At 45.1% G+C, this 278251-nt stretch overlaps 1 protein-coding gene across 4 annotated transcripts; it reads right to left on the reverse strand.

Moving 5' to 3' along the window:
- Positions 1–33986: 33986 nt before the first annotated feature.
- On the reverse strand, positions 33987–226015 carry AMOTL1 (angiomotin like 1). 4 transcript variants are annotated; one of them, XM_073582967.1, is made up of 15 exons: positions 225882–226015; positions 205172–205277; positions 176637–176687; positions 75403–75552; positions 74127–75021; positions 71120–71393; positions 53192–53336; positions 51100–51189; positions 41948–42093; positions 40580–40729; positions 37817–38007; positions 36462–36587; positions 36104–36342; positions 34671–34952; positions 33987–34570 (listed from the first exon to the last, which is right to left on the reverse strand). In XM_073582967.1, exons 2-15 carry the CDS (start codon positions 205242–205244, stop codon positions 34461–34463), a joined length of 2922 nt encoding a protein of 973 aa, XP_073439068.1. In that variant the 5' UTR covers positions 205245–205277; positions 225882–226015; the 3' UTR covers positions 33987–34460. The 4 variants fall into 4 exon arrangements, with proteins under 4 accessions (XP_073439068.1, XP_073439069.1, XP_073439071.1 ...); XM_073582968.1 differs by lacking the exon at positions 176637–176687; XM_073582970.1 differs by lacking the exons at positions 176637–176687; positions 205172–205277; positions 225882–226015 and adding exons at positions 80473–80570; positions 103459–103600.
- Between the last annotated feature and the right edge of the window lie 52236 nt (positions 226016–278251).

A 278251-nucleotide genomic window follows, 5' to 3' on the forward strand; every position in this document is an offset into this window, starting at 1 on the left:
TTTTTGTGCACTGGGCAAAGCTCCAGCAAAATCAGACCAGCGCACCCAACGCTAAATATAGGGTACGCTTATCGCATGCAGCCTCATGCGATCAGAGGAGGAGCTGACTGGAGGGGGCGTGGCCGGGGTGGGGCTTAGCGGCGGCCCTGCGCTGCGCCCGAGAACGCTAGTGTGAAACTAGCCTAAGTAAATAATGGATCACCGCGCAAATGCTGAGATAGATTGAATACTATATACTCACACAATGGATGAGTTGGTCTGGAGCGTACTCAGAGATAAATGCAAATTTTCATCTGTTTGGAGAGCAAATGAAAGCTGATGAAATAGTGATGAAAAAATTATTGAATAAATAAAATATCTGAAAAATAGCGATGCACTGATGAGGGAATCCGAGTACTCGCAGAGGTCTATGAAAAAGGAGAGGACTCCCAGAATAAAGTGCTGAGTGCTAATTGTAACAGCGGCTAGAGCCAGGGCAGTGCTGTAACAGAGCGGCTAGAGCCGGGGCAGTGCTGTAACGGAGCGGCTAGAGCCGGGGCAGTGCTGTAACGGAGCGGCTAGAGCCGGGGCAGTGCTGTAACGGAGCGGCTAGAGCCGGGGCAGTGCTGTAACGGAGCGGCTAGAGCCGGGGCAGTGCTGTAACGGAGCGGCTAAAGCCAGGGCAGTGCTTTAACGGAGCGGCTAGAGCCGGGGCAGTGCTGTAACGGAGCGGCTAGAGCCGGGGCAGTGCTGTAACGGAGCGGCTAGAGCCGGGGCAGTGCTGTAACGGAGCGGCTAGAGCCGGGGCAGTGCTGTAACAGCGGCTAGAGCCGGGGCAGTGCTGTAACGGAGCGGCTAGAGCCGGGGCAGTGCTGTAACAGAGCGGCTAGAGCCGGGGCAGTGCTGTAACAGAGCGGCTAGAGCCGGGGCGGTGCTGTAATAGAGCGGCTAGAGCCAGGGCAGTGCTGTAACAGCGGCCGGAGCCGGGGCAGTGCTGTAACAGAGCGGCTAGAGCCGGGGCAGTGCTGTAACGGAGCGGCTAGAGCCGGGGCGGTGCTGTAACGGAGCGGCTAGAGCCGGGGCGGTGCTGTAACGGAGCGGCTAGAGCCAGGGCAGTGCTGTAACAGAGCGGCTAGAGCCAGGGCAGTGCTGTAACAGAGCGGCTAGAGCCGGGGCATTGCTGTAACAGAGCGGCCAGAGCCGGGGCGGTGCTGTAACAGAGCGGCTAGAGCCGGGGCGGTGCTGTAACAGAGCGGCTAGAGCCGGGGCAGTGCTGTAACGGAGCGGCTAGAGCCGGGGCAGTGCTGTAACAGAGCGGCTAGAGCCGGGGCAGTGCTGTAACGGAGCGGCCGGAGCCGGGGCAGTGCTGTAACGGAGCGGCCAGAGCCGGGGCAGTGCTGTAACGGAGCGGCCGGAGCCGGGGCGGTGCTGTAACGGAGCGGGCGGAGCCGGGGCGGTGCTGTAACGGAGCGGCCGGAGCCGGGGCGGTGCTGTAACGGAGCAGCCGGGGCGGTGCTGTAACGGAGCGGCCGGAGCCGGGGCGGTGCTGTAACGGAGCGGCCGGAGCCGGGGCGGTGCTGTAACGGAGCGGCCGGAGCCGGGGCGGTGCTGTAACGGAGCGGCCGGAGCCGGGGCGGTGCTGTAACGGAGCGGCCGGAGCCGGGGCGGTGCTGTAACGGAGCGGCCAGAGCCGGGGCGGTGCTGTAACGGAGCGGCCAGAGCCGGGGCGGTGCTGTAACGGAGCGGCTAGAGCCAGGGCGTTCGCTTGCAATGCTCTTTTTTAATGAAGAAGCTGTGTGCTTCAGAGAAGAAAAAAAAAGGTGCTGGTTGTTGAATTTATTACCCCAGTTATTGATATAGACACCCTGGTGTTGGCAGAATCAACAAACGGGTTGATAAGCGTTGGCAGCCCAATAGATGGAGACACTGGTGGAGCGCGCTAGATAGATGATGGTGATCTCAACTGCGGCTAAACGCTAAATGTGGTGCGCTTACTCGTGAAGCCCGATGTTCAGATGAGTGGGCAGCATGGAGGTGCTGTGCTGGCAGGCAGTGAGCTGGAGGCGAACACTGACTCCTTGTGCGCTCCGGACGGAAGCGGCGCTGAGGGTTGCGGCATGGGCAGAAGCTTCAGTGACGTCACAGGGAAGCAGGGGCGGGTGCGTGAGGTGCACGATTCCTACGCATTTCAAGGGGTTTCAAAAATTGCTTAAAATAAAAAAAAAATTCTGAAAAAAACCCAAAAATACTGATGCTATAGATTTATTTTTTTTACAATGATGACTTATTCCGACCCTTTTGTGTGTATATGTCCTTCGTGCAGCAAGTCGCCCGGGCCCACTCTGTGGGGGTGAAGAGTCACAGCCTGCTCCTCCTGTGGTTTCTGGACTTCCACCTGTCGACCAGGAAGCTGTGAATTCCCGGAGGGTCTCCCGCTGGCCGCACCGCGTTATGTGGGAAGGAGCGTGTGGCTTTTTGGCCCTACGTGGCCCTCCTGGACATCCGCCTTGGTCCTAAGGGAACGTGGTTGTGTCCTCGGAGGGGCTTCACCCTCATTTACAGATCTGAATGCTCCTCGAGGCTTTGGCGATGGCTCCATCTTAATATCTTGTAAGGAAAGTTGATGAAGTTCTGTGCAGAACGACCGACGCTCGAGGGTACGATCTGCTTTACAGTGAACCCATATGGCCACAGGCTAACGATTCATTCCAGCCAACCAATCACTGTGAGTTGCTTTGCTGCATGCTGTAATATTAGCGTGTGCATTATATGATATTATTGCACTTTATTAGATGAGAATTCATGCTGTGACTCCGTGTTCTAAGTGACGTGCTTCGATATCAAGCACTCGAGACATTATTCTAGTAATGCTAATATAAAGCGGTGTAGTACTGCTATCTGGCCATTAGGAGTCACTGCTGTCTATAAGTCAGTAAATATGGCAATGGGAACAGTGACACCTACAGGTCAGTGAGAGAATTGCTTTATAGATTTGCTAATATTAATGCACTTTTTAAAAAAAAAAAACCCGTAATGATAATGTACATTGTGTGGTGCAAAATTGGACCTACTGTGACTATATATACATAGATCAATATATACATCCTATTATCAGCCTTGTGTGATATCAGTATATCAATGATTTAATGACATATAGCATAGACATTGCTCTTAAGCTTCCTTTGAATCCCACATTAGGGTAAGTAATGGGTCCGGTACATTGGTAGTGCCCGTGCTCCCCACTGGGGCGCTTTAGAAAATAAGGCTATATTCACACGTTGTGATTTTGATGCGTTTTTTTTTTTAAGCTGCGTTTTACAGTCCCAGTGAAAGCCATGAGATTTCAGATATCTCATGCACACATATTGGGTTTTTTTCCTTGCTGATTTGGAAAACTGCAGCATGTCACTCCTTTCAGCGGTCTTTCACCCACAGGTATCAGGTTTTGTGACGTTTTTGATGCAAAAACCTTAAGGAAGTTGCTTTGTGATTTTTTTTTTTTGGGGGGGGGCACTAAACGTTATCAGCATGCGTAAGAGACCATAAAAACGCAGCAAAACCCGCTTCTTTCAGGTTTTGCCCGCAGAAAAAAAAAAAACCATAGCAAAAATGCAACATGTGAACAAAGCCTTAAGTTAATGTGAAAATCAAGTATTTGATGAGAAGTTAAAAGTTTTTTGTTGAAAGAAATAAACCAGAAATGACCGTACAAACCTGTGATGCCTCTTTATTGCAGCTCTTGTTTTTGTACAGATTTAATTTGAGGATTCTGGGCAGCCAGAGCTGCAATCATAATCCTGCAGGTTTCTTTTGAACATTGTCAGACACTGTTTGCAAAAAAATTAAAAAAACGATCCAAAATTTACAACCCAACGTAGAGGGAGTTTGTTATTCAGTAGCTGAAATCTATATCCTGCCTTTAAATGTACGGATACATTGCCAGTCGTCCTGTTCTCATCGGCCCAGAAGACGAGCGCTGATCGATTTGTATCTAGTCAGTCGACGCTCGTTAGCAGGCCAAATGGTCTCTTCACAGTGGGCCTTACGGGTAGCTGCACACGGCGACTCTTGTTTTCCCTGAAGCATCTTTTCTGACGTCTTTGGCCACTGGCCTTTTTTTTTTTGATCCCACATATAACGTAGTGCCTTCTTCTGCTTAGGCTGGAGTCACACGCAACGTATAAAAATAAGGTCCGTATTTTACGGTCGTAATACGTGGAAATGTTCCCTGAACAGTGATCCGTATGGCATCCTTTGGCAAGGCTAGGGTGCGTTTTTTGCGCATGTAAGCATCCGTATGCCGAGACTTTCTTGCAAGATGGACATATAATGGAGCCCAATGACAGGTTAAAACACGAACAATAGAATAGATATGTACAGATAGAAAAAAAAAAATATATATATATATACATGTCATTGCTACTATGCCTGGGCAGCGCCGGGCTCTTCAGCTAGTATATATATATATACATGTCATTGAGACACACACACATATATATATATAAATATATATTGGCAGAAAGTCCTATTTTCAGCCACAATTTCAATATTCATTCCAAATAAAGGCAGCACTCCATAGTAACGTTTTTCAAAGTGGTAGGTGAGTTTTCTTCAGCCCACATATCAAGGCAACGTTTCGGCTCAACTGAGCCTTTCTCCAGCAGCGGGTGGTACAAAAAAGTGTCTTTTTATAGACCATATAACAATCTCTCATTGTCAATCATTTTACAATACAAGAAATGACAATTCAGTGCAGACAGTTTCTTTCATTATAGTCAATAGGCTCCATGTGTGCAAACAGTGCTCAATACAATCTTTATACTTTGCATTAACTTCATCTTATTAGTGTTTTTGTGATTGCACATTAGTCACACAGTGTTAAGCCCCCGTTACACACTAAGCGATATTACTAGCGATATCGCTGTAAAGTCACCGATTTTGTGACGTGCTAGCGATATCACTGCATGTGATACTTACCTCCGACCGGCTCCCCCGCTGGTTATCGCTGATCGCGCGAGAAGCTCCTGGATCATTTCTCGTCGGGCGCTTCCTGCGGCGCCGACGAGCGACGCGTGGAGCCGGGCGGGAGGATGCAGGATCGCCGCATCTGACAGGTAAGTAGCGACCCCCGACCCCACCGATGTCGCTGGTGAGATCTGCCTGTGTGGCAGCTCACTAGCGACCACCTAGCGATGCACCAGCAATCCTGACCGCGTCATATCACTAGTCGGGATCGCTGGTGAGTCGCTAGGTGTAACGGTACCTTTACAGTGTCTCATAATCCCTTTGGTTTACACACCACCACATGGAGGACGCCATGCGTTCCTGTAGCTCTACTGCGCATGTGCTGCTGTCATGTGCAGTCAGCCAATAGAAGAGCATGTGTGGCATTTCCTCTCTCTGCATCACCTCAAAGACGCCATATTGTGTGTGGCAGAAGGTCATATAATGCTATTAAGCCTTATCCACATCTATATCAGGTTTTAAACCAGCGTTTTTACATAAACCATATAAGGCCACTAATATATTAATCTTATGACACCATCAGTCACAATATGCTGCAACTCTTAAAAAAACACTATTATTTATATATAGAAAAAAAACGCTGTTATTTACATATAGGGAGATCTATAAGGCTGCCATTCCTTTACCTTGATGTATGGATAATGATCCAAAATTTAAAATAATGAAAGAAATACGAGAGTCTTTACAGAAAGCTTTGGATTTCCATATCAGGCTGCTTTCACACATCCGGCTTTTTGAATCCGGCACGATGCGGCAAAATTTGGAACAACAGGATCCGGTTTTGTCCCATAGAGTTGTATTGTCGCCGCACCGTGCCGGATGGTTATGCGGCACATCCGTTTTTGCTGGATATGGCAAGAAGTAGCCGTCCGGCGTCTGCAAAAAACATTCGCTGCAACGCTTTTTGACAGCGCCGGACCGTCTTTTCTCACAGCGCATGCGCGGAGACTGTAAGTCTCGCGCTGCTCTTTTAAATGTGAGCACCTCCGTATCCGGCCACACAGGCATCCGGTGTCTCCGGCACATCCCGGATCCGCCCCTACGGCTTTTCGACGCACGGCGCCGGGGACACAAAGCCGGATGTGTCAAAGAAGCCTTATTGATCAAGATTTATTTGATTTTTTGCTAGTTAAAAACCCTCGTACTCCTGTATTGTATACGATTCCAAAAATTCATAAAACGCTAATAGATCCTCCGCGTCGACCGATAGTATCAGGGGTCGACTCCTTGTTTAGCAAAATGGGGATATTTTTGGATAAAATACTAAATCCAATTGCAAGGAGTTGTAAATCGTATATACTAGACACGACGGATTTTTTGAAAAAATTGGAAATAATTAAATTACAAGGTGAGGTGATACTGGCGTCGTTTGACGTCACGGGGTCTTAGGCCTGTTTCACACATCCGTTTTTTGGCATCCGCCGTTTTTTGCATCCGTTTTTGTGTGAAACAACGGATCCGTTTTTTTGAGGGATCCGCGGTAACCGCTAATGGAAGTCTATGGGACCAAAAAACGGATCCTCCAAAAAAATGGCGGATCTGTTTTTTAACGGAAAACAACGGATTTGGACGGATTTTAAAAAACGGAAGTATGATCCAGGCCTTAGTTCAGTTAATGAGATGTTGAAACAGGCCGGATATACTGAAGATGGGAAGAATTTTTTATTGAAAATGTTACAAATAATTGTTATATGGTCTATAAAAAGACACTTTTTTGTACGACCCACTGCTTGAGAAAGGCTCAGTTGAGCCGAAACATTGCCTTGATATGTGGGCTGAATAAAAACACACCTACCACTTTGAAAAAAGTTACTATGGAGTGCTACCTTTTTTTGGAATGAATATATATAGATATATATATATTTCATAGAGATCTACAAAGCCTAATAGCCACTAAATCAATTGCCGGCTTCTGTAAAATCATTACAAAACCCGACATGAAGTGACACATGGCTTACATACAGTAAACCATTTCATTTAATTTAATTTTTATATGTCTTTGATTAATAATTAGATTAGGGTATGTGTGTAAAATTTTGGACATGTAGGTGTTAAATTAACAGGTAAATTTGTTGAAAAAAATTGCATGGGCTCCCACGGTAATTTCTCCGCCAGAGAAGGAAAGCCAGTGAGTGAGGGCAGATATTAATAGCCTAGAGAGGGACCATTGTTTTTGCCCCCCCTGGCTAAAAAAAATCTGCCACCAGACACCCCAGAAAAGGCGCATCTATAAGATGCGCCTTTTCTGGCACATAGCCTTTCTATTCCCATTGCCTTTAGCGGTGGCTCATGGGTTAATAATAATGGGTTAATGTCACCTTGCTATTGAAAGGTGACATTAAGCCGGGTTAATAAAGGAGAGGTGTCAATAAGAAACCTATCCATTATTAATCCTATAGTAGTAAAGGGTTAAAAAAGACACACACACACACACACACACACACATTAATTAAAAATTATTTTAATGAAATAATCACACAAAGTTTTTGACAAAGTTTATTATTCTGCTATTCCAACAAAATCCCTTGTCCTGTAAAAAAAGAAAACAACAATATCCATACCTCTCCGCCGTTCAGTCAGGTCCCCCACTGCAATCCATCACAAGGGGCTAACTGGTTTACAACAGGGACCAATGCTAATGCTACCGGCCCCCCCTGTAAACCACTGCAGAATGAATTCATGTCTGCACAGCCTCCCCAACTGACCGGAGATGAACTAATAAGGCTAGTTTCACATTTGCGCTTTTGAGCGCAGTGACGGCCTGCGCAGGCTGCCGCTAAGCCCCGCCCCCGCCGGTAGCTCCGCCTACCGGCGCATGACACTGCATGCGTCCTGCGTCCTCTATCTTTATAACTGGGGGTGCAGGCCGTGCCCAGTATGCGTTTGGTGGCGCATGCGTCCTTTTCACGGTGCGCCGAGCGCAACCAAACTGCAGCAGGTTGCGTTAGGCGCTGGTCGGTGCACTGTGAAAAGGACGCATGCGCCGCCAAACGCATACTGCGCATGGCCTGCGCCCCCAGTGATAAAGATAGAGGACGCAGGATGCATGCAGCGTCATGCTCCGGTAGGCGGAGCTACTGGCGGAGGCGCGGTAGGGGGCGGGGCTTAGCGGCGGCCGTGCGCAGGCCGTCACTGCGCTCAAAAGCGCAAATGTGAAACTAGCCTAAGTGTGGGAAAATTTCTGAACTTTTCCCCACGCTGTCAGTTCACCTCCGGTCAGCTAGGGACTCCGGGCTGCCTCAGTGACGTCAGCGGTAGTCTGTGAGGCTCCGCTGAGTCCTCGCTTGACGTGAGGTGAAGTCAGGAGCGTGGGGAAAAGTTCATAAAGTGGGTGTGGGTCTTTACTATTTCTGTACAGTAAGTGGGGGTGGTTCTTTATTATTTCTGTACAGTAAGTGGGGGTGGGTCTTTATTATTTCTGTACAGTAGGTGGAGGTGGGGCTTTATTCTGTACAGTAAGTGGTGGTGGGTCTTTATTCTGTACAGTAAGTGGGGGTGGGTCTTTATTATTTCTGTACAGTAAGTGGCGGTGGGTCTTTATTATTTCTGTACAGTAGGTGGGTGTGGGTCTTTACTATTTCTGTACAGTAAGTGGGGGTGGTTCTTTATTATTTCTGTACAGTAAGTGGGTGTGGGTCTTTACTATTTCTGTACAGTAAGTGGGGGTGGGTCTTTATTATTTCTGTACAGTAGGTGGAGGTGGGGCTTTATTCTGTACAGTAAGTGGTGGTGGGTCTTTATTCTGTACAGTAAGTGGGGGTGGGTCTTTATTATTTCTGTACAGTAGGTGGGGGTGGGAAATTTATTATTTCTGTACAGTAGGTGGAGGTGGGTCTTTATTCTGTACAGTAAGTGGGGGTGGGTCTTTATTCTGTACAGTAAGTGGGTGTGGGTCTTTATTATTTCTGTACAGTAGGTGGGGGTGGGTCTTTATTTTTGTGCAGTAAGTGGGGGTGGGTCTTTATTTTGTACAATAAGTGGAGGTGGGTCTTTATTATTTCTGTACAGTAGGTTGGGGTGGGTCTTTATTCTGTACAGTAGGTGGGGCGGGTCTTTTTTATTTCTGTACAGTAAGTGGGGGTGGGTCTTTATTTTGTACAGTAGGTGGGGTTGGGTCTTTATTATTTGTGTACAGGAAGTGGGGGCGGGTCTTTATTATTTGTGTACAGGAAGTGGGGGCGGGTCTTTATTATTTGTGTACAGGAAGTGGGGGCGGGTCTTTATTATTTGTGTACAGGAAGTGGGGTTGGGTCTTTATTATTTGTGTACAGGAAGTGGGGGCAGGTATTTATTATTTCTGTACAGGAAGTGGGGTTGCGTCTTTATTATTTGTGTACAGGAAGTGGGGGTGGGTCTTTATTTGTGTACAGGAAGTGGGGGCGGGTCTTTATTTGTGTACAGGAAGTGGGGGCAGGTCTTTATTATTTGTGTACAGGAAGTGGGGGCGGATCTTTATTATTTCTGTACAGGAAGTGGGGTTGGGTCTTTATTATTTGTGTACAGGAAGTGGGGGTGGGTCTTTATTATTTGTGTACAGGAAGTGGGGGCGGGTCTTTATTATTTGTGTACAGGAAGTGGGGGCGGGTCTTTATTATTTGTGTACAGGAAGTGGGGGCGGGTCTTTATTATTTGTGTACAGGAAGTGGGGGCGGGTCTTTATTATTTGTGTACAGGAAGTGGGGGCGGGTCTTTATTATTTGTGTACAGGAAGTGGGGGCAGGTCTTTATTATTTCTGTACAGGAAGTGGGGTTGGGTCTTTATTATTTGTGTACAGGAAGTGGGGGCAGGTCTTTATTATTTCTGTACAGGAAGTGGGGTTGGGTCTTTATTATTTGTGTACAGGAAGTGGGGGCAGGTCTTTATTATTTCTGTACAGGAAGTGGGGTTGGGTCTTTATTATTTGTGTACAGGAAGTGGGGGCGAGTCTTTATCGCTCTTCAGGATGTGAGTGCAGGTCTTCATTTCTGTACAGTAAGTGAGGATGGGTTTTTATCGCGCTACAGGAAGTGGGGGCAGGTCTTCATCAATCTACAAGAAGAGGGAGCAGGTTTTTGTTGCTCTACTCCTGCTGTTTTGTGTGTCAAACTGCATACATGCACAACAGAGAGGCAGGCCTTCAGTTCAGGGAAGGCGAGGCATTGGACAATAGCAGTGCATTCTGGGAAGTGAAGAAAAGGTAAGGTCCCACACCTATAGTGCTCGTAGAATGCTGGAGACAAACCTGTCACTGAAAAAAAAGATGGCTGGCAAGCTGTACAGGATGAGAATTGGGTCAATTCCTGGACATTTTAGTATGCTTTTCTGCAGGATTTGTGTGAAAGAACAAGTACCTCAATATGGAAGTAAAGGGAATGTACAGACATTGATTAAATCAGGTTTCTGTATTACATGCATTTTTGTTTTATTCCTGACAATGTTTATTTTTCCATATTACAATCTTTACTAAAAAAAAAAAAGTAAACTGTTCACAATTTTCACACTGGGGCTGTTATAGACAGTTACTGTCTGGCCTTTCAGGAAGACTTTGCAGCATTTTCCTTACCATCAGAGGCAGGATTACAACAACGGGTCACACCTCCATACACAGCTGATCATACAGGATCCACCAATCACAATAGATGATGTCACAGCTCCCCTGCTCCCCCTTCCTTCACAATGACCGTTGAACACGCTCATTAGATACTTCAATATAAAACATAGGGTCGGGATCTGACCATTGTGGCTAATGTACATGCGCATTTCTTGAAACAACAGGAAGTTAGATTCAAATAAAGCCTTAGTGGCCGGTGTGAGTATTGCAAATTTTTATTGTAATATGCAATAAAAAATTCATTTAACACAAAACCTGATTTAAACAATAGCTTATTCTCTATAGGAGGAGGAAGAGAAAAGAGGTTATACTTTAACATCAAGGGCTTGTGAAGAAATAAAGGGGCCATCACTTGGCAGCCTGCTCACAACGGGGGCAAATACTCTTTTTTTTTCCCCAGCAAGATTTCAGCAAGTAATTGTTCCTGGCGGCAGGATGCCATTAATACCGGCTGACACCATGTAACATCCGGCGTCATTTGTTTCTACAAATTTACCATATAACATGTCTATCCTCCCAAACTAATGGCGCGATCATACTACCCCTATCCCCCAGTACATGGACTACACGCTCATAAAAGTGCACTACTCCATTGTTGGGTCCGATACTCTCTGCTAATTAATGTCATTATATATATTAGTTACACACACCCTATATGGACAAAAGTATGTGCCCCTCCACATTCCACCTCTAGGGGCTTTTCTGCCCTCCCATTCTACATCCATAGGCATTAAGGTGGAGTCAGACCTGTATCAGCTTCTGCTCTTCTGGGAAGACGTTCTACAAGATTTTGGAGATATCTTTGGGGATTCTGCCCCTTCATCCGGAAGAGCATTTGTGATGCCAGACCCTGACGTAGGAGGCTCACAATCTCTGTCCTAGGTCATTGAAAACTGGAGCATATAGCTCGGTGAACACACCATGTGGCCATTGTGAGGCCCTTGAGCTGAGAGTCTCGATGCCGACTTGCCCTCTTCCCTGCAATTTCAATTTTTTTCTAAAAGTCAATGCCAGGCAGCACGTTGCTTGTTCTACTCTGGCCTAAATGTACTACCATGACCCACAGCATCTCTGGACTTGTCTTTGATCCAGTACATCTGCAAAGGAAGCTGCCAGCAGCGGATCTTGATGATTTGCCAAGTGCATTCAGAACCTTCCTTAGGCCTCTTTCACACTTCAGTTTTTCCACATCAGTCAAAATCTGCCAAAATTTGAAAATGGCGGATCCGCTTTTCTTGTGGTGGATCCGCCGTTTTTTCCCATTGAAATACATTAGTGGCGGATTTTGGCAGATGGTCGTCCATTACGTCCGCTATTCGGCGGATCCGCCAGATTTCTGGCGGATTCTGTCTGAGGTGGACGGACTTTGTAACGTTTTTTGTCTGCGTCAAAATGGCGGATCATGGCGGATCCGCCATTTGATAGAATGGGCGCCTATGGGAATCGGAATCCGCTTTTTCGCACTGAGCATGCTCAGAAAAAAAGATACTTTTCCAGACAGTCCAAAAACTATATAAAGGTGGGCTAATGACTCATTGGGCCCAGACATCCGCCACCAGCAAGAGAGACAAGATTTGAAGACAGAAGATAAAGAGACAAAGCCTGCCAGCACCTGCCCAGCAGCAAGACCCCTGCAACCACAAGCCAGGAGCAAGAGGAGCACCTGCCCAGCACCAAGCCACGACCGAGAGGCCTGCCAGTGCCAGCCAGCACCAACAGCCTGCCAGCAAAGCCTGCAATTGTGAGTATAAAACCTATTTGTGTGGGGCATGCCTGTGTGTGACTGTGGCTTTCCTGCCTGTGTGTGTGGCCTGCCTGTGTGTGTGTGGCCTGCCTGTGTGTGTGTGGCCTGCCTGTGTGTGTGTGGTCTGCCTTCCTGCCTGTGTGTGTTTGTGGCCTGCTTGTGTGTGTGTGGTCTGCCTGTGTATCGTCTGCCTGTGTGTGGCCTGCCTGTGTGTGTTGTGGCCTGCCTGTGTGTGTGTGTGGCCTGCCTGTGTGTGTTGTGGCCTGCCTGTGTGTGTGTGGCCTTCCTGTGTGTGTGTGTGGCCTGCCTGTGTGTGTGTGGCCTGCCTGTGTGTGTGTGGTCTGCCTTCCTGCCTGTGTGTGTTTGTGGCCTGCTTGTGTGTGTGTGGTCTGCCTGTGTATCGTCTGCCTGTGTGTGGCCTGCCTGTGTGTGTTGTGGCCTGCCTGTGTGTGTGTGGCCTGCCTGTGTGTGTGGCCTGCCTGTGTGTGTGTGTGGTCTGCCTTCCTCCCTGTGTGTGTTTGTGGCCTGCCTGTGTGTGTGGCCTGCCTGTGTGTGTTTGTGGCCTGCCTGTGTTTGTGTGTGGCCTGCCTGTGTGTGTGTGTGGTCTGCCTTCCTCCCTGTGTGTGTTTGTGGCCTGCCTGTGTGTGTGGCCTGCCTGTGTGTGTTTGTGGCCTGCCTGTGTTTGTGTGTGGCCTGCCTGTGTGTGGTCTGCCTGTGTGTGTGTGTGGTCTGCCTTCCTGCCTGTGTGTGTTTGTGGCCTGCCTGTGTGTGTGGCCTGCCTGTGTGTGTGGCCTGCCTGTGTGTGTTTGTGGCCTGCCTGTGTATCATCTGCCTGTGTGTGGCCTGCCTGTGTATTGCCTGCCTGTGTGTGGCCTGCCTGTGTGTGTGTGTGGCCTGCCTGTGTATCATCTGCCTGTGTGTGGCCTGCCTGTGTATTGCCTGCCTGTGTGTGGCCTGCCTGTGTGTGGCCTGCCTGTGTGTGTGGCCTGCCTGTGTGTGTGGCCTGCCTGTGTGTGTTTGTGGCCTGCCTGTGTATCATCTGCCTGTGTGTGGCCTGCCTGTGTATTGCCTGACTGTGTGTGGCCTGCCTGTGTTTGTGTGTGGCCTGCCTGTGTATCGTCTGCCTGTGTGTCCGTGGCCTCCCAATGTTGCATGCCTGTGTGTGTGTATTTTTATTATGCTTTTTTTTCATACTTTTTTTTTCTGTACTGCATTTTATTTTCATACTACTGTAATTTTATTTGAATATTTGCAAGTGTGCTGTGATTGTGTTATGTGTGTATTGTATGTGGTGTTACTGTAGCATGTGTTCAGCATTTTTTTTTTCATGTACTGTGGTATTTAAAATAAAGAGCATAGTAGCTCCTACTTGTCAAAAAAAAAAATGAAAGCCAAAAAATTTATAATAAATAAAAACTGTCACCAAAAACTGTCCGTAGTATCATTGTAAAACCAGGTAACGTTAAGTTTGGGTATACGTACAATACCTAAACAAGGTCACTTTAAAGTGTGGGTATACTCTCACTGATAGATTCTCAGTTAAGGCTATGTGCACACGTTGCGGATTCTGCTGCGGATCCGCAGCGGATTTGGCTCTGCGGACCCACAGTGGTTTCCGCAGCGGTGTACAGTACCATGTTAGCCTATGCAAATCAAAAACCGCTGTGCAGATGCTGCGGATTTTTCCGCGGATTACAATCCGCAGCATGTCAATTGTGCGGAATCTGCAGCGGTTTCACACCTTATCCTTATGAGGTGTGAAACCGCAGGGCAAAACCGCAGGCTAGTCCACAGATAAACCGCAGGATTTACCGTAGTGAGGATTTACCTGCGGATTTCACCAAATCCGCGCGGAAAAATCCGCAGATCAATCTGCAGCGTGTGCACATAGCCTAACTCTGCATCAGGGAATTACACACAAGCAATACCTAAACAAGGTCACTTTAAAGTGTGGGTATACATACAATACCAAGGTTTTTTTCTTAAAGGGTAACACGAGGTTTAGGTTTGGGAAGGTTGCGCATTTCACATATCAACATTCAATTTTTTGGGGTGGTTTTTCAATCAAAATATATCTGAACCTTTTTTTTTCTTATCTTATTACAAGTGTGTTTATACTTAAAGAACCTGCAAACCATCTTGCAGCAGACCCGCCAGGCCGCAGCAGACCCGCCAGGCCGCAGCAGACCCAGATAAAAGATTGAAATTTTCTCAGTAAGTATAAAGGCCTGAAAGCTTTTGTTATCCTTTGTATAGTAGCTTAACAAGTGTATTTATACTTGCAGATCAGTTCAGGAAGGACCGCAGACCCGCCAGGCCGCAGCAGACCCGCCAGGCAGACCACAGCAAACCCGCAAGCTAGGCCGGAGCAATAATGTCTTCTTCTGGGAGCTCCCCCTCACATCATCAGCGAACTGAGGTTATATAAATAATGGGGGTTTTTTTACTCTTATTTTACAGGTTTGTTTTTTTTTTTTAACAATATATGCATGTATTATGTTTTCACAGGAAGCTGAATCTGAGGCGCTTCCAGGAGGAGACATGCAGGGTGGAGAAATGCAAGGAGGGGGCGCGCAGAGTGTGAGTATTACAGATACAAAAAATCACATACATACATAATGCTACACCCAACACAAACATTCATCACAGCACACACAATAACTACGCATCCATCCAAGCACATAACTTTTTTTTTTTTACAGTCTTCACAATTCGGTGCCCGCAATAGAGCGACTCCCAGGACATCCCAGCGTCATCGAGGTGATGCTTCCGGTGGTCGGCGAACAGTAAGTAACCCTTTATTTGGGTGATTGATTAATGAACCTCATGTGTCTGAATTTAATATTCCTTTTTTTTTCCACAGGTTTCACAGCGTGCTCCCCACAGAGCAGTAGAAGAGGGAATCATCATTGATGTGGACGCCCTCATCGAGGCTGTGCAACCACGGGAGCCGCTGTGGGACATGGCAAACCGCTACCATGCCGACCAACCACCCGACGGCTCTGGGATGAAGTGTGTTCGGAGGTTATAGAGACCTGGGAGGAGCTCAATGCGAGGGCCAGGGATTTTGTGCGTAAGCATTCCATTTTCAGTAACTTATATTACAGCATGTGAAGTGTTGAATACTAACCACTTTGTTTATTTTTTTCCTTCACAGGTGACAGGGTTATCATACGGTGGCGGTCGCTCAGGGATCGCTTCAAGAGGGACTTCAACAAGGAGATGCAGGCCCCGAGTGGATCGCAGGAGCAGCCGGTATAAACACTACAGAGCCCTGTCGTTCCTCCGGTCGACGATGGTGAGCAGAAGGTAAATATTCCACACACCATTTCTGTAGTACAAATGTTGACATGTTTGACCTAATTTTTTTTTCAGCAAGGCCAAATGAAATATCAATATATTAATATATATTTTTTTCTCTTTTCTAGCACCGTCTGCAGCACTCGGGAGCCTGCTTCTGAGTTACCTCCCTCTGGAGGGATCCCTTCGGAGACCGCCACCGGGGACCACATCGAGGTATCCGACCCCTCTGTACCTACCCTCTTGTGTCATCCCTCTGTCCCTTCCACCAGCACTGGAGCAGCAGGGCAGTCTTCATCACATGAAGCTGCAGGTGACGATTTACAGTACCCTTTACCCCAACCCCTCTGACACTGCCGCAACATCTCTACCAACTCTTGGTTCTGGACGGCAGCGTCTGAGAGGTCAGGAAAGGATGACTTTGTCTGACTGTTTGAATCTGAATTTAACCGTCCAGAATGCATTCCGAATTTTGGGGTAACAGATAACTTGTGGGTTGAACATTATAAATCAAAGTGTCATGGAACTCAGAAGTTATATGGAACGGATGAATTCAGAGTCAAACCAGGCGCCGAGACATATTTTTTTTCAATCAGTTGTCCGGCACATGGAAGAGTTAAATCCTCACCTGCAGATGCATGTGATGCAAGCATGTCACAATGGTCTAGTGACTGCAGAATCCCAGGCCTCCCAATCTACCCATGCACCTATTCCATCACCTTCTCATTCCACCGTCCATCCTCCCTCCGTCCATCAATCCACCGTCCATCCTCCCTCCGTCCATCAGTCCACCATCCATCCTCCCTCCGTCCATCATTCCACCATCCATCCTCCCTCCGTCCATCATTCCACCGTCCATCCTCCCTCCGTCCATCATTGCACCGTCCATCCTCCCTCCGTCCATCATTCCACCGTCCATCCTCCCACCACTCCTCCTTTCTCTAGCTCCCCATTCCATTCTTCCCAGTACCTTCCTTCCCCACTACATTATACCCCAATAACCTCACCGTACCCACCCCCACCCACACCTTCAATGTTCCCACAAACCTCTGTCCATCAACTCCCATCCCACCCTCATGTTTTAAACCCACCTTCCACTTCTGATCCTCACCAATCTTGTTCCCAGTCCTCCCCCCCCTCGATGTGGTCAGCCCTGTTAACCCCTCCGATGATATCTCCACCCAATAATACCCGCATCTGTAACTTTATCTTTAACTTAACTTTGTTAAATTGATAGAAAAAAAATTATATTTTGTTTCAAAACAATTTTATTGTGTGGTTTGTTTTTTTTCTTTAGTGTTAAGTAAAAAAAAAAAAAACACCAGTGGTGTTGAGGTTAAATACACAACACTTGGGTAAAGGTAATACACAACAAAAAGGTTCAATGTACACCGGTGGTGTACAGGTATATACACAACACTTGGGTAAATGTACCATAACTCTGAAACAAAAAAGGAAAAATTACAAAAGTTTTTCTTATACAAAAAAAGGAATCTTGGTATAAAATAACCAAAAAAAAAAAAAAAAATTAAACCTTGTCATCTTGCCAGTTAACTCTTCCTTCTGGTGACACAAAATAATCAGGAAATGTGTCCCTCATTCTTGTCACTGACACAGTACTCCAAACACTTGTCTGCTGATAATCCCACAAGGTGGTTTCACAAACATTTTCTTCCATGGAAACAGGTTCCTTTGAAATTACAAAATTGTGCAGGATGACACATGCCTTCACCACCTCATCCACAGTCTCAGTTTTCATTTTAATGGCCGTTAACAGCACTCTCCATTTTGATGTTAAAATCCCAAAAGCGCACTCCACCACTCTGCGCGCTCTGGTCAATCGATAGTTAAAGATTTTTTTGTGTGTGTCAACCCATTACTTCCATATGGCTTAAGATATTTAGAGAGTTGAAATGCATCGTCGCCAACACATACAAATGGCATTGGTGGGCCTGTTGTTCCAGGGAGTGGTCTTGGCGGTGGGAAATCAAAATTATCTCCATACAAGCGACGGCCCATTGCGGACATCTTGAATACCTGCGAATCATTGGATCGACCGTACGCACCAATGTCGACCGCAATAAATTTGCATTTTGAGTCTGCAATGGCCATCAGTACAATTGAGAAGAATTTCTTGTAGTTGAAAAATTCAGATCCGGATCCAATGGGTTTCACAATCCTGATATGCTTCCCATCTACAGCACCAACGCAATTTGGAAACTGGCAGATTTCTTGAAAGTTGTCGGCAATCTCCAGCCACCTCTCCTGTGTTGGCTGTGGGATGTACTCCTCATGTAGGCAATCCCACAATGCCCGGCAGGTCTGTTGGACTATTCCAGAGATTGTCGATATCCCAAGCTGGAACTGGTAATGGAGGGAGGTGAAGGATTCTCCAGTTGCCAGGAATCTGTTAAAAAAAAAGGGTAAAAAGTAAAATTAATACAAACTACAAGCCATAGCATAACAATACAAGTCTGCAGAATCTGAAAACTTTTTAAAAAAAGATAACTTACCGAAGGGTCACCATCAAACGCTCCGCCAGTGATATAGACAAGCGCATGTAGGTGTCCCTTCTCCGGATTTGTTCTCCAACACGATCCACCAATATCTCAAACAAGTCCTGTCTCATGCGCAGATAATTAAAGAACTTGTCCGGGTTATCCCTCAATTCCAGATAAAGTGTTGAAAAAATGCCACGGGTAAACCTCTGTGCATTTATAGGATGAATCCACTGCCTTCTCTTCCTTCTCCGACGCAGGATTCGCAGTCTTGTTTTCTCCCTCTGCCAAGCAATCATTGCCAAACGATTGCATTGAAAATCAAAATCCACACAGAGGGTGTTAACAGTGGCGTAGCAACTGTTTGTGGCGCCCGGGGCGGTCAAAAAATTTGCCGCCCCTTTGGTCGTTGATAATTGGAAGCATCCAAAGAGCCCACACTACACTCAAAGACCTAATTTTTAGTCTGCTACTAACTCTGCTGTTATTATTTCTAAATTTCTAGACATTCATCTTCTTGCAGTTCTCTCTATATATGTATGTATTAGCTTGATGATGCTGGATGAAGACCTAATGGCTTTTTTTAATTATAATTTTTAATAATGTGACAGAAAAAAACCAAAGTATAAATTATTTTGGCGGACAGGGGGCGGACACTGACAGCTTGGGGCCCCTGTGCAAGAAATGTGTCCAGGCCCCCCTCCTTTTATGGCGTCAGAGCTACGTGTGTGTGTGTGTGTATATATAGATAGATAGATAGATAGATAGATAGATATTGATATTATATAGCCACACACGTACAGGTATATATATTACATAGTCTCCTTTATTATGTATATTGCTGTCCCTTACACAGTGCCCTCTCTTGTTATGTACAGTACCGTCCCTTACATATTGGATTATATAGAGCACTGTTTTTTATTACATACCGTCCTGTCTTGTTAGCTGTATAATGCAATGATGGCTGATGGAGCATGGGAAAGCTTCCTTTCTAATGGATGGACTGGTAGTTTGGTCACCGGCTCCTCGATCAGCAGTCATTTTATATCTAAAAAGAGAGGGGACTATGTGATAAAAGAGGGCGCTGTAAATAACAAAATTAACAAGAATACACTATGTAAGAGACAGCACTATACATAACAGCAGAGGAAGCTATATAATAAGGGACGGCATCATATATAACTAGAGAGGATGATACATAATAAGGGATGGTGTTATACATAATAAAAGAGGAAACTATGTAACTAAGGATGGTGTTATACAGAATTAGTGAGTACACTATATACTAGGGTACTGTGTTATACATAATAAGTGAGTCCACTATATACTAAGGGACTGTGTTAGACATAATAAGCGATAATGTCTTCCTCTACCTCCCCCTGTTCCTAAGGCCATTATAAGTCCCCCTTCCTCCCATCCCAATCCCCCACACCCCTCATTCTCCTCCTCCCCTCGCATCCCATTATTGTCCTCTCCCCCACCCCATCATTGCCCTCTTCACCACCTCCATCATTTTCTTCTCCCCTCCACTATCTTTGCTTTCTCCCCCACCGCTCCCATCATTGCCCATTCCACCACCTCCATCATTTCCTCCTCCTCCACCACCCCCATTTATTGCCCTTTCCACGACCACCATCATTGCATTCTCCCCCACCACCCCATCATCATTTATTTTTCCCCCACCACCCCATCATTGCCTTCTCCCCATCACCCCCATCATTGCCTTCTCCCCATCACCCCCATCATTGCCTTCTCCTTCACCCCATCACTGCCTTCTCCCCATCACCCCATCATTGTCTTCTCCCCATCACTCCCATCATTGCCTTCTCCATCACCCCATCACTGCCTTCTCCCCATCACTCCCGTCATTGCCTGCTCCATCACCCCAACACTCCCATCATTGTCTGCTCCATCACCCCATCACTCCCATCATTGCCTTCTCTGCATCACCCCCACCATTGCCTTCTCCACATCACTCCCATCATTGCCTTCTCCTTCACCCCATCACTGCCTTCTCCCCATCACCCCACCATTGCCTTCTCCCCATCACTCCCATCATTGCCTTCTCCTTCACCCCATCATTGTCTTCTCCCCATCACTGCCTTCTCCATCACCCATCACTGCCTTCTCCCCATCACTCCCATCATTGCCTGCTCCATCACACCAACACTCCCATCATTGCCTGCTCCATCACACCAACACTCCCATCATTGTCTGCTCCATCACCCCATCACTCCCATCATTGCCTTCTCTGCATCACCCCCATCATGGCCTTCTCCCATTACCCCCTCATGGCCTTCTCCCATTACCCCCATCATGGCCTTCTCCCATTACCCCCTCATGGCCTTCTCCCATTATCCCTTCATGGCCTCCCATTACCCCCTCATGGCCTTCTCCCATTACCCCTTCATGGCCTTCTCCCCATCACCCCACCATTGCCTTCTCCCCATCACTCCCATCATTGGCTTCTCCTTCACCCCATCACTGCCTTCTCCCCATCACCCCATCATTGTCTTCTCCCCATCACTGCCTTCTCCATCACCCATCACTGCCTTCTCCCCATCACTCCCATCATTGCCTGCTCCATCACACCAACACTCCCATCATTGCCTGCTCCATCACCCCATCACTCCCATCATTGCCTTCTCTGCATCACCCCCATCATGGCCTTCTCCCATTACCCCCTCATGGCCTTCTCCCATTACCCCCATCATGGCCTTCTCCCATTACCCCCTCATGGCCTTCTCCCATTATCCCTTCATGGCCTCCCATTACCCCCTCATGGCCTTCTCCCATTACCCCTTCATGGCCTTCTCCCCATCACCCCACCATTGCCTTCTCCCCATCACTCCCATCATTGGCTTCTCCTTCACCCCATCACTGCCTTCTCCCCATCACCCCATCATTGTCTTCTCCCCATCACTGCCTTCTCCATCACCCATCACTGCCTTCTCCCCATCACTCCCATCATTGCCTGCTCCATCACACCAACACTCCCATCATTGTCTGCTCCATCACCCCATCACTCCCATCATTGCCTTCTCTGCATCACCCCCATCATGGCCTTCTCCCATTACCCCCTCATGGCCTTCTCCCATTACCCCCATCATGGCCTTCTCCCATTACCCCCTCATGGCCTTCTCCCATTACCCCTTCATGGCCTCCCATTACCCCCTCATGGCCTTCTCCCATTACCCCTTCATGACCTTCTCCCATCACCCCAGGCATCATGGCCTTCTTTCCCCATCACAGTCTTTTCATGTCCCCATCTCCTCCAGGGCCAGGCTAACCTACAGACACACAGACAGACATACATACAGACATACATACATACACACACAGACAGACACACACACAGACATACATACACACAGACACCACCTCTTCCTCTCACCTGTCCGCAGCATCGCCCGCGCTTCCTCGCTCACACAGCAGCGGCCGCTGAATGATGACATCATTCAGCGGCGCTCCTCTGTGTCAAACAGGAAGCGCGGCCTCCGGGCAGGAAGCAGGATGGACCCTTGCAGCTCCGCTCCTGCTATTCCCTCTTGCAGGCAGCGGAGCTGCTGTGATCGCTCCCTGCCCGCCGCTGCACTGCGCCTCCGCGTTTCTCCCACAGAGAGGAATTGCTGCTGCTGCCGCGCCGCCGCCCCCACACATGTGCCGCCTGGGGCGGACCGCCCCCCCACGCTACGCCACTGGGTGTTAATGTTCGCTATTACTCCTTCCATCGCTGCCACTAGCTCTACAACCTTTCAAATATATTGTTTTACAACACCATAGATATCGTTTTCCCTAGTTTCCAGGATCCAATCACATTTGGGAGCAGTTTCCAAGAGCCAATCATATTTGGGAGCATCCCATTTTGAAGGTGTGGAAAAACGGATCCGTCAGAAAACAGACCCAACGGATGGTAAAAATGGATGCAAGCGGATGGTACGGTCAATATAAAAATCCGTATAGCAGATTCGTCAAAAAACGGATCCGTACCATCCGCTTGCATCCGTTTTGCAATATTTTTAGCGGATCCTCCATTTTCAAATTTTGGCGGATTTTGACTGATGTGGAAAAACTGAAGTGTGAAAGAGGCCTTAGACGACCACGAATAACCTCACTAGTGGCAAGCCAAAGCTGTAAGTGTGTGGATTTCTGCACGTGGCGCTAAGACTCCATACTGAATAAATCGAGATGTTTATAAAATTTTGTTTCAATTTTTTTTTTCAATCTATTAACATATCTGTGACTTCCATATATCCACGTCTTTTCCAGCTTGGTGCTACAATTTCAATGTTGAGGAGTGTAAGTGTAATTATGTTCCAGGTGGTTCCTCTAGTCCAAATGTCTCAGGCAAATGCTTTTCCTTCCCCGGACTATTTAAAGCAACGGAGGGCGGCATGCCCGCGCTGCAGGACCTCCGCGCTGTGTCACCCGATATATGTTAATGACGTTTTTGTGACAGGGGGCAAGTGCTGCCTGAGGTCAGCCTCATTGTCTTCATAACTGGCATTTGTGATCCCACTTTAAAGCTGAGCCAGGAATTTTTTTTTTATAAACTCATTCACTGTTATCTCAGTTTTGTATTATGTGTATATATATATACAAAAGATTTTTACTGTAAAAAAATTTTTATTAATTACATATTGGTAGCACACACACAAATGAAAAAAAGAAAACCCCACACTTTTGGATATTACTATTTTTATTTTAAATTCTCCCTAACCACTAGAGGGAGCTCACTGCATGTAAAATAATACAACTGTAGAAAACTTTATGCAGTGAGCTCCCCCTAGTGGTGGCTGCAGATGGACTGAAATATATCATTTATCTCTAGGCATTAAAACCAAGAGATTTACAGCTTTGTGTCCAATAAGTGCATCTCTTAAATCCAACATAGGTATTTTATAAAAGTATTGTAGACATTAATTAAAAAATAGTAGATTTAGCTGCACTAGGTGATCGTTTTGTCATACCGCGCTAGGATTTATATGTACAGCTGTGCTATAAGGGTTTTTAGTAGTATGGGCTGAATTAATCATTTGCAGTTTTTTTAAACCACTTTTCTTCTTTTGATCAGTAGTATTGCACCCAATTCTTCAATATGGCAGTTTCACACTAGCGTTTTGGCCCGCAGCGCACGGCGCCGCTAAGCCCTGCCCCTCCGGTCATCTCCGCCTAGTGTCGCACATCGCTGCATGTGATCTGCACACCCTATCTTTAGCATAGGGTGCGCAGACCGTGCGCTGGCTGTGCGCTAGTAGGATTTTGCGTGCGCTGTGCCCTTTTGACGGTGCGCCGAGAGCACCAAAATGCAACATGGTGCATATTACCTTGTTAGTCTAGTTAGTGTATTATGGTACACTACTTCTCCACTCTTCCCTGGGTGGGGGAAGGGTACAGACTGAGGGCGGATTCAGGCGCTAAGGCAAGGTACGTGGCCCCGGTGTCTTTACCATCATAAGTAATCCGGGGAACAGGGCAAGCTAAGGCGCCCCTAGCTGCAGAGACAGGGAAGGAGCCTCTGGTCCTGCAATTCGTGACAACACGTAGGTGGAGATCAGCTTTATCCGTATTGTTTCTAGCTATTATTTTAACCTCATTGTTTCTAGACAGCCAGGGTTTTTCCTTTTTGCTATCCTTTTCTTGCATGGTTACTTCAAAAAGTTTTGTGTCTTAAGTGAAACTTTTTCTGTTTTCGCGCAGTAGTTCGGAGTAATCTTTCATTATGAATGAACCTTTTGTCATTAGTTATGATGATACCTGTCGGTGCCCGCTTTAATCCTGATAATCCTCTGCCAACAAAACAATGGAGCTGCCTAAATGTTCGGACCTTAACAACATCTACGAACATGAGACATCTACATTTCATTTCTTAATGTTCTGCTATCAATGTACACACGTATTGTCGGATCATCAGTAAAGTGTATTAGATTATATTTATGATCATCCCATAGTGACAAATGATTGCTCCAAAGTCACCTCCAAGTTGGGTGGTTTTTGCTAGAGTTTTGGGAAACATGGACCTCACAGAGAATCTTTGTCTACTCTGGTGGCAAGTTGCCCCTCACTTTGAAACCCTAGTCAGTCTTGTGACAGGGCACTAACAAGAAGTGATTGCTCCAAAAACCACCTCCTAGTTGGGTGGTTTTCTGCTAGAAGTTTGGGGGACAAGGACCTCCCATGAGAAAATCTTTGTCTACTCTGTTGGCAAGTTGGTACTTACTTTTAAACCCTAGTTTTAGTCTTGTGACCAGGCACTAATAATAAGTGATTGCTCCAAAAATCACCTCCAAGTGGTGTTGTCTTCTGCTGGACCTTTGAAACACATGGACCTCCCATCGGAGAAGCCTTGTCTGCTCCAATGACCATTTGTAACTTGCTTCAAAACCCAAGATTGGCTCTTGAATGAGATCTAGTAACAAGTGTTTTCTCCAAAGACAGCTCCAGATGGGGTTGTCTTCTACTGAACCTTTGGGTCACATTGAGCTCCCTCCGAAGAATCCTCTGCTATGTTTATGGGGCTGTCGGACTTTGCTTCAAACCTAAATTGGTCTTGTGACCTCCAACCTCTTCTCATCTTATGTCTCCTAATAGCAAAGCAACGTTTAAAAAGAAAAAAAAAAAGCAATATGGCTACCGAATACTTAACCCCTTCACCCCCTCAGCTAATCCTGTGTTCTGTTCATTCATACATTTCTTTTTACCTGGGGGAAAACCAGACTTTAGTCATCCCAGGTGCAGCTGTGCCAACTGGCCGCCTCTTGGAAATTCTATACTTCACTTGTGTTGTAGTGTACACTTCCTCTTATCTTTCATACTGACAGATGTCCTAATCCTCATGCCTTCCCTCACACCACAGGCATTCAGGTCTGCCAAGTCTCATTCATAGCTAGTAAATCTCGGGCATCTGCACAGATATAAAAATCTGCCTGAAAAGACAAATAAAATGACTTTTTACCATTAAAGGGGTTGCCTACTACTTAGATATTGATGACTAATAGTTAGGGTTGCCAATCATTATCAGATGAGAGAGTCCGATAATTGGCACCCCCACCAATCAGCCGTTAGTACATTGTGCGGTGGCCGTTCTCAAGTACTCCGGGACAGATCACATTCAATTTAATAGGATTAAACTGCAGAACCGAGAACGGCCACTACACAATGGGGTATGCTGCTGTCGGACCCCCACCTATCTGTTATTGATGACTTATCCTATTGATGGCTCATCAATATCTTAAAGTCCTAGACCACCCTTTAAATATTTCTAAAACACCTAACTACTGATCATGCTAAAGGCTCTTTCACACATCAGGTTTTTTGTATGTATTGTGACAGAGTCACTGGCTCCATTTGTGAGGGGACATATGTGTTGCAAACGCTGCTTTCCTGCATGATGTGAAAGCCATAAGTTTTCCTCCGGCATGATATGTGCTGAGAGCAATCCCGTTGCTATATGGATCAGGCTTTCATGTTGGGTAAGACAGGACGCCTACCCACCGTATCTCCACCTCTAGAGTGTGGCTGGAGACAGTTAAATGTCCAGCCAGTTTTTTTTTTCCTCTATCTGTGTTGTTTGGAGGAAGGAAGCCTCCAGACTGAAGCTCATGCGAGAGCTGCCGTATATGTTGTCCCAGAAGGCGGGAGCCATACTGGGAATATCTTTATATGGACTTTTTATTTTCATTTGAGCCAGACAGGCTGTTTTCTGTTACTAGTTTGGGCTTTATGGTTTATGAAGCAATAAACCACCCAGAGACTTTAACCAAACATGTTCCTGTGTCTACCTCGGGGAGAAGCTAAGTGAGCCCACCTTCCACAAGTGGTGTTTTGGATGCGGGCAACATTCTGGGAACACGGGTAGCAGCTGTGGACAAATCGTATGTTCTGGGTTAAGGCGGCTATGAAGATGGAACAACGGTCAGACAAAATGGAGGAGCTAATCAAGCACCTGATCCTGAGTCAAGAGCAGCAACACCACCAACTGCCTCATGAACAGCAGCAGCTCCAGAAGCAGCAGTTCCATGAGCAACACCAGGTACAGCAGGAGTCAAATAAATTCCTGATGCAGCAGATTCAACAACAACAAAGGCAGATGGAACTCCTTGTGGGAGATGTCTGCAGCAGAGAAACCACCCCTCCCCCACATCAAGGTGATGACTCGTGCGTCCGGAAAGCGTAAAGATGAGCCGTGCAAAAGGTAACCCCAGAGGATGATTTAGAGGCATTTTTGACTGTTTTCAAACAGGTTGCAGAGTGGGAGAGGCTGCCCCTGGTGCAGTGGGTGGAGGTGCTGGCCCGCTATCTGACAGATGAACCTCATAAAGCTTATTTTGACTTGGCTTTATAGGACGCCCTGGAATATGCCAAGTTAAAAACAGATATTGGCACGCTTCGGGGTCACTATGTCAAAGCCCAAAGGGTTCGTCACTGGGTGTATTGTGGTGACAAACCGCCGGACTCACAAATGTTTGACTTTTGAAATGGTTGCAGCCAGAGTCCTCCACTACAGCCCAGATGGTCGAGCGGGTTGTCATGGACAGGTTTATTCATTTCCTCTCCAGGCCTGGGTTGCCCATGGAGACCCACGGAATGCGAATCACCTGGTGGGTCTTGTAGAAAGGTACCAGGTGGTTGAGAGGTCCCTAAGGAAGCTGGGGGGTGGTACATCTCCATACTGGGGTACCCAGTGGTAGCCCAAGTCCCAAAAGAGGGGTAACAGAGCCACCACAGGGGGAGAGCCAAAGTCCCAAGGAGCCGCTGAGGGGCTACCAAAGGCTGATGGTAAAGACCTGATCTGCTGGCAGTGTCACGGTCCTGGAACATAGGTTCTGCTCGTATTATGCCTATCCCGCCTGCAGTGTGAACTATCAGCCCAGAGAGGGCCGCAGTCATGCCCCGTGACCATAAACGAAGTACTGGTGTCAGGACTCCCCACGAGTTGATCCCAGGGAAACATGTGGGTGTCCGCTGTATCCACAGGCATGCCAAGACTATTGCCTATTGATAATCGGGCTGTACTTCAGCCTGTTCTGGGACTTGTGTGGAAAGGCAGGGGTGCCAAGCGACTCAGGCAGGAGCAAGCACAACCCTGATGAATCCCTGTTGCAGTTGGAGGAGCTACCCCTGTGTGTCCTAGCTGGTGATGAGGATGAAACAGTGACGAGTGAGGCCGGGGTTTCTGAACTGGGGGTTTCTGTGGAAAATTTTGGGACTGCTCAAATGTGAGATCTTACCCTAAAAGGGGCCTTTGAAAATGTGTCTGTGATTGATTGGGTTGCTCAAGAGGCGGGAGCTGACACCAGGTACCCACATTTTGCAGTCAATGGTGAATTGTTGTATCGAGTGACTACACTGAGGGGAGGTGAGATAGTGGAGCAGCTGTTGGTTCCAGGACCCTACCGGCGGAGAGTTTTAGACATGGCCCATTCGCATGTTTTAGGGGGACATCTGGGGATAGGGAAAACACAGGAGAGAATATTGCAGAGGTTCTATTGGCCGTGATGTTACCGGGAGATCCTGAATTATTGTAGGTCCTGCACCACCTGCCAGATAACCGCTTCCTCTTCTCACTTCCGAAGTCCCCTAGTCCTGTTACCTGTAATAGAGATCCCGATCGAGCGAATTGCCATGGACCTAGTAGGTACTCTAGTTAAGTCTGCACAAGGGCACCAATATATTCTAGTGGTCATGGACTATGCGACTCGGTACCCTGAAGCAGTACCCCTAAGGAGCTCTTTGGCTAATAGTATCGCCCAGGACCGCGTCCATATTTTTGCTAGGACGGGCCTGCCAAAGGAGATTTTGACAGACCAGGGAACCCCCTTCGTGAGCAAGGTAATGAAAGAACCATGTAGGGTCCTCCACATTGTCCAGTTGCAAACCTCTGTTTACCATCTGCAGACCGCCGGCCTAGTAGAGAGCTTCATTAAATCCTTGAAAGTCATGCTCAAAAAGGTCAATGAGAGAGATGGTCGAGACTACCTGCTTCCGCTTCTGCTCTTCACAGTCAGGGACATTCCCCAAGCCTCTAATGGCTTCTCGCCGTTCAAACTCCTGTATGGTTGACATCCGTGAGGGCTCCCGGACTGAACAGAACCTCAAGAATTTGGGATTTCTGAGGTGAATTTAGAGTGTTTTTGCACTGTTTCTGACCCTAAAGTCTCTAAAAAAAAGCCTCAAACTGTGTGCACACAACCAACAGAAGTTTTTCAAAGCCTGAAGTTGAAGAAAACCAAGCAAAATACTAAATATATGAACCGTAAAGTGGTTTAACAATAGAAATTAAAAAAAAGTCTTACAAGCATTTTTTGAACAATTTTTTAGGGCCCACTCCAAAATCTCACACCCTTATAGCTCCTCATACTCAGTATATTTTCTAAGTGTAAATATGGCTTTTGAAAAAAGCAATAACCTCTTCCAATAACAGTAGAACGTGGAAACAATCAGCAATAAAATATACAGATCTTCCAGAAATGCTTTTTTTTAGAAAATGTACATTTTTTTTTTTAAGCTGGTCTGCTGGAAAAAATTGACTCATCAAGTTTTAGGATATTGTACACAGAAAAGTGCTTATCATTTACTTACACCTCAGCCTTTGCGCCTTGGAAGGTCAAGAAACATTAGTATGGACAACCAACCCATGGGTCACATTGTCTCTCCTAAGTTTTGATTTAAAGGAATATTCCCAAGTTTACCTCTATCCATAGGAAAGTGGAATTGATAAAGGTCTTCTGAATCCACCAACCATCTGGTATGTATGGGGGCCTCCTTCTCACCAACATCATTTATTACGGAGAAAAGGATCAAGCAGATGGAATTTCAATGACCGATGCTTTTGTTTTCATGGGAGAAAAGCCACTGACAGGAATTCTGGCGTCAGCTTTCACCTCTATACTTGTTGAAATATCATAAATGCTCAGTCACGTTGGAGCTAAGAGAGACAGCTGTCTGTCAAATGTGCAGCTGATAGCTATCTCATAGTAAAGGCTAGCTTTACTAACCACTATGGATCCCAAGAACAGGGCTACAAAAACCCTGCCTGAATGGAGTTTCATAGTCAATGATTTGAAATGAGATGAGCATGCGTGACCTCTGCTCCATTCAGAAGGGTTGGTTCCTAAGATTGCTAGGGGTCCCAGCAATCGGTAAATTATAACTTCTAATTTTGGGACATAAGAAGAATCAAAGCTGTCAAAATGTGGTGCCGGAGAAGGATGTTATCAATACCATGGATGGCAAGAAGAACAAACAAATCAATCTTGGAACAAATCAAGCCAGACATGTCACATGAAGCAAGGATCACCAAGCTAAGACTTTCTTCCTTTGCACACATCATACGAAGAGAGCAATCACTGGAGAATGTCACCATGGCCAGAAGAATAGAAGGAACAAGGCGAAGAAGAAGTCCAGCAATCCGATGGTTTGATACTATCAACATAATGCCAGAGAAGACCCTGATGGACCTATCTAGGTTTGCACAAGATCGATCAACCATCAAGCCGCCATAGCTCAAAATTGAGCCGAAAGCAGTTAAACACACTTTGGGGAAACCTCAGTCAAATTCAGAGTTGGTGCTAATTGATCTGCAGGACTCTGACCATCAGCCATACCAATAATTTCTGGTCGCTGGATGGAGGCCCCTCGAACTGCCTTTTACCTGACAACATTCTTGCTCTTCTTTTGATTAGCCAGCCTGGAGCAACCTTCTAATTGCGGTGTGCCATGCATGTAACATCGCGTCAAGCCAGCTATTCAAAAGAAGAGAAGTGGATGTCATCAGGTCAAAGGTGGCTTTCAGGACTCTCATCCCGAGGCCACAGGTTGCTGATGTGGCTGATGGAGCAGGTTCTACAAATCGATTTTCACCGACTATATACTTAGATTAGTAAGGACCCAATTCCTACAAGGGAAGACAACCACCGCTACAAGGTTTTGATGTGGCAGTAGCAATTGTCAAAACCACACCCACAATCATAGCTTTGCAGTTATTGGCTACATCTACAGAGCCCCACCCACCTGTCCATAACAGTCTTTACAATCAATGCTTGATAAGCCGATCTAAAAAGACCGCTGTGTATATTGCTATATACACACCGAGTCTGAATGAGAATATTCACCATGAGATGGTGGGATTCATACTCCTACAGCTGTTTACGCATTATACAATTACCTTATTAATTAGAAATAACACCTTTAGTATTTTAAATACCTAAAGAATTTATTATCAAAATGATATTGCCATCAGTACGGGATAATATATACCGTAAATAAAATATATATTGCGCACAAGGATATTCTGCCACCCAAAATTCAAGATGGCTTCAAAGATCTTATACAACAAGCAAAGCGCACATAATGCCAGTGTCCTGGAACCTGATATAGATATGCACACGAGTATGGGATTTCCATATATTAACACATATATTCAAGTCCAAATGTGGGAATCAGCTGCCTTGTATGACAATAAAGGTTTGTTCCTTATTAGTCTTGTACAATAAAGTTTTGCTGTCGTTCTTGTTTTTTGCCACTGTCACATCATTTGGAGTCTTTGCCGTTGCCTAGCAACAGGCGGCCATTACAGTTTTTACACAAATCTGTTTTCTAATCTGTATGGCAAAGTGTCAGTAGAGCAAAAAAACAAAGTCTAATAAATTTTACCCACCCCGGGTAGTGCTGAAACATGCATCAGGTAGTGCTAAAACATGCGTCAGGGAGTGCTGAAAGATGCGTCAGAGAGTACTGAAAGGCGCGTCAGGGAGTACTGAAAGGCGCGTCAGGTGGTGCCGAAACATGCATCAGGGAGTGCTGAAACATGTGTCAGGTAGTGCTGAAAGATGCGTCAGGGAGTACTGAAAGACGCGTCAGGTGGTGCCGAAACATGCATCAGGTAGTGCTGAAACGTGTCAGATAGTGCCCAAAACATGTGGCAAGTAGTGCTGAAAGATGCGTCAGGTGATGCCGAAACATGCATCAGGTAGTGCCGAAAGATGCGTCAGGTAGTGCCGAAAGATGCGTCAGGTAGTGCCGAAAGATGCGTCAGGTAGTGCTGAAAGATGCGTCAGGTAGTGCTGAAAGATGCGTCAGGTAATGCTGAAAGATGTGCCAGGTAGTGCCGAAACATATCAGGTAGTGCTGAAAAATGTGCCAGGTAGTGCTGAAAGATGTGCCAGGTAGTGCTGGCACGTGTCAGGTAGGCCGGGCCCATATCACATTTCTGCCAAACGTTTGAGACTCCACTGGGGCTTCCTTCTAAGGCAATTAAAAATGGGATTTGGATAGAAGACCTGGCGGGTATAATGAGGTGAGCAGAGTCACTGTTCAGGCAGTGGCGGGCACAAGAGTGTGCTAGATCACTGTTTAACCCCAAATATGAAAGCACACTTGCCCCCTCTGGGACTCCATGGCTACACTTGGACTTGTCATGGGTTTCTGTGACGGTCATAGGATTGAAATGTTTGCCATAATTTTTCTAAGACTGTGACATGCAGCTATTGCCCTCACAGTAAATCGCGGAGGTCACAGCAAACCTGCGTTTTTACAGCTAGAAGAAACTGCTGTGAAGTCCAGGCCTTCATCAGAGATCACACAAAAATGGCCGGTTTCTGAACAATACTGAATACCCATAGATGAAATTAAAGCGGTCTCAGTTTTTTCTTTTAGGATTTCCCAAAATCCCATTTTCATTTTCGCCGCTTCAGTTCTTAGTATTCAGTAATTTCTGAGAAAATAAAGTCCCCGTATTCCATGAAGAAGGAAAACCAAAAGACCTACCATAAAATGTGTCAGTGTAGGGGTAGCTAGATGCCACGTTCTCATGGTACAGGTATGGCCACCACTGAAACAGCAGCTTTTACAAAAATATAATCACTGTGTATATACAACCCAATTTCTAAGAAAGTTTGGACGCTGTGTAAAATGTAAAGGAACAAGAAACAAAGATGCAATGATTTGGAAATCTCTTATAGCCATATTTTATTCACAACCAACAGAACATAGATCACATATCAGAAGGTGAACGCTGGACAATTTATCGTTTTATTTGAGAAAAATTAACTAATTTAGAAATTGATGGCAGCAAAAAATCTCAAAAAAGTTGGGACAGCATTAATAAAAGGTTGGAAAAGTAAGTCACATGACTGTGTATCTTAGAGAGGCAGAGTCTCTCAGAAGCAAACATGGTCAGAGGTCATCAACCTGTAAACATCCATGTTGAAAAATTGTGAAACAATTTCAGAAAAATGTTACCCAACGTAAACTTGCAAAGACTGTGAATATCCCACCATCTACTGTACATAATATCATCCAAAGATTCAGAGATTCTAGAGACATCCATGCGCACAAGAGACAAGGCCGATGGTCAGTACTGGAGGTTCTTGATCTGCAGACCCTAAGGTGGCACCGCATTAAAAGCAGTCATCATTCGATTGTTCAAGTCACAGCATGGACTCAGGAATATTTCCAGAAGTTAGTGCCTGTGAACACAGTTCAGCACTCAATCCAAAAATCAACAAAATAAACAAGTTAAAGTCAACTGAGGCAAAATGGAAAACTGTTCTGTGGTCGGATGAATCGAAATGGAAATTCTTTATGGAAACCACAGATGCCGTGTCCTGAGGACTCATGAGGAAAGGGACCATCCAACTTCCCTGATGTTTTCATACTGTTCTGAAAATAAAAGCTGCTGCTCCACAATTTTGGACTCGGCCCGGGAACAACTTATTTGAGTTTTGTTGCTGCCACCAATTTCTAAAAGAATTACATCTTTCAAATGAAATGTAGAAAAGTCTGACATTCACCTTCTGATCTGTGACCTATGTTCTGTTTTGAACACAATATGGTGAGAGATTTACAAGCCATTGCATTCTTGTTTTCTTTACATTTTACACAGTAGCACAACCTGTTACATCCTGTATTATACCCCAGAGCTGCACTCACTATTCTGCTGGTGCAGACACTATGTACATACATTACTGATCCTGTACTGATCCTGAGTTACCTCCTGTACTATACGCCAGAGCTGCACTCACTATTCTGCTGGTGCAGTCACTATGTACATATAGTACATTACTGATCCTGAGTTACCTCCTGTATTATACCCCAGAGCTGTACTCACTATTCTGCTGGTGCAGTCACTGTGTACATACATTACTGATCCTGAGTTACCTCCTGTATTATACCCCAGAGCTGCACTCACTATTCTGCTGGTGCAGTCACTGTGTACATACATTACTGATCCTGAGTTACCTCCTGTATTATACCCCAGAGCTGCACTCACTATTCTGCTGGTGCAGTCACTGTGTACATACATTGCAGTACTGATCCTGAGTTACCTCCTGTATTATACTCCAGAGCTGCACTCACTATTCTGCTGGTGCAGTCACTGTGTACATACATTGCAGTACTGATCCTGAGTTACCTCCTGTATTATACCCCAGAGCTGCACTCACTATTCTGCTGGTTCAGTCACTGTGTACATACATTACTGATCCTGTACTGATCCTGAGTTACATCCTGCATTCTACTCCAGAGCTGTCCACACTGTTCTGCTGGCGGTGTCACATACATTACATCACTTTTAGATCTGTGACAGAGTGATTCTATCACAACTCCTGCGCCCAGTTAACTAGGTGATACGTCGTGGGAATCAGAATCTCTGCCCCTACATTGTGCTGCTGCTAGATTACATAGCAAAAACCTGCTGACGAATTTTATTACTAGAAATTCATTTTGAAAGCATGCAGGTAGAGCCACCCTATCATTACCTTCCAAGTAGCAATATCCTAACAAAAGAAACGCCACATCCCTCATGGCCAGAATCAGCATGGTTGTGTAATTGTGCTGTCTTCTAGTGGATTTGATTGTGCACCATGTTTCAGTCTTTATTGTATGTTTTGCTTTTCTACTATTATTGTATCCATCTATACAATATAAATTAGGAATAGAAAAAAAGTACAATATGTGCATATTATAAATAACGTGACCTACCATGAAACACATGGAAAAATTGCATCATAGCCAGAAACTTTAAGAATTCCAGATTATGGCAACTTATTGGAAACTGAAAACGTTTCACTTGGTGCTAGGGAAGAATATAAAATACCATACGACTATCTTCATGGTGGGAGAGTCATTATCTACTCAGTCAGAGAGTACCAAGAAAAGTTTACAGTTATCCAAAGTTATCCAGCTGGAAAAATAATCTGGAGGAGTCAAAGGTGTTGATTTCTTTTTCTCAGTTGTCTAAAATATTCTCAGCAATGTCTTAAAATGTTTTCAGTCTGTCTGGCTAAGAAGCCACGGGAAGCAATTCCAAGTCTAAACAAGTCTTCAAATAAGCACTTCCATTGTGTTGTCGGTCTCCGAATGGTCGTTCTTGTGGTTTGGAGTACTAGCTCTAAGTTTCGGTTCTAGAGTCTTGCCAAGGACAGGGGAATGTTCTGTAAAACAAGGAAAACCATTAAGATTGACGGTAATTAGTGGTATGTTGTGTAGGCTTTTTAACATCAACCATAAAAATGGAGAAGACAAAAGACATACCTGACTTCTCCTTGTTGGTGTTGGGGTGACGTAGAAGAGGACTACTGGATGGGGTTAAATTTATCCGTCCCCGACCCGGTAATGAAGAGCAGCTTGGCCAGAAGAGGTCATGGCTTTTGTCTGTCTGGGTGCTGTTGTCTTTACTCCCGGTTTTGGCATGTGACACAGTTACGGTAGGTTGACTTGAAAGAGGTGGTGGCAACATAAATGAAGGTGGTGGAAGTGCTAAGGAAGGTGAAGGACTTTCATGATTGTCTTTGCCATCTTTATTTTGAAGAAGTCCTAGAAAGAACACAAAACCTTTAAAGGGTTGTCTCATGAACATTTTAATTAAAAGTTCTTCTGATAATTATTAGTGCCGCACATGGATATACTAAAAAAAAAATCCTATAAATATGACCCCGCTATATACAGTACTATCTAACTTGCTGTGTCCGACCATGCAGAGCTGCTCCAGTTCATGGGCGGCACAATCCACAACTTCTGAGCAGGGGAGAAAGCATAAGTCATTTCTGATAATTGAGTATACAAACATGATACAGCAGGAACTCCTAGCTGCTGCTTTCTAAGGAAACACATTTCCCTGTCTGTATAATCACAGGTTAAGTGTTTCTGACACATCTCCAGCTCTCTGAGCTCATAATATATCATATTAGTGAAGTGAAGTAGGAGTTCTGGTGGCAGCTGAGCTTGTATGTCACAGACTTGATTTATGATGAGCGCACAGCACTAGTGACGCGGCAAAAACACTCATTCCTATGATAAAACAGGGAGGATAATGTGTTAGCCCCAGCTATGTCATGTCTGTGTACTCAATTATTGTAAGTGACTTATGCTTCCTTACCGGCCAGGAGCTTTGGTATGTGCCAACCACGAACTGGAGCAGCTCTGCATGGTCAGACACAGCCATTACACAGTACATAGCAGGGGCACATTTCTAAGATTATCTCAGCACAGAAACCATTTTTATAACACATCCAATTGTGGAACTTATTATTATTATTTCATTATTCCAAGATGTATTAAAGAAAAGAACCTCAAAGGGAACTTCAGGAGACCACGTGATAATTCAATGGAATCCATTAGATGCCATTTTGATGATCCATCATCCTATGTATCCGACTCAAGTGTTGTGGCTTCTGTTGTGAATGAAAGCCATGAAGCAAATGTGAAAATTGCCTAAAACATAACCGCTTAGAAGGTTACTCCCAGTCGTATATATGTATTATTTATTAACATAGGCCTTCCTGCCCATGACAATTACCATATCCTCATACGTGTTTCCAAAACACTCCCAGGTAATTATCAATCTCTGCTCTCAATAAAAATAAAAAAGGATCCGCAGTAAACTCCACTTCCAATGACCCAGAAATCAAAATTTTTAGAAGATTTTTTCAAAATTAAAAAAAATCAATTTTTTAAAAAATTCTCACCTAAACTTCCTTTACGAATCTTTTCATCCTTCTTCTCCTCTGCCACCTGATTAGTGGTCAGAGACGTCTGCCGTGAGTGAGACCCAGAGGTAACAGCAGCCACCGCTGCTATAGATGGCACAGAGAGTGCAGGGCGTAAGCTGGAGTTGTCGTTCTTGCTCTGATCTTTTCTGGAACGTTGATGGAGAACCTTTATCATGGCGTCTTGCTCTATGATTTTGGCATGAAGATTCTTTATTCTGATGGAACAAATGATAATAATAGTAATTCTAGAAACAAGTTTGGTATTACAGAGTAGCACCCTGATTAGCAATGTAAACCAAAGTGGAAGACCTCATTAAGATGTAATAAAACTTACGTATGTTCCATGTCCTGGAACTTTCGGTTGGCCTGCACAATCTCTTCCTCTTCAGGCCACATTCGTAGATCCAATGAGTTTTCAGTGTGGCTTCCATTCCGCGAATGATTCATGATTGTCAGTTCTCTATCATGACAAAACCAGCATACATCAGATTCAGGAAACATCCCATTTATACAGGGCACTCCTGGAAATAAGCAAGTTATCACCTCTTCTGTGAATAGATCATACCTTACAACTAAAGGATAAATTCCTTTTAAGTGACAGAAGTTTCCAATTCACCATCAGGTGCAGCACTACATGGGAAATTTCCTGGCAGTACAGCTTTTCTCAAGTTGTATCTTCAGATGCGCACTGCTGCCAGCCCATTGCTTCCTGTTTGCAGGGTGGTGGTGCGCTCCTGAAGACTGAAGAGGCGGCTCACAATGCTGTACACCATGTTTATCTGAAATAATACTAGAGATACCTGGGGAGCTGAGGTAAGAAAGAGGTTGCTCACACTGCTGTCCACCTTGTCTTTCTGATCTAATACTAGAGATACCCAAGGTGCTGAGGTAAGAGGCGGCAGTTTACACTCCTGTCCACCCTGTGTATTTGATCCCATACTAGAGATATCAGGGGTGCTGAGGTAAGAAGAGGCTGCTCACACTGCTGTCCACCCTGTCTATCTAATCTATTACTGAAGATACCAGAGGTGCTGAGGTAAGAAGAGGCTGCTCACACTGCTGTCCACCCTGTGTATCTGATCTAATACTGGAGATACCAGGGGTGCTGAGGTAAGAAGAGGTTTCTATAACTGCTGTCAACCCTATCTAATCTATTACTGGAGATACTAGGGGTGATGAGGTAAGAGGCGGCTGTTCACACTGCTGTCCATCCCATCTATCCATTGCTGTCCACCCCTATCTATCTAATCTAATACTGGAGATATCAGGAGTGCTGAGGTAAGGAGAGGCTGCTCACACTGCTGTCCACCCTATCTAATCCAATACTGGAGATATCAGGAGTGCTGAGGCTGCTCACACTGCTTTCCATCACGTCTTTCTGACTGTTGAGAAGCTGCTGTGACCTGGAGTTGCTTGACAGTATGTGGTATAGGTTATCACCAGGTCACAGCAACGGAGCTTCTTACTGCACATGCTCACATGCACTTGTATTATTAACATTCTAGGACAGGATTCTGTCACTGTAGAATAGAGATTAACTTCATAGACAAAATAAGTATCAATTACTAATTAAAGACATTTGTTAATTTATTCATGATGACCTTTCTTTTATTTATATATTAATTTTTCTGTTCCTGGGAAACCTATTTAAAACAAAAATGAGATTGAACAAAGAAGTTGAGCACTTACGCTTGGGCTATGGCCGTAGTGGTAGCATCCATGGTAAAATGCCTTTTTGCACTTTCCTCTAGGTATTTCTGTTCCCATTTGGTCGTATCTGCTTCCAGAGCCAAAATGGTCTCTTCCTTCTTCCTTAACAAGTCCATGAGCGCAGAAGCACTGTAATCTGAATTATTAGATGCCTGATGGTTTGCTTGTCTCTATAGGAAGATAAACAAATTATTACCTGTGAATGGAATTGGTTTTTCAATCACGTAAATCCATACTGATGAATCTGATCAGGGAGACTAACAGAGAAGTATAACAATATTTCAAGGAACAGATAAAAGTGTGTTCTGCCAGGACCTGTGGGGGCGGAGCACGATGTGATCTTGGCTCCATCCCCTGAGGTTCTGCACTATGCGTTTCACAGTTTTTTTGTTCTTTTTCTAGAGTGTTTCTTTAAATATCCTCATAACAGGTGAAAAAAATTGTTTAATTTATGATAAAACCATTAGATCCGCTACTATTAATTAAGTCATGACAAGAAGGTACACCATGTGGTCATCTACACCGCTACAAGGAATCAATCACATCACATAACTGTTGTGTTTTCTAAAGACCTCCATGCAATAAAATTGAAATACCGGTAACATAAAAATGTCGGACAACTACAAAAATAATATAAGGCTATTCCAGGATGTTCCATCGATGACCTTTCCATGGGATAGTGCATCAAAGTATGATTGTGGGGGTCCAAAATTAGAGAATGAAAGTAAAGCACCTCTATGGCTATGTGGCAGTCCCCCGACACCGTGACAGCTGCGCTCAGTCTGGCAATCATTGGGATCACTTCCTGTCATTGAAATCCCACCGATCATCCAATGATTGCCTACTCTAAAAATAGGCCATTGATTGATAATCCTGGATAATCCTGAAAAACCTTGTAAAATCTAATTCCATCACTTTTAATTAAAAAAAGTCAGATGGCTACTGATAAAAAAAAACTAATGTAATTTTATGCAGAAAAGACAGATTTAATTAAATTATTTTAGATCAAGAAGGCACGCAGGACTCCTTCACCCCAACCTCTCTCTGTAAGATTGGAAAGCATTTCGCATGAATCGTCTCATTTCAAAAGTTCTTCAAAGTGTGAGAGCAAATTATACTGTCACATTTATACTAATTAGCCTAATTTCTGACTAACCGAGAGAAGCCTTGTGTGCGCTTCATCTAAGCAAATGAAATACCGATTCCACATGACTTCCATTTACTGCACAGACCCGCTGCTGTCGGCCCTCGGGGGGATACATTTATAATAGAGATCATCTGTTACGTCTCCAACCTGACAGCAGCCCCCGAGCGGAAACACCAGGAAAGCCTGTTGTGCGACTAGTGAGAACCCAAGGATCAGAGTGGTCACTGGTCCCGGTTAGTGCTTTATAGTACAGCTAGGATAGGCGATAAATGTCTGAATGATGGAGACCCCAACACTAGGACCCCTTCTGATCCTGTAAACAAGACTCTGCAGTGCCTCGTCTTAATGGCATGGCAGTCGAGCATGTGCATCTCCGTTCCATTCATGGCCTTTGGGACAGTGAGTACAATGCTCAGCTATATTTCGGGATCATTGATGGCCCATGGATAAGAAGGTTATCACTGATGCTAAGAGCACGAGGTACGTTTCAAACTTAGTACAATCCCTTTTTTATAGGGGGACTTTATCAAGAGCTTTCCACCCATCTCATAGGGTAGAAAAGTCACAAACACCATATTGACACTATAATTTGAGACTTTTTTTTTCCACTCATCATTTATAAAAAAAAAAAAAAAAAAAAAAAAAAGGGCCAAGTTTGCAGTTTTGCGGAGATACTTACAATCTCTAAAGTCAGAAAGTGGCACGTATTTACCCTAGGACTGATAAGTGATTACATTTGTCATATTCACCCGACCTGTCGCCTTCTTTTTGCCTTCCCCGCCTGGTTTAGCGCTCCTTTACTCTTAAAGGAAAGCCTTGCAGCCCTGGGGTCCTGGGTTCAAATCCCACCAAAGTCAAAATCTACAAGGAGTTTGTATCTTCTCCCAGTGTTTGCGTGGGTTTCCTCCCACATTCAAAAGACATACTGATAGGGAATCTAGATTGTGAGCCTCATCGGGGACACTGCCGATAATGTATGTAAAGCGCTGCAGAACACATTTTCTAACTCATTTCAGTCTCAGACTGGAGTAAAAAATTTCCAATATATGGAGCTGGGGACCACAATGATGGTCACTTACTGTGTATGTAAAATCATAGAATATCAACTTTTCAACATGTACCGTAGTTACAGCATTAAATCTTCTCATAATATTGAAAAGTTTGCACTCCCTGCTGGTTCAGTGTCTGCAGAGAGCACGTTATGTCGCGGTGCTTTGTGACACCATCTGGCAGTTGTGTATTCTCAGAATGCAGGCTTCCATAAACAGCACTGACGCGGCGCCTCCTGCTGGGCAATCTGAAAATTCTCTGCTGTTGTTATGAAACCACACCGGCTTATAAATGCAGCAATTTCAATAATAATACTATTGTTTAAGGATGATTAGTAACGCGGTCCTCTAATACACTCGTCATAGTGTCTACACACTAAGGGTTAACTTTTCTTTTCCCGCACTGACGTCTGATTTGCATACTCATTAGTATGGCGCTTTCTTCGCCATTGCTTGATACAAGAAGCTTTGTCTTTTTTGAGAAAATAATCTTCCGCTTTGCTGCAATGTCACTGGGAGGTGACACTCCGCAGACGCTGCGGTTACCTGTTGCATCCTCAGACACTCCAGCTCTTTCTCCAGTTTGTTACGCAGCCGCCGCTCCAGCTGTTCTCTCTTCTCTCCCGCTGCCTGGAGCTGGGTCAGAGCCTGCTGAAGCTTCTCCACCTCCTCAACATAGACCTGCTTCTTACGCAGCTAAGTAATAGAAGAAAAGTGTTCATCAGATCATTCACAACACAACAACATCAACTGCACAGAAACTTTTTGTGAACGGTTACCTCCCGGTAGTATGGCAGGATTTCTGGGCCACTGGAAGACGCTAGGTCACATTTACTCAACTATGAAATTCTGCCTAACTGGCGTACATGACTTGCACCACATTTGTTCTCTGTTTTACTCACTTTTTGCACCTCACTAGACAAGAAGGAGTGGCTTACAGTGAAAGGGTGTGTCTTAGCGGTAAGGGAGTGGTTTAAAATTAAGTGTGTGTCAGAGAAAAGAGGCTGGCTTAAATGATTTCGCATTGCGTCAAAATTTGAGCACAAAAAAATGGTCTACAGTGAGCCAACCAAGATGCGAGATAAAGATAGAAAAAAATATCTAAAGATGCCCAAGAGATAACGTCTGTCTTGGTGGAGAGTGACATGTTGGTGTTATGGGCCATGAAATGTTCCACTGGCAAATTAAATATGTAAATTTTCTCTATAGAGGGGAAGAGGACATAAACTCTAGTGCCACCTATTAGAAGTAGAAATCCTAAAAGTCAATATCGACCCTTTAACGAGCCTTGTCACATGACTTGGGATAAAAGCCAAACCAGAATCTCTAGTTGCAGACACGTGTTTCAAGGTGTTGCGCCTCCCCAGTGCAAAGCAAGAGATTAGCTGTATACATTGCCCTTTAAACCGCAGTCAGAGGCCTCTCATACAGCCAAATCAGATATTTTGCTTTGCAGTACGGAGGGGCAACACCCTGAAACATGTGTATGATGCAAAAAAAGAGGGTGAATGCCGGACCTCCCATCAATCTCAAATTAATAACCTATCCGACAGATAGGTCAACTGTATGGTGTGTTCAGACAAGCACCAGTTGATGTTTGTTAATTGGCCTTCCTTGGCCACCTGTCCTGAGCTGTATCTTATCTGTGTACCAATTCTGCTTGGTGTCTGAAATCCATTGGCGGTTGATGTTGGAGACTAGTCAGGGAAATGCAACCTTGGGATTTCCTGAATAAAGACCTTAATCCGGTGTCGGGGGGGTGTTGTAAGGTGAAAAATTCAAACTCTTGATTCCATCCCCAGGCAACTCCACCAGTAACACTGTGATGTCCACCTTCCTTTCTCGAAGTCTGACCATGACATGTGACACATTACCCTTCACTAAAAATAAGAGACTTGTGTGCCCCGATCTCACCTCTTCTTCGAATTTGACCACTTTGGCTTGGGCATTATTCAACGCTTGCTCTAGGATTTCAATATGCCTCCTCTGCTCTTCGTTGGTCGCGCGCAGTGATGCCAGCTCCCTCTGCAGCCCTTCCATCTCCTTCAAGTGTTCTTTGTCTGGGGAATGGATGAAACAGATCGGTTTCTATCAGAATACTTCATGGAATCTGGGCCGGGTGCCAGCTTACCTCTGGCACCGGAATAAGGGAGAAAAACTAAAAACATGGAAAGCGGCAGATGTGTAGGTGACTACAGGGCTCTATGTGTTCTTCTAGCCGTTGTCTGGTGAACGTCAGTAATAACTTGCGCTCAGCCAGACGTCTATGTGGCTCCATGCAGTTCTGTCAGAAATTATTGAAAAGTCGTAACTAAAAGTGACAAACTAAAACTGAATGCTAACATCTCATCCACTTAATGAAAACAGATGAGAAACTGGATAGGCCCATGGTATATGGCAGCACAGATAGGTCATGTAATGCTCCTCGCGTGGCATACTGTTATGAATGGGTCACCGAGGAGGACAACAAAAAGTCAAGTCCCAAAAAACCAGAGAGGTTGGTAACTATGCAGATTGCAGATCCCTGATCCTATCCACACAACTGGCAGTAGCAGTGGAGCGTTCCTATGATGACCTAGACGTCTCGTCACTGCCGGAGGACTACATAAGCCTAAAGCAAGAAAAGGGGAAAACTAACTTCCCCAGAGCAGACCAAAAAGGAATAGACAGCCCCCACACATGTATTGACGGTGAAACAAGATGAAAACACAAACACAGGCAGGAAAATAGGCTGAGCAAACGATGGGGCCCAAACTAACTAGAAAGAATAGGAACGGAAAGACACTGTCTGCAATCTGCCAAAAACCCTACAAAAATAATGTCCAACACTTCTGATAACAAAATTAACCCTGAAGTCACTAGACTTCTCCCACTATATCAGCACTCTGAAATATTCTGAGACAGAGCAAAAAAGAGGCCAATCTAATAAGGGACTAAAAAGCAAATTGGCAAATACACATAAATAAGAGTGGAAATTCAGCACTGCCCCAGCCGGGGCTGGCTGAACACACAAAAAACTGAATAGACCAACAAAATCAAGTGTGAACATTAGCAAAAACACTTAGCTTTGAGAAGGCTGGAACAGAGCTGAAAACCAAGACCTCAGAAGCCAGAAGCAATCACCAGCACTGACTTAGGGCGTCGGCTGTCTTAAATCCAGTCTAAGATTCCTGAGGTCCAATCGTCATCCTCATTATCAGGTGGTATTAATTCAGCCTCACTACCTCCTGTTACCACCAGAGGGAGTCTGGAAGGAGAACTCACTACTGGTGGACCAGAGAATGAACTCACAACAGCATACCCAATATGTACCCATAGGGGATCCTTTTCCAAATGGGATCACAACTCTTATCTATTTGCCATAGCATATAAAAGCTGCAGGGAGCAGATTTCTCTGGATTGTCCACTCTTTACACATGCAGCCCATTTTCTTTTAAAAGGCAACTATGTAATACTTTATTATTTCCGCTATGGTGGCACTGTAAGGTTTACCAAGGTTCCTTCCTGGTCTACCCAGTGGCTCCCACCGGCGATTCAGCTGCTCCATGTCAACAGAGCAGCTCTTCTTCTTTCAGGCTGTTCTGTTGTCTGGGCGTGACTGCTGACGTCATGCTGATTGACAGCCGACCCCCTGCAGTTAGGCAGCGGGGAGCAGGCTGTCAATCAGCATGAAGTTGGCAGTCACTACCTGTCAACAGAGCAGAGCGGAAGAGAAGACACTGCTGTCGACGTGAAGTCAGCGAAAGCCGCTGAATGGCCGGCACAAGAACGAAGGTAGTTAACAACTATTTGCCTGTTCTTAGGCCAGTAGTAAAAAAATTAATTAGTCCTGGATAATCCCTTTATCTTCATCAAATAAGACAGACTGCCAGCTCACTGATGTGTCAGATTACAACAGCCTATTAGAGTCTAAAGGGAGGAGGAGCTAAGCGTACTCAACTGTTGTGAATTTGCTTTCTGGCCTACCTCTGGTTACTGCTGAAGGTGGTGGAGCTGGTCAGGTTGACGGAGGGGTTGCGAGTTCTCTTTCTGAGCTCCCTCTGGTGGTTACTGGAGGTAATGGAGCTGATCTGATTAACAGAGGCTTGCCACCTGATAATGAGGACGACAATTGGAGATCTGGGGTTTCAAGACTGGATTTAAGACAGCCGACTCCCTCTATCCCTGCTGGTGATTTTTTCCTGCCTCCTGAGGTCTTAGTTTCCAGCTCAGTCCCTGCATGCTCAGCTAAGTGTTCTTTTGCTATTCTGTTCACATTTGAACTGGTTTTGTCCGGCTGGGGCTGTGCTGAATCACCATCCATATGTTACTGCTTGTGCCTGTTTGTTTTTGTCCCTTATTAGATTGGTATATTCTGAAAGAGAAAAAAAGAGGCCAGAGTGCTGATATAGTGGGCGAAGTCGTACGACTTCAGTATTTTTGCATCCGACGTGTTGGACCTTTTTTGCAGGGTTTTTTTGCGTGATTGCAGACAGTGTCTTTCCTTTCCTGTCTAGTCAGTGTGGGCCCCATCGTTTGCTCAGTCTATTCTCCTACCTGCGTTTGTGTTTTCATTTTGTCTCACCGACAATATATGTTTGGGGGCTATCTATTCCTTTGGGGTCTGCTCTGGGGCAGTTTAGATTCCCCTTTCTTGCTTTAGGCTTAGTTAGCTCTCCGGCTGTGCCGAGGCGTCTAGGATCATCGTAGGTATGCTCTGCGGCTACTGCTAGTTGTGTGGATAGGATCAGGGGTCTGCAATCCACTTAGTTACCAACCTCTCTGGTTTTCTGTGGCTTAGCCTGGACCTGCTCTCCTCCTCGGTGACCCATTCATAACACTCAACACAGTGAGAGAACAAGCAAACCTGGAACTGGATTCACAGCTACACTGCTGACTAATGTTCTCCATGCTGCTTCTGAATATATAATACATAAAAAGTCAGGAAAGCAGGAATCCTTCATTCTCTTTGCATGTGGGCGGTATCATTGCAGCTATTCTCCACCAACTGGTTCATGATTTTTTTTTCACCACCAAGTAACTTCTCTGTCAGATGTATATTGCATAAGTCAAGGAAATATCAGCTATGATGCAGAAGCCATAAAGGAATACAAACAAATAGTATTCAGTAACCAATGACATATCTTTAATTGGCGTTTTCTTTACAATTATTTTGTCCCAATTTGTATTAATGTGAACTCTCTCTATGGTACACATGACATTGCATGCATCGTGTTCAGACTCTTGGGTTTAGCACCAACCTGTAAAATTACAAATTTGGAGCCGTGAAAAGGAGAGGAGTGATATTTCTCCTCCAGTCTGTGCAATTTGGGGGGGGGGAGATCACCCAATACCCATGACGCAGCCGTATAGCAGTGTGCACATCCCGGCAGTACAATGGCCGCCGGGGCCTTTGATCTCTATATTCAAATGAAGCAAACAAGGCAGAAGTATTTTGGCTGCACATTAGAGAAGCCGCTTCTATTGCCCGAGCTCTGTTTTGTCAGGTTTAATTACGTGCTGACATTTCATATTGTTTCCTGGTCTGTTCTGTCCGGTCAACACTGTGAAATGTGAAGTAATTAACTGCGCTGGAGGCGGCTCCATTGTGACTGGACGAGAACTTAATAAAGGCCATAATGAAAAGCTCTTCAGACCCCTTTATTCTTCTTACCGATGGCATATAAATGAAGGAAAAAAACACATACATATAGGTTTGTAAGGCAGCGCTGTGCCCGGGGGTCTAGCCCATGAGGATGATATGGGTCCAGAATAAGGGAAAGGGGATAAATACACCTCATATTGGATGATTAGAGTTGGACATCATCACCTAAAGGCCCCCGTTTACAGTTGGTCAAACGACCATCTGATGTTGAATGGAAGCCTCCAAATTTAGAATTCAAACTTCCAATCCTTTTTTTTCAGTTCAAAAAGGCCGCTCTCCCCATAGAGAACTCGTGGATGCAGATGCATGATGCAGGGGCTAAGGCCCTATTTCCAGCGATGTGTCACTTACTGGGCTGCTTGCTGTCATTTTGATACAATCACAGTTTTCTGTGCTGCCGATCTAGCGGTGCTCTGAATGCTGAGCTCTGTAGCCCAGCCCACACCACTGATTGGCAGCTTACTGTGCACTCCATATATTGACAGAAAGCTGTCAATCAGCGCTGGGGGCGGGGATTCACAGAGCAGGAGGACCAGGAGGCACGACACACCTAGTCCTGTAGTGATAATCTCCTGCAGATGAAACACTGAAACAATAACCTAGTAAGAGATACATTGCTGGTTTCAGGGTTTCTGTTCCTACATCATGCTGTTCTTGGATCGCATAGCAAAAACATGCTGACTGATTCCCTTTAAGCATAATGACCCTTACATCTTTTTCACGCTCCCTCAACAAAAGAAACCTTCAGGAAGTTCGGTATGTTTTGGATGTTTCAGGAGTTTTCAGGGGATTTTAGGAGTCAAGGTCTCATTTTTCTGGGAGCCTTCCCATATGTGTCGGGACAGTTGACAAATATGGTCACATATTTATTTATGGTATTCCTATACCATATGCCTTTAAAAGTAAATCAATGTTCCTTCAATGGACCCTGGGCTGAGTTCCCTACCAGAAAGAGTGTCACTCATGTCCATGGATCGTGGCCTGTGCCGAGATTGCAGCCTGGCCTCATGGAAGTGAATCAGGCTGAGATGCAGAATCTTACGCGACCTATGGATGCTAATGGCGCTGCTTATGATACAAAGAAGATCTTATAACTAAAGCTGGCCATACACATAAGATAGAGGTTGGAAGAATGTTTACTTGGCTGGCAGCCATCTCTCCTACCTCCCACATGTACTCCAGCGATCAGGCTGAGTGTTAATGGATTTTCAAAAAGAAGAGAGAGGAGAAAGCCACTGCCACAAAGCTATACCAGCGGCTTATCTCGCCTGAAAACAAAAGGATTGTCCATTGAAGTTCCAATCGCCCATTCTTTTTCTCCCCTGAAATCATCTGTCGGGGGAGAGTTGGGAGGCTCCCATACACCTCAGATGGCCAACTGGTCCTGCTAAAATAATGGAATAAGGGAATCTGTCACCAAGTTTTCCTGTGCAATTTGAGAGCAGCATGAGATTATCCTCTATGGATCTGCCAGTTCTCTGAATGACCCCACCCTCACCACTGATTAGCAACTTTCTGTGTACACTCTGCATAGGCAGAAAGCTGCCAATCCGTTCTAGGGGTGGGGTTACATAGAGCAGGAGAAGTACATGGCACGAGACACCTAGTCAGTCCTCTAGTAACAATCTCCTGCTGTTAAAACACTGATTTTATTGAAGCTACAACAAGCAGCCTAGTAAGTGACACATCGCTGGAATCAGAGTCTCAGCCCCTACATCAAACTGCTCTCAGATTACATAGCAAATACCTACCAACAGATTCCCATTATGTTTCCTCCAGAAAGTGACAGAAAGTGATAAATTTGGATAGGAAAATAAGCCCTTTAAACGAAAGTTTAGGTATTTAGTAGTTGTGAATAGAGATGAGCGAACCCGTGGATGTTCAGGTTCACTGCGTTTGACAAACAAACAGTGCTCTTGTGGCAGCGTAGCCACTTCTTCCTCCGAACTGCGCACGTCACAAGGATGGCCTTCGCTCCATGTTGGGTCTAGGACCTCATCATCCCCAGCATCATCTTCCACCGACTCCTCAACCCTGCTCTCCTTGCCAGTCTGACACTGCAAGACGTTGCCGTTTGCAACTGAGTTCTGTCATCAACTGACTTGTGCGGCGGTGGTCCACTGACCGTGTGCACTAGCCCTCCCATGTACTCATCAGTCAATCTAACAAGTGGATGAGCATCATGTCTTCTGCTTCCGGGGCAGGGGCAGGTGGAAGGGCCACGGAACCCAAGCAAAAGGAGCAATAAAAAATCACAACAGACTGCTGCATGACTTGGGGCTTGGACTGTTAGGTGTCCACTACGAACCCTGAACTTTCCAGTTAAGGTTCACTCATCCCTAGTTGTGAAGCCTTCTCTCTGACTTGGTCACAGCCATTTCTTCCAGCTGTTTCCATGATAATTGTCCTTAAAAGATTCTGCTCTTCAGATATGAGTCAGGGGCCTCTTCCTACAGAGGAACAAGGCAGAGCTTGTTCATGTAATGCCGCCATCAGCTGAGCAGTCACATGTCCTTCATGACTCCATTCGCTCTTCAGGATCGTGTGACCTACATTCATCCACACAATATTCAATCTGCCAATTCATTTTGTTGGAAAGTAAAAATTGTCTTGGCTGAACAGGACAGAATTCCGGGAAAGTGTGAACTGGATGGCTGCTATTAGAGTTCACAATTTTCTATAGAACTTTACTCTGTATGCTCAATCAGACCAGAGAGCTGATAAAAAGTGAGCAATTTTAAAAAAAAAGTTGGGACGCTGTGTAAAATGAAAAGAAAACAAGAATGGAATGATTTGGAAATCTGTTAATGCCATATTTTATTTACTAAAAAAAAAAACCCCACAGATCAGAAGGTGAACGTGGGACGTTTTTTTCCATTTCATTTGAAAAAATTAACACACTCAGAAATTGATGCCAGTGACGCATCTTTAAAAAAAAGTTGGGACAGAGTCAACAAAAATCTGGAAATGTAATTGGCACTGATGAAAAATAGCTGCAGGGTCAAATTTTAACTAAGGCACATGACTATATAAAAAGAGCAGGTTAGGGAGGCAGAGTACATTTTACTTCATACTTCCCATAATTTATAGCAGTCATGTTCAGTTATCCTGTGAGTGTACACTATTTCTGGCCATTGTATGACTAGTTTTCCCCCCTCTGCAGCCTCTATCACTAAATGTTCATTTCCTGCGAGCTATTGGATATAAACTAGCTGCTATGATGTCTTCAAAACACAGCAGGTACAGACATGTGGAATTCCCGCTCTTCTTTCTATGTAGAACATGATATGTATGCAGCAATATCGAGGATAATATACATTGGTATTGAGCTGCGTGGCTGTGAATCCAGCTCTGGAGTGAGCTAACACGGTTGCTGGAAGCTGCAGCATAATCATCTTTAACTCTCTGCCCCCTTTACCTTTTTAAAGAGTATAGTAAGAGGCAGTCCATCTTACTTTGCCTAAGATGCATTCGAGATTTTTTTTTTTTCCCCAGAGAAGATGGTGAGTTGACGAGGGAGGAGTGGAAGATGTAGCTCATTAGTGGACACAGAAGCAGATTTTTCCTATGCTACTGATTTATTTAAAGTTTATGGGAATTAGGAATATTTATGTCCTGTCCACCAACCAGATACAGAATGCCCTGAACCTCTCTAACACCCATGGGACAGCTTGGTACTCCCGTTTTTGAGTGGGGTTTACATAAACTCTGCCCCAGTTCAGAGCTGGGACAACCCAATTTTGTCCGGTATGTGTCTAAAAACTGGGGAGAGTCCCAGAAGATTTTGGACAGTTGGTGGCAGGTACGTAACGGGAAGATAGGTGAACTGCATTTATAAGAATTGTGGCTGGATGGGTAATAAGACCGTCATCTTATAACGTCACATTCGGTAGTGTCTTGTCAATGTCATTATGAAATACTCAAACTTATCCTACACATCCCCCCGTCACCTTTGTCTTATTTCCCTGCGCGGTTTCTTCGAAACGTTTAGCGCAGCGACAACTCCCAATGGTGACTATCAGATGGCTGATCCTGCCGCGCCGTGATTGAGAGTGGCAGGTCTCCGCAGTACAGTGGATTTCTATACAAGAGCTCGGGATTGATATTCAACTCCATTTCGGGCTTCAGATAATCACAGCATGCCTAGCGGGGAATGCTTTTGAAGATAAGAGGCGTCTGGGAACAAGTGGAGATTCGTGTTGCATGGTGTGAAATAAATGGCTTTATATGAGAGTTCATTGTGCCATGAGGTTAAAGCGACACTGCGACTGCAGGATGTACTGAATATAACAACGTTATATTGTAGTGAAAGGGAGTAAAAAAAAAGTGGTTGCATTTTTTGGATACAGAGCTCTGATTTCTGTATTCCTGCAGTGACCACTAGGGGGACCTCAGAAGCTAATGTATGCAGTAAGGTCCTGAGCTCCCCCTAGTGGTGGCTGCAGGCATTGAAAAATAATAACCTTTATCACCAATTTAGGAGATTTCATGCTGCATGTTAGAAAATCAGAGCCCAGGCCATGAGGTAGGTACACTAGATATTAATCAATACAGAATTTTTGCCCCGAAACACAAAAAGGCCACCCAAATCCTGTCCATAAGCCTTATTAAAGGGGTTGTCCCCTTTCAGAGAATCTTCATCCCCAGCTGTAGTTTGTTATAAAAAAACAAAAACAACAACCTGAGCTTTACTCACCGTCTCCTGGTCCAGCGTTGAGTCTCCGCCGCTTCTCCTGGTGTTTATTATTGGCGGTGGCGCTGATGTCATGTCACCAGCCAATCACTGATCTCAGTGAAACTACCCATGTAAACAGAATGCCTCCTCGGAGCCGCTGCAGCCAATACCAGACACCGGGAACAGCACCAGAGACTCAGCACTTGACCTGGGGAGGGGAAGTAAGGCACGTTTTTTGTTATTTACAAGAAACTTCCGCCAGGGGCAAAGCTTTTCTGAAAGGGGACAACCTGTTATGGCAAATAAACCAGAAAAAAAAGGAGTGTTCCTTTATGAGCCAGAGATAGGAGCTGCTGATCTGATGGACTTCAGCTGTCCATGTCTTACTAATCTTCTGAATGGCCGACACAAGGGTTTCTGATGAGACAACCCCTCTAAAGTTACAAATGAATTTTGACATCTATGGAGCTAATGTCAGAGCAGGTGTGTGGACTTAGAAGGGCCTTTGGGCGCTCTCTGGCACAGTACCCGGTGTGTTGGTTACCTCTGCACCCCCGCTGGCTACGCTCCTGCCTGCTGCACACTACAAACCCTGCAAAGCCAGCACTTTAGGAAAAATAATAAAAGAACTAAGACGAGTCATCAATTTTCCAATGCATTGTGCAGCTTCCTCTGCAGTCCCGGCGGGTTTAGGAGAAAGTAAAGTTTCAGCTGCTTTATCGGAACATCTGAAATGCCAGCACTCACTTTTCAAGGCGTAGTGCCCCTCTTCCGATGCGTCCTCGTGTCCATTATACTCTCTGTTGGCCAGCTGCCTGTTCGCGGTCTCAAGCCGATCTGCACAAAGACAGGAAACAAGAACGAAAGATTAGGAGCTGGAAAGAGTATTCCCTGACCCGATGGACTAATGAGAGGACCTCCGCTCTGCGCTCAACTTGTTATTGAGGATGGAACATAGGTGTGGGGTACGGGGCTTGTTTTAAAGGGAGTTTACCATTTTTTCAGCGCACTTTTTAGCTTCTTTGCATTGCTGTAGTTTACTGACAGGTCTCCAAGTACACACAATGGAGAGATCTGTAAATCACCTAGGAAAAGCTGACTGGGGCGGCCCCGAACTAGTATAATCTCTGCCTATAGTCCCGATAGCGATGAGTGAATGTGCTCAGACAAGGGGTTATTTGAGAATGCTTTGTTGAAAAGTTGTGATGCTATTATGGATTTGTAATGAGAAATTGGAATCCCAAAGGGAACTTGTCAGTCGATTCATGCTGTCTAAACTATGGAGAGCATGAATCAAAGCTTGACTGCACAGTTATATAGTTTGAAGAGCTGGGGACTAGTGATGAGTGAACGTTCTGGGATAATGTGTTATCTGAGCATGCTCGGGTGCTAAACAAGTGTCTTCGACATGTTCGAAAAATAGGTTTACGTCCTCGCAGTTGTATGTCTAGTAGCTGTTCGACAGACGCAATACATGCAGGGATTTTCTAACAAATAGGAAATCCGAACAGCCACCAGAGCCTATCAGACAATCCCTGCATGTGTTGCGGCTGTCGAACAGCTACTAGACATGCAGCTGCGAGGACTTGAACATATTTTTCGAGCACGTCAAACCACCAGAGCATCCTCAGATAACACCTTATCAAACTATATACCGGTAAATGTGCAGTCACGCTTTGATTTATGCTCTCCATAGTTTAGACAGCATGAATCGACTGACAAGTTCCATTTAGAGATCACAATTTCTCATTATACAAATCCATAATAGCATCACAACCTCTCTATAGAATGCAGTTTACATCAGAACCATACAGCACAAACATCTCCCGACAGACTATGGTAAAATCTATTGGTCATCAAGCTCCGTCCATCTTTGAATATGTTGAGCGAGGAGGAACGTTTGGAAGGACCTGACTGAAAAGACCTTGGCTGCTGGAACCCTCATTGAAATTCCACCTTATTTTTCTTTTTTCTGCACAGCGCACTCTTTGCTCCATTGCAGCCTAGAATTTTCTGCTATTGGCTATGGAAATATAAAAAAAGAAAAAAAAAAAGGAGTCTGGTGAGGATCGAAGAGATCGTACCCTTTAAATGGGATACTGCAATTCTTTAGATTGAAGGGATGCAGCATTGCTTACAGGAAAGATCACAGCTATGAATGACTATAATGGCGACTGATAAGATGCGGTACATTAACCTACAGACTATAATGGGAAGTGTAATGTTGTGTTAATAGCAGGGAGGTGCTCTTCATATTGTTTTATTAATGAGCAAAATACTGATACTTTTTCCGATGCCCATGATGGGGAGTTGCCGTTTATTTTGCATCATGGACGGTCTCGCTCATCGTTCATCTTTTCTGATAGAGGATGGTACTCTTCGATTTTGCTGGACAGAGAGAGCAGATGGGCGCTAATAGTATCGTGCAGCACCAGGTGGGTGTCAGGAAGCTGCACCAAAAGCAAACTGGCTTCTTGTAGGTGGTGTTCAGTGGAAAAAAGGTCTATGAGTCAGTTCTGGGTCGTACAGTGCACCCAATAAATAGGGCTTCAGAGGACAAGCTTTGTGCTAGCCACCTGGCCTTCATTCTTTAAGTCCTGTACAGGAATCTGGACTTATGCAGGGGCCTTGGGTTGAGTCCATGGAGTGACTGCTGGCCGGTGGAACAGACTGGCAGGAACTGATCAAGTTGCCGGGTCAGAACCAAGAGGTAAAGATCTGGAACAATGTTGTCATGCAGAAGAATAACAGAACACGGGGTAATGATGAAATAACGCCAGACCTGAGCGTTCCGACTGTTATGACATCAGGATGGAGCGGCAGATCAGGACCTCTTTACCTCTCAGATCACGGTTGAAGTCGTGCAACCTCCGGATTTCACCCTCCAGCTTATTTTTCATAGCCTTATCCAACGCCTCCCTCTTCGAGGATGATTTCACCAGACTCTCGTAAGCTTCGGAAATCTTCTGGATTTCGGATTCAAACTAGGTTAAAAAAAAAAAAAAAAAAAGAAATAAGTAAATAAGAAAAATGAAGATGTCCGTGAGATGATGCTGTACAATGAACCACTGTGCCGGAAGTCCAGGTAATTAATACTCCGTCATTCAGCAAGAGACCAAGAGAGAAGAGAAACTACTGTGAAAAAAACCTCACTAATAATGCAAATGTTACAGGGTTCCTAGATACAGAAGAAAATAGCATGGTAATAGCCACTACGCAGACTTATGTGGAAAATTTGCAAACACCCTTAAAGGGGTATTCCCATCTCCAAGATCTTACCCCAATGTAGTAGGTGTATTAATAATAATAATAATAATAATAATAATAATAATAATAATAATGATACTATTAGCTAATACCTTCAATTAGAAATGTAGTATAGTTCTTCTGATTCGCTCTCTCGCTTACCCCATGTGCAGGACATTGCAGTAGCTTAGGTATCCATAGTTACGACTACTCATATAGTGACAGTTAGTTACCTGTTAGTGGTGGTAACCATGGATACCTAAGCTACTGTAATGCACTGTACATAGGGTAAGTGATATAGCAAATCAGAAGAACTATACTGCACTTCTAATAGGAGGTATTTGCTGATATTATTATTACTACACCTACTACATATTGTGATAGAGGTGGAGGTGGGAAAACCCTTTAATCAACAAGATCCTATTATTTTGTGTTTACAGCACCAGGGCAGACATATGCATTATGAGCTGTGACATCACTTATTGAGAATGGTAGATCATGTATTGTCTACTGTATATACAGGTGTTATTACTCTTTGTACAGGAGGAGATGAGCTGTGACATCACTTATTGAGAATGGTGGATCCTGTATTGTCTACTGTATATACAGGTGTTATTACTCTTAGTACAGGAGGAGATGAGCTGTGACATCCCCTATTGTGAATGGTGGATCCTGTGTTATCTACTGTATATAGAGTTATCAGTCATTGTACAGAAGGAGGTGAGCTGTAACATCCCCTATTGTGAATGGTGGATCCTGTATTGTCTACTGTATATACAGGTGTTATTACTCTTTGTTCAGGAGGATGAGGTGAGCTGTGACATTACCTATTGTGAATGGTGGATCCTGTTTATCTACTGTATATAGAGGTGTTAATAGACACTGTACAGGAGGATGAGGTGAGCTGTGACATTACCTATTGTGAATGGTGCAACCTGTTTATCTACTGTATATAGAGGTGTCATCAGTCATTGTACAAGAGGAGAAGGAGGTGGTGAGCTGTGACATCACCTATTGGGAATGGTGGATCCTGTGTTATCCACAGTATATAGAGGTTTCGTTTCAATATAACCAACTATTAAGATGGTGATAAAATTATGATCGCTGAGGTTCCATCACTGAGAGTGCTGCTGAGCATGTGTGACCCCAGATTCATGAACAGTCCACTGTCTATAGGGGCTACAGACAGGTAATGGAGCAGCGGTCACACATGCTCAGTAAGGCTTCTGTTATGAATAGGTCACCGAGGAGGATGGCTGGAATAGGCTAGGCCTCCAGGAAACCAGAAAGGTTGGTAACTTAGCGGATTGCAGACCCCTGATCCTAACAACACAACTAGCAGTAGCTGTGGGGTGTACCTTCGATGCCCTAGACGCCTCGGCACAGCCAGAGAACTAACTAAGCCTAAAGCCAGAATAGGGAACGCTAAACTGCCCCGGAGTAGACCCCCAAAGAAATAGATAGCCCCCAAACATATAATGTCGGTGAGACAAGGTGAGGCACAAACACAGGCAGAAAAATAGACTGAGCAAATGATGGGGCCCAAACTGTCTAGATAGGATAGGAAAGGAAAGACAAAGACACTGTCTGCAATCACGCAAAAACCCTAAAAAATCCAACGTGTCTGATGTACAAAAACACTGAGGTCTCATGACCTCTCCCCCGCTAGATCAGCATTCTGGTGTGAACTGGCAGCAAAGCAAAAGAGACTAATATAACAGAGGACTGAACAAACTGACACAAGCAGTAACATATGGAGCAGGGTCCAGCACAGCCCCAGCAGGAAGCAGGTTGAACCCTCACAGCAAAGCAGAAAGAGGCAAAACCAGATCAGATGCAAAGGATTAGCAAATGAACAACTTAACTGAAAAATGCAGGATCAGGCAGGAGACAGCAGACCTCAAAATGCACAGGAAGAAACTAGTCACCAGCAGCAACTGAGGGAAGCCTGCTCGCTTATATCCTCCCAATCAGTAACCCCTGATTTCCAATCATTGTTGTCAGGTGGCAGACTTCCCTCAACCCGGCCAGCTCCACTACCCGCAGTAACCACCAGAGGGAGCCCCGACTCAGAAGTCAGATCAAGAGAATTCACAACAGGCTTCATTCACACAGGGGACACTGGGCTAACGGTTCTTAGTGGGAAAGAGGAGAAATTCCATATTGTGTAAATCCAAATCAACATCCACATTAATGTCTGCATACTTTTTAGCTAGAAAGGTCTTTTTTTTCCGTTGCGGACAGGGGTCACCAGCTCAGTTCTGTAGCACATTTTTCCTACGCAGCACAATGCAGATGTCATATAAACTTTATATACGTTCATAAGTTAACGCTGCCAAGGCAAAGATGATATTACACAGCTACAGCTGTCAGGGACCCTGCTGGAAAGTTACAATGGCGGCCTCGCAGATACCATCTTCACAGTTTACAACTCCATTCCTCTGAAAGTGCGCCGTACATTACAGGCGCAGAGGAGTTCAGTAAAAAATACAGCAGAGAGCCAAGTCTCAGCCATAAGTGACAGGCGCAGTAATCATAGAAACAACAGGAGCGAGAAAGTCTATAAAAGAACAGGCTGCCAAGGAAAGACGTTAACCCCTCACTGTACTCACTAGCACGAAAGCAGCCATGTCCTGCTAATACAGGAAAACGGCATCTGGCTGCAGGATCACACTGCTATTGGGGCACTATGGCTCTGTTATTGGGGCACTATGGCACTGTTATTGGGGCACTGTTATTAGGTCACTATGGCACTGTTATTCGGGCACTGTTATTGGTGCACTATGGCACTGTTATTGGGGCACGATGGCATTGTTATTGGGGCACGATGGCACTGTTATTGGGGCACGATGGCACTGTTATTGGGGCACGATGGCACTGTTATTGGGGCACTATGGCACTGTTATTAGGTCACTATGGCACTGTTATTAGGTCATTATGGCACTGTTACTAGGTCACTATGGCACTGTTACTCAGGCAATGTTATTAGGTCACTATGGCACGGTTATTCGGGCACTTATTGGGGCACTATGGCACTGTTATTAGGGCACTATGGCACTGTTATTGGGGCACTATGGCACTGTTATTCGGGCACTGTTATTGGGGCACTATTACTCGGGCACTGTTATTGGGGCACGATGGCACTGTTATTGGGGCACGATGGCACTGTTACTGGGGCACGATGGCACTGTTACTGGGGCACGATGGCACTGTTACTGGGGCACTGTTATTGGGGCACGATGGCACTGTTATTGGGGCACCATGGCACTGTTATTGGGGCACCATGGCACTGTTATTGGGGCACCATGGCACTGTTATTGGGGCACTGTTATTGTGGCACTATGGCACTGTTACTCGGGCACTGTTATTGGGGCACGATGGCACTGTTATTGGGGCAATGTTATTGGGGCACCATGGCACTGTTATTGGGGCACCATGGCACTGTTATTGGGGCACCATGGCACTGTTATTGGGGCACCATGGCACTGTTATTGGGGCACCATGGCACTGTTACTGGGGCACTGTTATTGGGGCACGATGGCACTGTTATTGGGGCAATGTTATTGGGGCACCATGGCACTGTTACTCGGGCACTGTTATTGGGGCACTATGGCACTGTTACTCGGGCACTGTTATTGGGGCACAATGGCACTGTTACTCGGGCAATGTTATTGGGCACTATGGCACTGTTATTGGGGCACTATGGCACTGTTATTGGGGCACTATGGCACTGTTATTCGGGCACTATGGCACTGTTATTCGGGCACTATGGCACTGTTATTCGGGCACTTATTGGGGCACTATGGCACTGTTATTGGGGCACTATGGCACTGTTATTGGGGCACTATTATTCGGGCACTATGGCACTGTTATTAGGGCACTGTTATTGGGGCACTATGGCACTGTTATTAGGTCACTATGGCACTGTTATTCAGGCACTTATTGGAGCACTATGGCACTGTTATTGGGGCACTATGGCACTGTTATTAGGTCACTATGGCACTGTTATTCGGGCACTGTTATTGGGGCACTATGGCACTGTTATTAGGGCACTGTTATTGGGGCACTATGGCACTGTTATTAGGTCACTATGGCACTGTTATTCAGGCACTTATTGGAGCACTATGGCACTGTTATTGGGGCACTATGGCACTGTTATTAGGTCACTATGGCACTGTTATTCGGGCACTGTTATTGGGGCACTATGGCACTGTTATTAGGGCACTGTTATTGGGGCACTATGGCACTGTTACTGCCTGGGGCACTATGGCACTGTTATTGGGTCACTATGGCACTGTGACACTGTTCACAGGGGCACCACTGGGTTGAAATTATAGCAAGTGCAAAGGCTACAGTTGCACCCAGATCCTAAAGCCTAGTGGGTCCCAGAAGGACCGCCATATGAGAAGACCAATACTATTTTGTTTTTTCCTCCCCTTCATCCTTGAGCCATAACTTCTTTTTTTACTTTGCCATTGACATACCTATATAAGGGCTTGTTTTGTTTTTTTTTGTGACACGAGTTGTAGTCTTGGTTGACACCATTTGATATGCTGAAAAAGGTGAAAACAGAATTCCAAGTGGAGTGAAAAAGTGGAAAAAAAAAAAAAAAAAAAAAACGAAAGAAATTCTGACACTTTTTTTTTTTTTTATGGTATGGTTTTTATTGAATTTATTATTTGGTAAAAATGACCTGATCACTTTTTTCTCCAGGACAGGTCGCTTATGGAGGGAACAAACTTGTACATTTTTTAAAATATTTTTGTGGTTTAAAAAAAAAATCAAAACGTTTGGTTTGTTCTGTCATTCTCTGAGCCCTGCAGCTTTTTTGAAGGAGCTGTGAGAGGGCTTGTTTTTGAATGGTAAGCTGTAAGGTTTTTTGCACCATTTGCGGTACATACACTGTTTTAGTTGCCTTTTCTTCCATTTTTTATTTGAGGATGACTGGTGAAACGCCAATTATGTAAGTCATGGGGGTGGGGGTTGGGGAAGAAAGGGTAATGGGCGCCTGAATGGGTCCACACGTTAGGGGTTACCAGCTAAGCGGTTAAACAGCAGTAATCTTAGCCTTCTCCTATGTTGGAAAAGGATTAAATGGCTTCTCCAGCTTTGGGATACATGTCTGCAGTCACTCTATATGACTGAAGACTTGTGAATCCTCACAGCGCTCAGTGTGCACGCTATCAGGATTTTTCAGTGCTGGTGAGAGCGCTGAGCGGTTGACCGTAAGTATATGATTTGTTTGTGGTCACGTGCAGACTAGACGTGTGCAGCGTTGTTTAATGCAAGTGAATAGAGCGAGGTAGGACAAGTTTAGTTGGAATGTGGCCGGAAGTACGCAAATCGCAATCAACTGACAGTGTTGGGGGCCATGTAGGAGATTTTGCATTTGGGGTCCACAATCTTCACCATGGCGTTAACTATGAGGGTACAGTAGTGATTATTATGGCATTGGTTAGGAGTTCATCCTGACATTTATTGGAACCACTTGGCCATTGTTTTAGGTTTATTTACTGATCCTAATTTTAGGGCTCTTTATCGTTGTTCACACTCTGGTGACATTTACAAGGGCATACTGGTGTTATTACAGCACCCTTAGGATATTTTTGGCAGATCCTGAGACAGTTTTTATGGGCACTCTGTTGGCAATTAGTACTGCACACCTTTCTGGGCCCCTAAGTGCAACAATTACTATTGCCGGTTACAGAAGCACTGTGCCCTGTCTGTGAGGATAGCATCCAGCTGATTTGGTGGGTGTGGGGAGGATCATAGCAGAATCGATGGTGCAATCTTAGGCTGTGTGCACACGCTGCGGATTAGGTGCGGATTCATCCGCGCGGATTTTGTAAAATCCGCAGGTGAAACCGCAGGTCAAAAGACCTGCGGTTTTACCTGCGGATTGCTGTGCGGTTTTGCCCTGCGGTTTTTCATCTCCTCAAATGGAGGAGATGGCAAACCGCAGCAGAATCCGCAGAAAGAATTGACTTGTCAATTCTTTCTGCGGATTGAAAACCGCAGATAATCCGCGCGGAAAATTCCGCACCGTCTGCACTGCGGTTTTTGATTCCCACAGGGAATCATGGTACTGTACACCGCAGCAGAAACTGCTGCGGGTCCGCAGCGGCCAAAACCGCTGCGGAACCGCAGCAAAATCCGCAGCGTGTGCACACAGCCTTATAGTTTGTGCAAGGGCGCACTGATGTTATGTGATACAGCAAAATGGGGCTTATGTAAAAATTTCTAAAGCTTCCCTAACAACTAAATCAGAAAATAGTGCATCATCCAAGGCTACCAAAAAAATAAAATTATATTTTTATATATATATATATATATATATATATATATATATATATATATATATATATATATATATATATATATATATATATATATATATAATTTATTTTTTTATTATAGGTACATTTTTGAGTAAAATGCAAATTGTTCTTTTAGTCTATAAACTTCTGACATGTCTCCGAGTTTCAAAGCAATAAATTTTGTATTTTTTTTTCTTTTTAATAATTTTGCCAGCGTGGAAAGTTATGAAACTTTACAAGTTCACTTTACTAGGAGATTTGTCTTCATTTCTGTAAAAAAAACAAAACATTTAAGTTGCTCCCAAACTTTGTTTTTCCCCAGTCTGTTTGCTGCCTTCGCCTGCATTGCTATCAGAACCTACCCACTTGGAGTACAGCTGATGGCAGTGATAGGTCAGCTCAGCTCCTGTGACTCAATTACGCATCATTCAGATGTAAGTGTTTTTGAAGCGTACGAGAAAGACGGACTGAATTTCCACAGAGTTTTGTCATTTTTTTTCACTGATGAGACAAAAAAAAAAAAAAAAAAAAAAAGTTTCTCCACCTTCTCAAATCTATCAGTCAATGAAAAGCAGACAGAACATGGATGGTATCTCAGTGCTATCGGATTTTTTCTTGGACCCATAGACTTTCAGTGTCGAGTTTGATCTGACACTCAGATCAATATCAAACATGTCTCTGCTTGGTGAAATGATGGATGAACGATCTGTAGGAAGATCTACCTTGTGCAATCCTAGATAGGTCTTCTCCACTATTATCTTGATAGTATCAAGCCATCAAGTTGCTGGTCTTCCTCTTCACTTTGTTCCTTCCATTCTTCTGACCATGATGTCCTTCTCCAGTGATTGCTCTCTTCATATGATGTGTTAAAAGTAGGTAAGTCGTAGCTTGGTGATCCTTGACTCGAGTGACAGGTCTGGCTTAGTTTATTTGTTCTTGCCATCCTTCTCCAGCACCACATTTCAAAGTTGATTCTTCTTCTGTCTTGCTTCTTTATCGTCCAGGTTTCGCATCCATATGTTACCTCTGAAGAGACCAAACTATGTACTTGGCGTGTCTTCCTCACCAGTGAAATGATCCTCATTTTGAAGACCTTGTCCATTGACTTCATTGCTGATTTGCCCATAGCTATTCTATTGACTTTTGGTGTCATTGTGGCTGTCACAATTCCACCCTTCAGAGTGTCTGGGACCCATTTACTGACGGCTCAGCCATCCAATCTGGTGCAGGGGCGTGCTGAGCTGTTAGTACTTTGACAGTTCAGTCGTCCTGTCTGACGCAGGAGCGTGCTGACCTGTTGGCATTTTGATTGACAGCTCGGCTGTCTAATCTGAGATTCGGAGGTGCTAGGTTGTCTTCAGATGTTCTTTGTCCAGCTACATAGATTGGCTGTCAGTCCCACATCCCTGTCAGACGTAGCTTCAGCTAAGTGTGGTTGCTTTTCTCTGTGCCTAGTATTTTGCTTGATGATCTTTCACTGCCTGACCTCATTCTGACAATCGGTCTGTTTAACCCCTTTGCTCTGATCCGCCATCCTCCTGCCACCTTGGACCGTTACCGGACTATGCCTTTGTCTCTTCCTTCTGTTTATGACGTTCCCTCCAGGCTTTTGACCTCGGACTCCTTAACTATCCCAACTCATGGATTGTCCCCGAGAAGTGACTCCGCGTCACAGCTGCATCTTGAGAGATCTTTAACCCCTTTCTGCCATATGACGTTATCTCCGGTCCATGATCGCAGTGTACTGGGGGCATAGGGAAGAATCACGCAGGGAGGGGGGCTCCCTGCGCTCTTCCCTGAGACCCTCGGAGGAACGCGATGTGCTCGCGCTGCTCCGAGGGCCTCCTCCCTGCAGGCCCCGGATGCAATATGGATGCGGGGGCCTTCGGGGTCCTGCAGGGAGGTGGCTTTCTCAGTGACTGCTGAGAGCAGGCGCTGAGAAAGCCTCCTGCAGTGCCTGTCAGATCGCTGATCTGACACAGTGCACTGCAAAGTGTCAGATCAGCGATTCGACACTATACAGTGATGTCACCACCTGGGACAATATAATAAAGTAAAAAATAAAAAAAATCGTGTAAAAATAATTTTTAAAAAAATCCTAAATAAATTAAAAAAAATAAATAACATTTCCCCAATAAATTGTTTTTCGTAAAAAAAAAAAAAAAAAAAAAAAAAAAAAAAAAAGAATACACATATTTAGTATCGCCGCGTCCGTAACGACCCGTCCTACAAAACTGTTCCACTAGTTAACCCCTTTAGTGAACCCTTTAAAAATACAAGGCAAAAAACAATGCTTTATCATCATATCGCCAAACAAAAAGTGCAATAACGCGCGATCAAAAAGACCTATCTAAATAAACATGGTATCGCTGAAAACGTCATCTTGTCCTGCAAAAAACGAGCCGCCATACAGTGTCATCAGCAAAAAATAAAGTTATAGCTCGCAGAATAAAGCGATGCAAAAATAATTTTTTATATAAAATTGTTTTTATTGTATAAAAGCGCCAAAACATAAAAAAAAGATATAAATGAGGTATCGCTGTAATCGTACTGACCCGAAGAATAAAACCACTTTATCAATTTTACCACACGCGGAACGGTGTAAACGCCCTCCCCCCCACCCCCAAAGAAATTCATGAAATGCTGATTTTTGTTCATTCTGCGTCCCAAAAATCAGAATAAAAAGCGATCAAAAAATGTTTAGGCACATCAGGGGCTCTTCAAACGCAACATGGCGTGTGATCTCAATTCCAGCCAATTCTGCGTTGAAAAAGTCAAATGGTGCCCCTTCTCTTCCAAGCTCTGCCATGCGGCCAAACGGTGGTTTACCCCCACATATGGCATATCAGTGTACTCAGGACAAATTTCACAATAACTTTTGTGGTCCTGTTTCCCTTGGGAAAATGAAAATTGGGGGTGAAAAGATCATTTTTGTGGAAAAAATATGATTTTTTAATTGTACATTATAAACTTCTGTGAAGCACTTGGAAGTTCAAAGTTCTCACCACATATCTAGATAAGTTCCTTGGTGGGGTCTAGTTTCCAAAATGGGGTCACTTGTGGGGGGTTTCCACTGTTTAGGCACATCAGGGGCTCTCCAAATGTGACATGGCGTCCGATCTCAATTCCAGCCAATTTTGCTTTGAAAAAGTCAAACGGTGCTCCTTCCCTTCCGAGCTCTGCCATGCGCCGAAACAGTGGTTCCCCCCCCAGATATCAGGTATCAGCGTACTCAGGACAAATTGCACAATAACTTTTATGGTCCAATTTCTCCTGTTACCCTTGGTAAAATAAAAAAAAATTGGACCTGAAGTAATTTTTTGGTGAAAAATAGTTAAATGTTCATTTTTTTTTAAACATTCAAAAAATTCCTGTGAAGCACCTGAAGGGTTAATAAACTTCATGAATCTGGTTTTGAGCACTTTGAGGGGTGCAGTTTTTAGAATGGTGTCACTTTTGGGTATTTTCTATCGTATAGACCCCTCAAAGTGACTTCAAATGTGATGTGGTCCCTAAAAAAAAAAAAAAAATGGGGTTGTAAAAATGAGAAATCGATTGTCAACTTTTAACCCTTATAACTTCCTAACAAAAAAAATTTTTGGTTCCAAAATTGTGCTGATGCAAAGTAAACATGTGGGAAATGTTATTTATGAAGTTTTTTATGTGCCATATCGCTGTGATTTAAGGGCATAAAAATTCAAAGTTGGAAAATTGCAAAATTTTCTAAATTTTCGCCAAATTTCTGTCTTTTTCACAAATAAACACAAGTTATATGAACTAATTTTTACCACTAACATGAAGTACAATATGTCGCGAGAAAACAATGTCAGAATCACCAGGATCCATGGAAGTGTTCCAGAGTTATTACCTAATAAAGGGACAGTGGTCAGAATTGTAAAAATTGGCCCAGTCATTAACGTGCAAACCACCCTTGGGTGTAAAGGGGTTAAGTGTAAATATACCCTAGTGAAGTAATATTATAGCTGGAAGGGTCAGGAAATAGTCTCTCTTCTCCCTTGGCATAAAAACAGAAACTATGAACTGTGAAGCTGTAGGACTGCGGTATACGTACAGAAAATGTAAGCAATAAAACTATCAAGAATTCTGACTTTTTTTTAAAAAGAATTTAAAGGGATTAGTCATAGTGTATCACGACAACTAAACTCTTCTCCGGCAGTGGAACAGTTAGCCTGCGATAACCATGGCAACAGGATATAATAAGATTGGCTTTTTTGCAGAATTCCTGTGGTTTCCTCAATCCTGCAAAGGTAAATATGTCGGCCCCATAACATCACCCTGCTCCAGCACAGAGCCAGCCTTTCACGTCTGGGTTATCAACATCCCCGGCACGTGAGCGCATCCAGAGTATCTGTGAGTGGGGCTTTTGTCCGCTGCGGCATGTGAAGGGAGGTCAGACAAGGCACGAACATCATGTTTCTCTGAAGTTCGGCAATTTCCTTTAAACCTCCCTCCGTTCACTGATGGACCCTGGGGCTGAGCCTCTTCCCACCGCCCACACTGTAAATTTGGCCAAAGCGATCAATAACCATATTGATGAATGCCAACCAGAGATACAAGATAACGGTGCCCTTAAAAAGTGCCTGTCACTTGCCACAAATATTTTTTTTTCCCGCTGGTGGAAATGCCGCGGTTCTCCTGAATCCGGCGCTGTTTTTCTTTTGTTTCTACGCCTCTCCGTTCCTGAGATATGGCCCCCATCCTCTGTGTATAAATCTTGTCTTTTTAGCCAACTGGGCATAACTCTCAAAAATACGCCAGAGAAGACGAGAGGACCACGCCCTCTTGGCTAACAAGATTAGACTCACATACAGTGAAGAAGGAGCCATATCTTAAGAATGGAGAGGCGCAGGAACAAAAGAAAAACAACGCCGGATTCAGCGGGATTTACACCAGGTAACAAAAAATGATAAAGACATTTAGGGTAAGTGACAGGTGTCTTAATTTATATTTCTACACTGAAGTGACCATAGGCCATATTGGCATGTTACAGGGTAATTTTCAACAAATCTAGCCAAACAGGGTGTCACTGACAGCAGTTGTGCCAGAATCCTGGTAAAAGTCCCACTGGCACATCGCAAGACCCCAGTCTACAAATGACACAAGATAGGTGGGGGACCGTCTTACACATTTTGCATTGGAGCCCATGACTCACTTGTGTATTAGTGTAACATTTCTTTTAGAGGATTTAACCATGCCGTCTGATAATTATAAGATTAATTTATTATATAGTTGTAATCTACAGAAAGGAAAGACCCAACCTTCAAAATCAACTCTCAATCCCCTCTAGAGGGGTCCAGCGCCCTACCTCCACCCCGAGGCGACCATGACCAACGTTCCCTCAAGTGCAGGCAAACAGCTGCGCTCCTATAAACCTAGTCTGCCAAGTGTTCACACCTTACCAGCTCCCTCCATATGTGAGACTGTACGGCATCTGTTAGGCCTCATTTAGACATCACAGAACACGTACCCATAAAAGTCTACGGGGCTGTTCACATGACCTGGTGTCTGTAAAAAAAAATAAATTGGAAACTTTTCTGTTTGGACATCTGGTCTGCACAAGGAGGTGGCCTTTACGAGAGGCTTTACAGTATTTCTTGAAACAAAATGAATGTATTCTGGGTTAAAAGATTGTAATGTGTATCACCGATATGGGGCCCCTGAGTAGCGAGGGCCTCGTGGCAGCGCCTGGTCCCCCTGCCTGGCATCACACTTTCATGTGTATCTGCATCCTGCAAAGCAATGATGGAACAGGGAGTCTTCAGCTCCTTCCTCCATCATTCTCCGGCTGACGTCTCAGCACAGCGGGCATGATTGCGTCACTACATTGTGCCCATTTTGAAGAGCTTCAGGCAACACGCTACAGAGACCGGAGCAGCGGGGGCACAGATAAGTATTTTTTTTTTTAAATCAATGATTAAATTTTGGGGGCAATTATACTATTTGTCGGGCTATGTACAGGCTATTATACTACATAGAGGGCTATGTAGGGGGCATTATTGTACTTAGAGGGCTATTTAAGGGCCAATATACTATTTGGAGGGCTACGTGGGGGCCATTATACTACTTGGAGAGCAATGTAGGGGCCACTATACTACTTGGAGGGCTATGTAGGGGGCTTTATTCTACTTAGAGGGCTATGTCTTACTGTCGCTCTTATTGATTCTCGTCTGAACTACTGCAACTCTCTTCTGATCGGTCTCCCTCTTACCAAACTTTCTCCTCTCCAATCCATCTTGAATGCGGCAGCCAGGGTCATATTTCTGTCCAGCCACTTCACCGATGCCTCCATCTTGTGCAAGTCATTACACTGGCTACCTATTCGCTACAGGGTCCAGTATAAACTCATCTCTCTCACCCACAAAGCTCTCCACAGTTCTGTACCGCCTTATATCTCCTCTCTCATCTCTGTCTATCGCCCTACACGTGCCCTCCGTTCTACAAATGACCTAAGACTAACATCCCCCGTAATCCGAACCTCGCACCTCCGTCTCCAAGACTTCTCTCATGCTGCTCCAGCTCTCTGGAATGCACTTCCCCAGACGATCAGACTGATACCTAGCCCCGACCTATTCAAGTGCGCTTTGAAAACCCATTTCTTCAAATAAGCCTACCACATCAACTACTCAGTAAACTAACTTTGCCCTGTTCCCTCCTTCCAAATATTATTCTGAATCTGCACCCTACTATTCATCTGTCTCCACACCCTTCATGCATACGATAACTGCACTTGATACTTGACTATTGCACTTAAACACACGGGATGATGACCGGATCATGCAGCTTTATATGAAAATCCCTATTATAATTGCCAGACCTGAATTAACAAGCATTTCTCACCTACTGTGTCCCCCCATTTCCTTGTAGATTGTAAGCTTGCGAGCAGGGACCTCACTTCTAATGTCACTGTTTAAATTGTCTTAACTTGTATTGAATTTATTGTCTGTACATGTCCCCGCTTAATTGTAAAGCGCTGCGGAATATGTTGGCGCTATATAAATACAAATTATTATTATTATAATATGTAGGGGCCTATATGCTATTTGGAGGGCTATGTGGGGGCCATTATATGACTTGGAGAGCTATGTAGGGGCCATTATATGACTTGGAGAGCTATGTAGGGGCCACTATACTACTTGGAGGGTTATGTAGGGGGCATTATACTATTTGGAGGGATATGTAGGGGGCATTATTCTACTTAGAGGGCTATGTAGGGGCATACTTGGAGGGCTATGAGGGGGCCATTATATTACTTAGAGGGCTATGTGGGGGCCAATATACTATTTGGAGGGGTCCATTATACTATGCTGGGGCCAATTATACTGTCTGGAGGGCTGTATGGGAGCCAGTTATACTGTTTAGAGGGCTATGTGGGGAATCGTTATACTGTTTGGAAAGACATGTGGGGGGCACTGTACTGTGTGCAGGCCATTATACAGTGTGGATGGTTGTGTGGGGTCCATCAAATTATGTGGAGGGTTGTGTGGTGGCCATCATACTGTGTTGGTGTCACTGTGGAGGCATCATACTGTGCTGGGGTCACTGTGGGGGTATCTTACCTTGCGGGGTTGGTGTACCGAGAGTTATCATACTGTGCGTGTGGAGGGTATTCACTGTGGGGGTATCTTATTGTGTTTAGAGGGCACTTTTGTTGGAATCATACTTGATGGGGGCCATGAAAAGAGTATCTTAATGCATGGAAACACTAAGGGCTTCCAAAGGAGCAAAATTGCTTTGTAAGGGCTGCAAAGTTGTGAGATATGCTCTTCTGTCACCCCGCCAATTTTTTTTTGTGGGTGTCCCAATTAGGACTTCTCCTATGGGACCCATGATTTCTTTCTATGCCCCTAATCACATAATACCATTTACACTTATTTTACGTTTTGTGGAACGACATGTGCTATGAACAAACAAGTGCCCTCCCCGTTACCATCAAAGTGGTAATCCAGATTTGAGCCAAGTCATTTTAGACAATCTGGGTACTAAGGATACCCTACCGAACAGTTCTAGGGTTTAACATCAGGTTGCTTGGAATCATAGAATCGTAGAGTTGGAAGGGACCTCCTGGGCCAACTGGGAATGACCCTGGCAGCAACCAGTCTGTCAGTATCAGGGGCCAAACTGGTATTTTAAGGAAGCTAATTAGCTGTGCTCATGGGCTGAAAATGTTTGTTTTTGAATTGGGCTAAGTTATACTTTTGGTGATATAGCTATTGAGATGGGGAGATTCTGGCATGGCAATTTATATTCTCTATCCAGGTTTGAGGTAAATAGGGGGGGGGGATCATTATGCTGCGCAGCCTACACAGCGTTGAGTGCGGGAAACTGTGCTCCCTACACGCCGTGAAGACGCAGCAGCCATATGTGCAGAAAGTCCCAGCTGTTACTACATGCAGAAAAATAAGCTTTAGTTTGGAAGCATTCTCCAAGTAGTAAACACTTTTCGGGGATTTCAACACTTCTCTAAGCTTTTAAGTGACCGAAGCCAAGAGACGGGATCTAATAAATCTGTGCGGTTATACACTAGGAAATGTGTCATTAGTGCAAGTAATTGGTGGCCAAAGCGGTTGTCAATAAGTGGCGACAAAAAAAAAAAAAAAATCTATGTATAGTACCTGTAAGTAATTATTCATTCTACAACAGTATTCGAGAGTAAAAAAAAAGTCACAAAATGGGGACACAAAATACCCATCTGTGTGCAGCAATATACCATTTATATAATGTTTACTCATAGTAATGAAATTGACTTATTAGTTTTTGTTCACTCAGATTATAACCTTTAGGCCGGGGTCAGACTTGCGAGAAACTCGCACAAGTCTCGCATCTCAACAACCGGAGTAGAAAGACATGCAGTCACACACTCCGTCCCGAGTTCTGGAGGCAGTGCCGGGTATTGAGATGCGAGACTCGTGCGAGTTTATCGCAAGTCTGACACCGGCCATAGGCTGGCATCACACTACCGTGTGTGATGCGAGAAACTCGCACAAGTCTCTCGCGTCAACACCCGGCGCTGTCGCCGGTACTCAGGACCGGAGCTGCGGCTGATAGAAATACATGCAGACGCAGCTCCGGTCCGAGTACAGTCGGCAGCGCCGGGTGTTGATGTGAGAGACTCGTGCGAGTTTCTCGCATCACACACGGTAGTGTGATCCCGGCTTTATTTTGTGACTGTAGTATAATTTTCTAGCATAAAATTTACTTTACCATTCTAAAAAGTTTAGTGTTTTCACTACAAAATGCACAGTCTACTATTGGCACCCCACAGAGAAACTGTAACAGGTTTTCTATAGTGTGTAAAAAGAACTTTTCCAATTTACTGCTAATTAAAATTTGAAGCCGCTCTTGAGATATTAACCCCTTAGTGACAGAGCCAATTTTGTCCTTAATGACCAAGCCAATTTTTACAATTGTGACCACTGTCACTTTATGAGGTTACAGCTCTGGAACGATTCAACGTATCCCGCTGATTCTGAAAGTTTTTTCGTGACATATTGTACTTCATGTTAGTGGTAAAATTTCTTCAATATGACTTGCTTTTAGTTATGACAAAAATGAAAATTTGGCAAACATTTTGAAAATTTTGCAATTTTTTAAACTTTTAATTTTTGTGCCCTTAAATTAAGGAGTGGTGTCACACAAAATAATTAATAAATAACATTTCCCACATGTTTACTTTACATCAGCACAATTTTGGAAACAATTTTTTTTGTTAGGACGTTATAAGGGTTAAAAGTTGACCAGCGATTTCTTATTTTTCTAAAAAAATTTACAAAACCATTTTTTTAGGGACCACCTCACCTTTAAAGTGAGTTTGGGGGGTCTATATAACAGAAAATACCCAAATACACCATTCTAAAAACTGCATCCATCAAGGTACTCAAAACCACATTCAAGATGTTTATTAACCCTTCAGGTGGGTCAAAAGAACTAAAGCAATATGGAAGGAAAAAATGAACATTTTACTTTTTACACAAAAATTTTACCTTAAATCCAAACTTTTTTATTTTCACAAGGGTAACAAGAGAAAATGGACAACAAAATTTGTTATGCAATTTCTCCTGAGTACACCGATACCCCATATGTGGGGGAATGGCAGGGCTCAGAAGGGAGGGACTTTGACTTTTCGAACGCAAAATTGGCTGGAATCAATGGCGGGCGCTATGTTGCGTTTGGAGACCCCCTGATGCACCTAAACAGTGGAAACCCCTCAATTCTAACTTCAACCCTAACACAGCCCTAACCCTGACCCTAATTCCAACCCTAATCCCAATCCTATCCCTAACCACAACCCTAACCCCAATTCCAACACCACCCTAATCCCAACACCCCAACCCCAATCCAACTGTATCCCCAACACAACTCTAACTCTAGCCCAACCCTAACCCCAACCCTAACTCTAGCTCTAACCCCAACCCTAACCTTAATGGGAAAATGGAAAGAAATATTTTGTTTATTATTTTTACCTAACTAAGGGGGTGATAAAGGGGGGTTAGATTTACTATTCTTTTATTTTGATTTCTGTGATAGGGACCCCATTTCTCTCTACTCTGGTATGCTAGATCAAATTAGAGGAGAAAGAAATAAGACAGACTTTTTTTTTTTTTTTTTTTTTTAGATCGCCGTTATCCCATGAATAACAGTGATCACGAGACTGGGGATGGTAAAAACCGACCCTAATCATGTTCTCCAGTGTCTCAGCTACCCCCGCTGCTGGGGGGCGCTATAACCTTATTTCTCAAAGTGGCACTGAGGAATAAATACCCTTAACTACCGCCGTTAAAAGGCATATTGGCAGTCGTTAAGGGGTTAACATTTTTCATTTGTTTACAGCTTGTTGCCTGGGAGACCAACCACCGCTGCTGTCTAGCTTCTAAACACTGCACTGTATCTTGCTCGGATTAGAAGGTAACAGCCCGCTCCAGTGATCCTAGCCAACTTCAAAATAACGCTTACAAGCTCAATAGAAACGAGCTTGAAAGTAGTGCACATGAATTACTGTCTAGCAGGAGTGGTCGGTCTCCAAGGCAAAGAGTAAACAAAGGAAAAGTGTTAATATCTCAGGAACGGATGATAATTTTAATAAGCAGCAAGTTGCAAAATTGCTTTTATTTGCAAGCCCTATTCGATTATATGGGAGTAACCCCTTAAATTTCTAGATATCACGTTTTAGCTGATACACAACATACCTTTTGGAGTTTATCTGTTTTCTCATAGCAGATTTCCAGGTGCTGCCTCAGGCTGCTGTTCTCCTTGGTTAACATCTCCACCATTTGATGCGCTCGTTCCACAAGGGCTTCAGGGGGAAGCTGCGGGCCCAGAGATGGAGATTGGGAAGGGGCGAGATGTGATGCCATAGTCATTGTTGAGTGCAGGGAGCCGCTGACTGAGGACACTTGAGATGACATAGGACTGTGTTGCTGCAATGGGACAGAGGTGAACAACATCGGAGGCTGCTGCCGGCTGCAAAATAAAAGCCAATATAAGATATTAGTCCGCGGTGAGCCCTGCGACTGACGGGAAAATATATTTAAACAATGCTGAAATGAACAGATTATTTTACATGAGCATAAAGTTGTTTTAATTGGTCTTGCGACTCGGGTGCGGAGCGCCAATCTGTCCAAGCAATTAACTCTCTGCTGTGATATGCACCAAGATAATTTAGGTAAGGCCGTGTTCACACTTGCAGGCTGATTCTTTTGCAGTTACTCTTCTTCTCCGCCTTATGAAAACAGTGATTATGGTACCATGTAACAGAGTCAAAAGGGATAACTGCCTCTCTCAAACTAAACTTTTGTGAGGCTTTAGATGGCCGTACTTTGTTTACTGTATTCCACAGGTATAAAAACAAGTGAAAAAACTGTAATATTGGCCAAGGTCATCAATCACACACAACGGATTTCCAATTGGTTAGATTGCAGCCAAAGTGAATTGCATGAATAATGCAAATCTTCTTAGTGAACGGCGTGCTGGTTAGCATGTGTGACCACCACTCTCATCACTGTCCATAGGAGTGGTGGTCATACGTTCTCCGTACTAACTTTCATGTCTTCATGCTGTACATGTGTCTTTCATTGACATACTGCCAAAAAAATAACACACAATCACATTGAGCAATTGTCATAACATGTATTAAAGCCTTGAAGCCTGTTCCTTAAAAACATATTGTGACTATGATCACGGTGATCCGCCAGCAGCATGAGATAGAGCAGGAGAAATTGAGAATTATATATATATATTTCTCAATTTCTCCTGCTCTATCTCATGCTGCTGGCGGATCACCGTGATCATAGTCACAATATGTTTTATATATATATATATAAAAATCAAAAAAAGGGCAGCACTACCAAAATTAAATAGTTGGTGCAAAACCTATTCAGCAGTGTCCAAACAGCCAAATTAACAAAAGTAAAAAAATAGGCAGCACTCAAATTAAATGTGAAAAAAAGTGGATACTTTACTGATCCTCAAGTGGCAACGTTTCAATGGTGACCCGTCTTTATCAAACCAGTGTGTATATATACACACACACACATATATATATATATATATATATATATATATATATATATATATACACACACACACACATACATACACATATATATATATATATATATATATATATATATATATATATATATATACACACATACATACGGTACATACATACACACACAGTCTCTTTAAATTTTCCACTGGTTTATTAACGTATAGCATAAACCAAGGCAGGGTTAGCAACCAAAACACTGCCTTTCTGACCTAAAAGGAAAGCAACACAAAAACAAATGACACAGTCTGTGTTGCTGTGGGGATCCGCCCGCTCAGGAAACAAACATAAAAAAGGTCCAACTTTCCTTATTCTCAAAACACAGCTCTGGAGCTCCCATCTCCAAGCACACCCAACACTGAATGAGCCAGAAGGCTGTGTATTTATCCTCTGAACTCCACCCTAGGGGTGGAGAGATGGCGAACAAACTCCCACCCACTCTTCAGCTGTTCAATAAACCTAGCCCCAAACATTGCCGATTCACTTAGTGTGCTAGAGCATTTTTCCAGGTTCCTATCACTGAAGCTATCAACCTCAGTTATACATATCTCTCCTCCAGTATTATGCCAGTGACTTTGTCACATATCCCCCCCCTCTGCCCAATGCCGGCGGTTTTGTCACTTTCAGTTACTAGACAGGGAAGTCTAGACAGGGCACCTGTGTTACCATGGAGTTTATTCAGCCTGTACTCCACATGAAAGTTGATGTCCTGGAGCCTTAGAAACCATCTAGTCATCCAGGCATTCTTTCACTTCCTTTCAAACCTCATCCATCTCAGAATACAGATTTACATGAATAAAAGTCAAGTTATACTGAATATTTTCCCACAAATCTATATATCAATCTGCTCAGTTCCTCCTGTTCTATTACATACTGCCCACAATTAGGACTACACGAAAAACGTGACAGGTTCCCTTTAACAAGCAAATAATAATGTTCAATTGCTGTACCTGCTCATATTTAGTATCATCATTGCTTTCCAGAGTAAATTCAATTATTAATCCCAGTGATATTCAGTAGCTCCCACATCCTGGCTAATCCAAGTTGAATGTATGAATATTTTTTAAGACTTTTTATAATATCTGAGCCATAGAGGAAGAGAAAGAGGAAGGATCATTTTTCACTTTTATGAGAAAGTTATCATCTGGCAGAACCAGTGTGTGAACATGAAGGGGACAGCATTATAAAAGAAATAAAATGAAGTCTACTTTAAGGGTATGTTCACACAGCATTTTTTAAATCAGCTTTTTTTATGGTTCCACTCTGAAAAAGCTGAAAAACGCATTTTCTTGATTGCTTAATGGATGTAAAATAACATAAAAAAAAACCTAAACAAAAAAATGGCCAAAAAATATTTAACGAAAATGCCAACAAAAATGTTAACAATACACTTCAGGAAACGTTAAAAAACATTTACAAAAACAATGAGTAGTAAAAAAACAGCTGACATTTCCTGAAGCAGTTTCCACTTGAAAACCTTGTTGCTTTTATCTGCCTGGAAAAAAAAAACGTTATATGAACAAACCCTTCGGCTAGGCAACCACAACCACACGGCTATTGAATGGGGGAAAATTAATGTGATAATTACAAGAATTAATACATGATGCCAAATTTCTAACACTTTCCAACGAAGAATGGCACATTACCTTGTGACATTGTAATCTGGAGGAGGCTGGTACCGGAGGACAGACACCTCCGTCCGAGTCGGTTGTGAGGTGGGGTATGGATTTATCATTTCATGTACCATCAGGCGCTGCTGGTCATTGTAAAAGTGTCCTTGTCCCTGAATTTTATTCACAGGAGTTGGGGCCGGTTTCACCTTGTAGGGATAGTCCGGTGGAGGTCCTCTTTGCTCCCCTCCTTTGCCAAAACTTGGAGCTGGAGATGGAGCCCCATGTTTAAGTCCTTTAATGCTGCCCGAGGAGTGTTGTTTAAGTACGTTCCTCTCGAGTGACAACATTATTCTTTCGCTCATTGAGCGAACATGACCCTGCTTGAGTTCTTTAAGTGCCTCATCCTGGTGAGCCTGTCCACTGCTGGCCCGACTGACAGTCGGCCTTCCTTCAGTTTTGGATTTGTGATTGGCCACAATGCCAGCAACATAAAAACCAGGCACCATAGGTCCAGGTGGCTGAGCTCTAAAAAATTGGGATTGAGCCTTGGCTTCCTCGTAGGTTGGCAATTCCTCGTTATTTTGTTGGGGCTGAGATGTCCTCAAGGTTTTCTCCATCACGGTGTTGTCCACCTGATGTTCTTGCCCCTGTGGTTCTTGCCTCGCTGACTGGCCCACCATTTGTGGGTCTTCTTGGGTGAGGTTTTCAGTAGATGAAACAGAATTTGCAGGGATATTAGTTCCTGTTGCTTGTTGTATGGCCAGAAAGTTCATATTATCGTTTGGATTGCCATATCTCAGCTTCTCTTGGAGCAATCGCTTAAGAACGGTTCCTGTTGAAACATCCTCAGAACCTCGCATTTCCACCTCTGGTATCCGGTGGAAGTCTTGAGGTATGAAGTTGGACCTTTGTTCTTCTTTGAAAAATTCTATGAAAAAAAAAAAAAAAGGAAACAAAAAATAAGTAAAACATAAAATAAAGTTTAACTGCATGGAAGACTAATTACATGTAGCTTATCCTTAGGCAAATTTATTGACTGCAAAATTAAGCAGTGCTCCGTTCACACTTGTGTTGAAAATTCAACACATTTGACAGAAATATTAGCCATTTTTTTGGGCTGTATTGCGGACACCATGACAAAACCCATAGTCCCAGTTATAAATCCATGTTGTCCATCACATAAATGGAAACCAAGGAGAAAATTTTACCAAAACTATTAAAATCTGCGGAAAACCCCCAAGAAATAGGTATGAACAAACCCTTCACCCAAGTGGTCCCTGACAATGTGCTGATATAGACAATAACTTACCACCTGCCTGTTCTTTCAGGATGCCTGGTGATTCAGTGACTACGGATGATTGCTCATTGGTGGTAGCGTACAGACAACTGTCCTGATAAAGACAGGCATTCTCATCACAGGGTATAGGGACACAGAGATTGTAATATCCTGTGGACGTACCTGGAAAAAGACAATGAAGAATTATTATCGGTTGCGTCATCGTTAAACGTAAATACCATCCAAGACACATACAAACGAATTTTAGGCAACATTTATGGTCTATATTTTGCTCGTAATACCTACAACCCATTCAACTGAATTCTGCTGGGTTCTAGAGAAATCGTGAAGGTTTAATAAGGTGTAAAACAAACTAAAAAAAAGGGGAAAATTGCGCAAGGCTGGGCAGAGTCAAAGTGTTACATGCTGAAATTATACCATGAATAAAAGAGAAACCAGAAGCAATTTTATGGACTTGTTTGCACTGAAGACGTCAAATTCAGAAGATTAATTAAATATATGGTTTTATTCGACACGTTTCGAAGTACAATGCACTTTTTACAGATGTATTTTTTTTACTGACACCAGGACTGAACAGACTCATCAGAAGAACCAAACAACACTGGGATCCATGGGAGATCATTACTGGGAAAAATGACCAAAGGGTGGAACGGATCACTTGCTGCCAGAAGCCAAGTAGAGGGTTTACTTTCCGAAAAGCACTAACCTTTCAAGATTTCTAACATAATTATTTGCTCATATTGGAATATCATCTTGCACTTAACCATCGATATCTTGAGAAACTCAGCAGTTTGGCTTCTTCTAGACACGACCTTTCAAAACTTTGTCTCTCAGTCACACTGGGTTTTTCCTGTTTTCCTGATAGAAACCCACCGTACGTCTACCTTCAATCAAAGCCTTATAAAAGATGTATAGTCTTTTCCTGTTCTCATACAGATGCAGCATATCGAAAGCTTCATGTTTGATTCTTGCAAGGAAATCCCTCCGGAGAGGATTAATACTCTGATGCGTGGTCCTGACTGCCAAGCAGATTACAAGAGATCAGTATTAGACGGCACAAATAATTACTGTCTGTGGCTGTGAGGCACCGATGAGATGGGAACTACCTAGAATACTAAAGTCAAGTATTAAAGACCTATAGGGAATTCGACAGCATGATGTAGGCTTTCCACCCATGCAAGTGAAAACCTACAGGTCCCCATTCTTAGCCACTTACAAAGAATGCATCCCTCTCCATTGGAAAATTGGAGCGCTCACTTGTACTGCAATTTCAGAGCTTCCATAAACAATGAATGGAGAGAGACGAGCATGTGCCCAACCACCTCACCATTCCTGACAGCACATGACAGGGTCTCATTGTTGAGATCTCAGAGGTAGGATCCACTTTTATTGATATTTATGGTCTATCCTATGGACCTTCCTTGTGGTATGATTATTCTACTGCCTGACAATTTGGTTCCTGATCCTGACCTTAAGATGCTGACTGTCATTCTTCCCATTCCATGACAGCCCATTTCAGCAGCCACTCTGTGGACTCAACCTAGGGGCCCCTGCATATTTCTATATCTCTGCAGATTAGGTAGCTTGTGAAATCTAGAGTTCCCTTGGTATCTTGGTATCAGATTTTAAGGGATTCAGAAAGAGAATTGGAGGGATCCAATGGCTGGATATCCTTAAAGACAAAAATGTCCAGGAAGGATGGGAAATCTTGAAAAATGAAATTCTCAAAGCACAGTTGTTAACAATTCCGAAAAGAGGGAAGAATAGGAAGCATTTGAGGAAACCAGGATGGATGAACACAGAACTTAAGCACATGCTAAAAAGGAAGAAAAAAATGTTTATAAAATGGAAGGAGGGAGGCATATCTAAAGAAGAATATAATGCGGTCTGCAGAACCTGCAGAGCACAAATCAGATTAGCTAAAGCTGAAAATGAATTGAGGCTTGCAAGAGATGTCAAAAGCAATAATAAAGGATTTTGGGGATATGTCAAAAGTAAAAGAACAGTCAAAGATGCTATAGGATTTTTACAGGATGAAAATGATGAAATGGTAAGACAGGATGTTGAGAAGGCTGAACTTTTAAATTCCTATTTTGCATCTGTTTTCTCTCAGAAAGGAAATGTAACATCAACTGTTATTCACTGTCCTATTAAGGGAATAGAAGAATCCAGGATATCTATAAACAGAAAGATAGTGAGGAAACACTTAGCTAACCTAAATGAATTCAAGTCTCCAGGTCCAGATGAATTACACCCCAGAGTACTGAAGGAGATAGCAGAAGAAATTTTTGAACCCCTCTCCATAATCTTTGAAAATTCTTGGAGAACAGGAGAAGTGCCAGAAGACTGGAGAAGAGCAAATGTTGTTCCTATCTTCAAAAAGGGGAAGAAGGTGGACCCAAGCAACTATAGGCCGGTGAGTCTGACTTCTATACCAGGAAAGATCTTTGAACAAATTATTAAACAACATGTATGTCAATACCTGGATAAGAATGAAGTGATTAAACAGAGTCAGCATGGGTTTGTAACTAATAAGTCATGTCAGACTAACTTAATTTCCTTCTATGACGGTATCACTGATTGGGTGGATCAAGGAAATGCTGTAGATATAGTATATCTTGACTTCAGCAAAGCATTTGACAAAGTCTCTCATACAATCCTTATTGAAAAAATGACTAAGTATGGAATGGACAAGGCAACTGTTAGGTGGATTCATAACTGGCTTAGTGATCGGACCCAAAGAGTGGTCGTAAATGGCTGCACATCCAGTTGGAAGAATGTCTCAAGTGGGGTACCACAGGGCTCTGTCCTGGGCCCTGTATTGTTCAACATCTTTATCAACGATTTAGATGAAGGAATTGAGGGTAAACTGATTAAATTTGCTGATGACACAAAGCTAGGAGGGATAGCTAATACTAGAGAAGAGAGAGAGAGGATTCAAAAAGATTTAAATAAACTGGAGAAGTGGGCAGCAACTAACACAATGGTTTTTAACAGGGAGAAATGCAAAGTACTACATCTGGGCAATAAAAATGAAAAAAGCATATATAGAATGGGAGGAATAGGGCTAAGTGACAGCACATGTGAAAAAGACTTGGGTATACTAATAGATCACAGACTGAATATGAGTCAACAGTGTGATGCAGCAGCAAAAAAGGCAAATGCAATTCTAGGATGTATTAACAGAAGCATACAGTCTAGATCACGTGAAGTCATTATTTCCCTCTACTCCTCTTTGGTCAGACCTCATCTGGAATATTGTGTCCAGTTTTGGGCACCACATTTTAAAAAAGACATCAACAAACTGGAGCAAGTTCAGAAAAGAGCGACCAGAATGGTGACCGGTCTGCAAACCCTGTCTTATGAGGAAAGGTTGCAGGATTTGGGAATGTTTAGTTTGCAAAAGAGAAGACTGAGAGGAGACTTAATAGCTGTCTACAAATATCTAAAGGGCTGTCACATTGTAGAAGGATCAACTTTATTCTCATTTGCACAAGGAAAGACTAGAAGCAATGGGATGAAACTGAATGGGAGGAGACACAGATTAGATATTAGAAAAAACTTTTTGACAGTTAGAGTGATCAATGAGTGGAACAGGCTGCCACAAGAAGTGGTGAGTTCTCCTTCAATGGAAGTCTTCAAACAGAGGCTGGACAGACATCTGACTGGGATGATTTAGCGAATCCTGCTTTGAGCAGGGGGTTGGACCAGATGGCCCAGGAGGTCCCTTCCAACTCTACGATTCTATGATTCTATGCTACATGTAGTGGCTAACACAAAGCCTGTCCTTGGAAGTCCCTTTAAGTGCAACCAGCTTTCCATTGACAGTGCACCCGAGACCCTCGTTCAGTGAAGGATACATAGATGTTATGCATTGGAAAGATCATGGGTGTCAGATCCTTAGGTTTCCCATTAAAGTGACTACAGAGGCCAGAGCTGTACGAGAGATGACTTGATTATATACTAGTAAATACAAGTAAAAGTCTAGAAGATCCACAAATCCACCCCCACGCAGTGGTTAATATGAGTTGCCATCACCAGGGGCAAAAAGGTAAACATTTTTTGCCTCCTGGCTCAAGGATTTTTAGTACTCAAGAGTCCCGTCCCTTTATTATTACTTTTTTTGTGTTTTTTATGTATTTAATTACCCTAGCCTTAACTCTTAGGATTAGAAAAAGAGTGAAAAAATGAATAAGTTTATTATAATGTTAGTTTGTGCTTTTTTTATATATAATTTTTTTGTTTTGTTTACAGGGAGCACTTTTTTTTTTTCAAATTTGGGACTAGTATCCCAACAGATGTTGATCTCTCTTATCACAAAATTACAAGTCAATAGAGAGGTATAGCGTTGCGAGAAACCACTGTGCAGCAGAAGTGCAGTGTACATGACTCAATATTGTCTTCATTCAGTATCTGTTTGGCCTCTTATCTCGGTTGCTGCCTATGCAAAGCGCAGCGGTCGATGCGAGTTTGTCATCGGTTGCTGTGCTCAGCATAGACAGCAGCTAAGATGACAAAGCTTACTTCATTATACCGAGAGCCTTGTGATCTTGGCCATTGCAGAACGCAGCAGCTAATGACAATGTCATCTCGGCTGCTGCGCTCTGCATAAGATCTGTCAATGGCTACCGAGATGCAGCTACTGTCTCCTTTACTCGTTCGGCTCGGGCACTCACTGCACCAATGTGATGCTCGGTGCACTGGAGATTTCTCAGCGCTGGTCCAAGCAGGGGAGGAATTTTGCCCATAGGATTTGGCATCAGCGCAACCATCCCCATGCTACGCTAATGAGGAAAGGCAAAATACTGCTCAAGAATATGTAATCATCGACTTGCGTTCACTTTTTCCCATTCTATGTGGAGATCATGGCAGGCCAGCCATTATTTTAGTTCTCTTGTCATCGCAAAGACTTTACACATAATGTATGGACATGTGGAATGGCCGACTATCAGAGTATCCGTGCTCTATAAATGAGAGATGGGATGTTTATTATCATATGAGAAGTATAGAAGTGGTATAATCCTCCGCACTCCATCACCATGATTAGACACCAGGCAGCGTACGAGTACACTTACTGCCTACCTGATATACCACATCTCCAATCCACTGTGAATTAACAGCGAGATGCATCAGCACTTTCTTCAAAGCTTATCTCTGAAGTTATTAAATTTCAAACCGGCCTAGGAATAATGGGAGAAATATTTTATAAAAAGTTCGTTTAACTACTGCTTAAAGGGAGAGAGTCCTCTAAATACAGAAACCCAAGGAAAATAAGCCAAAAGGTGGAAAATAGAGATGAGCAAACCCGAACTGTAAAGTGTGCGTTCTGAACTCCGAACATGGACTTCTCCTGGAAGTCAACTTTAGTGCTGTGGAGAGAGAGAAAAAAGATCGCTCTTCTTCAGGCTTGGGTCCGCAATAAGTTCTATGGGGTTTGGGTTCAAGTTCGGGTATAGTTCTGGTGCCCGAACTGAACTTTTGTCTAAAGTTCTCTTGAACCCAACAAACCAGGGAATCAATGGGTTCACTCATTACCAATTATAAATTAACTATTTAGTTTTATGGATGAAACCACGCAGTTCTGTTTGGTCAATTATCTGAACGCTACTGGGCACAAGAGCGCTGATTGTCCTCTTCTTCTAGCATCTATTAAATGCCCTATGAAGGTGACGTTCAGAGGGAGCAGATTTTTCACCAATCTAAAGCGTGGACTAAAAATCTGCCCCCCAAAAATTAAGGATAATTATCAAGTCTCCAAAAAAGGTCCAGGATGATCCAGGAAAAATGGGAGACCTCCTGGAAGAGTTGGCGCTCCTCCTGGTCACTGTAGAAACCTGCGAAGCAGCAATTTCATAAAGTTTTTGTGCTTGATGCAGATATACTCCACCATTGATTATGGCGATGAGTGGAGGCACGGAAGGCAGGAAAGGGGGGATTAGCATAGAAAAAGTATAAATTTGAGCAGTGAGCTTCACGTATAAAAGTATGGGGCACCATGTCCCACATGTTAGATATCTCATGTTGCATGCATGTGCACAGAAAAATCTCTGCCACATCTGAACATGTACACGACATAGCCACTTACTGGGGTATATACATAATGCTGAACTCGCAGGATCCTGCCAGGTCAAAAATGTAAGACGGGCGAATGCTTCAGTTATCATAGGACCTCCACCACCGGTGTGATTGAGGAGGCGTCCACAATGCTGCATTTAAAAATTCTTCTACTGAGGCTTAATTTTTGCTGAATGATCAGTTTTATTTTTACACCATGTCACATACATAGAATTTAAAGATTGAATTAAAATTAAATTTTGCATGAAGAGCGCATACCAAGGAATCTGTCATTTGTTTTCTATGCCATGTGGTATAAAGAACGTTATCTTTTTGCAGAGGTCGTAATAATTTTGATCAATTTTTTTTCAGACTTAACTATTTTAATACAAAAAACTTTTTTTTTTTTTTTTTTTGGTGGACAGACCTTTATCTCATTCATATTGTATTCCATTTTCTTTATTTTTTTCAAGCTATAATCATTTGATCTCTAATGCAATGCATTGGGATATTTAATATTCCAAAATATTATTGCCTCTGGATTTTTGGCCACATAGACTAAGGGTTTAATCGTTATTTAGCTGTCACCAAAAATCTAGTCTAAGCGAGGGTGATCGTCAAGAGGCTTCACAATCGTCGTAACCAAAAGTTCTGAGACTGACACAGGTTTTGATTTTCACAGTTTGATGCTTTAGAATTTTTAGATCTTTTAGTAGGCTGTTTCTATTGTTACTGAAGAACACTCAGCATTTCATACGCTTTTCAACTTTTCTTGAGAAATACATCAAGTTTATGTAAAGACTCAATATTTATAAAGTTGGCCTTTATTTTTCAAGACATCGGCCCTTCATCCCAGCAGTTGGATACCAAATCCTGACTGATGACCGCCTATTCTTGTCTAATCAGTGCTTAGAGTTTATCCCAATTTCTTTGGTTTTGTTTGTCCATTTACTTTTTGAGGACTGACTATAGGTTCTCAATGGGATTCAGTTTTGGGGAGTTTCCTGGCCATGGATCCAAAATGTCAATGTTTTGTTCACTGAGCCACTTAGTTATCACTTTAGTCTTGTTTCGCTGTCTCCATCATGCTTCAAAAAGCATAATCACCAATTTGCTCCTGGATAGTTGGGAGAAGTTGCTCTTGGAGGATAATTAGATCCCAATCCTTAGTCAATGCCGTGACCTTAGGCAAAATTGTCAGCGAGCCCCCTCAATGGATGCAATGTCCTCACACATGAATGGTCTCAAGACACTGTCGGGTTGAAATGATGGCAGTGCTCACCTCTCCGGATAATCATAAACAGTCTGAAGGGGGCTTCATCAGGGAAAATAACTTACAAGTACATAAACTGGACTGCAGAGGACTGGGGTGACATTATTTTCTCTGATGAAGCCCCTTTGATGTACTTCCATTCCCGTAGGAACATCCAGCTAAAAGATTTAAAAATTTTGAAGCAGCGAAAATGTGAGAAACAAAATTTCCATCAATCTCAAAACTTTTGGCAACGGCAGTATAGAATATTAGAAATTTTACTCCACTTACAATTGTGAAAAAAAGGGAGAAGTGGGAGATCGGTTTACAAGCTTCTCCCTCAGCTCCCCATGTTTCAGTGCACATAGCTGCGAGAGATTATCGTCCACTGTTTGTTAGTATAATTAATGCCAATTACAGTCCCGCTTCCTCACAGGCATACTCAGTGTTTTCAGAGCGCAACAATTTTTGCATTTTCTCCGAATCTCAAGGACTTTTTGGTAGGAGCCTGCCAGACTGTTTGCTGCCACATCTGTGATAGTAGCTTTAAATGCAAGATAAAAATTTGCATTCCCACTTGATTTTATGATCTTTGCTTGGACAGTTAAACACATCAGAATTTTTGTGCAAAAACAGAAGAAAACAACTCAACAGCATTTACATTACATGTGAACACGGCCTAAATATGCAAGCAAAGTGGCTAAAAAAGCAAAGTAGACGTGATTTCATTAAATCTCCTACCCTCGGTTCGTCTAAAGATGCTACTGGTTTTATAGAGAAAAAAAAATCCCAACATTTTTTACATCCTTTACTGATCACCATATACTGTATAAGCCAATCGCTGTGTTGTGCAGGCTGTTACGATTACAGGGACACCAAATAAGTTGACGATTTTTTATTTTGTTTTGTATTTAAGTGCATTAAAAATTACATTATTGTAGAATACAGGGACATAGAAATGCACTGGTGTGTACAAATGTATCTCTATGTACCTGTATAATCTACCTGTAGGTTCAGAGCCTGCAAGTAGCTTTAGCTACTACCTGCAATGATGTAGGTTGTGTGTTCAATTCCCAGGAAAACTCACAAAAAAAGACAAAATTAATTTTAATTATTTTTTAGGCAGTTTTATAGGAAAAAAAATCTGACTTTTTCTTCACCCCCTAGAATACAGTGACATAGAAAGACACTGCTACGTACAGATGTATCTATACTCTATGTACTACTATCTTCTGCCTGTGATTTCACTGTCTGCAATGAAGCAAGTGCACAATATCCTCCTGTCTCCATCAGTACATTGCTTTAGCTACTGCCTGCAAAGATACAGGTTGTGGGTTCTATTCCCAAGGAGACCAGATCGCAAGAAGAGAATTGTCTATTTAATGTAGTGTGGACAGAGAGATGCTAGCCCTTCCCCTGAGGAGCCTCAGAGTGATGAACACATCAAAGAAAAGTTAGTATTGGAAGTCGTGACAAAGACTTGACGTGCCGTGACAGCGGGACTAACCTCTCTAATTGGGACAGTCCTATTAAATCCGGGATGATTGGGAGCTATGGTCATCTTGTTACATACTGTATTTTCAGAATTTAGTAGACTAAGATGGGATTTTTTTTGCAGGTTTTAAGGTTTTTGTTCCTTTAAATTTCAAGTTGCAATCCATTAACACTTTCTAGAAGAGGCAGCGCATGGAGAGGCGCAGCTAGCAGACTGAATCAGTGCTGTGTTACATTATCGCTGGGCCTTTCTGGTTGGAACAACATACTGTATTTCCACTGAGACTTCCTGTGCTGTGTGACTTCTCGGGCAGAATGTAATCTGAGCCCTGAACATTTCACTGGACTAAACATAAACATGTTCCATTCATCTCCTGTTTCCTGCAGGTATCACTTCTGCTGAGCCGTGATAACATCCAGCGCCAAGTATTAAACCGGGGGGACCCTTGCGCCAGGGGAGGGTGGACGTTACCCTGCCGCGAATGCCTGAAAGTTTTGTTTCCAGCAACTCCCAGGATACTAAAAATAAACCCGGCTAAATATTTTCTCATGATCTGCAGAGATCTCCTTAGGGTCAAAGACCCAAAATGTCTAAGAAAAAGTCTCGTCAGTTGCACAAAATTAGTCATAGAAAAAAAGCGTCTGCTGGTATTCGGGGTGAGAAACTATCTTTCTAAAAAGGTGCTCAATTTTGCTTTTTGGAAAGTGCCGCGTAAAACGTCTCGCGACATCTTGCGATGAAGTGAAACCGGTTCAAAGATGGATCGGATTTGCTAAACTTCAACACCCGATCCTTAGGTTCTCTTAGACACGCCGCTGACAGAGGCTTACTCCTCTCCCCATTGGAAAATCATGAATACTTGGTCAGTAGCTATGGAAAGTATATTCCACAGTAAGGCCATGTTCCCACCTGGGAAAATATGGTGTCTGAATGATACAATTTAATAGCAATTTGTTTAGATTAGTGCGCTTTTGGTTTATTTTCCTCGTCTTTGGTGCAGATTTGATAATTTTTTTATGTGTTTTTTTTTTTTAGTGTAGAAATGTTGGGATTCTGCACTTTAAAAACACAACAGTGATTTTTTAAGTCCTTTTTTTCCCCCATGGGTTTTCATGAATTCACACTTTGTTTGACCTGTTAATCACAGCAAATTTTCTGTACAAGAAAAAAAAAAACTAAATGGGAAAAAAAACACAGTTTACACTATGTTGGAACATCGCCCTATGTCCACGTTCACGTGAAGTGTTCCAGATGTGGTTCTCCACAGACTTAGAAGGGTACTTGTGAAAGCATTGTCAGAATTCTGCACTTGCCATCAATAGTACTAAACACCTTGACAGAATCTCAAGTGACACTGCCGATATATCCCAAAACTCAATCCCACGTACGACCTCTTTCTCTTCCCTTCCGGTGCTAGAGCATGTGAGCAATGCAATTGGGAAAAAGAAAGATCCTAAAACGCCCTCATACACATTAGACCAAAGTTGGCCTAACCCACCGACACTGCTGGGATTGGCAGACAGTCTAATCATGTGTATAGAGCTTCTCCCGACAGACAAGGTTCGGGCAGCATGAATTGCAGCTGCCGAAACTTCTTGTTCTCTAGGAGATAGGCCACCACCAGAAGTGTCTAGCAGCGACTTCCCTTTTGAGAAGAAATAAATGTTCAGTCGGACAGTTTGGGTAGCCAGGAGAGGTAGACGACAAATGAACAATCATTTGGCCGACATCTATCTAATGTGTAGTCCTGTAGTTGGCCATGGGTACAAGACAGCTATCGACAGTCATCGGTGAAAACTGCCTGTAAACATGCAACGCACATATCGGCTCGGCATGCTTGTTTATTCCTATAGAAAGAAAAACTCACAATGGCGGCGCTCATCTTCCAAAGGAGCAAAAGGTTAGGCACGTTGAAATTTGAAGCCTCCCATATATTTTAGCTAGCTGTCAGTCGAGCTCCCATGTTCTCTATGACAGAGCCTCCGCCAGACATCTCTGGCAGTGGCTTATCTCTAAAGAACAAAAGGACCAGCAGTCTGAAATTGGACATGCTAGAGCCTTATCTCTCCCAACAATCATCTGCTGGGGGCCCTCATAGACATTAGACTTTCATTCGAACCTGTCGATACGCCGTCAACGTTAGTCTAGTGCCTTAAGAAGAAGCCATAAAGATGTGGTCAGTGGAGGTTCCAACTTGTGAGGACCCCATGTTTAGCATTAGGGCTCATACTCACTTGCAAGAAACTTGCACGAGTCTCACATGTCAATACCCGGCACTGCCGCCGGCACTCAGGACTGGAGCATTCATCTGCATAGAAATACATGCAGCTGAACGCTCCGATCACGGGGACATGTTTGAATTTTGGCCTCTGGTTGTAATTGACTAATTTAGCATAAATTTCCATACAAAGTTAGCATAAATTTCCATTCCGCCCCCAGCCACACCCCCTCCGGTCAGCTCCTCCTATGGTTGCATGACGCTGCATGCGATCAGCGTACCCTATATTTAGCGTTGGGTACGCTGGCCGTGCGCTGGCATGGATTTGCTTGCGCATATGCCCTTTTTGCGCTGCGCCGAGCGCACAAAAATGCAACATGGTGCGTTTGGTGCACATCGGCGCAGCTCAAAAAGGGCGCATGTGCAAGCAAAACCATGCCAGCAGGAGCTGACTGGAGGGGGCGTGGCCGGGGCGGAGCTAAGCGGCGGCCGAGTGCTGCGCCTGGTAACACTAGTCTGAAACTAGCCTAATCTGTCTTTTCGCTATTTTTCTATAACTGCAAAACTGCACTTCTAAAACAGTCACAAGCTGCAGCCATGTGCACAGATGATTTTGGTGTCTTGCATGAGAATTGCCGTGGTGTGACACATGTAATCGACATAGGACAGTCCATGAGCATCGAAGAAGGCAACTCCATGTTGGATACTGCAGCCCCGAATTAACATGGGGCAGACACCAACAGATCACATACGGGTGACCTATCCTAACTATATTACATTCTTGTAAAACCCCTGTAAGCACTTCATAGGGTTGTAATAAAGTGATATTTTCTCAGATATTTGATAACATCTGTACATTTAAAGCTCATAAATAGGATATTTCTTTATGATCAGTGGGGATCCAACCTCTGGGGTCCCACTGATCTTGGGAATGAAGGGATTTAGTGCTTTGGCCCCTTTACAGTTTTTCCTCATCCCGACTCTGCAGGAAGATCGCAGCTCCGCACCATTTAAGTGATTGCAGCTGCTTGTAGTTTTCTATACCGTTTTGTAGGAAAAAAACATGAAAGAGTCGCAATACAGAATTAATGCTGCAGCCCCATCGTTTTCGTGATTGGTAGTGGTCTCAGAGGTAAGACCCCTGGCGATTATAAACTGATGGCATGATATGCTTGCGTTATGCCATCAGTTCACAAGATGGGAATACTCCTGTAAGTTCTGTTCAAAGTCATCAACCAGAAATTGTATCTAGCGAGGTTCTGACCTAATATAAATGAAATATGTCTGGGCTGGAAGCCAGTTATACGTCTACGGACTTGTCAGTATGCAGCGCATGAATCAAATGTTCTAAATCTAGGATACGGGGCTCGGTAACCAATCCATATCTTACAAAGAAATAAAACTTCTCTCCACTATGCCGTTCCTCTCTTATTCCTCCTGGAATATATGGAAAATTGGATGACATTATAATTGTCAACAAGGCATATCCTTACAAAGTGCTAACTGTGACCAGTCATGGCCAAAAATTTTGAGACAAATGCATTTTGGCTATTATATAGTTTGCTGCTTCAGTTTTTATAGCGGCAATCTGTAGTAACTCTAGATATTTATGAAAGGGAAGTTATTCCTTGCCATGAATCTCCACTTAACTCACAAAAGCTCCATTTTCACAGGATTTCAGTTCTGCCACAAAATGACCTGCTTACATCATTTTACTGATCTTCTTGATAGCTCGAGGACAAGACAGCTGTCAATCTGATTGAATTATAAGAGCAGACTGGTTTCTTATAAGAGGACTGGTTTTTGAAAGCGTTGTCTTCTTTTGTAAATCCCCAAGGACACATGTGCAGTCATCATTCTTTTGCATCAAAAGGGCTTTATAGGCAAGGACATTGCTGCTTGTAAGATTGCCCCCAAATCATCCTTTAATCAGATCATCAAGGACTTCAAAGCAAGAGGTTCAATTTATGTGAAGAAAGATTTAGGGCACCGAAGAAAGTCCAGCAAGTGCCAGGACCTTCTCTTAAAAGAGGATTCATCTACATGATCGGATCAACACCTGTGCAGAGCTTGCTCAGGAAAGACAGCAATCAGATATCAGTGCATGTACAGTAAGGGGGAGGCTAGACTGGCGTCAGGGGAAGAAAAGGTGAGCGTTACCATTTTGTGTCATGCCAAGGGCTTTTCATTCATGGAGGGGGCTCACTCACAATTTTGCCTAAGATCATTGCCATGAATAAAGAATGAGCTCTATACAACTTCCAACAGAAACTTGTCCCAACCATCCAGTAGTATTTAGGTGATGAACAATGATTTTTCCAGCATCATGGAGACAGCGTCACGACCCAAAATTGATAACTTAGCGGCTCGGAGAAAAAATTTACATTTTGGCTCCATGGACAGTAACTCACCAGATTGCAAACCCATTGGCCCAGAAGCTGATACCCAGCTGCCAGGGCAAAGTGCAGAAGTCTCGAGAAATAAGGGTACACATTCTTTTGGAGAAAAACAATGGAAACACAAACTGTCCATTCACTTAAATTTTACGAGGGCCTCCCGACTCTCCACCGGCAGGAGATGTCAGGGGACAGAAGGATTGGACATCTTGAATTAAAGCTCAATCTTTTTTTGTTATCCCTCTGACAGCAGCTTACTCCACTCTGCCCAAACCGAAGACACGTATGCTTGGCACAACTGAGCGTACATGTGTATTGTGGAGTTCAACGAGATATCTGCCAGCCCGGTAAGCGTTTGGCTGGCAGATATCCAAGGTGTATTTTAGTTCATATTGGCCTTTAAATGACATTGGGCAACGGGTGGACGCTCTATGTGCCTTCACAGAAAAGTTTTCAGACTAAAATTTTAAACATGGACTACTCCTATTCAGCAGATGATGGACTGTCATCAGTCGGTAAATGATTGCATTGAAATCTTGGATAAAAAGCATCCGTTTTGATCGACTTTAGGCTAAAAGTGTCTGGCATTCTTTAAGGTGGAATCAGAGGAGGCTGAACGTCTGTCGCATTAAGGCCATGTGCACACGCTGCGGTTTTGCTGCGGTTTTGGCCCTGCAGAACTGCAGCAGTTCCGCAGACATGGTACTTTACCATGTTAGCCTATGGGTTTTCAAAACCGCAGTGCTCACCCTAGGGTTTTTTACCTGCAGAAAAGCTGCGTTTTTTTTTCTGCAGCATGTCAATTGTTTCTGCGGATTCTGCTGCGGTTTCACACCTTTAACATAGTAGAGGTGTGAAACCGCAGGGCAAAACCGCAGACCAAACTGCAGCAAAACCGCAGGTCACTTTACCTGCGGTTTTACCTGCATTTCCGCGGGGAAAAACCCGCAGGTGAATCCGCAGCGTGTGCACATAGCCTAACAGTATTCTAATTCATTGTCTCATATTCATTTTTATTCCACAAATTAAGATTTACAAAACAAACATCCCTGTAAATAGAAAGGAAATATTCCCCTGGGGTATTTCTTTTTATTTTAAATCGAGTATCTGCATTGAGAGGTATCTGGTTCTCATTTCAAAAGCTCCAAATACACGATAGAAGACTCATCTCGACCCAAAATATCTAAAATATTGCTTATTTTGCACTTAAAGATCCAATATTCGCTACTTCAGGTAGGATATGTTTACGCAGAGATTTTAACATGTTTTTTTGTTTCCTTAAAAAACCTTTACAACTCATATTTTAGTGTTTTTTTCTGTGCTTTTTGTGTATTGGTGGGGTGCGTTTGTTGTTTTTATTTTTTTTTTTAAGCAGAAATACTTCAAGTGTTGTCATTTTGCTTTCTTTTTCCCTATGGAGAAAAACATCAACATATGCACTAGGAGTGTTTTCCCTTTGAAAACAATATGAAGCACATTCAAGGATTATTTGAAGGATTTTTGTGTGTAGTTTGAAGCAGAATCAGCTCCAAAATCCATGTAGAAAACACTGTGCAAACATACCCCTAGGCAGTGTTCCCACAATGCTTTCATGAGGCTTTAGGTGACGTGGTGTTCCAAAAAAGATGTAAAATGGAACGATTTTACTGCATTTTCTGAAAATTGTGGCAAAAAAAAGCATCTGAAATACATCGTGTGAACATGGCACCAGGAATTTTTTGTAGAGGTTTATTTTGAGTGGATCTATTCCAAAAACAATTTGTAAAACACTAGGATCACTTCCTCATCTATGATGTGTCCTACTGTGAAGTTTAGCCCTTTTCAGATGCAGAATACATGATCGGCATCGTGTAAGATTTTGATCATCTGCTTGTAAGAGGGTTATGAAAGGTGCAGCAAACAAATGATCGACACCTGACAAGAGGTTAATCATTTGCATGTTACTTCTGGACCTTGAAGAAGCTCCAGTAAGGGTGTCATCCTAGTTGGATAGCTCTTGTCCATATGCCCCTGGATATATGGCCAACATAGGACCCCATTATATCAGCCATTGTTTTTTATGTGGATTTTGGAGCAGAGCTAGCTACAAAATCCAGATGAAGAAATTTTCTACCCTTAAGGGTATGTGCACACTTCTCATTTTTATACCCATCGAGTTTTCGAAAAACCCTTCCGGAAAATGCTGATGGCATTTTTCATGAAGTATCTTCATCACCATTTTCTCAGTGAGTTTTGTGGCGGGCGTCTTTTTAATTTAAACTTTTAATAGCGAGCAGCAAGCCACCCAAAGAATGGACACCCTGCTTCTTTTAACCACTCTGCTTTTGAAGCGGTTAAAAGGTGACAAAAGACGCAACATGCACCCAGAAAGTCATTTTTACATTGCAGTACAATTTTTGGAGATTTTTTTTAATGCTTTTTCTGGCGGGAGAATCTGTCTAAGGCCGGGGTTACACTTGCAACTGCAATGCTAGAAACTCACGCAAGTCTCTGGCATCAAAACCCGGCACTCGGGACCGGAGCGCTCAGCTGCATAGAAATACATGCAGCCGTACACCCCAGTCCCGAGTGCCAGGTATTGATGTGAGAGACTTGCGCAAGTTTCTCGCATTGCAGTTGCAAGTGTGACCCCGGCCTGTGTATTTTTGCTGAGCAAAAAAACGCAGTGTCTTAGGCCTCTTTCACACTTCAGTTTTTTGTCTCAGTTAAAATCCGCCAAAAAGGCGGAAAAGAGAGAGAGTGAGAGAGAGAGAGAGAGAGTTTTTTCGTCCACCAGAAAGGATTTCAGGGTTAATTTTCTCCCTGACTTCCTTTCTCCGGGCATGCGCACTGGAAAAGGCGGATCCAACAACAAAAAAAAGTTGCATGTTCTGTCGAGGCATGCCAGCAGATGAAAAAAATTTGGCGGATCCTCACAAAAACGGATCCAACTGATGGCCATCTGTCAAGATCCGCCAGTAATGCAACTCAATGGGGAAAAAAACGGATCCGCTAAAAAAAATGGCGGATCCGTTTTTTTCAAAACCTGGCGGATTTTGACTGATGGTCAAAAACGGAAGTGTGAAAGAGGACTTACTTACAGCAAAGTGGATGGGATTTATAGAAATCAAATGCCCATTGTGCATTTTTTTACGCTGCGTAACCTGACCGGTGGTGTGTTTTGAACTCTGAAACATGTCAATGTCTTTTGCGTAAATATGCGTTTTATCTGTAGATTTTCGCCGTAGACTTGAATTAGATGAGGAAAAATCCTCAGGTACAAAAAAGCATAAATTCGTTTTTTGTTCGTTTACTCCGCAGAAACCCGATCTTAGGTAATTATGCTCTAGATTTTTACAACAATCTGCTTTCGAAACTGGAGGCTGAACATCTTCAGATCAAATTTGGATTTAGGGCAGAATCTTGACAAAGTATGGCTCCATTCAGACTTGGTCTGTGCCCACTGTCGGGTGCATATGCTCAGGACAGAAGCCCCTGATGGTGACTGATCCTCAGTCAGAATGGATACAGAGGCTTCCATTTACCATAGGAGGCCACTGTAAAGAAACCGGTCTGCAGTGCTTTCCTATATACTTAAAAAAATGAATTTGCTAGTGAAAATCAGCCACACGAAGACTGAAAGAACACACTTTTGATCTCCGTTTGGTGAATGGCCACCTATGGTGATGCAACAAGTACCTAGGATAATTATGACCTAACAAGACAAAGAGATCAATTAGGCCGGTGTTACCCATCCATGAAACACGGACCACTCTCATACTGAAATACCCAGCCGACGGACCGCCAGGTATCCTAGGCTGACCCAACTACCTCAGGAGCATTTATGAAGCAGCTCAGGTCAGGAGAATCAGCGGTTGGGCCAGGCATTGGCCTTTGTTTCATGGACACATGAAACCGGCATTAAAAGAACAAAAATATTTATTGAATCTCAAAACCGTAAGACAAAAAAAGAAAAAAAATTATGCGCCATCATAAATCAAGCCAAAAAAACAACCAAATGTGATGTAGACAGGAAATCCAAACCACAAAACTACTAAGGGAACGTCTCGTCCTCTAAATAATTGTTCCTCTCATCGCCCAAGACACCTTTCATACACTCGGAGAGTAAAAATCTAGACATTATTGTCTTCATTCCCTCACTTTATGAGGAAAAAAATATCCATATTTCCCATAACAACCCAGAATAGCTCAGCTTTCATTTTCACACCAGAAAAATGGTTGTTATGGGCAAAAAGGCCAATTTTTCTCTGTTTCGACACAAGGCCTTGCAATTATTTTTATTGCTGTGTATAATGCCTTTTAATCCCTTAGGAACATATTTGCCTACTTTGGGTCTTCACAAATAGCCACATTAGCGTTCTTGAGGCTTCATTAATACATATAATAATAATAAATTTTTATTTCTATAGCGCCGACATATTCCGCAGCACTTTACATTTCAGAGGGGATTTGTACAGACAATAGACATTACAGCATAACAATAATCACATAGATCATAACAGATACCAAGAGGAATGAGGGCCCTGCTCGCAAGCTTACAGTCTATGAGGAAAAAAGATAGACACGAAAGGTGGGTGGTAAGGTAACAGTTGCCCTGATTGTATGGACCAGCCATAATGTTAAGTGTGTAACAGTACAGACACAGAGGGCTAATGGATGCATAAAGCATGTGGGAACATGATGCGGGGAACCTGGTTACGGTAAAACTTTTGAGTGCCACACAGGTATAGATTAGGTTAATGTGTTGAGGCGGTAGGCCAGTCTGAATAAATGTGATTTTAGGGCACGCTTAAAATTGTAGGGATTGGGGACTAATCGTATTGACCTGGGCTGGGAAGTGCATTCCAAAGAATTGGCGCAGCACGTGTATGGTCTTGGAGACGGGAGTGGGAGGTTCTGATTATTGAGGATGCTAACCTCAGGTCATCAGCAGAATGGAGGGTGCGGGTAGGGTGATATACTGAAACAAGGGAGGAGATGTAGGGTGGTGCTGAGCCATGGAGGGCTTTGTGGGTGAGGGTAATACGTTTATACTGAATTCTGGAGTGGATGGGTAGCCAGTGTAATGACTGGCACAAGGTAGAGGCATCGGTGTAACGATTGGTGAGGAATATGATCCTGGCTGCAGCATTTAAGAAAGATTGGAGGGGGGAGAGTTTGGTAAGAGGGATTCCGATTAGAAGAGAGTTACAATAGTCGAGACGAGAATGAATAAGAGAAACAGTAAGAGTTTTTGCGGAGTAAAAAGTAAGAAAAGGTCGAATTCTGGAAATGTTTTTGAGGTGCAGATAAGAAGAGCGAGCCAGTGATCGTATGTGGGGGGCAAAGGAAAGCTCGGAGTCAAGTATGACCCCAAGACAGCAGGCATATTGCTGGGGAGTAATAGTGGAACCACACACGGAAATGGCAATGTCAGGCATAGGTGCATTAGTAGAGGGAGGAAACACAAGGAGTTCAGTACATATAGGTTTTGGGTTACTTTGCAGAATATGGCCTGTTTTTTATCAGTTCACTCTGTGAGGCATTTGTTTTTCCCAAGCTTCTCGTACCTATAAAAAACATATAAAAACAGACCCATCCAAGTCTATAGGTGCGCAGATATTGCGTCTGTTTGTTTTATGTATATACTATGGACATACATCACAAAACAATCACTGACCTCAGGGAGACCTGTCAAAGAATACACTGCGGCAGCCGGCAAAGGTGCTCAGTCACAGTGAAATCCTAGGTGCATTGCTCCCTGGGAAATACGAATATGCAAATAAAATCCGTGGAGCCTCATTTAAGAGTCTCAAACAAGGGACTAGCAAGATCTTCCTCCAGGGAAGGACCCAGCCAAGGGGTGGCTCGTTTCGGAAACCACCATTACCACCATATTAAGTGGCCCATTAAGTCAATATCCAGCTCTTTACGAGTTTACAGATATGACAAGGGAAATACCAAGGCCAGGTATCCATCCACAGACAGCTGTTTCAGGGTGTTGCCCCTCATCAGTGTGGAGTAGGATTCTGGTTAGGTGGGAGCAATACCTAGTAGACCAACATCACGAACAATCACTGACCTCAGGTAGACAGTATGGACATAGAAAACTGGATTTAATTTTTGAAATTTTTTGTGTGCCGATGCTTAAAAATGGATGCCATACGGATGTAAAAATAGAGATACAGATGACACACGTATGGTATATAGATGGAATATAAATTAAAACTGGATGAAAAAGAAAGGTTTTTCATATACTAGTCTGAATCTGGCTGTATGGAGAAAAACGGACTTCTGAATGAGCCCTTTTGCCAAGTTCAAACATATGCAAAATTGTCCGCTTTTTGACCCAAAAAAGAATACACAATTTTTCATCCATATACCATCTGTATGTCCATTTTTTACATCTGCATGCCATCCAACATGGCAAAAGTTTTTTTAACCATTTGATAAATAATAAAAGGCAAACCACAGTTTTTCTATGGAATTGGATCCGTAAAAATGGATGTGATCCGTTTTCTGTGCGCCCATAGACTGATATTTTCCCAAAATACGGATCAATGTAGAGCATGCTGCGTTTTCTTTTTTTCACGCGGCCCATTGATCTGTGTATAAAACAGTCTATGAGAACTACCACGTTGATGTGCATTCCTCACAGAGCTCTACGCGTTTTGCTGATGGATCGATTGTACGCTCGTCTGGGAAGACAGAAAAATCTCTGCCCTTATGATCACTAGTTTGGCTTCAAATGCCCGACACCTCACCCAGGAGTATGGAAATCTGGAGTCACCTCCAGGTAATGGTACCCAGGTCGAAAATGGTTACTGCCCACTTGTACGTGTCCCTCTTGATCACTACTTTTTGATTTTTTGCCCCTCAAGCCGAAAAATGCATTTAAAACAAGTTCTAAAAAAAAAACAAAAAAACATCTCCTAAGTCTTTCGACTTAGAGGAGAAAAAAAAAAAAATCAGGCAAGTTGCCAGCACTAGTTGCCCCATCAGCTTCCTGCAATATGATACCAGCCTTTTGCCCACTCTTTTTTCCAGAACGCACCGTTACGGTAGGTCTGGACTTTGAGTTATTATGTTTGGAGAGGGGAAAGTCTTTGTCCGTAATATGGAAGGGTTAAATCTTGAACATCGCCTCTTTCTGCTGCTAAAGACCGTCCAGATGTTTTCTGTAAAAAACGAACCCGGTAACAATAGAACACATGTGAAGACGGAACTAGAACCCAACAAACCTCGCCAAACGTTCTAGATCCCTGAAATTCTACTCACAGCTGCAGAATGTTTCCTCGCTGATAAATCCTGAGCGATAGATGTCGATAAAACCCCAAGTTCAGCGCTTTATTCTGTGAGGTCTGCCTCCCATATCCTGTCCTCCTTCTCGGTACCCCTCCTGCCTCCCTCTTCCTTCCGTCTATCTCCAGGACACAGATAGAAAGCCCTAACAGAAGCTCTACCTACTGCCCACAGAGGGACCTCGGGATGCAGCTCCAGGACTGACTAATTATGGTCCGAGGCTTGAGGATAGAATCCCAGCCCATGCCTGCAGTTTGCGGGTTTGCCGTGCAGCAGATGCAACCTACACTTGCAGTTTTTTTTCTACACGCAGCTTTTTTTTTTTTTTTAATGCAATCACATGATCTTACATACTCCATCACATGGAGTTTTAGGCTGGACAGGTTAAAGTGCTGGCCTGCCATTGTTTTGTGCCATTTTTGTGGCGTTTCTGCTCCAGGACATGCTGGCGTCTTTTGTCTTGAATCGTCTCTTTTCGCATCTTTTCAGTTGTTGTTTTTTTGCAACATCTTTGATCGCCGTCTTTTTTTTTTTTTATAAAAAAAATTGTATTAAATAAACCAGTGAGCAGGTTCTAAGCGGAAACCGCCTGAAGAATGATGATCGCCACGTCACTTTTCTTAAAAAATTTAAGTGATTAATATAAAGGGAAAGAAAAACCCGAACATTTTGTTGCATTATGTTCATTTTTTCCAGTGCTTTTTCAGGTGGATTCCAGGCATAGTCCGCCTGATAAAGTCATTTTTGGCTCCGTTGCCACAATGAGCTTTTGGTGAGTTTTTGATGCTGCAGATTTTCTGCACCTATTACTTGAATTTTATTTTTATTGCATTTTTAGTGCTTTTTTTTAACATGTCTTTTTATTATGTTTTTGACACTGCGGTCTTTGTCTCTTTTTGATATATCATGTTATAAATAAATCTGCTTTGTTTCTGATCCTGCCTGGTATTTGGATTTCATGTGCAGATTAAATACGTTTTTAGAGCTTTCAGTTGCCCATGCGTTTTTACCTGCAGATTTTCCGTATCTAATGCGATTCTACGGCTGGGGTCAGACATGCAAGAAACTCGCACGAGTCTCGCATGTCAATACCCGGCACTGCCGCCGGGACTCAGGACCGGAGTGTGCGGCTGCATAGAAATACATGTGGCTGCACAATCCTATTGTATTGACATGCGAGACTTGTGCGAGTTTCTCGCATGTCTGACCCCGGCCTATGGGGAAAATGCGCACATAAAACTCAAGCACCAACAACAGCAATTACCATGTTGCGGCATTTCTATAAATCCCATCCACTTTACTGGCACTTCATCTTTTACGCAGCGAATATACGCCACGTCAAAAACTTATTTTAGGAGCAGAGCCGCAAGGCAAAATGTCACGATCCTTTTAATAGGCTTATAATGTTGCATGTTAGTCTTCAACTGTCTAGAACACAAAAGTAGACAGATTGTGTGCTCCATTACGGTGCCGGGGTACCTCTACATATACATTTTGAGACATTTGGAAAAGTCCCAAATGATGAATTATGCAATCATATCTGGATAATAAAAACCACATTGTAAAGGAAACCTATAAAATGACAAGTATTGCAAAAATAGTGCGAAAGCCTTAAAGAATTTGGTGCAAAAATAAAAATGCCTAAAATCCATGCTTTAACTCCAAAAACAAGGATGAATCGAAACCTTAGTATGTAGATAGTTACATACACCCTTTTAAAATTTAAAAAAAAATAAAATCAGGCCAAAAAAAAAAAAAAAAAAAAAACAATGAAAACTTGCAAGAAAAAAAAACACCCACAAAAAGTCTGGGTATGTAATTCCAGTAATCGAATTGCTTACAATATAAATTGTTTCAGGTCCTCATAGTACAATAACGTTCTATTACTATGGGCAGAACATAAGAACGAGGTATAATTCCACTGTGGAGTAAGCGTGGTCCCTGCCCGTCTTCTGTGTTCCTTTAGCTTTTTGGAAACTGCAAGTCCTAGCATGTCCTACAAGGGTGGGGGAAGTCATTGTAAATGTCCAAGCAAGGCTCCATTGTCATCCTCTGTACAGATATGAAGGGTTCTAGTTTGGGTCAACAAAGCCCAAGTAAATTATGCACATGGCTCAATGTTAGGAGCCACATACATAATAGATAGCTATAAGCCAAGCTAAGGTTCAGCTGGTCATTCGGCTGGCAGCTATCTTGCCTGTCTCTCTGCCGAGTTCTCACGCGTTCTCTATGAGTCCTCTGCTTATCTATCAGAGAACTGAAGTCTGATACTAGACATGTCGGATCCTTATCTCCACCAACATAGGTCCGTGTAGAGTTGGCCAATCCTACTGATATTGTGACGTCACGTTGGACTACTGTGTATGGGGCCGGTTACGGCTGGTTATACAGAAATGATAGCCGTTGTCTGATTGCTCGTTAAGCTATCTCTCTGAAGCCCCCCAAATCTGAAGGCTTGACCCAACTTTCCATGTCTTTCCATGGGGAAGAGAGATTAAGCTGCTGCCAGGAACCTCTGGCGTTAACCTATCTCTCATAGAAATATAGGATTAGCCATGTTCAAATCCAACTGCTTGATCTTTCTCTTCCACGATAAAGGAAGGGTGGGGAAGTCATCACACACATTAGATGTTCATCCATTCCTACTGGAATAGACTAGTTAAGCCAACATATGTGTATGGCCACCAGGTTTAAAGGATGGGTCATATCTAATTGATTACTGGACTCCACCAGTGATGATAATGAGGTTCTGGCACATACCCTTTAATTCGGATAAATTATTCTGGAGGTGCTAGGATGGGATCGAGCCTACATGTATCAGCCCATGCAGTTCTTACGGAACCCTTGGAACAAAGGAGATAAGTTTTGATTGGTCTTACCCTCTTTGGATATCGAGCTGAGAACTTGTGGAGGGGTCATCAATCTAGAGGAAGAGCATGTCAGAAAAGGAAAAGAGGATGGTAAATTTACCCAAGGGTCAAGGAAATGGAAAGGAGAAAAAAAACACCAGACTTTTCCGTCAAGCTTGGAACGATAACTGAAGGCCCAGTATGATCTCTGTACCAGGTCCTCTTTCATTCGCAAAGGAAACGCCATGCAGAGTTTGTGAAGTCATACTGCGCATCATCCCAAAATTCTGATTATCAGATAATCCAACAACATGTGGGTTCCTAAAAGTTTATGGCCAAATAAAAAAAAAAATCAAACAGCTCTAGTGCGCAAATTGTTCCCAATGTTCTATTCTTTTGGTGGCTCCATGGTTATTGCAGATTCAATGTTCTGTAAAAGTTTTGGTGCGACATTCTGCCCACAGTCATGGATCTGGAGCCTGGTGGTTCTGAGCTAATCTTCCGTTTTGCATTAGGTAGGACAATGATTCACACACCAGACATGCCATTTACCAGCATTACACCACAGATCCATATATTGTAGTCTAGCTCAGTAAATGACTGCCAACGGGCACTGAGTACATGAAAAATCAAATCTGACACATCTGATTATTCAGAAATTGAGTCGCCTGCACCTATGAGCAAGTTCAGGATCATAATGTCACATCTCGGGATATCTGAGTAGGAACTCAGGATGCGTCATAAATATAAGATCTGTGGAAGTGCGACATCCGGCACCCCCGAGCGAGCGGCTGATGTTAACAGTGAATGAAGCCGAACGGCACCCTTTGTTCACTGTCTAAGGAGCTGATCTGCAGCACCCGGCAGCAGCCACTACACAGTGATCGGGAGGATGCCGACCACCCAAAAGCTGCATCAGTTTCTCATTATACAATGACATTTCTCAACTGACTGACAGCCCATGTCTACTTCTGCAACCAACATACAAGATGTAGTGGATAGATAGGTCAGGGAGTGTGACTGCAGGATCAGACTACACAAGGGTTGTTTGTAGTCTGTAAACCTAGAGAGACAAATACAGTGGGGGAAATAAGTATTTGATACGCTGCCGATTTTGCACTTTTTCCCACCTTCAAAGAATGGAGAGGTCTGTAAATTTTTACCGTGGGTACACCACCTGTGAGAGACAGAATCTAAAAGTAAAAAAAACTGAAAATCACATTGTATGATTTTTACATAAGAAGGGGGAGATCATGTGGTCAGATGAGACCAAAATATGGCAGTGTATCAAATACTTGTTTCCTCTACTGTAGGCACGCGTAAATGCTGCAGATGCAAAACAGCTGGAGGTTCTTAAGCAAAACTGTTTGCAAAGTTCCTTCACGTTTTAATTTATTGAAGCAATGACATTGCAATGAGCAATTGGCGCCTGGCAAGATGCAGGACTTTACAGGAGGAAGACCAGCACTGAGTGCCACAAAGGCGTGAGACTCATCTTCATCCCATACCAGAGGATTCTCCCAAACTGCCTCCTATTGGGTGAAGATTTCTGTGCAACTTCATATAATAAAAGTCATGACGCAATGGTGAAGAACAGCAGCTCTGAAGCCAAAAAGCCTACACGTAGGAATCGTACTGGACGCCATCTGCAGATTGTAAGACCCCACCTGAACCTAACACCGGCAAACATCTGCAGCGGCACGTGCCAGTCATGCAATGGCGCGAACCAAATATTGCTGCTTCTCTGTTATTCTTAAACTGTTCTCATGGACGCATTAAAGTAGGAGTCAGACATAGTTTCTTAGTTCTTAAGGTTGAAGGTAGGCATTGAGTTCTACCCATACCCCAACATGTTGATTCAGAAGAAGGCAAAAGCCTCATGGGGCAGATACTGATTTCCCCTAATTTGGGACAAAATTCCTTCTCCACTCCACATATGACAAAAACTGGCGCCCCGGATCAACGTTTCATCACTAGTAGCCATTACGTGTAATATTATATTTATCATGAAAAGCATCCAAGCCATCCTTGGAATTTATAGTGTATCATTCATTACAACATCATGTGGCAGAGTTCCACAGTCTCACTGCTCTAACAGTAAAGAATCTATAGCCTCACTGCTCTTACAGTAAAGAATCTAGTCTCACTGCTCTTACAGTAAAGAATCCATAGTCTCACTGCTCTTACAGTAAAGAATCTATAGCCTCACTGCTCTTACAGAAACAAACCTATAGTCTCACTGCTCTTACAGTAAAGAATCCATAGTCTCACTGCTCTTACAGTAAAGAATCCATAGTCTCACTGCTCTTACAGTATAGAATCCATAGTCTCACTGCTCTTACAGTATAGAATCCATAGTCTCACTGCTCTTACAGTATAGAATCCATAGTCTCACTGCTCTTACAGTAAAGAATCTATAGTCTCACTGCTTTTACAGTAAAAAAAAAATCATTGTCTCATTGCTCTTACAGTAAAGAATCTATAGCCACCAATTTTTTAAGTAAATATATTTCTAAAGGTGCTATTGGCACGAAATTCTTACCAGATGTCAGTAACAACCCATCGAATCCAGACAGGCAAAGAAATCAACCCATAGATGTCCATAAATTAAGTTATGTGTAAAAATGAGAAATGACACAGGGAAAAAGTATTGAACGCTCTTACTGAAATTTATTTAATATTTTGCACAAATGCCTTTGTTGGTGGTGACAGCTTCTAGATGCCTCCTGTAAGGAGAAACTAGCTGCAGGCATTGCTCAGGTGTGATTTTGTCTCATTCTTTCACACAAACACTCTTCGCATCCTGAAGATTCTGTGGGCGCCTTCTATGAACTCTGAGCTTTAGTTCCTTCCATACATTTTCTATTGGATTCAGGTCAGGTGATTGCATGGGTCATTCTAGCAGGTTTACTTTCTTTCTCTAAAACCAATTGAGAGATTGCTTGACTGTGTGTTTGGCATCATTGTCTCACTCATCATCCTGGTAGTAGGCAGAAGATTTTTATCAAGAATGTTTCGGTACATGTGTCTATTCATCCTTCCTTCAATTATGAAGAGTGCCAGTGCCATATACAGAAAAACAGCCACACACCTTGATGTTCCCATCTGTAAACCTCACTGTTGGTATGGTGTTTTGGGGGTGAAACGCGGCGCCTTTTGGCCTCCAAACATGATGTGTATTATGGCATCCAAAGAATACAATTTTGGCCTCATCCGACCAGACTGTATTCTCCAGTATTTCACAGGCTTGTCTAAATGTTGTTGAGCAAACTTTAAACGTGTTTTTTGTTCAGCAATGGAGTCTATCGTGGTGAGCGTGCATACAGGCCATGGAGGTTGTGTGCATTATTTATAGTTTTCTTTGAAACCATTATAACTGCTGATTACAGGTCTTTCTGTAGCTCTCCACGGGTGGTCCTTGGATAACTTCTGATAATTCTTTTTACGCTTCTGTCTGAAATCTTGTGAGAAACACCTGGTCATGGCCGGTTTATGGTGAAATTACGTTCTTTCCATGTCAGGATTATGTCCCAAACAGTGCTCACTGGAACCTTCTGTAGTTTAGAAATTCTTCTGTATCAAAAGCCATCAGTATGATTTGCAACAATAAGGTTGCAAAGGTCTTGAGAAAGCTCACTGATTTTACCCATCATGAGAGATTTCTTGTGTGGCGCATTAGTAATGAGACATCTTTTTTATAGGCCATCAGTTGAATCAGCTGATATTAGTTTCCACTAAGTGGCAGGATTGCTTTCTAACTACTGACAGATGTCAGCTGGTGTCAGGACTTTTCATGGCTTTTTGCATATTTATTTCTTCATGTGCTCAATACTTTTTTCCCCTCATTATTACACATAACTTAATTTATGGTCATCTATGGTTTAATTTCTTTGCCTGTGTGGACTGGATGGGTTGTTACCAACATCTGGTGACAATTTCATGCAATAGCACGTTTAGAGATATATCTACTTAAAACATTGTTGACGTGTTCAATAATATTTCACCCGTTGTATAGTATTACTACCTGTACTATACTATATCTAGTATTATCTGTAATAAGCATAGCAGAGGTGGTAATACTACATATAATAATACATATAATTAGTGTAGGACAGGTAGTAATATTACATATAATACTGGATATAAGTGTAGAAGAGGTGGTAATACTACATAGAAGTACAGTAGATATCATACTTCATACACTATGTGTAGTGCAGGCAGTAATACTACATATACTAGCTATAATAAGTATAGTACATAGAACACGAGCTATAATGAGCACCTCTAATACTGCACCTCCTGCCGCAGGTGAGTGCAGCCCGGGTGAGTGCAGCAGCTCCAGCTGTCCCCATGGCCGCGGTCACCTGTGGCAGAGGTGACAGTATCGCCCACCCGTGAGGTAAGTGGCAGCAGCAGAGGTGGCAGTGCCGGATGCCCGGTGTCCTGTGGCTGCCGCTGTGCTCCGGAGCTGCCCGCACACTACTTTCCCCGGCTCTGCAGACCAGGCAGCCTCCCCCCTTTACCTGTCACACGAGTCTCCTGTGGAAAGTTTGGGTGCCGGGGTGCGGGCGCGCGGCCGGCGGGCAGTGAGGGCTGCGCGCAGCTCTGCGCCAACAATCAGCCCCATTCACTGGAATGAGAGGAATGTGCGAGCGGCGCGGGGTCCTAGAGCCGACTGCGCATGTGCCCGCCTGCGTTCCCGGGTCCTAGTGCCGGCGAGATGTCTGCGGCTGATGCTGAGCAGCGTCCTACTGCCGACAGTGTGCTCAGTGTCACCCGCTGCTCCAGATACTGCCGACAGTGTGCTCAGTGTCACCCGCTGCTCCAGATACCGCCGACAGCGTGCTCAGTGTCACCCGCTGCTCCAGACACTGCCGACAGTGTGCTCAGTGTCACCCGCTGCTCCAGATACCGCCGACAGTGTGCTCAGTGTCACCCGCTGCTCCAGATACCGCCGACAGCGTGCTCAGTGTCACCCGCTGCTCCAGACACTGCCGACAGCGTGCTCAGTGTCACCCGCTGCTCCAGACACTGCCGACAGCGTGCTCAGTGTCACCCGCTGCTCCAGATACCGCCGACAGTGTGCTCAGTGTCACCCGCTGCTCCAGATACCGCCGACAGCGTGCTCAGTGTCACCCGCTGCTCCAGACACTGCCGACAGCGTGCTCAGTGTCACCCGCTGCTCCAGACACTGCCGACAGTGTGCTCAGTGTCACCCGCTGCTCCAGATACCGCCGACAGCGTGCTCAGTGTCACCCGCTGCTCCAGACACTGCCGACAGTGTGCTCAGTGTCACCCGCTGCTCCAGATACCGCCGACAGTGTGCTCAGTGTCACCCGCTGCTCCAGATACCGCCGACAGCGTGCTCAGTGTCACCCGCTGCTCCAGATACTGCCGACAGTGTGCTCAGTGTCACCCGCTGCTCCAGATACCGCCGACAGCGTGCTCAGTGTCACCCGCTGCTCCAGATACTGCCGACAGTGTGCTCAGTGTCACCCGCTGCTCCAGATACCGCCGACAGTGTGCTCAGTGTCACCCGCTGCTCCAGATACCGCCGACAGCGTGCTCAGTGTCACCCGCTGCTCCAGACACTGCCGACAGTGTGCTCAGTGTCACCCGCTGCTCCAGATACCGCCGACAGTGTGCTCAGTGTCACCCGCTGCTCCAGACACCGCCGACAGTGTGCTCAGTGTCACCCGCTGCTCCAGATACCGCCGACAGCGTGCTCAGTGTCACCCGCTGCTCCAGACACTGCCGACAGTGTGCTCAGTGTCACCCGCTGCTCCAGATACCGCCGACAGTGTGCTCAGTGTCACCCGCTGCTCCAGATACCGCCGACAGCGTGCTCAGTGTCACCCGCTGCTCCAGATACTGCCGACAGTGTGCTCAGTGTCACCCGCTGCTCCAGATACCGCCGACAGCGTGCTCAGTGTCACCCGCTGCTCCAGACACTGCCGACAGTGTGCTCAGTGTCACCCGCTGCTCCAGATACCGCCGACAGCGTGCTCAGTGTCACCCGCTGCTCCAGACACTGCCGACAGTGTGCTCAGTGTCACCCGCTGCTCCAGATACCGCCGACAGTGTGCTCAGTGTCACCCGCTGCTCCAGATACCGCCGACAGTGTGCTCAGTGTCACCCGCTGCTCCAGACACTGCCGACAGTGTGCTCAGTGTCACCCGCTGCTCCAGATACCGCCGACAGCGTGCTCAGTGTCACCCGCTGCTCCAGATACCGCCGACAGCGTGCTCAGTGTCACCCGCTGCTCCAGATACTGCCGACAGTGTGCTCAGTGTCACCCGCTGCTCCAGATACTGCCGACAGCGTGCTCAGTGTCACCCGCTGCTCCAGATACTGCCGACAGTGTGCTCAGTGTCACCCGCTGCTCCAGATACTGCCGACAGCGTGCTCAGTGTCACCCGCTGCTCCAGATACCGCCGACAGCGTGCTCAGTGTCACCCGCTGCTCCAGATACCGCCGACAGCGTGCTCAGTGTCACCCGCTGCTCCAGACACTGCCGACAGTGTGCTCAGTGTCACCCGCTGCTCCAGATACCGCCGACAGTGTGCTCAGTGTCACCCGCTGCTCCAGATACCGCCGACAGCGTGCTCAGTGTCACCCGCTGCTCCAGATACTGCCGACAGTGTGCTCAGTGTCACCCGCTGCTCCAGATACTGCCGACAGCGTGCTCAGTGTCACCCGCTGCTCCAGATACCGCCGACAGCGTGCTCAGTGTCACCCGCTGCTCCAGATACTGCCGACAGTGTGCTCAGTGTCACCCGCTGCTCCAGATACTGCCGACAGTGTGCTCAGTGTCACCCGCTGCTCCAGATACTGCCGACAGCGTGCTCAGTGTCACCCGCTGCTCCAGATACTGCCGACAGTGTGCTCAGTGTCACCCGCTGCTCCAGATACCGCCGACAGCGTGCTCAGTGTCACCCGCTGCTCCAGATACCGCCGACAGCGTGCTCAGTGTCACCCGCTGCTCCAGATACCGCCGACAGTGTGCTCAGTGTCACCCGCTGCTCCAGACACTGCCGACAGTGTGCTCAGTGTCACCCGCTGCTCCAGACACTGCCGACAGTGTGCTCAGTGTCACCCGCTGCTCCAGACACTGCCGACAGTGTGCTCAGTGTCACCCGCTGCTCCAGATACCGCCGACAGTGTGCTCAGTGTCACCCGCTGCTCCAGATACTGCCGACAGCGTGCTCAGTGTCACCCGCTCCTCCATATACTGCCGACAGTGTGCTCAGTGTCACCCGCTGCTCCAGATACCGCCAACAGCGTGCTCAGTGTCACCTGCTGCTCCAGATACCGCCGACAGTGTGCTCAGTGTCACCCGCTGCTCCAGATACCGCCGACAGCGTGCTCAGTGTCACCTGCTGCTCCAGATACTGCCGACAGTGTGCTCAGTGTCACCCGCTGCTCCAGATACCGCCGACAGCGTGCTCAGTGTCACCTGCTGCTCCAGATACTGCCGACAGTGTGCTCAGTGTCACCCGCTGCTCCAGATACCGCCGACAGCGTGCTCAGTGTCACCCGCTGCTCCAGATACCGCCGACAGCGTGCTCAGTGTCACCCGCTGCTCCAGACACTGCCGACAGTGTGCTCAGTGTCACCCGCTGCTCCAGATACCGCCGACAGTGTGCTCAGTGTCACCCGCTGCTCCAGATACCGCCGACAGCGTGCTCAGTGTCACCCGCTGCTCCAGATACTGCCGACAGTGTGCTCAGTGTCACCCGCTGCTCCAGATACTGCCGACAGCGTGCTCAGTGTCACCCGCTGCTCCAGATACCGCCGACAGCGTGCTCAGTGTCACCCGCTGCTCCAGATACCGCCGACAGCGTGCTCAGTGTCACCCGCTGCTCCAGATACTGCCGACAGTGTGCTCAGTGTCACCCGCTGCTCCAGATACCGCCGACAGCGTGCTCAGTGTCACCCGCTGCTCCAGATACCGCCGACAGCGTGCTCAGTGTCACCCGCTGCTCCAGATACTGCCGACAGTGTGCTCAGTGTCACCCGCTGCTCCAGATACTGCCGACAGTGTGCTCAGTGTCACCCGCTGCTCCAGATACCGCCAACAGCGTGCTCAGTGTCACCCGCTGCTCCAGATACTGCCGACAGTGTGCTCAGTGTCACCCGCTGCTCCAGATACTGCCGACAGCGTGCTCAGTGTCACCCGCTGCTCCAGATACTGCCGACAGTGTGCTCAGTGTCACCCGCTGCTCCAGATACTGCCGACAGCGTGCTCAGTGTCACCCGCTGCTCCAGATACCGCCGACAGCGTGCTCAGTGTCACCCGCTGCTCCAGATACCGCCGACAGCGTGCTCAGTGTCACCCGCTGCTCCAGACACTGCCGACAGTGTGCTCAGTGTCACCCGCTGCTCCAGATACCGCCGACAGTGTGCTCAGTGTCACCCGCTGCTCCAGATACCGCCGACAGCGTGCTCAGTGTCACCCGCTGCTCCAGATACTGCCGACAGTGTGCTCAGTGTCACCCGCTGCTCCAGATACTGCCGACAGCGTGCTCAGTGTCACCCGCTGCTCCAGATACCGCCGACAGCGTGCTCAGTGTCACCCGCTGCTCCAGATACTGCCGACAGTGTGCTCAGTGTCACCCGCTGCTCCAGATACTGCCGACAGTGTGCTCAGTGTCACCCGCTGCTCCAGATACTGCCGACAGCGTGCTCAGTGTCACCCGCTGCTCCAGATACTGCCGACAGTGTGCTCAGTGTCACCCGCTGCTCCAGATACCGCCGACAGCGTGCTCAGTGTCACCCGCTGCTCCAGATACCGCCGACAGCGTGCTCAGTGTCACCCGCTGCTCCAGATACCGCCGACAGTGTGCTCAGTGTCACCCGCTGCTCCAGACACTGCCGACAGTGTGCTCAGTGTCACCCGCTGCTCCAGACACTGCCGACAGTGTGCTCAGTGTCACCCGCTGCTCCAGACACTGCCGACAGTGTGCTCAGTGTCACCCGCTGCTCCAGATACCGCCGACAGTGTGCTCAGTGTCACCCGCTGCTCCAGATACTGCCGACAGCGTGCTCAGTGTCACCCGCTCCTCCATATACTGCCGACAGTGTGCTCAGTGTCACCCGCTGCTCCAGATACCGCCGACAGCGTGCTCAGTGTCACCTGCTGCTCCAGATACCGCCGACAGTGTGCTCAGTGTCACCCGCCGCTCCAGATACCGCCGACAGTGTGCTCAGTGTCACCCGCCGCTCCAGATACCGCCGACAGTGTGCTCAGTGTCACCCGCTGCTCCAGATACCGCCGACAGTGTGCTCAGTGTCACCCGCTGCTCCAGATACCGCCGACAGCGTGCTCAGTGTCACCTGCTGCTCCAGATACCGCCGACAGTGTGCTCAGTGTCACCCGCCGCTCCAGATACCGCCGACAGTGTGCTCAGTGTCACCCGCCGCTCCAGATACCGCCGACAGTGTGCTCAGTGTCACCCGCTGCTCCAGATACCGCCGACAGTGTGCTCAGTGTCACCCGCCGCTCCAGATACCGCCGACAGTGTGCTCAGTGTCACCCGCCGCTCCAGATACCACCGACAGTGTGCTCAGTGTCACCCGCCGCTCCAGATACCGCCAACAGCGTGCTCAGTGTCACCCGCTGCTCCAGACACTGCCGACAGTGTGCTCAGTGTCACCCGCCGCTCCAGATACCGCCGACAGTGTGCTCAGTGTCACCCGCTGCTCCAGATACCGCCGACAGTGTGCTCAGTGTCACCCGCTGCTCCAGATACCGCCGACAGCGTGCTCAGTGTCACCCCCTTCTCCAGACACTGCCGACAGTGTGCTCAGTGTCACCCGCCGCTCCAGATACCGCCGACAGTGTGCTCAGTGTCACCCGCTGCTCCAGATACCGCCGACAGCGTGCTCAGTGTCACCCCCTGCTCCAGACACTGCCGACAGTGTGCTCAGTGTCACCCGCCGCTCCAGACACTGCCGACAGTGTGCTCAGTGTCACCCGCTGCTCCAGATACCGCCGACAGTGTGCTCAGTGTCACCCGCTGCTCCAGACACTGCCGACAGTGTGCTCAGTGTCACCCGCTGCTCCAGATACCGCCGACAGCGTGCTCAGTGTCACCCGCTGCTCCAGACACTGCCGACAGTGTGCTCAGTGTCACCTGCTGCTCCAGATACCGCCGACAGTGTGCTCAGTGTCACCCGCCGCTCCAGATACCGCCGACAGTGTGCTCAGTGTCACCCGCCGCTCCAGATACCGCCGACAGTGTGCTCAGTGTCACCCGCTGCTCCAGATACCGCCGACAGTGTGCTCAGTGTCACCCGCTGCTCCAGATACCGCCGACAGCGTGCTCAGTGTCACCCGCTGCTCCAGATACTGCCGACAGTGTGCTCAGTGTCACCCGCTGCTCCAGATACTGCCGACAGTGTGCTCAGTGTCACCCGCTGCTCCAGATACTGCCGACAGCGTGCTCAGTGTCACCCGCTGCTCCAGATACTGCCGACAGTGTGCTCAGTGTCACCCGCTGCTCCAGATACTGCCGACAGCGTGCTCAGTGTCACCCGCTGCTCCAGATACCGCCGACAGCGTGCTCAGTGTCACCCGCTGCTCCAGATACCGCCGACAGTGTGCTCAGTGTCACCCGCTGCTCCAGACACTGCCGACAGTGTGCTCAGTGTCACCCGCTGCTCCAGACACTGCCGACAGTGTGCTCAGTGTCACCCGCTGCTCCAGACACTGCCGACAGTGTGCTCAGTGTCACCCGCTGCTCCAGATACCGCCGACAGTGTGCTCAGTGTCACCCGCTGCTCCAGATACTGCCGACAGCGTGCTCAGTGTCACCCGCTCCTCCATATACTGCCGACAGTGTGCTCAGTGTCACCCGCTGCTCCAGATACCGCCGACAGCGTGCTCAGTGTCACCTGCTGCTCCAGATACCGCCGACAGTGTGCTCAGTGTCACCCGCCGCTCCAGATACCGCCGACAGTGTGCTCAGTGTCACCCGCCGCTCCAGATACCGCCGACAGTGTGCTCAGTGTCACCCGCTGCTCCAGATACCGCCGACAGTGTGCTCAGTGTCACCCGCTGCTCCAGATACCGCCGACAGCGTGCTCAGTGTCACCTGCTGCTCCAGATACCGCCGACAGTGTGCTCAGTGTCACCCGCCGCTCCAGATACCGCCGACAGTGTGCTCAGTGTCACCCGCCGCTCCAGATACCGCCGACAGTGTGCTCAGTGTCACCCGCCGCTCCAGATACCGCCGACAGTGTGCTCAGTGTCACCCGCCGCTCCAGATACCGCCGACAGTGTGCTCAGTGTCACCCGCTGCTCCAGATACCGCCGACAGTGTGCTCAGTGTCACCCGCCGCTCCAGATACCGCCGACAGTGTGCTCAGTGTCACCCGCCGCTCCAGATACCACCGACAGTGTGCTCAGTGTCACCCGCCGCTCCAGATACCGCCAACAGCGTGCTCAGTGTCACCCGCTGCTCCAGACACTGCCGACAGTGTTCTCAGTGTCACCCGCCGCTCCAGATACCGCCGACAGTGTGCTCAGTGTCACCCGCTGCTCCAGATACCGCCGACAGTGTGCTCAGTGTCACCCGCTGCTCCAGATACCGCCGACAGCGTGCTCAGTGTCACCCCCTGCTCCAGACACTGCCGACAGTGTGCTCAGTGTCACCCGCCGCTCCAGATACCGCCGACAGTGTGCTCAGTGTCACCCGCTGCTCCAGATACCGCCGACAGCGTGCTCAGTGTCACCCCCTGCTCCAGACACTGCCGACAGTGTGCTCAGTGTCACCCGCCGCTCCAGACACTGCCGACAGTGTGCTCAGTGTCACCCGCTGCTCCAGATACCGCCGACAGTGTGCTCAGTGTCACCCGCTGCTCCAGACACTGCCGACAGTGTGCTCAGTGTCACCCGCTGCTCCAGATACCGCCGACAGTGTGCTCAGTGTCACCCGCTGCTCCAGATACCGCCGACAGCGTGCTCAGTGTCACCCGCTGCTCCAGACACTGCCGACAGTGTGCTCAGTGTCACCCGCCGCTCCAGATACCGCCGACAGTGTGCTCAGTGTCACCCGCTGCTCCAGATACCGCTGACAGTGTGCTCAGTGTCACCCGCTGCTCCAGATACCGCCGACAGCGTGCTCAGTGTCACCCGCTGCTCCAGACACTGCCGACAGTGTGCTCAGTGTCACCCGCCTCTCCAGATACCGCCGACAGTGTGCTCAGTGTCACCCGCTGCTCCAGACACTGCCGACAGTGTGCTCAGTGTCACCCGCTGCTCCAGACACTGCCGACAGTGTGCTTAGTGTCACCCACTGCTCCAGATACTGCCGACAGTGTGCTCAGTGTCACCCGCTGCTCCAGACACTGCCGACAGTGTGCTTAGTGTCACCCGCTGCTCCAGATACTGCCGACAGTGTGCTCAGTGTCACCCGCTGCTCCAGATACTGCCGACAGTGTGCTTAGTGTCACCCGCTGCTCCAGATACTGCCGACAGTGTGCTTAGTGTCACCCGCTGCTCCAGATACTGCCGACAGTGTGCTCAGGGTTCCACGCTGCTCCAGATACTGCCAACAGTGTGCTCAGGGTTACACGCAGCTCCAGATACTGCCGACAGTGTGCTCAGAGTTAAACGCTGCTCCAGATACTGCCGACAGTGTGCTCAGGGTCACACGCTGCTCCAGATACTGCCAACAGTGTGCTCAGTGTCACACGCTGCTCCAGATACTGCCGACAGTGTGCTCAGTGTCACACGCTGCTCCAGATACTGCCGACAGTGTGCTCAGTGTCACCAGCTGCTCCAGATACTGCCGACAGTGTTCTTAGGGTTACACGCAGCTCCACAAACTGCCGACAGTGTGCTCAGTGTCACCCGCTGCTCCAGATACTGCCGACAGTGTGTTCAGGGTTACTCGCTGCTCCAGATACTGCCGATAGTGTGCTCAGGGTTACTCACTGCTCCAGATACTGCCGACAGTGTTCTCAGGGTTACACGCTGCTCCAGATACTGCTGACAGTGTGCTCAGTGGCACCCGCTCCTCCATATACTGCCGACAGTGTGCTCAGGGTTACACGCTGCTCCAGATACTGCTGACAGTGTGCTCAGGGATACATGCTGCTCCAGATACTGCTGACAGTGTGCTTAGGGTTACACACTGCTCCAGATACTGCCGACAGTATGCTCAGGGTTACACGCTGCTCCAGATACTGCCGACAGTGTGCTCAGGGTTACACTCTACTCCAGATACTGCCGACAGTGTGTTCAGTGTCATCCGCTGCTCCAGATACTGCAGACAGTGTGCTCAGGGTTACACGCTGCTCCCGATACTGCCGACAGTGTGGTCAGTGTCACCCGCTGCTCCAGATACTGCCGACAGTGTGGTCAGTGTCACCCGCTGCTCCAGATACTGCCGACAGTGTGCTCAGTGTCACCTGTGGCCCCCCTGAGGGTTCAGTCGCCAAAGAGGTACTGCACCTCCTCCTAAGGTGTGGTACCCCACCATCCAGGTAAGGTGGAGACACCTGACCACACTCCAACACCTACACCCCACACAACATAGTAGTGTAGCAAAGCACCCTTTAGTGTCTCCCTTCTTGGAACACGAAGCGTGCTGGGAGGTGGGTGGAGTTTGGTTTGCACTAAAAGAGCGGAAAGAGGATAGGATCTAGTCAGTTAGTCACAGGAGTCTGACGAGGTCAGTCTGTGAAAGGAGATCCCCGGAGTGGGATGGATGAAGGAAGTGCTGCAGCCGACCTCAGTGACCTGGGTCCGCTGACACAGGAAAGGAACATTGATAGAAAGCCTGACTCTCCATAAGAAGGAAAGGATTAGTACGGAACATGAGGGGAAGAAGAGGACTAAGGATTAGGGTTAGAGGAGAACCATTCCCAAGTTCTAAGCGCAAGGCCGGGGTCCGGTCCCCGAGGTTCTATGGATACTAATAGTCCTGCAGCAGACACCGGAGGAATAGAAGCTGTCACCACTTTATTCCCACACAAGACTTGGGGGCACAACATCAACGATAGTGAGCCGGGACTAGGTAGTAAGGAGTCCCCGAAGCAGGCTACAGCTGTCTGCCGTACAAGTAGAGTTTATAGGAACATCTGACTGGAGGAACTCCAGTGTAACTCAGTACTGTGAGTACTTCACTAAAGGCGCTATAAGAGGAGACGTTCAGAAATGGCACATATGTTGGTGGAGTGTTGGACAGGAGTAGGTACTTCATCTTGCTCAGGGTTACACACTGCTTCCGATACTGCCGACAATGTGCTCAGGGTTACACGCTGCTCCAGATACTGCCGACAATGTGCTCAGGGTTACACGCTGCTCCAGATACTGCCGACAATGTGCTCAGGGTTACACGCTGCTCCGGAGAACACTTTCTCCTTTTTCATCTTACCATTGCAGAAAACCATTTTTTCCCTTGATGTAGATTACCTTATGCAGAGCCAATGTGAAGGCTAAGCAGCCCAATCATGGAGCACATGTAACCTACTGGATAGTAATTACAGGTGAATCTCACAAAATTAGAATATCATCAAAAAGTTAATTCAATACAAAAAGTGAACCTCATATATTATATAGAGTCATTACAGAGTGATCTATTTCACGTGTTTATTTCTGTTAATGTTGATGATTATGGCTTACAGCCAATGAAAACCCAAAAGTCATTATCTCAGTAAATTAGAATACTTTATAACACCAGCTTGAAAAAATGATTTTAAAATCCAAAATTTTGTCCTACTGAAATGTATGATCAGTGACTGCACTCAATACTTGACCGAGGCTCCTTTAGCATCAATTAATGCTGCATCAATGCGTCGTGGCATGGAGGCGATCAGCCCGTGGCACTGCTGAGGGGTTATGGAAGCCCAGGTTGCTTTGATAACAGCCTTCAGCTCATCTGCATTGTTGGGTCTGGTGTCTCTCATCTTCTTCTTGACAATACCCCAATCTATGGGGTTAAGGTCAGGCAAGTTTGCTGGCCAATCAAGCATAGTGATACTGTTGTTTGTAAAGCAGGTATTGGTACTTTTGGTAGTGTGGACAGGTGCCAAGTCCTGCTGCAGAATGAAATTTACATCTCCAAAAAGCTTGTTGGCAGAGGGAAGCATGAAGTGCTCCAAAATTTCCTGGCAGACGGCTGCGCTGACTTTGGTCTTGATTAAACACAGTGGACCTACACCAGCAGATGACATGGCTCCCCATGATTGTGGAAACTGCACACTAGACCTTGGAAATCAAGGTCCCAGAGTCTGGAGGAAGAGTGGAGAGGCAACAATCCAAGCTGCTTGAGGGGCATATTTCCTATTCAATTTAGCAAATCTTTATCTATCATATATCTATCTATTATCTATCTATCCACTGTATCTATCTATCTATCTACAAAACGTCGTACAGGCCGTTACAGCAGTCTACGATACTACTCCATTAGGCTGCAAGTCTCTTATCAATCAGTCACTTTGAACACCCATTGCACTGGACACTGTAGTCCCCTGAAGCATGGTGCTAGCCCCCTTTGTACTGTATGTCTACACTGGAAGTTACTGCTCACACAAACATCCCTCTTCTGCAGCCTAGTAATCTCCCTCTGCCCTGGCTCTACACACTCGGCTCGGGTCTCCTAGTTCTGGTCTCTCATCTGCAGTTCTGGTCACTCGACTCTGGATCTGGTTACCGTATATACTCGAGTATAAGCCGACCAGTGTATAAGCCGACCCCCCTAATTTTGCCACAAAAAGCTGGGAAAACTTATTCACTCGAGTATAAGCCTAGGGTGGAAAATGCAGCAGCTACTGGTAAATTTCAAAAATAAAAATAGATACCAATAAAAGTAAAATTAATTGAGACATCAGTAGGTTAAATGTTTTTGAATATCCATATTGAATAAAGAGCCCCATATAATGCTCCATACAGTTCATGATGGGCCCCATAAGATGCTCCATACAAAATACACCCCATATAATGCTGCACAAAAGTTAATAATGGCCCCATAAGATGCTCCATAGGATAATATGCCCCGTATACAGTAATGCTCCATACAGTTCATGATAGCCCCATAAGATGCTCCATAGAATAGGCCCCATATGCTGTCCCCATAAGATGCCCCATAGATTATACCCCCATATGCTGCCCCTATAAGATGCTCCATAGATTATGCCCTCATATGCTGCTCCCATAAGATGCTCCATAGATTATGCCCCATATGCTGCCCCTATAAGATGCTCCATAGATTATGCCCCCTGTTGTGAACTCATTTTCTGGTCTACCAGTTGTGAGTTCTCCCTCTGTTGGTAACAGGAGGTAGTGAGGTTGATTTAATTAGTAGAGATCTGCCACCTGATGATGAGGATAACGATTGGATCTCTGGAATCTCAGACTGGATTTAAGACAGCCGTCGCCCTATTCTGGTGCTGGTGATTCCTTCTGGCTTTTCAGGTCTTGGTTTTCAGCTCTGTTCCAGTCATCTCAAGTGTTTCTGCTAATGTTCACACTTGATTTTGTTGGTCTATTCAGTTTTTTGTGTGGTCAGCCAGCCCCAGCTGGGGCTGTGCTGAATTTCCACTGTTATTTATCTGTATTTGCCAATTTGTTTTTTGTCCCTTATTAGATTGGCCTCTTTTTTGCTCTGTCTCAGAATATCTCAGAGTGCTGATATAGTGGGAGAAGTCTAGTGACTTCAGGGTTAATTTTGTTATCAGAAGTGTTGGACATTATTTTTGTAGGGTTTTTTTGGCAGATTGCAGACAGTGTCTTTCCTTTCCTGTCCTTTCTAGTTAGTTTGGGCCCCATCGGTTGCTCAGCCTATTCTCCTGCCTGTGTTTGTGTTTTCATCTTGTTTCATCGTCAATACATGTGTGGGGGCTATCTATTCCTTTGGGGTCTGCTCTGGGACAGTTAGTTTTCCCCTTTTCTTGCTTTAGGCTTATTTAGTCCTCCGGCTGTGACGAGGCATCTAGATTCATCGTAGGAACGCTCCACAGCTGCTGCTAGTTGTGTGGTTATGATCAGGGGTCTGCAATCTGCATAGTTACCAACCTCGCTGGTTTTCTGTGACTTAGCTTGCTTAGTTTTCCTCCTCTGTGACCCATTCATAACAGCCCCCATATGCTGCCCCTATAAGATGCTCCATAGATTATGCCCCCATATGCTATCCCTATAAGATGCTCCATAGATTATGCCCCCATATGCTGCCCCATAAGATGCTTCATAGATTATGCCCCCATATGCTGCCCCCATAAGGTGCTCCATAGATTATGCCCCCATATTCTCCCCCCATAAGATGCTCCATAGATTATGCCCCAATATGCTGCCCCTATAAGATGCTCCATAGATTATGCCCCCATATGCTGCCCCCATAAGATGCTCCATAGCTTATGCCCCCAAGTGCTGCCCCCATAAGATGCTCCATAGATTATGCCCCCATATGCTGCCCCTATAAGATGCTCCATAGATTATTTTCCCATATTCTGCCCCATAAGATGCTCCATAGATTATTATTCCCCCATATGCTGCCCCCATAAGATGCTCCATAGATTATTCCCCCATATGCTGCCCCTATAAGATGCTCCATAGATTATACCCCTATATGCTGACCCTATAAGATGCTCCATAGATTATGCCCCTATATGCTGCCCCTATAAGATGCTCCATAGATTATGCCCCCATATGCTGCCCCTATAAGATGCTCCATAGATTATGCCCCTATATTGCACCCCCATAAGATGCTCCATAGATTATGCCCCTATATGCTGCCGCTGCTGCATATAAAAAAGAGACATGCTCACCTCTTCATCCCTGGGGCCAGGTGCCGGTGTCACTGCCGGCACCTGAGATATTCACCTGTCCCCCGGTCCATCGCTGCTTGCTGCTGTCTGGCACGTCATCTGTCAGTAACGTTCAGACTGCAGGGGGCGTAGCTCGCACTAACCACGTCACCGCACCCTCTGCTGTCTGAGCGTCACTGACAGATGACGTGCCAGACAGCAGCAAGCAGCGATGGACCGGGGACAGGTGAGTATCGCTATACTTACCCGTCCTGGCACGGTCTCTACAGCCCCCAGCTTCTCCGCAATCTCCCTTCCTGCCTTCAGTGGTCACGTGGTACCTCTCATTACACTCATAAATGAACGGTACCATGTGACCGCTGAAAGAAGGGAGATCGCGAAGAAGCTGGGGGCTGCAGAGACCGTGCCAGGACGGGTAAGTATGACCTGACACCCCCGCCCCCCCTCCGACCCCCTGGTGTATATGACTCGAATATAAGCCAAGAGGGGGACTTTCAGCCCTAAAATGGGCTGAAAATCTTGGCGTATATTCGGTACTTGGTTCTGGTCACTCGCTTCCTTACTTGGATGAGTTTATTTGGTTCTTGTCATTCTATTCTTGTTACTCAGCTCTTAACTTGGATCTGGTTATTCGGTTCTTCACTCAGATCTGGTTACTCGTTATCGCATCTATAAGCCAACTCACCTGCACCACACGTCCATCCTTACACAGGTCCAGGTGCCAACTCCTTCCCTTCTCTGCCCTACTGGGCCTTTTATAATTACCATATATACTCGTGTATAAGCCGACCTGAGTATAAGCCGACCCCCCTAATTTTGCCACAAAAAACTGGGAAAACTTATTGACTCACGTATAAGCCTAGGGTGGAAAATGCAGCAGCTACTGGTAAATTTCAAAAATAAAAATAGATACCAATAAAAGTAAAATTAATTGAGACATCAGTAGGTTAAATGTATTTGAATATCCATATTGAATCAAGAGCCCCATATAATGCTCCATATAGTCCATGATGGGCCCCATAAGATGCTCCATACAAAATACACCCCATATAATGCTGCACAAAAGTTAATAATAGCCCCATAAGATGCTCCATAGAATAATATGCCCCGTATAATGCTCCATAAAGGTTATGGCCCCATAAGATATTCCATAGATTATGCCCCATAAGATGTTCCATAGATTATGCCCCATATGCTGCTCCAAAGATTATGCCCCATATGCTGCCCCAGAGATTATGCCCCATAAGATGCTCCATAGATTATGCCCCCATAAAATGCTCCATAGATTATGCCCCCATAGGCTGCTCTATAGATTATGCCCCCATATGCTGCTCCATAGGTTATGCCCGCATATGCTGCTCCATAGATTATGCCCCTGTAAAATGCTCCATAGATTATGCCCCCATATGCTGCTTCTGCCGCTGCTGCAAAAAAAATGACATACTCACCTCTCCGTCGCTGGGGGCCAGGTGCTAGTGTCGCTGGTGTCACTGCTGGCTCAGGACCCCGGCACCTGAGATATTCACCTGTCCCCAATCCAACACTGCTCGTTGCTGTCTGCCGCCTCCTCTGTCAGTGACTGTTCAGGCAGCAGAGGGCATGGCGCACACTAACAACGTCACCACGCCCTCTGCTGCCTGAACGTCACACAGACAGAGGACGCGGCAGACAGCGGCAAGCAGCATTGGAACGGGGACAGGTGAATATTGCATATACTTACCCCCTCCTGGTGTGGTCTCTGCAGCCCCGCTTCTCCCACAGTCTCCCTTCCTTCCTGCAGCAGTCATGAATGTCTGGCCCATTTTTGGAGTTTTGTGTGAAATGATCAATGTTTTGCTTCATTCTCTTTTGTGTTTTTTCATTTAAGACAAATGAAATGAAGATAATAATACCAAAGAATTTGTGTTTGCAATCATTTTCAGGAAATTGCAGGGGTGTCAATACTTTTGGACACAAATGTAAGTATTGGCAGATGCTCACACAGTTAACACAGATACAGGAAGCATTTAGTGTATCAGAGGCTGGACAGACATCTGACTGGGATGATTTAGCGAATCCTGCTTTGAGCAGGGGGTTGGACCAGATGGCCCAGGAGGTCCCTTCCAACTCTACGATTCTATGATTCTATGATTCTATGATTCTAGTGTGATGCAATTTACATAGAAAAAACACAGGCATCCAATTATGTCTACTGAGCACTGACTACTATGCAGCTAATAAACTCTCTGCACACACTGCATTGTAAGAAAGATTAAGCTTACCAGATATGCTTTAACCACATAAACAGCTGCCAGAAAAATTTTATTTTCCAATAGCTGTGTCTTTCTCCGTTTCATTGAAGCAGAAATGCCATCTGCGATTAAACCTCCTCTTTGGGACAGGCAAAATAGCAAGTTCTTCCACTCCCTTATGAAAATGCCAGGAGTTAAATCCTCAGCTTGTAATTTTTTAGTCACGGTAAATGGGTGATGAAGCAATTCCTTCAATTCAGCCACCTGTGTCAATTGACCTTCATTTAGGGTTACCTGAGGGTTCGCCATATCTATAAGAAATGGTTTTAGTTCAAGCAATCGCTCAATCATCAAATAAGTGCTGCCCCACCGAGTCGACAATTGCCCTATTCCCAGCACGTCTCTTCAAGATGGAATCAATTTTAGGGGTTCTGGCGGCAATAACCAATTTCCTCACTTTTCGAATCAGATTTCCAGCATGTCCCTTTTGCAGACTATCTCTTATTGCCAGCTGCAGCGTGTGCACAACACAGCGCATGTGATGAATAGGAAAGTGTTTTGAAGCAGCTTCAACAAGATCATCTATTTCTACAGTATAATTTTGCTGTTCTTCTGTTGTAATATCTGTTTGCTCCTCAGTTACATGAACAGCACTGTGGCCTTCCATCTCACACATACTGAATCCTAAATGTTCTTCTAGCTGTTGTTCATTACTCTCATTCATCAGTGTAATTATACTTATCATGTTTGAAGCATTGTCCGTTACAATAGCAAGAACCTGTTCTTTTTTGAGTTCGTAATCTTGCAGAACATTTTCCACTAAGGCCTGGAGAAACTGGCTGCTGTGATGAGCTTTAGTATCTGTTACTGCCAGCGTCTTGGTAACAATTTCTTTGTTGTCACAAACATATCGAACATTGATGGCAAAATAGTTCACTCTGTGACGTGTGCAGGCATCCATTTTAAGAAAAATGTCTTTTGAGAGTCTTTTTAAGATCCTTCTTTTACAGAGAGCACATAATAATCACCTGCAATATTAGCATGAGTTACCTTCCTGTGACAGAGATGAGCAGTAGTACTTTCACTTTTTCCAGCTCGGGGCCCAGGAATCGGATCCTGTGCAGGGCAGGCGCCCCTCCCCCTTCTCTGGTGAAGACGGCAGAAGACAGGACAGAGGAGGGGAGATTGCCCCCTGCAGTCTGGAGCCGGTGCAGTACGGGAGCACTGCAGCATACAAGTGAGTGTGTGCCCCTGCTTCTAGGGGGGGCAGCTGCACCCCCTGCCCCTCGCTTGCTACGACCATGATTCACACACAGCATTTTTGCAGATCCGTTTTTTTGCAGTAAAATGCAGTGACTCTGGACATCCCAGCAAAGTCAGTGGGTTTCAAGATATGACATTCAGACACATAGTTTTGTGAGGATCCGTTTTTGGGCCCAAAAACGGGTCCTCACATGTCAGTCCACCAGTGGACTCGGGTCGTATGGGTCGGTGGAAGTACAGGGTCATAACATATTACGGTGCACGGTATGGGTAGGGAGACCCTTATCTTTTTCAGTCTGTATTTCGTACACTGGCCTGTCGGGGCTTACTCGGCGCAATACTCGATATGGGCTCTCTTCCCAGCAAGGTTCCACCTTGTTCTGAGGGCGCTGATCTCGTACAAGTACCTGATCCCCGGCCTGGAGGTCAATAGGTCGAGGCAGACTCCCCCCTGGATGTTCCAGGTCCTGGAGTTTTATGTGAACAATTCGGTGTAGGGTTTGTAGCCGGTGCCGATGGTTTCGGACCCATGCCGAAACCCCTGTCCATAGTTGTTGTTCTTCCGGATTCAATTCCACTTCCGTGATCCATTTGCCTTCCCGGCCGAATAGCAGTGAGTAAGGGGTGTAGCCGGTGATTCGGTGTACCCAGTTGTTATAATCCCACACTAGGTTAGGGATATACTCAGGCCAGCGGGCCTTCCGGTCGCTCTCCAGGGTGCGTAACATTTCGATTAGCATCCGATTAAATTGTTCGTAGGCCCCATTTCCCTGCGGGTGGTACGGAGTGGTCCGGGATTTGTCGATACCATATAGACAGTGTAGTTCTTCCATGACTTTTCCCAGAAAACACGCCCCCTGATCTGAATGTATCCGTTGGGGACAGCCGTACACTTGGATAAAGTTTTTGCAAATCGCGTAGGCGGCTGATCTCGGGTAGGGGTTATCACGGCGAACTTGGTGAAATGGTCCACCATGATGAGACAATGTTCATACCCCTGGTGCGCGGGGCCAATGGTCACATAGTCAATCATCAAGAGTTCGAGGGGTGCTGATGTTACTATTGTCTGTACTGGGGCCCGGTGTGCGGGTGGTTTAGCTAGCTCGCATAGGCGGCACGCCCGGCAAGCCTCTTCCACTGCGGTTTGTAAGCGAGGATGGTACGCCATTTGTTGTAACCACTGAAAAGTCTTTTAAGCCCAAAAATTAGCCCCTTTTTCATGGGCTTCCCAACCTAGTTCACTAAGTTTGGCTCCTGGTACGACTACTTGCCAAGCTGTTGCTGAGGTCGTCCGCGATACTGCCTTGCGGTACAATAGTCCCTTCCTGAGTACTAATTTCTCCCATTGTCGGAGCATTACCAACATGTCTTGAGTCAAGGTCTGCCTTTGAGAGTCATTAGGTAATTTTGCCAGAGGCTACCCATTGGCGTAGGGACCCAATCTCTTCGTCTTCTTGCTGCTGGATCCATTTGTCACGAGATTATTTCAACATACCCCTTGGGGGTCCTAGATGGGATTGTTCTTGGGTGGTAGCTGTGAGCACGGCGGGGGCCAGAGCAAACGGCGTTTCTTCCCCTTCTAATTCGTCATCTCGACTCCACCCCGAAGTTGCATGTCGTATTCAGGAGAGGGTGACAGCATGCACATTCTCCGTGCCTCCTTTATAAATGATCTTGTAGTTGAACTTGGCCATCTGAGCCATCCATCGCTGCTCCAGAGCCTCTAGTTTGGCATTTTCAAGGCGGGCCAGCGGGTTGTTGTCGGTCCGTATCACCACCTCGGATCCCGACAGATACTCTGTGAACCGCTCCGTCATGGCCCACACTACCGCGAGGAGCTCGAGCTTAAATGAGCTGTAATTGTCGGGATTTCATTCGGAGTCATGAAGTGATCGGCTGCCATAAGCGATCACTCTATCCCGGCCGTCTTGGACTTGTGACAACACAGCCCCTAGCCCGTGGAGGCTCCCGACGGTGTGCAGTATGAACAGCTGCAAGAAATCCACATAAGCTAACACCGGGGCACCTGAGAGTGCGGTCTTAAGGTCTTAGAAGGCCTCTTCTTGCGGTTCTTGCCACTGAAACTTCCGACCCTTCGCCCAGGCAGCAGCCCCCTTTAACAGGTCTTGCAGGGCTCGGGCTCGACATGCAAATTTCTTTACGAAACGACGGTAGTATCCAGCCAACCCCAGGAAGGCCCACACATCTTTTACCGTCTCGGGGGTAGGCCACCCCTGGATTGCGGCGACCTTTTCCAGGGACGGTCTAACGCCTTCGGCAGAGACAGTATGCCCCAGATATTCGATCTGGGTGCAGAACAGGTGGCATTTCTGGGACTTTACATTCAATCTGTACTTCTGCAGCCGGCCGAGCACCTGCACCAACTGCCGCAGGTGGTCCTCAAACGTGGCGGCATAGATGATGATGTCGTCCAGGTACATCAGCGTGGCCTCAAAGTTGAGATCTCCCAGACACCCCTCCATCAGCTGTTAGAAGGTCCCCGGGGTGTTGGCCAGCCCGAACGGCATCCGATTGAACTCGAACAGTCCCATGGGGAGAATGAACGCCGTCTTGGCCCTGTCTTCCTCCGACATTGGCACTTGCAGTACCCGCTGGCCAGGTCCAAAGTTGAGAAGTACATCGCTTTTCCCAAGGCAGACAGAGACTTTTCTATGCCGGGCAGCGGGTACGAGTCTTTGATGGTACAGGCGTTCAGTTTCCGATAGTCCTCACAGAACCACAGGGTGCCATCCTTTTTGCGAACCATCACGATGGGAGCCGCCCAGGGACTCTGGCTTTTTCGGATGACTCCTTTCCACAGCATTTGGCCCAGTAAAGTTTTCACCTCCTGATACAGTTGTGGGGGAATCTGCTGATACCGCTCTCTGATGGGAGCCGTTCATCCTCATGGTTGGTGAATACCTCCTGGTACTGGCCCAAAAGCGTTTCTACCTGGAGAATTTGGGATGGGGTAAGGCCGGAGAGTTCTGTTCGCATTCTCTCCAGGATGGCTCGGCCCTTTTCTTCGGTCGAGGTCCCGGTGGTCTGAAGAGACCGGATAGACACCATCCAAGTATCCCCTGCCTGCACTTTTAGTTGGAACGCAGGGGTCGGAAGCACCTCTTCCAAAGGTCTCACCAGCTTCGCCATTTCGCCTCTTGGCTTCGGGACGATGTCTTGGTCTTCTAGGTTGATGCAGCGCACCAGGAATGTCCCTTTCCACACAGTGGCTAGGGTGCGGGCCACCACGACTCCAGAGGGTAGGCACTCCGAGAAGCACAGCTCCACCTGCATCTCTACTCCCTCCAGGGACACAGGGGCCCAGATAGGCAAGGTCACTACTGTCTGCCCAGGCGGCAGCAAGAGTGGAGGAGCCGCCGGCGCGATCACCTTCCCCAGTACTTCGCCCTCCTGGCAGTCCTGGAGGACTCGCGCTCCCCGCACCAACTGCTGGAAGACCCACCCTTGGGGCGTGCGGGAGCCCCACTGGCTCACAGTCTCTTGCGTGGGCTCATTGAGGAGGAGGTTGCCGAACTCTCGCAGTATGTTCATACCCAGGGTAACCGGATGTTTGTTGTTTGCGTCTTCCTGGGTCAGGACCACTCCCCGGCGGCCGACTGATTTGCCGCTTAGCAAAATCTGCATCCAGACTACTCTGACGACAGGAACCGATAGCTGGTTGGCGGCTACCAACTTTATCACGGACCCCCACTGAGGTCTCACTGCTTCGGGAAAATGCTACCGAAAATAAGTCTCTGGCATGGTTGTTACTTGCGATCCCGTATCTACTAGACATCGTACGGCACGGCCTTCAACCTCTGCCCATACCACTGGACACTGCACGACCAGGTCTTCGTGACTTCCACCACCCTGTTTGGTGGGCTCTGGCCCCGAGCGGCGTCCCCCCAGCTCAGGGTCCTCTGATTTTATTGGCCAGCGGGGCAGGTTCCTCCTGCAACGTGGGCACTCGGGTGGAGTGTCCCAATCCTCCACAATCGTAACAGGCGAGTGGCCGTGGGAACCGACTTTAGTGAGGGCCGCGATAGTTCGTGCCTTCTCTGCCCGGCCCTAGCCGACTTCTTGTGGCCTCTTTTTTCACTTCGGCCAATTCGCCTTTAATACTTTGTATCTCTTACTTCATTTCTTGTACCCAGTGGGGTTCACTCAGGGCGCTTAGAGATGCTTCGACACTCCGAGTCATCCCCACAGGGACCGTCACCCCTTGTTCCTGTTCCCGAACACGTGCCTCCTTTCCTAGCTCTGAAAAGGTCAGATGCGGATCCACTCACACCCACTCTTGCAGAGACTGTTTTGTCAGGGTGTCGCGTAGCCCGGTCACTAAAAGGTCACGTAATGTTACGTCCATGGTCGCCACGCCGACCCCATCCTTCCTTTCAATGGCTACAAACAATTCCTGCAAAACATTCATATTGTCACTGTTTCCCCCTCTTTCTGCATGCGACTAAACATCTGGGTTCTCAGTTCTCCCACATCAGTCGGGTCCCCATGGGTCTCCTTTAAGATCAGTAACAGCCTGACGAAGGTATTTCGCTGCCCCGGGGGCCTTAACATTACGGAATCCCGGGCCTCCCCGTCCAATGCCATTAGGGCCACTTCTGCCTCTAGGTCAGGGGTCAGCGGATGCATCCTAAATAGCCCCCGCATTCGCTCCGTCCAGTTTCACAGCATAGTATTGCTGCCGGAGAACCTGGGTAGATTGCTCAGCATAGCCCCCAAGGATAGGCTGGGCCGGGGCCCACCGTTGACCCCCTGGCCCACACCATCTCCGCTCGGAGGCTGCATCCTGTTGACTATTTCATAGAAAAAGGAAAGTCCAGCTCAAGGAGTAAAATCCAGAATTGTATTTATTTATTTCATTAAAATACAAGCATGGCTGCTATAGTCATCATTGCGGTTTTTACCCTGACATGGGATAGCCGCACAGAAAGTGCCCAGGAAGTTCTGTACGCGTTTCGAGCGGTATACGCTCTTAGACTCACTACAGTTTTCTGCCATCAGTTCCTTGTTCGACATAAGCCCTGTCCGACAACAGGCGTATATATCAGGTCAGAAACCAACCCGGGTAGCGTATAATTGACCAACGGAGTGGAGCGTGCAGACGTGGGGATTTATGTATCTAGATAAAAGAGCAGCCCAAGATTAATTTTATATTTAATCACCGAAAAGGTGCACTATAAATATACAGGTATATATTTACAAGAACAATATGCAGGTATACAATCAGGAGTGTAGTACAAAGGTAGGGCAAAGATGGATTGCAATTACTGTGTTATGTAGCATGTGACCACAGGGAGGCGCTGATGAATCACAGGTCCAAATCTTAGTTAAGTGGTTCCCTTGGCCTTGTCAGATAACGGGTCCTCCTGCCAGTGGAAAATTAAATCCAAAATGAGGGTCTGCCTTATATCTCCTAGGCTGTTCCCTCCCACACTCTGCTGCCACCCCTGGGTTGGGCTGCCTCCCTCCTTCCATGTCTGAGAATATGATTTTCTGTCCAGAATCGTGGATGGCCCATAACTTTCTGCCCAAAGCTCTGAATGGGTTGGTGGTGCCGCCACTGGGTTCCGCTGGATTTTATCTGCACATAGAGACCAAATATGCCTACCGTATGTAACTCCTGGTGGCTAAGCTTTATAACTCCATAATGCAGAGTGCTACAGATGGCTGCCAGGCATGGGCGTATGGGGGAAGAAACGCCGATTCGGAATATGTGCTTGGCTAGTCTCAGAGATATTGCATTCTGTTATTATAGGTCATTTTCCAGATTCAAAACCTCAGAGCCTGATATGACTTGTTGTGCCACGGTACCTCCATGTGCTTGGTCAGAGAAAGGGAGCCAGCTCGCTTCATAAAATTTCACAGCTTCGTGTTATGAGCTTCAAAGAGCTTGTTCCTGGTTTTTAATTAAAGATAAACATTGCATGACTTTTTATTACCTTGGGGAACGCAAGGGTGGGGGCACATTCCTGGTGTGGACGGAGATGTAATATAATCCAAAATGGATTCTCCCTCGTCCCTCACACTTAGTTCCTTTTTCAGCTCGTCCAGTTCACATTTAGGTACAGCACAAGATACTTCACAAGACAAGACTTTTTCTGTCCCTGTGCTGTCCCTCACTTCTTCAGGAATATCGCAGGGTCGCACCGTTGTCCTTGGTACCGCAGCATTCTGACTGAACAGTCTGACTATCTTTAGGAGTTCCTGGTCCGTTTTGCCCCGGACACGCAGGCGTCTTCCTATGTAGCTGACCGACACCATGACGAAGCAGCCCTGTATTCCTTTGCTACACCAGCGATCGTAACTCCCAGGCCCTGGACGAGCTGGGCTCCTTTACTTAAAGAAATGTTATGTGCCTCAACTGCCCTGTCCGGGCTCCGAGCTCCTTCTAGCTTACCCCAGTTGGCCCCTCCTAAGTTAACTAATTCCTATCCTACACTTATTACTATCCTACACTGCCTCCCTCTAGTGGGCTACGTCAATCACTACAGTTTCCCTGCCCTTAAATACAATAGACATATACAGTATATATATATATATATATTACACTACACAACAGCACATATAGCAGCATTACATTTTACATTAATTTACTAGCTGTTCAGGAACGTATGAACACAGACAAGAAAGGGTGGGCACAACTAGTCCCTGCACACCCCTTACACGGTCGCTCATGAGTCACTCTGGATAGAGCATCTGCATGAGTATTTTCAGCATTCATCCAATAGACTATCTTATACCAGGACTTGGACATCCTCGCCACCCACCCACTGCTCCTAATGCTGCCAGTTTCAAGCTTCCTAAATGAGCAAATGGGTTGTTGTCAGTCTGCACATTAACTTCAGACCCCGATAGATACTCTGCAAACTTCTCAGTCATGGCCCATACCAGCAGGGCCGTATTTACCATTAGGCACCCGTGGGCACGTGCCTAGAGCGCCAGGATTGCGTGGGGCGGCACCTGAGCAAGCTTCCGTTTTTTGTTTTTTTTAAATTATGTCTGGGGTTGGCCCGCCCCCTGCCCGCCCACCTCATTCTCCCGGGCCTGCCCGCCCACCCACCTTATTCTCCCGGGCCTGCCCGCCCACCCACCTCATTCTCCCGGGCCTGCCCGCCCACCCACCTTATTCTTCTGGGCCTGCCTGCATGCCCACCTCATTCTTCTAGGCCATCCACCTCATTCTTCCGGGCCTGCCCGCCCGCCCACCTCATTCTCCCGGGCCTGCCCGCCCACCCACCTCATTCTCCCGGGCCTGCCCGCCCACCCACCTTATTCTTCTGGGCCTGCCTGCACGCCCACCTCATTCTTCTAGGCCATCTACCTCATTCTTCCGGGCCTGCCCGCCCGCCCACCTCATTTTTCCGGGCCACCCGCCCACCTCATTCTTCCGGCCCGCCGTCCCACCGCATTTTTCCAGCTGCTGCAGGGGTCTCGGATCCCCACCCATCCATGGTCCGGCTCCTCCGATTCTTCTGCTGTATCGAGGTGCGCGCGTGTTTAGGGCAGTGACAGCCCGGGCTCAGGAGTGCTGGGAGTGTCAGGTGATGAGGCCTGGATGACGATGAGTGTGGTGTGCTGCCGCCTGCAGGCCAGGCAGGGGAGGAGGCTTGCAGTGGCTGCACCTGCCGGGCTGTGTGTCTGTATACCGGGGTGATGCGTCCCGTGTGATGCATGGTGCAGGGGCCTCTGATCACTTATCACTGCTGTGTGGGGACATAGCCTAGGTGAGTGGCAGGCACTGATGTCACCCAGCGCCACTGTCCGTGCTGTATATGGTGGTCGCTGCCTAGAGGCTGTACATGATCATGTAGGGAAGTGTAAACCCCCTGATCTCTGAGGAATGACCCCTGTCCCACCACCCCCAGCGTGCATCCCCCGCCATCCCCAGCGTGCGTCCTGCTCCTCCCCGCCACCCCCAGCGTGCGTCTCCCTCCTCCCCGCCACCCCTAGCGTGCGTCCCGCTCCTCCCCGCCACCCCCAGCGTGCGTCCCGCTCCTCCCCGCCACCCCCAGCGTGCATCCCGCTCCTCCCCGCCACCCCCAGCGTGCGTCACCCCCCTCCTCACCACCCCCAGCACACATTGCCCCTCCATAATACACTGAGATTCATCGGCCTGTGACATAACATAGGGGCCAGAATGCGCTTGGCTGTGGGGTCCGGTGCTGGTGTTTGTGTTTTACATTTTTACCTAATAATTAACCTGCAGATTCCCTAATGATGAGCACTGTGACTTCAGGAGCGCCCAGCGGGGGGCGCTATTGTGAGTTCATTTTCCCCTTCACCATTGAGGTCTGATGAACTCCCTCTTCTGGTGAAGGAAGGTAGTGAGGCTGATTACCAAACACCTGAGCAGAATGATGATGACTGGGTGACTGGAATTGCTGACTGGATATAAGGCAGCCGACGCCCTTCTGCCTTGCGGGTGATTTCTCTGAGGGATTCTAGGAGAACAGTCTGATTCCTGCTCCTCAAAAGCTAAGTTTTCTGCTCTGCTTTTTGCATTTGTGTTTTGATTTTGTTTTGCCTTGTTTTTATGGATTTCTGCCATTCCCTGTTGGGGTGAGCTGAATTCCTTTTTGCTCTGTCTTCAGAAAATACCTGAGTACTGATATAGTCTTTTTGAAGCCTAGCGTCTTCAGGGCTTTTTTCCCTATCAGTCTGTTGGCTCTTGTTTTGAGAGAGTTTTGGCGGATTGTAGACAGCAGCTTTTCTATCCTGTCCTATTTAGTTAGCTTGGGCCCCATCATTTGCTCAGCCTATCTTTCTATCTGTGTGAGTGTTTTTCATCTTGCTTCACCGTCATTATATGTTTGGGACTGCCTATTGCTTTGGGGTCTGCTCTGGGGCAGTTTCGATTTCCCTTTCTGTCTTTAGGCTATTTAGTTCTCCGGCTGTGATCGAGGGGTCTAGGGCACCGTAGGAACCCCCCACGGCTACTGCTAGTTGTTGTTGTTAGGTTCAGGGGTCTGGAATCCGATAGCTGCCAACTTCTCTGGTTTTCTGGACTTAGCTAGTATTTCTGTTTTTGCCTCCTACTGTGACTCATTCATAACAGAATCACCCACCATACCACAGATCCTAGGGTACTCAATAGCAGGAAAGAATTGTAAAAAAAAAAAAAAAGTGTGTATATTTTTTCCTCTATATCTCTGAGGCCGTAGGGGGAATTTTTTTTTTCTTCTCTCAATGGAGATAAAGCAATTGTCTGATCGTGTAGAGCAGCTCGCTGCGGAAGTGCGGGGGATTTCCGCCTACCTTGCTCATTCACATGCTGCTGAACCAAGGATTCCTACACCTGATGTATTTTTTGGGGATCGGTCTAAATTTTTGAATTTCAAAAATAATTGTAAATTATTTTTTGCCTTGAAGCCTAACTTGTCAGGGAGCTCCGCGCAGCAGGTTCAAATTGCCATCTCTTTGCTGCGTGGCGATCCCCAGGATTGGGCGTTCTCTTTGAAACCAGATGATCCTATTCTGACTAATGTGAACGCATTTTTTCAAGCCTTGGGGTTGTTATATGACGAACCTAATGCTATTGATCAGGCTGGAAAAACCCTGTTGGCATTGAGCCAGGGTCGAGATTCTGCAGAATTGTACTGTCAAAAATTCCGAAAGTGGGCGGTCCTTACTACCTGGAATGATAATGCCTTGGCAGCTCTCTTTCGGAAGGGTTTGTCAGAAGCCGTAAAAGATACTATGGTGGGATTTCCTGTTCCCTCTGGTCTTGACGATTCTATGTCATTAGCCATTCAGGTTGATCGGCGTTTACGTGAACGCAGGACTGCACGAGAGGTGTTGCCACCTGTTGAACAAGTGTCTGAACCTATGCAATGTGATAGAGTTTTGTCCAGGGAGCAACGTCAGGAGTTCAGAAGGCGTAATAAGCTGTGTTTTTTTTTCTGGCGATGCCTCGCATATTATTTCTGTCTGTCCTAAACGAGAGAAACGTTTTGCACACACGTTTTCTGTGGGTGGTGTTCAACCTAAGTTTCTTCTGGCAATTACTCTGATCTGCTACCTGTCCACATTTTCCGCCAAGGCTTTTGTGGATTCGGGAGCAGCCCTGAACCTAATGGACTTGGATTTTGCTAAACGTTGTGGATTTCCGATGACACCTCTGCGGACGCCTATCCCTTTGAGGGGGATTGATGCTACTCCTTTGGCGAAAAATAAACCTTAGTTTTGGACCCAGGTGGTAATGCGGGTCGCCCCAGACCATCAAGAAAATTGCAGATTTTTGGTGTTGCATGATACCATTGTTCTGGGGTTTCCCTGGTTGCAAATTCATAATCCAGTTTTGGATTGGAAATCTGTGTCTGTGGTGAGTTGGGGTTGTCGGTGTGCCCTTAGTGAGGCTCCGTTTTTTTCCACCTCTCCTCAGTCGCATGATGTTCCTGACTATTTGGCGGACTTTTATGATGTATTTAGTGAGAATGAGTCTGCGTCTTTGCCTCCTCATAGGAGTTATGACTGTGCAATTGAACTGAGCCCGGGGTGTAAATTTCCCAAGGGTCGGCTCTTCAATTTATCTGTACCCGAGCACGAGGCTATGCGATCCTATATTAAGGAGGCGTTGGAGAAGGGTCATATTAGACCATCCTCTTCACCCTTAGGTGCCGGTTTTTTTTTCATGGCCAAAAAGGATGGTTCATTAAGGCCTTGTATTGATTATCGTGCCCTCAACAAAATTACTATTAAATATCAGTATCCGTTACCCCTGATTTCGGATCTATTCTCCAGAGTTAAAGGTGCTTGCTGGTTTACCAAGCTTGACCTCAGGGGGGCGTATAATCTTATTCGCATTAAGCATGGGGATGAATGGAAGACAGCGTTTAATACTCCGGAGGGACATTTTGAGTACCTGGTGAGGCCTTCTGTGCTCACTAATGCCCCTTCTGTCTTCCAGTGCTTCATGAACGACATTTTCCGAGACTTTGTGGATAAATTTTTGATTATCTATCTGGATGATATTTTGATCTTCTCCAAGGATTGGGATTCTCATGTGGAACATGTTCGGACTGTGTTCCGGATCTTGAGGGAGAATTCCCTGTATGTCAAAGGATCGAAATGCCTTTTTGGGGTACAAAGGATTTCTTTTTTGGGATTTATTTTGTCTCCGTCAACTATTGAAATGGACCCGGCCAAGGTACAGGTCATTTATGATTGGGTTCAGCCCACTTCTTTGAAGGCCCTCCAGAAGTTTTTGGGTTTTGCTAATTTTTATTGGAAATTTATAGCAAAATTTTCTAGTATTGCCAAGCCATTGACTGATCTGACTAAGAAGGGTGCTGATGTGTTGAATTGGTCTCCGGAGGCTGTTTCTTCCTTTCAGGAGCTGAAGCGAAGATTCACTTCTGCCCCAGTTTTGCGGCAACCTGATGTCTCACTCCCGTTCCAGGTAGAGGTGGACGCTTCTGAGATTGGTGCAGGAGCTGTTTTGTCCCAAAAGGATCCTGTAACATCTAAAATGAATCCCTGTGCATTCTTTTCCCGAAAGTTCTCTCCATCTGAACGTAACTATGATGTGGGGAATCGGGAACTGTTAGCCATGAAATGGGCATTTGAGGAGTGGAGACATTGGTTGGAGGGAGCTAAACATCAAGTCGTGGTCCTCACTGACCACAAGAATTTGATTTACCTGGAGTCAGCCAAACGCTTGAACCCTAGACAGGCTAGGTGGGCCTTGTTTTTTACACGTTTTGATTTTGTAGTCTCTTTTCTTCCTGGCACTAAGAATGTCAAGGCAGACGCCCTCTCTAGGAGCTTCTTTGCTGATTCTCCTGTGGTGACCAAGCCTGCTACCATCTTAGGCGAAGGGGTAGTTCTTTCTGCCATCTCGCCCGATTTGAGACGTGCTCTGGAAGAGTTCCAGGAGGACAAACCTGAGCGTTGTCCCAGTGGAAAGTTGTATGTTCCTGACCAGTGGAAGAAGAGAGTGATGTCTGAAGTTCATTGCTCTGCATTGGCTGGTCATCCAGGTATTTTTGGTACTAGAGATCTGGTGAGTCGATCTTTTTGGTGGCCCGCCTTGTCTCGTGATGTCAGGAATTTTGTGCAGTCCTGTGGGACTTGCTCCCAGTCTAAACCTTGTTCTCGCTCTAGTGGGTTGTTGATGCCTTTGCCGGTCCCCAGGAGGCCATGGACCCATATTTCAATGGATTTCATCTCTGATATGCCTGTCTCTCAGAGAATGACTGTTATTTGGGTGATTTGTTATAGGTTCTCTAAGATGGTTCATCTTGTACCACTCCCTAAGTTGCCATCTTCCTCTGAGTTGGTGCCCCTGTTTTTGCAACAGCTGGTTCGCTTACACGGGATTCCTGAGAACATTGTATCTGACAGAGGAGTTCAGTTTGTGTCTAGATTTTGGAGGACTTTCTGTTCCAAGCTGGGAATTCAGTTGTCCTTCTCCTCTGCTTTTCACCCTCAGACCAATGGGCAGACGGAGAGAACAAACCAGACCTTGGAGTCGTATTTGAGATGTTTTATTTCCGCTGACCAGGATGATTGGGTTTCATTTTTGCCCTTGGCCGAATTTGCTTTAAATAATAGGGCTAGTTCTGCTACTTTGATGTCACTTTTGTTTGTAACTTTGGGTTTCATCCTCGATTTTCTTCAGGGCAGGTGGAGCCTTCTGCCTGCCCAGGTGTTGACACTGTGGTGGAGAGAATGCACCAGATCTGGGACCAAGCGGTGGATAAGTTATCTCTCTCCCATGAAAAGGCCCAGCGGTTTTCCAACCGACATAGGACCATTGGTCCCCAGTTTAAGGTTGGTGATATGGTTTGGTTATCATCAAAAAATATCGCTATGAAGGTGGCTTCTCCTAAGTTTAAGCCTAGATTTATTGGACCTTACAAGATTTTGGAGATTATTAATCCGGTCTCTTTTCGTTTGGCTCTTCCTGTCACATTTAAAATCCATAATGTGTTTCATAAGTCCTTGTTGAAGAGGTTTGTTGAACCAGTTGTTCCTGGGGTGACACCTCCGGACCCTGTATTGGTTGAAGGTAACATGGAATATGAGGTAGAGAAGATACTGGGTTCCCATCTGGCTAGACGGAGACTCCAGTATTTGGTTAAGTGGAAGGGTTATGGTCAGGAGGATAATTCCTGGGTCTCTGCCTTTGATATTCATGCCAAAAGATTGGTGCGTGCCTTTCATCGGGCTCACCCTGATCGCCCTGGTGGCGTGGATGAGGGTTCGGTGACCCCTCCTCAAGGGGGAGGTACTGTTGTGAGTTCATTTTCCCCTTCACCATTGAGGTCTGATGAACTCCCTCTTCTGGTGAAGGAAGGTAGTGAGGCTGATTACCAAACACCTGAGCAGAATGATGATGACTGGGTGACTGGAATTGTTGACTGGATATAAGGCAGTCGACGCCCTTCTGCCTTGCGGGTGATTTCTCTGAGGGATTCTAGGAGACCAGTCTGATTCCTGCTCCTCAAAAGCTAAGTTTTCTGCTCTGCTTTTTGCATTTGTGTTTTGGTTTTGTTTTGCCTTGTTTTTATGGATTTCTGCCATTCCCTGTTGGGGTGAGCTGAATTCCTTTTTGCTCTGTCTTCAGAAAATACCTGAGTACTGATATAGTCTTTTTGAAGCCTAGCGTCTTCAGGGCTTTTTTCCCTATCAGTCTGTTGGCTCTTGTTTTGAGAGAGTTTTGGCGGATTGTAGACAGCAGCTTTTCTATCCTGTCCTATTTAGTTAGCTTGGGCCCCATCATTTGCTCAGCCTATCTTTCTATCTGTGTGAGTGTTTTTCATCTTGCTTCACCGTCATTATATGTTGGGGGCTGCCTATTGCTTTGGGGTCTGCTCTGGGGCAGTTTAGATTTCCCTTTCTGTCTTTAGGCTATTTAGTTCTCCGGCTGTGATCGAGGGGTCTAGGGCACCGTAGGAACCCCCCACGGCTACTGCTAGTTGTTGTTGTTAGGTTCAGGGGTCTGCAATCCGATAGCTGCCAACTTCTCTGGTTTTCTGGACTTAGCTAGTATTTCTGTTTTTGCCTCCTACTGTGACTCATTCATAACAGGGCGCCATCTGTATGGCCTGCACCTCAGCCTGTGCGGCCAGGAACACTAGTGACACGTGAGGGGCGAGGATTGATCAGTGTCCTTGTACCTGGAGCCCTCATTATTATAGGAATATTTAAGTTAATAAATTGTTTTTGTAAAGCTTAAGGGTAGGTTTACACAGGGCGTTTTTGCAGCGTTTTTTTGCTGCGTTTTTTATGCTATTTTTCAGCTGCTTTTTCCATTACCAGCAATGCCTATGAGATTTCAGAAATCTCATACACATATAGTTTTTTTGTCATCAGGATTTTATGCTTTGCTCTGTGTTTTTTGACATAGAGCATGTCACTTCTTTCAGCGTTTTTCCAGCATTTTTCACCCATTGACTTGAATGGATGGTGAAAAATGCTTCAAATACGCTGGTTGACTTTTTTTTGCAGCGTATTTGAAAAAAGCGATGAAAACCGCACCAAAAACATACCTAAACCTGCGTTTCTGCTGCAGCTTCTTTCCTGCCAAGAAATCAGGTTTTGCTGCAGAAAAAAAAGCAGCAAAAACGCCCTGTGTGAACTTAGGGATGAGCTAGCAAGGTGCAGGGACAGGTAGTGATGGCTACTTGCGGACGTGTGCGGGATGGGGAGCGAACGGGTAAATGTATGTGGACACAGTATGGGGAGTGAGGGTGATGGATGTGTGCAGACACAGTATGGGGAGTCAGGGGCATGTGTGAGCAGACACTATAGAGAGTGTGGGGGTAAATATATGAGGAGACAGTATGGTGAACAGGTGGGATGTTAGAGGAGACAGTATGAGGAGGGAGGGTAATAGTGAGAGGCGACAGTATATTGCAGATATTTTTATTCAGGAGCATTATAATGACACTTCTATCTTTAACCCCTTCACCCCCAAGGGTGGTTTGCACGTTCATGACCGGGCCAATTTTTACAATTCTGACCACTGTACCTTTATGAGGTCATAACTCTGGAACGCTTCCATGGATCCCGGTGATTCTGACATTGTTTTCTCGTGACATATTGTACTTCATGTTAGTGGTAAAATTTCATTCAAATAACTTGCGTTTATTTGTGAAAAAAATGGAAATTTGGCAAAAATTTTGAAAATTTTGCAATTTTCCAACTTTGAATTTTTATGCCCTTAAATAACAGAGATACGGCACACAAAAAACTTGATAACTAACATTTCCCACATGTTTACTTTACATCAGCACAATTTTGGAACCAAAATTTTTTTTTGTTAGGAAGTTATAAGGGTTAAAAGTTGACCAGCGATTTCTCATTTTTACAACACCATTTTATTTTTAGGACCACATCACATTTGAAGCCACTTTGAGGGGTCTATATGATAGAAAATGCCCAAAAGTGACACCATTCTAAAAACTGCACCCCTTAAGGTGCTCAAAACCACATTCAAGAAGTTTATTAACCCTTTAGGTGCGTCACAGGAATTTTTTTGAATATTTTAAAAAAAATGAACATCTAACTTTTTTTCACAAAAAAAATACTTCAGGTTCAATTTTTTTTATTTTACCAAGGGTAACAGGAGAAATTGGACTGCAAAAGTTATTGTGCAATTTGTCCTGAGTACGCTGATACCTGATTTGTGGGGGGGAACGACTGTTTCGGCGCATGGCAGAGCTCAGAATGGAAGGAGCGCCGTTTGACTTTTACAATGCAAAATTGGCTGGAATTCAGATCGGACGCCATGTCACGTTTGGAGAGTCCCTGATGTACCTAAACAGTGGAAACCCCCTACAAGTGACGCCATTTTGGAAACTAGACCCCCCAAGGAACTTATCTAGATATGTGGTGAGAACTTTGAACCCACAAGGGCTTTACAGAAGTTTATAACGTACAGCGGTACAATTAAAAAATCATATTTTTTCCACAAAAATGATCTTTTCACCCCAATTTTTATTTTCCCAAGGGTAACAGGACCCTAAAAGTTATTGTGCAATTTGTCCTGAGTATGCTGATACCCCACATGTGGGGGTAAACCACTATTTGGGCGCATGGCAGAGCTCGGAAGGGAAGCAGCGCCATTTGACGTTTTTGGCTGGAATTGAGATCGGACACCATGTCGCGATTGGAAAACCCCTGATGTACCTAAACAGTGGAAACCCCCACAAATGACACCATTTTGGAAACTAGACCCCCTAAGGAACTTATCTAGATGTGTGGTGAGAACTTTGAACCCCCAAGGGCTTCACAGAAGTTTATAACATAAAGCCGTACAATTAAAAAATCATATTTTTTCCCCAAAAATGATCTTTTCACCCTCAATTCTTATTTTTCCAAGGGTAACAGCACCCTAAAAGTTATTGTGCAATTTGTCCTGAGTACGCTGATACCCCACATGTGGGGGTAAACCACTATTTGGGCGCATGGCAGAGCTCGGAAGGGAAGCAGCGCCATTTGACGTTTTTGGCTGGAATTGAGATCGGACACCATGTCGCGATTGGAAAACCCCTGATGTACCTAAACAGTGGAAACCCCCCATAAATGACACCATTTTGTAAACTAGACCCCCCAAGGAACTTATCTAGATGTGTGGTGAGCACTTTGAACCCCCCAGTGCTTCATAGAAGTTTATAACGCCCGGGCGTGAAAATAAAAATTCGTATTTTTTCCACAAACATGATCTTTTAGTCACCATTTTTTTTATTTTCCCAAGGGTAACAGGAGAAATTGAACCCCAAAAGTTGTTGTCCAATTTGTCCTGAGTACGCTGACACCCCATATGTGGGAAAAAACTACTGTATGGACACACGTCAGGGCTCGGAAGGGAAGTAGTGACGTTTTGGAATGCAGACATTGATGGAATGGTCTGCGGGTGTCATGTTGCCTTTGGAGAGCCCCTAATGTGCCTAAACAGTGGAAACCACCCACAAATGACCCCATTTTGGAAACGAGAACCCCTAAGGAACTTATCTAGATGTGTGGTGAGCACTTTAAACCCCCAAGGGCTTCACAGAAGTTTATAATGCCCGGGCATGAAAATAAAAAAATCGTATTTTTTCCACAAACATGATCAATTAGTCCCCAATTTTTTCATTTTCCCAAGGGTAACAAGAGAAATTGGACCCCAAAAGTTGTTGTCCAATTTGTCATGAGTACGCTGACACCCCATATGTGGGAGAAAACTACTGTATGGACACACGTCAGGGCTCGGAAGGGAAGCAGTGACGTTTTGGAATGCAAACTTTGATGGAATGGTCTGCGGGTGTCATGTGCGTTTGGAGAGCCCCTGATGTACCTAAACTATTGAAACTCCCCACAAGTGACCCCATTTTGGACACTAGACCCCCCCACAGAACTTATCTAGATGTGTGGTGAGCACTTTGAACCCCCAAGTGCTTCACAGAAGTTTATAACGCTCGGACGTGAAAATAAAAAAATCATTTTTTTCCACAAAAATGATATTTTTGCCCCCAATTTTTTATTTTCCTAAGGGTAACAGAAGAAATTGGACCCCAAAAATTGTTTTGCAATTTGTCCTGAGTAGGCTGATACCCTACATGTGGGGGTAAAACACTGTTTGGGCGCATGGCAGAGCTTGGAAGGGAAGGAGCACCATATGACTTTTTCAACTCAGAATTGGCTGGAATTGAAATCAGACGTAATATTGCATTTGGAGAGCCCCTGATGTGCCCAAACAGTGGAAACCCCCAATTCTAACTCCAACCCGAACCCCAACACCCCCCTAACCCTAATCTCAGCCCTAACCCTAACCCTAGCCCTAACCCAAGCCCTAACCCTAGCCCTAACCCTAATGGAAAAATGGAAATAAATACATTTTTTTTTATTTTATTATTTTTCCCTAACTAAGGGGGTGATAACGGGGGGTTTGATTTACTATTTATGGCGGTTTTTATGTTTGGCAGCTGTCGCACGCTAAAAGACGCTTTTTATTGTAAAAATAGTTTTTGCATCACCACATATTGAGAGCTATAACTTTTCCGTATTTTGACCCACCGAGTCATGTGAGGTCTTATTTTTTGCGGGATGAGTTGACGTTTTTATCGGTTCCATTTTCGGGCACATGACATTTTTTGATCGCTTTTTATTCCGATTTTTGGGACGCAGAATGAACAAAAACCAGCGTTTCATGAATTTCTTTTGGGGGAGTGCGTTTACACCGCTCCGCGTGCGGTAAAATTGATAAAGCGGTTTTATTCTTCGGGTCAGTACGGTTACAGCGATACCTCATTTAGGTCTTTTTTTATGTTTTGTCGGTTTTATGCAATGAAAACTATTTTATATAAAAAATAATTATTTTTGCATCGCTTTATTCTGTGAGCTATAACTTTTTTATTTTTTCACTGATGATGCTGTGTGATGGCTCGTTTTTTGCTGGACAAGATGACGTTTTCAGCGGTACCATGGATATTTATATGCGTCTTTTTGATCGCGCGTTATTACACTTTTTGTTTGGCGGTATGATAATAAATCATTATTTTTTGCTTGTTTTTTTATTTTTATTTTTTAAGGGGTTCGCTAAAGGGGTTAACTAATGGGATAGTTTTATAGGGCGGGTCGTTACGGATGCGGCGATACCTAATATGTGTACTTTTATTGTTTTTGTTTTTTTTTATTTTCAAAAAATGAATTTATTGGGGAATATTTTTTTTTTTTACTAATTTATTTGGCGATTTTTTTAAAATTATTTTTACACTTTTTTTTTATTTTTTTTTTACTTTATTACATAGTCCCAGGTGGGACATCACTGTCCTGTGACAGATCGCTGATCTGTCACATCACAGATCACTGTGACAGATCAGCGATCTGTCACAGGCAGTGCCGAAGGCTTCCTCATGCCTACGCTTTGCAGGCACTGAGGAAGCCAGCTTCCTGCAGGCCCCCGAAGGCCCCCGTCGCCATCTTGGATTCGGGGGCCTGCAGCAAAGGAGCCCCCCGCAGCAGCGCTGCACATTGCGCTGCCGTGGGGGGCTCAGGGAAGCATGGAGGGAGCCCCCTCCCTGCTGATGCTTCCCTTTAACTTCCAGTACACCGCAATCGTGTTTGATTGCGGTGTGCTAGGGATTAACGTGTCGGGTGCGGTCCGTGACCGCCGCTGACACATTGTGCCGGGTGTCAGCTGTGATAATCAGCTGACACCCGGCCGCGATCAGCGGCGCTCACCACGTGGGCGCCGCTGATCGTGGTAGACGTACTATCCCGTCCATGGGCATAGGGGCCCGGGTCCCATGGACGGGATAGTACGTCTGATGTCAGAAAGGGGTTAAGGGCGTCGTGTGGAGAGTTGGTGCAGAAGACCGGAGAAGATGGAAGTCTGCAGAGACGAGATGTGGATGAGAAAACTCATCATGGGGCCTGGACAAGAAGTAGAAAGGAAGGAGGATGACTAAAGAGACGACGTCATCTATAAGGTACCTGGATGGATGTAAATATTATTTGTGAAACTGACTTCTTGTTTTATGTTAGGAACATTAAAGGAGTTGTCAAGGTTTGTGCTGAGTCTGCAGTTATTTTACGTGACTGCAGACTTCTGAATTCTCACAGTGCTCACTGAACGCTGTTAGGATTCTCTCGTGTAATTTACATACATGCAGTCACATGCTGACTAGACGTGTGTGGCCTCACTCAATGAAAATGAACGGAGCGAGGCCGGGCACATCTAGTCGGAATGTGGCCAGAAGTATATAAATCACATGCTTGTGCTGACATGACCGTGTACTCTTGCCACCGGTACGGGAGAATCCTAAAAGTGTGCAGTGCATTCGTTGTGAGAATTCAGAAGCTGCAATGTCAGGACTCAGCTCTGCAGGTTCCAGTAGTCATCACATGGACACTTCACTCATATGAGATTTTCATACTTATGGTCCTGTGACAACGAGCTTCTCTTCCTGCTTCTTTCAGTTTTTCACTGGACATTGAGAGCATTAGGGAGAGCAGCTCGTCGGTACGTGACAAAGTGTGCAAATCGCATGTGTGCGGGGGAGGGAGGGCGCTGAACCGAGTTCTTGCCCCAGGTGCCAGAAGGCCTAGATACACCTCTGGCGGCACTTGCAGTTTTGCACTTGCGATGAGACAAAAAAACACTGCTAGCAGCATTTTTTTTCCGTTACTGCAAGTACTGCATTTGCCGAATCGTGGCAAAACTGCAAGTGCCGCACATGTCCGCAAGTCCCATAGGGAATGAATGAGGCCAAACGCAGTGTTGCCGTAAGTGATTCGTTACGCGGCAGATGCGGAAAAACTGCCGCGAATGGCAAAAATCGCTGATGTGAAAGTAGCCTAAGTCACTGCCGACAGTGTCTGCATTAGTCATACTCGCCAATAGGGGGAGGCAACACGAAAAGTGCCATGGGCAGCATAAACTCTAAATACGGCCCTGCATACCAGGGCTAACAATTCCAGTTTGAATGAGCTGTAATTGTCTGAATTTCTCTCAGTATCCCGTAGGAATTGACTGATATAGGCAATCACTCGTTCTTGCCCTTCCTGGACCTGGGCCAGCACAGCTCCCAGACAGTACAGGCTACAGTTCGTGTATAACAAAAATGGTTGAGAGAAGTCTGTGTAAGCCAAGATAGGAGCGTTCATCAATATGAGTTTTAGAGCCTGGAAGGCCTCTTCATGTCTCGGCCCCCACTGGAACAGCCGACTTTTGGGACCTCCTGAGCAGTTCATGCAGTGGTGCTGTAGTATTTGCAAAATCCTTGATCAATCTTCAATAATACCCAGGCAAACCCAGAAATGATCTTAATTCTCTCAATGTCGCAGGGGTTTGCCACTTCTGCATAGCAGTCACCTTTTCCTTCGTTGGGTGCATACCTTCACTGCAGACCGTATGCCCTAGGTATTCTATTTTCTGCTGGAATAGGTTGCACTTTCAAAGTTCTATCTTCAGTCCATGTTTCTGAAGTCACTCTAGCACCTGCCTGCGTCTAGCAAGATGATCCTCAAACATGGTGGAGTATATTATAATGTTATATCAGTGTCGCCTCAAAGTTCAAGTGTCCAAGACACCTTTCCATCAATTGCTGAAACGTCCCTGGGGCATTAATTAGCCCCAGTAGCATCCAATTAAACTCAAACAGTAGAATGAAAGCCGTCTTCGGATGATCCCGCTAGGCCATAGGGTCTTGCCAGTAACCACTGGCCAAATTGAGGGAAGAAAAGTAACAATCTGAAGTGCCGACATTTCTGCCTTTCTTCCCCGGCACAGACGCCAGCTTATTCACCATCGTGGCCCCCATCCAGCACTGTCTCCTCCTTCTGGGTCGGCGGATGCACTTGCTTACGAGAATAACTGTAGTGTCCACCAGTACCATCCTATGTGTCTGTCTTGCCTGCCAATGTACCAGCCATGCCTGTCAGTACTTGTCCAGTCCACCATCCCTGATTGGGGTTCAGCTGCCATCCACCCAAGGTGTAAGGATTCCGGACTTTCCTTTGTGCCTGTTTTTTCCCTGATCCAGGATGGAGTCTTGTGTCTCACCCTGTCATGGAACTTCCTGTCTGTCCTTATTTAAGTCCGGGTCATGTGCTCCTCTTTGCCTGAGTATTTTGTTGCTGTTGGCTCCTGCCTGTCTGCTGGTGGACTCCCTGCTGCTGCTGCTGCTGCTCATTACTTGGTGCTCTACCTCTCCACGTTCTGCTGCCTACAGTCCTCTGTGCATCTCCTTGATGCTGTCCATGCTTAACTACTGTCTGGACTTCTAGTTGGAGCTATTTGCCCATGGAACTGCTGTGGCCAGTAAGGAATCCTGACATCATCTTCTCCTCTAGGTCTGTGTTAGTCTGGGCTGTTGTGCTTTGCTTGTGCGGGACATTCAGCCCAAAAGGTTCAAATAGTGACCTTCTCTGGTTAATGCCACTTCCATATAATGCTGGGCTTCTACGTTTAAGTGCCGTGTGCATTTCCACCCTTATGATTGCTGGACTTCTACACTTTACATAGTAACATAGTAACATAGTTATTAAGGTTGAAGGGAGACTTTAAGTCCATCTAGTTCAACCCATATCCGATCCTAACTTGCCCTAACATGTTGATCCAGAGGAAGGCAAAAAAACCCCATGTGGCAAACAGTAAGCTTCACATTGGGGAAAAAAATTCCTTCCTGACTCCACATACGGCAATCAGACTTGCTCCCTGGATCAACGCAATATTAAGAAACTAGTGTATATACCCTGTAATATTATCTCTCTGTCTCAATCTTTGCTGTCTTGATTTGCTTTTTACAAAATTTATTTAATCTTCTGTATTTAGTTAATGCCTCATCACTACCTATTTGCTTTAATTCGCTAAATGCTTTATTTTTGTCCCTTATTGCGCCCCTTACAGCTCTATTTAGCCACTATTTAGCCATAGTGGTTTCTTCCTATTTCTCGCATGTTTATTCCCATACGGTTTATATTGTGCACAGGTCCTATTCTTTAGTGCTGTGTGCGTGCTCATTCTTAAATATCTCAGGTCTGCCTCATTAAATGTGGTGTGCTTACTCACATACTTTCTGCTGGACTTCTACGTTTAGTGCCTTGTACACACCTGCGTTATATTACTGTTGGACTGGTTAAATTAGCGGTCGCGCCCTGCTCTTCAGTTACTCTGGACATTTCTATATAGATCTGTGCATTTGTTACTATTGCAGGAAGTGCTCTGTTAGTTTACTTTACTTGCATCTTTCCATATTGTGCTGTGTTTTCGTTACAATTGCAGGAAGTGCTCTGTTAGTTTGGTTACACTTGTTAAATATACTTGTAGGGAAGGTGACCTGACGGACGGACGGACTAGTCAGAGTGAAGAAAGATAGGTTTGCACAGTGTAGGTAGGAGACAGTGATTACAGTGGGGAAACAACTAGAAAAGAGTAGTGGACGTGCAGTACCTTGGGATGACCATTAGATGGCAGGGTGGAGTGTGAGTAAAGGACTTTACAGCAGCTTAGGGCTTTAGAAACCGTTGGTCATGGGGGGCGTGGTGACAGTTAGTGACAGTTTCAAGGAACCGGGGAAGTTATAAATTCTGAGGGAGGGTTCCAGAAGGTTCCAGTCCCCAGGGGGAGCCCAGGTGACAGGAGGACTTCGCCAGTCTGTGTGCCCTGAGGAGAATCCGACCAGGGGGACTGAGGAGAGGAAACGTCAGGGGGGTGGTCCTGACAGGAAAGGACCGCAGCAGAGACAAGGCTCTGGGTGGAAGACACCGTATGTGTAACGACGAGACTGATTAGTAAAGTGCTGTTGGTGTACGGGCCTAAGGCGGCCACAGTGACCGAGCTGTCAGGATTGTCACAGTGTGAGACGGGACGTGACGTATAAATACGTCCCTAGTGTAACATACGGTGTTGGAGCGGCCCTGAACACGGAGGGCAGAGAGAGATATCGCGGTGTACCGCGAGGACCGTCAGTCGGACGGTGAGCAATAAACTTGGACCTGTTGCACCCAGAATCTGCCTCATCGTGTCTCTGTATCATCTCTGCGCGGTAAGAAGTGGGACCACCCCCTATTACCCCTCCGGCACCCCACCACCGACACTACATTTGGCGTAGTCGGCAGGATCGCCGCCGCTAATACGCTATCTTCTGCGGCAGGCCTGCAACTGAAGGACTGAGGAAAACTTGGACTGCTCTATTTCGGATTATAAATACCTGTGGACTACCAATTACTGACCTGTGGATTACAAATTGGGACGCTGTGTCGGATCTGTGTTGCTTGCAGAGGATCCAAGGCAGTAGCTGATTCTGCCCAAGATGGCGGTATTACTTCAGCACAGAGGAGAGGTCCGGGTGTTTGCAGTTGTTCAGAATGGACTGGGACCCCCTCCAACGTACCCCAAAAGGAAGCAATATATGCCCGGAGACCGACGTTTCCATATATTGGACCCTGGCAGATGGATGGAAAGGTCTGCCAACGCCCCACCCAGCAGGAGGAGTGGCACAGAAGAAAAACTTGGCTGCGGCTGTCTGACGCCATTCGAGTGCTGCCCAACGGACGGTATGAGATGCTGCGGGTGTCGGGGCATCGGCCGCCTAGAGTGGCAATGGCGGCGAGAGATGGAGCTGCAACAGAAGTCATCTTCAGATTTACGGGCAGGCAGCGGGATGCTGAGCCGGGGAGCGGAGCCTGAGGGGAGTCAGCGAGAACGGCTGCCACCAATACCAGCAGAGGACTTCTCAGCGGAGCCCCCGAGTCCGGAGGGAAGGCCCGCAGGACAGTGGAGCAAGGAACGGAGGCTGCGGGGGAAACTGCGTGATGATGGAACGGAGGCCGCAGCGCCAGGGAAGGTGAGAGTACCCCCGGCCCTTCCAGTGCCTCCGCAAGCGGCCCCCACCATTCTGCTGCAGCACGCGGCCCCCTGCGCACCGGAAGGCCTAGTTACCACGGGCCCCGTGGTGTATGCAGAGCTGAGCGAGGTCCCCGCTCATGTCCCCGAACTACCCCGCCCGGAGTCACCAGTGCAGAGCTCACCTAAAGAAGATGCTGCTGCGCTTTCCCTGCTAATAGCAGCTGCATCGTTGAAATCGGCCGTTACTCCAGCTCCGTTGGAAGTAGTGGCCTGTCCTGAGGCCGCGGTTATGCCGCTGCTGGAGTCGGCTGCGACCGATTTAGCGGGCCCTGTGATTCCAGCCCCCGAGGACCCGGTTCTCCCCATTTGCCACCTGACCCCAGCGGCTGCTGGGCCGCAGAAATCTTCGGCCGTTTCTGTCTTGCGGTCTTTTTCAGCGGAGTCCCGCCCACCGGACTCCAGGGCCCGTGCTGTTCCCTCCGTGTGGGAAGCGGAGGTGATCAGGAAGAAAAAGGCCCGGGAGCAGGAAGTGTGGAACCTGCTCCACACTCAAGGAGAGGCCGTCATGGAAAAGAAGAGGACTTGAATGGACACCCTCAGTATCCCCGTGGAGCCTGCACCTCTGTCCATTGAGAGTGGTATAGACTGTCAGGAGTTCGATGCACCGTTGTGCAGATTATAAGGACAGTTGCATTTAGAAAAAAGTTTTGTTGTTGTTTAACTGATGCAACTATTTTCTCTCTCTTTCTTTCTTCTTTCTATGTTCTTTATATACGAAAATATGTTTACCTGACAGAACGGGGATACGGAAAAGTGGAGGAGTGTCCAGGTCCAAGGAAGGGGGGGAGGAAGAAAGAGGAAATGCAATGTTATGTTATATTTTGGTTTTAAAAGTAAGAGAAAATGAAAAAAAAAAATTATAAAAAAATGGGTACTTGTGCTATTATAAAGTTGTTTATTATATGATATGCCAAAGTAAAATGCAACAGGTCCGGGTAAGGGAAGGTCTGCGGGACCAAAGGAAAGTGTGAGATCCGGTAGGGATCTAAGAGTTGAGGTCTGGGAGACCGGGACGCCGACCATGACATGTAATTGAAAGAAGGAAAATGAATGGGAAGATGTGAGAAAGACAGCCGTCCTAGGTCAGGTCCCCGACGCCACGGACACCCCTGAAGAAGGAAAGGCGGGCGCCGGCAATGATCTGGTAGGTGAGTGGCCTCGATCATGGCGTACCGGATAGTGAAAGGTAACAGTAGGGGAGAGTAGGGGAAAGATACACGCCGTAGAGAGAATACGGGTGTACCTTGCCCAATTTGAAAGACGTTGTCATGTGGCGTGCGCGCTGGTGAGTAGCAGTAGGCTGCTCAGAGCATAGTGCTCCCAGTGTGGTTCAGCCCCCGCAGATAGTGGGTTTGGCTCAACTTCTGGTCCGACAACAGAATGTAGGTGTAGATTCAGAACGACGAAGGCAGGGATGACGATTGTCGAGGACGACAATGGACAAAGGAAGGGGGAGTGTAGGGAAGGTGACCTGACGGACGGACGGACTAGTCAGAGTGAAGAAAGATAGGTTTGCACAGTGTAGGTAGGAGACAGTGATTACAGTGGGGAAACAACTAGAAAAGAGTAGTGGACGTGCAGTACCTTGGGATGACCATTAGATGGCAGGGTGGAGTGTGAGTAAAGGACTTTACAGCAGCTTAGGGCTTTAGAAACCGTTGGTCATGGGGGGCGTGGTGACAGTTAGTGACAGTTTCAAGGAACCGGGGAAGTTATAAATTCTGAGGGAGGGTTCCAGAAGGTTCCAGTCCCCAGGGGGAGCCCAGGTGACAGGAGGACTTCGCCAGTCTGTGTGCCCTGAGGAGAATCCGACCAGGGGGACTGAGGAGAGGAAACGTCAGGGGGGTGGTCCTGACAGGAAAGGACCGCAGCAGAGACAAGGCTCTGGGTGGAAGACACCGTATGTGTTACGACGAAACTGACCAGTAAAGTGCTGTTGGTGTACGGGCCTAAGGCGGCCACAGTGACCGAGCTGTCAGGATTGTCACAGTGTGAGACGGGACGTGACGTATAAATACGTCCCTAGTGTAACATACGGTGTTGGAGCGGCCCTGAACACGGAGGGCAGAGAGAGATATCGCGGTGTACCGCGAGGACCGTCAGTCGGACGGTGAGCAATAAACTTGGACCTGTTGCACCCAGAATCTGCCTCATCGTGTCTCTGTATCATCTCTGCGCGGTAAGAAGTGGGACCACCCCCTATTACCCCTCCGGCACCCCACCACCGACACTACATACTTACTTGCATCAACTTTGGTCTCAGTTTCATGTTATCCCACGCAATCAGATTCCATAGTACCCATATACGGTAATTGTTACACAAGGTCAATCCTGGTGTAGCACCTGGTCCCACCTCCTTCGTCTCTCCTTGGGTCGCGGTATCGTTAGCCACCAGGTATCCAAGGTCGGACTTGCTGAGGTGTAGGGAAGGTGACCTGGCGGACAGACTGACTGGTCAGATTTCAAAAGGGAAAACAGCTAGGAAAGTGTAGGTGACATGCAGTACCTTGAACTGACATTAGAGGGCAGGGAGGAGTGTGAGCATAGGAATTGACATCAGCTTAGGGCTAAGAAATCGTTAGTCATGGGGGGCGGAGTTATAGGGAATCTGGAAAGCTATAAATTTGACAAGAGGGTTCCAGAAAGTTCCAGTCCCCAGGGGAAGCTCAAGTGACGAGGAGACTGTGACAGTTGCTGCACTGTGAGGAAAACCCAACCAGGGGGACTGAGGAGAAAGGAAGTCAGGGGGGAGGTCCTGACACGAAGTACCGCAGTATAGACGAGGCTCCGGGTGTGGGACACCGTATTGGAACGACGCTTGACCAGTAACATTACTGTTGGTGTATAGGCCTAAGGCAGCCACAGTGACGGAGCTGTCAGAGCGTCACTGAGTGTAAAGGGGACGGTACGTAAATATACGCCCCTGGAGAAAGTGTGTCACCCTGTGTTCTGTAACCGGAGAACTGTGAAGGAAAGTGTGGTGTGCTGTGAGGCCGTCTGGCGGACGGCGAGAGAAAGAATAAACTTGGACCTGTTGCACCCGAAACTTGCTTCCATCTTGTGTCTGTACATCTCTGCGCGGTATCCAGAGGGACCACCCCCCAGCCCGGCCCACCGACTCTACAGAGGCATCTAGTTACGTCCCTCCAGGTTTTCCTTGGGCCACGGCACAGTGATTCCACCACACAGCCCATTAAACTCTCCCTGTGCCAACAGGGATTATTCTATATTCAGAAAAGGGTATGAATCTTGGACTGTGCAGGTGTTCAACAGTCTGTCAATATCTTTTTCATATGGGGGGCTGTATTTCCCATAGGGATCTTATGTTGAACAGCCTATGTACATCCAAAATCATCATTGTGTTGGGTGAACACTTCCAGTTATTGTCCCAACAAGCCTTCCACTTGTCTGGGAGACATCTAAGATCTGTTTGCTTCCATTAGTTCCAATATATCACGGCTGTCTCTTGCCTTGCACCTCCTCTTCTCTTCTTCTGGTCTATGGACATCAATATTGTCCATGGGTCCCCATCCACAGGGGCCAAATTCACAGCATCCGGTCTCACAGGATTTTTCTGCATCATATAGACTCGCGCCAGTTCCTTCTTGGAAGTCATCCACAGGCTTGTTCCTCTCGAATTAAGACATCTCACCAGCACACATCCATGATGCACTGTCATCAGAGTGTGGCCTACTAGCAGCCCTGACATCACCTCTCTCATCCCCTGGGGTTCAACTTGCACTTCCACTCCTTCCAAGGAAGGATGTCCAGGCCCAGACAGGCATAGTGACTGTCTGTCCATGTGGCAAAGTCAAGGTGGTAGTAGTGGGTATCACCACTCTTCCCTGAACCTGGAAGGCGACTGGCGATCACTGGATTTGACTGGCCTGGATTAGCTGCTGGAATATTCTTCTACTAGGATGATGCCACTTCGCACACTTATAGTCCCTTCCTCCCTATCTGTCTACCAGGAACTGTCCTGCTTCCTTCAGCACAATCATCCCCAATGTCACGATTGGTCCATCATGATGAGGCTATTCACTAGCACAATACCCTTCTTTCCTATATTCCATCTGCAGACACAAATCTCCATCATTGCCACCCCCGCCACTTGGATAGGTAACTGATTGGCAGCTATCAGTCAAATTGTTGGGCCCCCTCTTCACTGGGCAACGTTCGTCATTGTAGTCATCAGGGACCTGGTATCCATTAGGCAAAAAACCTCTGTCTGTTCAGCCCTGCCCATGTAGTAGGACTCTCGGAAACAACATCTTCAGAGCCTTCAGTCTCCCTTACAATGCTACCTATCCCCGCAGTTTGCTCCCTGACCACAGGATGTGTTAGTTTGACGACTGCCCCAGTTGCTGGCTACCACGGGTGGGGAAATTCCTCGACATGTGTCCCACTCCACCACAAGTCCAACACTTAACTCCAAAATCTAATTCACATCCCCCTTCTCTTACCCGGATATTTTGTAAGGGAGGGCCAGGACCGTAGTCGTGAATTGTACTCTGGTGGCAGCTGCACCCAGCCCTTCCCTAACATGAAACCATACTATGCTCCTCGGCATACCTGTATCTCCAATCCCATCTTCACCTGGGCACTTCCCAGGCCATAATGGTCCCTCTTCTAGGCGACTCACATCAAGGGCGACACAGTCAGAGACAACTTTAACACTTTCTTTACTTAGGATTTCGCACGTTACATCCACAGATGGTACATCATCACATTTACATGCTTCCTGATCTTTCCCTTGCTTGCTGTCACTTCTGTGCAGTACACGCCCGGACCGGACTAGACTGCTTCCTAGTTCTTTCCAGGTCTGACCTCACTACAATAACATTTGCTTCAGCCTGTTTCACCCCAGTACTGAATTCATCAATCACTACGCTTGGTGACCCCTGGTGAAGCATCCGGCCCGTCTGTACTGATCTAGTCGAAGTGCCAACTACTTTCATCTCCTTAGTCCAGCCAACTTCTGCCCTAAAAGCGGTAAGACACCACATCTTACTTTTCCTGTTCTGACCCACTGCTAAGACCTGCAGTGGCCGTGGGTAACGTGGGCAATAGTGACTTAACGTTACCTGACTGCCAAGCTGTCCAGGCCTATAGCCCATGTGGACTCTTGGGCACCCTGGCCCCGTCTGACTTAACTTCCCACAAGCTTCCCTCTTACTACCCAGCAGCACATCCTATAATTAACCCCCTATGAACCTCCTGCCAGGCCTCACTAGTATACCCCGACCTAGTGGCCCACAACATAATTACAACTACCCAGTCTATGGGGAAACTATATACTAAGAGTGCCCTCCTCTAATGGTTACAATCGTTACATCGATGCCTCTACCTTGTGCCAGTCATTACACTGGCTACCCATCCACTCCAGAATTCAGTATAAACTTATTACCCTCACCCACAAAGCTCTTCATGGCTCAGCACCACCTTACATCTCCTCCCTTGTTTCAGTATACCACCCTACCCGCGCCCTCTGTTCTGCTGATGACCTGAGGTTAGCATCCTCAATAATCACAACCTCCCACTCCCGTCCCCAAGACTATACACGTGCTGCGCCAATTCTTTGGAATGCACTTCCCAGGTCAATACAATTAGTCCCCAATCCCCACAATTTTAAGCGTGCCCTGAAAACGCATTTATTCAGACTGGCCTACCGCCTCAACACATTAACCTAATCTATCCCTATGTGGCACAGCCAAAAGTTTTTTACCATAACCAGGTTCCCCGCATCATGTTCCCACATGCTTTATGCATCCATTAGCCCTCTGCATCTATACTGCTACACACTTAACATTATGGCTGGTCCATACAATCAGGGCAACTGTTACCACCCACCTTTCGTGTCTCCCCTTTTTTTTCCTCATAGACTGTAAGCTTGCAAGCACGGCCCTCATTCCTCTTGGTATCTGTTATGATCTATGTGATTATTGTTATGCTCTAATGTCTATTGTCTATACAAGTGCCCTCTGAAATGTAAAGTGCTGCGGAATATGTCAGCGCTATAGAAATAAAATTTATTATTATTATTATTATTATTAATGTCCCAATAAAGGATGCACTAGCTTTCTCTAGCTATACATACATAAATGACTTATAATATACAAGCAGTATTATCATACAAGAACATGAGACAATATACACACTTATCCATACAATAGTAACACATTCAAGTGGCAATACCATAAATAATGAGCAGTAATACATTATTATTATGCATTTATATAGCGCCATTTATTCCATGGCGCTTTACATGTCAAAAGGGGAATTATAGACAAGTGTAATATATACAAGAATAATAAACATGTGTAAGACAAGGGACGCACAAGTTCATAAGGAGAGGGGACCCTGCCCGCGAGGGCTCACAGTCTACATAATTATACATGTAGCAGTACCGCAGGCAATAACCATAAAAACACATCTGTAAACATTAAAGACAGGCAAACAATCAGAGGGAAGGGAGGCATAAGAGACATCATATCTTACTCCCTTACATTTTCACCATTTCATTGATTCATTTTTTGGTTCCATTGGACATACATAGGTCGCTACATTATACACTCAGTCCCAACCCTTTTGTACATTGCGCCTCACTGCATACGCTATTCCTTATCTACTCACAATGTTCTGTAATATCAGGTTTAGCAATTCTTTTTCATTATCCCTTTTTATTTTAAGTAATTCTATACATTGTTTTGCTCCAATTTTGTATCATCTTGTCAATTTTTTTTATAAGCACAGCCTATCTTTCTGGATTAAATATATAAAATTGAATAGCTCTATTACTCTTGCTCTGCAAACCACACCCCTGAAGTCATACACTACCTGTAACGGGTGTCCAATCGGCCTGTATAAACGAATGGTGGTCCCACCTAGTAGTTCCTTATGTTAATGTGGAAGCTAGCAGTGATCCTACCGGGGTATATGAGCTTTTGGGTCCAGATATGAAAGAAGTAGCTGGCACTCAGCACAATGTTTAACAGTGTAACCATTGTGGTCTGTAATTGTGGTGAACTGTTCAGCATTTCTGGTGGGATTTCATACTGGTCCTTTATGCTATTTCCTGCAGTGTGCTTGGTGTATCCAAAGGATTTTGGAAACCTTTGTGGATTTTTTTGTCTTTACTTTTGTTGTTATGTTTTTTAGGTTTTTGGCTTAGTCTTTCCTATTTCTTTGCAGAAGTTCTTGACTTACTTTAATCAGATGTTACCGTTTTGGATGTGGAAGTTGCTTTTATTACCGTTTGTGCCCATGTGGTTCCATCATTCCCAGAAGGAGTTGTCTTGGAAGGCATATTGAAGTTGGTTGAATTTGGTGGAGATATGACTTTGCTTCGGAGGATGGTTTTACATTGCCTTTGTATGGTGTCACAGGCATCCCTCAGACCTCGGTGGTTGGGGTCTCTGTGTTTTTTGTTTGAGGCTGTTCTCCATATGGCTTTAAAATCACTAAAAAAAAATGATGATGATCTTTTCTTTTGCCTTTTGTCCTCTTGTTGTTGCCTTTTTTCAGGAGACATTTTGGTCATAGTGTAGAATAAATTGTTGAGGTCGTTGGCGTCCTTTGAGTTTATCTCATACGCTCTGTTGTAGAAGTGGTGGAGCGCCTACTGCATTTCTGGACTGCAGGGAACCTCTTCATCCAACCATCCGTCTCATCATGGGCGAACACTGACAGAAGAGGGCCCCAGTGTAAGATATGGGTTCTTCGCAGGCCAACAATGTATCTGTGGTGGCTATGCCGTGAAGGAGAGAGGACGCTGGCTAGGAGAGCTCCTCAACATCCTGCTGGATCCTGGATTCTAGACCCCTATCTGGTGGCTTGCTGGTGCTGTCTGGAACCCCCTGGACGTCGGGACCCCTGGGTACCCCGCAGCAGGTCGTGAGGCAACTTTTGAGAGCAGGCGGCGGGGGAGATAGGAGCGGGCGGCTAGTCCTCCATGTGGCGGCGGCCATCTTGAGCGCGCAGCTCTGCTACTAAGAGCAGCGGCGTCAGCTTACATCGCTGCACCGCCGCCGGTCAGTGAAGATAGCGGCTGATAGACTTGAAGGGACGCGTGGTGAGTGCCCTGAAAAAGTGGGCACCGCATGTTATCCCTCTTCTATTATTTGCTCGCTGCGCCGGCTGGCGCTATTACTAAGGGAGGCTCTGTATATCCTCCCCCACTGCAGCTGTCTCTGTGAGACCCCTCTCCCTCCACTGGCCGTAAAGAGCTGTGTTGAACAGTGTTGGTGACCTTCCTCATAATTCCTGTGGCCTCCTTCTGTGACTTGAATTACATTTAACCATTGCTAGCCTTGCTGTGCACTGCAGATCACCATGAGTCGATTTAAAGGGGCAGGAGCGGCGGAAAAACTGAAAGAGTTTGTCAGACCTGACCCTGCTGACAGTGCACGACCTAACAGGAACACTTCCTCTCAAGTTCAGCGCAAAAATCGCCATTCTGGGGGTGAAGAGGAGACGGAACAGGAGGAGTTGACCCTCAAACAGGCATCTGAACAGTTGATGCAGGCTCTCTCTCTGACCAGGACATCCCTGACGTAGAAAATTGAGGATGTTTACACAGAGGTGGGGAGACTTCGTCAGGATATGCAGGCCATGAAGGTGCGTATTACAGAGGTGGAGACGAGGGTGTCCAGCGTAGAAGATACCATTACACCTATGGAGGCTAAATTAACGAAGCTGGCGGGCTCCATGAATGCTTGGAAGCAGAATGCGCAGGAATAATATCCGCATAGTTGGTCTGCCTGAGCGCTCGGAAGGTCAGCATCCTGAGCAGTTCCTGGAGGACTGGCTTAAGACCTTCCTAGGAGATGAATTCTCCTCAATGTTCGCTATTGAAAGAGCTCATAGGGTCCCTACAAAACCCCTGCCTCCGGGGGCCCCGCCTCGACCTTTCCTGGCATGCTTGCTCAATTGCAAGGACAGAGATACCATTCTGCATCTTGCACGACTGAAAAGTCCTATTAAGTTCAACAATGCTTTCGTTTCCATCTTTCCGGACTTCTCCATGGAACTGCAGAAGCAGCGGGCGCAATTCATCGAGGTCAAGAGGTGGCTCAGGGACAGGAACATTGTCTACTCAATGATATACCCGGCCCGACTTCGGGTTGTTCATGAAGGCTCCTCCGTGTTTTTCACGGATCCAGCGGAGGCGATTGAATGGCTGCGGTCCCATAGGGGATCCCCTGCGAAGGAATCCTATTGTGGTGGCTATTACTTCGGATCCTTTCAACCAAAGGTCTAATTGGAGCTCTCTCGGCGAGTATCCTGTTGTCAACAATACCGGACACTGTGATCAGTGATGGTATCCCCTTGTTTAATTTTTGATGGGGGCGTGAGACTGTGCTCCTATGTTACTAGGTTCTTGTTTTGTTTTTTCTTTTTAAAAGTTTTAGTTTTTATAGTTATTTAGGTAAATGCTGCAGCCGACGCCAATTTTGCTCTCTGGATGGAATCTCTGCATTCTGTTCGGGCACCATTATGCAACATATTCGGATGGACGGGAATGGGTTCTGAGTTGATTTGTATGATGTGGAATGTAAGAGGCCTAAAAACCCCTCGAAAGAAAATTAAGGTGTTTTCACAAATTAGACACTATCGCCCTCACATTGTGGCTCTGGTGGAAACGCACCTGACCAGGGATATGGTTCGGTGGGTGCAGAAACCATGGGTACAGTGGTTTATACATGCTTTTCACACCAGCTATTCAAGGGGGGTTTCACTGTTAATTCATAAAGATGTTCGGTGGGAGACCAGGGAAGCCAGGAAAGACCCTGAGGGACGATTTGTGTTTGTACATGCGCTGATTAACTCTCAAAAATATGTTATTCTGTGTATTTATAATCCCCCTCCAGCCAATATGTCAATTATCCAGAAGGCATTCTTCGCCCTGAATTACCCAGATGCACACGTCATTTGTATGGGAGATTTTAATTTGGTCATGAATAGTCACCTTGATAAATTGAGATTAGATGATGGAGTACAGAGTGGGGCCCCCTCCCCGGTTGCATCCCAACTATCACAATTCATGGCGGGTAGTGGGTGGCTGGATCTTTGGAGAATGCGCCATCCTGAGACAAGGGAATATACTTGCCACTCCTCCTCTAAACGCTCTCTGTCTCGCATAGACTACATCTTTGGATCCAGTAGTCTGGCGGTATGGGTAGATGATATTGAACATGGAAGTAGGGGATTTCAGATCATAGCCCAGTTGTTCTTAAACTTAGATTCGGGCCATTGACAAATAGGATAACATGGAAGTTGAACCCCTTTTGGCTGAAGTTGATAACATCGCCTGATAGAACAATAGATCAGCTACGTTGCTTCGTCTCGTCCCACCCTGAACGCCGATATATTAATGTATTTTGGGATGCTCTTAAAGCCTATTTAAGGGGTTGTTTATCCTCTACGATCTCTTACATTAGGCGGGTGACATTGGAAGAGGATGGCGAGATGGAGCGACGTCTGAAGGATTCCGAGGCAGCCTATATATCTGATCAAACTAACAGTAATAGGGTGGAGTGGCTGACTGCTCAAAGGTTATATACTCAATATATTGACACCAAAATGAAGCGTAAATTATTCTTTGCCCGACAATCTTATTTTGAGATGGGGCATCAGGCAAGCAAATTTTTGGCCTACTTAGTACGACAGCATAATACAACTAACACAATCCTACAGATTCGTGATTCGGGTGGTACTTTGGTTTCCTCAACTGAGGAGATACTGAAATGCTTTTCTGACTATTATGGTTCATTATACAATTCTAAGACTGATGTGGATGGCCCGGGGTGTCTAAACTATTTGTCAGATATAGAGTTTCCTACACTGAGTCCTTCTCAACAGGCCTTTATGGATGCTGAGTTTACTCTAGAGGAGGTAGAGGATGCCATAAAAGATATGGCCTCTGGACCGGATGGATTTCCTTTTGAATTATATAGAAAATACCAGAAGATACTGGCGCCCCTATTGTTGACGGTGTTTCGTGGGATTTGGGAGGGGGGATGCATGCCAGAATCCTTTTATGAGGCTAATATAATAGTTCTTAAAAAGGAGGGGAAGGACCCTTTAGATTGTGGATCTTATAGGCCCATATCATTAGTAAATGTGGATTGTAAGATTTTTACAAAAATTTTGGCCAAAAGGGTGAACTCAGTCATATTAGACCTCATACACTATGACCATACTGGTTTTATGCCTGGTAAGAGTACCTCCATCAATATTAGACGAGTCCAGTCAGTGGTCCAATATAGCTCCCTGGTACCAGATAATGAATGGGCCTTGGCATCGCTTGATGCGGCCAAGGCCTTTGACTCTCTTGAATGGCCTTTTCTCCATGCATGTTTACAGAGGTATGGATTCTGTGATAGATTTAAAAAATGGGTCACTGTTTTATACATGAAGCCCAGGGCCCGGGTCATCGTAAATAACTCCATATCTGAGCCATTTTCACTATATAGGGGAACTCGTCAGGGATGTCCCCTATCCCCGGCTCTGTTTGCTCTTGCTATTGAGGCACTGGCAATTCATATAAGATCTTCCCCTAATATTGCTGGTATAGAAATAGCAGGTCGGACAGACACCATAGGCCTATATGCTGATGATATGGTGATATTTTGGACAAAGCGGAGGAAACCCTGACAAGAGTCATCACCACTATAAATAAATTCAGTAAATATTCTGGCCTATATATAAATTGGGAGAAATCCGCTTTGATGCCTCTTTCCCACGCTCCAATACCAGGACTTGAAACTCTCTCCTTACTGCCCATTGTAACCAATTTTAAATACCTGGGTGTCCATATCTCTCAAGGCAGTCAATTTGATCTGCAACTTAATTTACATCCATTGCTGGAGACGGTCAAAGGTAAATTCACGATCTGGGGTAAGCTTCCACTGTCTGTAGCCGGACGTATTAATTTAATTAAAATGATATTACTCCCCAAGCTTAGCTACTCTCTCCAACATAGTGCTGTAGTGGTGCCCAAATCCTTTTTCGCTTATATGAATTCCCAGTTCACATCCTTTATATGGGGGAAAACCAGGCCCAAACTTAAACTATCCACTCTACAGAGACCCAAGAGAGGAGGGGGGGCAGCGTTACACGATTTCTTCCTGTATTATTTGGCTGGACAGGCCAAGGCCATAAGTACATGGATGCCTGGGGGTCATCTTCCTAATTCTGAAAATCATTTACTCCATGCTGCACAGACTAGTTGCCCACTGGGTTTTTTGGAAATGAGGAAAATAAATGTCTCGAGACTATTACCCCTGCTTCGTCTGGCACGATCAATATGGAGACAGATTAAAGGGGTGGTTGGATATGGAGATATTATAGCTGAAATGCCCCTATGGAATAATGGCTACCTCCCAGTGTTACTTGAACATCCATCCGCCAAGTTTTGGGCTCAATATAGTGTCTCTACGATAGGAGATTTATATGATCATGGAACTTTGATGTCCTTTGAACAATTACAAGTTAATCGCAGTATTCCGAGATCCCAGTTTTTTCGGCATTTGCAACTAAGGTCAGCTTTTCAATCGTACATGAGATATATAGGTATAAATAATACTATTTCGTCTCTACCCTTGATAGGGATCCTTAAATCACAGGGCCCTCAAGGTCTCATCTCCTCTCTCTATACATATATGTTGTCAGTGGGGACAGAGTGTACCTTAGACTCTGTTAAGAAGAAATGGGGGAGGCTCATCCCAGATACACAGGGAGAAGAGTGGGAAGAAATCCTGGAGTCACCAATCTGGGTATCTCCGTCTGCCAATAACAGGATGATACAATTATATATTATCAATCAATCATATTTGACCCCAACTCGACGCTTTAAGATGGGCCGATACCAGTCATCGGAATGTTTGAGATGTCACTCAATAGATGCAGACTTTATCCATATGATCAGGTGCTGTCCTGTTGTTGCACAATACTGGAGGGAGGTGACATCACTATTGACATCTTTGGTGCAAATCCCTGTTCCCCTTGAGCCACTGGTCTGTCTATTTCGAGTGTGGGATGAGGAGGCATGGGGTCAATATGTTGGGATTTTTCTAGACATTATTTATGGCACGAAAGCTACTAGCATTACGGTGGATGGGAAATTCACCTCCTTCTCTCGGGTCCTGGATCAATTTGGTAAATTCGATTATCCCATATGAACGTACATTGTATCAAAACAGAGGGTGCCCGGGTAAATTCGAAAAGATTTGGGAGAGGTGGAACTCCTCTCACCGCACTTTGCAGAGTAGAGATGTCACATAGTAAACAGCTCATTATGTGGAAGTAGGCTGCGGAACAGTTTAGGTGTTTGTAGGTGTAGGCATGGTTTAGAAGCTAGGCAGGTTTCATCATTGGAATAATAACACGAAGGTACTGTGATTTAATTGGCATTATGTTTTGCTTTATTTATATACAACTGAGGCACACATCTTGCTTTATATTTTCATGTCATCTGAACATATGTATACTTTGTATTAAGCTTAACATCATATACTAGTGTGTGTATTGTATAACTGTTTATGGTTTAATAAACGAATTTAAAAAAAACCCCAATGTATCTGTGACAGAAGTAGTTTGCTGCTTTGGAGATGGTAGTGGGCCCCCTTTACCCCTGTGCGGTAGAGCAGGTTGTATCAATTATCTGCCGCTGCATCTCATCTTTTCTTATTTGTTCTCTTCTTCCCTATGTAGATTTCATCACAGACAGCCATTAAACTAATTTTCCTAATTAATAGATCACAGTCGCACATTTACCAAATTCTGTGTTTCTTCACAGAGAGAGAGAGGACGTCTGGCTGCTCCCCTGTGATTTTCTAAATGAATTACAAGCGTTCGGCCCTTATAGTCACACGCTGCTAATATCACACAAGGTTACGCTTCTTTCTTTCACGTGGGTTTTGTTAAGTAACAGTATGGTGGTAATTACTTGTATAGCGGTATTGTTTGCTGACTGCGTGGTCTATAAATACATATTTGGGTTATTTTATTTTTTGAGGGATAAGTAACATATAACTTTATAGATGTTAACGGTGCCACAATGGCCCACGCATCCAAAGAACAAGCTGGTGGTTGTGGGAGGAGCAGTAGACTATCGGGGAGGGGGCCGCCTATGCCGATATAGGTAAGCTCTGCGGTAGAGCAGGAAGACATGCAGACTGAAGGTTGCTTTAAGTCTTCGGCCTACAGAACTACAGGATGATGCACTGGCCAGGGACCAGGCAAATACACAGGATAACAGATTCCTGGTGAGGTTAGATCATTACACTTCGCCGGGAATCTGACGTCCTGCGCGCAAACCGGCGCAATGACAGCACGTTGATTCACACGCACTTTGCCAGTGGACTCATCAGGATCCTGTGGCTGTTGGGACATCATAAAGTGTGGGGTACACTCACACAGTGTGGGGGCTAATGTGACGGTGCCCCCCATACATTGTAGGGACTACGGAGGGGGGCCCTTATAGAGTGTGGGGCTTCCATAAAGTGTGGAGGCCATTACACAGTGTGGGAGCTAATGTGCGGTCATTTATACAGTTTGGGGCCTATCTTGGGGCCATCACACATTGTGGGGCTACTGTGGGGACGATTATACAGTTTGCGAGCTACTGTGAGGGTCCTCATACACTGTGGAGGCCTTTATACAGTGTGTGAACTACTGTGGGGGCTATTATAAACTGTGGGGGCCATTATACAGGGTGTGAGCTAATGTGGGGGTCATTATACAAACTGAGACTTCCGTTCAAACATGGGGACTTTTCTGAACTTGTTAATGGTTATGTACAAGGGTTAGTGGGTATGCAGTCTTAAGCATGTTTCTTTCACAGTAAGAAGCCTTTTCATTCCCACTGTATCCTTCCTCTGTAGGCTACTCCAGGGCTCTGCAGCTTATCTGTTACTTCTCTATCTCACCACAACCCAGCTTCTAGGCCACAGTCCCGATCAGTGAGTTTCTCTCTACTCACTCAGCGGCTCTACGTCCTATCACTATGGACACCCTGGATGTACCGCTTGGCACCATCCACCAGTCACACGTTCTCAGTCCTCTTTAAGTCCATTACCTTCATCACTAGCAAGCTCTCAGGTTTCTCGTAACTCGGCGCCTTATCCAATAATGCCTTCTGGAAGGTCTCTAAGTCTCGTCAGTTTAGGATTTTGCTATTCCTATCTCCAGTCAATTTTTGCAGTGGATCACGCCTTGACAGCACTTCACACTTGTTACTATCCAAACTCTATCTCACCCTGTCCAGGAAGCAGAGTCCTGTCCCTTTCACTAAGCTCTCCCCCTTTGGGCTAGTCCCAACGCTTATCTACTTCTGACCCTGCTGTCTGTTGCTGGGCAGAACTTCCTTACACTGCACACTTCCTTACACTGCACACATTACTTATCTTACACTCTACTGTACATTCTCTATAACACTGCTACACACTATACATATTATACCAACAATACTTATCTCACGCTCTACATTACACAGGCAAACACAACAATGCAATACAATTCACATGACACAATATATACAAAGACGAATGACATAGTAGACATGACGCGATTGGTGTTTGCAGGGGCAGGAATGTGACAGCACAGTCCACCACCCTTACATCAGCAGGATGAGGAGTTTGTGCAGGTTGGGAGTAGATGGGGACGGAGCTGGAAATGTGAGAAGTCAGATGTGTCTTTGTTGTAATCTCTGTAGATGAGTCGTCGCTGGAGAAGTCATGTCGGTCCCGGCCAGATGGAAAAGACTTGAAAAAGTGAACGACTCATTCAGAAAGAACGTCAGCTGTGAGTCACCATCTATAACTGTACTGTAATCACTTGTATATTCTATAGGACTGGTATCTACCACTTTATGGTCACAGTGTGGTGGTAATATAGGTATTGATCTTTGTATAGAGATTTATTTCCAGTTAAAGTGCGGTCATCTGCTGCGATTCCCTACAATTAGGGTGCGCCACCGTAGTTATAATCAGGGTTTCATGGTTAGGTGCCCATTCAGATGTTTTGCCTCCCCTGAGCTGAATCCCTAACTGCACCTATGGGAGGGGGGAGGCCCAGGTCCAAAAGTTGTTCTGGGTCTCTAGTTATCTACAGTGACCAAACAACTCCATGCAAAAAGTAAGAAAGTGCTAATGGTATAATACTATTAAACAATATCTAGATAACACAACTACTGTAAATTCCTGGTGGTCACAGACCATTGGCTGCAAGGCTCATAATATACCCTTGTGGGCCCATTTCTTTTTTTTTGCATTTGTGCTTTTTTCTCCATTTTTCGGGGTATTTTTCACTTGAGCCTTATTCTTCTTTTAAATTGTGCCTTTTTTACAGTCTATTTTCTATGCATTCGCCTGTTTGTTCATCATTGTGGTAAGGGTATGGGGTTTTAAAACTTTTTCTGTATATTTATCAATTGCGACGTTCTAAAAAGTCGCTAATTTTTTTATGCAAATGTGCTCCAGTTCCCCCCCCCACCCACAATGTGATTTCATGTGCGTCTGCATGCAACATTTTAGCACAACTCGTGATTTTTTTTTTTTTGCTCAACAAAGTAAATGTCTCAGGAAAGGCTAGATTAAAAAAAATTGAGCATGCAAAGTTCATGAGCCGTGTGTACAATGTTGAAGAATTTGGCTCAAAAACACCAACGAATAAGAAAAGACAAAAAAGATAACTAACTTAAAAAGACCCAACGCAAATGACAAATTCCTTTATGTTTGGCTCAGTACCTTCGGCAGCACCATGCGCACACAGAAGTCACTTTTTATTGCTAGAGATGCTGCCTGAAATGTTCTCATCTTCATACGAGGTCACATTGTGATTATGCTGAGACTGTAAATGTTCTCATTATGCCGGGACTACCTGTCGCTCTCAGCAAGTTCTGCACAGGCGAGAAAATGGAGACAGATGTCAGATCAACCAAGGACTGTTCCTTGGGCTGAGCCAGCGTCTTGTGTGCTGCTATCCTCTTTCTTAGAGGATGAAGAGGGCCTAAATTTGTATACATGCTCACAAATTTGGACTGGCCATTTGGGCATTGGGCAAAACCTGTGGGCCCATGGCCAGAGGAAGCCACAATCCTTTGGTAAGGCAGAACGCCCTATACTAAGTGCAAGTGATAAGTGCTCATATTATGCATATCATGAACCCAAGTGTATACCGTAATTTAGTGGTTATTTTGGGTCCTATGATCTCCAATGGCTGGGGCCCAGATCACCGTCAGTCCACAGCTGTCTATAATTATTAGCTTTCTTATCATTAGTTCTGTCTTCACATTGAGGTTTGCTGTCTGAATATACATCATTACATTCATCTCTATTCGCACCCAGAGCTGTATTCACAATTCTACTGCACTTATTTCCACTTTTGCAGTTAAAATGGTTCCGAAGATTAGAAAAAGAAATCTGTTCTAGTGATGAGCGAACATGCTTGGATAAAGTGTTATTCCCCCATGCTCGGGTGCTAACCGAGTGTCCCCGTGGCTGCATATGTGGCGCCCCTGAGGCTCAGTCGCCACAGAGGTACTGCACCTCTTCCTGAGGTGTGGTGCCTCACCATCCAGGTAAGTTGGAGGCTCCTGACCACGCTCCAACACTCGCACCCCACACAACAGAGTAGTTCAGCAAAGCCACACTGCAGCTCCCTGCTTAGAGAGCAGCAGAGCACCTTTGGTGGTTCCCTGCTTGTAACACGAAATGTGCTGGGAGGTGGGTGGAGTTGAGAATACATAAAAGAGCAGGAAGGTTTAGAATTACAGGTCAGTCTGGGAGAGGAAGCCACTCAGAGAGGAGTGAGGAAAGAAGATCCCTGAGAGAGGGATGGAGGAAGGAGGTGCTGCAGCAGACCTGAGTGACCTGGGTCTGCTGGCACGGGAAAGGAAAGAAGGATAAAGACATAGAACTGAAACCTGATCTTCCATAGGAGAGAGAGATTAGAACGGAACGAAGGAGTAAAAGGGAACAGAGAGGACGTGGGTTAGAGAAGAACCCTGCCTAGAAGTTCTAAGCGCAAGGCCGGGGCCCGGTCCCCGAGGTTGTATGGACACTAATGGTTCTGCAGCAGACACCGGTGGAGTAGTGGGCTGTAAATGCACTACTCCCATCTAAGACTTGGGGGCACAACAGCAACTTGGATAGTGAGCCGGGACTCAGGAGTAGGGAGTCCCCGAAGCAGGCTACAGCTGTCTGCCGTACAAGTAGAGTTCTTGGGAACATCTGTCAGGAGGCACTCCAGTGTAACTCAGTACTGGGAGTACTTCACACTTAAAGGTGCTATAGAGGAGACGTTCAGAAAGGCACATGTTGGCGGAGCGTTGGAAGGGAGCATTCCATCTTGCCTGGAGGTTGACTGAGTCCCTGACCCGGAGGACACGGCACGGAGGCAGGCACCTGTGTGTACTACAGACTGTGAGTAAAGCTTTGGAGCTGCAAGCCATGGTGTCCTCCATTCATTCTTGTGCCAACGCATCCAGCCCCGCTACATCTGGGTACCAGCTTCTACACCGCTTGTGCCTCTCCTCTTCCCCCACATCTACACTCCCCTGGGGCTACAGCTCCACCTGTGGGGAGCTTCACCATCTTGGCTGCAACATACCACCAGCCCCAGAGGATCTGCATGCAGCGTCGGCCTAACATCTCACTTGCTGAACACCACAGGTGGCGTCACAAACTATTCATTCAAATCATTACATTCCCCCCATTACTTGGGCGTCCAGGGCCACGGACCGGGTCCCCGCTGCTGTGACACATCCCGCTGATACCGGCCCGGTACCGAGTACCCCACAGCCCTGGGAGGGCGACCTACATGTCTCGCGGCTGTCCGACAGCCGGAACACATGCAGGGATTGGCTAACAAACATGCAATCCCAGCATCCCTACAGTTCATCTCCAAAAAACCTCCAATATAAGTGACCTAAAGTATCTGACACACAGCCATCCTTCCTTCAGGGGTGAGGATCCGGCAACGTGTTGAATTCTAAGCATTTCTGATTTTCCATGTATTGTGGGCCTCGGCCCAATACTAGTAGTTCATCGATGAATCAGATGAGATTTCCCGTCACTGGAGAAGTCCAGGGTTTTATAGCTATGAAGTTTGCGTCCAGTTCACAGTTTTCCATAGAGACAAGTGTATAAATACCTCCGCCAGAGAGTAAAGTTAAAAAAAAAAAAGACAGTATGTGGAAAAAAAAAGTCTCGGCGTCGTCTTAACACATCTGTTTTTAATATCTGGCTTCCAGAAAGTTGGTTGAGCGCTCTGTTCTCCATAGAGTGATGACTGCATACTGTACAATTATTGGCTCTCTGGTGCTTTTCCAGCTAAAGATTAGTTTACATGAGAGAAAAACAGCTGTCTGAGTATTACCACGGAGAGCGTGGCAGATCCAACCGCGTTTTATGTCACTTGCTGGATTATATCGTCTTAAAGCACAGCTTGGCAGATGGAGAGCAAATAAGCATTAGAGGTAAAATACTTGAAGAACCCTGGTAATCCGGGATTGATCTTCTCGCTGCCCCGTTATGCTCAAACTCACGTGAACTGGACATAAGGAGCGACCTCTTAGTGTCCAAGACGGGGACGATTCAGGGTCCATTATTCTACTTTGTAGATAAATTCCACTCCTTCTTTAGGTCCCTAATCTTATCCATAGGGGGGCAGAAAGGTAAGGATTTATGGTAGCATTTGTTCAGTAGAGTTGGTGCAAATCGACTGACCAGACCCGATGCATTGGCCACATCAGTAATCTGTGGCTGCTGAATGAGACCCTCTGACCCAACGGCATCCACGACTCTTCTTTTGATTTGCAGGCCTGGTGCCATGTCAACACTGATAATCAAAAGATGAGTCATGGATGCCATCATGTAAGAGGTGGTTCTCAGTGCTCTCATTCAGCAGCCACAGATTACCGACATTGCTGATGGTTCTGCGAATCGATTTGCACCAACTGTAATGTTCAGCGTGGTTTTATCATATCTTAATTGATTTGAAAGGTGACATCCAGTCCATTAAAATTGCATTTTTTTTACCTCCTCAGTCGGAGTGCCCATGTAGTCCTCTGTGTTCCCTAAAATTGCTCTCAATGGGAATATGAGCTTTAAAACAGGACTACGGAACAATGGAAGAAGGTGGCCTGTTATGATGAGTCGAATGCATCCTTTGGAGAAGAGATGGCACCGATGGCACAGAATGCATTCTTGGAGGAGGTGGCACCGAATGTATCCTTGGGGAAGGATACCCTATCAGAAGAATACAAGCTGGTGAAGGAAGAATGACGGGGCAATATTCTGCTGGGAAACCTTGGGTCCTGGCATCATGTTGATGTGACATGTGACAGCTACCTAAAATTGCAGAGGAAAAGTACCCCTCATTGCTGGCAGTGGTATTCCCTAATAGCAGTGCCTCTTTCAGCAGGATTATGTAGAATGGTTTGAACAACATAGATAATAGTTCAAGATGATGAATTATCTTTAAAGGGATATTCTCAAGTTGTCCTTTGAGCAGCTCAGAGCTCTGCAGTCTCCTCACTTCCTGGTTTCTAGCAGGGCAGACTCTCCTCCTCTTCCTTGAATGACAGCTCTGGTGAATCGAACTGTCGTATTAGTAGAACTAAAGCTCAGCACAATTTCTGCTAGAACACATTCAACTATCAGTGGTTTGTTGTGAGTCTACATTGCTATCACTATGTATTCACATAGCGATGACAACATGGCATTTTAGGGGCGGACATACCATAAGTGCAACCTGTGCAGTTCGACAGGGGTCCAAGAGACAAGGGGACCCATTTCCATCTCCAAAGCTGGTGGAAATTTGCTTTATGATGATCTATTGGACTGTGAATGTCCCTATTCTGTTGTACAGGGGTCCTCTTCTGTCTTTGTCCGCCACTGGGGCATTTGAACAGTTCACGGCTCTGGACAGGGAGAGCAGAAAGCCAAGATTAGGATCCTGTTCAGAAAGCTGCGGGGCTGGTGATGTTGCAAGAAAGAGAGAGGGATGGGGAGAGAGGTGAACAGATAACTGCTGTTTAATAATCAATGGGCTGGAGACAATTGGCTGGGATGTTAGGAGTTAACCCCATCTCCAGGCACACTAAGCCAAGCTCTAGGGCAAGGCTCCATGGAAACAAGCTGTACACTAACTATAAAAAATAAAAGCTTTCATTGCAGGAGAACGACAGCAGATAGAAAAAAGCAAGTTACCTGCAAACTTGCATATTTTCATGTTGTCTAACTACATAAAGCAATTTAAGAATTTGAGAACACCCCTTTAAATTCCCCAGAGCTCAATCTGATCGATCATCTGCACATCACAAATGATAGGATCCATTGCTAATATTATGGTGATAGATATCACAGGACACCTTCAGAGTTGTTTTGATGGTTAGGCAAGTGGTTTCAATCTTACTGCTAATCAGGATGATGGGATGAAGGGTTTTCTTCAAAGACTGAAAGACTTCCATTCAGATTCGTTAACTGTCCACTGAATGATTGTTGATGCACAGGAATACTCTGCTTAGACGAACGCTCCTGTGTTCTCTTTCAGAGAGCCAGACTCCTAACAGCGGCTTAGGTCCAGGAAGAACAAGAGGATTTATCAATAAAATTGAACAGGATGGATCCTTATCTTCCCCCAAATCATAGTCAGGAGGCCCCATATGCACTAGACCGTCTGCCAATCCCGCCAATATTGGGAGGTTAGGCTGACCATGGTCTAATGTGTATGGGCGCTGTGTCATGCCAAGTGCAGGTTCTGCAGAGGGGGAGCATGAGAAAGAACCTGCACTTGGCATGACACAGCGCATCAGTTTTCCCTGTAGGCTTCCTTTAAATCGATCTCTCAATGTTCCTAAGGTCTAAGAAGTAAGGTTTCTCCTTGCGGAGAGTGACATGCCAGCTGTGGCTTGTCAAGGTAAGGAGACTTATTCGCCGTGCAATGCTCCTCTGGGAAAATAATATGCAAATTGCCTCTTCAGAAAGAAAGAGGACTTTTACTCTACAGCGCCACCTATTGGTAGTAGCGATCCTACAAGTCACAATCAACCCTTTAACGAGTCTTGTAGTATGACTTAGGATACAAGCCAAATCAGAATCTCAATTTGCAGACACGGTGTTTCGAGCTGTTGGCTCTCGTCAGTGCAAAGTATGAGATCTGATTTGGCAAGGTGAGAGGCTCTGGACTAGGGTCTAAGAAGTAAGGTTTCTCCTTGCAGAGAGTGACATGCCAGCTGTGGCTTGTCAAGGTAAGGAGACTTATTCGCCGTGCAATGCTTGAGCATTGCACGGCGAATAAGTCTCCTTACCTTGACAAGCCACAGCTGGCATGTCACTCTCCGCAAGGAGAAACCTTACTTCTTAGACCCTAGTCCAGAGCCTCTCACCTTGCCAAATCAGATCTCATACTTTGCACTGACGAGAGCCAACAGCTCGAAACACCGTGTCTGCAAATTGAGATTCTGATTTGGCTTGTATCCTAAGTCATACTACAAGACTCGTTAAAGGGTTGATTGTGACTTGTAGGATCGCTACTACCAATAGGTGGCGCTGTAGAGTAAAAGTCCTCTTTCTTTCTGAAGAGGCAATTTGCATATTATTTTCCCAGAGGAGCATTGCACGGCGAATAAGTCTCCTTACCTTGACAAGCCACAGCTGGCATGTCACTCTCCGCAAGGAGAAACCTTACTTCTTAGACCCTAGTCCAGAGCCTCTCACCTTGCCAAATCAGATCTCATACTTTGCACTGACGAGAGCCAACAGCTCGAAACACCGTGTCTACAAATTGAGATTCTGATTTGGCTTGTATCCTAAGTCATACTACAAGACTCGTTAAAGGGTTGATTGTGACTTGTAGGATCGCTACTACCAATAGGTGGCGCTGTAGAGTAAAAGTCCTCTTTCTTTCTGAAGAGGCAATTTGCATATCAATGTTCCTAAGTCACTTATGGCGTCATGTGTCATACTTTATGTATGAACGGCCAAGAGGGAACGCACAGTGCATTAGGAATTGTGCTGCAGGTCGAGAATACAAAGCTCCAGACACAATCTGTAACAAAAATGCCTGCAAATTATTAATAAGGGAAAGAATGATTGTTCAAAGGGGTGACAGGTCTGCTACAAAATGGATTAAAACTTTCATGGTTTGTACACAAGATGATGGAGGCCGCCGGGATGAAGGGCTTTCTGCAAATTATATTTTGGTTTTCAAGGTCAGAAACGACTTAAGAGACAGACTTGGCGCTGCCAGGAGCTTCACTAACAAGCGTGGAGTGTGATCAGCGCGGTGTGACAGTACAAAAATAAAAAGCAAAAGATACTGAAAGATCGTTATATCTAATTGTATGCAAATCAGCTCCTCTGCAGGTGGAAGAAAGCTGGATCTGTAGTGTCATCCACACTAATGAGTCTCACAGTATGATTCATCTCCAAAAGGTCAAAGAAACTCATCTACAGACAGCTGTTCCAGGGCTTTTACCCCTCATCATTACAGAGCAGGGCACTGCTGAGAGGCTTTTGTTTTTACTTAGGTCTATGGGGGTACCAGTAGCGTAGCTACTGGGGGGGCAGAGGGGGCGGTGGCCCTGGCCCCCGCGCTCTGAGGGGGCCCACCGGAGCTACTCTACACCACTACTCTGCTGCCCAGCCGCTATGGGCCCCTGAGAAGGCGGTGGGGGACTCCGGTGCCAGCAGTGGGCCCCCCACCTCTCAGCCAGCAATGTCTTCCTGGACTATTCTGTGCGCACAGGAGCTGTGATGAGGTCATAGGAGGGGCGGAGTCAGGGGTCACATGATCAGGGGCTTCAGTGGCTGCAGGACTCTGCTGTGCTGGTTGTCATGGTGCTGGCTGGATGAGGTGAAGTTTCTGTGTGGGGTCAGGAGGGGTTTACAGGGTGGATGTAGCAGAGCTGTGTTTGTATGAGGTGTACAGAGCGAAGCCATGTGTGTATAAAGTGTACGGAGCAGAGATATGCATGTATGAGGTGTACAGAGGAGCGGAGCCATGTGTGTATGGGGTGACCGGAGCCGTTTGTGTAAAGATGTACGCAGCGGAGCCGTTTGTGTACAAGGTGTATGCAGCGGAGCCATGTGTGTACGGGGTGCACGGAGTGGAGCCATGTGTGTACGGGGTGCACGGAGTGGAGCCATGTGTGTACAAGGTGTACGGAGCGGAGCCATGTGTGTACAAGGTGTACGGAGCGGAGCCGCGTGTGTACAGAGTGTACGGAGTGGAGCCGCGTGTGTACAGTGTACGGAGCGGAGCCGCGTGTGTACAGCATGTACGGAGCGGAGCCGCGTGTGTACAGAGTGTACGGAGCGGAGCCACGTGTGTACAGAGTGTACGGAGCGGAGCCACGTGTGTACAGCGTGTACGGAGCGGAGCCGCGTGTGTACAGCATGTACGAAGCGGAGCCACGTGTGTACAGAGTGTACGGAGCGGAGCCACGTGTGTACAGCGTGTACGGAGCGGAGCCGCGTGTGTACAGCGTGCACGGAGTGGAGCCGCGTGTGTACAGCGTGTACGGAGCGGAGCCGCATGTGTACAGCGTGTACGGAGCGAGCCGCGTGTGTACAGCGTGTACGGAGCGGAGCCGCGTGTGTACAGCATGTACGGAGCAGAGCTGAGTGTGTACAAGGTGTACGGAGCGGAGTTGCGTGTGTATAGGGGGTGCGGAGCGGAGCAGTGTGTGTATAGGGGGTATCAGGTGCAGTATTAGGGACAAATACGGCAGCAGCGGCTCAGCATTGGGGTATCAGGTGGAGTAATAGGGACACATACGGCAGCAGCGGCTCAGCATTGGGGTATCAGGTGCAGTAATAGGGACACATACGACAGCAGCGGCTCAGCATTGGGGTATCAGGTGCAGTAATAGGGACACATACGGCAGCAGCGGCTCAGTATTGGGGTATCAGGTGCAGTAATAGGGACACATACGGCAGCAGAGGCTCAGCATTGGGGTATCAGGTGCAGTAATAGGGACACATACGGCAGCAGCGGCTCAGTATTGGGGTATCAGGTGCAGTAATAGGGACACATACGGCGGCCGAGGCTCAGCATTGGAGTATCAGGTGCAGTAATAGGGACACATACGGCAGCAGCGGCTCAGCATTGGGGTATCAGGTGCAGTAATAGGGACACATATGGCAGCAGCGGCTCAGCATTGGGTTATCAGGTGCAGTAATAGGGACACATGCGGCAGCAGCTCAGCATTGGGGTATCAGGTGCAGTTAAAGGGACACATACGGCAGCAGCGGCTCGGCATTGGGGTATCAGGTGCAGTAATAGGGACACATGCGGCAGCAGCGGCTCAGCATTGGGGTATCAGGTGCAGTAATAGGGACACATACGGCAGCAGAGGCTCAGCATTGGGATATCAGGATGAGTGGTTTGTGCAGGTTGGGGATACATGGTGATGGAGCTGGAATATGAGAAATGAAACATGTTGTTGTATTCTCTGTAGCAGAGTAGTGGCTGGAGGAGTTGTTATGTCGGTCTGGGCCATATGGAAAAGAATTGAAAAGTGAAAGATTCCATCAGAAAGATCGTCAGCGGTAAGACACCAACTATAACTGTGCAGTAATCACTCATGATTTGTAGGACTGGTATTTACCACTGACCATATGGTGGTAATATCAATATTGGTCTTTATATAGAGATTATTTTCAGTAACAGCGCAGTCATCTCCTACATCCACTATTAGGGTGTGTAATGTATAATAATTAGATCTGTCTCTTTAAGCAAGCCAGACTTATGGGACTTGGGGGGTGGAGACAAGAGGGATGAGAAGGGAAGTTTCAGTTTCACTTCTGTGTAGCATGGGAATGCAACTGTTATGCTGTGTGCTGGAGGACGAAGAATAAAACATATCTAAAGTTTAATACCTTGAATTCTTCATAACGTGTGGATATTACAACTGGCGACGAGGATGGGATATAATCACCTACTGCTGTGAGTACAGACTATATTTTACCGCTTCACACGCCAGCACCACTGAGAGACTCTATCATGGCTGACTACTTGCACACATTCCCACAATTTGATATGACTGATGTCATTAATCTCTCCCATAACTGGAGAAAATGGCTAAACAGATTTGAGAATTTCCTAGAAGCCATGGACATAAAGGAGGAGAAAAGAAAGAGAGCTTTGCTCCTGCATTGTGCAGGCACAGAAGTCTATGACATATACAGTACGTTACCTGCAGCAGAAACAGACACATACAGCAACTGCGCTAAAGCTCTCACTGGCTACTTCAACCCCAAACAGAACATCAGATATGAAAGATATAAATTCAGGATTGCCAAGCAGCTTCCAGAAGAGTCCATAGACACTTATGTCACACGACTGAAAGAGTTAGCACATGGATGTGCCTTTACAGATGTAGATGATGAAATCCTAACTCAAATAATTGTCACCTGCTTGTCTAATAACCTAAGGCGTAAGGCTCTGCAGCAGGATATCTCTCTACATGATTTACTCAAAATGGCCCGTGCTATAGAAATAGCAGATCATCAGGCTACCGTAATGGAGAATGGGGATAAATTACTTGTGCATAATCTCAAACAGAAAAATTTACCAGACAAACAAGCCCAGAAACAGAAGAAATGTTATAGATGTGGACAGGATTTCCCTCACCACCAGAACAAATGTCCAGCTATGGGACAAACCTGCAGTAAATGTGGAAAAGGGAATCATTTTGCAGCTGTTTGCAAATCAGCGCACTACAAGCCTCCGCTGCCTATGACAAAATCTGCAGATGTAAAAGTGATAAATCAGGACACAGAAGAAATGTCTGCGACTGAGAACTATGTGTTAACTACCTCTGTCACTGGTTCAGTACAGTCTCCCTGTGTTACACTCTCAATCTGCAACACTGACATTACCTTTACAATAGATACAGGAGCTTCAGTGGATATCATAGATGGCACTACATAAGAACAATTGAAAACAAGGCCAGTCTTACAACAAGTGCAGACTAAAATCTTTCCTTATGGATCTAAAACACCTCTAGCTATAATGGGACAATTTGATGCTGAAATTAGATATAAAGAAAACAGGCAGAAAACCACTTTCCACACATTACAAGGATCGGGAGGCTGTCTTCTCAGCTATCACACTGTCTTGGAGCTAGGGCTCATCCAGATTATTCATACCATAACTGACCCTGCGGATATGGATGTACAAACTATGGTGAACAGCTTTCCCTCCCGATTTAGTGCTTTGGGAAAACTAAAGGACTCTCAAGTACACCTTCATGTGGATGACAATGTTCGTCCAGTAGCCCAGCCTCACAGGCGTATTCCATTTCACCTGAGACAGAAGGTAGAAAAGGAACTCCAATTGCTCATGGATGAGGACGTTATTGAAACTGTTACTGGTCCCACTCCGTGGGTCTCTCCACTTGTGGTAGTTCCAAAACCAAAGACTCCTGATCAAGTGAGACTGTGTGTTGACATGCGCCTGCCCAACACCGCTATCCAGAGGGAAAGACATATCTCACCTACGATTGATGACATCATTCATTTATTAAATGGAGCCACCGTCTTCTCAAAGCTCGACCTCAATAAGGGATATCATCAATTAGAACTGAGTCTAGAGTCCCGATACTTGACCACATTTTCCACCCATGTGGGCCTCAGAAGATACAAAAGATTGACTTTTGGAGTCTGCTCAGCAGCAGAAATTTTTCAGGATACAATAAGGAGTGTCATTCAACACATCCCAAATGCCTTTAATTACAGTTATGACATATTGGTTTTTGGTAAAACTCAAGCTGAGCATAATCGTGCTCTATATGATATCTTCGAATGTCTGCTTTCTGCTGGACTCACTTTAAACAAAGAGAAGTGCGAGTTTGACAAGGGTTCATTAGAATTCTATGGTCACATCTTCTCGGCAAAAGGAGTACAACCAGACCCCAAGAAAGTGGAAGCTATCAGAACAGCCTCAATTCCACAGGATGCTGGTGAAGTGCGTTCTTTCCTTGGAATGGCAAGTTACTGTGCTAGATATATTCCGAATTTTTCAACAATCAGCAATCCACTACGGGAACTTACAAAACAAAGTTGTATTTTTCAATGGTCCCAAGACTGTCAGACCTCTTTTGAAACAATTAAAAATGAACTCTGCTTGACAACTACTATGGCTTATTTTGATCCAGCTCTTCGAACTGAACTGATTGTGGACGCCAGTCCCGTGGGACTGGGTGCTATTCTAGCGCAGTCCAAGGATAACAATCAAAATCCTCGCATCATTTCTTATGCAAGTAAGAGTTTAACAAACACTGAAAGAAAATATTCTCAACCTGAAAAAGAAAGCTTGGCAGTTGTCTGGGGATGTGAACACTTTCACTTATTTCTCTATGGAGCTCCCTTCACCATTGTCACAGATCATCAAGCACTTCTTACAATTTTTGGAAATCCCAGAGCTAAAATGCCTGCACAAATTGAACGATGGGGCCTACGTCTACAGGACTACAACTATAACATTGTTCACAAACCTGGAAAATACAGCAATCCGGCTGATTATCTTTCAAGACATCCTACTAATGATGATATACCTGTGCATTCCTCCATTGAAGAATACCTACGTTTTGTTACAGATCATGCCGTGCCAAAAGCACTTTCTCTTGATCAATTTATAAATGAAACAACAAAAGACAAGACACTCTGTGCCCTAATACAAATCATCCAAAATCGAAGGTGGCATGAAATTCAAAAGGAAAAATTTCCTGATTCTGAGATTGATCTGAAAGAGTTAAAACTATTCTCAAACGTTTGAATTATCAGTCACTGAAGAACACCTCATTCTTCGAGGTACCAAACTAGTTGTACCTAAGACTTTGCGTAACTTAGTCATACAGATAGCACATGAAGGTCATTTAGGAATTGTTGGCACAAAGAAGTTACTCAGAGAAAAAGTGTGGTTCCCAAATATGGATCACTTGGTGGAAGAAAAGATTAGACGCTGTTCTACTTGTCAATTAATCACTCCATCATCAACCTTAGAGCCATTACAAATGTCTCCGTTACCCACTGCTGTCTGGGAGGAAGTGGCAGTCGATATATATGGACCATTGCCAAATGGCCAATACATTCTCGTAACAATTGATGAATATTCTCGATACCCTGTCATTTCATTTATCTCTTCAACATCTGCTAATAATGTTATACCAGAGCTGGACGACATTTTCTCGGCATATGGTATTCCAAGAGTGGTCAAAACAGACAATGGACCTCCATTCAATGGACATGTGTTTACACAATTTTCTGAATACTTGGGATTCAATCACAGGAAAATCACACCTTGCTGGCCGCAAGCCAATGGAATTGTGGAACGTTTTATGCGCACTCTGGGGAAACGTATCAAGGCAGCGAGTCTGGAGCACATCCCACTGAAACAGTCATTATACAAATTCATGCGTAATTACCGCAATACGCCACACTCCACTACTAATGCTGCTCCAGCTCATTTAATGTTCAGCAGAACCCTGCGTATACGTCTCCCTGATGTGACCAGCCATCCCCGACCGAGTGACTCCTCAGTGAGATCCACAGTTTTCTCCAACAAACAAGCCATGAAACGTTATGCAGACAGAAGGCGAAGGACACAGTCAAGTGCCATCGAAAGAGGGGATGTCGTGGTGGTACGTCAAAGACCAACCAACAAGACCTCACCTGTATATGGTCCTGCAAAATATTATGTTACCAAAAGGAAAGGCAGCATGATCACAGCTGAACGAGATGGACACTCCATAACGCGAAATTCTTCATATTTTAAAGTCATACCGCAGAATGATGACAATGAACTCTCTTTGGTGGAAGATTTGGTATCCGATGGTGGAGAGGACCAACAAGAGGTAGCTGGTCCATCAATAATGAACCCTCTCAATGAGCCCAGACGTTATCCTACACGAGAGAGAAGAGCTCCATCGAGGCTTATTGAAGAAGTGTAATTACAGTTTTGTTTTGTTTTTGTTTTTTTTGTTTGTTTTCTCTGGTTTTGGAATTGAACAAATAAGACAAAACGTACATATGATTTCTTTGGACGTTTTCATGTTGTTGCATTTATCAGTAATATGGGTTATTTATAGAAAAAAAAAAAAAAAAAGGGGATGATGTAATGTATAATAATTAGATCTGTCTCTTTAAGCAAGCCAGACTTATGGGACTTGGGGGGTGGAGACAAGAGGGATGAGAATGGAAGTTTCAGTTTCACTTCTGTGTAGCATGGGAATGCAACTGTTATGCTGTGTGCTGGAGGACGAAGAATAAAACATATCTAAAGTTTAATACTTTGAATTCTTCATAACGTGTGGATATTACAGGGTGCGTCACCGAGTTGTAATTAAAGTTACCTAGTTAGGGGCCCACTCAGAAGTTTCGCCCTCCCTGAACCAAAACCCTAGCTACGCCTCTGGGGGGTACCATTTCTCCTTGAAGAGACTCCCTGGAAATGCTCCATCTATTCTTTCTGGAACTGATGGTAGTTTGGTTAAATGTCCTTAAGAGGGTCAAAAAATATTTGGAATTGAGAGTCCTCAGTGGTTAATACCTTTTAAACCACTGAGGACTCTCAATTCCAAATATTTTTCTATCTACAGGCTAACACGGTACAAAGATATATCTTTCCTGTATCTTAAGGGGGTCTTCTTGTAGCAGAGTGTATCTTTTGAGAATCCACTGGTACACAGGAGAACTTCACTGAGCAAGTTATCTTGAGTAAACAGCATTTACTTCTTATGGGTAAACATGAGATAAGAATTCAGAAGCACACAGCTGTGCTGCTGGTGTAATACAGTCAAAAGCGAAAGTAAAACTAACATCAACAAAAGAGCTTCCTCCCCACAATACAGCAAACATATAACTTCACACTATCGCCATCTGCTGTCAGGCTAGTGTAATGTCCTCCTTTACATAAACAATAAGTCCATTTCTGTTGCATATGCCAACTCCCTTTCTCAACAGTAAGGACTTATTCAGTCAAACCCAACTTTTTTATTAGTCTCTGGTGTTTATCAGCATTCAACGCCTTCGTGAAGATGTCTGCTGTCATTTCTTCAGTAAGATAATATTCTAACTTCAAGACTCCTTGTTCCTGATGATCTCTCAAAAAAATGATACTTCACATCAATATGCCAACACTTCTTTCATCCTATCATCTGCAATGATAGTGCTGCAGCCAATCACTTAGGCTACTTTCAGACTAGAGTACTGAGTCATGTGGCAAGGCTTGTTAAAGGTTCAGACATTGACTTGTAGGGTAGCTACCTCCAATAGTTGACACTAGAGAGACGGCTTTTCTTCTACCTGGAGGTGAGCTAATTGCCTTACCCTGATCTAGAAGTCTTTCCATGCCAGTCTCCCTAAGTAGTAACAGTACCCCATCACCTCTGTCTAAATGGAAATTTTTAGGAACAGTCCTCATTTCATCCAATAGTGTTAACGGGTTATTAATATGTCAAGATTGCATCAAAATAAACATATATTTGGATGACACCTGCAATCCACCAGTGCTGAGAATTCTGATGGACCCATTCTGTATTTTAGGGGGCAGAATTCTCTTAGACATCTGAAAAAGCAATACAGGGGTTTTACCATCATGGTAAATTATTAAGATCATGGAGATCAAGAAATTCCCTTTTTTTTTTACTGGCGATGTTGAGCAGATCAAAAGTCAAAGATGAAATGGCCACTTCATTGTAGGAACCATCATTTGGGCTCCCAACAATCCTAGTGATATGTAAGTGTTGAACAGTTGTCGCAATCTCAGGGATATGACATAAATGCTTTGTAGATCTGGTCCCAATTCTGTGAACCTCACCTTTCGGAAGAATGACGATACTATTACCCCTTTTTGCGGTTTCAAGCAGTTTTTCCCACTCAAATGAATGGAGTCATGACTTTCTTCCATGAACATTTTTGTCAGGTACTAAAACCCATTAATTTGTGGCCATGTTGATACTATAGAGTACCAAACAGGGTATATTGGCAGGTACTCTATATGATTGGAAAATATGATAATACCCCAAAGGGATGAGTAATTCACGAAAAATATAAAATCGCCTTACCTGGCTGATCTGACCAGTACTCAGGGGCCAAAGTGTTGGAATTGCTACTTCCTAAAATACAATAAAAAAGGAATGTAAGTTGTAAAATACAGAGCTTGTGTAAGTAGTGGTATGGCGAGAAGATGGAAGGAAAAGTGGCACTAATTGATTTTGCCAATTTAGTTACTGTGCCTCTAGATACACAACATATCTACTTTTTCTTGCCACGATTGCGTCTAAGGTTCCAGCATAAACATATTATCTTTGTCAGGCACGGTGCTTATGGAAAAGAGCCATCCATCTCTGGTTGGCCCCATCTGCCACCATACCAGCCATACACATTAGATGGTTGTCACCTGAACGATGCTTTGCCTGATAATTTGGCCGCCATCCATCTCAGGTGACACTCCTATACAGAGGATCCATATTCTATAAGCCAGACCGTACCTATCCACAGGATTATTATTAATTTATATAGCACCATTGATTCCATGGTGCTGTACAAGAGACGGGGTTACTTCAAAATACAAATATAATTTACAGTAAACTAACAATGACAGACTGGTACAGAGGGGAGAGGACCCTGCTCTTGCGGGCTTACATTCTACAGGATGGTGGGGAAGGAGACAGTAGGTCGGGGGTTGCAGTAGCTCAGATGGTGTTGAGTTGGCCGTGTGGTCATTGCAGGTTGTAAGATTTTTTGAAGAGATGGGTTTTCAGGTTCCGTCTGAAGGATCCAAATATGGTGGATAACCAGACGTGTTTGGGGCACAGAATTCCAGAGGATGGGGGATATTCGGGAGAAATCTTGGAGGCGATTGGGTGAGGAGCGAATAAGTGAGGAGGAGAGAAGGAGGTTTTGGGAGGATCGGAGATTATGTGAGGAAAGATATTGAGAGATTAGTTCGGAAATATGCGGAGGAGAAAGGTTATGGATGGCTGATAGATGATAAATGTATGATTGCAGGGGTCCGGCTGAATTAGATCTCCATTCTTCACTGATCCTTGGAACTGTCATGATCCAAGGTGGATCTGACAAGTAAATGGACAAAGTGAACTTTTTTTCCTTTGGCTTGGTGCCAAAGTGGTGTGATTGCCCCCGGTGGCCATTAGAATTATTACACGTGGTGTCGTTCATTCTAAGTTGCCCCGGTGGTGGTGAGCGGTAGTGCACTTTAGTCACTTTGGCTTAATGTGCACGTAATTATAAATCAGGTGTGAGGCTCTATAAAAGAGAGTCAGGTGTGTTCAATCACTGTTGGTGATATTGTGAGTTAGTCATTCTCAAGGAAGCCTGGGTGAAAGAAGGAGCTGAATGAGAGTCCTGGGCAGCCCAGCCAGAGGGGTTGAGTCAGCTATGGAGTCTGGATGGAGGGCTGGCATGGCGTGGTGGAGTCGCAGTTTATGGTGTCAGCAGGAGGTGCTTGCATGGCTTGGTGGAGTGGCAACGATGGTGAGAGTTGCACTCAGCATGCTGGACTTGGTTGCTGAAAACTGGACTCAAGCATGCTGGACTTTTTGGCAGAAGCTGGACTCATCTTTGGGACTCTGGGCAGCTGCAACTGGTGGTGGACTCTGCTCCAAGGCTGCACTATGGTGATGGATCCGGTTATGGTGATGGATCCGGGTGGAGGAGAAGATGCACGCAGGTGGTGGGCTCTGTTGCTAGGAGCGTACGCAACAGAGCAAAGCTAAGTGGTGTTCCCCCTGTATTGTCATTTTCCTCATGTGTGTTTACTGCAATGGTGGGATTAGTTTCCGCACCGACCAATTCCCTAGTGAGGGTTTAGGTGCAGGGCGAGTCAGGGTTTGAGGTACGCGTGCGTCGCCTGGTGCGGAACCGGCATAGGGAACGTTAGGAGTGCAGGGACACTGGCTCAGGGGAGTACAGGAGGTTTCCACTTCCCTATTCCCTATCGCAGGGCCCACCATTGTTATTGTTACCCAGGTTCCCCTATATTATTTAATTTCGCCTTACTGGAGGCGGGGTTTCCAGACTATTGTATAAATACGTGTAATACCTAAATTCGCCAGTTGGAGGCGGTGTATCCAGCTGTACGTCTTATTATTTAAATTCGCCCAACTGGAGGCGGTGTATCCAGGGTCACGTGTGTCTGTGTCATATGGGTTCGCCTTGCGGTACTCGCTGCGTCCAGACACACGTGACCGTGACAGGAACTGGGGGAAGCCAAAAAGTCTCCCGCATAAATGAAGCATTAAAGCAGTAGTCTTATATACTCACTAATTTTTCACTCACACATGAAAATTTGGTGCAGGATCTTTGCCAGTACCTGATGGGCCCAGAGCATCTACTGCCTAGGGGGTCACTCTGCCCTGGTTTAAATTTGCGCATTGCATGCATAGCGTAAGCTCAGGAGCTCATCCCTCTCCATACAGTGTGAGTGCCGGCTGCATTGTACAGCCAGTACCCACGTCTAGTGGCTGCAAACAGAGCAATATGATCGCAGTGGTTTTGCAGCATTTTGAAAATGGAAGGAAGGATGACCAGTAAAAAAGGGAGAACAGTAAAAAAAAAAATAAATTAAATATTAACTAAATATTAAAAAACATATGTATAAAAGTTCATATCCCCTTTTCTCTTCACGTAAATAATTGAAATTAAAAAAAGTAAAAAAAATAACAAAATAAAGAAACTAATAGCTAATAGATAACTAATAGAAAGCTAATATAATATCATAATATTTATTCCATAGGAAGAACGTCTAAAAGAATTGAAATGACAGAAAACTAGTTTTTTGTGGGTGGAAAAGAATTAAGGACCCCAAAAATAATAGTAATAATAAAATGTATAGCTCATCCTGCAAAATGCAAATATATCAACTGAAAAATACAAAAGTAACAGCTCTTGGAAGGCGAGGAGGGAAAATCAAAAGTGAATAAGTGTGTTATAAACCTTGATCTGGCACAGCTTTGGAGGTCCCACTTTTTACGTGCCCTGTGTAGGACCCAAAAGTCAGCCCCCCAGCAGTCATCTATTTATCCGTGATACTTTGCTATTTTTAGGACAACCCCTTTAGGAGAAAGTAAAGAAAACTATATCTAATACATCACAAATGCAATATTTTATATTCAATATGTTAAGAAAAGATCTGGTTCATGACTTATGCCTTTAAGTTTGCAACCGTCTGCCCACACATGTCAGTAAGGAAAGATGAATTTTAGACATGTTTGCACCTTTTTTTTTTCACTTTTCCCACTAGTTGCTAAGCAACAGCCACGGCGGATAAATCCGGCAATATCTCCACATTCTTTTATCATCCTAAATTATTAAAACACTAGCTGAAGAGCCCGGCGCTGCCCGGGCATAGTAACCAACTGTGGTTAGTTATGGCAAATTATAATTATCCTCCATCCCATAGTCCCGTGCCCATATACCCATCACACATCCTCCATCCCATAGGCCCGTGCCCATATACCCATCATACATATCCTCCATCCCATAGTCCCGCGCCCATATACCCATCACACATCCTCCATCCCATAGTCCCGTGCCCATATACCCATCACACATCCTCCATCCCATAGGCCCGTGCCCATATACCCATCATACATATCCTCCATCCCATAGTCGAGTGCCCATATACCCATCATACATATCCTCCATCCCATAGTCCCGTGCCCATATACCCATCACACATCCTCCATCCCATAGGCCCGTGCCCATATACCCATCATACATATCCTCCATCCCATAGTCGAGTGCCCATATACCCATCACACATCCTCCATCCCATAGTCCCATGCCCATATACCCGTCATACATATCCGCCATCCCATAGTCCCGTGCCCATATACCCATCACACATCCCATAGTCCAGTGCCCATATACCCGTCATACATATCCTCCATCCCATAGTCCCGTGCCCATATACCCATCACACATTCTCCATCCCATAGTCCCGTGCCCATATACATATCCACCATCCCATAGTCCCATTCCCATATACCTGTCATACATATCCACCATCTCATAGTCCCGTGCCCATATACCTGTCAAACATATCCTCCATCCCATAGTCAAGTGCCCATATACCCATCACACATCCTCCATCCCATAGTCCCATGCCCATATACCCATCATACATATTCTCCATCCGATAGTCGAGTGCTCATATATCCATCACACATCTTCCATCCCATAGTCCCGTGCCCATATACCCATCATACATATTCGCCATCCCATAGTTGAGTGTCCATATACCCATCACACATCCTTCATCTCATAGTCCCATGCCCATATACCCATCATACATATCCTCCATCCCATAGTCGAGTGCCCATATACCCATCATACATCCTCCATCCCATAGGCCCGTGCCCATATACCCATCATACATATCCTCCATCCCATAGTCGAGTGCCCATATACCCATCACACATCCTCCATCCCATAGTCCCATGCCCATATACCCATCATACATATCCGCCATCCCATAGTCCCGTGCCCTTATACCCATCACACATCCCATAGTCCAGTGCCCATATACCCGTCATACATATCCTCCATCCCACAGTCCCGTGCCCATATACCCATCACACATTCTCCATCCCATAGTCCCGTGCCCATATACATATCCACCATCCCATAGTCCCATTCCCATATACCTGTCATACATATCCACCATCTCATAGTCCCGTGCCCATATACCTGTCAAACATATCCTCCATCCCATAGTCAAGTGCCCATATACCCATCACACATCCTCCATCCCATAGTCCCATGCCCATATACCCATCATACATATTCTCCATCCGATAGTCGAGTGCTCATATATCCATCACACATACTCCATCCCATAGTCCCGTGCCCATATACCCATCATACATATTCGCCATCCCATAGTCGAGTGTCCATATACTATGCCCATATACCCATCATACATATCCTCCATCCCATAGTCCTGTGCCCATATACCCATCATACATATCCTCCATCCCATAGTCCTGTGCCCATATACCCATCATATATATCCTCCATCCCATAGTCCCGTGCCCATATACCCATCATACATATCCTCCATCCCATAGTCCAGTGCCCATATACCCATCATACATATCTTCCATCCCATAGTCTTGTGCCCATTAGCTGAAGAGCCCGGCGTTGCCCGGGCATAATAACTAACTGTGGCTAGTTATAAATTATAATGATTATCCTCCATCCCATATTCCCTTGCCCATATACCCATCATACATATCCTCCATCCCACAGTCCAGTGCCCATATAGCCATCATACATATCCGCCATCACATAGTCCTGTGACAATATACCCATCATACATATCCACATCCCATAGTCCCGTGCCCATATACCCATAATATGTATCTGCCATCCCATAGTCCAGTGCCCATATACCCATCACACATCCTCCTTCCCGTAGTCCCGTGCCCATATACCCATCATACATCCTCCATCACATAGTCCCATGCCCATATACCAATCATACATATCCTCCATCCCATAGTCCCATGCCCATATAACCATCATACATATCCTCCATCCCATAGTTCCGTGCCCATATACCCAATATGACATCATCTTCGCCATGGCAAACTATTATGACATCATCGTCACCATGGCAACCGTTATGACATAACCGTCACTATTACAACCCATTATGACATCAGCCTCACCATGGCAACCATTATAACATCATAATGTGGGGCGGGGCTTGATACACACATACCTACACACACATACACTCATTTTTATACATATACTAGCTGAATAGTCCTGTGCCCATATACCCATCATACATATCCTCCATCCCATAGTCCCATGCCCATATACCCATCATACATATCCTCCATCCCATAGTTCAGTGCCCATATACCCATCATACATATCCTCCATCCCATAGTCTCGTGCCCATTAGCTGTAGAGCCCGGCGTTACCCGGGCATAATAACTAACTGTGGCTTGTTATAACAAATTATAATGATTATCCTCCATCCCATAGTCTCGTGCCCATATACCCATGACACATCCTCCATCCCATAGTTCCGTGCCCATATACCCAATATGACATCATCTTCGCCATGGCAACCTATTATGACATCATCATCTCCATGGCAACCGTTATGACATAACCGTCACCATTGCAACCCATTATGACATCAGCGTTGCCATGGCAACTATTATGACATCATAATGCGGGGCAGGGTTTGATACACACACACACATATACACACACACGCACACACACACATACACACACACACATACACTCAGCTTTATATATATAGATGTATCAGACCGCATGAAGGCTAAGCAAAGTGTTTTTCTGACGACATTTCTTTCATCTAATATATAATCTCAAAGTGTGTATGTATGTATGTATGTATGTGTGTGTGTGTGTGTGTGTGTGTGTGTGTGTGTGTGTATGTGTGTATGTCCGGGATAGGCATCCGCACCGTCGCAGCTACTGCCACAAAATTTGGCACAGTCACACGTCTGGACCCCGAGAGCGTCCTAAGCTATGTTGTGAGGCGAAATTTTAACCCTGCGCATTCCAATTCACCAAACAATTTTGCCCCATCTACATGGGGGGAAAAGTGTGTGCGCGTCAAGCCCCGCCCCTCATTGTGATGTCACAATGCCCCTATTTGCATACTGGGGAAGCAGTGTTTTCGTATTAAGCCCCGCCCTTCATTATGATGTCACAATGGTTGCCATGGCGACGCTGATGTCATCAAAGGTTGCAAGGCCTGCCGCCGCTCATTATGATGTCATAATGGTTGACTATGGAATGGAGGATGTGTGATGAGTATATGGGCACGGGACTATGGGATGGAGGATATGTATATGGGCACGGGACTATGGGATGGAGGATATGTATGATGGATATATGGGCACTGGACTATAGGATGGAGGATATGTATGATGGGTATATGGGCACGGGACTTTGAGATGGAGGATATGTATGATGGGTATATGGGCACGGGACTATGGGATGGAGGATGTGTGATGGGTATATGGGCACTGGACTATAGGATGGAGGATATGTATGATGGGTATATGGGCACGGGACTTTGAGATGGAGGATATGTATGATGGGTATATGGGCACGGGACTATGGGATAGAGGATATGTATGATGGGTATATGGGCATGGGACTATGGGATGGAGAATATGTATGATGGGTATATGGGCACGGGACTATGGGATGGAGGATATGTATGATGGGTATATGGGCTTGGGACTATGGGATGGAGAATATGTATGATGGGTATATGGGCATGGGACTATGAGATGAAGGATGTGTGATGGGTATATGGGCACAGGACTATGGGATGGAGGATATGTATGATGGGTATATGGGCACGGGACTATGGGATGGCGGATATGTATGATGGGTATATGGGCACGGGACTATGGGATGGCGGATATGTATGATGGGTATATGGGCACGGGACTATGGGATGGAGGATATGTATGATGGGTATATGGGCATGGGACTATGGGATGGCGGATATGTATGATGGGTATATGGGCACGGGACTATGGGATGGAGGATATGTATGATGGGTATATGGGCATGGGACTATGGGATGGAGAATATGTATGATGGGTATATGGGCATGGGACTATGAGATGAAGGATGTGTGATGGGTATATGGGCACAGGACTATGGGATGGAGGATATGTATGATGGGTATATGGGCACGGGACTATGGGATGGAGGATATGTATGATGGGTATATGGGCACAGGACTATGGGATGGAGGATATGTATTATGGGTATATGGGCACAGGACTATTCAGCTAGTATATATCTAATATATAAAGCTCAACGTGTGTATGTATGTGTGTGTGTGTATGTGTGTGTGTGTGTATGTATGTGTGTATGTATGTATGTATGTATGTATATGTGTGTGTGTGTGTGTGTGTGTATGTGTGTATGTCCGGGATAGGCATCCGCACCGTCGCAGCTACAGCCACAAAATTTGGCACAGTCACACGTCTGGACCCCGAGAGCGTCCTAAGCTATGTTGTGAAGCGAAATTTTAACCCCGCGTGTTCCAATTCACCAAACAATTTTGCCCCTATCTACATACTGGGGAAAAAGTGTGTGCGCGTCAAGCCCCGCCCCTCACTATGATGTCATAATGCCCCTATCTGCATACTGGGGAAAAAGTGTGTGCGCCTCAAACCCCGCCCCTCATTATGATGTCACAATGGTTGCCATGGCGAGGCTGATGTCATCATAGGTTGCAAGCCCCGCCACCGCTCATTATGATGTCATAATGGTTGACTATGGGATGGAGGATGTGTGATGGGTATATGGGCACTGGACTATGGGATGAGGATATGTATGACGGGTATATGGGCACGGGACTATGGGATGGTGGATATGTATATGGGCACGGGACTATGGGATGGAGGATGTGTGATGGGTATATGGGCACTCCACTATGGGATGGAGGATATGTATGACGGGTATATGGGCACGGGACTATAAGATGGCGGATATGTATGATGGGTATATGGGCATTGGACTATGAGATGAAGGATGTGTGATGGGTATATGGGCACTCGACTATGGGATGGTGAATATGTATGATGGGTATATGGGCACGGGACTATGGGATGGCAGATATGTATGATGGGTATATGGCCACGGGCCTATGGGATGGCGGATATGTATGATGGGTATATGGGTACTCGACTATAGGATGGTGAAAATGTATGATGGGTATATGGGCATGGGACTATGGGATGGAGGATGTGTGATGGTATATGGGCATGGGATTATGGGATGGAGGATGTGTGATGGTATATTGGCATGGGACTATGGGATGGAGGATGTGTGATGGGTATATAGGCACTGGACTATGGGATGGTCATATGTATGATGGGTATATGGGCATGGGACTATGCGATGAAGAATGTGTGATGGGTATATGGGCACTGGACTGTGGGATGGAGGATATGTATGATGGGTATATGGGCATGGGACTATGGGATGGAGGATGTGTGATGGGTATATGGGCACTCGACTATGGGATGGAGGATATGTATGATGGGTATATGGGCACGGGACTATGGGATGGAGGATATGTATTATGGGTATATGGGCATGGGACTTTGGGATGGAGGGTAATTATAATTTGTTATAACTAACCACAGTTAGTTACTTTGCCTGGGCAGCGCCGGGCTCTTCAGCTAGTATATACAGTGCCTACAAGTAGTATTCAACCCCCTGCAGATTTAGCAGGTTTGATAAGATGCAAATAAGTTAGAGCCTTCAAACTTCACACAAGAGCAGGATTTATTAACAGATGCATAAATCTTACAAACCAAAAAGTTATGTTGCTCAGTTAAATTTTAATACATTTTAAACATACAAGTGTGGGTCAATTATTATTCAACCCCTAGGTTTAATATTTTGTGGAATAACCCTTGTTTGCAATTACAGCTAATAATCGTCTTTTATAAGACCTGATCAGGCCGGCACAGGTCTCTGGAGTTATCTTGGCCCACTCCTCCATGCAGATCTTCTCCAAGTTATCTAGGTTCTTTGGGTGTCTCATGTGGACTTTTTTCTTGAGCTCCTTCCACAAGTTTTCATTTGGGTTAAGGTCAGGAGACTGACTAGGCCACTCCAACACCTTGATTTTTTGCCTCTTGAACCAGGCCTTGGTTTTCTTGGCTGTGTGCTTTGGGTCGTTGTCTTGTTGAAAGATGAAATGACGACCCATCTTAAGATCCTTGATGGAGGAGCGGAGGTTCTTGGCCAAAATCTCCAGGTAGGCCGTTCTATCCATCTTCCCATGGATGCGGCCTAGATGGCCAGGCCCCTTGGATGAGAAACAGCCCCACAGCATGATGCTGCCATCACCATGCTTGACTGTAGGGATGGTATTCTTGGGGTCGTATGCAGTGCCATCCAGTCTCCAAACGTCATGTGTGTGGTTGGCACCAAAGATCTCGATCTTGGTCTCATCAGACCAGAGAACCTTGAACCAGTCTGTCTCAGAGTCCTCCAAGTGATCATGAGCAAACTGTAGACGAGCCTTGACATGACGCTTTGAAAGTAAAGGTACCTTACGGGCTCGTCTGGAACGGAGACCATTGCGGTGGAGTACGTTACTTATGGTATTGACTGAAACCAATGTCCCCACTGCCATGAGATCTTCCCGGAGCTCCTTCCTTGTTGTCCTTGGGTTAGCCTTGACTCTTCGGACAAGCCTGGCCTCGGCACGGGAGGAAACTTTCAAAGGCTGTCCAGGCCGTGGAAGGCTAACAGTAGTTCCATAAGCCTTCCACTTCCGGATGATGCTCCCAACAGTGGAGACAGGTAGGCCCAACTCCTTGGAAAGGGTTTTGTACCCCTTGCCAGCCTTGTGACCCTCCACGACCTTGTCTCTGATGGCCTTGGAATGCTCCTTTGTCTTTCCCATGTTGACCATGTATGAGTGCTGTTCACAAGTTTGGGGAGGGTCTTAAATAGTCAGAAAAGGCTGGAAAAACAGATAATTAATCAAAACATGTGAAGCTCATTGTTCTTTGTGCCTGAAATACTTCTTAATACTTTAGGGGAACCAAACAGAATTCTGGTGGTTTGAGGGGTTGAATAATAAATGACCCTCTGAATAAACGTTTCACAATTTAAAAAAAAATTAAACAAAGAAATAACATTCTTTTTTGCTGCAGTGCATTTCACACTTCCAGGCTGATCTACAGTCCAAATGTCACAATGCCAAGTTAATTCTGAATGTGTAAACCTGCTAAATCTGCAGGGGGTTGAATACTACTTGTAGGCACTGTATATAAAAATGAGTGTATGTGTGTGTAGATATGTGTGTATCAAGCCACGCCCACTCCACCTAGCCCCGCTGATGATGTCATAATCATTTGATGATATCACAATCAATCAATGATGTCATAATCAACTGATGATGTCCCAATTATTCAATGATATCATAATCATTTGATGATGTCATAATCAACTGATGATGTCCCCGCTATGCGGAGTGGGTGGGGCTATGTGAAGTGGGCATGGCTTGATACACACATATACACATACACTCCTATGGGATGGAGGATGTGTGATGGCTATATAAGCATGGGGGAGGATGTGTGATGGGTATATGGGCACGGGACTATGGGATGGAGGATATGTGTGATGGGTATATGGGCATTGGACTATGGGATGGAGGATATGTATGATGGGTATATGGGCATTGGACTATGGGACTCCCTGCTACCTACCTGCAGGGAGCTGGCTGCCAATCAGCATGACATTGCTAGTCACGCCCCATTGACAGAATAGCCCAAAAGAGGACAAGCTTCTCTGTTGACGTTGAGCAGCTGAATCGCCTGCACGAGCGGTCAGTGATCGCACAGATAGAACATGCAGGTAGTTAGCAACTACTGTACCTGCCTGTAAGTTTTTAGACCCATAGAAAGAAAAAGTCCTGGATAAACCCTTAAAGGCATGGGATCCTGCACAGACATCTATCGAGCACCCATCGAACCCCTCTATAACGCTGCCATGGGGTGCACATTCTAGACTTCATAGGAGACTATAATTTTTCCTTTTATAGGATTAGGAATTTGTAATTTTCCAAAATACTGTGGCATTTCAGTATATAGAACAAGTGTTCAAACAATCCTACGGAGACTAAAAACAATAGTGAAAAGTTGAAAAGAAAAGTTTTCAAAATATAAAAAATAAATAATAATAATAATCTTTATTTAATCTTTATTTTTATATAGCGCTAACATATTCCGCATCGCTTTACAGTGTGCACACATTATCATCGCTGTCCCCGATGGGGCTCACAATCTAAATTCCCTATCAGCATGTTTTTTTTGGAATGTGGGAGGAAACCGGAGAACCCGGAGGAAACCCATGCAAACACGGGGAGAACATACAAAAATAATAAAACATTACAATTCAAATCAACCCCCTCCTCTCATTCCTTTACAAAAAATAAAGAATTAAAAAAAAAAATCACAAAACTCCTATCTATTATATCTAAAATTATTCACCCAGTAGAGTGAAAAATATTGAAAAGTCGCTGCTCCTCCCTGCAAAAAAAAAGAAATCAGAACCCGATATGTACTCAAAAATGGTACCAATAAAAACGTCAATTTGCCACGCAAAATACAAGCACTCACAGAGCTCCATTGACAGAAAAAAAAATAAAAACAATTACCGGACTCAGAAAATGGTGACACAAGTCAATTTTTCTTTTTACAAATTTCAGATTTTTTTTTTAATCACTTAAAAAAACACAAAACTATATTCCGTAGGTTTGGTATTGCTATAACTGTAATAATTGTACTCACCTGGAGAATCATGTGGTTAGGCCATTTTTACTGCACAATGATCACCATTAAAACAAAACCCAGAAAACAACGGTGGAATTGAGTTTTTAAAAAACAAAACAAAAACAAAACATTTTACAGTACATAGATTATTATTCTTGTTTTCCAGATAAAAAAAAGTAACCTCCCATTTGGCTATGCTGATTGAAAAATAAAAAAGTTCTGATTCTTAGAAGAAAGTGAAGGAGATTTTGGATGCAAAAAAAATGAAAATTGGGAAGGATTATAGGGGTATTCCGAAAAAATAAAAATGTATCATTTAACCCATGATGGTACAATACATTCAAGGTCAGTATTAGTCTGTATGGGACCACCACCAATCTCACAATCAAAGTTGGGAGGAGTTTGAAAGAAGCAGAGGTCACTAATATGACCTTCCATTCAATCAAAGCCTATGGCACTGAAGAATTGGTGGGGTCCCAGTGGTAATCCCCCCACCAAGTAGTATGTAGAAAAATATAGTAGTAGTAGAAAATAATGCTGTATCATGTCAAGGGAAAACATGCAAAAGTTAATATAGTCACAAATTTATTATTTTTTTGCTTTGTACATTTTCAGAAAATGATGTTTGTATTTTTTGCATCTGACTGCCAGGAATCTGTGGTCCATTCACAGGTTTTCCCTGTGTAAGGCTAGTTTCAGACTAGCGTTTCCGGGCGCAGTGCAGAGCCGTCGCTAAGCTCCGCCCCTGGCCGCGCCCCCTCTGCTCAGTTCCTCCTCTGATCGCATGACGTTGGGTACGCTATTCGTGCGCTGGCACACTTTTGCAGCTCCAGCGCCAAAAGGGCGGATGCGCCGGCAAAACCCATCCTTCGTGATAATATATATGAATCTAATGAGAATGTAGAGTCCCTGTGGGTGGAGATAAGGGGAGGGGGGAAAAATAATAAATTACTGATAGGGGTTTGTTATAAGCCTCCAAAAATAATGGAAGCAACAGAGAATATCCTCATCAAGCAAATAGATGAAGCTGCGACTCAAGGAGAAGTCATTATTATGGGGGACTTCAACTACCCTGAAATACATTGGGGAACAGAAACCTGCAGTTCCAGCAAAGGCAATAGGTTTTTGACAACTATGAGAGACAATTACCTTTCACAACTAGTTCAGGACCCAACAAGAGGGGGGGGCACTGCTAGACCTAATATTAACCAACAGGCCAGACCGCATATCAAATGTAAGGGTTGGGGGTGACTTGGGTAATAGTGACCACAAATTAATAAGTTTTCATGTATCCTTTAATAAGATGTGTAGTAGAAGGATTACAAGGACACTAAACTTCAGGAAAGCAAATTTCCAACGGATGAGAGATGATCTTGGTGCAATTAACTGGGACGATATCCTGAGACATAAAAATACACAAAGAAAATGGGAGACGTTTATTAGCATCCTGAATAGGACCTGTGCACAATATATACCGTATGGGAATAAACATGCGAGAAATAGGAGGAAACCACTATGGCTAAATAGAGCTGTAAGGGGGGCAATAAGAGATAAAAATAAAGCATTTAAAGAATTAAAGCAAGTAGGTAGTGATGAGGCATTAAATAAATACAGAAGATTAAATAAATTCTGTAAAAAGCAAATCAAGACAGCAAAGATTGAGACAGAGAGACTCATTGCCAGAGAAAGTAAAAATAATCCCAAAATATTCTTTAACTACATAAATAGTAAGAAGCTAAAAAATGATAGTGTTGGCCCCCTTAAAAATAGTCTGGGTGAAATGGTGGATGAGGATGAGGAAAAAGACAATATGCTAAATGACTTTTTTTCAACAGTATTTACACAAGAAAATCCCATGACAGATAACATGATCAGGGATAAAAATTCTCCATTAAATGTCACCTGCTTAACCCAGCAGGAAGTACGGCGGCGTCTACAAATCACTAAAATTGACAAATCCCCGGGCCCGAATGGGATACACCCCCCGAGTACTGAAGGAATTAAGCACAGTCATAGATAGACCATTATTTTTAATCTTTAAAGATTCCGTAATAACAGGGTCTGTACCACAGGACTGGCGTATGGCAAATGTGGTGCCAATATTCAAAAAGGGAACAAAAACTGAACTTGGAAATAATAGGCCAGTAAGTTTAACCTCAACTGTGGGTAAAATCCTGGAGGGTTTTCTAAGAGATACTATACTGGAGTATCTGAAGAATAACCTCATGACCCAATATCAACATGGGTTTACGAGGGACCGTTCCTGTCAGACTAATCTGATAAGCTTTTATGAAGAGGTAAGTTCCGGACTGGACCAATGGAATGCAGTGGACGTGGTGTACATGGCTTTTCAAAAGCTTTTGATAGGGTGCCACATAAAAGGTTGATATATAAAATGAGAACAATGGGGATAGGGGAAAATATGTGTAAGTGGGTTAAGGGCTGGCTCAGGGATAGGAAACAAAGGGTGGTTATTAATGGAGCACACTCGGACTGGGTCATGGTTAGCAGTGGGGTACCACAGGGGTCAGTATTGGGCCCGCTTCTTTTTAACATATTTATTAATGTCCTTGTAGGGGGCATAGAGAGTAGAATTTCAATGTTTGCAGATGACACTAAACTCTGCAGGGTAATCAGTACTGAGGAGTACAATTTTATATTACAGGAGTATTTATGTAAACTAGAAGCTTGGGCTGATAAATGGCAAATTAGCTTTAATGGGGATAAATGTAAGGTCATGCACTTGGGTAGAACGAACAAGATGTATAATTATGTGCTTAATTGTAAAACACTGGGCGAAACTGTCACTGAAAAAGACCTGGGTGTATGGGTGGACGACAAACTCACATTTAGTGGCCAGTGTCAGGCAGCTGCTGCAAAGGCAAATAAAATAAAAGGATGCATTAAAAGAGGCATAGATGCTCATGAGGAGAACATAATTTTACCTCTATATAAGTCACTAGTGCGACCACACTTAGAATACTGTGTACAGTTCTGGTCTCCGGTGTATAAGAAAGACACAGCTGAACTGGAGCGGGTGCAGAGAAGAGCGACCAAGGTTATTAGGGAACTGGGGGTCTGCAATACCAAGACAGGTTATTACACTTGGGGTTATTTAGCTTGGAGAATCGAAGGCTTAGGGGTGATCTTATTACAATGTATAAATATATGAGGGGACAATACCAAGACCTTTCTAATGATCTTTTTACTCTTAGACCTGTGACAGGGACAAGGGGGCATCCTCTACGTCTGGAGGAAAGAAAGTTTAAGCATGATCCAGGGAGCTAGTCTGATTGCCGTATGTGGAGTCGGGAAGGAATTTTTTTCCCCAATGTGAAGCTTACTGATTGCCACATGGGTTTTTTTTGCCTTCCTCTGGATCAACATGTTAGGGCAGGTTAGGATAGGATATGGGTTGAACTAGATCGACTTAAAGTCTTCCTTCAACCTTAATAACTATGTTACTATGTTACTAAGTGTGCCAGCGCACGACCAGCGTACCCAACGCTAAATATAGGGTATGCTGATCGCATGCAGCGTCATGCGATCAGAGGAGGAACTGACCGGAGAGGTCGCGGCCAGGGGCAGAGCTTATCGGCGGCCCTGCGCCCGGAAACGCTAGTCTGAAACTAGCCTAAGATGCCCAAGCGAGGTAGTACCCACTCGCTCTGGCATCCTACAGACAAGGGGCGTCTCAGTCTTGGTGTGTTGCTGTGCTGTGTATAGGGTGCTTCCCACATGTGGCCAGCAGGCCTGCTCTGAGTCCAGAAATCAATCTTCTGGAACCAGGACAGCAAACAATTTAGGAAAATGGCAGTCTGTACAGTATTTACAACCAGGTTTAAAAGATATGGCCCAATGGGTTGTCATCTTTCCCATAGGTACCGGATACAACTTTAGCCCTGGTTCTCGGGACATGTACCATATTCCCCTCTCTGGCTTTCCTAGCCCTTGGGGATCTTCCTCACTTCTAGCAGCATTTTTGGACTGTAATACCTTCCACCCCTTGTGGTCTGAGTCCATCCTTTGCAAGCTGAGTGTGCACCTGGCCCCCCACGTCCATCTCAAGGTTGCCCTTGCCCATTAGACGGAATCACATCTGCTTTCCCTAAAATTGAGCTCACGTTATCCCTAGCAACCCACTATTCCTGTTGCGTGTGCACTCCTTCCCTCGCATCCACTGCCTGTTACTTCCTGCCTCTGTGACTAGCACTCAGTTCCCCCTCCCAACTGGGCTGGCCTCTTCAGTTAACCCTGTCATAGCTAACTGCAGCCCCAAGGGATATTATACCTTTGCCACACAAATGCATCAAAATACATCTTAACCCTTAGGTGTCAGGGAGTAATCCGTTAACTCCCACCACTGTTACATTCCTCCACCACTTTTTAATCATGGTCGTCCCTGACCATGCCAGACCTCAAAAAGAAAAGATAGTACAGAGACAAGGCAGTTTAAACATCATTAACTTTATAAATCACAGACGAGTTGGTCTCCTTCTTAGAACTGGCCCTTCTCGGTTAAGGGCCCTGGAACAGCAGGTATGACAGTTCTTTACCTCTTTAGTAATATTGATCCTTCTTGGCAAGGACCCCAAAACAAAGTGTCCATGTCCATTAATAAGGCCCCTAGGCCAACACAAAACAATAGCCTCCAGTTGCGACACAGTCCAGAGCGGTACAATCCTGGTTGGAAAAGATTGTAAAGGAAAGGAACAATCCTTGGTATGAAAAACTCTCAAAACAGTCCTGATCAGTTCCTTATGCAGGGTAGGGTACTGCCCCTACAGAGATAAGCCACAATTTAGCAATTTTCAGCTGCTTCCTCCAACTCTGACTATTGGAGACCACCTGCCCTGTCATCTGATCAGGGCTTGGCTCGAGCCTTCCTCCTCTCCTCCATAAAAGCGGCCCAAGAGGTGGGAGATGATGGCCGCTTCCACTTCCATGGCTGGTCCGGGAATGTTTCGGGCCCAGGGTCGGCTTCTGCCGCATTCCCTCAGCCCACTTGGGTGGGCCCGTAGCTCACCACATTGAACTCCTGGATGAGCTGTACGGTGGCGGATCCAGTCCCCACCTCGGACCCAGCAAAGCAGACTCTCTCTTGGGCAAACCGGCAGCTTCGTCTCCTTAGCAGCCAAGACGGGTCCCTGTCCACTGTCCAGCCGATCTCCGGTTACCGGCTTCTCATTCGACTGATCTGGCTCTACCTTCTTAGTGTCGAATTCGCTCCCTCCTGCAGTTGGCCCAACCCCATTGGAACCTCCCTGGTCCATCTCAGTTGAGCCGCTTTGGCCTCCTTGGCCTTCTTCTGCTGGGCCCTTCAAATAAAAACCTCCCGATCTCGTTCCAACGTGTCCTCCCACGTATAGGGCCGTTCCACCTCTGCAGTGTACCACCCCCTCTGGCACTCGCACTTCACAAACTACACAATTTCTCCCGGATACAGGCTTTGCAAGCCAAATGGTAAGTAGGTGCGCTTTACCGCATCGCGGCTGATATAGACCCGGTCAGCAGTGAATTCTTCCTCCAGGAACTCATAACCTTCCTGGATGTGGAATTCCAGAACCTGGCCCCTGGTCTAGGAATCTTGCACCACCTCCGGTCTGCCCGTGAGGGATCCCTCCAACCACCTTCTCAGTAAGTTGTCAGTCCACTTCCTTTCTTCCTTCGGGCTTCTGGGTGAGTTCTGCACTGATTATCATCATGGTTTATAATCGGGGGGGGCAGAGACCGGCGAGTCATTCATTATGCAGTGCTCGACCCATTTCTAGTCGATCTGCATGGCTTCCTCTACTGTACCCATCCTGGGTGCTGATGCACTGTCGATCTTGGGACTTCCTGACTCCTCCATCAGTACTGGCAACGGCCTGTGCTGGAACGGACTCGCTCCTCTCTTCAACGAAAAACGCCAGCACACCCCCTGTGGATTCTTTTGCTCTGGCCGAAGAGACTTCTGCCAGTATCCGACTCCAACACATTATGCATAGCTCATGTGCTAGTAGCCCCACATCTGGCTGCAGCATCGCCAACCACTGAAGCAACACCTGCGGCGGCAGCATCGGCCCTGGAACAGACTCTCTTGTCGGCTGACTGCTTGAGGCGACCCCGGGGGTGACAATCTCCTTCATATCGTGATTGCTGCCTTTTCCCAAACTACGATACCTCTGACTGGGGCTCGGTATGTAGTAAGCCATCTTCACCAGGAGCTCTCTATGGAACATCTCACCTCCAATGTGCTGCAGAGAAAATGGCGCCGGACGCCTTCCGATGGCGCACTTGTGACGTGACCTCCGCGTCAGGCTTCACTCTTGGCGGCTCCGCCTTCAGCCATGCCCACTTCCAGTGCACTTAAACACACAGCTGGCCATGCCTTATGCTGCACCACACCTCCCTCTGGAACGTACCTCCAATTCCGGGCAGGCCTTTCTTCACTGGGCCCATCCTTCTTTGGGCAGTAGCTCGTGGGGGCTGAACATCTTTTCGTGCTCTCAGGCGCCATCCACACCCACGATAGGCAGTGATTCTTCCTCTTTACTACCGTAGTCACCATCTTGGAATCCATCCTTCGGATCGCCATCTTAGGTCACATGTATTCCGGCGCTCTGTCATCTGTGCCATAAGCCACACTTTCCCCACTTTTTTTGTGTTAGGTAGTCGCATCCTGCCGACTACGCCAAATGTTAGATGCCCAAGCGAGGAAGTCGTGGGCAAGCTCTGGTCCCCACTCGCTCTGGCATCCTACAGACAATGTGTGTTTCAGTCCTGGTGTGCTGCTGTGTATGGGGTGCTTCCTACTTACTTCTGGCCAGTAGGCCTCTTCTGACTCCCGGAATCCTTCTTCTGGAACCAGGACAGCAAACAATCCAGGAGACACGTGGTTAATAAAACCAAACTTTTACTTACAGAATAGCAGTCTGTACAATATTTACAAGCAGGCTTAAAGGATAAGGCCCAATGGGTTGTCATCTTTCCCATAGGTACCGGATACAACTTTAGCCCTGGTTCTCGGGATATGTGGCATATTCCACTCTCTGGCTTTCCTAGCCCTTGGGGATTTTCCTTACTTCTAGCAGCATTTCTGGACTGCAATACCTTCCGCCCATTGTGGTCTGAGTCCATCTTTTCATCTAGCTTTGCAAGATGAGTGTGCGCCTGGCTCCCCACGTCCATCTCGAGGTTGCCCTTGGCCATTAGACGGAATCACACGAAGGGTGTTTACAACAGTTTGCTGGCCCAAATATTAAGCTTACGTTGTCCCTAGCAGCCCACTATTCCTGCTGCATGTGCACTCCTGCCCTCGCATCCACTGCCTGTGACTTCCTGCCTCTGTGACTAGCACTCCGTTCCCTCTCCCAACTGGGCTGGCCGCTTCAGTTAACCCTGTCCTAGTTAACTGCAGCCCAAGGGGATATTATACCTTTCCCACACAAATGCATCAAAATACATCTTAACCCTTAGGTGTCAGGGAGTAACCCTTTAACTCCAACCACTTTTACACCAGCAGTGTCTGCAGAGATGGAATAACTTTTTAAAGGAAATCTCCAATTTCTTATTTCATAGAGGGGGCTATGTCATGAAACCAACTCATTATCCTTTACTATAGGGCATCTCAATGTCAAAAAAAGGAAGGGTCACTTGCTCAGGACCCCATCTATCAGCCAAAATGGAGAATAAGTATGAAAGGGGCATGAATCACAGGAAGATCAGGGATGTCCATGTACTGTATGGCCATGTTTTTATATTAATAGCTGGCTTGTAATACTTCATTTCTCATCTAGTAGCTACTGCAGAGAAAATGCATGACTTGTCACACAGATGATCAGTGATCCCCAGTGATCACCTGGTATCGTTAAGGGTAACCAATCACCATAGTGTGGAAGGCTTGAATTTGAGAAGACCCCTTTATGTGTATGAATACGGTGTACGGTGGTTTAGATTTCTTTGGTCTTTCGAAATAGCTCTGTGAATCATACAAGACATTGCACAGAGCCATCTGGGATTTTGTATTCACAGCCACTATTTTCTACTATAAACTTTCTACAAGTGTGAAAAGATAATTTTGTTTTTCCTTTGCCTCAGGCATCAGGGTGTGAACTCATCCTCGTGTGGCTGAGAATTCCTGTTTGAACAGTTGTGTGTACCTAACTTCTGCCCACATATCATGGATGATTGGAGGTGGATGTTGCCTAATACTTATGCCAGATGTTTCAAATACTGGGTATTTCAATTGGGGCACAATAGATGGTGGTGGTAAAGAAAAAAAAAAAAAAAGAAGATTTGGAGACAACCAACTTATGCCTCTAAGATATAGACAGATGGATGCCATAAATTGAGGATCCTTTGTTCTACATAGTAACATAGTTAGCAAGGCTGAAAAAAGACATTTGTCCATCCAGTTTAACCTATATTCCGTCAGAATAAATCCCCAGATCTACGTCCGTCTAAAGAACCTAATAACTGTAAGATACAATATTGTTACGCTCCAGGAAGACATCCAGGCCTCTGTTGAACCCCTCGACTGAGTTTGCCATCACCACCTCCTCAGGCAAGGAATTCCAGATTCTCACTGCCCTAATGTAAGGGGGTCAGGGCTTAGCCCCTTTAATTGTTGATGCTACTGTTTACATGTACATAATTGCCCTATTTGTATGAGTCGTGTATATACTTGCTATATATTTCATTATGCCGCCTTTGCATATCTTTGTACTATATGTAAGCTACGGACAGTGCAGATAGGGAAAAGGCCACTAGATGGGGGCACTGAGTACACTGCATAGGAAGGTTTAGTTGTAGGACACTTAGAGGTTAATTGTAGGAATGGTAGATGGGGAATAAGGTAGACAGGTTTATTGGACATAGTCGGGGGCAGACCCCTGGTGCTGCTCAGGTAGCCTTGGGGCCTGGGCTGCTCAGCTATCACACAACGTTTTCAAGTAGAAGCCCAGCCATCCTTAGTAAGGAGAGGAAGTATTAAGAAAGGAAGAGAAGAGTGAAGTGTACGGTATCCGTAGCAATGTAGTGAAGAGGTTACAGGAGAAGTCTGGGAACAGAAGTAGTAGAATGGGCCACCAGCGAGTGCGTGGGCAGGATAACCAAAAATCGGTGGACAACTCAGTAGATTACATTTCCGAGTCTGGTCAGAAGTCGGTTCCAGGGAGATATATTGAAGTGGCATTTTCACCGGGCTCCTCGTCCCGATATACCTTTGTGACCTATTCCAGTGAAGTAGAAGAAGTTACAAAGATGAAGAATAATGCATTGTTGGTACTGTGACAAGTGTGCTGGAAGTGTTATGGATGTGCTGTGTCCTAAAGAGAATAAATTTGTTATGTTTAAAGTTGCTTTGGACTCTGCCACCTGTCTTGTCACTGGATGGAAGAACGGGGGGACACAGCAGGAAAGAAACAGCTGACAGCACAGTGAGTATGGATTGTGCTGACATGACTACCACCTGGCTGGTAGTTTACACTAACAGTAAAGAATCCTCTTCTATGTTGGGGGAAAAGCCTTTTCTCCTCCAGACGCAGAGAATGCCCCCTTGTGACCGTCACCTTCCTTGGTATAAACAGATCCTTGGAGAGATATTTGTATTGTCCCCTTATATACTTATACATGGTTATTAGATCGCCCCTCAGTAGTCTTTTTTCTAGACTAAATAATCCTAATTTTACTAATCTCTCTGGGTATTGTAGGTCACCCATCCCCTTTATTAATTTTGTTGTCCTCCTTTGTACTCGCTCTAGTTCCATTATATCCTTCCTGAGCATCGATGCCCAAAACTGTACACAGTACTCCATGTGCGGTCTACCCTTCTAGTTCTTCTTTGGCATATCAAGTCAGTTCATTTTTATAAACAAGTACATGTAATTCTACATTTCACCTGTAGTGGCCACTGCAGAATAAAATGAGCAGATAAGGGCTGTGTCATGATCACGTGTGTCTGGACGCAGATGTTTCCGCATGGCGAACCCATGTGACACACGTGACCCTGGATACACCGCCTCCAGTGGGGCGCATTTAAATAATAAAACGTGCAGGTGGATACGCCGCCTCCACCTGGCGAATTTGGGAATTACACGTTATACATAAAATCTGGAAACCCCGCATCAAGTAAGGCGAATTGAAATAATAAGGGGGGAACCTGGGAACTTTAACAATGGTGGGCCCTGCGATAGGGAATGGGAACATGGAGACCTCCTAAGCTCCCCTGAGCCAGTGTCCCTGCACTCCTTACATTCCCTAAACAGGCTCCGCACCTGTCGCCGCACGCGTACCTTTACGCCCTTGCTCACCCTGACCCTAAACCCTCACTAGGGAATGGGTCGGTGCGGAGACTAATCCCACCACTGCACTAATAACACACATGAGGAAAGAGACAATACAGGGGGAACACCACTTAGCTTTGCTCTGTTGCGTACGCTCCTAGCAACAGAGCCCACCACCTGCGTGCGTCTTCTCCTCCACCCGGATCCATCACCATAACAGGATCCTTCACCTTAGTGCAGCCTTGGAGCAGAGTCCACCACCAGTTGCAGCTGCTTAGAACCAGAGTCCCAAGGATGAGTTCAGCTTCTGACACGAAGTCGAGCATGCTTGAGTCCAGTTCAGCAGCCAAGTCCCACATGGTGAGTGCCACTCTCCATAGTAGCCACTCCACCAGACCATGCAGACACTTCCCGCTGACACCATCACTGCGACTCCACCACGCCATGCCAGCCCTTCATCCAGACACCATAGCTGAAACACGTCCCCCCTGGCTAAGCTGCGCAGGACTCCTCACCAGCTCCATCCTTCCTCCAGGCTCTCCAACTCAAAGTGAACACAAACTCACAATATCACAGGCAGTGAGTGAACACCCTGAGCACACCTTTATAGGGTGTCAAACCTGATCCATAATTAAGTGAACATTAACCTAAACCTAAGGTGCGATACCATTCCCCACCACCGGGCAACTTAGAATGAACTACACCACGTGATAATTCTAATGGCCACCGGGGGCAATCACGACACACTTTGGAACCAAAGGAAAAAAAGTTCACTTAATGCATTTAATACCGCCAGATCCAACACTGGATCATGACAGTACCCCCTCAATGAGGGGCCTCTGGACCCTCAAGACCACCCCTCATTAGGGAAACACCTACAGCGGGGACGCACAGATCCTGAGTTCACCCCACCACTACCTGACACTTCAGGTGTATGACAAACGCACCGCTGGTATTGGCAATAAAGTTCCTTTTGGAGGCACCACTCATCTCCACAGCGCCGACCTGGGGAACGAGTTTATGTATGTGTATGTTTGTTTGTTATGAGCTGATCAGGCTCCACAACACACTTCCACAAGATGTTTTTTGGTGGCACCATACACGCTCATTCACACACAGGTCCGGACCTGAACGTTTATTGCACACATACATATGTCATAACTCGGTGAACTCATTCTGAACTAGACAGCAGAGGTGTCCCCCTGCATCACCACACTCACACCCCCTCAATTCACCAAGGGGTCACCACCCCCCAACCCTCTTCACCATGAGGTCTGCACCTCCCAGGGTTGGTTAATGGCGAGGGTTGAGATTTGTCCCTACTCCCCCGCAGCACACCAGCTGCTCACACCAGGAGGAGAGGGAACGCATATGGAGGAAATATACACTCACTGGCCGCCTCCACACGGCCAGGAGGGGCGGCTTCTACGGTGGTATTTGAAGATTTGGCGTAAACCCCGCGGACTCTACACCAGTCAGCTCATCACTGGAACGCACCCCTTCACCTCGGGGAATACCAGGCAGCTCCGTGGGGCACCATTCCTCCCACCTGCCTGGGTACGCCCACGTGCATGAGCAAGTCCCGCTCCCCAGCAGCGACTCCAGGGGCTTTTGCCAGACCCGCAATTTGCCAAAGCCGCCATATTGATTTCATGGTTACCTGAGCAGAGGCCCCAGACCGTGATAACTGCTGCTGCAGCGGCTCCAACACACCTTGCCGCTCCCCACTCACATCAGTGAGGCCCGGCAGCAATTACTCAGTGGTCTCCACATGGCCAAAGCGCACCAGAAAAAGAAACTGTAAGGCCTGTGATAATGTCATGATCACGTGTGTCTGGACGCAGATGTTTCCGCATGGCGAACCCATGTGACACACGTGACCCTGGATACACCGCCTCCAGTGGGGCGCATTTAAATAATAAAACGTGCAGGTGGATACGCCGCCTCCACCTGGCGAATTTGGGAATTACACGTTATACATAAAATCTGGAAACCCCGCCTCCAGTAAGGCGAATTTAAATAATAAAGGGGGAACCTGGGAAACTTTAACAATGGTGGGCCCTGCGATAGGGAATGGGGACATGGAGACCTCCTAAGCTCCCTTGAGCCAGTGTCCCTGCACTCCTTACATTCCCTAAACAGGCTCCGCACCTGTCGCCGCACGCGTACCTTTACGCCCTTGCTCACCCTGACCCTAAACCCTCACTAGGGAATGGGTCGGTGCGGAGACTAATCCCACCACTGCACTAATAACACACATGAGGAAAGAGACAATACAGGGGGAACACCACTTAGCTTTGCTCTGTTGCGTACGCTCCTAGCAACAGAGCCCACCACCTGCGTGCGTCTTTTCCTCCACCCGGATCCATCACCATAACAGGATCCTTCACCTTAGTGCAGCCTTGGAGCAGAGTCCACCACCAGTTGCAGCTGCTTAGAACCAGAGTCCCAAGGATGAGTTCAGCTTCTGACACGAAGTCGAGCATGCTTGAGTCCAGTTCAGCAGCCAAGTCCCACATGGTGAGTGCCACTCTCCATAGTCGCCACTCCACCAGCCCATGCAGACACTTCCCGCTGACACCATCACTGCGACTCCACCACGCCATGCCAGCCCTTCGTCCAGACACCATAGCTGAAACACGTCCCCCCTGGCTAAGCTGCGCAGGACTCCTCACCAGCTCCATCCTTCCTCCAGGCTCTCCAACTCAAAGTGAACACAAACTCACAATATCACAGGCAGTGAGTGAACACCCTGAGCACACCTTTATAGGGTGTCACACCTGATCCATAATTAAGTGAACATTAACCTAAACCTAAGGTGCGATACCATTCCCCACCACCGGGCAACTTAGAATGAACGACACCACGTGATAATTCTAATGGCCACCGGGGGCAATCACGACACACTTTGGAACCAAAGGAAAAAAAGTTCACTTAATGCATTTAATACCACCAGATCCAACACTGGATCATGACAGGCTGTTTCTCCAAGCATTTCTCTGCAGCGGCCACTAGTGGGCAAATGAAGCATTACAAGCTAGCTATTAAAACAAATATTTGGCTATGCAATACACCTGAATCTGCCACAGTGATACTTGCTCTATCACAAGGATCCATCACTGTGGCTAAGAGATTGGGATCCTAAATAATAAGACCCTCTTATACTACTGCAAACAGCTAATTTGACTAATTTACCATACAGTGGCCACTATAGGTGAAAAGTAGAATTACATGTATTTAAATGTGCACACCTGCAACAATATTAATAGAAGGTAGGGTAATGAATATAAGAAAAGGTAAATTGCTACTATACCCCATTGAGAGGCACCCAAGAGTCCCCAGTATCACTAATAGACAAAAGCTAAGAGAGATGGAGAGATAAAAATACTGTCTACTCTCCCACACTGATTTTGCTTTTAAAGGCCAGGTGCCTATACAGCAGGTGCATAGCACTCACCAGCCCAATTTTAGCGGGGGATCTTAACGCGCCACACTTAAATTGCTGATAAACTGTTCAACACAAGTGTGATCCACATCTTATTTAAACCCTATGGAGTATGCTACTAGAAGCCAGTTGTAAGACTATTCTGACCATCGTCTGCTACTTAGTGCATCCCTGCTGTTTGATTCTACCATTGCTTCTGGTTACTAACTTTGGATTGCTTAGATGTCCTGTCTGCCTTATGAGTCTGACTCTGACCCTGTCCTCTTGGCATTGATCTCAGCTTCCTCTTGACCATATTCCTGACTTCAGATTCTGTGCTGACTTAGCCCTCTCTGGTTCTGACCCGGCATATCAAATACCCTCTGCCAGTTCACTCCACCGGCAAGCAGCCACTCTGTGGCTGTAATCCAGGGGGCCCTGCATAAGTCCAGATCGCAACATAAAGGTTAAAGGGGGAAGGCCAGGGTTCCTCTGGGACCTGCTAAGACGAGTCGCTTCAGCAAAGCTGATCATGGAAGCCTTTAGAGCTGTCAGGCTTCCACGCACCTCCAATTTTACATTACAATTCCTCACAGTTTTGATTGAAGCAGAGGCAGCTGAGATACTTTAATTCACAGTAACTATGCAAAGTGCACACTTTCTACTATATTTTGAAAATACAAAACTTCTGTTGTATAGATAATTCAGCATAATGGTGATGGTATTGTAATAGATAAACTCTATTTATGTCTTCTTAATTTTTCTAGTTACAATAAGTATGGGAAGTTGGCATTGCCTCAGTTTATATTAGCCGTGATTGATGTGAAAGGAAGCACCGGAGGGAAGCCCAGAGGCTATGCCTAGCTACAGTTTGCGAATAGAAACCTCAGACTTAGCTCACACCCTCCAGCAAAGTCAAACACACTACAACCATTTCAGATTTATCAGAGCTCATTAGATAGGGAAGTATGAAGCATCCTGTATTGGCAGTCCACCCACGCAATAGAACAATTCCAAAAGAATTGTTCTTCTCGGGAAATAAAGCAAATTATGTACATTTCAGTGGCTTCAAGACACATTAAAGCTGTCTGGAGCAGGCCTTAAAGACCTCAACAGATCTTTGCATTCTCATAGAGACACCAGGACATCATTAGACTTTCATGATGACACCACCAGATCTTCCCATTTTTATAGAACCTCCACCAGATTTTCACATCATTGAATAGACACCACCAAATAACACTCTTATGAAAACCCAACCAAATATTTAGACTCATCTAGAAACCTCACAAAATCTTCACACCTTCAGAGAAGACACCTTCAGATTTTGACACTCTAGTGCAGACACCAACAGTCTTTTATGCTCTCGTGCAGAAAACACCAGATCTTTATGGTCTTGAACAGACACAATCAGAATTTTATCCTCTTGTGCAGACATCACCAGATCTTCACACCTTCATGGAGGCACCACCAGATTTTCCCATTCTTGGAAACAAAAACCTATATTTACACTTTTAGGATAACAATATCAGATTGTTACACTATTGTGGATGCATCACCAGATCATCATACTCTTTTGGAGATACTAACAGATCTTTACACTCTCTTGGAGGCACCACAAGATGTTCTCATTCTTATGGTGACACCACCAGAGTACACTTTTATGGAAACCCATACCAGATCTTGACAATCCTATACAAACCACATCAGGTCTACACACTCATGTGAAGACATCTTCTGATCTCAACTCTCTTATTGAGGCATCACCAGATATTCATATCCTTGTGGAGACATCATGAGATCTTTACATTCATGTGCAAACAGCACCAGATATTCACAGTCTTGTGGAGATGCCATCAGATCTTTACCCTTTTGTTAGGAAACCACCAGATCTTCACCCTCTTACTGAATCACTACCCGATCTCCCAATCATAGGAAAACACCACTATATCATGCTCCTATAGAAACTCAACCAAATTTTCACAATCTGTTATAGACACCTTCAAATCTTGACACTCTTATTGAGGCCTCACCAGATCTTCATGGCCTTGTGAAGTTACCATCAGATCTTTACATTCTCATGGAGCAACAAGTTTTTCGTATTCTTGGAGACAATAACCTATATTTACACTGTTGTGGAAACACCTCTAGATTTTTACACTCTTGTAGATACTTCACCAGAGTCTCACACTGTTATGGTGATTCCAACAGATCTTTAAAAGTCAATGAAGCCAACTCCAGATCTTCACAGTCTGATGGTGTTACATTTGTGCCAAATGCTTTTAGTTCCAGCAATCACCAAGAGCAAAATAATTACTTGGAACAAAGTTAGACTGGCCCAGCAGAACATTCTTGGTGGTCATGGGCTACAAGACACTTAAGGTTAAAATCTACGTTAAGAATTAATTATTATTTCACACATTTAGTATTTAGTTTGAGGTCTCTGGAGTTCTCATCAAAGACATTGCGATGATCTTTTAGAATGTACCTATGATGGAAATGGCAAGGCTTTCTTTTACGTCTTTAAAAATTATTTGCACTTTGGTATAATATCTCAACTGAATCCATACCTCGTCTTGATCCCATGCGATGAACAATGGGCTGTAATCTGCCCATGTCATCCTGCAGCCATCTCTCATCCATGGTCCCACAAAAACTCAGTTGGTGTGATTGCACCTAAGGAAAGCAAAGATATTACCTTAACTTATTGGGTACCAAGAATTTCAGTTGCAACATATCTGCTGTCTTGCAATCAAAGTGTCGTCTATATTTAGGCACAGGCCAGCACAAACTTGTAATGACAACCAGACGTGGGACAAGCTCTCCTAGTACTCTAGGCAGAATTTTCAGAATGGTCTATCCACCCTTGGTTTCTAAATTCAGCTTACCATAATTGCTTTTCAAGAACATGTAATACCACCACTTGTTGCACCTTCACTTTTCTATAGTGTTCTTACATACTCAAATGTGTCCTTGCCTTTATTCTTGGCTTGACATATCCCGAGATGAGTAGCATATGATGACCAACTTTAATTTTTGATGATACTCTGTTGGGTGATGCTTATATTATATATATCTACGTGTGGCCACCCAGTTGGTTTTAAGTGAATTGCAGTCTCTAAAGGGCTTTGCTAGAAATTCAGGATAATGTATTGAATGTTTAATGCTCTTGAATATTTATGGAAAATGCTTAAATATTAAAGGGTATGGACCGATTATTAGACGTCCAACCACTAGGACCCTCACAGATCCTGAGAAGAGGGCTTTCAAAACCCCATGGAGCAGAGGCATCTAATCTCAATTTGACTGGCATTAGGAATGAATGCAGAGGAGATGCACGTGCTCGGGATCTACTCTATTCACTCTGGTGGTTCCAGCAATAGCCCCCCCATCTTAGTACAAACCCTTTAATTCCCTAAAATAATGTTACGACCCCTTTCAAGTATTAACAATCAGTGCAAATGACATGGGAAATAGGTGCAATGTGAGTGACAAACTGCAGATTAGGTGGATTATATATTTAAAGGGAATGTGTCATCAGAAAAAGACTTATTGCTTACATTAAGTTTTTGTATTAGATGGTTTTTTTTTTTTAATTTATAGCACAATCTGTATTTAAAAGTTGTAATCTTGCAATTTTTACACTAATCACTGGGGTTAATTTAATCGCATATTTCTTGATATTTACAGAAGACTTTTCAGAAACCTCACTATCATCAGAAGCTGAATTACAATGACAGCTAAAACCTCATTATTCAGCTGATCCACCAATCACAATAGGTGATGTCACAGCTCCCCTCCTCCACCTTCCTTCGCAGTGAGCTTTGCCCATGCTCCCTTTAATACAAAATATAGGGTCAGAGTCAGTCTATGGATGCTCGAGTACATATGGATTTGCTAAAAGAATAGGAAGTCTAGGATAGCGCCAGTGGAAGTGTGAAAATCGAAAGACTTCTAAAACTTTTATTTTAATACAGATCGTTATGTGAAAGAAATTTGCCATTTTTTTCAAATGCATTTAACATAAAATTTGATTTTTTTTGTGAGGACTAAATTCCTTTAAAGTAGTTGTCCTGACTTTTTTATATACCCTATAAACTCATTCAGAATTAATAATCCTCTGTTCTAGATCTCCCTCTCTTGGTCAGACTTAGCTCTTGTTCTGGAGGACCTGACCTCTCTTACATTACACAGACAACCCATTGGCTTGAATGGTCGCTCCTGCAATGCTTTATTTGCCCTGTCGAGGCGCTGCAAGGAATTTGAACATGTATTCTCTGGATTCCTTACCAATCACAGCTCACCGCTGGAGGGTCCCAGCAATATAACAGTTTGTGATCAATTTATTGCCAGACAAGAAATCCTTCTAACATGTCCAAAGCAGAAACCTCCTTTTAAAGGAAATATCTCAGAAATACTAACTGTGTCTTATTGTGATTTATGGAATAAATAGAGGAGCCTGAATTATCAAGGAGTTACAAATTGGGTTTATTACTTCTTCAGCTGTAAGTATAGGGCAAATATGTGTACTGGTAACACTCGTGCCCAGATCCTTGTGCCAATGGGGACCGAAAACCCATCCAACAATACTGCTGATTGCATTTTTACCGTCTGTAAAAATACAAAACTATACGGGCTCTAACAATATACCATAATACTCCATTGTTCTATTGAGGCCACATCGGCAGCCATAGTCTAATACCGACTGGAAACCACATCTCTCTGCCCCCTCCCAATACCAATCATGGTGAGTAACCACAAATGAAACAATGCACAATTCATTCCTCAATCACATCTGTAAAAAAAAAGTTATATTTTTGTCTGTCGGGTGCTAGGAGGATGTTCTCCTTCCTCCAGTTTAACCTCTATAGCTAATTACCTGCCTCTAATTGCCCAGGAAGCCACTTGAGTGTGTGACCTCCTAACGAAAGGTCAAAAAGTCAACCAGTTCGGCGGTCATGTCGGTCCTAACAAAGGGCTCCTTTCATTTCTAGAACAGAGCACAGGAACATTGTGAAATATGAGCGGAGATGTATTACAGTGACAATGAGTGGGGCTTACAACTATGATGGTGGTGCCCATGTTAATATTGGATTGGCCCCTTTACATCCAGGTCTTTGTCTTCTGCTGTAATAAAATGATCATACTCTTAAGGTATATCATATGATTTTGTCACCTAAAATCTTTCTGTGAAACGTGAGACGATGTCTCTGTCTAATTTTGCTCAGTTCTTTTAAAATTATTTTTTTCCTTTCTTTTATAAAATGTACAAATGGTGTGGAAAATAAAACAAAAAAGTTGGATTTTTTTTTTTTAAATAAAATAAAAAACAAACCTAGCCATACATAGAGGATAGGTGTCTACAGTCAAAATAGCCTTCCTGATCCTGGTGTTTCCTGCCATCATCCTCTCCATGCTGATAGAGAAGACACTAATGTTTCTTTACCTCTTCCATCACTTTTCAATCCCATATAAATTTTGGCACTTTTTTGCACTAGCACTTTACATTTTCATACTTATTTAGGCACATGCCTGTTTAGCTAGGATGGGGAACATTCAAATTCCGGTTGAAGGTCCTGCCGGTATTAAACCGGTTCCTTCACTATTTATTTTGATTGTTATCACTTGTGTGTCACCCTGTCACTTTGGTGTGTCAGTCACTAGACCTTTTCAGGGTGCAGTTCCCTTACTGGTTCCCTCCTGATTGTTCTATTGGGGAAGTGTGTGGCCATTAGGTTCTATCCGACCCTCCTTCGACCTCCTCCCCCGAAGGCTCCTAGTTCTTGCATGGGTGGCAGCTCAGACAGATGATAGGAGCAAAATTGGGTCTACCTTGGCTTCAGCTAGGGGAAGCTATTTGCCCTTGACCCTCGCTGTGTTCTTCTGGCTCAGAGAGATAGAGAACAGTTATTGGGGGCCTTTCTCCTGCTTGACAGGGCTACAAGAGACCGAATCTTAGTGTACTTTTTAGTGGCGCCATTAGTCACTTTTTTCGCACACTCGGGTGGAAAGCACGATCTCGGACTTTCAAATAACTTTTCAATCCCCTTCTGGAAAAAAAAAGACTGTGTTACACACCTGTCCCAAGTATCCCGGGCTCTACTTCCTTCCCCTGCATCTAGGTCCCTCTGTTGTTCTCCACTTTGTGATTTGTAAGTGGCCTGATGTGGCTCAATTACCTTATCTCCCTAGGCCTATTTAAGGCTTAGTAAGACACCCACCTGTGTCTTAGGATTGAGTCCTATGTTAGTGTGCACCATTTGTGCATATTATGCTTCAACTTGCCTTCATCAATGTTAGGTTCATCTGTCCTACTGTTCCTGAGATTCTAGATTGTTCAAGTCCTCATGTCCCCTAGGAAGCTACACCAAAGCCGTGGGCCCGTGTGCATACCTGTACCTGAGGCTTAGTGCATTCTCCTCACTAGGTGAGACTTACAAACTGAAAGAAATGTGACCAAAATTCTACCATTTTCTGATGACGATAGGGTAGGGAAGGAACATCAAGGTTCACACAGCCTATACGTAAAAAAGAAATGTCCCAACCTTCTTATCATGGATCTCTCAGCCATTGAATGAACTTCCTATGGTATGTATCTACTTTGTCATTCATATTTTATTGACCTTTGCTTATGTCCAAATGATTAAATGATTAGTTTTCTATCTATTTCCTACATTCTCTGGCAGAGATACTGTAGATGCAAAACAAGTGCACTGAACTGTATAGCCATGGAAAGGGTGCACCGAAGTACGGCTTCCCAGTCAAATATGAAGGCAGGTTCTATGGCTTCGTCCTTCGCAGTGGGGCAGAATGGAACACAGGCAGAGGTAGAAATGCAACCAGGAGGTCTGAAGGCAGCAAAAACTTGAGTGGCCATTGAATTTCCAGAAGAGGGCCTCAAGGCGAAGATCCCGCCAAAACTTTCGAAAGTGAAACTGGAGGACCAGATGGAGGAGGAAGTGCCTCACCGGTTGAGGCCTAGCAGAAGTGGAAAGCAGCTCAAAGTGAGAGTTGCGGCGTGGCCGGTGAACCCACCACAACCCCCTACCCCTGAGCCCTTACCCATAATGTATGAGGAGGAAATTCCGGCCCCTGCCCCTGAGCAGGCGGCTTGGATAGCGTGGATAGTGTAGAAGAAACAGCGGGAAAGAGAAGTCTGGGCAGAATTGCGGCACCCAAGAGAAGCCATGGCCAACCAGATGACACATGGCCTCATCCAGTTCTTTAATTCAAGTCGGGAGTAAAGCTTCATCCTTGAGGCCAGAACTGGAGATAGGTTATACGTTAATACCGATTCCTTATGGTTACAACAAAAACCCCCAGTCGAGGGACAATGTGACCTTCATCAAGGAAGACAGGTCTAGGGAGTGCTACGCGGTGGCGATCACTCTATTTTTCTCAGAAAAGGACCAACGAACGGTGGAGTTCCAGAAGGCCATACGAATGCATGTGACTGCCATACCTCAAACTAGGGCCACTACCCCCAGGCCCCAAGATGCTACCCAATCAGCAACACTCCCCAGAGTGTTAGACAGCTGGAAAACATGCAGCCGCAGGAACTCGAGCATATTATCCGAGCATGCCCAAAATACTCAGGTAATACCCAAGCAAGCTCGGATAACACGTTATCCAAGCACTTTCATTCATCACTATTAATAATATGTTGAAGAGATGGGTTAGGAATGGTATAAGTGTGATGGTGAGGTTGGGGATGAGGTGGGAAGGGGTCAAGTGCACAAGTGGTGAGGTGTAATTTGGAGAGGAGATGAGTAAATATTCCTTCAGTGACATTGGGGAGGGAGATTATGGGGGGAAGCGCATTGGTTTGGTATACAAAGGGGTTGTGGTGGTCAAACAATAAAAACTTGCCTTGTTTTGTCGATCTTATTTTTGAAGTGTGTGACAAAGTACTCAGCAGAGATAAGTTGGAGGGGGCAGTGATGGGTGGAGGAGGAAGTTAAAAGTGTCGACTAACTGTTTGGGGTTGTGGGATAAGAAAGATACAAGGTTTGTGAAGTAGGCCTGTTTAGCAGAGGTGAGGGCTGATTTGAATGCAAGTGTTGCTTGTTTGAATGTAGTGAAGTCGTTTTCCAAATGCTTTTTTAGTGAAGTTATTGTGCCAAGGTGGTCTATTGATTCATTGCACTCTGCCATGCATGAGACGAGTGACCGCGTCAATAACCGAAGAGTGGCATTGTAGTAAGCAATGACACTGTCTGTGTCATGGAGTGGAGATATGGATGCCAGTGGTAGAATAGAGTCAGAGCGTATGTGAGTGTCTAGATGTTCGAGGTACCATTGGTACCATTAAATCTGTTATCCGTTGCCTGAATCAGTAGGTCACCATTTTTCTTGCTTCTGTGCACTAAGGTTCCCTGCAAAAGACACTGACTTCTGCATTGTACTGCCCATGCAGTTCACATTGAAGATGAGCAGAAGGATACATTATGAATAAAGGTGTACAGCATAGCTGGGCAAACAATGAAGCCAGTGACTGACCTTAGCAGGACACCTTAGTGCTCAAAAGCAAGGAAAACAGCGATTTACCCAGTTGCTAGATTTCCTGACTCCCATTTGACATCACAGACATGTTGAGCTATCACCTAGCAGAGAGGGAAGTGCTAACGATGGAAATAACTTCAGAGGCAGATTTTACTTAAGTGCTCTGGGTGTGACAAAGCACCTAATGCCTCATTTACATACTGCAAAAAACATGGATTCCTTCGGTTTCAGGCAATGAATATTGGCTATAAAGGTACCAATGCATGTACCTTACTGACCTACATGCTCATTGGGGGTGATCTTGATTGATTATCTTTAAGCTCGTGGTTTTCCTGGCAGCCTCTGAACATTGTTTTGTATGCAGGGCCACCATCAGTGCATTACTGCCCTTACTGGCGTATGGGACCTGGTGAGCAGAGGGGGCCCGGAGGATTCGGCCAGTGCAGTAACTGAATGTACGTCCGAGACGCACATACAGTTATCATCTATTGCTGAGCAGGCCCGCATGGCAACAGTTAAAATTCACCAGCCAGTCACAGGCTGGCAGCTGACCTCAGCGCTCACGTTGCCGGCGTATGACGTCATTGACATTCGTCGGTGAGTCCACACTTCAAATGGATGAAGGGCATGACGATGCTGGACCAACACCAGTTAAGGAGAAAGTGTTTTTTTATTGAAAGTGGCAAGCCGCAATATATTTGGGCGGCAGGATGAAGACACATGGTGCAGGATCATGGGGCAGGATGGAGACAGATGGGGCAGGAACATGGGGCAGGATGGAGATAGATGGGGCAGGAACATGGGGCAAGATGGAGACAGATGGGCCAGGAACATGGGGAAGGACGAAGATACATGGTGCAGGACCATGGGGCAGGATTGAGACAGATGGGGCAAGAACATGGAGCAGGATGGAGACACATGGTGCAGGATAGAGGGGCAGGAACATGGATCAGGATGGAAGCACATGGTGCAGGATCATGGGGCAGGATGGAGAAACATGGTGCAAGATCATGAGGCAGGAACATGGGGCAGGATGGAGACAGATGGGGCAGAATCATTGGTCAGGATGAAGACACATGGGGCAGGATCATGGTGCAGGATGGATATGATGGAGACACATGGGGCAGGATCATGGCACAGGTGAGGCAGAATCATGGGAAAGATGACACAGGATAATGGGACAGATGGGGCAGGATCATGGGACAGATGAGGCAGGATCATAGGGCAGAATTATGAGGCAGGATCATAGGGCAGAATTATGGGACAGATGGGGCAGGATCATGGGGCAGAATTATGGGACAGATGGGGCAGGATCATGGGACACATGAGGCAGGATGAAGATAGATGGGGCAGGATGGAGACAGATAGGACAGGAAGGGGAGATCATGTGGGGCAGGATTGGACATCATATGGGGGCAGAATGGAGACACATGAGGGCAGGATGGGATAACATATGGGGCCAGGATGGGAGAACATATTACTAGAGCCAGGAATGAGTCACAAGGAGGCCAGGATGGGGGATATTATTACTGTAGGGACTAATTAAGGGATACTATTATTGCAGTGATATATTCTATTTTTGAGGATACTGTTCTCAATGGGGAATGCTGGTATAGTGTGCAGGGTGAGACTGTTGTTTTTTTTCTTCATCTGGTGTAGGGTAAAAGTTTGGAAAAAAATAAGTAATGTGCTCTGCAAGCGCTGCTGTAGATAACTGTGCTATTTCCTGCATAGACGAGTCCTGTCTGGAAGAAGTGATGGCAGTTTGTACTGGATGAAAAGCGAAGATGAAGGACTTCAAATATAGACGTCACGGGTAAGTCAGGGTATTACCTGTACACTTACACTGTACATTATATACAGAGCTCCTGTGTACAATGTCACCGATGATCCTGAATTTCCGGTACACTGACACTATATACAGAGTTCCTGTGTATAGTGTCACCGGTGATCACTGTATTACCTGTACCACTGTATTACCTGTACACTGACACTATATACAGAGCTCCTGTGTACAATATCAGCGGTGATCACCGTATTACCTGTACATTCACACTATATACAGAACTCCTGTGTATAATGTCACTGGTAATCACTGCATTACCTGTATACTGACACTATATGCAGAGCTCCTGTTTAATATCACTGGTGATCACTGTATTACCTGCACACTGACACTGTATACTAAGTACAGAGCTCTTGTGTATAAAGGCACTTATGGTAATTTTAGTATTTTTTTTTTTATTAATGATCAGTTTTGTATTGGGTCACTACATGGTGGTAATCTGTGGTCTGGTCATGGTGTGGTGGTATTTGTCCCTTGTATGTGACATTATTGGTCATTTTAAAAACTGAAAAATACATAAAAATATACCTAAAAAGAGTATTGGATATTTTAACAAATCTTTAATAAGTTACAGTAGAGTAGGGCCTGGCCAAAAGGGTCAACCTTGTCATGGTGGTGACTTAAAAAATCTTTTTGCCAATACAAAAGCTGCTGGCTATGTATGTGATCTGGTGATGGGAACTGTTATGTGTGATTAGCGAGGACGTGGTGCAGAAGTGGAGGTTTTCCAAGAGTGTGCGTTGGGTTTGTGGAAGACTCAAGTGGTGGAGGCATGGCTGGTGTGGAGCCTGGGTGGAGTCTCAAGGGGGAACAGAAATTTTGTCATTATGGGGCCCTGAAATTCCTGATGGCAGCCCAGACAGAGATGTAATATAAAATTATTGGGCTCCAGTGTAAAATCTACAACGGGTTGGGAGAAAAGCAATTGCAGTCTCATCCAAGTCCTCGAGCTTCCAAGTGTGTCATCAGGCCACTCTGCCACACAAGATGGCAGCAGTATTATAAAAAGTATATAGTTGTTGGTAGGAGGTCTGGTTTAGATTTTGCATTAAGGCTCAGGAACAAGGTTCGGCTTCTAAAAAGTCTTCTATCATACATTATTTACAGCAGGAATCTCCCCTAAGATTCAAGTGAAACCCTATAGTTTGTCCCCCTGACCCCATTATTAAGAATAACCTTAAATGGGTTGTTCCCTAAATAGAATATACCACCACAATATACAGTGCCATGTTAAAGTATGTGGGCACCCCCGGTCAATTCTTGTTTGAGAGATTTTCATCCATTCTTCCTTGGAAAATTCTTCCTGTTCTGTGAGATTCCTGGATCGTCTTGCATGCTCTGGTATTTTAAGGTCTAACCACAGATTTTCAATGATGTTCCGATCATGGGACTGTGAGGGCCATTATAAAACCTTGAGCTTGCGCCTTTTGAGGTAGTATATTGTGTATTTTGACGTGTGTTTAGGAATCAGTAACAAAAATATGACAATTTTTTTTTTAGCCTAAAATACAAAGGAAATGTGTAATCATTAACTTCAGGCCTTTTAGAGATCATTTCATCTCCAACATGCTTAACTGTTCACAATAACAGTAATTTTGATCAGGGGTGTCCAAACTTTTACATGCCACTGTAGATGATAAATGCATAATTGCTGAGGTTTTTGATTGCCGAGACCCCTATAGATTCCCAAAACAGGCTCAAAGTCCCCTGTGCAAATGGCGTAGTAGTACTAGTGGGCATGTTCGACCATCACCCCTGTAGGAAGTGAATAGAGGGGTGGTCGCACATGCTCTCTACCGCTCCATTTTTACAATGGGATACAGATTTGTTTGTTTGGGTGGGTTCCACCAATCAGGACCTCGGGGATCCTACCAGTGAATCGGTGATATATGAAGTTTATGGGACAATGCCTTTAAATAGGAAATTTCTGTTAGTGTAATAGTTAAGGTAGAGTGGTTTACTTCACTACACGTTACACGTTAGACTCATCCACTAGAGACATGGCCCCCGATCCTTGTGAATTCTTCTCAAAGTATGAAATTGCACAACAGGAAACTGTGCACACCCTCCATTAGCACCCTGGCACAGGCAGGGGCATGTCTCCCTGTAAGCTTAGCTCCGAATGCTGGCTAGGCAGGGCCAGATAAACAAAGGGAGCAAAACGCGTGTCTCTGCGCTTTGTGCACACAATGTGATGCTTTCATGCCACATTCCAATCCTTAATGCAAACACCGACTGAAAAGTATTCATTAGTCTAAAAGAAAAATGAAAGTGCGCCGACAGAAAACCTGCAGCCAAAAACCAGGCTTCATATTCTGCATGAGCTGAAATCGTTTCATTGTGCGCCATTATTTATTGGAGCACTATGGGTGTTTATTTTTTTGTATTGTTATTGTGGCATTTTTTAGTTTCTATAGTATAGCAGCATTATTTATGTGTACTGTATAGTAACATTAGTTATGTGCACCGTATGGCTGGAAACCCTCCATATACTGTATGATGACATAGTTTATAATGCGGACACTGGATGTGTGAAGTATATGTGCAACTATGAATCCGTATACATCAATACATCAGGAATAGCCGTTAAAGGGGTTATCTCAACTAATTGTCACGTCTCACTCTGGGACAACTTTGCGGCGTAAAACAGTAGCCACACAGGCATTTCTACCTGCAGGAGATATGTAGTACTGCATGGCGGCCTTTCAGATGAGTCAGTATTCACATGGATGTCACACCAGTTTAATGGGGTTTTTACCATTTTAATGTAGCCATAGCATAGGTCTCAAATTTGCCATCACTTATTGGTCACTGAGGGTAGACCAAAGGGAACCCTAACTCTCTTAGTCCTTTCAACTAGAGTGCCTTGAAAAAGTATTCATAACCCATTGAACTATCCCACATTTTGTCACATTGCACCCACAAATTTACATGGATTTTATGTCATATACCAACGCAAAGTAGTAAGTGTTTGTGAAGTGTAAAGGAAATGATACATGGTTTTCTAATTATTTAAAAAAAATATAAATCTGAAAATTATAATGTGCATTTGAATTCAGTCCTCTGAGTCAATACTTTGTAGGACCACCTTTCGCTGCAATTACTGCTGCAAGTCTTTTGGGGTCTGTCTCTACCATCTTTGTAAATCTAGAGGTGAAATTTTTGTCCTTTCTTCTTTGCACACTCGCTCAGTGAGATTGGATGGAGGCATCCGTGAACAGCAATTTTCAAGTTTTGCCACAGATTCTCAATGAGATTTAGGTCTGGACTGTGACTGGGCCATTCAGACACATGATTATGCTTTGATCTAAACCATCCATTGTAGCTCTGGCAGTATGTTTAGAGTCGTCCTACTCGAAGGTGAACCTACGCCCCAGTCTCATGTCTTTTGCAGCCTCTAACAGGTTTTCCTCCAGGATTGCCATGTATTTAGCTCCATCCAACTTCCCATCAACTCTGAGCAGCTTCCATGTCCCTGCTGAAGAAAACATACCCACAGCATGATGACATCACCACCATGGTTGACAGTGGGGATGGTGTTTTCAGGATGATGTGCAGTGTTAGTTTTCTGCCACAGAACATTTTGTATTTAGCCTAAAAAGTAATACTTTGGTCTCATCTGACCAGGGGAACGTCTTCCACATGCTAGCTGTGTCCCCTACATGGATGTTTGCAAAAGGAATATCTTATGGCTTGTTTTCTTCTTGCCATTCTTCAAGAAGACCATATTTGTGGAGTATATCACTAATAGTCATGCTTTGAGCAGATTCTTCCGACTGAGCTGTGGATCTTCAGCTCCTCCAGAGTGTCCATGGCCCTCTTGGCTGGTTCTCGAATTAGTGCCCTCCTTGCTTGGGATGTCAGTTTAGGTGGACCGCCATGTCTTGGTAGGTTTCCAGTTGTGCCATTCTAATTCCATTTCTGGGTTATTGATTGAGCACTGCTCCTTGAGCTGTTCAGAGCTTGGGCTATTTTTTATAGCCTAACCCTACTTTACTCTTCTCCACAACATTATCCCTGACCTGTCTGGTGTGTTCCTTGGTTTTCATGATGCAGTTTAAACCCTAATGTTCTGAATCAAACCTCTGAGGCCCTCACAGGACAGCTGTAGTTATACTGAGAAGAAATTATTCACAGGTGGACTCAATTTATATATTATTTATTATGATTTGCTTACATAGCGCCATCATATTGCACAGCACTTCACATACATCATCATCACATTCCCTATTGGGGCTCACAATCTAAATTCCCTATCAGTATCACTTTGGAGTGTGGAAGGAAACTAGAACACCCAGAGAAAACCCACACAAACACGGGGAGAACACACAAACTTCTTGCAGATGTTGTCTTTGGTGGGATTTGAACCCAGGACCCCATTACTGCAAACTTACTAATTATGTGACTTCTGGAGGTAATTGGTCACTCAGGATTTTATTTAAGGGTATAAGACTACTGGGGGCTGAATACAAATGCACATCCCAATTTTCAGGTATATATTTTTAAAATATTTAGAAAACCATATATAATTTAATTTCCTTTAAACTTCACAAATACTTGTGTTGTAATACTGTGTGTTGCAAAATCCCAATAAAATACATTTTAGTTTGTGGGTGTAACGTGAAAAAATTTGGAAAACGTCATGGGGTATGAATATTTTTTCAAGGCACTGTATGTTTATTCATGTGGACAAGTATTTCATCTACATTAGTTGTAGGGATTAGTAAGGACACCAGTGCTTGGACCCATATAATCTGATAGTGATACCATATGCTAGTATTCGGTACAGAGGGAACGGGGATGTAACTACAATGGGTACAGGGTTTACAGTCACACACATGTACTGAAGCTTAACAGGGCACAAAAGGCCCCTCTGGCCCACATCAGAAGGCCATTAATTTTAAAGAAATGTGATAGTTGAAGGCCTTGATGAAGATTTTGCATTGGGCCCCAAAAAGTTGAATTTTCACCACTGAGTGAAAAAACCCTGTAAAGGTCTACTTGGTTTTGACTTGAAATGTCAAGATTTGGACACTCTGGAATATGAGATTTTCTAGGTAATGAAATATTAGAATATAGTCTTCTGCCCCACAAATCATTGTAAGATGTATTTTGGCATGAAGCTATGTTTGCACAATTTCAGTTTTGCACAGAGCAAGGATTTGCATTACGGAGACTGGAATGCTTTATGGAAAACGTTACACAGAGCCACGCGTTCAACTCTCGATGTTTATCTGACTATACTTAACCAGCATCGAAAGCTTAGGATGTGAACATGTCTCTTCCTGCGCCCAGGTGCTAATTGAGGGCGTCCACCATTACCTTTTGTGTAATGCGAGACTGTCAGAAGTGTATGGGTGAATAAGGTGATATTGGAAACGTCTGGAAAACAGGATTAGCGATAGTTTACAACACGTTAATTTCAAACAATCTCCCCACCCTCAATAAGGTGTGACCTTGGTTGTTAGGTTTATCTCTGTCTTCTGCACAGATCATATATGCTGGGTGACAACCATCACAGTCCATTTAGAGACCACTACCCTACTTTCTGGCCTTCAACTTTCCATGAGCCTTTGCTTGGCTTGTATGGATTCTGGCATGGGGTCTTCATGAACCTAAGATGGTCCATCTCTAACCAAAAGCCACACAATAGCGTCACAATCCTTCCCTATAGTTTATACACCACATCTCATCTCTCTTAGCCAAGACCCTCATGGCTTCCAGCTTCTTCCTATGTCTTCTCCATAATGTTGATATCTGGTCCTGATCTTGGCCTTCTAGAGCTGGATTCATATTTGTAATTTTTGCTTTCCATTTGTCATCTCTCATGCTCTTTGGACTCTTGAATTTATACTATAGTATAGTTATGTAGTTTATCTTTGATTTGGCAAAGCTGATGGGGCACTTTATTCTTTAAGTATTGGGTAAGCAGATTATAAGGTCCGTGTAACTGAATTTTCAGAGTGAATTGGTCGATCTTCTAGAATTAACAGTCAAGAATGTATTCTTCCAAATAGGTCTCTGTAAACACTTCAGATGCCATTCTATATATTAAAGGAGCTGTCGTCCAGTTTATAAAATCCATACTCATGCACCTATTTGGGAATTCAGAGTTAATAGAAGGGGGTCCGCTGTTTCGGATCCTCAATCTCTTGGCCAAGGTAGGTTCAATTACAAAAATGCCTACCGTTCTGTAGGACCTGTCCTGTCCTGCTTTGCACACATAACCCACTGATGTGAATGGAGAATGTGTAATACTTCATTTTTCCTGGAGTGGCACAGCAGAAAAATGTAACTCTTACTGACAGTTTTCCCCACAGCTGATCAGCACGACGACCCATGGTAATCTGCTTCTTACAAGTAGGAATTGTCCAAAGCGTAGAACCTTTTTTTAGTACAGGGAAAGCTTCACTTTTGTACATTTTCCTAAGCTCCGGTGGACTTGGGTGATAATTATTTGTAGCATTTTGGAGTCCTTTTGGTGAGAAGATTTAGGAACAAGTGTGTAGTTATAGAAAGTATAGAGACAACAGTCACACTTGAGCCCTAATGACTGACGTAGCCTAAGACATCTGATCAAGAAGGCACATATTAACATACATGGCATCCTCGAGCCATTGGGATTGGTATTTTTGGGGTGGTAGATGCAGCATAAAAAATGGTAACCTACGGGAATGTGTACAGAGAACTGGTATAAGAAATAAGCAAGTCATTACTTACACCTGATTAATGAGTTTCCGCTTGACCCAGACCAACATTACAACTTCTTCTTAACCTTTGCCTTGAGCACTAAAACAATCATCATCCTTAAAACCAGAGAGGTCAACTACTCGCTTGTAACTGTAATGACTTATTCGCCTGATTTGGGAGGAATCAGAGGTATAGTTACTCCTGTGCCAAATCCTAGAACCCAAAACTTTTGGAAACTCTCTGCGGTGGTGGCCTAAGTTATATAGACAGGCTGAGATGAAGGAAGTCAAACATAGTCCAAGGCCAATGCCAAAATTCACATGGAGCGTAGAGGTCACACGGAAACTCTGGCAACATTTTGAGATTCTTGTTTAGGAGCCTAAAGATTTGTGGTGAAATTTTTTAACTGAAGCCATGCCAAACCTCAGATCGTGCGTCTCTACGTCCATTTCCTGCCCCTCCACACCCAGTTCCTTGCTTCCCTGAATGAAGAATCCATGCAGAATTGCTCATTTCTAGGAATTTGCAGCCCCACCTGGAAGATTTGCCAACTCTTTCAACTCTTTGGACTATTTCAGAAGAGTGGTCAAGAATAATGCCAATATTATCAATAACACAGAAATTTATAAAATTAGAATTTTTTTTCTTAAATGTAACTTTTATTAAAAGTGTTTAGCTTCACAAAGAAAAGAACATAGAGTCATGTAGGACTTTAAGAGAAGAAATGATTCAAATGAGCAAACTAATCATACTGGGATTTTTGAAGCCATAGTCCCACCTGGGAATGGCCACTTTTGGGCAGGGATTTCATAAACTTACCCCCATTCGATGCAGGAAATTGCTGAATTTGGTTGGCAGCTATGATAACGAGTGATATATTAGTGCCCTATTGCAGATTTTCCGTTGTGGTCCAAAAATTTCAAATCGTGACACTGAGTTAATACATTGATCAAAAGGGTACTAAAAAAATATACTAAAATGTACTAAAAATATAAAACAAAAGTATTTCCCCAAATAAGTGCTAATTAATGAAGACTCCAACCCAGTTTGGATCCCCATTACGGTCCCCATTCCCGATTCATTTCCCAGTACCGGCTGAAATATGTTGTGCCCCTCACACAGCAATTTTCACAAATTACAATAAAACAACACATTAAAGTGCAGAGTAACTCATCCTGATGTGGGATCTCTTCTCACAGAAGCTGCAATTACTATAAAACATTGTGAATTATGGGCCACATTCACCAAGCGATAAAGAATAACCTTTGCCAACCGCACGGGAGTGAGCGTGTTATATAGAGTGTGACTACTGGCGTAAAATATTTATAGTTCTTATATGATCTAATATTTCAGTCTAATGTCTGACGCAAGGTGAGGACCTAACAAAAGATAACGCACCTGATCAATAGGAACACAGCACACAATAATGGGGGAATGGGAAAAGGGAATTATTCAATGGAAACATATTTCTAATATCCAAGTCACCATCTATCCCATATCTATCTATTTACAGTGCCAAAATAATTGTTTGATACAGTGCCAGAATGTGCACAATTTTGTCATTTAATGTCCAATTCCACCATCCGTTGCAATGTAATACTGGGTGTGAGCTTCACACAGATCCCACACAGATACACAGATCACAAGAGACCTGGAGCAGTAAAGGGGTTAATGGAGACATCCTTGTTTTCTATAGCAGTGAAGAGAAGTAGTGGTTAAATATCCAATCCTCTGGGTGGTGGAGAGATAATGCTTATACTCTTCATGGCATAGGGCAAAGAAATGGTTAAAATCCCCTAATGTTCTACTAGGATCCAAAGAAGGGGATCAGTGTTTAAATGTTCAGTTCTCTTGACAAAATTCCTGGTTAAACTTTTGGCTATATGGAGTAGTAAGAAGAATATTTTACTTCTCCATTGTCAGGTAGCGGCTTGGAGTTACATCCTTGAGGACACCCTAGGACGTTGACTTAGGTCAATTGCCGAGTTTGCCACCCACCAATGCCCAATCTCTAAAAGGGTTTGTAATGTGACACTGCTAAACTAAGCTGTGCTGCCCCTCCCTCCAAAGGATCTTAATTAAAAAGTATGTGACTGAATTCAAATACCGCTTGCCATTCAATGATTCCATCGGGTATAAAGTCCAAACCCCAGCAAAATGGGATTCGGTTCATATGTGCTGACAGTGCCATTGTCTATAATGAAGCAGACGGAGTCACAGTGCTCTCTGTCGTGAATACATGTATCTTTGGCTAAAAATCATTTTTGAAGCGGTTTTCACTAAATAGCTTGCACCATTTACCTTCTATATTCTCAGTGTTACACTCTCCATTGTTTGCTGCAGAATGAGTTAACTGGGAATCCTTCAGTGAGCCCATTCTGATGGAAGAGTTTGTGTTTTCTCTTGTCTTTTTCTGACCTGTTTTCTGCAGATTTATAACCACAGATCACATCAAAGTTGAACATGCCATATTGTGCATAATTAATGAAACCCAATTACAAATATAATTTTTAGCCCCAAATACAGGCATTCCATAATAAATATATATATATATATATATATAGTCACTCTGGTCACAGAATGTTTTTAATGCCGTTATGTTGTGTATACGGGACGCTGTTCTGAATTACGGCTTTGTCAGGCAAGTTTCTCTATAACTGCTCTACTGATGAGTCACTGAACACAAGAAAGAATTCTGTCCTTCAGGCTTAAAGTTTTGCAAGCAGGTTATTCAGGTAAGAGAAAGCTTGGACCATTGTCTTCTGCTGGGTCATTGATGCGCGGTACTATATCAGAGCTCGGATCCACCAGACTTTTTTCTTTAAATGGTCCCTGTCATTTCTAGAAACTTTGCACAAATCAATAACACAAGTGAATATACTACATTTTGTAACATATCCTATCAGCCTATCAAAGAAATGTGCTTCTTTCTCCACTTATGAGCCACTTCTCATCCCTCTGCCTCCTAAACTATTAAAAAATGGCTCAGATCTGTGTTGGACAAGGGAAGGTGGGGGGGGGAGTGAGCATAATGAGCTGTCCATAACTCCTATTAAAGGGATCCTGCCCAATGACCATAAACCATCAAGGAAGGTGGGGGAATGAGCATAATGAGCTCTCCGCAACTCTTATTAAAGGGATCCTGTCCAATGACCATAAACCATCGCTCTGTGCAGAGATAAGTAACACATACTCTAATAATTTCATAATCTCTAATCATTTTTCCATGTGGGCAAATGTACTTAAAGGGTTAAGTACTAGTGATAAGTGAACATGCACCGATAAGGTGTTATTTAAGCATGCTCGACTGATAACCGAGTGTCTTCGGTGTGCTCGAAAAATAGTTCAAGTTTCCGCGGCTGCAAGTCTAACAAACAGGAAATCCATGCATGTGTTGTGGCTGTCGAACACCAATGAGACTTGCAGCTGCGGGGACCCGAATATATTTTTCGAGCGCACCAAGACACTCGGTTAGCACCCGAGCATGGCGGATAAAACCTTATCTGAGCATGTTCACTTATCACTATGAAGTACTTAAAAGTAAAAGTACTTAAAGGGTTAACATTCCGAGTAAACTGGTAACTGATAAGCGAGCATACTCGTTACTACTTACATGATACAGTGGGTCCCTGTGTACAATGTGTGTTTCATACAGCTTCACCCCCCCCTGATGAAGCGTCGGGACACACGCTAGCACTAGGTGTTACTTATACGTATCAAAGCACATGCGGATGGTTTATGCACTTGAACCATTATTTCAGTTTTCCGTTAGTTTTCTTTTTTACTCTCTTTTATTGAGTTACTTGGTAATTTACATGTTTTAAATGGGCTGAAATAAAGTTAATGTGATTAAAAGATGTGTAGCACTTCATTCTTATTTTGTTGGTCTATGATAGCGAGGTGTTCTGACACAGAGCATCACAGCTATGATAGCAAGATGTCAGGACAAACAGAGCATCGCAGCTATGATAGCAAGGTGTCAGGACACAAAGAGCATCGCAGGTATGATAGCAAGGTGTCAGGACACAAAGAGCATCGCAACTATGATAGCAAGGTGTCAGGACAAACAGAGCATCGCAACTATGATAGCGAGGTGTCAGGACACACAGAGCATCGCAACTATGATAGCAAGGTGTCAGGACACAGAGGATCACAACTATGATAGCAAGGTGTCAGGACACACAGAGCATTGCAGCTATGATAGCAAGGTGTCAGGACACACAGAGCATCACAGCTATGATAGCGAGGTGTCAGGACACAGAGCATCACAACTATGATAGCAAGATGTCAGGACAAACAGAGCATCACAGCTATGATAGCAAGGTGTCAGGATACACAGAGCATCACAGCTATGATAGCAAGATGTCAGGACAAACAGAGCATCGCAGCTATGATAGCAAGGTGTCAGGACACAAAGAGCATCGCAGGTATGATAGCAAGGTGTCAGGACACAAAGAGCATCGCAACTATGATAGCAAGGTGTCAGGACAAACAGAGCATCGCAACTATGATAGCGAGGTGTCAGGACACACAGAGCATCGCAACTATGATAGCAAGGTGTCAGGACACAGAGGATCACAACTATGATAGCAAGGTGTCAGGACACACAGAGCATTGCAGCTATGATAGCAAGGTGTCAGGACACACAGAGCATCACAGCTATGATAGCGAGGTGTCAGGACACAGAGCATCACAACTATGATAGCAAGATGTCAGGACAAACAGAGCATCACAGCTATGATAGCAAGGTGTCAGGATACACAGAGCATCACAGCTATGATAGCAAGATGTCAGGACAAACAGAGCATCGCAGCTATGATAGCAAGGTGTCAGGACACAAAGAGCATCGCAGTTATGATAGCAAGGTGTCAGGACACAAAGAGCATCGCAACTATGATAGCAAGGTGTCAGGACAAACAGAGCATCGCAACTATGATAGCGAGGTGTCAGGACACACAGAGCATCGCAACTATGATAGCAAGGTATCAGGACACAGAGCATCACAACTATGATAGCAAGGTGTCAGGACACACAGAGCATTGCAGCTATGATAGCAAGGTGTCAGGACACAGAGCATCACAGCTATGATAGCGAGGTGTCAGGACACAGAGCATCACAACTATGATAGCAAGATGTCAGGACAAACAGCATCACAGCTATGATAGCAAGGTGTCAGGATACACAGAGCATCACAGCTATGATAGCAAGGTGTCAGGACACACAGAGCATCGCAACTATGATAGCAAGGTGTCAGGACACAGAGCATCGCAGCTATGATAGCAAGATGTCAGGACACACAGAGCATCGCAGCTATGATAGCAAGGTGTCAGGACATACAGAGCATCGCAACTATGATAGCAAGGTGTCAGGACACAGAGCATCGCAGCTATGATAGCAAGGTGTCAGGACACACAGAGTATCGCAGCTATGATAGCAAGGTGTCAGGATACACAGAGCATTGCAGCTATGATAGCGAGGTGTCAGGACTAAGGGTATGTGCACACGCTGCAGATTCTGCTGCGGATCCGCAGCGGATTTGGCCATGCGGATCCACAGCAGTTCCGTAGACATTGTATAGTACAATGTTAGCCAATGGGATTTCAAATCCGCAGTGCACATGCTGCGGATTTTTCCATGCGGATTTGCTGCGGTTTTAAATCCGCAGCATGTCAATTCTTTCTGCGAATTACGCAGCGGTTTGCCACCTGCTCCATTGTCCACGTGTCAATCCGCAGGGGAAAACCGCTGGCAAATCCGCAGGAAAACCGCAGGTCACTTTACCTGCGGTTTTACCTGCAAATCCGCAGGTGAATCTGCAGCGTGTGCACTCACCCTTACAGTTCTTCGCAGCTAAGATAGCAAGGTGTCAGGACACAGAGCATTACAGTAATGATAGCACGGTGTTAGGATGCACAGAGCATTGCAGCTATGATAGCGAGGTGTCAGGACACATACAGCATAGCTACTTGATAAATATGGAGCTTTAACAACATTAGTTTTAATGTTTTGGCTATTGATTGATTTAAATCCATACAAATGCAGTGAAGGTTACATTAGTGCGGCCTGTTTTACCTCCCTAATCCTAGAACATTGATGTGTGCTGAGCATTACATCAGCCTGTAAAGTTTTCAGTTTGTGCAGAGAATAAGCAGAAATCAATAAACTCTGCAGCCATAGACACAGGTATTGAGAAGTCACTTCCCTGGAGTAAAATTCATGTAGTATTAAAGTTTTTTTTTTACCTTTTTAGTTGCGTCGTCTGGAAAAACGAGCAGAAGGCTGGAGTAGTGTTCAGGGCTGTCTGAGCGCAGTGAGAATGATCTCTCTCTCTCTTTGGGAAATATGCAGCCATTGCCCGGACTTGCTTAGTTTTCACTACATAAGGCCTGGAAATCGCTGATTGCTTTAAATTTCAAAAGAGGCGACCGTGCTGTGACATGCCATCAGCTACCCGGCTGCCAGACATACCTCAGCCTCTCCTGTGCCAGGTTTTCCAGTCCTATGCACAGTAATGCAGTTTATCAATGTTGTACTTAATTATTTTATACACATGTTGTATACACACTATACAGACACAATCACTGGGACATGCGTCTTAATCATTGAATTCACCCAGCCCCATTTCCCCAGAGCATAACATCCAGTCCCTAATCACCGGTGTATAACATTGGGTCCCATTGACCCCAGAGTATAACATCTGGTTACATTTTCCCCCAGTGTATAACATCCATTCCCACTGACTCCAGTGTATAACATGCAGTCCCTAATCACTGGTGTATAATATCGGATTCCACTGCCCCCAGTGTATAATATCCAGGCCCGTTGCCCCCGGTGTATAAGATCTGGCCCCGTTGCTCCCAGTGTATAAGAACCGGCCCCAGTTGTCCCCAGTGTATAAGATCCAGCCCTGTTGCCCCCAGTGTATAAATCTGGTTTCATTTGGCCCCAGAATATAGCATCCAACCCCTCATCCCCTGGTGTATAACATCGTGCACCATTGCCCCAGTATATAACATCCGGCCCCTCAATTCCCGGTGTATAACATCCGGTCTCCCTTCGCCATACCGTCTGCCATTACTATCATATTGGTAAAGAAGCTCACTGATACCAGCGCGGTCCTATATAGCAGCCTCCGGTGTAACAAGTCAGGTCCTGACATTTCTTCCCTGTGAGTGATATTATTTTACAAGTGAAATAAACTGCAAGAACTCAGCCACAAAGTGGACACCCAGTAATCCTACAGAATGGGGTCACCAAATGCTGAGGAGCAGAAGGCATAAAAGTCACCAACGCTCTCTTGACTCCATAACTGCTGAGTCCAGGCCTCCTCTGATATTATCAGTAGCACAAACACTGCGTTCCCGGCCGGGAGCTTCATGGAAGAGCAGCTGCATTCCATCGTACATCACCAAGCACAATGCCGAGCTTCAGATTATTATTATTATTTATTATTATAGCACCATTTATTCCATGGTGCTTTACATGTGAGGAGGGGTATACATAATACATACAGGTACAATAATCTTAAACAATACAAGTCACGACTGGTACAGAATGAGAGAGGAACCTGCCCGCGAGGGCTCACAATCTACAATGCGATGGGTGAGGATACTGTAGGTGAAGGTAGAGCTGGTCGTGCAGCGGTTTGGTGGATCAGTGGTTACTGCAAGTTGCAGGCTTGTCGGAAGAGGTAGGTCTTCAAGTTCTTTTTGAAGGTTTCCATGGTAGGCGAGAGTCTGATATGTTGTGGTAGAGAGTTCCAGAGTAGAGGGGATGCGCGGGAGAAATCTTGTATGCGATTGTGGGTAGAGGAGATAAGAGGGGAGTACAGAAGGAGATATTGTGAGGATCGGAGGTTTCGTGCAGGTAAGTACCGGGAGACTAGGTCACAGATATATGGAGGACTCAGGTTGTGGATGGCTTTGTATGTCATGGTTAGGGTTTTGAACTGGAGTCTTTGGGTAACGGGGAGCCAGTGCAGGGATTGACAGAGGGGAGAGGCCGGGGAATAGCGGGGGGACAGGTGGATTAGTCGTGCAGCAGAGTTAAGAATAGATTGGAGGGGTGCGAGAGTGTTAGAGGGGAGGCCACAGAGCAGGAGGTTGCAGTAGTCAAGGAGGGAGATGATGAGGGCATGGACTAAGGTTTTTGCAGATTCTTGGTTGAGGAATGTACGGATCTGCAAAATATTTTTGAGGTGAAGTAGTCAGGAAGTGGAAAGGGCTTGGATATGTGGTTTGAAAGAGAGATCAGTGTCAAGGATAACCCCGAGGCAGTGAGCTTGTGGGACTGGAGAGAGTGGGCAGCCGTTTACTTTAATGGATAGGTCTGTTGGGGGGTCAGGTGAGATGGGCAAAAGATGATTAATTCTGTTTTGTCCATATTAAGTTTTAGAAATCTAGCGGAGAAAAAAAATAAAATAGCAGACAGACATTGAGGGATTCTGTTTAGTAGGGAGGTGATATCTGGTCCAGAGATGTAGATCTGTGTGTCATCAGCATAGAGATGAAACTGAAAGCCATGAGACTCTATGAGCTGTCCGAGGTCGAAGGTGTAAAACGGAGAAGAGCAGGGGCCCTAGGACTGAACCTTGCGGGACTCCGACGGAGAGGGGGCGTGGTGAGGAGGTGGTGTGCGAAGGGGAGACGCTGAATGTTCGGTCTGCTAGGTATGACGCAATCCAAGATAGGACCAAGCCTGTGATACCAAGAGATGAGAGGGTCTGTAGTAATAGGGAATGGTCCACTGTGTCAAAGGCAGAGGACAGGTCAAGGAGGAGGAGGACAGAGTAGTGTCGCTTGGCCTTGGCGGCTAGTAGGTCATTGGTGACCTTAGGGCAGTTTCAGTGGAGAGGTGTGGCCGGAAGCCGGATTGCAAGTGGTAAAGGAGGGAGCAAGAGGAGAGGTGGGAGAATAGTTCAAGATGGACGTGTTGTTCCAGTAGTTTTGAGGCATAGGGGAGAAGTGATATAGGGCGATAGGTAGATACAGAGGATGGGTCAAGAGAGGGCTTTTTGAGGATAGGTGTGATTGAGGCATGTTTAAAGCTTGAGGGGAAAACACCAGTTGTTAGTGATAGGTTGAAGAGATGGGTTAGGGTTGGGATGAAGACTGTGGTGAGGTTTGGGATGAAGTAGGATGGGATCGGGTCAAGTGCACAGGTAGTGAGATGCGATCTTGAGTAGAGTGGAGATTCGATCTTCTGTAATGGTGGAGAAGTTGGTTTTGGGGGAGGAGGGCAGGGCAGGTAGGAGGAAGGGCACTGGGGGTTGTTGACCAAAACTGTCTCTGATGTTATCAATCTTCTTGAAAAATGAGGCAAAGTCTTCAGCTGAGATGAGTGGAGAGGGAGGAGGTGCTGGAGGGCGGAGGAGAGAATTGAAGGTGTTGAATAACTGTTTAGGGTTGTGAGACAGGGAGGATATGAGAAATGAGAAGTAGGTTTGTTTTGCTGCAGTGAGTGTGGCCTTGAAAGTAGTGAGGGACTGTTTGAATGCGATGAAGTCCTCATTGGAGTGGGATTTTTTCCATCTCCGCTCAGCAGCCCTGGAAGCCCGCCTCAGTTCTTTGGTCAGACTGGTGTGCCAGGGCTGTCTGTTGATTTTGCGAGTTTTGGTATGTTTGAGACGGGCAACTGATTCCAAAGCTACAACTATTGTGGTGTTATATAGAGCGGCAGCGGCATCCGCATTGTGTAGGGAACTTATGTCTGTAAGAGGGTGGAGGGATTCAGACAGTGAGTGTAGATCGAGGTGTTGAAGATTTCTGCGAGGGTGTGCGAGTTTTTGAGGTGGGGATTGTGGACCTGAGGAGAGGGAAGAGAATGTAAGTAGGTTGTGGTCAGAGAGAGGGAGAGGTGAGTTAGAGAGGCTAGATAGGGAGCAGAGGCGGGTGAAGATGAGGTCTAGTGTGTGGCCATCTTTGTGAGTGGCTGCAGAAGACCATTGAGTGAGGCCAAAGGAGGAAGTGAGAGATAGAAGTTTAGTGGCAGCTGAGAGGGAAGTGTCAATGGGGATGTTGAAGTCACCCAAGATGATAGTGGGGATATCAGTGGAAAGGAAATGAAGTAGCCAGGTGGTGAAGTGGTCAAAGAAGGTGGTGGCTGACCCTGGAGGGCAGCATATGACAGCTAGTTGGAGGTTGGAGGGGGAGTAGATGCGCAGAGTGCACCTCGAAGGATGGGAGAGTAACAGAGGGCGGCAGTGGGATTGGGGTGAAGGAGCAGTTATCTGACAGGAGAAAACCAACTCCTCCACCATGCTTGCAGCTGGGGCGGGGGGTGTGGGAAAGGTGGAATCCACCATATGAGAGTGCAGCAGGAGAGGCTGTGTTAGAGGAGGTGAGCCAGGTTTCGGTGATGGCGAGGATGGAAAGTTTGTTAGTAATAAAAAGATCATGGATGAAAGAAAGTTTGCTGCAGAAAGAGCGAGCGTTCCACAGAGCTCCTGTTAGTGGGACTGGGGAAGATGGGGCTGGGCGAATGTGTATAAGGTTGGAGTGGTTACGGAAAGTTGTGATTGGGTGTGGATGGGAGGTAGAAATGACTGTGGGAATGTGGTGAGGACCAGGATTTGGAGAGATATCGCCAGCAGTGAGGAGGAGCAGAGAGTGTTAGCAGGTGGGAGCAGGAGAGGGCATGAGGGGACTGTCTGTGTTTGGAGACAGAGGATTGTACGTTGAGGAACAGATCTGAGGAAGAGGCGAGATGGATTGGAAGGATTGAAGAAGAGATGAACAGTTCCTTACTAGGTTTAGGGATTAGTGGGATTATCAGAAAGTGAAGGATTATAGGGGTTAGAGTGGAAACAAACAGAAACATTGTTTACAGTGACTCTTTCCAGTTACCTTCTGTTCCCTTCTGGTTCAATTCTGGATTAATTCATATTTTCATATCATCTCACACTTTTAAGATACACACTTCTAGGATACACAGTGCAGACTAAAGTCTTAGCAGTCTTAGTCTTCAGCTGGAGTCCTCCTGCCAGAGAGACGTGCCGACGAGTGGGGACGTTTGGTTAAGTGCCCCTCCCCCAGCCACATGGTCTGTCTAATACCAACTACGCACATGTGAGTGTTACTTTCTGTTCTTTCATCCATGTTGTTTTATATTTGTAATTGTACATATGTAATGTCTCAACTTTATAGCAACTTTTATCTATGTAATTACTGCCCACATTTTGGGAATAAATGATAAAAAATCTATTAGCTCTGTCTCCATGCTCTAAGAAACGAACTATGCGCTTTTTTTAGATAATCGCTACTAATTTGGGGTTTGTCACGGACCCTCTTAATTAACTCTTTGATTAAGTAAAGCGTGACAGGTGGCAGTGTGGTGTGCATGGCATTACTATATGCATTAATGAAAAAAAAGTCTCCACTAATCAGATAAATCACATTCATACTTGGTCCCAACCTTCCTCCTAGTGGAGACGGGTTATGTGCGCTGCCATGTCGAGCAACACTGGAGCTTTCATACGGCCATTCGCTTCCACAATATTGTAAGAGGCTTATTTGGACCAAACGTGATTCACCTTTGGTTGCTTGACGCGCTAAACCTATAGGTCTTGTTTTTTTTTCTTCAGCTCTAAGTAGACTTATCCCAAGGGAAGAAAATCAGGCTTATTAGAGGATTAGACCCAGGGCTACAACCTTTGGCTCTGAAATATAATTTGCTCTATTGAATAAATTAACTCATTTTTAGAGCTAGATGGTTAATCCTATTATGGTGACCACCAATGTGCAGTATACAGTGAGGTGACCTGATTATATACAGCGATTTGTCTTTTAATGAAAATATGCAAATGATTTGTATTGGACGCAATACTGCTTGTGCCCACAAGGAGTAAGTACAGAGCCTTTCCAGCTTCATGTTATGCAGTACCAGCCTTACTTTACAAGGGTTGTCTCAAGTTTGGAAGTTATCCCTTAACTGTAATATAACTTCCCGAACTCTTTGCGTCTGACTGCTGGGATCCTGAGAAACGATCCAAAAGATAGCGGAGTGCTGTGATCATCAAGCTTTCAGCACTCCCATTAACAATGAATGGAGCGCCAGTGTGAATGATCGACCATCGCTCCATCCACAGTGCTGCTCAGAATACCATTTCTTGGGTTCAGTCGAACCCCCAGTGATAAGGAAGTCATCCTGTATTCTATGGTTAGGGTATGAGTTCCAAATTTGAGACAATCCTTTTAAAGAGGAATTTTCACTGGGTTATTTAAATTTAAGCAGAGTAGTTCATACAATGATGGTGTTTCTGTAACAGTTTTTATTTTTCTTCTGGGCATCTCTGTTCCAAACTTATGCACCGCGGAAACAATAGTGCAACCAACTGGGCGTGAAACACAAAACATCTCTGTGGGTGTGGCCGTGTTTTGATTGACCAGGGTTAGAAAAAACAGCAAACACCCAAGGAGTTTTATGGCACACGCCTAGTTGGTTGAAGGAATAAATTTGCACCTTTCTTAACCAGGGGGCACAACTTTGGAACGGAGGGGCACAGAAGGAAAACTTTCAGAATCAGTGGAGCAGTAGCAATTGGAGGAGATACTTTAAAAAATCCAGTGAAAAGTCCTATTTAAATGGGCTGAGGTGCAGTGAACTGCCTGATGTTAGCGGTTTTCAGATTATATATTATATACACTGCTCAAAAAAATAAAGGGAACACTTAAACAACACAATGTAACTCCAAGTCAACCACACTTATGTGAAATCAACCTGTCCAGTTATGAAGCAACACCGATTGTGAATCAAGTTCTGCTGTTGGGCAAATGGAACAGATGACAGGTAGAAATGATAGGCAATTAGCAAGACAACCCCTATAAATTAGAGATTCTGGAGAGAGTGACCACAGACCATTTCCCTGTTCTCATCCTTTTTGGCTGCTGTTTTGGTCACTATTGCATGTGTCATTGCTCTCACCCCTAGAGGTACACTACTGTAGCATCATGCGGTGACTACAACCACAGAAGTTGCTCAGGTAGTGCAGCTCATCCAGGATGGCACATCAATGTGAGCTGTGGCAAGAAGGGTAGATGTGTTTGTCAGCACAGTGGTCAGAGCATGAAGGAGATACCAGGAGACAGGCCAGTACACCAGGAAACATGGAGTGGGCCATAGGAGGGTAACAACCCAGCAGCAGGACCGCTACCTCCTCCTTTGTGCAAGGAGGAACAGGAGCAGTGCCAGAGCCCTGCAAAATGACCTGCAGCAGGCCACTAATATCCATGTGTCTGCTCAAACTGTCAGAAACAAATTCCATGAGGGTGGTATGTGGGCCAATGTCCACAAGTGGATTTGTGCTTACAGCCCAACACCATGCAGGGCTATTGGCATTTGCCAGAGAACATCAAGACTGGCAGATTCCACATTGACACACTGGTCTCTTCATGGATGAGAGCAGGTTCACACCGAGAACATGTGAGCTGTGAGTCTGGAGATGCCTAGGAGAACTTCTGCTGCCTGCAACATCCTCCAGCATAACCAGTTTGGCAATGGGTTAGAAATGGTGTGGGGAGACATTTGCTTGGAGGGCCACACAGTCCTCCATGTGCTAGCCAGAGGTACCCTGACAGCCATTAGGTACCGAGATAAGAACCTCAGACCCATTGTGAGAGCATATGCAGGTGCACTGATCCCTGGGTTCCTTCTGATGCATGATAATGCTATGTCTTATGGGGCTGAAGTGTGTCGGCAGTTCCTGCATGATGAAGGCATTCATGCTATGGACTGACCTGTCCGTCCTCAGACCAGAAACCAATAGAGCACATCAGTAACATCATGTCTCGTTCCATCCACCAACGCCACATTAACATCAATGGGTTTACCGCTACAGAGCGGAGCCAAAAGACCGCAATATCTGATTCCTCCTACACTGTATAGAAGCACTTCACCTTCATATTAAATGGTGCAGGTTTCTTTTAGCAGTGCAGGGGTTAATCTGCTCAGTTGAGAGCTCCTGGGAGCTTTCCTGGATTATGGTTATCAGCTGTTCACTGTTAGCCACTCTTGTTATGAATAGGTCACCGAGGAGGAAAACAAAACCAAGCCAAGTCACAGAAAACCAGAAAGGTTGGTAACTACGCAGATTGCAGACCCCTGATCCTAACCACACAACTAACAGCAGCTGTGGAGCATACCTACGATGATTCTAGACACCTCATCACAGCCGGAGGACTAAATAAGCCTAAAGCATGAAAAGGGAAATCTAAAACTGCCTCAGAGCAGACCCCAAAGGAATAGACAGCCCCCACACATGTATTGATGGTGAGACAAGATGAAAACACGAACACAGGTAGGAAAATAGGTTGAGCAAACGATGGGGCCCACACTAGCTAGAAAGGACAGGAAAGGAAAGATACTGTCTGCAATCACGCCAAAAAACTCTGCAAAAAATGTCCAACACTTCTGATAGCAAAAAATACCCTGAAGTCACTAGACTTCCCCCACTATATCTGTTAGGCGTCGGATTCCTGGCACTGCACAGCGGGAATCCAGAACCAGACATCCTGCGGTCTCCCATTCTCCTCTGACCGCTCGGACTCCTGCTCAGCAATCACGGCGAACCAGGCATTCTCCTCAGACTCGTTCTGTGAGCCTGGATGTTGCTGCCACCTCCGGTGCAGCAATTGTAGCGCAACCTGCTTTGCAGGGAACCGCTCCAGAGGCTAAGTCCTTGTGCCGTGCTACTGGGCATGCCCGCAACGTGCCCTCTCACTGGAGAGCAGGGGTCACATGTGCAGGTCCTGTGTCGGATCTGATTGGTCCTTCCTAAAGTATTGGAAGGTCCTGGAAGCGCATGGCTATAAAAGCCCCGCATGGCGGCTCGGCCATGCGCTAGTGTAGCATATTATTCTGTGTGTGTATGGTGATGGATGCATGGACTGGTGTCTGACTCATTATGAAACCCCTACCCTCTGATATTACGAGTGGTGACTGAATGTGCATAGTCAGCTCCAGGGTTGTGGCAAGCTACACGCCACTTGCTCCACGCCTACACTAGCGTCCGTCGGTGCCCGGTTCTCGGCGCTGACGCTTGTGGCCTTAGCTGCCGCTGCGCTGCAATATCATCAGCTATTGGTGTTCGCGGCTGCGACGCCACATGCCGGCTCCTGTGACGTTAACAGGGCCAGCGTCTTTGCATGTATTTTTGCTAAGCGACTCTGTGTCTGAACAGAGCCGCTCCTAGCGTTCGGGTGACGTTAACCCGTGCGCACTACGGCACCTTCTGGTGCATCTGCCATTGTCCAGCAGCGGTCTAGTCACCTACCGCACGGTGAACCCCGGGCGGTGAACGCACCTCCTATTATTTATATTTGGTGCGTTCCGCCGTCCCTAACATTACACTAGCGCCAGGGTCTCGCTGGCAATGGTAGACGTGCAGCAGTTGCAGCGCTATATTCGGCAGCTGGAGAGCAGGTTGGCGGCTATTGAGAGCGCCAACTCAGCAGCGAATACCGCGCTAACTGCAGCCCAGACAGTCGCCGAGGCTGTCTCACGTGTGCCCGCTCTTTTGCCCATGCCGACACTTTCTCGCCTCCCGACAAATTTTCGGGTGACAGCGCCACCTGTAGGGGATTCGTCAGTCAGTGCTCAATTCAGCTTGAGTTACTGGCTGCCAGGTTTCCTACAGAGCGGGCTAAGGTGGGGTTTATTGTGTCACTTTTGTCTGGCAGAGCATTACAATGGGCCACGCCATTGTGGGAACGTGATGATCCCGTGGTTCAGGGTGCTGCGCAGTTCCTCGCGGCCCTGAAGCAGGTCTTTTTGGGACCACGGATCACGCATGACACCTCTTTACAATTACTCTCCCTAACACAGGGGTCACTCTCGGTCAGCCATTATGCCGTCCGGTTTCGGACATTGGCTTCCGAGTTAGAGTGGCCGGACAAAGTCTTAGTCCCGGTGTTTTGGAGAGGGTTGGCTGAGCACGTTAAAGACGCTCTAGCTACCAGAGAGGTTCCCACAAGTCTGGAGGATTTGATTGCCGTTTCCACCCGCATTGACCTCCGGTTTACGGAGCGCGGGCTGGAACGGGCACAGTCCAGACGTAGGGTTAACTTGGCTCCCACATTCACCGAACCACTAATATACCCCGCACAGGAGCTTTCACCCTCTGAACCTATGGAGGTGTCTCGCACCGGCTCTAAGCCACGACCGATGCGAAGCTCTGCACGTTGCTATCAGTGCCGACAGTTTGGTCACCTGGCTAGCACGTGTCCTCTGCAGGCGAAAAGGCAGGGGCCCAGATCTTTACTAAGTTGGATCTGCGAGGGGCATACAACCTGATCCGCATTCGCGAAGGAGACGAATGGAAGACAGCTTTTAATACCAGGGATGGCCATTACGAATATCTTGTTATGCCTTTTGGCCTTTGTAATGCGCCAGCTGTCTTCCAGGATTTTGTCAACGACGTCTTCCGCGACATGCTTTCTACCTCGGTGGTGGTATATCTGGATGATATACTAATCTTTTCGCCAGATTTGACTACCCACCGGAGGGACGTCTGCAGGGTCTTCGACCGTCTGCGGGCGAATTTCCTCTTTGCCAAGCTGGAGAAGTGTCAGTTTGAGCAGGAGTCCTTGCCGTTCCTGGGCTATATCATCTCGGCCCAGGGGCTGGCCATGGATCCTGCCAAACTGCAAGCGGTAATGGACTGGCAAGAACCTCATTCACTCAAAGCGGTGCAGCGCTTTCTGGGGTTCGTGAACTATTACCGCCAGTTTATACCACACTTTTCCACCCTGGTAGCTCCTTTGGTTGCTCTCACCAAAAAAGGAGCTAACCCCAACGCTTGGTCTGAACAGGTCTCCAAGGCCTTCTCGGCTATAAAGTGCCATTTTGCTGGCGCTCCCATCCTACATCGTCCCGATGTGAACAAGCCATTTATACTAGAGGTAGATGCCTCCTCTGTCGGTGCAGGAGCAGTTCTTTTCCAAAAGGACGCTCAAGGTCGGAAGCATCCCTGCTTCTTCTTCTCAAAGACCTTCTCACCGGCAGAGAAGAATTACTCCATCGGTGACAGGGAGCTGCTAGCCATGAAGTTGGCCTTTTCAGAATGGAGACATCTCCTGGAGGGGGCTCGGTTTCCCTTCCAGGTATATACGGACCATAAAAATCTGGTCTATTTACAGACTGCCCAGTGCCTGAACTCACGTCAGGCTAGGTGGTCGCTCTTCTTTTCCCGCTTCCGCTTCACCCTGCACTACCTTTCTGGAGAGAACGTCCGTGCGGATGCTCTCTCACGCTCGGTGGTCTCGGCGGAAGGAGAGGCTGAGCCTCGGTTAATTCTCCCGCCGGAGAGTTTTACGACCGTGGCTCCAGTCGCTCTCGAGTCAGTGCCACCAGGCAAGACCTTGGTGCCTCCTCAGCTACGGCCGGAGGTCCTCGCCTGGGCACATGCCTCCAGGGTGGGTGGTCATTTTGGCAATAAACGGACTACCGAACTCCTGGCAAGGTCATATTGGTGGCCACATATGGCTCGAGATGTCAAGGAATACGTGCAAGCATGCGTCTCGTATGCTCGAAACAGACCCTCTAGACAGAGGCCGGCGGGGCTGTTGTATCCCCTGCCAGTGGCGGATAGACCGTGGGAGATGGTTGGCATGGATTTCATAGTTGGCCTGCCCAAGTCTGGTGGCAGTACGGTCATCTGGGTGGTCACCGACCATTTTTCCAAAATGGTGCACCTGGTGCCACTCGCACGCCTGCCTTCCGCTCGAGGTCTGGCCACTTTGTTTATTAAGCACGTATTCCGTTTGCATGGCATGCCGGACAAAATTGTGAGTGACCGAGGTCCCCAGTTTGCGTCTCGGTTTTGGAGGGAGCTCTGCAGCCTACTCAGCATCGAGCTAAATCTGTCCTCCGCCTACCATCCCGAGACGAATGGCTTGGTCGAGAGCCAATCAAACCTTGGTCACCTACCTACGGCATTTTGTCTCTGCCAGGCAGGATGACTGGGCATCCTTGCTACCTTGGGCTGAATTTGCACTAAACAATGCGGTGGCTGATTCCACTGGACAGACGCCCTTCCTCTTAAACTACGGTCAACATCCACGCGTCCCTGTCCCGATGCCAGTGTCCTCCACTGACTCCAGGGTGGCAGACTGGGCAGTGGAGGCCTGTGACATTTGGTATCGCACTCAGGATGCTATCCGGGCATCTAAAGAAAGGATGAGGGCGTCCGCCGACACGCATCGGCGGCCCGCGCCAAGCTTCTCCCCTGGCGACATGGTATGGCTCTCTACCCGAAATATTAAACTGCGGGTCGAGTCTCCCAAGTTCGCACCGCGATACATTGGACCATTCAAGGTCCTCGAGCGACTTAGCTCAGTGGTCTACCGCCTGGCTCTTCCTCCACATTTGGCCATTTCGGACGTGTTCCATGTGTCCCTCCCTCAAACCAGTTCACATGATCCGGTTTTCTGAGTCATCTGCCGGGTCATCAGACTTATCGTCTGACGAGTTTGAGGTTAACACCATCGTGGGGCGCAGGTTTGTCCGTGGCAAAAAATTTTATTTGGTGGACTGGAAGGGTCATGGTCCCGAGGCTCGGACCTGGGAGCCGGTGGAAAACATTCATGCACTGCTCCTGATCGCGGCCTTTGAGCGCAATGAGGCTCAGAGGGGGGGGGGCCCTAGGAGGGGGGTAATGTTAGGCGTCGGATTCCTGGCACTGCACAGCGGGAATCCAGAGCCAGACATCCTGCGGTCTCCCATTCTCCGACCGCTCAGACTCCTGCTCAGCAATCACGGCAAACCAGGCATTCTCCTCAGACTCGTTCTGTGAGCCTGGATGTTGCTGCCACCTCCGGTGCAGCAATGGTAGCGCAACCTGCTTTGCAGGGAACCGCTCCAGAGGCTAAGTCCTTGTGCCGTGCTACTGGGCATGCCCGCAACGTGCCCTCTCACTGGAGAGCAGGGGTCACATGTGCAGGTCCTGTGTCGGATCTGATTGGTCCTTCCTAAAGTATTGGAAGGTCCTGGAAGCGCATGGCTATAAAAGCCCCGCATGGCGGCTCGGCCATGCGCTAGTGTAGCATATTATTCTGTGTGTGTATGGTGATGGATGCATGGACTGGTGTCTGACTCATTATGAAACCCCTACCCTCTGATATTACGAGTGGTGACTGAATGTGCATAGTCAGCTCCAGGGTTGTGGCAAGCTACACGCCACTTGCTCCACGCCTACACTAGCGTCCGTCGGTGCCCGGTTCTCGGCGCTGACGCTTGCAGCCTTAGCTGCCGCTGCGCTGCAATATCAGCAGCTATTGGTGTTCGCGGCTGCGACGCCACACGCCGGCTCCTGTGACGTTAACAGGGCCAGCGTCTTTGCATGTATTTTTACTAAGCGACTCTGTGTCTGAACAGAGCCGCTCCTAGCGTTCGGGTGACGTTAACCCGTGCGCACTACGGCACCTTCTGGTGCATCTGCCATTGTCCAGCAGCGGTCTAGTCACCTACCGCACGGTGGACCCCGGGCGGCGAACGCACCTCCTATTATTTATATTTGGTGCGTTCCGCCGTCCCTAACAATAATCAGCACTCTGGCATATTCTGAAAACAGAGCAAAAAGAGGCCAATCTAATAAGGGACAAAAAGCAAACTGGCACATACAGTGACATAAGAATGGAAATTCAGCACAGCCCCACCCGGGGCTGGCTGACCACACAAAAAACTGAATAGACCAAACCAAAACAAATGTGAACATTAGCAGAGAACACTTAGCTTGAGAAGGCAGAAACTGAGCTGGAAACTAAGACCTCAGGAGGCAGGAAAAAATCACCAGCATGGGAATAGGGAGTCGGCTGTCTTAAATCCAGTCTGAGACTCCAGATGTCCAATCCTCTTCCTCATTATCAGGTGGCAGGTCTCTGTTACACTAGATTAGCTTCACTACCTCCTGCCACCACCAGAGGGAGCCTGGAAAGAGAACTCAACTCCTCTCCCAGCACAACCAGCTCCCTCACCAGAAACCAGAGGCAGACCAGAAAATGAGTTCACAACAGTACCCCCCTTGAGGAGGGGTCACCGAACCCTCATCCACGCCACCAGGCCGATCAGAATGGGCCCGGTGAAAAGCACGAACCAATCTATTGGCATGAATGTCAGAGGCAGAGACCCAAGAATTATCCTCCTGGCCATAACCCTTACATTTGAACAAATACTGGAGTCTCCGTCTAGCCAAACGAGAATCCAATATTTTCTCTACCTCATATTCCACATTGCCTTCAACCAATGCAGGGTCAGGAGGTGCTGCCACAGGAACTACTGGCTCAACAAACCTCTTCAACAGAGATTTGTGAAATACGTTATGGATCTTAAACGTAACTGGAAGAGCCAATCGAAAAGAAACAGGATTAAGAATCTCCAAGATCTTATAAGGTCCAATAAATCTTGGCTTGAACTTTGGAGACGCAACCTTCATAGAGATTTTCTTTGACGACAACCAAACCTTTTCACCCACTTTAAACCGGGGACCAAAGGTCCTATGCCGGTTGAAAAACTGTTGGGCCTTTTCCTGAGAGAGTGGCAACTTATCCACCACTTGGTCCCAAATCTGCTGCATTCTCTCTACCACAGTGTCCACACCTGGGCAGACTGAAGATTCCACTTGCCCTGAAGAAAATCGAGGATGAAACCCAAAGTTACAGAAAAAGGGAGACATCAAAGTGGCAGATCTAGCTCTATTGTTTAGCGCGAATTCGGCCACTGTTCCTCCACTGGTCAGGAACATACAATTTTCCCATAGGACAACGCTCAGGTTTATCCTCCCGAAATTCCTCCAGGGCACGTCTCAAATCGGGTGAAATGGCAGAAAGAACTATCCCCTCACCTAGGATGGTAGTAGGCTCGGTCACAATAAGAGAATCAGCAAAGAAACTCCTAGAAAGGGCGTCTGCCTTAACATTCTTAGTGCCAGGAAGAAAAGAGACCACAAAATTAAAACGCGTTAAAAACAAGGCCCATCTAGCCTGTCTAGGATTCAAGCGTTTGGCCGACTCCAGATAAATCAAATTCTTGTGGTCGGTGAGGACCACAACTTGATGTCTAGCTCCCTCCAACCAATGTCTTCACTCTTCAAATGCCCATTTCAAGGCCAACAATTCCCGATTCCCCATGTCATAGTTGCGTTCAGATGGGGAGAACTTTCGAGAAAAGAAGGCACAGGGATTCATTTTAGAAGTCACAGGATTTTTTTGGGACAAAACAGCTCCCGCACCAATCTCAGAAGCTTCTACCTCCACTTGAAATGGAAGTGAGACATCAGGTTGCCATAAAACCGGAGCAGAAGTGAATCTCCGCTTAAGCTCCTGAAATGCCGAGACAGCGTCTGGAGACCAATTTGGCACATCAGCGCCCTTCTTGGTCAGATCAGTCAGTGGTTTGACAATACCAGAAAAATTACATATAAATTTACGGTAGAAATTAGTAAAATCCAAAAACTTCTGGAGAGCCTTCAAAGAAGTGGGCTGAACCCAGCCATAAATGGCCTGTACCTTAGCCGGGTCCATTTCAATAGTCGACGGAGACAAAATAAATCCCAAAAATGAAATCCTCTGTACACCAAAGAGGCATTTCGATCCCTTAACAAACAGGGAATTCTCCCTCAAAATCCTGAACACAGTCCGGACATGTTCCACATGAGAATCCCAATCACTGGAAAAGATCAAAATATCATCCAGATAAGATGATCAAAAACTTATCCACAAAGTCCCAGGAAAATATCATTCATAAAGGATTGGAAGACAGAAGGGGCATTAGTGAGCCCAAAAGGCATCACCAGGTACTCAAAATGTCCCTCCGGAGTATTAAACGCCATCTTCCATTCATCCCCATGCTTTATTCGAATAAGATTATACGCCCCCCTGAGGTCAAGCTTAGTAAACCAGCAGGCACTTTTAACTCTGGAGAATAAACCAGACATCAGGGGTAACGGGTACTGATATTTAACCGTCATCTTGTTAAGGGAACGATAGTCAATACAAGGTCTTAATGAACCATCTTTCTTGGCCATAAAAAAACCCCCAGCACCTAAGGGTGAAGAGGATGGTCTAATATGACCCTTCTCCGCCGACTCCTTAATATAGGATCGCATAGCATCATGTTCGGGTACAGATAAGTTGAAAAGCCGACCCTTGGGAAATTTACACCCAGGCATCAACTCAATTGCACAGTCATAACTCCTATGAGGAGGCAAAGACGCAGACTTACTCTCACTAAATACATCAGAAAAATCAGCCAAATAATCAGGAATATCATGAGACTGAGGAGAGGTGGAGGAAACAGGAGTGTCCCTAAGAACACACTGACAACCCCAACTCACCACAGGTACAGATTTCCAATCCAAAACTGGATTATGAGTTTGCAACCAGGGAAAACCCAGAACAATAGTATCATGCAAATTGTGCAGTACCAAAAATTTACAATTTTCTTGGTGGTCTGGGGCAACTTGCATTATCACCTGGGTCCAAAACTGAGGTTTATTCTCCGCCAAAGGAGTAGCATCAATACCCCTCAAAGGAATAGGCGTCCGCAGAGGAATCATAGGAAAACCACAACGTTTAGCAAAGTCCAAATCCATCAGATTCAAAGCTGCTCCTGAATCTACAAAAGCCTTAGCGGAAAATGTGAATAAGGAGCAGATCAGAGTAATTGCCAAAAGAAACTTAGGTTGTACACCGCCCACAGCAAATGTGTGTGCAAAACGTTTCTCTCGTTTACGGCAGACAGAAATAGTATGAGAGGTGTCTCCACAGAAAAATCACAGCTTATTACGCCTTCTAAACTCCTGACGTTGCGCCCTAGACAAAACCCTATCACATTGCATAGGTTCAGACGATTGTTCAAAAGGTGGCAACGCCTCTCGTGTAGTCTTACGCTCACGTAAACGCCAATCAACTTGAATGGCTAATGACATAGAATCAAGACCAGAGGGAACAGGAAATCCCACCATAACATTTTTTACGGTCTCTGATAAACCCTTCCGAAAGAGAGCTGCCAATGCACCATCATTCCATGTAGTAAGGACCACCCAATTCGGAATTTTTGACAGTATAACTCTGCAGAATCCTGACCCTGGTTCAATGCCAACAGGGTTTTCTCAGCTTGATCAACAGCATTTGGTTCATCATACAACAACCCTAAGGCTTGAAAAAATGCGTCAACATTAGTCAGAATAGGATTTTCAGGTGTCAGAGAAAAAGCCCAATCCAGAGGATCGCCGCGCAGCAAGGAGATAACAATTTTAACCTGCTGCACAGAGCTCCCCAATGAGTTAGGCTTCAAGGCAAGAAATAATTTACAATTATTCTTAGAATTCAAAAATTTAGACTGATCCCCAGAAAACACATCAGGAGTAGGGATCTTAGGTTCAACAACATGTGACTGAGCGATAGGCGGAAATTCCCCGCACTTCAGCAGCGAGCTGCTCCACACAATCAGACAATAGTTTAATCTCCATTAGAGAAAAATTCCTCCTACGGCCCCAGAGAAAAAGAGGAAAAATACATATAAAAAAAAAAAATTCTGACACTTTTTTTTTTTAACAATTTATTCCCGCTTTTGAGTACCCTAGAATCTGCGGTAAGGCTGGTGATTCTGTTATGAATAGGTCACCGAGGAGGAAAACAAAACCAAGCCAAGTCGCAGAAAACCAGAGAGGTTGGTAACTACGTGGATTGCAGACCCCTAACCACACAACTAACAGCAGCCGTGGAGCATACCTACGATGATTCTAGACGCCTCATCACAGCCGGAGGACTAAATAAGCCTAAAGCAAGAAAAGGGGAAATCTAAAACTACCCCAGAGCAGACCCCAAAGGAATAGACATCCCCCACACATGTATTGACGGTGAGACAAGATGAAAACACGAACACAGGTAGGAAAATAGGCTGAGCAAATGATGGGGCCCACACTAGCTAGAAAGGACAGGAAAGATACTGTTTGCAATCACACCAAAAAACCCTGCAAAAATGTCCAACACTTCTGATAGTAAAAAATACCCTGAAGTCAGTAGACTTCTCCCACCATATCAGCACTCTGGCATATTCTGAGAACAGAGCAAAAAGAGGCCAATCTAAATAAGGGACAAAAAGCAAACTGGCACATACAGTGACATAAAAATGGAAATTCAGCACAGCCCCAGCCGGGGCTGGCTGACCACACAAAAAGCCGAATAGACCAAACCAAAACAAATGTGAACATTAGCAGAAAACACTTAGCTTGAGAAGGCAGGAACTGAGCTGGAAACTAAGACCTCAGGAGGCAGGAAAAAATCACCAGCATGGGAATAGGGAGTTGGCTGTCTTAAATCCAGTCTGAGACTCCAAATGTCCAATCCTCTTCCTCATTATCAGGTGGCAGGTCTCTGTTAATTAGATCAGCTTCACTACCTCCTGCCACCACCAGAGGGAGCCCGGAAAGAGAACTCAACTCCTCTCCCAGCACAACCAGCTCCCTCACCAGAAACCAGAGGCAGACCAGAAAAAGAGTTCACAACACACTCCCATATAATCTGGGCCCTGTCAAGCACTCATTGTCAGAGTAGCTTATTTGCTACATGGTTAACCCCTTCACTACCAAGGGTGGTTTGCACGTTAACTACCGGGCCAATTTTTACAATTCTGACCACTGTACCTTTATGAGGTCATAACTCTGGAACGCTTTCATGGATCCTGGTGATTCTGACATTGTTTTCTCGTGACATATTGTACTTCATGTTAGTGGTAAAATTGCATTCAAATAACTTGCGTTTATTTGTGAAAAAAACGGAAATTTGGCGAAAATTTTGAAAATTTCGCAATTTTCCAACTTTGAATTTTTATGCCCTTAAATCACAGCGATACGGCACACAAAAAACTTAATACATAACATTTCCCACATGTTTACTTTACATCAGCACAATTTTGCAACCAAAATTTTTTTTTGCTAGGAAGTTATAAGGGTTAAAAATTGACCAGCGATTTCTCATTTTTGCAACACCATTTTATTTTTAGGGACCACTTCACATTTGAAGCCACTTTGAGGGGTCTATATGATAGAAAATACCCAAAAGTGACACCATTCTAAAAACTGCACCCCTCAAGGTGCTTAAAACCACATTCAAGAAGTTTATTAACCCTTTAGGTGCGTCACAGGAATTTTTTGAATATTAAAAAAAAAATGAACATTTAACTTTTTTTCACAAAAAAAATACTTCAGGTTCAATTTTCTTTATTTTACCAAGGGTAACAGGAGAAATTGGACAGCAAAAGTTATTGTGCAATTTGTCCTGACTACGCTGATACCTGATATGTGGGGGGGAACCACTGTTTCGGCGCATGGCAGAGCTCAGAATGGAAGGAGCGCCGTTTGACTTTTTCAATGCAAAATTGGCTGGAATTCAGATCGGACGCCATGTCACGTTTGGCGAGCCCCTGATGTACCTAAACAGTGGAAACCCCCCCAAGTGACCCCATTTTGGAAACTAGACCCCCCAAGGAACTTATCTAGATATGTGGTGAGAACTTTGAACCCACAAGGGCTTCACAGAAGTTTATAACGTACAGCGGTACAATTAAAAAATGATATTTTTTCCACAAAAATGATCTTTTCACCCACAATTTTTATTTTTCCAAGGGTAACAGGACCCTAAAAGTTATTGTGCAATTTGTCCTGAGTACGCTGATACCCCATATGTGGGTGTAAATGACTATTTGGGCGCATAGCAGAGCTCGGAAGGGAAGCAGCGCCATTTGACGTTTTTGGCTAGAATTGAGATCGGACACCATGTCGCGATTGGAAAACCCCTGATGTACCAAAACAGTGGAAACCCCCCACAAATGACACCATTTTGGAATCTAGACCCCCCAAGGAACTTATCTAGATGTGTGGTGAGAACTTTGAACCCCCAAGGGCTTCACAGAAGTTTATAACGTACAGCAGTACAATTAAAAAATCATATTTTTTCCACAAAAATGATCTTTTCACCCTCAATTCTTATTTTTCCAAAAGTAACAGGACCCTAAAAGATATTGTGCAATTTATCCTGAGTACGCTGATACCCCACATGTAGGTGTAAACCACTATTTGGGCGTATGGCAGAGCTCGGAAGGGAAGCAGCGCCATTTGACGTTTTTGGCTGGAATTGAGATCGGACACCATGTCGCATTAGGAAAGCCCCTGATGTACCAAAACAGTAGAAACCCCCCACAAATGACACCATTTTGGAAACTAGACCCCCCAAGGAACTTATCTAGATGTGTGGTGAGCACTTTGAACCCCCCAGTGCTTCACTGAAGTTTATAACGTCCGGGCGTGAAAATAAAAAAATCGTATTTTTTCCACAAACATGATCTTTTAGTCCCCATTTTTTTATTTTCCCAAGGGTAACAGGAGAAATTGGACCCCAAAAGTTGTTGTCCAATTTGTCCTGAGTACGCTGATACCTCATATGTGGGAGAAAACTACTGTATGGGCACACGTCGGGGCTCGGAAGGGAAGTAGTGACGTTTTGGAATGCAGACTTTGATGGAATGGTCTGCGGGTGTCATGTTGCGTTTGGAGAGCCCTTGATGTACCTAAACAGTGGAAACCCCCCACAAGTGACCCCATTTTGGAAACTAGACCCCCTAATGAACTTATCTAGATGTGTGGTGAGCACTTTGAACCCCCCAGTGCTTCACAGAAGTTTATAACGACCGGGCGTGAAAATAAAAAAATCGTATTTTTTCCACAAACATGATCTTTTAGTCCCCATTTTTTTATTTTCCCAAGGGTAACAGGAGAAATTGGACCCCAAAAGTTGTTGTCCAATTTGTCCTGAGTACGCTGATACCTCATATGTGGGAGAAAACTACTGTATGGGCACACGTCGGGGCTCGGAAGGGAAGTAGTGACGTTTTGGAATGCAGACTTTGATGGAATGGTCTGCGGGTGTCATGTTGCGTTTGGAGAGCCCCTGATGTACCTAAACAGTGGAAACCCCCCACAAGTGACCCCATTTTGGAAACTAGACCCCCTAATGAACTTATCTAGATGTGTGGTGAGCACTTTGAACCCCCCAGTGCTTCACAGAAGTTTATAACGACCGGGCGTGAAAATAAAAATATCGTATTTTTTCAACAAACATCATCTTTTAGTCCCCATTTTTTTTATTTTCCCAAGGGTAACAGGAGAAATTGGACCCCAAAAGTTGTTGTCCAATTTGTCCTGAGTACGCTGATATCTCATATGTGGGAGAAAACTACTGTATGGGCACACGTCGGGGCTCGGAAGGGAAGTAGTGACGTTTTGGAATGCAGACTTTGATGGATTGGTATGCGGGTGTCATGTGCGTTTGGAGAGCCCCTGATGTACCTAAACTATTGAAACTCCCCACAAGTGACCCCATTTTGGAAACTAGACCCCCCATGGAGCTTATCTAGATGTGTGGAGAGCACTTTGAACCCCCAAGTGCTTCACAGAAGTTTATAACGCCTGGGCGTGAAAATAAAAAAAACATTTTTTTCCGCAAAATTATATTTTTGCCCCCAATTTTTTATTTTCCTAAGGGTAACAGGAGAAATTGGACCCCAAAAGTTGTTTTGTAATTTGTCCTGAGTAGGCTGATACCCTACATGTGGGGGTAAAACACTGGGCACATGGCAGAGCTTGGAAGGGAAGGAGCACCATTTGACTTTTTCAACGCAGAATTGGCTGGAATTGAGATCAGACGCCATGTTGCCTTTGGAGAGCACCTGATGTGCCCAAACAGTGGAAACCCCCAATTATAACTCCAACCCTAACCTCAACACACCCCTAACCCTAATCTGAGCCCTAGCCCTAACCCTATCCCTAACCCTAGCCCTAACCCTAACCCTAGCCCTAACCCTACCCTAACCCTAGCGGGAAAATGGAAATAAATACATTTTCTTTTAGTTTTATTATTTTTCTCTAACTAAGGGGGTGATAACGGGGGGTTTGATTTACGATTTATGGCGGTTTTTATGTTTGGCGGCTGTCGCACGCTAAAAGACGCTTTTTATTGTAAAAATAGTTTTTGCATCACCACATATTGTGAGCTATAATTTTTCCATATTTTGACCCACCGAGTCATGTGAGGTCTTATTTTTTGCGGGACGAGTTGACGTTTTTATTGGTACCATTTTCGGGCACGTGACATTTTTTGATCGCTTTTTATTCCGATTTTTGGGATGCAGAATGAACAAAAACCAGCTTTTCATGAATTTCTTTTGGGGGGTGCGTTTACACCGTTCCGCGTGCGGTAAAATTGATAACGCGTTTTTATTCTTCGGGTCAGTACGGTTACAGCGATACCTCATTTAGGTCGTTTTTTTATGTTTTGTCGGTTTTTTGCAGTGAAAACAATTTTATATAAAAAATAATTATTTTTGTATCGCTTTATTCTGCGAGCTATAACTTTTTTATTTTTTTGCGGATGATGCTGTATGGTGGCTCGTTTTTTGCGGGACAAGATGACGTTTTCAGCGGTACCATGGATATTTATATGCGTCTTTTTGATCGCGCGTTATTGCACTTTTTGTTCGGTGGTATGATAATAAATCATTATTTTTTGCTTCGTTTTTTATTTTTATTTTTTAAGGGGTTCGCTAAAGGGGTTAACTAATGGGACAGTTTTATAGGGCAGGTCATTACGGACGCGGCGATACCAAATATGTGTACTTTTATTGTTTTGTTTTTTTTTTATTTTCAAAAAATGGATTTATTGGGGAATATTTTTTTTTTTTTTAACTAATTTATTTAGCGATTTTTTTTAAATTATTTTTAACACTTTTTTTTTTTTTTTTTTTACTTTATTACCTTGTCCCAGGTGGGACATCACTGTCCTGTGACAGATCGCTGATCTGTCACATCACAGATCACTGTGACAGATCAGCGATCTGTCACAGGCACTGCTGCAGACTTCCTCATGCCTGCGCTTTGCAGGCACTGAGGAAGCCAGCTTCCTCAGGCCCCCGAAGGCCCCCGTCGCCATCTTGGATTCGGGGGCCTGGAGGAAGGCAGTCCCCCGCAGCAGCGCTGCACATTGCGCTGCCGTGGGGGGCTCAGGGAAGCACGGAGGGAGCCCCCTCCCTGCCGATGCTTCCCCTTAACCCCCGGTACACCGCGATCGCGTTTGATCGCGGTGTGCAAGGGGTTAACGTGTCGGGGGCGGTCCGTGACCGCCCCTGACACATTGTGCCGGGTGTCAGCTATGATAATTAGCTGACACTCGGCCGCGATCAGCGGCGCTCACCACGTGGGCGCCGCTGATCGCGATGACGTAATATTCCGTCCATGGTAATTAGGTCCATGGTCACATGGACGGAATATTACGTCAATTGTAGGTAAGGGGTTAATAGATGATAGTTGTTGTTTAAAAAGGCGTTTGGTGGATTTATCTGAGACTGTTTCTAGGTTTTGGGTGTGTGCTAATACCCCTCCATCTCCTACAAAAACCGCGCGCCGATAGGTTTTTTGGCTCATCTTTCATCGTTTTTAAGAAATCTCAAGATGGAAGAGGCCAGGAGCCATTTGGTGAGCTGCATTTCTTGCTACATGTTCACAGATTTACCAGTGGAAAAGCCAAACTTCACATGCCACAAATGCAAGCTTGTGTCCCTGTTGGAGGAAAAGTTGCAAAATCTCGAAGAGAGGTTAGCTATGTTGAAGATCATTAAGGAAGGTGAAGAGTTCTTGGACAGAGCAGAATTATCTCTTCATGTTACAGAAAGAGAAGAAATTCGAAGTGCACCTGAAGAAACAGAGGAATGGAGACATGTGACCCAGAGAAGCAGGAGGATCAGGAGGCAGTCAGCACCCATACTGCTCAGAAACCAGTACCAGGCTCTCACGCAGGAAAACGATGAAGAAATACATCAGGATAAGACTTTGCCAACAAACAGCAACCTTGTACGCCCTCAGAGTCCTCCTGGATGGAGAAAGAAAAATGTTGTGAAGAAGAAACGGAGAGTGGTGGTCATGGGGGATTCCCTGCTGAGAGGAACAGAGGCCGCTATCTGCAGACCGGATATAACTTCAAGAGAAATGTGCTGTCTTCCAGGTGCAAAAATTAAAGATGTGTCTGACAGGATATCAGGACTCTTCAGACCTACAGATGACTACCCATTCCTGCTACTACATGTGGGGACAAATGACACCGCAAGAAACGACCTGGAAACCATCTGCAGAGACTTTGAAGACTTAGGCAAGAAAGTGAAAGAACTGGGAGCGCAGGTGGTCTTCTCTTCCATCCTCCCAGTGGATGGCCATGGAACAAGGAGGTGCAATAAGATTCTGCAGGTGAACAACTGGCTACGTAGATGGTGCCGTCAGCAACTATTTGGATTTCTGGATCACGGAGTGAACTACTTATACGATGGACTACTTGCTAGAGATGGGGTGCACCTTACGAAGACTGGAAAGCATGTATTTGGAAGTCGCCTTGCTACACTTGTAAGGAGAGCTTTAAACTAGAACAACATGGGAAGGGAAGCAAAAGACCAGAAAAAGCCATACACCTGACAAATGCTATTGAGAACTCTGCTATTAGAAGTGGAAAGGAAGAACAAAGACGAAAGAATCTAATTAATAAAAATATTGGAGAAAGAGAAACCAATCACAAACTAAAATGTTTCTATACTAATGCACAAAGCATCGGCAACAAACAAGGAGAATTGGAACTACTAACACAGGAAAAGAAATATGATGTAATTGGAATCACTGAAACTTGGTGGGACAATACACATGATTGGAATACAAGACTAGAAGGATACAACTTATTTGCAAGAAACAGACTTGATAAACGAGGAGGGGGTGTCGCATTGTATGTTCGAAACACGTATATCTGCACAGAGATTGAAGCTTCAGAGACTGGGAGTTCTGTGGAAACTGTTTGGGTAAGAATACAAGGACAGAACAATGGAAAGGACACCATTGTAGGCATTTACTACAGGCCGCCTGTGCAAGCTGAAGATATGGATGAACTCTTTATGCATCAGATGGCCAAGTTCTCTAAAAAATATGACATAGTTGTCATGGGAGATTTCAACTATCCAGACATTTGTTGGGAATCTCTCTCAGGCAAAACTAACAGGTCAAGGAAATTCTTATCCTCTCTTGCTGACAACTTTATCTTCCAAAAGGTAAGGGAGAAAACAAGGGGAACTGCTACCTTGGATCTAATCCTTATAAACAGGGAGGAAATGGTTGAGGAGGTAAAAGTGGCTGGGACCCTAGGAGGTAGCGACCATGCTATTTTAGAATTTTGGATAACTAGAGGTGGAAGACCTGTGAAGACTCAGACGTCAAGGTTAGATTTCAGAAAGGCAGATTTTAAGGGATTCAGAAAGAGAATTGGAGGGATCCAATGGCTGGATATCCTTAAAGACAAAAATGTCCAGGAAGGATGGGAAATCTTGAAAAATGAAATTCTCAAAGCACAGTTGTTAACAATTCCGAAAAGAGGGAAGAATAGGAAGCATTTAAGGAAACCAGGATGGATGAACACAGAACTTAAGCACATGCTAAAAAGGAAGAAAAAAATGTTTATAAAATGGAAAGAGGGAGGCATATCTAAAGAAGAATATAATGCTGTCTGCAGAACCTGCAGGGCACAAATCAGATTATCTAAAGCTGAAAATGAACTGAGGCTTGCAAGAGATGTCAAAAGCAATAATAAAGGATTTTGGGGATATGTCAAAAGTAAAAGAAAAGTCAAAGATGCTATAGGATTTTTACAGGATGAAAATGATGAAATGGTAAGACAGGATGTTGAGAAGGCTGAACTTTTAAATTCCTATTTTGCATCTGTTTTCTCTCAGAAAGGAAATGCAACATCAACTGTTATTCACTGTCCTATTAAGGGAATAGAAGAATCCAGGATATCTATAAACAGAAAGATAGTGAGGAAACACTTAGCTAACCTAAATGAATTCAAGTCTCCAGGTCCAGATGAATTACACCCCAGAGTACTGAAGGAGATAGCAGAAGAAATTTTTGAACCCCTCTCCATAATCTTTGAAAATTCTTGGAGAACAGGAGAAGTGCCAGAAGACTGGAGAAGAGCAAATGTTGTTCCTATCTTCAAAAAGGGGAAGAAGGTGGACCCAGGCAACTATAGGCCGGTGAGTCTGACTTCTATACCAGGAAAGATCTTTGAACAAATTATTAAACAACATGTATGTCAATACCTGGATAAGAATGAAGTGATTAAACAGAGTCAGCATGGGTTTCTAACTAATAAGTCATGTCAGACTAACTTAATTTCCTTCTATGACGGTATCACTGATTGGGTGGATCAAGGAAATGCTGTAGATATAGTATATCTTGACTTCAGCAAAGCATTTGACAAAGTCTCTCATACAATCCTTATTGAAAAAATGACTAAGTATGGAATGGACAAGGCAACTGTTAGGTGGATTCATAACTGGCTTAGTGATCGGACCCAAAGAGTGGTCGTAAATGGCTGCACATCCAGTTGGAAGAATGTCTCAAGTGGGGTACCACAGGGCTCTGTCCTGGGCCCTGTATTGTTCAACATCTTTATCAACGATTTAGATGAAGGAATTGAGGGTAAACTGATTAAATTTGCTGATGACACAAAGCTAGGAGGGATAGCTAATACTAGAGAAGAGAGAGAGAGGATTCAAAAAGATTTAAATAAACTGGAGAAGTGGGCAGCAACTAACAGAATGGTTTTTAACAGGGAGAAATGCAAAGTACTACATCTGGGCAATAAAAATGAAAAAAGCATATATAGAATGGGAGGAATAGGGCTAAGTGACAGCACATGTGAAAAAGACTTGGGTATACTAATAGATCACAGACTGAATATGAGTCAACAGTGTGATGCAGCAGCAAAAAAGGCAAATGCAATTCTAGGATGTATTAACAGAAGCATACAGTCTAGATCACGTGAAGTCATTATTTCCCTCTACTCCTCTTTGGTCAGACCTCATCTGGAATATTGTGTCCAGTTTTGGGCACCACATTTTAAAAAAGACATCAACAAACTGGAGCAAGTTCAGAAAAGAGCGACCAGAATGGTGACCGGTCTGCAAACCCTGTCTTATGAGGAAAGGTTGCAGGATTTGGGAATGTTTAGTTTGCAAAAGAGAAGACTGAGAGGAGACTTAATAGCTGTCTACAAATATCTAAAGGGCTGTCACATTGTAGAAGGATCAACTTTATTCTCATTTGCACAAGGAAAGACTAGAAGCAATGGGATGAAACTGAATGGGAAGAGACACAGATTAGATATTAGAAAAAACTTTTTGACAGTTAGAGTGATCAATGAGTGGAACAGGCTGCCACGAGAAGTGGTGAGTTCTCCTTCAATGGAAGTCTTCAAACAGAGGCTGGACAGACATCTGACTGGGATGATTTAGCGAATCCTGCTTTGAGCAGGGGGTTGGACCAGATGGCCCAGGAGGTCCCTTCCAACTCTACGATTCTATGATTCGACTTTGGTTTAACCCCATTCTCCACTCCCCGCTGTATACTTCTGTTGTTTGTGTGAGTATATTTGTATGATTGGTATTTTCCTTTATCCCTGTTTGTATTACCTTGTTAGTCTGGTTGGTGTATTACGGTGCACTACTAATTCCCGCTTCCCTGGGTGGGGGAAGGGTACAGACTAAGGGTGGATTCAGGAGCTATGGCAAGGTACGTATCCCGGCACCTTTACCATCAGAAGTAATCCGGGGAACAGGGTGAGCTAGGGCGCCCCTAGCATTAAGGACAGGGAAGGAGTCTCTAGTCTTGGGACACCCAACAACAGAGTTGTGGCAATTGCACCAGACTGTCCAGGAGTTGACTGATGCTTTAATCCAGGTCTGGGAGAAGATCCCTCAGAAAAACGCACGTGGTAACCACACACTACTGAGCATCATTTCCTTGTCTTGATGCATTTCCACTAAAGTTGGATCAGCCTGTAATTTGATTTTGCACTTTGATTTTGAGTATCATTCCAAATCCAGACCTCCATGGGATATTAATTTTGATTTACATTTATAATTTTTATATTTTATTGCTCCCAATGCATTCCATGCATGTAGTGAATACAGATTTGTAACTGGATTATTTCATTCAGTGATATCTAGGATGTGGTAATTTAGTGTTTTCTTTATTTTTTTGATCAGTGTACAGTATATGGTATCACATGGTGCAACAGAAAATGTGAATCAGGCCGTACCTGCATGGAGAGATGGGAGAGCTTTGCCATGTCTCTTGTGTGCCACCTAGTGGCAGCAGTGGGTATTAATCTTCACACTGAGCACGGTCCTAGAAAAGCAGAACTGACAGCCAAACTCAACTACAGTTCAAAGAACTTGAGCCCAGATTTATGAAAAATTATCAACAAGTATTTATTCTACTGACTTCAACTCCGCCACTCCACATTTATGAAATGTAGCAGCTTGATGATACATTTGGCTCAGTTAATGCATGTACAACTTTTTAAGCATGTTCTGTATGCCTTTTTTGTGTCTTTACTTTTTAATAAGAGAAGCCTACAAAGAGTAAAAAAGGTTTCTATTCTTTCCTTTTTTTTACTTTATGGTATTCACATTTTTTTGTAAAATAATGTGATATTTTAGTCATCTGGATCCTTAGTAGTGATGGGTGAGCACTAAAATGCTCGGGTGCTTGTTGCTCGGATTGAGCATATTGTAATGCTCGGGTGCTCAACCCAAGTAACGAGCCCAATGTAAGTCTATGGGAAACTTGAGCATTTTTCTGGCGCCGCCCCCAGTGGTCTGCAGAGGGACTAGAAATTGTGGAAATCGGTGGAAACAGTGCACAAATGACATGGGAACATCATGGGGAAGACCTCTGGAAGCATTTCTGACTCCCAGGTCACTGCCGTGAACAATGTTGTCAAAATTTTACACTTTTACAGACTCACAATAAAACATGCAAAAACAAAAACAAAATGGATTTTCCTGGGAAATATGTTAAGGAACATCCTTTCCAGGGTAATGACTTGTATATAAGGCAAAATAAATATCCAAAAACAAAAATGCTCCTCCACCACTTGGGCTATGTTCACATGTAGCGTTTTGAACTTTATCATTGTTTTTAATCAAGACAAATGCATTCACTGGGAAATGTCATTTTAACATTTTACAACCTTATCTGGCCATGTGGGGTGTGACACATCATCAGACACATCCTGTTTCATTCATGAAGGAGGGACTCTGAAAGTCACAAAGCCTATCTTTATAGGGCCATCAGGCGGCCTTTACAATTTTTAAAGGTCCAGCAGTCGGCCCTCACTATTCTTAGAGAGCCATCAGCCAGCTATGCTTTGTTGTTCCCCCATTATTAAACAGTAGGTCTCCTATACTGTTATTGCGTATGCAGTGAATGGCTGGGCTAACCAAAATTTGGACGCCCCCCAATACCCCTTTGAAGAGACGTAGAGGAGGGCCTCATGAAACAATTTTCCCATTATTAGGAAGTGGGTCTCCCATAGTGTTTGCGTATGCAGTGAATGCAAGGGGCTGCCAAAAATTTGGAGGCACTCCAATGCCCCTTAGAAGAGACGTGGAGGAGGGCCTCATAAAAAAAGTTCCCATTAGAAAGGAGCGGGTCTCCCATACATGTAATGCACATGCACTAAGTGTATGGGTTGACACTTACCCCTGGGGAGTATACATGAACATACTGTATAACAATTTTTTTTACGGGCATCATAAACACCCTTTAAAAAAATTATGTTGGTGTTGCATGCCAGACCACGGTCACCCTGGCGATATGGTGGTGAAGGATGAGGAGGAGGACAACAGCAAATAGCCAAAATCAGGAAGTGTATACCCATGTGTGGATGTGAAGAGGTGCATGGGAATAGTCCTCCCAAAAAAAGACACTCGATTTGAGTTTATGTTACGATACTATCATTTGGTGGTGTAGAGAAGTCTGGCCCAATCCAGCCCTTGTTCATTTTTGTAAGAGTCAGCCTGTCAGCATTTTCAGTTGACTGGCGGATGCGCTTATCAGTTATAATTCCACCAGCGGCACTAAAAACCCACTCTGACAAAATGCTAGTGGCAGGACAGGCCAGGTCCTCCAAGGCGTAAAGAGCCAGTTCATGCCATGTGTCCAGGTTGGATACCCAATAATTATAAGGCACAGAGGAATCATGGAGGACGTTGGTACCATCAGCAAGGTACTCCCTCAGCATCTTCCCAAACTTTGAACACCTTGTGAGAGTACCCCGCGTCTTAGGGCCTGTGCGATGGGAGGGTCTGAGAAAACTCTCCCAGACCTTTGACAGTGTTCCCCTTCCTCTGCTGGATTGGAGTTGTGTCTCTCGCCTGTACTCCTTGGTTGTCGAACGAATTGTGACCTCTGCCGCCAGCATTTTCAGATGGGAATTTTTTTTAATAATTCCACAACAAGGGCCTTCTGGTTCTGCCCCATTTTAGTAGACCTGTCCACCTTGGGAATAGGAGATAGAAAAATCTCCTTCTAGCGTGGGTCAGGATGTGTCACCAACCAGTAATGACTGTTGCCCAAAATTTTGAGAACGCGAGGGTCACGGGAAAAGCAGCATAATATAAACTCAGCCATGCGTGCCAGACTGCTGGCAAGGCAAGACTTCTGTGTCTTCACCGACGACGACTGACCATGCTCTCCTCCTCCTACCTGTCCTCAGGCCATCCATGCTGAACAGACGGTTTGACAATTTGCAGGTAGTACAGTCTACAGTTCATGAAGGTAGCTCCTGTTCTTCCTCCTTGTCACCCAATCCACATTGTGATGAGATGAGGCTGGGCTGTGTGTAATCACCCTGTATGATTCCTTGCTCCATCTCATTGTGCTACGCCTGCAATGCATCCTCTTTGATTGTGAGCAGAGAGCATTTCAGAACAGAGAAGCGGGAAGGTGATGTTAATTATGGCATCTTCGCCGCTCACCATCTTGGTGGAGTCCTCAACGTTTTGGAGGATGGTACTTGTCTGACATCCATGTCCACTCCTGAGGTCTTATGTGTGGAGTCTGAACTGAATACCGACGGCCTTGTTGATTATGGTAGTCAACAACTGCCCTCTTCTGCTCACAAATTCTTCCCATCTGCAGTGTAGAGTTCTAACGAGTGGCGACATCACACACCAGTTGATGAGCTGGAAGCTGCAATCGCTGCTGAGGCACGGCAAGGGCGGCGCAAGCTGTAGCTGACTTTCTAAAATGGGAGTACCGTTGGCGAACTTTGACAAGTAGATCCGGCAGCTCCAGGTAGGTTTTGAGAAACCACTGAACCACGAGGTTAAGCACATGGGCCAGGCACGGTACGTGTGAGCTCACCTAGTCTCAGAGCTGCCACCAGGTTCCTGCCATTGTCACACATGACCATGCCTGGCTGTAGGTTCAGCAGTGTCAGCCACAGATCTGCCTGTCCTTTCGGAGCTGACCACAACTCTTCAGCATTGTGCATGTTAGCTTCAGCACAGCCTGTTGCCACTTGGCTCAGGCAGTGCTGCAGTGCTTCCAGCTTGTGACTGATGTGGTCATTTTGGAGATGGAGGCTGAAGAGGATGAGGTGCAGGAGTTGTAGACTGTGGGGGCAACCCTGATTGACCTAGGGCCCGCAATCCTCGGCGTCGGGAGGACGTGTTCCATCTCAAGGTCCGACTGGGTCCTGGCTTCCACTATGTTAACCCAGTGTGCCGTCAGCGAGATGTACCGTCCCTGCCCACAAGCACTTGTCCACGTGTTAGTGGTTAGGTGGACTTTCCCAATAACTGCACTGCTGAGGGCACAGCTGTTATGGGACACGCGCTTGTGTAATGTGGGGACGGCACACCGGGAGAAATAGTGGCGTCTGGGGACTGATTACCAAGGGACGGCTGCCGCCAACAGGTTGCAGAAAGCATCCGTCTCCACCAGCCTAAAAGGCAACATTTTGTGCGCAAGCAGTTGCGAAATGTGGGAATTTAGTAGTGTGACCTGTGGGGCGTTGGCTGCGTATTTGCACTTGTGTTCCAAGGACTGGGGTATGGACAACTGAACGCTACGCTGGGACAAGAACGTACTTGCTGATGGTGCTAGTTGAGTGTGTGCATTGACAGATGCAGGGCAGGAGCGATCTTTGCATGCACCATGGACAGGGGATTCAAGCAAAAAAAGGAGATATCCAGCAAGTGTAGAAGGAAGAACTTTTAATATTTAATGAGTCCATTAAAGTTTCATATACAGACAAAAAATTAACCCCTCATCCCCCCTAAAACTTCGCATTTCGGCAAATGCCTTTTTCAAGTTGTTGAACAGGGGATTGGCTTGCATGCACAACAGCGGAAGAAGCAGTGATGTCATGCGCAGACACTGTTCGTGGACTCTGGGGTTCGACCCACAATGTCGGGTGCTTTGCTGCCATGTGCCTGATCATGCTGGTAGTTTTGCTACGCCTGCTGATTCGGAAAATAAATACCACTGATACACACTCATTACTCATATAGATAGATAAATCTTCATTGAGGATATATAAGTAACTACGGAAACTCCACTATAATATAGATCCTAAAAAAACCATGGAGATACGAACCGCAAATATAGTAAAAAAGTCACTTTATTGTAACAAACGCTTTAGACAAAATGTACAAAAATACAGACAACAAACAAGTTGCTCAAACAGGGCTCATATATGGTAACCGCTGCTAACACCCTATATATAACAGAATGGGTAATATAAAGTGAAGCAAAGAATCTCAAAGAGAGCCATTAATTTCATAGTGTACAGGCCCTCACTAAGAGAAAACAGAGCTATCACACTCCAAATAGAAAAACTCAAAGTGAATGGAAAAATATCCATCCAAATTAGTAACAACACAGTCCAAGGAGTCAAAAAACATACCCATAAGTATCTGCAGGTGAACGTGGCACTAAAAAGAGCAGCCCCGACGCGCGTTTCGCGTGGGCTTCCTCGGGGGGCTATGTCTGTGTGTTGGAATTGTGGGCATTCTATGTAGGAGACCCAGGTGTGTAGAGTCATCAGCGCCATAGTCGGCGCATGTGCAGTGTGAAGCAAAGCGCCATGACACAACGCCCACAGCCGCCCAAGTGATCGGAAGGCAGAGGGAAAACCCCTCATGACGTCAGACGCCCTCCCGCATCACAGCCAGCCGCCTGGGGGATGAGTCATGAGAGCGGCCACACCGGGCATGCGCACTCACTGAGACAACCATCTTATATAAGGGCAAAAAAGAGGGCATGCATATCGCTACAACTCATAGTAGTGCAGTCTAAAAAGCTGTGAAAGATATTAATGTTCATCAGTGAATCTAAACATTATAAGGGGCACATACTCAAGATGGACCCATATGCATATGACATATATATACAATTAATACAGATAACCATACACAGTGAACGCACATTATATAGAGCGTAATACTAATACATATCTCTCAAAAGTCACATAGACATAAAAATATACTGTAAACATTATTATAAAGATCCCAAAGAAAAGGGAAATACAAACAACAAAGTGTAGAATAATACATAAATATATAAACATACACAGATGCAATACACATAGAGTTGCAAGAGAGCATCCCACCATATAAAATATAAAACCCAATAGGTAGGCGGTTGCTTCAGGGTTGCTGTATCTTGAATAGCCTGTCAATACCACACGAATCTCCAGTCTCCAACCACGAAATGTCCAAAAAGCATAAGCCAATGATGGAATGAGCAAAAATACTAAATAAACAAAAAACACACAGATTAAAATCCAAGAACTGGGACACATTAGAATTACTCACAGAAAGGATGCAAAACTGAGCTGCTCGTTCAGGCCAAAAGGACTCATAGTCCCCAGAACAGTGATCCAACGACACTCCAACTGTGCCAAAAGGCGCTTCATGTCTCCGCCCCTGATGCCACATCTAATTTTGTCAATACCAAAGACTTGCTGGTCTCTGGGATTGCATTTATGATATAGTTTAAAATGTCGTGGAACAGTTTTCAAAACTGCAATATCCTCCACCGTCTTTGCTGCTAATGTCTCTAACATGCTCTCGGGTGCGAATTCTCAGTTGGCGTGATGTTAGGCCAACATATAGCAAATTACAGGTACATTTTGCCACATAGACTACAAATGTAGTACTACACGAGATATAATCAGTAATTTTGAAATCTTTCTGGCCATCAGCAGACGTAAAGGATGTGGTCCGGACATGATTACGGCATGCTAGGCAATCCCCACAGGGAAAAAAACCCCATTTCCGTTTACCAGCCCCGAAAGGATCAGATCTTCTGGGGACATAATGACTCTGTACAAGGATATCTCTCAAATTCCTACTCCTCCTTGCCGTCATGAGGGGGGAATCCGAGAGACATCTAGACAGCACCTGGTCAGTTTTTAATATTGGTCAATGTTTTTTAAGAATGGATCTTATGGTCTCCCATCTATGATTAAATGTTGATATAAATCGTATTCTTGAATCCTCTTTCTTGACCTTTTTGCTCATTGCGAGTAATTCAGTACGTTTAGAATTTCTCGCCCGATAATAACCTCCTAATACTCCCTGCTATATCCACGTGCTTGAAATCTCTCCCCAAGGTCCACAGATTGATGTTCAAATGCCTCCTCCGTAGTACAAATCCTCCTCATTCGTAAAAATTGTCCAATAGGAATTGCTCCTATTGTAGAGCTAGTATGAGACGAAGAGGCATGAAGGAGGGCATTCACAGATGTTTCCTTCCTAAATACATCAGTGTGGATAGAACCATCCTTCTGGACACACAAAGCAACGTCTAGAAAATAAATCATTTTCTGATGGTAAGTATATGTGAGTCTGATGTTGAGGCTGTTGCGATTCAACTCACGCACAAAATCATGTAGATGGTCAACAGTACCCTGCCAAATAAAAAGTATATCATCAATGAAACGGTACCACCCCAGAATATGGGGAGCGGACTGCACACCCCCCTGAAAAATGCTCCTCTCCCAGTATCCCAGAAAGAGGTTAGCATAGGATGGCGCACAGGCCGCCCCCATGGCGGTACCCCTACTCTGGAGGTAGTACCGATCCCTGAAGGTAAAGAAATTGTGAGTGAGAATGAACCGCAAGAGCCTCAACACCAGACCCCTAACATCCACATCAATGTTACTGGATTCCAGAAAAAATGACGCTGCCTTAAGTCCATCTTCATGGCGGATGGAGGTATATAAAGCCTCAACATCCGCCGTAACTAACAACATATTGGGTTCAAGGACAACCCCATCCACACGCCTCAGGACGTCAGTAGTGTCTCTGACATAGGAGGGCAGTGTCTCAACCTGTGATCTAAGATAATAATCAATAAATTTGCAAATCGGATCACAAAGCCCTCCTATGCCAGAGACAATGGGACGCCCAGGAGGATTCAAAGCATCTTTGTGGACTTTGGGGAGAAGATAAAACGTGGGAACAACAGGATTTTTAGTAACCAATCCGTCAAACAGTTTCTTATGTATAGTACCCACATCAAGTGCTTCCTCCAAGATTTCCAATAGTTCACATTGAAAATGGGGGAGTGGATACTGAGGAAGGAGTTCATAAGTCTCTTTATTACGTAATTGTTTAAAAGCCTCTTTCTCATATTTCTCAACGGGCCAAATGACCACGTTCCCCCCTTTATCCGCTGGTTTTATAACAATATCGTAATCCTTTTAGTTCTTTTAAGGCTTCCCTCTGAACCGCAGTCAGATTGTCCCTCTTACCTTTATTAGAAACCTTTTTTAGATGAGCAGAAACCAATCTGGTAAAGATATCCACCTGAGGGCAGAGGGCAAAAGGGGGAAACGTGGTCGATTTAGCAGAAATAAGAGGAAGAGGGATACCTGTAGATGACTCCATAGATTCTTTTTCCAGATCCTCCAATATAGAGATGGCTTCTTGTTCTGCAATACTTAAATTTTCTGTGGCAGACCGTGAATGCAGTTTTTTCAACACAAGTTTCCGTGAAAATAGATGCAAATCTTTCAATGCTGTAAAATAATCATAATTATTACATGGAGAAAAAGAGAGACCGTGACCCAAGACTTCCTTTTGAGGCATTGTCAAAGTATGATGGGATAAGTTAATTACCTCTAGAGTATTATTCTTAGGTCTCTTGTCTTTCTGAGGTGATATAACTTTTTTCCTTTTGTTACTGAATCTAGTCGTTCTCTGCCAACGGTCTTTGCCATCAGATCTGTCCGAACCCATTCTATTTATATCAGATACTCCAGATCTCTCATCCACAGAAGAAACTGATGAGAATGAAACAGATCGTGCTCTGGACGTGGATCTCCTATTTAAATTGGATCTCCATCTATAAACCCGATTATTTTGGGCATCCATTGAGTCACGCTGATATTTCTTAGTTTTAACAGAAACAATGTCTTTTTCCCATTTCTCTATTTCATTATCAATCTCATTTTTGAAATTGATACTAGTTTCAGGAGTTAGATTCTTATTAATCTCATCCTGAATAAAGATGAGATCTTTATCAATCTCACTGAGAGTTCCTTCATAGTTGGAAATCAATAACCCCATAAAACCTTTTGAGCACGTGGATGCAATTTCTTCCCATTGATTTCTAAATTGATCACACTCAATACTAAAAGAGGGAAAATTTGAACACGTAAACCTCTTGGTATAAGACCACACGAGATGTATCTTTCTAGAAAGGATTTATTCCACCATAAGGGAATCCTTCTCTGGAGTAATTCTTTATATTTAATTGTTAATTCAGTCAAGTCCCTGGCTGATGCGGGCCTGGCAGGTGGTGCAAATGGCATTTTTGGGGTTATCGGCAGAGTCTTTAATAAACAACCAGACTCGGGGACACCTAACAATTGTACTGGCAACTTCCGTCATGTTGGTGTTACGGGGAACAGTTGTTCGCCTTGTCTGCGGCCACCACACTTCTTCCTGCCTGTTGGGGTGCTATGACTCCCTCCCCTTGTGTGCTGCTGTCCTCGCTCTGCATGTCCTCCTGCCAGGTTGGGTTAGTTACTATATCATTCACCACCTCGTCTTTCATTTCCACATCCTGGTCCTCCTCCTGACTTTCTGGCAATTGTGTCTCATCATCGTCCACCTTCTGTGGTACTTTCCCACCATCTCCTTCGTGTGACCGTGGCTGCTGAAATATTTGGGCATTGCTACATGCGATCGCCTCTTGCCTCGCTTCAAGTGGACCGGGCAAGAGGCCTGAATCTATAAATGGAAAAATGAACAGCTCTTCGGAGTGTCCAAGTATGGGATCAGTTGTCTCCGGTCACTCTGCATGGTGGAAGGAGGATCAGGATGAGGAATATGCGGTCCAGACTCACGGCTACTAAGACTTGACCGTGTGGAAGACAGGTTGGTGGTGGCAAAGTGACTGGAAGTATTATCTGCTATCCACCCAACAACCTTTTGACAATGCTCTGGGTTCAATAGTGGTGTGCTGCAGTCTCCTAGTAACTGGGACAGGAAAGGCGGGCGAGATGTGGGTGTTTGTTTTGGCACAATTTCAGCTTGCCCATGGCCTCTGCATGCACCATCAAGTCCAGTTCCCCGTCCCTTGCCACGCGCTTTGCCCATTTTAAATGGAGGACAATATTCTCCACGTTCACTACAAATGGCTGAATTTGGAGCAAACTTATATGTGATCCGTGTCATGGAAAACCAGTTTTAAATAGATGGATTTTTAGCGGTTATATGGAAAGGATCTGGCTGTAGGCAACTATTTTTAACAGCAAACTGGTGTCAATAACTTCACTACCACACTGCAACAAAATTTAAATGGAGGCCAGAAATGGCAGAATTTTGAGCACACTTATATTTGATCCGTGTGACGGACAAACCAGTTTTAAATAGATGGATTTTTATGCTATAATATGGAAAGGATCTGGCTGTATTCTGCAGTGCTAACAAGCAAATGGAGCAGAAAAACGGTGTTCTCTGGTTTAATTTTAAGAAAATAATCAGGATTAAGATCCCAAAAACAATATTCCTGGCCCCTGTTACCTGGGGCCATGTCTAGAAATATCTGTAAAAGCGGCAGCAAGACAGAACTGAAATGGACCCTCTTAATATATGCACTGCAGTCTGCCACATACACTGCCTACCTGCCTAGCACTGATATCTATGCAGCTGGATAAGTCCTCAGAAAGGCTGTTAGTTGAGATGAATATGTGTATAATATTTTGTGGTATACCTACACTATGAAACAAGCAAATCCTTCCCTAGCTCAGCAGCACCTCTCCCTACACTGCCTGATTCCATAGCTGACTGGGACCAGCAGGGCGGCGCCAGGTCTGATATAGACCTGATGCTGTGCGGCCAGCCAATCACTGAAATGTCACAACCAACATAGCTGTGGCATTACAGTGTGTGGCAGATAATCCCTGCATGTTCATTGGCTCTCTAAAAAGCTCCAAACATGCAGGGAGGGGAGCCCCGGAAATACTTAGCAAGCTCAGAGCATCTCGAGCAGTGACATGCTCGGGTGAGTACCGAGTAGTGGTGAGCATGCTCGCTCATCACAAATCCTTACAAAATGTCTGAAGCAGCGCTCCCCTTTATATGAATATTGATCAATCAACGATCTCATATAAAATTCACCTGTGAAAACGATTCTCCAGGTCATTATGATTACTGTGATAATAATTTTCAGATTTTTTTTGTAAAGAAAAATAAAGATTTTGTTGGGTAGCGATTCCATTTCTTGAGACCTGTAACATCATTATGAAGCTGAATTTTTGCTTGGTGAGCTGATGGTTTTCAGTGATTCCAATTTGGGGTACATCCAACATTTTGTTCTCTTTTTATTGCATTTTTGGGTGAGGTAACTAAAGAACCACAATTCTGGCATTCCGATTTTCTAAAAAGAAATTAATTTTTTTAGTCCACATAGGGGACCTGAGCCTGTGATCATCTGATCGCCGATACATATACTGCAATATTCCAGTTTTGTACTATGTAGGACAAATCACGGTCCCTGTCTGTCTAGTGAATGTTCTCATGGACCATTTTGAATGTATACATATATATCGAGGCTACAGGGGAGTCTTTACTTGTGCATACATGTGGACATCTTGATAACCACAAGAGAAGAAATATATATTTTTATGTTTATTTCTTTTATTGGTCAAAAGTATAATATAATATATGTAATTACATGGCATATATCTTGGGATCCTGTATCACATCTTATATAAATATTTTTCTGTATAGATATTTTTAATATATGTATCTGTGTACATGTACATGGTTTTGTCTTTTTTTTTCTTTTTTTCTGTGAAGCATATATATATTTTTTTTATATTTTTATTTTATTATGTATTATTGGTCATACACAGTTTATTATGATTATGTGCTTTACTTTGACATATTATATATGCTGACTATATGTTTATATTTTGTTATTATTATTGTGCTATATATTAGTTATATATTTATATAGAGATGTATCCCCGTGTTGCATTGGTGATTGGCTATCACTGTTACTTCGGTATTAATATTATATATATGTTTCAGACGAGATATATATGTGCATTTATGAACTCAGGTTTTGTATATTGCTGCGCGCATCGCTGTCTGACGTCCTGGTAGACTGTAAGACATTGGCGTCTTTATGCTCTTGATTATATGCACGGCTGTGTACTAACTAATTGCATGACATCAATTGTGTTTCATGTCTCGGGTTGACGGTGACAGCGCATGCGCCGTTTTGCTCTATGCATCAGAACCTGTGGACTATAAATAGACCTTCTGATTGATTCATCAACATCCCCCTGACGAAGGAGATTTTCCGAAACGCGCGTCGGGGCGCGTTCTTTAGGCACACCGCTCTCACCACTGTCTGCCTTATTGCTTTTCAGGTAATACATTATGTTGCATTGCGCTGTATATCTTATTGTATAGGCATTGTATTAGGGTATGTTCCATTAGTATATCGGTCCCATCATTGCATGGTCAATTGCCTTGTGGGCAGCACACTGCGCTGTATTGTGCTGGATTATTCGGGCCGGTTCCTCTTTTCTCCGGTTTCTAACAGGCGCCTTATTACCTTTTGCGCTTTTTTGTGCTGGGTCTGTATTTGATTCGGCCCTTTTCAATTGTGCAGCGTTGTCCAGCGTGTGTGCTGCCTGATTCCTGTCTTTGGCCCATTTCTACTACATAGTGCTTTGCATGATTTCTTTCAGTGACCTTTTGTATAGTCATTATATGGTGCACATTTACTATCTATTTTATTAGTGCACCATTATTTTAAGAATATTGGATTTATCTCTATATTCAGCTTATTGTCTACAGCGCTATTTTTATTATTGTTTAGCGTCTTTTGTGGTTGTTCAGCAAAGAGCCTTGTCGTTATTATTATTGCTTTTACCATCACTGCTTTCACTTTTGGTATCTATATATATATATATATATATATATATATATATATATACACAATTTTCTCCCAGCATTTTTTGCACCATTTATTAACATTGATTTATATATACACATACATTTATTTTTATGATGTTTATTGTTTATTGTCATTATTATCACTTCACCATTTATTACACTTATTATATATGTCTCTTTGCTGTTCAACATGGGGAACGTTACATATGCTTTATCTGAACTATTTTTGCTATACAGTGGTGATATTATTATAAGCATAGATACTTGTTGATTAATTCAATGAGCGGTTTTTCTTGCCTTTTTTTATACACATATATTTTTATTGCCGTTGTTGTTGTCTGGCCAAATTTACAATAAAGGCTTATTTTATTATGTATGTTTTATTTTATTTTTATACATCTTCATTATTCTGATTCTCTCATTTACATCACTAGTGATACCGACTTCCGATATTTTTTCAATATCGGAATTCGGCATCGGAATCGGAAGTTCAAAGTTGATTGACAGCCTGACGTCATCATGATGCGCGGTGTGTGCGCATCATGATGCGCCGTCATTTCGGGCCTTCCGGGGGTCTCTGCCGGGGGGCTGTGTGGACTGCCCGGGGTCTGTACCGGCCTGCCGGGGGGCTGTGCCGGCCTGCCGGTGGTCTGTGCACCCTGTGGGGGTCTGTACCGGCCTGCCGGGGGGCTGTGCACCCTGTGGGGGTCTGTGCACCCTGTGGGGGTCTGTACCGGCCTGCCGGGGGGCTGTGCTGATGTCCGGGGGTCTGTGCAAGCATCGTCCGATGGGACTACAAGTCCCATCTGGCGATGCCTGCTACCATGACAGTGATTGACACATTAGCCAATGATGGGACAGTAGTAGTCCCATCATCCGGCTAATGTGTTAAATGTTAAAAAAAAAAAAAAAAAATACTACATACATACTACATACATACTACATGCATGCTACATACATACTACATGCATGCTACATACATACTACATACATACTACATATATACTACATGCATGCTACATACATACTACATGCTACATACATACTACATGCTACATACATACTACATATATATTACATACATACTACATACATGCTACATACATGCTACATACATACTGCATGCTACATACATACTACATACATACTACATACATACTACATGCATGCTACATACATACTACATACATACATACTACATGCATGCTACATACATACTACATGCATGCTACATGCATGCTACATACATACTACATGCTACATACATACCACATACATACTACATACATACTACATACATACTACATGCTACATACATACTACATATACTACATGCATGCTACATACATACTACATGCTACATACATACCACATACATACTACATACATGCTACATACATACTACATATATACTACATGCATGCTACATACATACTACATGCTACATACATACTACATATATACTACATGCATGCTACATACATACTACATGCTACATACATACTACATGCTACATACATACTACATATATACTACATACATACTACATACATGCTACATACATGCTACATACATACTGCATGCTACATACATACTACATGCTACATACATACCACATACATACTACATATATACTACATACATACTACATACATGCTACATACATACTACATGCTACATACATACTACATATATACTACATGCATGCTACATACATACTACATACATACCACATACATACTACATACATGCTACATACATACTACATATATACTACATGCATGCTACATACATACTACATACATACTACATATATACTACATGCATGCTACATACATACTACATACATACTACATATATACTACATGCATGCTACATACATACTACATGCTACATACATACTACATGCTACATACATACTACATATATACTACATACATACTACATACATGCTACATACATGCTACATACATACTGCATGCTACATACATACTACATACATACTACATGCATGCTACATACATACATACTACATGCATGCTACATACATACTACATGCATGCTACATGCATGCTACATACATACTACATGCTACATACATACCACATACATACCACATACATACTACATACATACTACATGCTACATACATACTACATATATACTACATGCATGCTACATACATACTACATGCTACATACATACTACATATATACTACATGCATGCTACATACATACTACATGCTACATACATACTACATGCTACATACATACTACACATATACTACATACATACTACATACATGCTACATACATACTGCATGCTACATACATACTACATACATACTACATACATACTACATGCATGCTACATACATACTACATACATACATACTACATGCATGCTACATACATACTACATGCATGCTACATGCATGCTACATACATACTACATGCTACATACATACCACATACATACTACATACATACTACATGCTACATACATACTACATATATACTACATGCATGCTACATACATACTACATGCTACATACATACCACATACATACTACATACATGCTACATACATACTACATATATACTACATGCATGCTACATACATACTACATGCTACATACATACTACATATATACTACATGCATGCTACATACATACTACATGCTACATACATACTACATGCTACATACATACTACATATATACTACATACATACTACATACATGCTACATACATGCTACATACATACTGCATGCTACATACATACTACATACATACTACATACATACTACATGCTACATACATACCACATACATACTACATACATACATACTACATGCTACATACATACTACATATATACTACATGCATGCTACATACATACTACATGCTACATACATACCACATACATACTACATACATGCTACATACATACTACATATATACTACATGCATGCTACATACATACTACATGCTACATACATACTACATATATACTACATGCATGCTACATACATACTACATGCTACATACATACTACATGCTACATACATACTACATATATACTACATACATACTACATACATGCTACATACATGCTACATACATACTGCATGCTACATACATACTACATACATACTACATACATACTACATGCATGCTACATACATACTACATACATACATACTACATGCATGCTACATACATACTACATGCATGCTACATACATACTACATGCTACATACATACCACATACATACTACATACATACTACATACATACTACATACACACTACATATATACTACATGCATGCTACATACATACTACATGCTACATACATACCACATACATACTACATACATGCTACATGCTACATACATACTACATATATACTACATGCATGCTACATACATACTACATATATACTACATGCATGCTACATACATACTGCATACATACTACATACATACCACATATATACTACATACTTACAATACATTCATACAATACATACATAGACATACAGTACATATAACATAGAGTAACATACTTACCAATACTTGTCACATTGTTCCCCGAAGCCATTGTCTTTTCCGGAATAAATATTAACATAACAAACCACAAAAATACTCACCCACGATCCGAAGCAGTCCACGAGTGTGTCCCACGACGATCTTGGGTAGAGAACTGCAGCATGAGATGATGCTGCCGTTCTCTACGGGCTGCAGGAATCCAATGACGGAAGGTAGGTATCCTTCCGCACTGTATTCCTCCGCCACTTAAAAAAAAAAAAGTCCCTAGTCTCTCTTTATGCCATTGCTGCGTGGGAAATTCCCACACAGAAATGGCATAAAGTGAGACTAGGGACTTTTTTTTTTTTAAGTGGCGGAGGAATACAGTGCGGAAGGATACCTACCTTCCGTCATTGGATTCCTGCAGCCCGTAGAGAACGGCAGCATCATCTGATGCTGCAGTTCTCTACCCAAGATCGTCGTGGGACACACTCGTGGACTGCTTCGGATCGTGGGTGAGTATTTTTGTAGTTTGTTATGTTAATATTTATTCCGGAAAAGACAATGGCTTCGGGGAACAATGTGACAAGTATTGGTAAGTATGTTACTCTATGTTATATGTACTGTATGTCTATGTATGTATTGTATGAATGTATTGTATGTATGTAGTATATATGTGGTATGTATGTAGCATGTAGTATGTATGTAGTATGTATGTAGCATGCATGTAGCATGCAGTATGTATGTAGCATGCATGTAGTATATATGTAGTATGTATGTAGCATGCATGTAGTATATATGTAGTATGTATGTAGCATGTAGCATGTATGTAGTATGTATGTGGTATGTATGTAGCATGTAGTATGTATGTAGCATGCATGTAGTATATATGTAGTATGTATGTAGCATGTAGTATGTATGTAGTATATATGTAGTATGTATGTGGTATGTATGTAGCATGTAGTATGTATGTAGCATGCATGTAGCATGCATGTAGCATGCATGTAGTATGTATGTAGTATGTATGTAGTATGTATGTAGCATGCATGTAGTATGTATGTAGTATGTATGTAGTATGTATGTAGTATGTATGTAGCATGCAGTATGTATGTAGCATGTATGTAGCATGTATGTAGTATGTATGTAGTATGTATGTAGTATATATGTAGTATGTATGTAGCATGTAGTATGTATGTAGCATGTAGTATGTATGTAGCATGCATGTAGTATATATGTAGTATGTATGTAGCATGTAGTATGTATGTAGCATGCATGTAGTATGTATGTAGCATGCATGTAGTATGTAGCATGTAGTATGTATGTAGCATGTAGTATGTATGTAGCATGCATGTAGTATGTATGTAGTATTTTTTTTTTTTTTTTTTTTTTTAACATTTAACACATTAGCCGGATGATGGGACTACTACTGTCCCATCATTGGCTAATGTGTCAATCACTGTCATGGTAGCAGGCATCGCCCGATGGGACTTGTAGTCCCATCGGATGATGCCTGCACAGACCCCCGAAGCATGCACAGACCACCGGCAGGCCGGCACAGCCCCCCGGCAGGCCGGCACAGCCCCCCGGAGCCTGCACAGACCACCGGCAGGCCGGCACAGCCCCCCCGGCAGGCCGGCACAGCCCACCGGAGCCTGCACAGACCACCGGCAGGCCGGCACAGCCCCCCGGCAGGCCGGCACAGACCACCGGAGCCTGCACAGACCCCCTGGCAGGCCGGCACAGCCCCCCGAATGGCCCGTACAGACCCCAGAGAGGCTGTACAAGGCAAAAACAGGGTTTTTCTTATTCCGATACCGGAAGTCCCATAGACTTGAATGGGACTTCCGGTATCGGAATCGGCGATACCGATACTTTTTTTAAAGATCGGCCGATCCATTCCGATCCGATACTTTGAAGTATCGGACGGTATCGCTCAACTCTATCTGCCATCCATCTTTGAAAGAAACACATTGGTTATTTATTAATTTATACCTTGTTGTATAATATTCTTTTATTACACATTATTGTGTTTCTTTTTTCATTTTTTCCCAGTTTTGTACTATGTAGGACAAATCACGGTCCCCCATTAAGCTTAGCCTATGGCATGGGAAAGCCAAAATGGCAATGACGGGGCCTTCAAATACAAAGGCTTAATGTTCCGAAGAAATACAGATGTAGTAATCTTTAACCCCTTCCAGACATAACTGGGGCCCGGGGTCACCAATGTGTTGCTATGGTAGCTGGGGGTTTGCTGAAGGCATCATTGTCTGACATCACAAGGCACAGTTGAAACCCAGCCTGAGGCTGGCCTCCAAAGGAGACTGTGATCTTTACTATATATAGTTGTGCTCAAAAGTTTACATACCCTGGCAGAATTTTGCTTTCTTGGCCTTTTTTCAGAGAATATGAATGATAACACCAAAACTTGTTCTCCACTCATGGTTAGTGGTTGGGTGAAGCCATTTATTGTCAAACTACTGTGTTTTCTCTTTTTAAATCATAATGACAACCCAAAACATCCAAATGACCTGATCAAAAGTTCACATACCCTGGTGATTTTGGCCTGATTACATGCACAGAAGTTGACACAAATATGTTTGACTGGCTGCTAAAGGTAACATCCTCACCTATGACCTGTTTGCTTGTAATCAGTGTGTGTGCATAAAAGCTGAGTGAGCTTCTGGGATCCAGACAGGCTCTTGCATCTTTCATTCAGCCACTAACATTTCTGGATATTGAGTCTTGGAGAAAGCAAAAGAATTGTCAACGGATCTACGTGAAAAGGTAGTTGAACTGTATAAAACAGGAAAGGGATACAAAAAGATATCCAAGGAATTGATAACGCCAGTCAGCAGCGTTCAAACTAACAAATGGAAAACCGGGGGGCTCTGTAAAAACAAAACCACGGCCAGGTAGACCAACAAAAATTTTGTCCACAACTTCCAGGAAATTGTTCAGGATGCAAAGAAAAACCCACAAATAACATCACCTGAAATACTATACTCTCTGAAAACTAGTAGTGTGGCTGTTTCAAGATGCTCAATAAGGAAGCACTTGAAGAAAAATGGACTGCATGGTCGAGTCACCAGAAGAAAGCCATTACTGCGCAAATGCTACAAAGTATCTTGCCTACAATATGCAAAACAGCACAGAGACAAGCCTCAAAACTTCTAGAACAAGGTAATTTGAAGTGAAGAGACCAAAATTGAACTTTTTGGCCACAACGATAATTATTACAATTGGAGAGAGTTCAACAAGGCTTATGATGAAAGGAACACCATTCCTACTGTAAAGCACAGAGGTGGATCGCTGATGTTTTGGAGATGTGTGAGTCACAAAGGCACAGGAAACTTGGTCAAAGTTGAAGGTAAGATGAATGCAGCACGTTATCAGCAAATACTGGAGGCAAATTTGCAATCATCAGCCTGGAAGCTGCACATGGGGCGTACTTGGACGTTCCAACATGACAACGATCCAAAACACAATGCCAAGTCAACCTGTCATTGGCTACAGCAGAACACAGTGAAGGTTCTGGAGTGGCCATCTCAGTCTCCTGACCTCAGTATCATTGAGCCACTCTGGGGAGATCTCAAGCACGCAGTTCACGCTAGACAGCCCAAGAATTTACAGGAACTGGAGGCTTTTTGTCAAGAAGAGTCGGCAGCTTTACCATCTGACAAAATAAAGAACCTCATCCACAACTGCCACAAAAGACTTCAAGCTGTTATTGATGTTAGAGGGGGCAATACACAGTATTAACAAATGGGGTATGTAAACTTTTGATCAGGGTCATTTGGATGTTTTGGGCTGTCATGATTTAAAAAGAGAAAACACATTAGTTTGACAATAAATAGCTTCCCCCAACCACTAACCATGAATGGAGAAAAAGTTTTAGTGTTATCATTCACATTCTCTGAAAAAAAGGCCAAGAAAGCAAAAATTCTGCAGTGGTAAGTAAAAGTTTGAGCACAACTTTATAACAATACTAAAGCATTGCAGAATATAGTATTTGCGATCAGATGACTGCAGGTTCAACTCATACAGATTTATTCAGCATTTTGGCAATGTAAGATAGATTAGTTTGGGGTATAAAAACTTACTGACAGGTTTCCTTCAACTTGTAAGACAGTATTGCTGGTGTGCATATCTTCCAGTGGTTCTTTTCTCGTTCTCTTTTTATATATATGCTACTAACCACTGATATTGCACCCAATTGTTTGATATTTTTATTGATTAGTGGTGCGCCTGGTGCACTTTAGCTTCAACTTGTAAGACGGCACACTACTTTATTAGTAAATTCATGCAGCATGTCATCTGACAAGTCATGGATAGCTACATGTGAACAAAATCAAAACCAACAAAATTACATGAGTTCAGCACCTAAACCATCATCAATACATTCCAAGAACCATCATCCGTACAGGAACACATCACCAGAACCACCATCACCATCAGTCCATGAATACTTCACAAGGAGTACCATCATAACAGGAATACATCACCAGAACCATCATAAGTAAAGAAAAATATCACCAGATCCACTATCAGTAAATTAATACAATACCAGATCTACAGTGGGGGAAATAAGTATTTGATCCCTTGCTGATTTTGTAAGTTTGCCCATGGACAAAGATATGATCAGTCTATAATTTTAAGAGTAGGTTAATTTTAACATTGAGAGATAGAATATCAAAAATAAAATCCAGAAAATCACACAGTATAAATTATATATATTTATTTTCATTTTGCAGTGAGAAATAAGTATTTGATCCCTCTGGCAAACAAGACTTAATACTTGGTGACAAAACCCTTGTTGGCAAGCACAATAGTCATACGTTTTTTGTCGTTGATGATGAGGTTTGCACACGTCAGGAGGAATTTTAGTCCACTCCTCTTTGCAGATCATCTCTTAATCATTAAGATTTTGAGGCTGTCGCTTGGCAACTCGGAGCTTCAATTTCCTCCATAAGTTTTCTATGGAATTAAGGTCTGGAGACAGGCTAGGCCACTTCATGACCTTAATGTGCTTCTTTTTGAGCCTCTCCTTTGTTGCCTTGCTTGTATGTTTTGAGTCATTATCTTGCTGGAAGACACAGTCACAACCCATCTTTAATTTCCTGGCGGATGGAAGTTGATAGTCACTCAGGATTTTACGGTACATGGCTCCATCCATTCTCCCATTGATGTGGTGAAGTATTCCTGTGCCCTTAGCAGAGAAACACCCCCAAAACATGTTTACACCACCATGCTTGACAGTGGGAATGGTGTTCTTTAGGTCATAGGCATTTCTCTTCCTCCAAACATGGCAAGTTGAATTAATGACAGAAAGCTCAATTTTTGTCTCATCTGACCACAGCACCTTCTCCCAATCACTCACAGAATCATCCAGGCGTTCATTGGCAAACTTCAGACGGGCTTGCACATGTGCCTTTTTGAGCAGGGGGACCTTGCGGGAACAGCAGGATTTTAAACCTTTACGGCGTAATGGTTTACAAATGGTTTTCTTGGTGACTGTGATCCCAGCTTCTTGAGATCATTAACAAGTTCCGCCTGTGTAGTTTTAGGCTGATCTCTCCCTCATGATCATGGATACCCCACGAGGTGAGATTTTGCATGGTGCCCCAAATCGATCTCGATTGACAGTCATTTTGTATTTCTTCCATTTTCTTACTATTGCACCAACAGTTGTCTCCTCCTCACCCGGCATCTTACGTATGGTTTTGTAGCCCATTCCAGCTTTGCGCAGGTCTATCATCTTGTCCCTGACATCCTTAGAAAGCTCTTTGGTCTTGTCCATGTTGTAGAGGTTAGAGTCTGACTGATTTATTGAGTCTGTGGACAGGAGTCTTTTATAAAGGTGACAATGTAAGACAGCTGTCTTTAATGCAGGTAATGAGTTGATTAGAATCATCTAACTGGTCTGTAGGAGCAAGAACTCTTAATGGTTAGTAGGGCATCAAATACTTATTTCTCACTGCAAAATGCAAATAAATTTATATGATTCATACAATGTGATTTTCTGGATTTTATTTTTGATGTTATAGCTCTCAATGTTAAAATTAACCTACCCTTAAAATTATAGACAGTTCATGCCTTTGTCTGTGGGCAAACTTACAAAATCAGCAAGGGGTCAAATACTTTTTCCCCCCACTGTATCACCACTACAGAATTTTAACACCAGGTCTATCATCAATACATAAATATGAATACAGCACCAGAACCACAATCAGTACATAAATACAGCACCAGTCATCAATAGTACATAAATACAGCACCAGAACCACCACAGAACATGAATACATCACCAAAACCATCACCATCAGTACAGGAATACAGCACCAGAACCACCATAAGTACATCACTAGAATCATCATCAGTAAATTATTACATCACCAGAACAACCATCATTACAGGAATACAGCATCAGATCTAGCTTCAGGACATGAATACATCAACAAACTCATCATCATTACATGAATACATAACCAGAAACACCATCAGCACAGGAAAGCAGCACAAAATTACCATCAATAAGCTATTACATCACCAGAACCATCATCATTACATTAATACATTACCATCATCAGTAGATAAACACAGCACAACCATCATCAGTACATGAATGCAGCACCAGAGCCATCATTACATGCAAAATAGCACCAAACCAACCATCAATACATAAATACACCACAAGAACCACCATCAGCACATATAGCACCAGAACCAGCATCAATACATGAAAACAGCACAACCAACATGGTTACATGAATATTGCACCATTACCATCATCAGCACATGAAAACAGCACCAGAATCACCATCAAAAAATTAATACATCGCCAGAACCATCATCAGTACATGAATACAGCAACAGAATCAACATTAATGCATGAACAGAGCAGCAGAACCACCATCTGCACATAAATACATCAGTACACGAATAAAGCATCAGGCTTAGTACAGGGATCAATAGCAATGTGATGACTGCACCCATTATATACACTTGTATTGCATGAGCCAACAAATTCTACTATGTTCTTAATAATAGTAAGGAGATTCTGGGAGTTGTTGTCACCAGCCATAATCAGACAGTGGACCATACAGGAAACACAGTACTTATTAGGCTAGGCCCAGAAACTGTCACAAATGAACATTAACATTCAGGTACCTTATCTGTGACATCTTCTTATTGGAGTTGTTACCATTCTTTTAGTCTCCATTTGGTCCAGACGCCATGATGACTTTTCACCTTCACAACTTGTCTTTGTAAACTTCACTCTTCTCTAGTCTTCTGCAGCACATTCAGACACAGTGCCCTTAAAAACAACAGTGTGATTATAATGCCCCTGAATAAAAATATCTGCCTTACGTTGTGACCCTGAATAACAGGCCCTCACTGTGCCCTTGCACAAAATCTGAACCCCCTAACTCTATCCCATTCATGGTACATGGCCTCCACGTCATTCCCCGTTCTGAACTACAACTGCCACACAGTCTTTTTATTAAATATAATTGCCACAATGCCCTTTCTTAACAACTATGGCCTCCACTAAGCAGCCCCCCACACCCAGCCCGCTCCTCAAACTGTTGTCATCTTCAATGACCCCCATGCTGTCATTCTCCATACTGTCCCCCCATGCTTCCTCCTCTCTATATTGTCCTTCCAAACAGCTTCCTGTCCATACTGCTCCCAACACTGCCACTTCTCAATACTATCCACCCATGTCCCCCCTCTCTATACTGTTCCCCTAAGTTACCACATCTTCATACTGTTCTTCCCGGCTGCCACCTCTCCATACTATTCTCTACATTGCTCCTCTCACACTTTTCCTCCTCTGCATACTGACTCCACTATATCGTGCCGTCACACTGTCCTCCTCCATCTACAATAAAAGTCCCTAGTATCTTCAGCTCCACTACGGAGCACTTACCCTCCGCCACCTTTGCAGCGCAGCAGTGATGGCAGCAGCATGATGAGGTATACTCATTACACTGCGTCATCCTGGGCCGTTGAGCCGATTAGGGCTTTACCCCAGTCCTGGCGCTCGAATCTTCAAATGTATCCATATCTGAAAACGCACATAAAAGTGAATGCAGAAAAAAGAGATCCAACATTTTACTGCTTTTCTGATCCGGCAGCCAGTTTAACTGGCTTGAAGAATTGGCTGATTCCCACTCATAGGAGGAAGCAAAATGTTGCCCCTCAAGAGACACTTGAGACCGAGGCCTGAAGAGAGTCCTATGCCATAGCGATGGCTCAAGCATTTAGACTCTTATGAGCCCATACCGGTTTTGTAAGAGGTTGTTTCATCTGGTGAGGTGGCTGTTCGAAGCTCTTGGTCTAAATGAGCAGTTGTAATGCAGCACGGACAGGTGGTGCTGGTGCAGTAGGATGGTCCAGATAGAACAGAGCAACGGAAGCTGTTGGGTTAGGACAACTGGCTTAACAAAGGACCAAAGTAGACTCAGCCATGAGGAACACGAATAACCATGCTAAGTAGGAGAGGCGGAACACGACCAGGGAAATAGCAACATTAACACAACAACGATTTTGCAGCAAAATGCAACACAAAGCTTTCACATCGGTACCACAAAGTTGATTCAGCAACATGGCAGAGCTGAGTTTGTTAGAGAGTCTAATCAGAGCTAAGTTTGCATGAGAATCTAATATCCAAAATTGGCCCAGTAGTATTGCAGTTACATAATGGTGAAGCAGAGCTGAGTATAT

The sequence above is a fragment of the Dendrobates tinctorius genome, unplaced genomic scaffold, assembly GCF_039654945.1.
Source record: "Dendrobates tinctorius isolate UK_male_01 unplaced genomic scaffold, ASM3965494v1 ptg000075l, whole genome shotgun sequence".
Taxonomy (NCBI): domain Eukaryota; kingdom Metazoa; phylum Chordata; class Amphibia; order Anura; family Dendrobatidae; genus Dendrobates; species Dendrobates tinctorius.

Bases quoted from the DNA above. Each gene is read 5' to 3' on its own strand.
- AMOTL1 (XM_073582967.1), bottom strand. From the start codon at position 205,244: ATGGATGAGAGATGGCTGCAGGATGACATGGGCAGATTACAGCCCATT. The intron at 75,022-75,402 runs GTAAGTTATTGT...TTTTTTTCATAG, and splicing joins CCTGAAAGAACAGGCAGGTG to AATTTTTCAAAGAAGAACAA. The intron at 40,730-41,947 runs GTGAGATCGGGG...TCTATTACTTAG, and splicing joins TGGTCAAATTCGAAGAAGAG to CTGCGTAAGAAGCAGGTCTA.